This window comes from Panicum virgatum, chromosome 5N, assembly GCF_016808335.1.
Source record: "Panicum virgatum strain AP13 chromosome 5N, P.virgatum_v5, whole genome shotgun sequence".
NCBI lineage: Eukaryota > Viridiplantae > Streptophyta > Magnoliopsida > Poales > Poaceae > Panicum > Panicum virgatum.
The window spans coordinates 50289624-50571837 of NC_053149.1; the positions used below are offsets into that span (position 1 = coordinate 50289624).

At 46.2% G+C, this 282214-nt stretch overlaps 20 protein-coding genes, 3 long non-coding RNA genes, 3 other non-coding genes and 1 pseudogene across 39 annotated transcripts; 13 read left to right on the forward strand and 14 right to left on the reverse strand.

Moving 5' to 3' along the window:
* The first annotated feature begins 2650 nt into the window (after positions 1-2650).
* Positions 2651-34869, forward strand: LOC120674365 (ribokinase-like). Of its 4 annotated transcripts, none has more exons than XR_005675067.1 (6): positions 2651-5500; positions 7990-8175; positions 9221-9416; positions 9504-9654; positions 12817-13004; positions 13449-14168. XR_005675067.1 is itself a non-coding variant. In XM_039955546.1 (4 exons), exons 1-4 carry the CDS (start codon positions 4886-4888, stop codon positions 34277-34279), a joined length of 1002 nt encoding a protein of 333 aa, XP_039811480.1. In that variant the 5' UTR covers positions 2660-4885; the 3' UTR covers positions 34280-34869. The 4 variants fall into 4 exon arrangements, 2 of the variants coding, with proteins under 2 accessions (XP_039811480.1, XP_039811479.1); XR_005675066.1 differs by lacking the exons at positions 12817-13004; positions 13449-14168 and adding exons at positions 10069-10196; positions 10570-10721 and having other exon boundaries at positions 2656-5500; XM_039955546.1 differs by lacking the exons at positions 9504-9654; positions 12817-13004; positions 13449-14168 and adding an exon at positions 34243-34869 and having other exon boundaries at positions 2660-5500; positions 9221-9384.
* Positions 34870-36016: 1147 nt separating this feature from the next.
* On the reverse strand, positions 36017-39364 carry LOC120674364 (probable WRKY transcription factor 48). The gene is made up of 3 exons (XM_039955544.1): positions 38604-39364; positions 37103-37255; positions 36017-36955 (listed from the first exon to the last, which is right to left on the reverse strand). The coding sequence occupies exons 1-3, from the start codon at positions 39110-39112 to the stop codon at positions 36424-36426; spliced, it is 1194 nt and encodes a 397-aa protein (XP_039811478.1). The 5' UTR covers positions 39113-39364; the 3' UTR covers positions 36017-36423.
* A 20137-nt stretch (positions 39365-59501) lies between these two features.
* On the forward strand, positions 59502-60412 carry LOC120672068. The gene has a single exon (XM_039952359.1). The coding sequence runs from the start codon at positions 59839-59841 to the stop codon at positions 60211-60213; it is 375 nt and encodes a 124-aa protein (XP_039808293.1). The 5' UTR covers positions 59502-59838; the 3' UTR covers positions 60214-60412.
* Positions 60413-62812: 2400 nt separating this feature from the next.
* LOC120675845 (lipid phosphate phosphatase 2-like) lies at positions 62813-65336 on the reverse strand. The gene is made up of 7 exons (XM_039957055.1): positions 64701-65336; positions 64453-64540; positions 64250-64359; positions 64041-64134; positions 63775-63963; positions 63593-63652; positions 62813-63261 (listed from the first exon to the last, which is right to left on the reverse strand). The coding sequence occupies exons 1-7, from the start codon at positions 65079-65081 to the stop codon at positions 63122-63124; spliced, it is 1062 nt and encodes a 353-aa protein (XP_039812989.1). The 5' UTR covers positions 65082-65336; the 3' UTR covers positions 62813-63121.
* A 1655-nt stretch (positions 65337-66991) lies between these two features.
* On the forward strand, positions 66992-68969 carry LOC120675846. Of its 2 annotated transcripts, XR_005675514.1 has the most exons (4): positions 67014-67508; positions 67630-67676; positions 67818-68129; positions 68215-68967. It is a non-coding gene; the product is annotated as an uncharacterized LOC120675846 (long non-coding RNA). The 2 variants fall into 2 exon arrangements; XR_005675513.1 differs by having other exon boundaries at positions 66992-67508; positions 67818-68969.
* Positions 68970-69561: 592 nt separating this feature from the next.
* LOC120675847 lies at positions 69562-70821 on the forward strand. Of its 2 annotated transcripts, XR_005675516.1 has the most exons (3): positions 69562-69654; positions 69757-70416; positions 70499-70821. It is a non-coding gene; the product is annotated as an uncharacterized LOC120675847 (long non-coding RNA). The 2 variants fall into 2 exon arrangements; XR_005675515.1 differs by having other exon boundaries at positions 69757-70821.
* Positions 70822-71403: 582 nt separating this feature from the next.
* Positions 71404-71553, reverse strand: LOC120677157. Its single transcript, XR_005676219.1, has one exon. It is a non-coding gene; the product is annotated as a U4 spliceosomal RNA (small nuclear RNA).
* Positions 71554-90366: 18813 nt separating this feature from the next.
* LOC120675884 (high mobility group B protein 14-like) lies at positions 90367-93230 on the forward strand. The gene is made up of 5 exons (XM_039957094.1): positions 90367-90721; positions 91692-91749; positions 91821-91865; positions 92787-92867; positions 92971-93230. The coding sequence occupies exons 1-5, from the start codon at positions 90558-90560 to the stop codon at positions 93001-93003; spliced, it is 381 nt and encodes a 126-aa protein (XP_039813028.1). The 5' UTR covers positions 90367-90557; the 3' UTR covers positions 93004-93230.
* Positions 93231-93391: 161 nt separating this feature from the next.
* Positions 93392-93464, forward strand: TRNAR-ACG. The gene has a single exon. It is a non-coding gene; the product is annotated as a tRNA-Arg (tRNA).
* A 1630-nt stretch (positions 93465-95094) lies between these two features.
* LOC120672737 (GDSL esterase/lipase At4g10955-like) lies at positions 95095-96836 on the reverse strand. The gene is made up of 2 exons (XM_039953298.1): positions 96460-96836; positions 95095-96374 (listed from the first exon to the last, which is right to left on the reverse strand). The coding sequence occupies exons 1-2, from the start codon at positions 96585-96587 to the stop codon at positions 95360-95362; spliced, it is 1143 nt and encodes a 380-aa protein (XP_039809232.1). The 5' UTR covers positions 96588-96836; the 3' UTR covers positions 95095-95359.
* A 165-nt stretch (positions 96837-97001) lies between these two features.
* Positions 97002-99469, reverse strand: LOC120672736 (uncharacterized protein At4g18257-like). Its single transcript, XM_039953297.1, has 3 exons — positions 99042-99469; positions 97974-98288; positions 97002-97412 (listed from the first exon to the last, which is right to left on the reverse strand). The coding sequence occupies exons 1-3, from the start codon at positions 99398-99400 to the stop codon at positions 97232-97234; spliced, it is 855 nt and encodes a 284-aa protein (XP_039809231.1). The 5' UTR covers positions 99401-99469; the 3' UTR covers positions 97002-97231.
* Positions 99470-99669: 200 nt separating this feature from the next.
* Positions 99670-101670, forward strand: LOC120672739. The gene is made up of 3 exons (XM_039953301.1): positions 99670-100094; positions 100899-100967; positions 101051-101670. The coding sequence occupies exons 1-3, from the start codon at positions 99908-99910 to the stop codon at positions 101359-101361; spliced, it is 567 nt and encodes a 188-aa protein (XP_039809235.1). The 5' UTR covers positions 99670-99907; the 3' UTR covers positions 101362-101670.
* Positions 101508-103661, reverse strand: LOC120672738 (cytochrome b561 domain-containing protein At2g30890-like). Of its 2 annotated transcripts, XM_039953300.1 has the most exons (5): positions 103327-103661; positions 103044-103255; positions 102721-102882; positions 102484-102632; positions 102085-102394 (listed from the first exon to the last, which is right to left on the reverse strand). In XM_039953300.1, exons 2-5 carry the CDS (start codon positions 103179-103181, stop codon positions 102085-102087), a joined length of 759 nt encoding a protein of 252 aa, XP_039809234.1. In that variant the 5' UTR covers positions 103182-103255; positions 103327-103661. The 2 variants fall into 2 exon arrangements, with proteins under 2 accessions (XP_039809233.1, XP_039809234.1); XM_039953299.1 differs by having other exon boundaries at positions 101508-102394; positions 103044-103659.
* A 4859-nt stretch (positions 103662-108520) lies between these two features.
* Positions 108521-118340, forward strand: LOC120676026 (protein VACUOLELESS1-like). The gene is made up of 16 exons (XM_039957239.1): positions 108521-109384; positions 110073-110363; positions 111617-111756; positions 112943-113048; positions 113144-113236; positions 113529-113618; positions 113745-113858; positions 114424-114546; positions 114752-114825; positions 114911-114965; positions 115198-115376; positions 116759-116888; positions 116976-117078; positions 117434-117531; positions 117907-118127; positions 118215-118340. Exons 1-15 carry the CDS (start codon positions 108521-108523, stop codon positions 118072-118074), a joined length of 2628 nt encoding a protein of 875 aa, XP_039813173.1. The 3' UTR covers positions 118075-118127; positions 118215-118340.
* A 207-nt stretch (positions 118341-118547) lies between these two features.
* On the reverse strand, positions 118548-120370 carry LOC120676028 (60S ribosomal protein L18a-like). The gene is made up of 4 exons (XM_039957241.1): positions 120197-120370; positions 119987-120102; positions 119818-119881; positions 118548-119113 (listed from the first exon to the last, which is right to left on the reverse strand). Exons 1-4 carry the CDS (start codon positions 120209-120211, stop codon positions 118772-118774), a joined length of 537 nt encoding a protein of 178 aa, XP_039813175.1. The 5' UTR covers positions 120212-120370; the 3' UTR covers positions 118548-118771.
* A 1111-nt stretch (positions 120371-121481) lies between these two features.
* LOC120676027 (60S ribosomal protein L18a-like protein) lies at positions 121482-124287 on the reverse strand. The gene is made up of 4 exons (XM_039957240.1): positions 123807-124287; positions 122872-122950; positions 122667-122784; positions 121482-121769 (listed from the first exon to the last, which is right to left on the reverse strand). Exons 1-4 carry the CDS (start codon positions 124111-124113, stop codon positions 121710-121712), a joined length of 564 nt encoding a protein of 187 aa, XP_039813174.1. The 5' UTR covers positions 124114-124287; the 3' UTR covers positions 121482-121709.
* A 467-nt stretch (positions 124288-124754) lies between these two features.
* On the reverse strand, positions 124755-128599 carry LOC120675639 (persulfide dioxygenase ETHE1 homolog, mitochondrial-like). Its single transcript, XM_039956843.1, has 9 exons — positions 128035-128599; positions 126845-126973; positions 126628-126735; positions 125801-125935; positions 125451-125492; positions 125311-125370; positions 125186-125239; positions 125057-125081; positions 124755-124915 (listed from the first exon to the last, which is right to left on the reverse strand). Exons 1-9 carry the CDS (start codon positions 128266-128268, stop codon positions 124827-124829), a joined length of 876 nt encoding a protein of 291 aa, XP_039812777.1. The 5' UTR covers positions 128269-128599; the 3' UTR covers positions 124755-124826.
* Positions 128600-135523: 6924 nt separating this feature from the next.
* On the forward strand, positions 135524-138818 carry LOC120675880 (annotated as a pseudogene).
* A 3997-nt stretch (positions 138819-142815) lies between these two features.
* On the reverse strand, positions 142816-147538 carry LOC120676306 (WUSCHEL-related homeobox 7-like). The gene is made up of 3 exons (XM_039957541.1): positions 147175-147538; positions 145918-147012; positions 142816-143465 (listed from the first exon to the last, which is right to left on the reverse strand). Exons 1-3 carry the CDS (start codon positions 147350-147352, stop codon positions 143098-143100), a joined length of 1641 nt encoding a protein of 546 aa, XP_039813475.1. The 5' UTR covers positions 147353-147538; the 3' UTR covers positions 142816-143097.
* Positions 147539-156943: 9405 nt separating this feature from the next.
* LOC120674898 lies at positions 156944-159865 on the forward strand. The gene has a single exon (XM_039956001.1). It carries the CDS (start codon positions 156944-156946, stop codon positions 159863-159865), a length of 2922 nt encoding a protein of 973 aa, XP_039811935.1.
* Positions 159866-161983: 2118 nt separating this feature from the next.
* LOC120675803 (ras-related protein RABA1f-like) lies at positions 161984-164002 on the forward strand. Its single transcript, XM_039957014.1, has 2 exons — positions 161984-162511; positions 163212-164002. Exons 1-2 carry the CDS (start codon positions 162288-162290, stop codon positions 163645-163647), a joined length of 660 nt encoding a protein of 219 aa, XP_039812948.1. The 5' UTR covers positions 161984-162287; the 3' UTR covers positions 163648-164002.
* Positions 164003-164327: 325 nt separating this feature from the next.
* LOC120675800 (probable E3 ubiquitin-protein ligase ZFP1) lies at positions 164328-173189 on the reverse strand. Of its 7 annotated transcripts, XM_039957013.1 has the most exons (7): positions 172890-173188; positions 166973-167154; positions 166274-166846; positions 165694-166046; positions 165262-165363; positions 165019-165183; positions 164332-164806 (listed from the first exon to the last, which is right to left on the reverse strand). In XM_039957013.1, the coding sequence occupies exons 2-7, from the start codon at positions 167070-167072 to the stop codon at positions 164657-164659; spliced, it is 1443 nt and encodes a 480-aa protein (XP_039812947.1). In that variant the 5' UTR covers positions 167073-167154; positions 172890-173188; the 3' UTR covers positions 164332-164656. The 7 variants fall into 7 exon arrangements, with proteins under 7 accessions (XP_039812944.1, XP_039812947.1, XP_039812941.1 ...); XM_039957010.1 differs by having other exon boundaries at positions 164328-164806; positions 165262-165360; positions 166274-167154; positions 172890-173189; XM_039957007.1 differs by having other exon boundaries at positions 166274-167154.
* LOC120675804 lies at positions 169496-170562 on the forward strand. The gene is made up of 2 exons (XR_005675496.1): positions 169496-169821; positions 170039-170562. It is a non-coding gene; the product is annotated as an uncharacterized LOC120675804 (long non-coding RNA).
* Positions 173190-210888: 37699 nt separating the features above from the next.
* LOC120675977 (glutathione S-transferase T3-like) lies at positions 210889-212557 on the forward strand. The gene is made up of 3 exons (XM_039957175.1): positions 210889-211254; positions 211414-211785; positions 211878-212557. The coding sequence occupies exons 1-3, from the start codon at positions 211054-211056 to the stop codon at positions 212511-212513; spliced, it is 1209 nt and encodes a 402-aa protein (XP_039813109.1). The 5' UTR covers positions 210889-211053; the 3' UTR covers positions 212514-212557.
* Positions 212558-212861: 304 nt separating this feature from the next.
* On the reverse strand, positions 212862-212948 carry LOC120677078. Its single transcript, XR_005676143.1, has one exon. It is a non-coding gene; the product is annotated as a small nucleolar RNA Z199 (small nucleolar RNA).
* LOC120675978 (putative nuclease HARBI1) lies at positions 212863-215482 on the reverse strand. The gene is made up of 2 exons (XM_039957176.1): positions 215312-215482; positions 212863-214408 (listed from the first exon to the last, which is right to left on the reverse strand). Exon 2 carries the CDS (start codon positions 214392-214394, stop codon positions 213108-213110), a length of 1287 nt encoding a protein of 428 aa, XP_039813110.1. The 5' UTR covers positions 214395-214408; positions 215312-215482; the 3' UTR covers positions 212863-213107.
* Positions 215483-217882: 2400 nt separating this feature from the next.
* Positions 217883-221337, reverse strand: LOC120673220 (splicing factor U2af small subunit B-like). Of its 2 annotated transcripts, XM_039953972.1 has the most exons (3): positions 221101-221337; positions 219477-219955; positions 217883-219192 (listed from the first exon to the last, which is right to left on the reverse strand). In XM_039953972.1, exons 2-3 carry the CDS (start codon positions 219482-219484, stop codon positions 218439-218441), a joined length of 762 nt encoding a protein of 253 aa, XP_039809906.1. In that variant the 5' UTR covers positions 219485-219955; positions 221101-221337; the 3' UTR covers positions 217883-218438. The 2 variants fall into 2 exon arrangements, with proteins under 2 accessions (XP_039809906.1, XP_039809907.1); XM_039953973.1 differs by lacking the exon at positions 219477-219955.
* Between the last annotated feature and the right edge of the window lie 60877 nt (positions 221338-282214).

The window sequence follows — 282214 nt, forward strand, 5'->3', positions numbered from 1 at the left end:
GGCAATAGGTGTGAATCTATTATTTAGGACCATAGCAAATATTTTAAAATCTACATTTAGAAGGCAAATACGATGATATTGCCTGATATTGTTTGCTTCTTTCACTTTTGGCACCAGCGTTATAACACCGTAGTTCAACCTTTTAACATCTAAATCTTAGTTGTAAAAGTCATCAAACATGGCCATAAGATCACCCTTGATCACTGATCAGAATGTCTTGAAAAACTGAACCCCAAACCCATTCGGGCCAGGAGCATAATTACTCTTCATCTCATCTACATCACTTTTTCACTTCAATTCTGTGAAGGGCCTCGTCAAATTTTCCAACAAGGTTGCTGGTAAGCGTTGTCTATCTTGCCAGAAGGAGCTAACCAACCTCATATTGCTTGGCGGTTGAGATCCAAACAACTATTTATAGAAGCTTGTGACATGTGACATGATATCCTCCTGACTTCTAACCTCTCCTATCTCAGTATCGAAAGCCACAATAGTATTTTTACGACATCTACCATTGGCTTGTTGATGAAAAAATTGGGTATTGGCATCCCCTTCCAAGACTCAAAGATCACTTCCACGCTGTTGCCAGTAAATGGCCTCCATTTGATAGATATTTTCCAGCTCGTTCTCAATATCATATCTATTTTTCCACTCTTCTGCTAGCAGCTCCCTTTATTCTGCAACTCTTTGGCGCCGGGGAAGATCTTGGGAACGACTTGTGGTTGTGGGTGTTGTTCGGGAGGCGCAGCGAGTTCAGACTTCAGAGGGGCCGGCGGTGTGAACGCTCGTAGCAACGAGCCCCTTGCGCGGAAGCGGGAGGACCCGGCAGCACCTAGGGCCCGGCGTCTAGGGCTGCAAAGGTTCGCGCACATTGTTGAGGGTCGTCTCATCGCCTGACTGACGGTTCAACCGAACCACGAGAGGTGGTGATTGAGGGTTAAATTGTTTGACTGTGTGTCTCAGGTTTGTCCTTTGGTAATATTTCTAGGCTATGTTCTTGTTTCCACAGTCCCAAATGGACACTTCCCAGCACGCATTTTCTTTAACAAACAGCTCACAAAATATATAATTGTTGAGTTAGTTCCAATTGGCCTTGTGAATTTATTTCTAATTCACAAAACTAAATTAGCATAAGGTAACTAGTATAAACAAATCATCTAGCATCACTTAACAGAGCATATCATCTAATTGAAGAACATAACAGAGCATAACATGTACTATAACCAAGCAACGCATCCACTATAACACAACATATCACATAAAAACAAGCAAATGATCGACTATATCCAAGCAAATTGTCCACTATAACCAAATAATTCATTCACTATAGCCGACCATATCACCTAAAACCAAACAAATCATCCACTATATAAAAAGCAAATTATCTAGCATCACAGGCAAGAGAACTAAAGATCTACATCTTATCGAGGGGTAGCCAGTGTCATCCTCCTCCTCATCATCATCGTTGCCGTCCAAATCCACTATCGAAGACTGGCCAATATTTTCACAGCCAATGGTTCCACGGCCATGGTGGTTAGCCATCGATCTCACATGACTTCTCGATCCCAGTAGGGGATTCCCAACGCCGAATCCAAGTGCATGAGCACCGGTTCCAGCTTGTTGTTGGCTAGAACCGACCCCAATGCTGAGGGACCTCGAGCGGCAACCTCCTGCCCACACAGTTGTAGTTCTTCCATGGCTGGGAACGCTCCGGCCTCCTGCCCACGCAGTTGTAATTCTTCCATGGCTGGGAACACTCTGGCCCCCCCTCTAGCGAGGAGGAAGGCATGCGGTGGATCTGCCAAGAGGTGGTAAGCCTCTTCCTCCCAGTTGTAGGTACTCGGTGTAATCATCGAGGTAGGGGAAGCCCTCACCCTGTGAGTTGAGATCCAGTTTCTCCAAGAGGGCTCTTCCACTCGAGAGGCTGGGGGTCGCCGCTAGTGGATAAGATATCGCCTGGGACAGAAGGTCCAGGGCGTCATTATCTGGAACTGGGGCAGAAGCAGTGAAGGCAGGCGTTGACGAGAAAGATTTGCCAGCTCCAAAAAAAATCCCGGTACGGATGTCCATGGCCGTCCATGTTGGATCCAACTTCGGTTAGGAGCAAACGCGGCGGCGGAAGCGCGGGGGGAGCTTAAGGAGTAGAGAGGACGGTGGCGGCGGTGGGGTGGGGAGAGAAGAGGAGCAGAGTCGGGAGGGGTGGGTTGCGGGATGGGGGTAGGGGTGGGGGTGGGGTGGGCCATGGGCCACGTTAAATGAGGGGTATGTCATGGTAAAAAAGCTCCTATAGTAATATTTTGTGATTTATGGGCTTATAGACCATAAATTCCAATAAATCATTCTATTTGGTATTTTAGGGACTATTTAGAGATTTATTGGGAGTTAATTTAAACCCCAATCCATAAGCCACGTCAAACGAAACAGAATCTTAGTCACGGAAAACATCAATACCTCTCACAGTGGTCCTATATTTAGTTCCCAAAAAATTTGATGTCATTGCAACTACGCAAGCCATGGAGTGAAGGCCGCTGCCGTTGGCCCGTTGCCACCGTGAGCCGAGGATGAATCCACATGGGTCGTACCCGTCAGTTGGTAGACTGACTATCTAACGTCATGTGTGCAAAGGTCCAGTCTTGTTCTTATCCATTTGTTCCCATCCATTCGTTCTCTATCCCTCCTCACGAGCTGGCCCTTCCACTCCCTATCCAAGGCTCTCTCACTCCACGAGCTCTCTTCCCAGCTGCTCCTTGTGCCGTGCTCCCTCTCCACGAGCTCTCTCTTCCTTGCTGCTCCCTCTTCTCGGCGAGCTTTTTGTCCCCTGCTCTTCTCCTCCCTCGATGTGGCGCAAGTTCTTCTCCATTCATGGAATGGAGCCGGGACGGCCTGGAGGCGGCGCGTGCCACGAGCGCGGCCTTGCGCGCGTCATCACAGGAGTGGGGACGTCACGCGCAGCGGAGCAGGGCCCGTGCCCGTCGTCAGCATGGTGCATGGGGCGGGGTGGCGCGCCGGAAGACGGTGTGCATCGCGCGGTGCGGCTGCTAGAGGAAACAAACATACGTGAAGCTCACGGCTGCGGCGGGAATTTGGACTTGGACAAATCTATTTGTCGCGCGCGTTAGTAAGATGCAATCCATCGCATAAGACGAGGCGCTCAAGCCGAATCTTAGCTTGCCCGCGGCCCATAAAGATGTAAGGTGAGCAATTTTTTTTCATTAGTCATTTTCCTCTTTGTTTTCATTGGCTGGAAGCCCACCACTGCTATGGCATCCGTTATCCAATAAAAGTTAGGTAAGGTGCTGATGCAGTGGATTCAATGCGCGAAACGTAAGAAAATATACACTTTACAAAGTGATTAACAAAAAAAAATTGAGCACGTCATTGTGCTTCTTTCAATTAAATCTTTAAGAGTTAGAGCACGTTAAACTATGTTTGAAATGATACTTTTTGAAATATTTTAATTGTTCTATAACTTTTGTTCTCGACAAATTCTTTTCTCAAAATATTTTTTCTCGTTCTTAGAATAATTTGTTTTGATGTCACATCTTTTTGTTCTCTATTTTTTTCATGGAATATTTTTATTTCTTCTCTATTTTTTACAGAGCATTTTTATTTATTTTAGACAATTTCTATTTTTTTAAAGGTGAAACTAATGAGTTGACATAGTTGATACGTAGATTGCATGTGCAGTGCGTAGGTCACATTTTATTCTCGACACAGGACGATGGCCAATCGCATGCAGAGCTTTCCTTTTCATTTATGGAGTGAAATGCATATCTGTTTGGCTAAACTACTGCAACTAATAATGTAAAGAAAAACAATAGAAAAAGTGGAAGATTCATAGAAGGGAGAGTAAGCTCAAGTACTCCATATTGATTGCCGGATAAAGGAGCACCTCGCCCCCTCCAAATTCTATGCATGGATGAGAGTTACAATTTCCAAAGATAGAAGAAGAACTGAAGAAGCGCATCTGTGCTCCTTTGGACTAAACTGACTGAAAGGATAGGTTGTAAAAAGTGAAAAAGTACTTGAGCCATTGAACCCGTCCCACCATGTACTTAAGCCCCATCTAATAAGCCATATCTTAAATTCCGAATCTTTTAGTCTAGCATTACATTAATTAAAATTGTGTGTGAGCAGGTGTTGAGGCAAGGCTACTAGTGTTACTGTTATCACTGTATCACTAGCCATCCCATTGGGTTGAATGCTAGCTCCGCCATTGGTTGGTGATCCCTATGGCTGTCTTCTAGTTGAAGTATAGTACACTAGTAACACTAGTGTACCTTAAAATTCGTCCATATCATACCGGAGATGGCAAAAAGATTACTTCTCAATCAATCTATCTTATACTTATATACTTATATAGTATATTGTTAAAAGCATCTTAGGTTACACAATCTCTCTTATTAATAAAGTGAGTTGTGCATTTTTCTCTACGAGTTAGCTCATGAAGAAGAGAAGATAGTACGTATTTCTTCTTCAGATTTCTTTTTTCCATATATAAGCAAAATGATAAGTTTGGGTTTCTACGAGACCCTTGAGGTGTACTCCCTCCGAATTTGATAAGAAGGGTGTTTTGAGTTTGTCTTATGTCAAATATTTTAAACTTTAAGTATAAATAATTTTTTAAGTTGAGTTTAAAATGTGAAAATAATGTAAATAGATTCATCTTGAAATATAGTTTTAACAAAATATATGTTGACTATATATATATTTATAATTTTTATAGTAAATTAATAGTAGTTAAAGTTATGTTTGAGATCATGTCGATCTCCGAAACAATTTCCTTTACCCTCTCGTTCTAGAGTTGTCTGCCTAGTCAGCATCGTTATCGGCTGACCTTACTTGACAGTTGACTCCATCGTTTTCTGTACTCGCACACAACCCCCCCATGGCTCAGGCACGCGTGCGCCTCCCTCCCGCCGGCCCAACGCCGGCCACCGCCTTCTTCTCGGGCTCCAATCCCAGACCCGACCACCTGCCGTACTCCTCGAAGCGCGCCCCCGCCTCCCTCTGCGCCGCCACCGCCGCCGCCAATGCGCCGCCGGCCCCCATCGTCGTCGTCGGCTCCGCCAACGCCGACATCTACGTCGAGGTCGACCGCCTCCCGCTCGCCGGCGAGACCGTGGCGGCTCGCGCAGGGCGCAGCCTCGCGGGCGGGAAGGGCGCCAACCAGGCGGCCTGCGGCGGGCGGCTCGCGCTGGGCCCCATCTACCTGGTGGCGCGCGTGGGGGACGACGCCAACGGGCGGCTTCTCGAGGGCGCACTGGCCGACGCCGGCGGCGTCCGCACCGACCGCGTCGCGCGCGCGCCCGACGCGCCCTCGGGGCACGCCGTCGTCATGCTCATGCCCGACGGTCAGAACTCCATCATCATCGTCGGCGGAGCCAACATGCAGGGCTGGGCCGCTGGGATCGGCGCGGAGGACCTGGAATTGATCCAAAAGGCAGGGGTACTGCTGCTGCAGAGGGAGATACCCGATTGGGTCAACACGCAGGCTGCCCAGGTGATTGCTTACTTATCTCTCAGATTTGTCTAGTACACAAATTTTCATAGCATTAGATTGTATATGATAATGCCGAACACTTTAGCTTGGTGGATTATGTTCTAAAGTGAATAATGTTTTTATACTTAAGTTAAATTTGGGGAGATATACTGGATGAGTAGGTTCTTCTAGCCAGTAACTGGTGATTTTATTTAGGGGTATCATAACTAGTGATGTTTAGTCAATCAATAAAGAAAATTTGGTAATGGCATCTAACTCTGTTGGGTTTTGGGCTTTTGGCAACAGCAGTGAGATAAAATGCTCATGTTTATTTCTTGAAACTCTATTTAGTACAGGGCATTGCATAAACTGTATTTTCGGTGGTCTGTATTGCTTTTGATTAACATTAACAGTTCTGAACCATTGGCTCATACTTAGCTTGGTGCCACCTTCCATCCCAACTCATCCCCTACAGGCCTGAACCAAACACATACTAGTGCTTTGCATATCAGGCCGATTGCTTTTGATTTAGTTTTTTGGAAACTTGGAGAGATAATTTAGTGGTTCTTTCAGTATAATTAGATGTTCTTTAGTAAACATATAAGGAAATTTGCCAAGGGTATCCAGCTAATTACTGTTTTGGCAACATTTTGAGGATAAAAGAAACTCTTTTTTTGTGCAAGTATTTGGTGCAGCCAAATATGTCATTGCATCTCTCTTTGGTTGAGGAATATAGTAACTTTAATGGTGATCTCCTTTAATACTTGCCACATTTTTAACTAATTAGCTTGTCCTAAACATCATATATTTAAAATGGAGGGAGTATTTCATAAGGTGCTCGGGGTGCTGGTATCCAGTGAGTTGAGTTTGCACTTAGTGATTGACATTTATATTTTCTTGTTGCTTTCTGTTGTACTTTTTGGGTGAAAAGAATGACAGAATAACCTCATATCGATGTTAGAATATTTTTCTAATAATGATATGACATGATTTAGAGCACTTTAGTTATATATATATATATATATATATATATATATATATATATATATACTGTGAAATATAGGCTTATAAATAGTTCAGTGTATGGAATATAGGGGCATATGCAAGCTGTACTTGGCCAAACCTGTGGGTTCATTTCATCATTTGGTATTCCCCAGGTACAATATTGACAGCATATGTGCTCTTTGATTAGTTAATTAGGTTGTGCCCAGTCAAATCAGTGAATCTTTGAAGTGTATGGTGCCACGGGCGGCCTCAACCTTCTTTTCTTTGCTAACCACCAGAGCAGACATCTGTAGTTACTTTGCCAAGCTCAGCAAACCAAGTGGACCTCCGCTTCCTATTTGAAAACTACAACCCAGTTGCGTCTAGCTCAACTATGTCTAAACATTGCTATGTACAATCCAGTTGTTCCTTGTGAGTTGTGTTAAATCATTGCAGCCTAGACACATCAAGAGTGAAAAATCTAAGTCTCTAGGCAAGAATGGAAAGAGCTACTTTACCTGCTTCAGACGGGAGTCAAACAGAGTCTGAGGCAACATAGCTATGTCAATGTAGTGTTTGAGAAGAGTCTGTCTGGAGTAATCGGCCTGAGAGCTACCCGTGCAACTAAAGAGTTCACTTTTTTTAGTGCAACTCTATTTGTTGTGATAAATAAGATTTGTCTCCTTTTGGTTCTTGAAAACAAATGAGTTGTTCAACATCTGCTCCCCCACGACGATCAGAAGAAAACAATGCATCTTGCCCTAACAACACCACCTTCGTTAAACAAACTCTAATTCCAAACTTTCAGACTCCAGGTGTGTCGGTTGTTTCATGAAACAAATTTCTATGTTATTTTACTGTTATTAGTGTTTATAATGGGCTTCCCATGACTAGAATGTACCATCTTCTAAATGGTCAATTGTACAAGTGCTCAATGGACCCATTGATGTGTTTTATCTGACCAACAGCAAGAATAGAGACCCAATGGTTCAGAAGGGAGGGTATCTTCATTTTTGTTTCTTCGAGTATGTAGTGCATGCTTCCATGCATATGCACAACCATGCCAATCTCATACACAGCATCATTTACATCAGTCTTACTTCGGTGACTTCAGGAAGATTACTATCACCGAGACTCCCTATGGATCAATCATCTGCTGTATGAATGTTGTTTTGGCATCCCTCTATAATTTCAGACATCTCACAATTTGTTATGGAAGTGGGTGAATGGGTAGTTCTTGGTCAATTAGTTAGTTCATTTCTATCCCACCATTTCCTTTGATTTGAAATCTGGATTAGACCATTACTTCAATAAACTGAGATTGGTGACCAAGAGAAAGCAAAACTTGCATTCCTAATTGTCAGAATAAATCAAATAATTACCAGTTTCCTCCTATTGTACATTTATAAGCTTATGTGTCTGACGTTAGAAACTGAAACACTTTGCTAACTTTGACATGCATAGACCTGCTTTTATGCATTCTGAGTGTGCAGGAATCCATAACTAATATATCAAACTTTTCCCAGGCTGCAAAAAGTGCAGGCGTGCCTGTTATCATGGACGCTGGTGGAATGGATGCTCCTGTACCTCGAGATCTACTCAGTCTAGTGGATATTTTTAGTCCAAATGAAACAGAGCTAGCACGGTTGACTGGGATGCCTACTGAGACATTTGAGCAGATCAGCCAGGCTGCAGGAGAATGCCATAAAATGGTGAGATGTCTGAATTGGATTTCCTTTATATGTTTCTCAATATTTCTTCAATATGCTACTTCAGCTTATGGTTTCACGACTTCTCTGTTGCTTTGGGTTAACACTCTGCATTTGGATATTATTATTTGATACAATTCCTTCAATAATATTGCACAGTGATGTTATCTGATGATATAAATCTATAAGGAACATGGCGCTCCTTCCATTATCCTTCTGCATATTTCATGTACACTCAGTTGGACTGTTAAGATATATCCTTTGTCTTTCAGTTCTTCGTGTATGCATGTTTTCAAGGTGTCAATTTTAATCTGAATGAATGAGTTGCAAGGTAGGCTGTGAACATATGCAGAGATTTCTTGAATTTGCGAATCTGTATTGATATCTTCAATTATTTCCTGGGTTAAGGCTCCCAGTAATAACAAATCATTATTGCTTCCATATAAAATGGGCAGGGTTTGCAACCAAGCCTATCAATCCTCCTGTGATACTAGGGTAAAATAGTGAGATTGCCAGATCTTCGTATTCAAATTTGGAACACTAAATGTATGTGACTTCGTAACTGGAGAATCAGGAGGATTCTTCAAGCTGATCTGCTGTGTAAATACAATGGTTCGCATCTTGGATGTGCATACAATCAGATTTATGGTAAACAGTATAATTCAAATTGTGGTTGTTATGAAAACAGATATGTGCATGCTCACAATAATGTTCAATTAAATGATCTACTAGTTTGACAACTTCACAATATCGTATAGTAGTGAATAGCTCTTCCTGTTATTTTATCACTGCTTGCTTTTATGATCTTTTGTTCTCATTACATTCCTATATTCAACGATATTCTTTTTCCCCTTTAAGATGCCAGTTGAGGCTTCGGTTTTTCAACTGAATACTTTCATGTTGATTGTTTTACTATAATAACTTGATTAAATTAATTATCTCCATGATTCCACAGGTGTGCCTCCTTTTGCTTTAAGCATTCTGTTCGTCTTCAGAAGCCACAATTGCCTTAAGCAGATTATAAGACAATGATCTTTTCCTTGTGCAGGGTGTGAAAGAAGTACTAGTTAAGCTTGGATCGCGGGGATCTGCTTTGTTTGTTGAGGGAGAGAAGCCAATCAGACAGCCGATTATTCCTGCCACAGAAGTTATTGATACCACGGGGGCTGGTGACACTTTCACCTCAGCTTTTGCTGTAGCCCTGGTTGAGGGAAAGCCTAAGAAGGAGTGCATGAGATTTGCTGGTACTAAAAGCACACGTCATCTCCTATATTTGATCAATTTGTTCCCTGAGGCTTTCATCTAAAATCTCTTATTTTCTTGAATTTCAGCTGCTGCTGCCTCATTGTGTGTTCGAGTGAAGGGTGCTATACCCAGCATGCCCGACAGAGAATCAGTGATGAAGCTTCTGGGATCTGTGCAAGTCGAGTAGCTGCAGAATGCATCGATCGTTCAAAGTCGACCTCATCCATCGGGAATAATGTGAGCACCTTCACGCTCCTTGACAACTCATTCTCTGGTGTGTGCATTTGGAGTCTTGTAGTGTGATGGTAGTATAGAAAAACAAGAGAAAACAGTACCGCCCCCTAGTCCCCCAGAAATAGAAACGCTGGTTGATAAGCTTTAGTTTTTGTCAGGTTTATTATAGGCTTTCCTGTTTCGAGCCATACCTCTACTATTTTCACACAATTGGCAATACCCATGGCCTCTGACCAATCCTGCTCGCGATCCCATTAAACCGCGCAATTGTGCACCCTGGGAGCGAGCTCTGCGGAACCCTGTCGGTTTCTGTATCCATTTATTGGGAGACACTGCTCGTGCAGTGAGGGGGTTAGTGGGACGTCGTTTTCCGCCTCCAAATCTAACCATCATCTCCATTTATTATCACCATCGCAGGGCCTTCTCCAGTACGCGGAATTCGTGGGATCCATGGAGCCTCGCGACACCTTCACGTGCGTGCTCCCCCCAAATAATGCGAGTGAATCTCCAAACGGAAACGCATTTCCCGGTGCCGCCAGGAGTAGTAAGACTATCCACACCCCATGGCTCCACCGTCTCGCTATACAGGTAGAGTTGTTTTTAGAGTGGAAATCGCCTACAGCCCATGACTCCACCGTCACCTCCACCGTGGGGGAGCAGCCGGTCCCCTCCATCTGCAGAGTGGTACGGCGTCCACCCCAATCACTGTGCCGCTGCGGGCCCCGGACGGAGAAGAGGGAAGGGCGGTTGGGTGGTGGTTGTGGTGGGATGAATATAATATGTGGTAGTGGGGTATAGAGTTAAAATGTAGAGTTGATGGAATGCGGGTGAAGTTGGTGTAGGAGAAAAAATCTCGCTGACCAGACAGGAATATTCCTTTTAGAGTTGAAATTTAGAGGAGATGGGGTGTGGATAGTCTAAACCTCCTCCAAAAACCAAAATAAGAAGCGAAGTCATGTGCGCCAACGGCCACACGACCGTTTCCATACATCCTCCAGTTTTTTTTTTGTTCTTTTTTTTTGGCAGCATACTCCAGGTTTCGTGAACACGATGAACAGTTCGATCTCGCACAGCCTTTCCCCGGAGCTGTGCCCGAACCGGCCTGCGCCGGCGTGACGTGACCGGCTCCGTTCTGGCGCCCCGGTTCGGCGTAATCAGACTCGTCCCGGCTTCTTCCCCCCTGTCGCTGCCCGAGGGAGCAGCGGCGCACGGCCGGCTCGATCCGTCGCTCGGGCATGTCGTCACCAGGATCCCCAGGACCCGTGGCCTGGCTCGCGCCGCGATCGCGCGGTCCGACGCCCGCTCGATCGTCGTGGTACAGCGGCGCCGGCGGGCGTCATCCGGTCGCCCAAGATTTTGATCGGACGGGGACGACGACTGGAGGGCGTGGAGGATATGGGGGACACGGGTCGCCTGGCTTGAATCCGGCGACTGTTGTGACGGAGCCATCGCACGGGCGCGCGCAGTTAAAGCCTCCCGACGGGTACCCTCCCCCTGCCGCTCGGCGCTCGCTGCCCGCCGCGCCGCGCTCTACAGCCCCCTGCTGGTCTGGCCGACGGCGCGCGCGGCGGCCACTTTGAGTCTTTCGCAAGGCTGAACCTCCGAGCGCTGAGTGGGCGTCTGCGTTTCCTCCTGCAGCTGCCCGCCCCAGGCAGGTCCTGGAGATGATCGGTGCGTTGAACCGGCCGGCGACGTCGCTGTCGCGGATGGCTTAGCAATCCAGCTTCCTCCGAACACCACCGGATTTTCGATTGATGGATTTGTTAATTCATCTTAATTGCCCGCGGTCACGTCACGCCGATATCTATTTATGGAACCCGTGGCCACGACGGATACGTGTAGGCGCGGCCAAGCCTAGCTAGCTAGCGCGGGTCGTCAGGTCAGGTCGTGTACCCGCGCGCGAGGCTGCTGTGCTCGCAGCGACAGACAGCGGCGTGCGTGTATGTATGGGCCGTGACCGTGACAGGCGCCGCGAAAAGTTTTACCAAATTTTTTTCACATCCAAACCAAACACGACCAACTCCTCTCCACCCATGGCCGCCTGCTCCACTGGAGCTGAGCAAGCCTCTTCCCTGCGTCTCCTCCCCTCCTCTGGCTCTCTCGACTCGCAGCTGTGAGGCCGCTGCCTAGCCACCTGACCAACCTGGCCGGTCAAGCTTCCTTCCATGGCGTCTGATGTCTGATGATGGTTAGCAGCCAGGGTGGGAGCAGCGGATTGCTGGTGCCCTTCAAGGAGTTATAGCGGTGGGCTTGACCTGCGTGGCTTGCGTTCAAAGTCATGGGGGTCGAACTGCTGTTTTGTTGGAGCTGCCTGCTAATTAATGGTCGACGCGACGGCTGCCACCGCCGGTGTTAAAGGACGAGCTCAAACGTATGTCACTTAAAAAAATATCTTGTAAAATTTGCCACGGGAAACTAATCCGGAATAGGCGTCGTCACTGTGCGCCCCTTCATTCAGGAGGTGAAGCATCTTTTGTGTAAAGCTGTCCACAAGAAAAAATTGCACTTGCTTTTTGATATCTTCTATTTTTTCCTGAGCAGTCCTGTTGTCCTGAGCCAGCCTTGAACTTTTTATTTCTGCTACCACGGCCCCCCACTTTTTGTTACTCTTTTTCTGAACTTGTTCCGGTCCTGAGCCAGCCTTGAACTTTTTCTTTCTGCTACCACGACCCCACTTCTTGTTAGGCACTGTTTAGTTTCCAACCCATAAATCTCGTAAACGCAAAAAAAAGTCACATCGAATGTTTCGACACATGCATGAAGTACTAAATGAAGTCTATTTACAAAACTTTTTGTATGGACGTGCTGTAAATCGCGAGACGAATTTAATGAGCCTACTTAATCTATGATTTGCAACAGTGATGTTACAGTAACTATCCGCTAATTATTGATTAATCATGGATTAATTAGCATCATTAGATTCGTCTCACGATTTACAACCCATCTGTGCAAAAAGTTTTGTAAATAGACTTCATTTAGTACTTCAAATTAGCAAGATTCTTCCGAAAAAATTTTTGCGTTTCAACTAAACAGGGCCTTACTCTTTTTCTTTTTCTGAACTTATTCTAGTCCTGTTGTCCTGAGCCGGCCTTAAACTTTTCCTTTCTGCTACCACGGGGCCCCACTTCTTTTTACTCTTTTTCTGAACTTGTTCCTCTTTGGCAGAGTGATTTGCCTGTGTAGCTGTCATATGCCCTTCAACTTCACCAGAGTGCAACTTCTGTGCTTCATCTCAGTTAGACTGGGCCCAACAGCTATGTTGCCATGCTGAATTGAGATATCTTTGAAGCTGGGCATTATATCATCTTGAAGCTTGTCAGGCCCTATTTCTTCAGGCATCGCTTCATCTTGAGGTAACATGTCTTGGTCCTCTTCTGGATTGTCTTCCCAAAGAAAATCCCCTTCTTCATTCACTACCTCCATTTCCCGAAGCAGCTGGTACACCTGTTCCTCTGTCATTTCTTCCGTGTTCAAGGGTTCGAGGTTTTCAATGTGAATCCTCTTTGTAGCAGACCCCCAGCATTTTGATTTTTTGTAGCAGAGGAGGTTTTTAGAGCAGTTGGTGCACCTGGGTTTTCTGCACCACCTCCCTGACCATTGTTTGGGGGTGGTCACTATATATTGCCTAAGTTATTTTGTAAAAATTGACCTGCAGGTTGCTGCAGACAGCAAAAGGAAATGAACCTTCGTGCTCTAATCACAAACCTGCTCACCAAATGGAATCAGGAGGCCTATGTCATGCATCGCATCGAATTCATAATGGCGTTCCTCACCCTTCTGTACTTATTGATGTTCAGGTTGTCTATTTACCGTCTTCGGGGCTCCACAACTGTTTAACTTCCTCGATGATGTTTGTGACTCCATAGTGGGGTACATCCTGGGGACCATGGAAGCCGCACCTTTCAAGAACCACCTATTCCCAATCTGGGGGCTTTTTCTGGTCAGTTTTCGCTCTGGTGTCAGCTGGCTCTCCAGATATGATACATATGTTGAGTGGAGAAATGTCCTCAAGCTTTCGGCCATCGCATACATGTATTTAAGGCATGGGTCCAAGGTCGGGAGCATCCCATTCTGGATTTTATGGGGTCTCATTGTCCTGAAGAGCCTCTATACAATTTTGAGTGGTTATCTGGTATCCAAATCCTTATGGCGTGGCCAGAGTTCAAAACTTCTTCAGGAGTACATGGATGGCTTTACACCTGATAGGTGTAACCCTAAAACAATGGAAGGGTACACATACTTGGTATACGGGGAGTCAACAAAAAACATAAAGATCGGGGACAGTGCAATAATTATTGACCACTCAAGCAGATCACTAGTTACCTTAGATAGGATTTGGAGGTGTGGTGACCCACTGCTACGCCGCCCCGTCAACAGATGGGGGAACAACGCAAAGGATATGTGCTTGGCCTTTGCATTGTCTCGGCTACTTCGATGTAGGATGGAAGGAGCAACACTGCATGAGGGGGCTGTTTCCACAACCCGAAAGCTTATATGCTGACAGATTCTCACTGATACTTCTGAGGAAGCCCTCGTTGATAGTGTCAGACCCGAGCCCACGGGACTGTGCACACCGCATAGATGTGAGGAAGATTCCGACTACACACAAAGAAAGAAGAAACCGGACTCTTCCTAGAACTCTACTTTATAATCCTCCTAGGACTCCTACCTTGTAAACCGACTAGAATTCCACCCCTGGACTATATAAAGGAGAGTCGGGTACCTAGATCGGTAGAAGACGAACCAATAGCTCAACAGAGAACAACACCCAGCGCAGGGCGCAATATATCAAACCACCACACAGAACGTATGGTATTATGCTATTCCGGCGGCCCGAATCTGTCTAAATTTGTGTCTTGTGTCCTAGTGTTTACCTTAAAAGTTTCAGATTCGGTGATCTGCTCCCAATAATCTCCTAACTTAGGGCATCCCAAGGTAGACGAGCGATAAAAGTACCGACAATTGGCGCTCACCGTGGGGCCGATCGTCGCGATCATTGGGAGAGCTCGAAGGACCTCATCAACAAAATCAATCTACGCGGCGAGTCGACAGCTTCTGCATCAACCAATCGAAGCTGCGGTTTGATCCTTAGTTCGGCTGCACCAGATTGAGGCAGAGAAGCCGCCTTTCTTGTCGAATCTGAGTCTGAAAGCGGACGAATATATGCGATTGCTTTCGCCGAGATCGAGTTCGAAGCGGAGAGCTCTCGCCGAGATCGAGTTCGAAGCGAAGAGACAAGCAGTACACCTGCTGCTAACTACAAAATTCACCGAGTTGGAGTCGAAGCAGAACGAGCAACGGCTCTAATGCGGTGCTGCTGGGCCATCCGTTCAGAGGCATTAAATTCGAGGCAAAAGCGAGTTACGGTCGTGGTCTTCCCTGATAAAGAAAAGAGAGAGAGAAAGAATCACGCCTCTATGGATCGAGGCAAGACAGCAGCGCATGCTAGTAGTCAACATCACCGCCTGGAGTTACGTAATTGGAAGAAAATCACTACATGCACACGGGAAGTGTTTTCTTCCTTTCTTATTTTCAATCTTTTCCTCCCTATAATTAGGATAATATGTATTCCTAATTATTTCTATTGGCTAACGTGTGTGTCTTGGCATGCATGCAAGGATCGGAGTTTATTTGTCTAGGTCATGACTTCGACTCGCGCTGCAACACCGACACGCCGCCATCGACCTCGACTACCTGGCTCAACTCCAGCTTGTGCCGCGAGGGCACTCGATGACTCGCCGTCGACTACTTCGACCTGCCATCGACTACTTCGACCCGTCGTCGACTGCTTCGACTACTTGTCTCGACTAGAAAACTAGTTGAGAGTGGGCCTCGCACCATCAATAACTAGTCGGAACCAACTCCGATTAGTCGGCATCAATCAAGCTAAGCCACTTATACCTTTTTCGACTTGTTTTTTCACAAGATCGACTACATTTTTGGGGTACGCCTCTCGACCGAAGTTACGCTCGGGGGCTACACCATGATCGACTGTTTTGTGTGCAACCCGCACTCTTGCCGACCTTTTTTGTGCGCAACCCGCACTTTTGCCGACTATTTTGTCCGCAACCCGCACTCTCCTCAAGTGCTTTATGCGCGCCGCGCATTTTATTTGTCGCCTTGTCGACTTCTTCTCTGTTTTCGTTGTCTTCTCTCAACGGTTGCTAAAGTACTCGAGGAGCGTACGCCAACCTCGACTCTTCTGTACACCTATGTTCCTACGCGTGCATGCGGCCACGTTCCCTGCGCTATGGCTACGGCTATCAGGGATCAGGTGCTTACACATAATAGGCTAACTGCTCGGAGAAATTAGCAAGACACGAAAAAAAGTTTTATATGCATTCTTTAATACTGGGATTTTCTCTCGTTCTTTTACAAGCATTTTCTGCAATGCAGGGATTCACTCCCAACTTGATATCATGTATATCATTTTACAATATATTTTTATGTTTGTTTCACAGGAGATTGGACCTGGAGCGTGCTGCTGGCACGTCCTGCTCTCAGGCTCGGGGGCTGGACACCAAAACTACTCGACGTGGCTTCCATGGCTTGCCTGGCTCGCAGGCTCGGGGGCTGGACGCTGCAAAACTACTCGATGCTGACTCATGTGAAGACCGGAGGCAAGAAAAATTCTTCACTGCGTGCCACGACTTTTTGATCCTTTATTCCAAATCTTGGAATTTGGATTCAAGGCTCGGGGGCTGCGGGACACATGTCATCGACGCTTATTTTTCAAAATTTTGGAAGATAAAGACAAGAAGACTGAAGATAGATTTGACCCTCAGCCTGATTCTGTGATTCAACCTAAGGCTCGGGGGCTACTCCATATGGAGCGCGAGTTCATCGCGCACCATATAAAAGAAGACTTTCGGAGTTTGAGCACCTCACAGCCTCGATGCAGCCGGAAGTACTCGGAAGATCACTTGAAGCACTCGATGGATCACTCGAAGTACTCGAAGACGACTTCAGAAGTACTCGACGCCTGCAGTACTCGGCTACGAAGAGCTCGGGAGCTTGTCAGATCTGGCCCACGGGACTGTGCACACCGCATAGATGTGAGGAAGATTTCGAATACACACAAGGAAGGAAGAAACCGGACTCCTCCTAGGACTCTACTTTGTAATTCTCCTAGGACTCCTACCTTGTAAACTGACTAGAATTCCACCCTGGACTATATAAAGGAGGGTCGGGTACCTAGATCGGTAGAAGACGAACCAATAGCTCAACAGAGCACAACACCCCAGCGCAGGGCGCAATATATCAAACCACCACACAGGACGTAGGGTATTACGCTATTCCGGCGGCCCGAACCTGTCTAAATTTGTGTCTTGTGTCCTAGCGTTTACCTTCAAATTCCAGATTCGGCGATCTGCTCCCAACAATCTCCTACCTTAGGGCATCCCAAGGTAGGCGAGCGGTAAAAGTACCGACAGATAGTGCCAAGAAGGCATTTGGAGTCCTGCGAATGGAGCTTGTATTCCTCCGTGGCTACCTCCACACTAGTTTCCCTATGGTCTACTGGGAAGGGCTTCGCTCACTCGCCTTTGCCCTCCTACAATGTGTTGTGAGGCTGAGCATGGCTTGGTGGTTAGTGGAAGAGTAGTTGATAGACCGATATAAACCCACTTTCTTTATTAAAAAAACAGAGATTACAATCACTGGAATAGCAATTGCAGTGATCCTTGCCGTGGACATAGTGGAACCTATGACGTACTTTCTCTCATTCTGGCATACGTTGCTGTGTATATGCAAGTATGTGAATGGCAGCAAAATATTTAGACACTTCATTATTCTCTCGGGATCAATTGAAGTGTTACTTACCAGGAAATCAGTCATACCTATATGCCAGTACAACTTCCTAGAATCATTCAACTACAGTGTGATGGGACAAAACTCACTGTTACAATCAAGCTTCCCCAGAACACGAAGATCAAAGTCTTTGAGGCACTCACCAGGCTCCACTCCATGAACCAAGAGGCCCATCATCTACCAATAGACTTCACTCCACTACATGCAGCTGGTGACTCCACAGAGCGCTACTGGCTGGCTTGCCTTCAGCTACCAACATGCTCCAATGTCATTCTAGTCTTACACGTTGCAACCAGCCTCTGTTAGATGAAGCTTGCCCAAGACCACCCCCATGAAGTTGAGTAGAATAACCAGATGCTTGGGCTCCTTCCTAGCTAAGTGCTGCAGCTCTTTGAAGCATTACCTGTTGGATGAAAAGGCTCTTGATGGTAAAATCAAGGCTAACTATGAGGTGGCAAATAGCTTGTCTCGGTACTGTGCATGCATACCTGCTTGTGTCCAGGCCTGGCCTGATCTGTTGCCTGATACCATTTTGGTTCCCAGGGTGCTCTTGCAAAAGGCTGTTGGACATGCTCGTGACAGGCTAAAAAGCTTTGACGACTCATGGCAGAGGATCTTCAGGAAGCTCAAGAAAGTGCCACTGGAGGAGCCTCAGTGCAATGTAGCCATCATAGGAAGCTTGGTGTAAACATAGTGGAGAAAGGAGCAAAACTGGGCAAGAAGTTGATTGATCAAGAAAGAGAAGAGCATCATTGGGATATCCTAGCTAAAATATGGGTTAGTTTATTCGTACACATTACCCCCAGCCCCAATGCAGAAGCACGCAACAAATATCTCCAGCCCGGATGTGAGTTCATAAGCTACATCTGGGCACTGTTTTGCCACTGTGGCATTGAGAAGAGCGAGCTGTGGCAGGAGTAATGTGCAGTATAAAGGAGTGGTTCTCCTGGATCATCTCAGCAAAACAAAGGCATAGTTACCCAGGTTCAGCAAACCGTTGCCTCTGTTCCACCTGCTGCTCAACCTTTCCAGGCTAGTGGTGTTTATTGCGATCTTGAAGGGCGGGGAAATTATGGAGTCCAACTCCGATCCACTATAATAATCTTGAGGCCATTCTTGTTTTGCATTCCTAGCTTTGAATTACATGTACGCCTCATATTGTCATATTCAAATTTGCATGTGCAGATGCCATTTGTGTTTGTCTTCGAATATGATTTAATGTAATAGCGTGTGGCATGTGCTTTCGTCCTTGTTGCTATGTGGTTGAGTGGATTATGATTGGTATTATTCTGACTGATAATTGTGTGGTTATGAATCCGTGGACTTGAGGTTTGTTTGATGATTATTTATGCTAAAAAATAATAATGAGATGTGGCAAAGTATATATACGCTCCTCAAAAAAAAAGTATATATACGCAATATCTATTTGATGAGTTATTTTGAAGGTCATATACATACATTTAACCATGGTTGAGCCCATGACACATGGGTCCCACTTCTCTATGTTTCTAGAGAAAGTCTTGAATCTTGTGTAGCTGCTTGAGATGGAGTCCAGTGCAAAGGGGCTTCAGCCCGGTTGGTAGGACGTCCGGATGGGAACCTCCAGGTCGGGAGTTCGACTTTCGTTTTGCACAAAAAAAATCCTACTGTCTGTCCCCGTTTCCAAAGCATAGTTTGGGGCTCGTCCTAACTCACAAGGTGCTTAACTCAGCTCTGATACCGGTTGTGACAGAACCACCAAGTTAAACTGGTTTAATTAAGTGTAATGGTCGTCATTAGAACACATCAGGTGCATTAGCTTAATTAAGTGTAACTTGATAGCCTGTTTCAACCCACGGCTCAATCAAAACAATACCAGTAGTCTCGCATAACGGCGAGCACAGACAATACTAGCATGATACAATTTGACAAAACATATATCAATATAAATATTTACAAAAGCATACTTCAAATTAGAATTTACATAAGAAATGACAGTAGCGGAAGAGAATATAACATGAGAGAAGGAAATTGAATTGAAAATAAATGAAATAAGTCGCTAACTACGGAAGCATGAGGACGTCACATCGAGCCCAACGATATTAATCCTGGTTAGCTCCTATACCTGAAACAAGATAAACATCAAACCCTGATCAACTAATACTCAGCAAGATTTACCCGACTATGGGTATACTTAGCCCACTTTCTAGACATGCAAGGCTTTCTGGCTGGTGGTTTGTTTTGCGGAAAAGTGACTAAAAGTGGATCCTTATTAGCAAGATTTTAGCTCCAATTAAAATCAATAGATTTGCTAATTATCTATGGTTTGCATATCTACAACAATCAATGTGGGCAAACAATTGATTAGATAATATCATTAACCATTTCATCTCATTTCGTTTTCTTCCATTTTCTCACTACAATGTGACCAAGATATCAAGGCTCTCATAACCATGAGTCGCGGCGAATCGATCCAATTTAACCTTGCAAGGTAGAACTAACCAACACGGCACGTATTGGCCCCATCGAACTATACGCACCATCCATTCCCCTCCCCATCTTGAACTACAGGACCGCCCCGCCATCATATAGTCAGCCGAGACCTACAAGAGATCACCAAAAGTAAATGTATGCATCCCAATTCTCCATGGCCACTTGACTACCCTAAGGGGTGGTTTGGAGTCTTGTACTTTCGAAACAAGGCAGTACTAGACTTACTGGTTTCGTGTGGCAGCCCCGCCCAAATTAATCCGGCTCAAGTGTGCTAACCATCTCCATAAAGGCAATACAGGTTAACACGCACTTCAAACGGAGTAATCCGGCAGTGCTGTCGGGTAAAATCCCGATTAAACCACTTGAAACAGGATCGACAAAACAGCTCAGAGAATACAACATTTCGCAAATTTTACAGTACAAGGTCTGAAAATGAATTATTATCACAAACCGAATTTGAATTTATAAAATAATAACAGAGTTCAAGTGCAGCAGAAATATACACGATAGTCTAGCAACGGAACAAGACGTCATGATGAAGCCCGTACATGACATCCATCATATCTTCAAATGTACCATCTGAAAAACAAAGCCACAAGCAAGACTGAGTATACTAATACTCAGCAAGACTTACCCGACTAAGGGTATATTTAGCCTATTATCTAGACATGTAAAGTTTTTGGTTTGAGGGGTTTGTTTTGCCAAAAAGCATCTAAAAGTGAGTCCTTATTTTCAACATTTTAACTTAAGTTTAATGTAGCAAGTATTAACTAGGTTTGCAAGAATATCTAGAACAAGCATGGTATATCAAATTAATCCTCCAAAAATAGCATCATCATTCCATCCTCATTTCAATTTCTTACTACGAGGTGACAAAGAGATCAAGGCTCTCATATCCGCGAGTCACGGCGAATCGATCCGATTTTAAACCTTGCAAGGTGGACCTAACACACACGACCTGTGTAAGCCTCGTCGGACTATACAAGTAAACCGTTTCCTATATGCACACCGAATAGCTGAACTGCCCTGCAACTCGGGACTGCTAGCCCCACCATTACCTACAAAGGGTCAGCCATGAGTTTACCCACTAGCACCACTGGGAAGACAGTATCAAGTTCATACTATCAGTGTGGATATGGTATTGAGCTTACCGGTTTCGACTACCTCCTACTTCCGGCATGTGGTTAGTACTGTTCAATCCTCGATCAACACTGCCACAACAGATCGGCCTCAACCGACACAGGCGGAGACTTACTTTCCATCCAATTCATATCCTTAGCCAAACTCATCTCCGCCCGGACTCCATTTCCTTTCCACATTAATTTGTCCTCAATAACTTTTCCATAATCCAAAAGGTCCTAACTCTCGCGAGTGACAGGAAATCACTCGACTTCTACCGAGTCCTATTTAGCATAGCGGTACTAACGGCCTACACATACTAGTAGATCAACTGAGGGAACCTAGGTATCATGCAACTAAGGTTACAATCAACTCCTGTAAACTTAAATGCACAGATACATAATAAGAACATAAATTGGTATAGCATTTAAAATATTGGAATCGATGCACTGGGGCTTGCCTGGGATTAACACTATGTCAGTGTTAGTTAGCGGATAGTTGCTCAGCGAGCATCTTCCTTCGGTCGTGCACATCGGGATCCATCCGTCCATTTTCTGGACGTGTCCACCATTCACCGTCTTGTGGCTTGGCACCAAAGTCACATCCTTCACGTGGTTCATCTATCGTACCTAAATGAAATGCAACAATGCATATGGATGATTGCACCGTTTCGAGTTGCTCAACAATGTAGATGTTATTATTTTTCCTTCATGATAAAGTTGTAGCCCACAAAACCGAAGTTAAAGAGTGAAACACTTTCATTTATATTTTACTGGACAATCGTTTATAGAGTAAAATCTAATATGTTTTAGTTCATAAAAGAATCTAGGGTTGAGTTTCAACACTTCATCCAAACATGCAATTTAAGTAATTCAACCTACATTAGTTACATAGGTATATATATATATATATATATATATATATATATATATATATATATATATATATATATATATATATATATAATATAGCCTCTGGTCATGAAAAATAGAACAATGTACATCTGCAGTAAAGAAAAAAATAATTTCTACAGGTAGTTTTACTAAGCTTCAAAGGTTCAAATTTTTCCAGAAAGATTCAGTACACAAATAACAGCTCTAGTAAAAATATCAGAATTTTCTAGGTGCAGAAACTATTTTCCTGATTTAATGAAGTTCTCCTTACCAAAAATCATTTGGTTTAGTTAAGCATAACAAAAAGTTCTCAAACTTTTTCTATAGAACTTAGGAACCAAAGTAAAGGTACTGTAAAATTTTCAACTCATGAAACATAGTAGAATAACTTGAAAAAATAAAAACATTTAACCTAGGCATAAAACAAGATTTAATTAAAACTATAACTAAACATGATAAATGACCATAAAATTTTTATAGTAACACTATAATAACATGTACATTCTTCCATAAAAATTTCATAGCATGACATGGCTTCAAACATTAGTTATTAAAAAGGTAAAAACAATTAGTCTTTATGCACTATTAAACATAAATCTATTTTTGCTGCAGAAATTTCTAACTAAAACTTGTCATATTATGATTCTAAAGGGTATATATTTTGATAAGGATTCCAAAAAGTTCTCATTTTGCTATTTTAGGATTTTTGTACGATTTTTTGTTGAATTTACAAGTTCATGGCAACAATTTGAAAACAAAACTAAATATTGCAGATGGGTCCCTGGTTTTTGCAGAAAACACCCTAGGAAGAATTGTGGCCTCGCAAAAAGGCCCTTGGCCGGACCAAAAACAGGGGAGGCGCAGGGAGGGCAGCGCCGGCAGGTTTCCGACGACTCCGGTCGCCGGCGGCGAGGGGCCCGGGGTGGGGGAGGTAGAGGAGACCTAGAACTACCTCTGGGTGGTTTTGGCGCGGCTCGGGGTGGCCTGTGGTGACGGCTCCGCGTGCTCCGGCGGCGGGCCTGTGCCGCGGCGGCGCCACTCCGGCGAGGGGGAAGCGGCGGGGCATGGCCGATGAGGACCAGGGCGACGAGGGGGAGCTACTGGTGGGGCCGGTTTAGGCCGAGGAGGACCGGGGGTGGGGGCTCCGCGGGAGCAGGGCGGCGGCAACCATGGAGGCGGCGCTCATGGAGGCCGGCGACGGCCATGGTGATGGCGGGGGTGCTCTGACGCGCGAGGATGAGTGGGAACGAGTCGGTGAGCATCAGTGGGAGGAGGGAGAGCTTCCTAGGTGCACGGTTGCGGCAGCGGAGGATCGGAGAGGGGACCTCCACGGCGAGCTAGAGGCTATGGCGGCGGTGGCGCTTTGGGCGACGGGGAGAAGGGAGCTCTGCTCTGAGGAGCGATGGTGGAGAAGCAAAAATGAAATCGACTTCGACGGTTGGCTTAAGCGGCCAGGGAGAGCGACGGCGAGGCGACGGCCGTCGACGACGGCGTGGGCGGCGTGGCGCGTCGCCAGGCATCAGGGACGCGCGTCGCGCGAAGGAGGTGCCAGAACATAGCGGTTTCGGGCGAAACTAGGGACTCGCAAAGTGGAGTGGATGGGGCCGCGGCGCGTGGCCGGCAGGTGGCCAACGCCGGCGGCGAATGCCGTCACGGCGAGAAACAGAGATGGAGATGGAGGTGATGTCAGATTTGTAAATAACTCAAAGTTCCAAAGTTCAGTTTTTAAATTCAGTTTTTCTCCTTGCTCTGGAGGTCAAACGAAAAACTTTTGAATACTAAAGTTGTTCAAAACTTCAAATACTACAATTTTAGTTTTAGGCACTTTTTCATTTGAACAATGGTTTTTAAAAATAAATTTGAAACTTGAGTGCATTTGAAAATATACTATATTTTTTGGAAAGCAACTTTTACCCTTTGAAAATATTGAATATCTGATACCGAGCATGGCTTTTACCCTTTGAAAATCTGAAATATGGTCATCACTTTGCTTGGCTACTAGTATGTGTAGGCTGACTTTGTTTTTAATAGCTTGTACATGCCTGGTAGTTATATCCTTTGCTTGGAATCAATTATGCAGCTCGAGTCTCAATGCTTATATGATAACCTTGTGCTAAAAAAAATCTGAATGATGTCCATGCTGTGCTATAATAAAAAGATCCAGGTGGGTTTGTTTTGTCTCACTGATCTAGTTCGAGACTGCTTGCTATTGCACTTTAGCATGAACTTGGACTAGGCTGTGAATGGCCAAAACTTTGCTTTAAGCTTCTGATGGTTCAACGGACCTAGGCTTAGCATTGGTTGGTAGGAAGTGGCCTGATAAGCAAATAACCCCTGGCACAAAACAAAAGGCTTGCTTGAATTTCAAATGCAATATGTTTTAACCTGCAAGACTTGAGGGCATGAATAATCAAGCTTGTTAAAAGATCCTGTATCGGAAAGAGCTCACTGGTATAGATACTTGCTGGTTTTTGCTTGTCATGCTTTAATGTACTAGTTGGTTGGGCTAAGTGGTGATGCTTTTTATTTTGAAAATCCTAAAAATTGATTGCTCATGTTCTAATATAGATATATTCTCTTGAGCTTTTCTATGCGGTGTCATTATGCTATACCCTCACTGTATATACATGCTAGCACTTGTGAATGCTTTGAGACATGCCTGGAAGCTTGCACTCACTCTTTGCATGACATAGCATATTTTTGTGGGGGAAGAAATTTTTATCAATGATGATGGTTTGGTTTATGTGGACTGTTTGGCTAACCAAATATGATTCATCGGCTTTTAGCCGATTCACAATGATTTTTGTAGCATCGGTTCGGCAAGTGATTGTTTTGCAGGAGAGGCCGTGTGTGTTGATGCTGAGCTGATGAAGCACGAGGATGATCCCATAAGTCAGCGTCATCCATGGAATATGAAAATTAGGACTGATCTGCAACAACATTGGGATTGGTCAATGAAGGCGTGGGGCCGGTTCAAGCAATCGGCCACAAAGTCAGTTGGCTAATAGCTGACCTATTGGCTCGGGGGGGCAAGACCATCAGTGGCATGAGAAGACAATTTGAAGAGATGATGTTCTTATTTGGTTTACGGCTGGCGCTTAGAAGATTCTGTCATATTTGGCCAAACTTGGGGGGCATGTGTTATCGCCAGAATTTGACCAGGATTGGTAGGCCAAATGTCAGAAGAAGCCCACGGTGAAGGAGTCCACTTAGCCAGGCTTATATCATAAGTTTGGCCAAATATGATGATAATTGGGCGCTCAAGGCTCAAGCCGAGATGGAGTTACAGGCCTAATTCATGTTGAAGCCCAGTTTATTCGCGAGGCTGGTTCGGACTGCAGGAAGAGACCGGACGAAAATGGACGCCCCGGTCACATACGGACTCCGTTTGGAGCGTTCTATATATGGATGGAAAGCTAAGGAGATAAGATTTCCAATGCCACAGGAATCACGTCCAGATTCGCTCGGAGTCGACGGGAATTGCCGAAACAATAGGACGACCAGAATTTGCCACAATTATACAACATGTTTCGGTTAATATTTAGAAGCTTCATGAAGATTTGGACCGGTGGAGGAAAGAGTCCAGATCACATTATTTAGTCTTAGAAATCCTTATCAATTTGTAATCTATTATTTTAGGAAGTGTTTGAAGTTGTCTTGCACGACAAGAAGTCTCCGGACTATAAATATGTACCCATATGCTATTGAATAAAGGGGGACGGCATTCGTTTACACACGGCGGGTGTCTCCACCACAACAAACCTCGGCGCACCGCCACCCCTAATCCTAGGGTTTCAACCAAGTAAGCGCCATGCTGCCAAGCGATCAGGGTAGCATTGTTCTTGCTTTTACCTTGGTATTACTCGTACTGAAGCGTTTTTGATGGCGAGTAGTACTAGTTATCTTGATGTTCGTAGCATGTCTTTTAGTAGATTCATCATGCTTTCGTTGCTTATTGTCTACGAATATCATGTTATCTTTACGCGATCATGTCTTAATCTCAAGCTAGCTCTCGTTGCATAGAGTTAGTTGCGTAGAGATAACACCCTGCTTCTTTTCTATCTAATAGATCCGATCTGTTATGGTTGTTCTCATACTCGAGAATTAGCTTAATATCTGCTAGGTTAGGCCTTGCAAACGGGTTGGATGATCCGGTGGTGTAGTAGATGCTTTATCTTGGCCTTGATAGGGATTGTTCCGGGAATCGGCTCTTGCTAGTTCTTAGGCCTCTGTTTTGGGTTTGGGTTTAGTTATCTGTTACGTTCATTAGGCCTAGTCACGTGTAGGATGTTCCGATCTAGCAGTGAAGCTTTACCATCGTAGATTGGATTAGTTAGATTTAATTGAAGCAGTTTCCATAATCACGTGCTTTAATCACTAAAATCAAATACACAGATCTGATCTGACACCGGGACTCGATCGGCTCTTTAAAAGCCGAGGCAAGAGTCGTCCCGGGGAGACGACCCCACGGCTCGGACTAATGTTTACCCGAGTTTATGCATGCAGGCAAACCGTTTGAAGCATGTTCGCACCTTCCTGATCGGGTATAGGTCAGGTGGCACGCCCGGTTTTCCACAAAACCTCCGGGCGCGTGACGGAATTGCGGGCCGTCGACGAGGGAGCAGTGCCTGCCAGCGCCCCAGCAACCTCCCAGCTCTTCGTGTTGCCCGTCGCTACTCGCCGGTGGGTTTCGACCGACAACACATGGCGACGACGTGGATAGCAATGATGACATGTAATTTGACATGATCAATGACGTAGCAGTGACGTGGAAAGTAGTGATGACATGGCACCACATGGATGCTGACATGGACAGTGATGTGGCAGCAGGCACGTGAGCCAATTTGGGCCTCATTTACACAGCCCATATAAACTGCATGATCATTTCAGCCCAACCCAAGATATATCAACAAGAAATTAACATCTCATCACATAAATAAATTTTGATCGAGCATTTAATCACATACAACATTAAATCACATAAAAAAATTTCATCCAGAATTGCTATAAGCTATATTTGAAAGCTAATATGCAATGGCAATATGTACATAACGTGCATCATTTCTCTTTTTCCTGTAGAGGCACTCAAACAAATTCGATGAACTTGTTCTTGATTTTTGTACTTCTCTCCCTGAAAATTGCAAGCATGCAAAGAACTTAATCTTTCTGAAATGGAAAAATAGAGAAGCCAAGCAAAGTGACTCGGATACAAGAAATTAGTTTTTGCAAAACAAAAGGGTATTATAGTTTGTACATATTTATGCATTGACATTCACTCAATATGGAAGAATTGCTGATTTGTCATGCAAATAAACAACTTAACAGCTTCAGTGCTAGTCATACAAATAAACAATCTAACATCTTCTGTGCTCGATGACAAGCACGAGCAGCTACTCAAGATAAAAATAAAATTAAACGACAAGCATTCATCGTATAATCAAAGCTAATAGAATGACAGTAAGAAACATGTACACAGGTGTATATGAAACAAGTGTACAATCAGGAAACCAATTTGATGAAGCAATGTCAAAATAAGACACACTCAAACCTGATGGGATTGCGAGCGTAGCACCTGCCCATCATCTGAGGATATAGCAGAAGACACGATGAGAGAATGATATAGCAACGGACCGAACTGAGGATTTGAGATGGCTAACTGGGGGGGATTCGACATACTTGCGGTAGATCATGGCGCTTGAGCGCATGCTGGAGGAGGTTGGGCTCCAGCCTCTTGGGGTAGCTAGCGCTCTTGCCCGCCGCCGTGGAGGTGGAGCACCAGATGCAGAGATGAGCCACTGACGGTCCGGAGGGATGCTAGCAAAATACAATCAAACACAAAGCAGAGGGGTTAGTGAGAAGGAGATGGAGGGGCGCATCTGGATCCGCCGCCGCCATGTGGTTCGCCGCCGTGTCCGCATCGTCGGCGGTCGCGGAGGTGCTCCTCGCGCTGGTGGAGGAGGCGCAGATCTGAAGGAGAGCGAGGCGCGGGGTGTGTGGGGGTGCAGAAGCAGAGGAGATGGTAAGAAGGGAATGGAGGGGCGCATCTGGATCCACCACCGCCATGTGGTTCGCTACCGAGTCCGCATCATCGGCAGCCGCGGAGGTGCTCCTCGCGCTGGTGGAGGAGGCGCAGATCAGAAGGAGAGCGAGGCGCGAGGTGTGTGGGGGTGCGGAGGAGGTAGGGGGTCGGAGCTCGACGGAGGAGATGCTTTGGATCAGCCTCCACACGGAGCTCGCCCAGGGAGGAGGCACTAGGGGCGCGACCTCCAGCGCCGGGCCTGGCTTGGAGAAGACGGGGATACAGAGCTGGATATTGTACTCGCTTGTCGCGCCACCGCCTGCACACGAGCTGCGCGCGGGCTAACTGGCGGAGAGGGAGGCGGATGAGGACGGAGCGTGGTGCGTGAGCGTGGCGTGCGGCGCCCTTGCACCCTCGGCCCCTTGCAAGCAGCTATGAAGGAGGGGCAGCGGCGGGCGGGGTGCGGCGGATGCGGAGGAGCGGCAGGATCTAAAGATGGATGGGAGGGCAGCTGACCTAGGGTTTGCTGGCCTATTTATACGTCTACAGATCGATCTGAGTCGTTGGATCGGAGATGGACGGTCAGGAGAAGTTGGGCTTTGATGGAAGATGGTTGTAGCTGCAGTTTCGGCCCATTTAATATTTTTCTTTATTTTTCCCATTTTATTGCACCATAATGAAGTAACATATAAAAATAATTATCTTCTATACACTAATATATTTTCTGAATATAATAGACTACATATAAATTGTCTGGTAGAAGTTTTAATAATTTTCAAACTCATTTACTATTTTCCATGGTTTAAATGAATTTTTGCATATTTATTGAAAGTAATTACAATTTGAACTATGTGTACCCCACAAAGATACAAAAAAATTGTAAAGAAATTATATTTAGGCTCATATGTTCCATTGTGTCCCCAAGTGTCGGAGATGGATGAACAATTCAATTGTCTTCTAGGGATAATTCAAACTTCTTTTTCCAAATTACCATATAATAATTACAGTAATATCCAAATCTAGTCAAAAAATTCTATAAATTGATATGACAACATGTTTTTGGTCTTTTAGCTTCCCATAAAAAAATCAAGTAGTTTTAATAATATGTCACTATACATTGTTCACAAATGGATACCTTTCTCACATAGTTTCATATATCTCAAGTCAAACTTTGATATTTGAATACCTCATAAAATGTTCATGCTTGTATGCACCTCAAATTTGGACACCACCTTATGTTGACCATAACAATGAAAAATATGAAATTACATTAGCAATTGTTATGCAAAAAACATGTTTTTCAATTCTCTATTTAATTGGAATAAAAAAATGTATTACGAAAACAATCTAGATATAGCAATTAATGTAAAAAAGCCACTAAATAAAAGATCCAGATTTTAGAAAACTTCAGAAAAAAGAACCATCAAATTTGGAGTTCATATGAGGAAGAAATACCAATTACAAAATTTAATTCCGGATCAAAAAGAAAAAGATGATTCACACATCTGTTCTTCACTGTAGGGCCACGTTGCAACACTATTATATAAAATATTTATTATTCAGCGTAATCACAAAACAAAGGCCTGGCGCATTGGTAGGGCACCCGGGTCTTATCGCCATGCCCCGGGTTCGAATCCCCGCAGTGCTCTATGCCCTACAAGCACAGTTTTTTATTATTTTTCTAAATTAAAGCACCGATATTAGATATAAAGAGATTAATACCAAACTATTTCACAAGTGGTAAGGTACGGCGGTCTGGTCCTGGAGATCAGGGTTCGAACGCTCCGTTCTCTCTTTTTTTACCCCAATTTTTATCTTTTTTTTGTGAGCAGCTCTTTATTTTTCTTATCACCAATTCTGCAGGAGAATTTTTTTCTTCCATCACATGCAAATGAAGGCAACTTATTTTTTTATCTCCTACCTTGCACAACACCCACATTTTTTTAAGAAAAAAAGTAACACATCTTATTTTCTTTAAAATAAGCAACATATTATGGTTTGAGCACCATATCAAATCCGTGACGATTTCTATTTTCATTCTATGGCGTTTTCAGAGATTTGTCATGGAAACTAAGCCTAAATTAGAGCCCATATGAGCTTTTTACAAATCTGTGACGAAAATTCATAAATCGTCATAGATCCTGCCTGTTTATGACGGTGTTCATAAACGTCACAAAAAATTCGTCATGGATCAATGGATTTCTTGTAGTGTTAATATTTCTTGCTTAGCATTTTAAAACTCTGGGATGTCACATTTCGACTACCTCCTATTCCCAGCATGTGGTTAGAACTGTTCAATCCTTGATCAGCGCAGCCAATTTAGGCCCATTCTTGCCTTGTGTCTCATGTGGTTGCTTCTTCCTGGATTTTGGAGGCCTGCCAATTTTCTTCTCATACAAAGGTGGTAGACCATCAACCTTTTCCCATTCACTCTTGTCTCTACAAGGCCATATGTTGAATCCATAGGCTGTATTGAATGTCTGGATTGAGTAGCATGCTGGCAACACAGTTTCAGCCTTGATCCTCTCATGCCTCAAACAAGCAATGGCATGGCTACAAGGAATTCTAGTTAATTGCCACCTCATGCAGTCACATGTTTTTGAGGCAATGTCTACTATGTGGCTGTAGTCTTTCACGTGGACTTAGAACACCTCTTGTCCAGAAGGGATAGCATAACACATATTTGCCCACTCTGCATTCTTTGCCAGCTTCTTACATATGTTTGGGCAGAAAGATCCTACCATCTGATTCACTAATCTTTTTGTTTGTTGTAATGCTTTGTCATCAACTGAGTCTTGATCATCTCAAACATGCTCAAAATTGGAAGCTTCCTTGCATCTATGATGTAACTGTTGAAAACCTCACAGTTGTTCAACAGTATATCACATTTGGAAAATTCTGACAAAAAAGCTCTAACCCAGGTATTTGGAGCCATGTTCTCTAGCCATTTGAATGCAACCTCATCCAATGCTTTCTTTTTTTCCATGTTCCTATTCCACTGCTGCACAAAAGAGGACCTTGCACAAGACGCTGGTTCTTCAACACCTCACCCTTAAATTTTTTTCTAGAAATTAGAATACAGATGTCTGACACAGAATATGTGTTCTCAGTCAGGGAACACCTGCTGTATAGCTAAGATTAGGCCTTTTTGCTTATCAGTCATGATTGTCCATGGCTGGGTAATGTCAATTTTCAGATCATCCTTGAGAGTCTGCATAAACTATTTCCAGGAAGTAAGAGATTCCACCTCAACAACTGCTAGGGCTATTGGATATATATGCAGTCATTTGGATCCATGCCTACTGATGTTAGCAATTGTTCTCCATACTTGGTTTTGATGTGACAGCCATCTAGGCAAATAATTGGCCTGCAACCAACCATGAATACCCTCTTACATGCATCTAATGACATGTAGCATGTGGTAAATCTATTCTCAAAATATTCAGGAAAAATGTAGAACTAGGATTGCTTCTACTCAATTCTTGTCCATAATCCCACAGCATGTCATACTGCTTCACCTCATCTTCATGTATTTCTTTCATGATGAGCCTTCAAGCTCTTGCTAACTTGCTCCTGGAAGGTGTCAGGTTAAGGTCCTTTTGCACTGTCCTGCCAAAGTTGCTGATACTCATCTTGTCATTTTCTCTAAATGTATCAATATACTTAGTTGCAAGCCACTTGGAAGTGCATCTCCTGAGTACCCAATCTTTATGGCAATTGTGACCCCCAAAGTATGTCTTCACTACAAATGATTTGACCCTGCTATCAAATGCAGCATACAAGTTACATGTGCATCCTTCAGCACAATGGGCCCTTAATCTCCTCTTGTCATTCCTTGTTATTTTAATTTCCACTCTATTCCTCACACTGTATTCTGCTATTGCTTGCCTCAACTTCTCTATTGTTGGGAACACAAGTCCAACAGAAAAGGTTGGATTGTTGGCACCAGCTTCTGACCAGCATTTCATCCTAAGCCTATCTTCTCCCTCACCATCTGAATCAGGAAGGTGTAATTCCTCTTCTTCAGTGTCTTCTTCATCCTCAACAACAGATGGGCCACTTATCTCTACCCCCTTCAGCTGGCTTCCTCTAGCCTTCCTGTCCCTTTTCTTCTGTCGTTCCACAACATTGTGCACTGAATCCTCAAATAAATTATCATCACCTTCATGCACCTCATTGTCACTATCTATGAAATACTCATCCTCATAGCTACCTTCATCCTCACATTGTCCAACAACTCCTTTTTTCAAATTTGTATCAAACACTGGCAACTTCTCACCAGGTTTTGGATCATGATAAATAACCTTTCTTGGGCTCAAGACTTTAGGAAGCTCTGTCACTGGATTCATTATTATGTCATCCCAGGTGTTGTCAACAGGTCCATCATGGTCAACATACATTTGCAAAGTCTTGAACCTGTCCACCGTTTTGACCATGACAGTAGCATCATTGTCACAATCTACAATCCTTAATCCATCATCTAATGTCTTCTGAGGCAACAACTAGTAGAACTTCAAGCTTGGGCTCATCTCATATTCTAACTGCTGGACAAAATCCTCAAACCATAATGTTGACCATGTATTAGTTTCAATTCCATCAAACCAGTCCACTTTCTCATCCACATAGGTTCTTAGTTCACCATGCCCAACAAAAAAACCTCCATAATGAATCTCAATACTAAATTCATCATTACCAGTTCCTACATTATGCACAAAATTCAAGGTTCGATCAACAGAAGAACAAACCTAAAGAAAATCGCCCCAAATCAAGACTACAGTACCATCTAAACAAAGCACCACATGAACCCATACACCATGAATCGGTGAACCCTACAATCTACACTATAGAGCACGGCGATCAACTTACCATACTCTGGCGCAGCCTCCCCTTTCCGCCGCAACCTAGCCACCATGGTTCAAGACCTCGACAGCAGAATGGTCCACCACCCAAGTCCTATCCACCGCGCCGCAGCCTCCGCTTAGATAGTCGCTGTCGTGGTCTCCTCTTGGCCTCCGCCCGATTCAGCGCCGTCGAACTCATCGCCGTCGAAAGGGAGGTGGAGGGACGGACGGAGGAAGGGGGCGAGTAGTCGACCTAGAGCAAATTGAACCCGAGGGCCTTTTAATCGGGTTCGTGTGTTTTCAGGGGGGTGATTTGCTATATTACACCCCTTGTCAGTGGCCGATTAGACCAAATTGACACCAAAACAGTGATTAGGCACACAAATGACCGTTTTGCGACTTTAGGGACCGCAGTGACACACCACCACAAGTTTAGAGACCGCTGGTGCACTTTACTTTAGAAAAATATCTTGTAAAGTTTGCCACGGGAAACTAATACGGAATATGCGCCGCTACTGTACACCCCTTCATTTAGGAGTAGTAGTACTGGACTGCATCCGTGGTGGTACTGATGAGCATGCATGTACTCGTGTCAGGTTAGCTGTAACCTGAATTAATTTATTGGCAAGCTAGAATAATGCACTATCAGGGCAACGAATTACTCATCATGTTTTAATATTCAGATAAAAGAAACACCCAGATTTTAGAACCATCGTAGCGCAAGGTTTATAGAAAATTGGTGGTGAACTTTTGACAAATTCAACGCAAGAATTGCCCAAATAAAATACCAAGCCATAGCAATAAGTGATCACCAAGATATACATATGCCCATGCTTTTTAGCAAAAAAACAAGATGTATGGTTTCCTTTGAATATTTTCTTTATTATTATTGTAGCCTTGACGTACACGTACGTATTTGTACATATATTCCGCGTGGACTTTGAACACGGGTCTACTCCGCCGTATTTACTTACCCCTTTTTTTTGCCGGAGGAAAACAGACGCAGACGTACGGAACCTCGCTCGCTCGCTGGGCAAGTTGGTGCACACCTTGCGCTGTGCCTTTTAATGCTTTTGACCTTCTAGTAGTCCGGTTCCGGTAGCCATCAGCAGCAGCGCCATTGGCCATGTTGCTTGCGTCCCCGGACTTCCAACCATGTCGCTCATCCTCCTCCTCCATCTCTCACCTCCAGTCCCACGGCTTTCCCCATCACCGTCACCTTGTAATTCCCTCCAACCATCAAAAGGTAAACAGCACAATAAAAAGCAGAATAATCATCCATCAATATATAGCAATTATATCGATATATAACTCTAAGTTTTGGAAGAAAAAAAGTTATGGTCTATTACTATAGCTGGTACAGGATTGAAATTGAGGGCAATCTCTCTGTAGTTTGTGGTCTGTATGTTGCAGAAATAAACTCTCATATCATTCGGACAAAGAGGAACAGTGTACTACATATCCCATGCATGTAGATGGGCCTCTCCGAGAAGATGAGTTGCTGTTGCACCCTCCAGTACAAAAAGGCACGTACGAATTGAAACGAAGGAGAGCGAAAAGGCACAATAATAAAGCTACATCCAGCAGCGAGGGCCTAAAGCTAGCTACTCCACTCGACAAGAACGTGTCATGGTTGATCGATGAACTGGTCCATCAGGATCCCTGACTAGTGCTTCTGCGTGCTCGCTACTGGTAAAACAAGGCAGCTAGGGACGCATAATTGCCCTGCTTGACGAGCGAGTATCCGGTAGTACGGTGTCTCTGAAAGTACAATGCATGTGCATGCGCCGTGGATCGGAAGAGATCGAGAGCATCTAGACAGCTTTTGCCTCACACCAATTAATGGGATGAATGGTCACCAAAGTAGATTTGCCCTTGATCAGGGGGTGGAGAGCTTTTAATTAAACAAAGGTGATTTCTGTCACATGCGTGTTAATTAATGTTCCAATAGACTAGCTAGTTTGACCAAGCAAGTGCATTTATCCAGAACTTGATACTCCAGATTAGAATTGTGTGTGTTAGATTGAGAGAGCAAATTAATAAATCAAGCAATGGAGATGGAATATTTGAACTTTTTTGTTAACATTATACTACTAATGTCCTCCATATTCACTCGCTGTTCGAAATTTAGACACAGTTCGACGATGAGTCTCTATCAGTCTCGATCGTAGTTTGTTCTGGAAACTAAAGCTTCAACATCGTTGTATATCTCTAAGAAGCAATGGATATGCATTTCGAGGCAAAATTAAACAAGCCGTCTGTGTATGTCATCATACCTATCTGACCTACTCCATGTCTACCAAAAAAACTGTGTCATATTTCATGCTGCATGTTTGACCGGTACAAACGACATCTCCTTGCACCAGACGGAAAAAAAAAAGAAAACAGGTTGAAATTTATAATTCGGCTGACCAACAAACAAGAATTCTATGACCTCTCCACATCACAAACTAACACACAACTCTTGTTATGAACGAGTGGCACACACACCACTGATGAACAGTATGGAGCTAGCTAGTATGATGCAGAAGAAGGTCGTCCCAACACCCCAAACCATCTCTATTCTCTACCACGTTCTGAATTAGGTGTTCTCTCTAGCCACTACCTCTCGCTATTTCAGCGACAGTTCTAGCGTAAAACATGCAACCGTGCGACGACTCAACGATGGATCGAGCGATCTTCTCGACCCGAAAGCGTACGCGCAGGCCCGTCCAAACCCTCGATCAATCATACACGCTCGCGCACGGCGATTCTAGTTCTAGGTAGGCAGGTTCACATCACTACTATAGGCATGGGTAGGGTAGTAGTACTACTGGTACTGGCTCTCGCTTGGAACGACGTGACCGCTGCTAGCTTGCACGAAACAAAACAAGGGGCAAAATGACGCTCGCTGCTTTTTCCATAACAACTCTCTCTTTGTACCAACCACACGAACAGCCCCATCGCGCATGACGAATGAAACAGCCATCAGCTAGCAAGGATAGCACACGATCATCGACTCACGCAGTAGTACATCTTCCTGCCATCAAGAGGCGATTAAGGACATCCACATCGATGGATGCACGATCATCATCCAGCAATTTTGAAGAGCTAGAGAGAAGAAAAAAAGTTGGTGATTAGTCCGTGCGTGGCCTCTGATTGAGCAGCAATGAGGCTACCAAACATGTGCTCAGATGTAGTAGTGTTGTATTAATGGAAATGGACAGGAGGAATGCAAGGAGGAGCTAGCTAGCATAAAATTATCATAGCCCACGGGCAGCACTGCAGCAGATAGCTAGAGTGCGCAATGCATGCATGAGCTGGGGTTGATTAGGTACATGTACAAGAACCGCTAGTACTATACACCAGCAAGGACTAGCTAGATCATCATAGAAATGGTACACGAGACCCGGCGCCAGGAAACTCTGTAGCGGCATGCATGTGTCTCGCGGCACAGGAGGCGGGGAAAAACAAATAAGAACCGATTCATTCTAGAGAGGAGTAAATCGGTGGGGGAAAAAGGGGATTAATAAAGAGGTTAAGCATTAACAAGAACCAAATTAAGTACTGGTATCTATCTAGCTTGCTTCCTTCTCCGTCCATTAGCTTAATTGCCTGTGGTGGGGTGATGACCATCAATTCAGGGCTGGATGTTGCCGCCGTTGCTGTGGACGAAGGGCGGCGGCAGCATGTCCTGCAGGAGCCCGAAGTCCTGCGCCATGAAGTGCTGCATCTGGAGCGACGGGGGAGACGACGAGGCGGTGGTGGTGGCTGCGGCGGTGGTCGCGCCCGCGACGGTGCTCATCGGACCGCTCATGCCCTGGGACGACGCGAGGCCTATCGCCGGCGGCACGGTGTGGTGGTTGTGGGCGTCGCGGGGCGGCAGGAGGCCCAGCACGTCGATGACGCCGCCGCCGACACCAGGCCGCCCGAACGGCGCGCCCATCTGCGGCAGCGGCGGGAAGGCGCCGCCGAGGTGGTGGCCGCCGGCGCCGGCGTGGTGGTGGTGGTGCAGCTGCGCGGCGAGGAGGTGGGTGCTGCCGCGGAGCGTGGCCGAGATGGGGTGCGTGTGCTTGCCCTCGTACGTGGTGATCACCACCGCCGGGTCCTGGTACGACCGCTCCACCCGCTTCTTCACCGGGCACTTCTGCGTCGTGCACCGGTAGTAGCTCCTGCACCCGTTGCACACGCACGCACCACCATTAGATCGACGACCATTTCTACAGCCTACCCATCGTTCATGTACAAGCAGGCGCAGACGGTAGATGAAACACCAAGCAAGTGTGCATGAATAATAATGCGACGACCAGTGCATATACCTGGGGTACGGGCTGTTCTTGACGGCCTTCTGGCCGTACTTGCGCCACCGGTAGCCGTCCTCGAGGTGGTCGACCTCGCTCTTGGTCATGAACGCGAACCGCGGCTGCCGCTGCCGCTTCTCGCCCTTGCCCTTGGCCTTCCCCGCCGCCGCCCTGCAAGCAAGCAAGCGACCAGTCGCGTCAGCTCCTCGATCTCGCCCGCGTCCGATCCCCCGCCGGCCCGGTCAGCGGAAAGCGATGAATCGATCGGCGCGGGGGATTTCGTTCACACTACGATTCCGAGCCGTTCAAACGCGGTTGTTGGCTAGCTCGGCCGGGGCGTGCGAATCAGCGACACTAGAGTAGTGCACATGGTTTTAACAGGTTCACACTGTGTGCACACCCCCTTTTTCTGCTCGCTCGCCCACACCTTTTCCTCCTCTCTGCGGCCGATTTGTATCGGGATTTTTGCCATGCTAGATTGCACCAGAAAGGGAGCTGGGCAAATCCCTATAGCGAGGGGGAGGAATATCTCTAGGCCTGCAAGAGGGGGCTGCAGCTTTTAGACTACCGGACCATTCTCAAGAGATCTTGGGGTGTTTTGGGTGTATGATCTTGGTAAAAGGGTAAAAGGAGGAGCCAGAAACGAACGAAAAATTCCGGGGTGCAAATCTTTTGGCCAAGTGGAAGAAGATGCATGTTCAGGCTAGCTAGGCGTTTAGCATGAAATCCAGAAAGCAAAAGGGAAAGGGAAGAGGCGTATGGAACTACTAGCGGATTAAGCTATACTATTATACACTGACCGACTCTCTTTTTTTTCGTATTTGTTTTCTTATGGCATGCGGCTGTATCTGCGAGTGTGAAACCCAAGCCCAAGTTCACACCTTTGGCTTGCCGCTACCTTAAAAAAAGAAACCAAGAACAAAAAGAAGGAACAAAGAATAGAAGAAGAATGAATGACCGACTGACTGACCGACCGGTAGGCAAAGGAAGGGAGCAGAATCTAAGCCACAGAAACTGACACGTCTGATCTTGATGCAGGATCACCCAAAAGCACTTCGACTGTTCGACAGACAGATAGGTTCCGATGAGCCGAAAGATCTATCGAGAGGTTAGGGGCCGTTTAGTTCCCAAACCAAATTTTTTTAGTGTCACATCAACGGTTTAATTAGATGTCTTGAAACCGCGATACGAATTTTTTGAGGCCTTTGACCGCATAATTAGCACATGGGGTACTGTAGCACTCATGGCTAATCATACACTAATTAGACTCAAGATTCATCTCGTCGTGTACATCCAAACTGTGTAATTAGTTTTGTTGTTTAACTACATTTAATACTCCATACATGTATTCAAAGAGAAAGTCACAAATTTCGATTCAAAGAGAAAGACACAAATTTCGAGTTGAAAATTTTTTGGAACTAAACGCCCCCTTAGCGAAAAAGCTAGAAAGAAGGTTCCCAGGATTTGCAAGAAGAAATTGAGGATGAGCAAGAATTCCCTCCCGGGTCATGCTACTCACCCTTTCTTGCTCTTGTCAGCGTCGTCCTCCCCCTTGCCGCCGAGCTCCTTGCTCTCCTCCCCTTCTTCCCCTTCCTCCTTCTTGAGCGAGTCCTCCTCCACGGCGCCGAAGCCGCCGCCTCCCCCTCCCCCTCCGCCGCCACCGCCCGCGGCCTCGCTCGAGGACGACGACATCGACGACGTGGTGTTGGGCGTGACCGGCGCCGTGCCGCCCCCGCTGGGCGTGGGCGTGAGCGCGGCGAAGCCTCCCCCGCCGCCTCCCGTGCCGACCACCAGCAGCTCCCTCTTGACGACGACGTCCCCGGGCACCGGCAGGTCCAGCGCGCGGCACAGCAGGTCGTAGTCCATCCCCACGCCCGGCGCGCCCGCGTGCAGGTAGTAGTCCGCGAACCACGACGCCGGCGCCTGCTGCTGCTGCTGCGCCATCATGTCCCCCGGGCCCGGCGCCGCCGGCCGCTGCGCGAACAGCGACGCCAGCTCGTCGTGGAAGTGGAACTCTCCCGACGACATGGTGGCCGTGTCCGGCGCCGCCGCCGCGTGCGTGGAAAGAAGGCGCGCTGCTGCTGCTGCTGCTGCGACTGGTTCTTGGCGCCTGCTCACTTACCAAGGGCGAGGGAGGGAGGGAGGGAGGGATCAAGATGGCAAGGGATGCAAGGAAGCGGGCGTCTACGGGCTATATGTGTAGTGGGGGCGTAGTGAGGCGAAAGGGATTGGGGACTGTTTGTGTGTACGTGATGCGTGTGCGCGAGAGAGGGCACGGCTATAACTAGGTGTGTAGCGAGGTGGTGCGCGTACAGATATACTGCTAGAGATGGATGGGGGTGACGCCGTGATGGAGAGATAGGGGGGTGGATCATGGATGGTTGGGTGGGAGGATTTTTTTTTTTTGTTCTGTTCTCTCTCTTACCAGCTGCTTTTGGGGTTAGCTTTTTGTTTAATTGATCCAGCTTTTGTGACAGAAACTACTAGTAGTACTAATGTCTTGTTTAGAAATTTTTTGAAAGAACATCTTTCTATATTTGAAGTACTAAATATAGATTAATCACAAAATAAATTACAGAACTCGTCTGTAAATCGCGAGACGAATCTAATGAGGCTAAGTAATCCATCATTAGAGGTTGTTTACTAAAAAAACTCGGCCGGGTGGGGAAAGACCGCCCCACCGGTATTAAGTTAAGAAGAAGCCTCGGCTTCCCCGACCGAGAAAATCCCCGAACCTCAGCCCCGCCCCGACACTGGGAACCGTAACCCCTGGGAATTGCCTGGGCCATACACAGTCCTCAGGCCGACCTGGGCCGGCTCTTAACCAGTGTTTTGGCACACGGGATCGGCGAGAGGATTTTTTTAACCACAGCCTGAAATTCGCTCCCACGGGGATTTGAACTCAGGACCTGTGGAGTGCCGCTCGAGTGTCTTAACCGCTAGGCTAAGCACCATTTGGCAGAGGTTGTTTACTGTAGCATTACTGTAACAATTTAGCGTCTAATTACGGCCTAATTAGGTTCATTAGATTCGTCTCGCGATTTACAGGCAAACTGTGTAATGCGTTTTTTTATTTCGTCTAGATTTAATTCTCCATGCAGGTGTCGAAAAAAATTAGAATTTTGAACTTTGCAACTAAACAAAGGGTAATTGATTAGGCCCAAACGACATGTCCATTTCCCGGCCTCTTTCCCTCTCCCCTCCCCTGGAGTTATGCGCTTGTTTCCGTCGCAAGATGCAACAATTATCGGTGGGCTATACCTCACCCTCTATTCTCTTCGACCTTCTCCCCTCCCTCTCTGTCTCTAGGCTAGACCACCACACCAGTGAGCAGTAGTAATAATGCAGGATTACCAGCGGAAGCAACAGTAGTGGCGCAGCGGGAGAGGGAACGGTCCACGGTCACGGGCGCGGGGCAAGCCATGAGTCAGCGGGCGCGGCACCGGCGGCAGCCGGTCACGTCGGGTCAAACGGCACGCCGCGGTCAGACGTTCACACCCGCCACGTGGCGGTGGCCGGTTTGACCGGGCCCGACCCCCGCCGGCCTCCTGACGCCAGCGTGACGCCACGCCGCCTCCGCCCCCGTCCGATCCCCAGCCGACGGCCGCTGCTGCTGCCGGTGGCGGTCGCGCCAGGGGGGGGGATGCGATCGACGCGACGTGCCTGCTGCCTGGCCTGCAGCTGGAAGGCGCCGCGGCCATGGACATGTGCGGCGCGGCGCGGCGCGGCTAGGCAGGGGCCAGGGCCGGTCGCAGTCGCATCGCGGGGGTCCGGTCCTCCGGTCAAGGCGTCTGGCCGGCGGGGGCCGCCGCGTTCCCTGGCGCAGACGGTGCGTGGCGCCGCGACGTCAGGGGGGCATCGGGAAGGAAATTTTTGTGCAGGAGCAGGAGTCGCGTACCACGGCGGCAGGAAATCCAATCATGGAAAAGGGGTCGCCGTGACAGGGGACCTATAAGCCCTGTTCGGTCTGCCCCCCTCCCGCCCCATTCTTTCAGCGTGGGGGGATTTTATTTTCGAGCGAGCACGAACAATCATGGAAAAGTGCGCGAAACGCATGTTTGAGCGACCCATCCGCCTCCTCTTTTTGCTGCGCCCGCACGCACGGCGACCGGCCGGGCGCATTCAAATGTTCGGTGCAGGGAGCATGTGGATGGACTGGACGCATGCACAGTGGCAGCAGTAGGAATGCATGCTATTCTGGGATAGGAATTCCCTGCTCGATCCCCTGCAGAACTCAACTGTTCAGATCTACGGCGCTGGTACTGCCAGAATGCATGGCTACGATCGATCGATCGATCTTTTTTTTGTTTTGAATAAAGCGATCGATCGATCTACGACTTCAGAGTTCAGACACGGAAGGGAAGCGGTAACAGGGTAGAAAACCAGCATGTCTTGGGGGACTGTACCTGCGCGCAGAGTTACGCCGCGTACGTACATACGCCGCCCGGCCCGTCGGCGAATTCGAGTCAAAGCCCCGGGCCGGCTAATAAAGGAGCACGCTAGCCGGAGCGTGTAGATCCGAAACCCCAAAGAATCACGTGTGTTACTGTTACCCCAAATGTGATCGGCCAGCCAGCAGCTCGTGCGTCGATCGTTGCCCGTTGCCTCACCAGCCGAGAGCACGAGGTCCGGACGAACGCGCAGCCAGCTCGGCCTGCACGCGGCGCCCAAGCGCCGGTGTGAAAACGCCGAGCACCGCAAGGGTGGCGCAGCCTCTGAGCCTCGGCGTCCCAGGAAACAAAAAACCGTGTGCTCCCAACCCAGCAGCCGCGCGCGCCCGGCGAATTAAACAAGAGCGGCTGGCTCCAGGGCGGGCGTGGCATCTGGACGCGTCCGGTGCCGGTGCCGCGCGTAACGTAGCGCGCCGTGTGATCGCGTGATGTGAATCCCGCGCGCTCCATCGTTCCGGCTCCGATCGACCGATCGCGCCGCCCAGTACACGGTACGAGCGCCCCTGCTGTTTCACGGCGGGGTGTGGGGCGGCCGGCGCCGATCGGCCGACCAGCGGACGTGCCGGGTCCGGATCTGGGCAGGCGGCCGGTGCGGTGTGGATCGGCGCCTCGGCGGCCATCGATCGATGTGGATCGATCGGGCAGGCGGCACGCGCAGCCGGCCGATGGCGCTGGCGCCTGCGGCGTACGTGGAGGCGGTGGGGGCGCGGCCTGGCCCTGACCCCGGCCCGCCCCCCGCGGCGCGCGCGCATTCAAGGCGCGGGGGCTAGCGCGGCGGCAGGTGATGACGGGGGGAGAGTTTGGTGGGTGCGCGCCTGCTTTTTGTCTCGGAAAGCCCGGTCCAGCCGGGGACGGCGACGTCCTGCCGCCGGTCGGTCCCTGGCCGGGGCCCAACCGTTAACGTACCCGACCCAGCCACTGGCCGGTGGCCACCGCTGCTGCGCGCCAACCCGGCCGCGTCGTCGATCGCGCAGCAGCAGCGGGGCGAGCCCCCCACGCCTGCCGCCTGCTGCTTCCGTGCGCTTCGATCGGCCTAGGTCCCGTTGATTGGCCGGGTCGATCGACCGCTTTGTTTAACCGCGCGGCTATTCCTGCGCTCTGATATATGCCGTCGATCGATCCACCCACCGCCAAAGCTGCTACATACGTACGGCGTGGGTGCTTCGTACGTACTCCTATTCAATTCGTCGCGTGCCAGTTGGGCTGTGTTTAGTTGCAAAATCTATCTCTAAACTTCACTATTCATCTATCACATCAAAAAAAAAATCTTATGCATGGAAAATTAAATATAGGTAAATAAAAAAACTAATTGCATAGTTTTGATGTACGTTGCGAGACGAATCTTTTAAACCTAGTTAGCCTATAATAAAATAATATTTACCACAAGCAAACGAAAAATTCTACAATATACTACAATATCCGTTGTGACCCATTTTACCAATTTTTGCGGATCTAAACACTAGGCGATCGGTGTGCGCTTTTGGCTGCTTTCAGAGTACACCACAACGTACACGTACGGACGCCGCCGTGCTGATGGGGCTCTCGCTGCATGCATTACTGATGATGATGGACCCTGCTGCTGGCCAATTTGACCCTGTGTGCTGATCTCTGGTCTACAGCACAGTTCATAATTAGTCTCGTGTGATCACGCTATATATTATGAAAGATTTGAGCCTGCTGGTTGGCTTCGAGTAATTAACTAATCGCACGAGCTTAATGCGGCGAGAATATTCACACCGCACCCACCGGAATGTAACATGAGTCATGACCTGACCTCAACGACCGTTCGATCGAGATGGATTAGTGGGAGATCGGATCGGACATGCTGCTAGTAGTAGTAGGAGTATCACTCACACCGGCAGATGTATCTAGCTAGACGTGTAGCTTCTGCCATGGGAAAAGGCTAACCGAGGTGGAGAAAGGATCAGAGGAACGGGTCCACCAATGCAAGTTTGGCATGGGCTGTGTTTAGATGAGGGGAAAAGGGGGAGAAAAAGTCGCATCAGTCGCTGTAGCACTCTGTAGCACTTTTCGTTTTTTTTTTGTAAATATTGTCCTACCATGACCTAACTAGGCTCAAAAGATTCGTCTCGCAACGTACATCAAAACTATGCAATTAGTTTTTTTATTTAACTACATTTAGTACTCCATGCATGGGTTATTTGCTATATTTAATGTTTCGATGTGATAGGAGATGTGATGGATGTGATGGAAAGTTTGGAAATTTTGTGGGAACTAAACACACCCATGGTGGGAGCAGGGGGTTGAAGCCCCATCAACTCCTGGTCTAACCTGGGGTTGCTTAGCCGACTATGGCCGTCACCAGCCATCTAGAAAAGATCGACGACCGAGAGGTGATCTGACATGGAGGAACTGGTATCTATATATCCTCCTCTCTCAGGATAGTGGTATAGGTGTAGCTGCAAAAACGTGACCCCCTAACACCACCATGTTTCTTGTCCACTCCACGCTGGTCAGGTCCATGGAAAAAAGGCCTTTCTTAGATCAGCCTGGCATGCGTGAAGGCATGTAGCCCCTATTTTGGACTTGAAAGCAGCCGCTTGTTCCGCCTAAGAAAAGTAGTTGCATGACGCAGGGCCCCCTGCTCCAAACCTTGGATCGATCTTGTCGTGAACAGACAAGTCCATGATTTTTTTTTCTTTGAAACGGCCAGCGCGCTCGTTCCACTTGATTATACTGGTTTCCTTTATGACATAGTTTCGTCCCATTAAGAGTTCGATTTTGCATTTTAAAAAGTCTCACAAAAAATGTCACCTTAGATATTAGAGTATCACCTAAGTATTAACTATTAAGCATGCTAGCTATGACAAGTCGTTAGATTTTATTTTCCATCCTTGATTAATTACGTGCATGTCTAATTATCTTACATAGCAAGTCTTCAAATTTGATTTTTTTTAAAAAATCATTAATTACATGCATACTAGCTAATATTCTTACCGATACATTTCTTCAAAAAAAATAATACGCTTACGGATACACGGCAAAAACACCTAATTAGATGATGAGTCGATTCAATAAGGGCGCAATTTCACTCCGTTTTTTTACTCCATTATCCGCAATTCAAACACATGCTCCGTTATAATCCATGACTTTGCAATTCAAACATTCACTCCGTTTTTTTTATAGATATCAACACATACTACATTATCCACAAAATCATGGATTATATTGTAAATCAAAGATACTGAACAGTTGCATCCTTCATTTAAAAAAACAAGAAAGAACCACAAAGAAGAAAAATAGAGAGGGAGAGCCGGAGAGGGCGGGGCATTTATGGGGGTAGGAGGGATGTCCCTATTATCCGGTAGATATGATTCTTTGACAAAACTGAAGTTAAACTTAGGGGAAGCATCCAAGCCCAAGGTCAAAATCGCAAATCTGAAGGCGCACAGGCGAATAAGCGCCACAATGATATGCGGGACGCTCTCGCCCATATAGTTTATCAGCCGGCGATCCTATAGGCGGAGCACAGCAAACCTGTCAACGGGCGGAGGCCAGAAAACCAACTGCTAATCAGCGTATCGTACCGTATCCTATGCTCATCAGCCTCCTCCTCCTCCGACGACGCCCCCAGGCAAGTTGGCCCGAGTCTAATCCCTCTCTGCGCATCCTGTGAGTGACATGTGAGTGTGACTCATGTTACTGTCCACGCGAGACCTAATCCGATCCTCCCACGGTTTGACTCGTTCCAAGGTCTCTCTCTTCTCTCGTCTAGCTAGTCTTAAACTTTATAACAATCTGATGTAGTATCATTCCGGGGAGAAAAGTATAGAGATCTTCGAATCTAGAGAACGTTGGGAAACGTCCGACCCGCCTGGTGTTTTTTAGACCGAATCACTTACTAGAATACTGCGGCGTGGCCTCACCTGCTCCACATCGACCGTCGCCGGGCCGCGGCCGCGGAGAATATGTGCATTTGAAAATGCCTCGCCGGGGAGACACGGCGGCGCTCCGGCGGGCGTCAGCGCGTACGAAAGATTCCGGTGGCGCGGAGCGGCTGGATTTGTTTTTGTGTAGTTCGTGACGCATGCAGTGTTCTCAGCCGTGTTTTGGGACACAAGTTTTTATTTTCTACCGTGCGTTTGTGTTCTTTTCGAGGCGAGGTTTCGGCGCGTGTGGGGAATCTACCCAACATGCATGATCGGCATCTACTCCGGTATGGCACGTGATTCGAACCGGAGTAATCTCATGGCAACACGTATTGTACTGTTATAGGAGCAACGTATACGTACGGTTCTGCAGCGTCGTGTCCGTGTCTCGGAGTAAGGTAGTACTCCAGCTTGACAACGTTGACCGACGAGTAACAGTATGTAGATTGTAGACGTAGTGCGCGCGGACTCGAGCTGCCCGCCAGGAATTCCATTAGCGAGATGGAGATCTCCCGGTCCGGTCCGATCCCAATCCCATGACCAACAACGCATCGACCGGCGCAGATATAGCAGCCGCACCCACCGCGCGCGCACGTCCCTCTCGGCGGCGCGCGCCCCGCCCGCCCGTCGACGTCGCCATCGCCCGACCCATCCGTCGTCGTCGCGCCGCCCGCCCGTCGACGTCGCCATCGCCCGACCCATCCGTCGTCGTCCATCCGGCATCCGCCCTCGCGACGCGCGCGCGCCGGCCGGCCGGCCTGGCGGACCACCCGCGGACGGACACGCCCCCGCGCGCGCTGGCCCGCGGTCCACGCCGCCGACGCCGCCCCCCGCAAGCTAGCTCCCATTCGGCACGTTGCCTTGGCCCCGGCCCCGCTCGCTCCGCGCTCGCCACGGCTATGGCATGGTGACTTTCTCGGGGATGAGAGCACAGCGGCCGGTGACGACGACGCCGGCCGCGCTGATGGACCCGTCGTGGGGCGGGACGGGAACACGTGGTTCTCCCGGACGCCGCGCCCGCGCGCGCACCACGCACCAGCAAAGCAATCCGCCGTCAATTCAGGCTTGCACGGCTAGGGCAGCCACCGACCGTGACATGCGCCGAACCGTACCCCCAAAAGGTCACCCTACTACTCCACCACCACATGATCAGTCCGATCACTCTCTTCTATCCATGGCGACGGAATCAGCACAGCCTAGATCAGATGGCTAGCAAGCTGCAATGATGCTAGCTAGCCGTTAGCTAGTCCTCCTACCAGAGATCGATCGAGCAGCACTAATAAGTATCTCGACATGTCGAGATTAAACTACGCTTTTTATGCGCACGATGTGAGCTTAGCAGTTTGGCCTGTGCTCATCAGTCTCCATCGGAATGAGTGACAGCCGCCACCCGGAGCTAACTTATTCTGTGCTAGCTTTCACTCGCGCGCATGTGAAAAGAGGTACGTGCACGCAACATACGTTTGCGGTTTGCCGTGGCTGCCGGCTACAGAGCGAGATAGATCCTACGAGCAGTGAAAGTGATCGGACTGGCTGCTAGGCTTGCCGAACGCATAGCCCTAGCTGTTTGGTGGCGATTCGGCCGGCAAAGCATCCGCAATCAACTCTAACCCTTGTACTTATTCGTCGAAAGCGAGCGAGGCAGGAAACCACATGTAGATCTACAACAGTATCGCTATCTCTAGCTTGCATTGTACTAGTATCTCGCAGCTGTATACCGTTGGTCCTACGCTGCTAGCTCCTACTACTACTAGTAGCTTAATTTTCTTGTAGGTGCTCGATTAAGTTAATCGGTTAATAAAGTTTTTGTAAAATAAATTGCTTTGTTTTGCTTGGGTTGCGGAAGCGGTGGAAGTTAGCCTTAATTAACAATTTACCGAGCACTGCACGAAGATCTTGGGAGGGCTTGAATTTGATGCTTGCACGGCAGGGAACAATCAGGGGCGTGGGAGTTGAAATAGTTTATTGCATATGGGCTTGACTTGATCTGGTTAGACAGGCTCACAGACCTAACAAACCACCACCCATCATCGATGGAGAGTCAAACGCTGCTCTTGGACCGCCAACATGTTCACCTTGGACCAGTGACGTCGGCCTCCCATGAGCATGACGTACGCCAACATGTATATGCACCGGTTTAACTGTTAATAGTCGCACTGCTGGTACATTACTACTGTTCAGCTGTTTACATGTCGTATCATTTGTTTTACAAAATAGGATTATATATCTCTGCACATAAAAAAAATCACACTGTTCCTCCATATAAATAAATAACACGACCCACAAATTATTTTGACACAATTTTTGTCATCTTTATTGAGACCCCTCTTAGCTTCTTCTTGCTCAACGGGCCAGTCCTGCACAGGTTAGCAGGTACGTGTCAGCTGTGCACGAACAGTATGCTCCGCGATAACGATGAACAGCAGCCAGACATTAGTCTTACACTCTTACCTTACGGTCCTGCCGGTACCCCCCTCTTTTCGGTTTTTTTTTTTCCAAACGAGCACGTTTTGGTCCCGTCAAAAGAATCCAAACTCCTTCAAAAAGCTGAAAACTGAAGTGTCTCGGCTTCGCCATGCATGCCTCTCGCTTTTCCGACTAGATCACCCAGCCACCAAATTGACCGGGTCGTAATCCTGACCAGGCCTGCACTGCATGTTTCTGAACTCTGATGGCCACGGCCAGGCGAAAGCAAGGCAAAAGGGAAGGAAAGGAGTGCATGCAGCCATGCAAGTGGTGAGGCCTCAGAGGCCGGGAGACCCCCCCTCGTTTCCATGCCCCCCACCCAGATAAGATGGTGTGGAAAAAGGATGGCCCATGAGCAACTTTCCTTTACGTTTGATCCTGAAAGTGATGTGATCATCTGGGTTGAGTTGAGAGTTGGAACTGATGTTCATGCCTGCTGCATCCACTTCAGCCTATCTCAGCTTTTGGCACAGAATTTATCCGGATCTCTTTTCTCAGCTTCTGGTTCATACTACGTAGCAGCAGCAGTAGTAGTACTCCTCAGTGGCAATGGAACACATTGCTTTGTTAGCACTAAGCTTAGCTTATTCATATCATGATGGTACTGATATGTGCCGTGGTGAGTGTTAGTTTGATCTGGTCAAACAAGTCACGGGACGTGCATGGTCCAAGGGGGCAAAGGGCAAATTCTGCGGCGACCCACAACCACTTGCTTCATTGTTTACTCGCCCCCCTTTGGACCAGCAGCCAATCGACGGGGAAAGCTTTCAATCAGGTTCAACGTCATGTGATCGGTCTGTCTCTACTACTACTCTAGAGTAAACCCTCTGATCCCATACTTTATGATGACAGATTGTGGCATTTCAGTTGCATCAGGTATGCAATCTACCGGCCAGATGCCCCATTCCTCGGCAAGGAGGGTACCTAATCCTACAATGTACTACCTGTATTGGTTTTCATAACTGTTTCTTATAGAAGATATATCATGATGCCTCTGCTATCCTTTTTTTTTTGCGATGGATTCTACAAAAGGAATGCACAGAAGTGTTTCTCCCTGCATGAATTTTTGAATTCATCAGTTTTACAAAATGACCAAATATAAATTAAACTTAGCTTGCAAGGTGCCTTTTGCTGTCTTTTTTTTATATATAAAAATGCTTTTTTCACCAGAGCCTTACAGGACAAGAGTACCGGTGCTTGTCAAAGATCGTTACAGGAGTGGACTGACCACTGACCATATGCTTGCAGAGTTTATTTATAGATATGCGTGGCAGGTGCATGGCGTTTACTCCCTCCGTCCCATAATAATTATTGCACATCTAAAATTTAAAATTTGTCCCACAAAAAATACTACTTTGACCCAACTACCATATAAAACAAGAGTATTCGGAGTCTTCTTACAAAAAAGACAAAGTAATGTTCGAATTTTTCTCACAAAAGACAAAAGGTATTTTTGTAATTTCACACCATATATTGGTTTACAAATTTGGTATTAGAATTGCATTTATTTTAGGACGGAGGGAGTAATGTTTATACCCCAAATAATTTTCTTGGGCTCCTTTTGACTTGCACTCCCGAGTCCTGACCAGTTGGGTAGATCGAGCCCTTTCTTTTTTTTTTACTCGCTCTCTCTCTCTCTCTTTCTGGGGCCGCAGAGAATCTTCTTCCAAAAGTCCCATTCGGGTCTGTTCACACCTCTCCCACTTGGGGCTCGGGCTGGGGGGCCTAGCTCCAATGATACCCGTGCTGAGCTCACAAAGTTTGGGACGGGAGAGAATACCGGCAGAGTGACAGTTCTACTGCATGGCTTATTCCTTTTGGTTGGATGCCTCGTCTACTTTTAACCTTTTTTTTTCCTGTAAACCTCAGCCTCGGCGAAAAGGAAGGGCCTTCAGATGATCGACGTTGCTCGTGCACAGTGTGCTGCCAGTGCCACGAGCCATTCCGACGACATGGTGCGGAGCGACAGAAGGTGACGAAGCTTGAAGCAGAAATCAGCAGAAGGGCCCTCCTATGATGGACGTTGTTCGTGCACAGTGTGCAACCACGATCCATCTTGATGACAACGTGATGGAGCTCGAAGCAGCTGTTCATTATATGTGCCTGCAGCCTGCTTGATTGGAGAGAGTATATATACGACGACCCGTCCATTTCAACTCACACAAACACCTAAAGAAGAAACGTGGTGGCACATACAGGCATCCCGTTCAACACACGACATGCCGGAAAACACATTATGTTCTGCCGCTCACTGATGATGATACATCCCATCAGCACTCACGCACTGACAGGACTTTTACCGGCGTCGGGCGGGTCGGCGTCAAAGACGGCGACCGCGGCGGAGGCCTGCCTGCCATATCCCCAGGGGGCGGGCCGCCGGGCCGGGCGATACGGAAACCACCTGCAGTCGCTCTGCAATCCCACCTGTCTCGTACCAACCGTCCACCCTCCCCAGCTCGCCGAGACCGCCGGTCATCAACTCGACCGGACACCGGAGGCCGGCCGGCCAAAGCCCTGGTTCCCACTCGGCTCGCTGACCAGCGAACAATGCGGTGCACGAGCCAGGGGGGCGCGGGGGCGGGGCGCCGAGATCTTCGGCTAGCTGCTGAATCATGCACGCGTGCCCAGTGTGCCCTGCCCGCTCGCGCATGGAGGGGCGGGGGCTCCCGCGCGGCGGCGCAGGCACGCACGGCACCAGTGCAGAGCGGAAGCAGAGCCGGGGGACCGACGCGAAAGCGCGTCCCGGGGGCGCGGGGATGCTGCACGCGTGCGCGTGTACTGCTACTGCGGGCGCGGCGGGCACATGACGTGCCGGCCGGCTGCCACTGTACTGTTCCAACGCGGACAGGCGACTGGCGAGGCGGTGGAGGCGAGGATGTCAACGCCCTGCGACCGCGAGCTCTCGGATCTCGATCGGCCGCCGCGCGTGTTGGAGCGTAGCGCGGCGTCGCTAGCTTGGCCTCGATCGATGCTCCGTGCAAACAAAAAGAGGAGATAGATGTCTGTCCTCCATCCATCCGGCCGAGAGATTCGCCGGCCTCTGAGTTGGTGCCCGCGCGCGCTCCCGCGCGATTCGTGGTGGCGCCCATGATTCCGTCCGCTCGCCTCGCCTGCGACTGCGTCGGTGTCTGCAGCCGCGCGCGGTTGTAAATTAAGGCTGCGTTTAGTATTAAAAAAAGTTTGCGCAGCAGTCGTCACATTGAATTTTCAAACATATGTATGAAATATTAAATATAGTTGAAAAAATAACTAATTACATAGTCTAACTGATTCTTACGAGATGAATCTAATAATACTAATTAATTTATAATTGGACATTAATTATCAAATAACAACGAAATGTGCTACAGTAGCCAAATCCAAACTTTTTCAACAACTAAACACCTACTAAGCATATCCTGTCGAACCGTCGGATTCGGATCCGTCGGCAAGCCGCAGCAGCTGGACTGGACCATATGGTATTTCTTTTGTTTTTTTTTAACTGCACTGATCGATGGGTACGGGCAGCGGGATATACCGCGTTTGGGGTATGGGAGATCGAAGCTGTCGCGCACAAAGTCAAACGCCCGAGTATTTTAGCTCATGTCGTCGCGCTTGTCGCCGTTTTGTCTAGCTAGCACCCAGAACTCCACGTCGAAACCGGGCATTTCGAAGGAAATGGTAAGAGGTTCTTTACTCTGTTCGCTGCACTAATGCTGATGGCTAGGATTGGAGTGGCGTGAGAAGAAAATACTGTTAGCTAGTTGGTGGTTGGAGACTGTTGCTGGAGTGGTATGAAGAACACACTATTGGCTTCAGCCAGCAGAACAGAAGCCTTGTCGGTGCTCATAAAGGTCGGTGTTTTGAACGGGGAAGATGGCATGCCAAATGCGTGCTGGTATTACGGCGGCGTGGTTCCAGTTCTGGGTTCTGTTCACGGAAGTGCATCTTTATAATTTCACGTAGTTCTAACTAACGGTATCTTGGACGTGCCTTGGTCCAACATACTCTGTTCGTATAATACTCCCATTTTGAGTCAAGAACCCGTATCAGTGCTTGTGTGTGTGCTATTCTAAGCAATTATATCAGCGCCCGTGACAGAGCACGAGCTGTTCCATTCAGACACCTGAGATTCAATTCCGGTGTGTTGAGCATTGGAAACCATTTTCCCTGATGAAGCATGTCGAGGAACTTCGACGGTCGCTCCGAATGCCTGTCTGTCAGGCCATCCTCATGCACCAGGTTTTAGCTGTGTGGTTTATGACGCTGACTATTTGGACCGGGCCTACTCACTTGTCGCCTCAAATGTTGCATTATTGGATTCCAGAGGCCCACATTGTTGAACTCTACAAAAGTCAGTCGGCCCAAGAAGGAAATAAGAAATGCAAGCCCATAAAGCAAAATGACTAGGAGTCTAGGACGACTGGGGCTGGGGACACCGCGTGCGCGATTGACGGTCTAAAAAAAGTTTTGAGATCCTCTCAAAAGAAAATAAAAGAAGTTAAGAGAGGAAATGCTGCAGACTCGATGTCTCATCCCCAGCTAGCACGATGAACACACGGCGTGCTGCGCTTCCTGGCTAAGCACACGGCTTCTGCTACATAGGCGACGGATGTTCATCAGTCCACACAAGCACATACACTGACGACCTTCCAGTTCAGAGCAAAGATGCTCGAGAAATAAAAACATCGCCTAGTGCCGTAGTGGTATGTGTACTGTCTACTCCAACTGGGCTGGGCTTACTCGGTCCACTTACACGTTACGAGAGATCCGGTAGCCCAAATTTGTCACCAACACGAATCTTTAAACCGCCCAGTGGCGAAAGAAGAAATGCAGGCCCATGATGAGACCATGACTGGGGCATGTTTAGCTCCACCAACTAGCGTCCCGTTTGGCGTTTAGTTATCAATTTTTTTAGCAAAATTTTTGGCACATTTTCCAATACTAATTGCGAGCATTAAACATAGATTAATTATAAAACTAATTACACGGATGGACGGGAAAGCGCGAGGCAAATCTATTAAGCATAATTAATCTGTCATTAGAGGTTGTTTACTATAGCACGAAATTATCTAATCATTGCATGATTTTTGTCAGGTATCCACATTTAATACTTCTAATTAGTGGTCAAATGTTCGAAATTGCTGTAGCGTGTGAAAATTTTTGGAAACTAAACGGGTCTTAAATTTAGCTGCAAGGGATCCAAGGCATTGTTTAGTTGCAAAATTCAAAATTTCAAATCTATCACATCGAAAGAGACTCTTACATGCATGGATTATTAAATCTAGACGAAATAAAAAATGAATTGCATAGTTTGTTTGTAAATTGCGAGACGAATCTACTGAGTCTAATTATGCTATGATTAGACACTAACATGCTTCAGTACACATACTCTAATGATGGATTAACTAGGTTTATTAGATTTGTCTCGTAGTTTATAGACGAGTTCTGTAATTAATTTTATAATTAATCTATATGTAATACTTCAAATGTGCAAAGATTCTATTTTTACAACTTTACACGGGCGACTAAATGAGGCCAAAAACGGGAAAACCAGTAAATTTTAGTTGAGTTTAGTTATTTCAGCATGAGTAAAGCTAGCTAAATTTTAGCCAGGTCTATTAGCTGGAGGATCAAACATCTTGTTTGAAGTTTAGCTAAGAGAAACTTTAGCAGGTTAAAATTTAGCTAGCTAAATTTAAGTTGGTTGGTGCCAAGAGGACAAAGTTATTTATACAGATTTGAACCACTCAGAAGCCTAATACTCTAAGTCTTATGTGATGGTTTGTGCCGTATTTAATCGTATTCGATCATTTGGGATCCCGCAATGTGTACGCTGGTGCCAGAGCGCGTACGCTAGCTGCGAGACTCATAACGGCATATATTCGATTCGACAGCTCGGTTCCACAGGAGACTTCCGCGTGCCATTTGCGTGTTCGTGTAACATCCCAGTTTTCATCATGATTAAGGGGGAGCGTTGAAATTTATAATGCAAACTTCTAGAAGGTTCTATAAAAATAAGGATAAACCATGGCAAAATTTTGTTCACCATGACAAAGTTCTAGAATGTTCCATAAGAATCATAAGAAAATTTTCTAGAATTAGATATTTGTAGGGAACTTAGATATTTTTAGGGAACCTCCTAGAGTGTGAAATGTGTCACTCATCAAGGGGGTATGGGTGCCTATATAAGGAGGGTGCCACCCATTGCCATGCCATACTACTCCACTTCATCCCACACACATCCAAGGGTATGGTAGAAGTGAGCATAGGTAGAGTGTGCTAGGTGTGTGTTCCTTTGTTGCTTCAATAAGGTAAGCGTCTATATAAGTGTTAGTCTCCCGGTTAAATTTAAGTACTTAATGTATAAGTTGTGATCCATCGAAGGTTGGCTCTGCCACCCGGGATCACAAAAGGGTCTGGGCTTCATCGAAGGTTGGCTCTGCTACCCGGAAGCCAGCTTCATCTGTTGGTAGGCTCTGCCTCCCGGAAGCAAAAGGCGGCTCTGCCGTCAAAAGGACCCGATACACTAAGTAACTAGAAGCTGACCGACTCTGAAGTGAGTTGGTGTAGATCCTCAACTTAGTAGGGCCGCCTCAATTTCCAACAATCACTAAAATAAAACTTATGTTGCAATTAAACTAGTAACGTAAAATAATACTAACGTCATACGAGGTATTACATAACTACTAGGTAAACTATTTTATACTCTTGCCTTGAGTTAGTACATTCGTTCCCTCCAGTAACCAGCATACGCATGCTTGCACCCACGACAAAAATCATCTCGTTTCCATAAAAGTCTCTCAATCACCGTACCATGCCATAATTCCCAGACAATCATGATAGCGCCTACCTCCTTTGTCATAACTTCATAATTTCCTGGAAGCCACTGAGTACCCACACTATTGACCTTGAAAAGACCCGTCATGGTAGCACCCACCTCGCTAAAAATCGGGGTCGCCACGCACAGTGCCGGTCGAGATTTTTTTCCGCCGAACCGCCTCACCCGCTCGCTCGCGCACGCGCGACACGCCGGCCCCACGACGGGACCGCGCCCTGCCGCCGGCATCACGCCGTGCCGCCCACCCCCACGTCCCCACCTCGCCCACGCCGCTGCAGCGTCCTCGCCGGCTTTGCCGCCTCGGCGCTCACGCCTTCAGTGCTGCCACTGTTCGCGTTGACGACAAGCTGCCGCAGCCCACGCCGTCGCCCATCCTTGCGCAACGCCGCTGCTGCTCTCCTCGCCTATAAAAGGAGCAAGGCCGTGACGAGCCCCGTCACCAGCCCAAGCACACCGAGCTGCTTCGCTCCACCAGCTGAACCACTCCTCCCGAGCCCAGCTCACTCACGAAACGAAGCTCCAATAATTGATCCTCTTCCTCGAGCTGTTCCACGCCAAGGTGAGATGGCAGGCAGCTCCCCGACCATTAACTCCACTAATAAAGGCCCAAAACACCCCCAGGCCGTGAGCACTTAATCCAAATCATTCTACCAATCAATACTGTAAACTCAAAATCTCCTTCATATCAACTCCTTTTCACGTAACTCTTTTTCCTCCTATTTTCATCTCCATTTGAGCTTATTGCTTGCTTGTGTTTGTTTGCCGGTTGTGCCGTTCTCGCCCGTAGATCACGGAGTGACCGAGGAGGAGCCTGCCAAGGAGCCAGAAGACCCGTACCACGAGCAGGAAGCCGCCGCCGACGACGCGTACGCAAGCAAAGGCAAGTTTCATCGACCCCTACGTGAGCGGTTGCATCCATGTGAGGACGTTTAGCTGTAGCCTGGGTCTAGGATCGATTACGTATACCAGTACTTGAGTGATTGAGTGTGCTCATGCATGCATCTGAGTAGTCATGCATATCCAGAGCTGAGAATAGAATACGAAGGGATCTGGCTGAGACCAGGGCAGCTGGGTGTGCTGGAGCCGGCGCTACCGTGGTGGTAGACTGGCAGGTGAGTGCTACCGTGGTGGTAGGCTCGAGTTGGTATGTTGAGAGATGGTTGCTGCCCTGGTGAACCATAAGGATCGAGTTGTTTTGACATCTCACCTAGCTTACTTTCAGTACGACCACATGAGTTTGTATGGGCAAACCCTAGCCTAATCCCACTGACTAACCTGGTAGTTGTCCGAGGTGGATACGTTTTGGGGTGAGACCTGGATTGGTCCAGACCCGAGGGTTCGGGGGCGACTAGTCGGGGTTGAGCCACGGCTGGGTGTCGGCTATGTCGGTTGTCCGTTCGGGCAGCCGAGCGTGTGGGTACAGTGTACGACCTCTGCAGAGTGTATAATCCATTCGAATGGTCCGTGTCCACGGTATGGACAGGTTATGGTGTGGTCCTGACAACTAGTGAGCTACCTATTGTGGGTTGTGTCGGTAAGAGTTGCTTACCATTAGTTGCATTGCTAATGCATGGTGCTCAATGTGTGTCGTGCATGTCATTTTCCCTCCCGTAGGGTGAGGTGGAGCTTGCTGAGTACTTTTGTACTCACCCCTGTTGATTTTTCTCCAGAGGATCCTGACTTTGTGCCGGAAGACTACGAGTAGATCGTGTCCGCACCCAAGCTGATCGAGTGGAGCCGTGATGGATGAAGAGCTAGTCCTACATGTCGCTATGCTAGTTGTTATCCTATGGTTGTTCTGTGTAGCTTTGTGTTGCCACTTTACTCCTCATGTACGTGTTAAATAAAGCTCTGTATGACTCTGGACTTCACTTGATGTAACATGTATTATGCCGGAGACTTTATTTGGTAGTTAATATATGGTTTAGGCTTGATCTTCGAGTCGGAGCGCTTCAGTTCGTCGGTCGTCGCACACTCACGTCGTTGGTCTCGCTCTCTCGGCTGCAGCTGGTGATTCCGGGCTTCTGGCACAGCAGCGAACTGCACTGCACCGAGACGAAAAGGCCTTGCCTCTCCGATCCCAGCTGAGCTGAGCTAAGCGCGATGCGTGCCGTCCGTTGCTAGCGTAGCGATCCGGGTTTGCCGCGTTTACGTCCGTTTACGTAGGTTCCCGCTCCAGAAGCTGCGGCTGGCCGGCTGCACAGCCACAAGCCGAGCAGGGGGCCCGGCCGGGCGTTGCGCACTTGCGCGCGTGCCCCGATTCTGCGGCCCTTGTTTTCTGCGGCTCACATTCGCGTGAAAACGCATCGCGAACGCGGCTCCAACCTCGCTTTTTGGAATCGCGGGTCCTAGTTCATTTCTTTCAACTGCACAATACGGGTGACTCACAGTCGCGCGTCCGTAGCAGAATGTTCGGCGGAATTATTCCGCTTATCCCGCTCAATCGCCATCGCGAACGCGAGAAACGCGATTCCAAGCAGGCCCTTCGGCGCTAGCTGCTCCAACGGCGGGCACGGGCCGGCTGCGCCAGAGATTCGAGTCTGCGTTCAAATGATTGGGACGGGCGGCGGCTGACTCGCGGTCGGACCGTCGGATTGATCCTGGGTGATTAGTTGCTTGCTTCCAGAACCTTGGCTACTATTGATTATACTTGGCACCTAACGGCTAAGGGGGTATTTAGTTCTAAAAAAATTCTATAGTATCTGTCACATCGAATTTTTGGACACATACATGAAACATTAAATATAATTGAAAAAATAACTAATTAGACAGTCTAATTGATTATCACGAGCTGAATCTTTTAAGCCTAATTAGTCCATAATTAAATATTATTTATTAAATAACAACGAAATATGCTACAATAACAAAACCCAAACTTTTTCACCAACTAAACACATCATAACGTATGTGATGCCCACTCCCGGCCGTCTCCGGAAATCACACGCCATGGGATTGCCGTTGGTTCCAGCTTGCGGATCGAAGCGCATCCGTCCATCACAACGCCACGTTACCCGTCCAAACAGAGAGACGTCGGCGTCGGGCCAGTGTTTTTCAAGAGCTTCTAGCTGACAGCTGTGCGATTGATCCGCAGGCGGGTAGCAGGGGTTTAATGGTTGCACCGGTCACCGGCGTGCCAGTGTAACGACCTTCCAGCGATTGCTAACGGTCTGATTGTCTGAATCATGCGCAGCACTGTAGTAGTAGTAGCACGGTGTGTGCTGCAGACAACTAGTATGGCAGTTGCCACCGTTTCTTTTTATAAACAAAATTGACTCCGTTTTGCTGGACCTTTAACGGAGCCGCGGTCGTGGTTAGCGTCTTCCATTTTTTTTTTCAGGCGTGCATAAGATTAAACTGCTGGCCGAGGCAGAAGGAGCCAGGGCCGGGGCAGGCAAGGCAGGCAACTGCTCCCAAGTCCCAACACAGCGGCCCTGTTTGGTTGTGTCTAGCGCAACTTGCGCTACGAGAAAATCTTGATTATATGGAGTACTACACGAAATTTATTTGGAAAATTTTTTTACGGATGGGTATAACTTTTCGCGATGAATCTAATGACAGTAATTAATTCATAATTGGCTATAGTAATGCTACAATAACTATTTTCTAATCATGCGGTCAAAGGCTTCATTAGATTCGTCTCGCGAAATATGCAGGGGTTGTTGAGTTAGTTTTATAAACTAAATTTATTTAATATTTTTAATTATTGATCAAAGTTAACTACAGTCACTAGCGCTACTAAAACCAAACAAGCACTGTCCTTGACCAGCGGTTCTCGCCGCTGCTCGAGGCTACCAACCCAACCGCGCCCTGAATTTCAGACCATGCGCCAAGCCCAAGACTAAGGCCCTGTTTAGTTCCCACACGTAAACGCAAAAAAGTCGTAAACACAAAAAAGTGCAAAAGAATCTTGCTAATTTGAAGTACTAAATGAAGTCTATTTACAAAACTTTTTGTATAGATTGGCTGTAAATCGCGAGACGAAACTAATGAGCCTACTTAATCCATGATTTATAACAGTGATGCTACAGTAACCATCCTCTAATTATTGATTACTCATGGATTAATTAGCATTATTAGATTCGTCTCGCGATTTACAACCCATTTGTGCAAAAAGTTTTGTAAATAGACTTCATTTAGTACTTCAAATTAGCAAGATTCCCACACAAATTTTTTTTACGTTTACATGTAAACCCAACTAAACAGGGCCACTTTCGAATTTCGGACTGACCACTCCCTGACTCCCTCCACTACACCTTCCTCTACAAGCTGCTGCTAAAACTGCGAGAAAACTTGCGGCGGCGGCGGCCAGCGGAAAAGGCGGGCACGGAACGGAACCGCTTTGTATTGGCACGGTGGTAGTGGCAGGCCTGCGCGCACGCCTTGCTGCCGGTTGTCGCGGCCAGTTCGGCTCCAGCCTGCCCGGCGCATCCCAGTCCAGCACTCCCAGCCAGCGCGCTCGTGCTGCGACGAATCAAAACACATGTAAAGCTCCCGCTGACTGCCACCTGACCATCCCGCACGCCCTGTTCCGTTCAGATCCGTCCTCACGTTCCGTTTCTCACTCACCCAGGCAAACAGAACCCAGAGAAAAATAGCAACGGAGATCAAGCACGATGCAAGTCTAGAACCGCAGGACTTTCAGACCTCTTTTCAGTCTTGGCGACCAGCAACCGCTCCAAAGATCTTTTTCTTAATTTCAGTTTGAAACCCCGGCATCTAGAGCAAGATTTTGTTTTTGTGAGATAGTGCTTCTGGAAGGTCACGATTTTATACGCTTAACTTTTTTTTTCCCGTCGCGATACCAAAGTTCGAAACCGAGCCAGCAACATGACAACAGGCGATGAGCTGTACTCCCTGTACATTAAAAGGAGGCGGAGTACGTATAGAGATCCCTGCCCCAGGGTGCAGAGTGCAAACCGCCGCGAGAGCAGAGAGAGAGGCTCCGCGCGAAATCGGCTACCTTTATAACCCGGCCCGGTCGTCACGTCTCCGGCCACCGCACGTCGTCGTACCCTCCTGCAGCTGCAGGTCGCCTCTCCCACGTCTCCCGTGTCCCGAGTCCCCGACTCGTCAAAGAATCTCCTTCACCGACGACTCCTCCGACTCTCGGCTCCCCCCGCGTGGGCCATGGATCACCAGCCGGACATAGCGCCGGCCGAGGCGGCGGCGGTCGGGATCGCCTCCCCGCTGCGGCGGCGCGGGGGGTGGCTCCGGCGGATGTACACGCCCGTGGGCGCCCCCGAGCAGGCGGCGCCGGCGGCGGCCGACGACAGGAGGCCGCGGCGGCGGGGCGGGTGGCTGCGGCGGCGGTGGAAGGTGCTGAGCGGCGCGCCGTCGAGGCTGGCGGCCGGGCTCCCGCGGTGGAAGCGGGCGTCGGCCGGCGGCGGCTGGGCGTCGGCGCTGCTCGACGCCGCCACGTTCCGCGTCATGTACGTCGTCGAGGCCGTCGTGCTCGGCCTCGCGCTCTCCTGCTTCTTCTGCTGCTGCGGCTGCCAGATATGAGATCGCCGCCCACCCGCCGCCTCAGTCCTTGCTCGCGCTCTTCCGATCCCGCCCGCCGATGCGGCGGGGCCTGTATGTCCCCGCTGATCGCCCCATGATTGTTGGCTACTGCTAGCTGTTATTGTAAGTTGTAACGGTGTAAAGTTTTCGGCCTTGATTACCAAGACTAGAAATTTCTCCGATCCCGGCTCCGACTTCATGGTAGCTAGTCGCCGCGCGTTTCAACGTTGCTCGGATGAAACCGGCCGCCGTTGCTCGCGCATTGCTGCCGGGTGCCGGGGGGACGCGGACGGCCGGGCTTTCTTGCGTAGTTCATAGTTGCATAACGTGGGCGGCACTTGCTTGCGAACACGGGGTGTGTTTGCCGATCACCGTACCGTTGCCTGATGGCTGATGCGCTCGCAAAGACTGCGCCGCCGTTTGCCTGCGAACATGGGTTTCGTAGTCAGAGACGATGGACAACGCTCTTCAACATTTTTCATGCTCCGTGATCTTGTAACAAATTGTGCTCCTGAACTTGCTCATGGTGCGCTGAGTTGCGACCCGGATCACACGTAAATCTGATGGCGACTGATGGTCACGTTGCTGGTGTTAATTGGTGAACCTTAGGTGTCCCTTCAATCCTCTTTATTTCAAAATTCTATACTATCTTTCTAAAATGAGATCTCAATTTAGAAAATTAGTACTAAATTTTAAACTAAAGAGGGTCGGAGAAACACCTAAATATCACCAATTAATACCCTTAGGTCACCCTAATAAAGCACGAGGTTTGCTGTTAAAAAAAAGGTAGTGCCGTTGTTATGGCAGATATCTCTATAATTGGCAGCACTGCACGTCAAGAAAAAAATCTTTGCCTTTTATTTTACCAGGGCACAGAACTGCATTATGTCAATTATAAGAATCATCACGGTCTAACCCTAGTTAATTATATCATGTAATAAATAATTGATTATGCTAGGCAATCCGCAATCGGTTACAGTTAGGTGTGGCTAGTGTGGTACATTCCACTCTTAGCTTTAAATGGAGTATAACCCTTTATAATCGCATCCTAAAATATTAGGCGCTTAATTCACCGCGTATTTCTACAGCAGCTAACTTCTTCTTGTTTTTTTTTGGCTAGCTAGTACTATATGATTTCACTATCCTGTTTGTCTTCACCGCCCGTCCGGCTTTCACGAATTGACCCAAGTGATTCGACTCTTCTGCGCTAGCTACGCAACAAAAAGCGCACGCATATCTCCGGTGATATTTGTAACCGGGCCGATGCCCGGCGCCCTGTCGAAACCGGCCCTTTACCGGGTGATGTGAGCGGGCCGGAAAAGAGACGCTGGTTTCCAAATCCACGTCGCTTTCTCGGCGCGCTACCGAAATATCCACCGCGGCCAGCGCGGTTAAGATTATCCTGCAACCCACATCGCCGCACCTGAAAAACCGAGGAGGAATTCCGGCTTTTTTTTTTGGCTCAGCCCTATCATTGGGGGGGGGGGGGGGGGCATGGCCTCTTGCTAGCTAGTGGTAGTGGAGGCAAAAAAGAAGGGATCTTATCAGTTCGCTTTCCAATACAGCGAGGAGAGGAGAGGAGAGGCTGGAGGGATAGCAAGCGTACGATCGGCAGCGACGGAACGGGCGGAGCTGGTCGGGAGTACTAGGCTGGATGGGTGGGCAGCGACCAGTGGGTGCGCGCGCGCGAGGCGTCACCGAGACAGCGATGGAGAAGGTCAGCCGGCGGGACGAGCGGCGAGGTCTCGGTGTCTCCATGTGCCTCTGCCAAGGCCGGGGGGCCGCAGCCAGAGCCAGCCACGAGCTCCAGCGGGCGTGGCGTTGGCGTCCTCCACTCCACTCCTCCTGCCATAGCTGTATTGGCTCGCCGCGCGCACGACCCTCCTGGTGGCAACCAGTAGGACGTGGGAGCAGAAACTAACTCTTCACCACATGTAGTCCGTAGTAGCCACGACGGCCTCTTCGGTGGTCCTATGGCAGGGCAGTCTAAGGTTTGTCAGCAAACCAGCCAGCCAGAAGTATTTTTTTCTCACATCAAATCAGTACTAGTCACCAACCAATCAGTAGTACTTTTTTTTATAACAAATCAGCACCAACCACCAGCCACGGCCAAGCGAACAGGCGATGGAAAACTGGAGCACGAGCTGTAGGTCGTCAAAGTTGAGCTGAGGATTCTCGAGATCGCAGTCATAGGGGCCGTAATTCGTAAACATAAAATTGAAGAAACACGTGTCCTATTGACTACAATCGTAGAATCATGCCCTCTAAGGGTGTGTTTAGTTGGCAAAAAAGTTTGAATTTTGGTACTGTAGCACATTTCGTTGTTACTTGACAAATAATGTCCAATCATGAACTAATTAGGCTTAAAAGATTTATCTCGTGCTAATTAGTTAGACTGTGTAATTAGTTATTTTTTCAATTACATTTAATATTTCATGCATATGTCTGAAGATTTGATGTGACGGATATTGTGCAAACTTTTTAGAAGGGCCTAATTCAGACGGTGAAGCCTTAAATTCATTTGACAGGATCTATTTTCTGACAGAATCATGCCCTCTAATTCTGCTGGCTACAATCGAGCTTCAGATGCAACTGCTGATAGTGTCAGCCCTAAAATTGACAAGTACTATTCAGAAACGGAGGCTTTATATACCTCATATTTGTAGGATAAGCACCATTTATTAATTTTCGATTGCTGTGCATAAAAAATCGGATATATACAAGTTCCAAAGCGCACAGCTATTCACATCGAGCTTCAGAGCAAGCATGCGTGTATATACGTGGAGGGATCACGTCAGTAGTCTGCGTCAGTGACGGCCTGCAAATAATCACACGACCTACGGAGGCGGCCTCTGCACACCGTTGATCCTGCACTAGCGCGCAGCGCAGCGCCCGCCGCTCGATGATGCTACAACAGCTGATCTCTCCGGCCGGCTTCCAACGCGTCCAGCTCGTGGCTGCTGCGCTCTCCCGTCTCTGCAGGCCGCTGCGCTCGGCTCTCCTCCTCCTGCTCGGTGATGAACCTGAAGTGCGCGTGCGGCCAGAAGCCTGCCATCACGCAGACAGTCAGGCTGTGCGTTTGGTTTACACTTTACAGTACTGGCTTGCTTCCAACCGTGACGGGAAGGGAAAACAAAGGGACGTGCGGCAAGAAGCATAGCACTGAACTTTTTTCAGAACTCCGCAATTCAGGTGGATTGCATTTTGCATCAAACCGCTGGTTATAATGTTTTATTCCTAGATTGGGCGTGTTTTCAGAGTTGAATCAGATGTCCTGTCTTTGCAGATTGTTTTTTCATCAGAGTATCGATACTCAATGCAGCAATTGCCAAGAAAATGTGCGATGCGACCGCGTTCATGCAAGGGAAATGAGGAATACCTTTCTCGTCTGACGGAGCTGGGAAGAACTGGAGGTAGCAAACTGAAGCGACCACCAGTCCTGCAAGAACATGGACAGACCCATCAGCACCAACGAGCAATGATCTAGGTTCAACGGAGTTTCTGAGCAGTGAGCAAAGGGCCCGCTGGTAAGCGCAACGGTATGGTTGGAGAAACACCAACCGAGGGCGCCGCCGGTGCAGACGTCTTGCCAGTGGTGCCAGTAGTCGTCCACCCGCGAGATGGCAACCATCGCCGCGACGAGCAGCGGCAGGAGGACGACGCAGAGCTTGGCGACGTGGCCCCGACGGTCGAACACGGTGATCTTCCCGGCGAGGTACCACGACAGGAACCCCAGGCCGGCAAATGACCCTGACACATTCGGTTTGTGACGGCAGTTTATTAGTAACGAGGGCAAGTGTTCTGGCCATCAACTGGTTGATACTCACATGAGGTGTGCCCACTCGGGAAGCTCTTGTGCCCTTCCTTTATCACCCTTGGATCGCCGTGGCATATCACTCCTGTGGTGATGTTGTCGTACACCTGTAGTAAGCAGATCATCAAGGGAGCGAACCGGCTCATTTTGGGTAGAAAAATGATTGCACTTAGCAAGGTGAAACCCAGGCGAAAGCAGACGAGGTGAAGTTTTTTTTTTTACCGCTTTTCCATCGGGGAAGCATCGCCAGAAGAAGTTTGGGCGCGGGCGGCCGACGGCGTCCTTGATCGCGTCGGTCAGGACCCCGGTTATCAGCACCGCAAATAGGATGCCTGCTTCAGCGATCACAATGAGCAATGTAACAAAAGGAAACATGACAGTGGCGCATTGGCAATGGAGAACAATTGATAAGAAACTGAAGTTACCTAGAATCGCATGGTGAAGATCGTACGCGTTCCTCCGCCTGATGTAGATGAGGATGAAGATGACCACAGGCCCAATGACGGCAATGACCTGCATGCATGTTTAGTCAGTAGAAAAGAAAAAAATAATAGTAACACGATCAGGCCCCGTCGCCTCCAAGAATGTCTTGTGTGTTCTTAAGGATGCTTGCATCCCAACGACGAAAGTGCGAGGAGATTAAAGAGAGAGAGATCGTTCGTCGTTGCCGCACCGGCACGGCCCAGACGGGGACGGTGTTGCTCTTCATGGGGTATCTGAGGTCGGCCATCATGCCGGCGCCCACGAAGCGGTGGAACGGCTCGACGATGTTGAGCAGCGCGTCGACGGCGACCAGGAGGAGCAGCGCGGCCCAGTCCCACGCGTGCGACCGCGCCACCCGCGGCACCGTCGGGAACGCGCACGCCGGCGCGCCGCCCGAGCTCGTCGAGCCCCACATTGCCTCGTTCGACGCCATCGCGCTCCCGACCTGGCTGTACCGGACGCGGTCGAACGGCGCTTCCGTCGTCGTCGCCGCCGGCGGGCTCTTCTTCTTCTTGTTCGATCGATTCGTCGGGCTGATCGGCGTCATACCATTTTTATAGGGCATGGACATTGTTGGATCGTCGAGGGCGATGATGGCAGGTCCATGGGCATTGCTTGTGGGTTGGGGAGGGGAATTGCTGGGGAGTTTCTTCTTTCCGGTACAAGCCTGACGACGCCTATTGATAGCATCTTTTCAGCAAGAGAGGAAATTAAGAAGGCCGTGAGGAGGTTTCAGGACGCATCTTCTTGGTACAGGTCTACAGAACTGCGATTGATGGACCGGGGGCCGGTGCCTGCATGTTGTTGGAGAGTTTTTTTTTCTTTTTTTTCTTTTGAGAAGATGTTGTTTGCGAGTTGGCGAGTTGGCGAGGCTCCCAGTGCGGACCAGCTCCGCGTCCGCGACGCGTTCGAACCGTGTCCCGTGCGCGCGTGCCCACCACACGTCCACGGGAGTGCATGTGCAGTACAATGGGGCGACTTCGAAAGGCGCAAATGCTATCTCAAATTTCTTGGAAATTTCAGGGCATTGACTTGTTCCTCCGTAGTCTTCCCACGATAGCGAGGGTCCTTTCGAGTCTACCTTTTTAAATGTTGTTTCAAATCCAAAGAACTCCAACCTTATCCAGAGCAACAGTGTGCTAGTAGCTAGGTAACCCTGCCAGGTCTTCATTTTGCTGGTAAATTCTGAAACGTACAAGTCTCGCAACACATTCTATATATGATTCCCCTGCGGCTTCGTGGACGCGCAGCCTATCCACGTCAGCGAAAATTTCACCGTCCCTCCGATTTGTAGCTGACGGTAAAGATTGGTTCTCACCGGAGCAACTGTAGTGCCGTCTACCTCGTCGACGCATTCACACCGGAGTAGCAGCCGCGCACCGTTTTTTTCCAGCGTTCACACCATCCTCACACTTGCTCTGGCATTTACAGCGGTGGCGTGACCTCCTTCCACGAAGTTTCGTGTGCGAGGGTGGTCTCCAGTTTCCTCCCTCCCATTCTCTCTCCCCCCACCGCTCTTCCCCGCGGCGCCCCCTTCCTCCTCCCTACTCGCGCCGCCCGCCCGCCCGTCCCTTCCTCCTCCCCCGCCGGCGCCCCCAACCTCCTCCCTCTCCGGCGCCGCTGCTCGCTCAGCCCCTCCTCCCCGCGCCCCTCCACCGCCCCTCTCCCTCCCTCCTCGCGCCGAGCTGCAGCGACGAGGCCGGGATCCAGGGCCCCTCGCCGGATCCATGGCGGGGCGGTGGAGGCCCGCGCGGTCGCGCGGTGGAGGCACGCCATGGCCGCGGCGCCTTCCTCTCTGCGGAGGAGCAGGGGCCCGCCATGGCCGCGGCGCGCGGCCGTCCTCCCTCCCCCTCCCCCTCCCCTCTCTCTCTCCCTGCTCCCATCCTTGCTCGCTCCGCCGGCCTCCCTCTCTCCCCGCGCCGCCGCCGGATCTGGCGCCCTCCCTCCTCCCGGGCCGAGCGGGGCCATGGCGGCGGCCGGATCTCGCTCCGGCGTAGCGGAGGCCCGCCTCAAGCTTGGCGGCGCGGCGGAGCGCCGCGTCGAGGCCTCGGTGCGGCGGGCCAAGCTAGGTCTGGCGCGGACGGCGGAGGTCGCGAGCTCCTTCATCCTCGCCGCGGTGGGGTAGCCATGGCTGTGCGAGCAGCCTGAGCTATCTGCCTCTCGAAGCATCAGGTCTCTTCCTCCTCTCCCCCATCTCATTGCCTTGGTCGCCCTCTCCGACCCCACGCCAGTCGCGGCGGCCGATGCGCGGGGGTGAGGCGGCGACCGCCGCGGGTGTGTCACGGCGCTGCGGGCTGCGTACCTCGTCGGCGCGCGCGCTCGTAGTCCTGCTCGCCCGCCGCCGCCGCTCCTCCTCCTTGCCGCGTGTCGCCGTCATCGCCCCACTTCTGCCGCACGCCCTCTCCACCCCGCATCGCCGCCGCCGCCGCCCCTCCGTCCCGCATCGCTGCCACCCTCCGTGCGGTTCGCTGCGGCGAAGCGGAGCTCGGCCGCGGCTCCCAGCGCTGCGGCGGGCGGGGGTCGGCCTCGACCGGCGGAGCAACCGCGACTCCTCCAGCGCCGCCGCGTGGGAGAGCGCCACGGCCACCTGGTTGGCGACGGCCTGCACGATCTCCAGATCTTGGTTGCTCCAAGTCCACGCCGCTGCAGATGAAGATGACCAGAACTAAGATTGCATAGCTCGCTGGCTCTGATGCGCAGCTCCCTCCGTGGAACTTTGGGATCCGTATTGCGGCCGCAGCTGCTGCTGGCAGCAGGCCTCTTCCGCTCGCCGCCTCATGCAGCACGGAGCCTGGCATGAGCACCCTACGACAAGGACACGCCCGACCGGTGGCACAACATCGCCCGCGCTGTCGGCGGCAAGTCCGCCGAGGAGGTCAGGCGCTACTACGAGCTACTGGAGGAGGACGTCAAGCACATCGAGTCCGGCAAGGTGCCCTTCCCCGTCTACCGCTGCCCCGGCGGCCGCCGCCGGCGCCCTCGGCTACGAGACCGACAGGTACGACGCGTGAACGGCCTCGACAGCGAGCTAGCTAGCTCAGCACCGTCTCGTTCTGAGCAGCTTGTAGCTTTTTGTTTCTCTCTGGTGTGCTGATCGTCTCTAGAAAATCCGTGTGCAGGATGAAGCATCTGAAGATCGAGGGATTCCACGGCAGAGCTTGAGATGGTGACATTTCTTTTTTGTGTCCATAGGGAAACTTAGAAATATTTTGTTAATGAAGATTTTTGTTAAATGCTAAATCAAAAATAATATATATCCGATGTTTACATCTAATTTTATAGCTGATTGAGATATATACATATGCAGATTGGTATCTGCACCTTCAGATATCTTTCACACGATTGGTTCAACATAACCATGAAAACCTCAGTACGGTAAGGGATGTATTTTCCAACAAAACGGTAAGGGAGCTTGCTAATAAGCTCCTCCACTTTGTGGGAAATCAATTTTTTGGTATATCTTTATTAGGCTAATCACACATTTGGTTTATACTATCAACTCTGATTTTGGCTTGCTTACCAACAATTATTTTCTTAGTGCGTTTCTCATGTCCAGGGAGTTACCATTTGTGCAACAAATTAAAAGTAGAACGCTTCTTCTTTTGCTAACCTTATTGTGGTTAGTACTTTTCTTTTTCTCATTCGCATATAAATAAACTATTGTTGCCACCATCTTAGCTTACTTTCATGCTATGTTTTTAAAGCGGTAAGGCGAGGCGAGCGATCCACCACCGCCTTATCGCCTAGGCGACGCCTAGGCGGGCTAAGGCTGGCTAAGGCGAGACCTTAAGCAAGGCGAGCCGCCACCGCCTTGTCGCCTAGGCGACGCCTTGAAAACAGAGCTTTCATGCGCCATGAGCCGTTTATTAGTCAACACTATAGTGCTTGAATGCAGAGAAAAAGGACAAGCCCCCCAATGCTGAAATAATAAGCCAAAATGAACCTCATCCATCAAACTCTTCAGTGCAGCAATGAGAGGTAGCTGCTTAGTCATAATGTTCGATTCAAGGTATGTACCAAATTTTCCTCATCATAATTTGTGCTCCACTCTTCAACCTTTGCTTACCAAATTTTTGTGCTCCACTCTTCTGCCAAAAGGTCTGCTACCGATGAAAACTACTGTCTACATATTTAGATCTACATTTTACAGCTACTACCTGCGCCTCATAATTTAGACCTACTTACTTTGTTTTTTGTCGTTCCATCTTATTCCCCAGGATTTCCAGTGACAGAGTTTCGCTAGGCAATGCTTTAGATCCTGTCATCCACCAAGGTATTCCATTCCTCTTTTGGTCTGTGTAGGCCTCAAAGAACAATAAAGTTTTAAATAAAGATTAGTACCTTTTTGTTTTTGCTTGAAGTGGTCCAGAGATACTATATATTTGGAGTTCTCTGGAAAACTGGTTAAATAGTCTCCCATCACAAAATATGTTTGCTAAATAATTAAAATAAGACTCACGATTCCTCTTCGTTTACAATGGAGAATTAATACCATCTGATCTAGCAATGAGAGCAACTCGATCATCTCTACATGAAATAGAAGAGGAAACAGAGGTAATTACCATTTTAAACAAACAAATAGTTAATCTGCTGACACTCTTTTGATTTGTTTTAGAGAAATAGCCTTTGTGTCTCTCTAATTTGTTTTTATCAGACTGCTATACATTTTCTAACTGCAATCTCTTACAAAGCTATATGAAAATATAGATACTCAAGAATCTAACTACACCAAACAAGTTTGATTTTGCTGAACTCCAGAATCTTTAATTTGTCTAATTTAGTAGATCTTCTAGAGATTGACTGACCTCAACAATGACTAATTTGTCTAGCTGACATCTCAGTTTCTCACAAAAAAATATGAATTAATCTGTTCTTACTTCCCTATGTCACATCATAACAAATAACCTTTATATCCCTCTGAAATTTCATTGTCTTTATATTTCACTTTGTTGCAGAAGATCTCACTTAATCTTCTCTTATTTCTTTGTTTTCCTCTATGGTAAATAACATTTGCACCTCTCTGTTCTTTGCATTTCAGCTTCTTAGGAAAAGCTTACAATGCAGCAAAACTAATGAGGATGATTCTACTCATATTGCTAGCACTAACACTACACAGTTTGCGCAGTGCAAAAGCCAATCGAAAGGTACTTTCATTTGTGCATTTCATATTTCTGCAGATCCAACTCCTTTGCCCAACTCAGAATTTTAACTAGACAAATTTTTCTTTCCTTTCCATTTGATTGTAGGAAAAGTGGACCAAATTGTTTCATGGGCACAAAGCAAATCAGTAGGTGAAATCACAGTTTCTATTGACACTGGTAAAGACTTCAAGAAGCCAAAGATAGAGCTATCAGTTGCTGTGATAGGCTCTATATTTAGCTTTGTTGCTTCAGTGGACCTTGAAAAGTGTTTAAACAACAAGCTAAAATTTACTATAGCAGTAATCTTGTCCACCATTCTCTCTCTACTGTTTGAGACCTTACTCATGCTGTTCAATACCTTCTACCCTGATAAGGCAGCCTGCATATATAAATACATCACCCTGCCTATTGCAACTATTACTGATCATCTACCTGGCCCTCTAGAGAAGACCAAACCTCATCTGATATCATTCTACCAAGATCTATGCCGTGCAATTACATCGGGAACTCTTGTGTGGATATTAGCATTTTGGTTTCTCATGCCATCTACTAAAGGTTCATTCCAACTTAGATTTAAGAACTCCATCTTAATTCATATCATCGCTACTGTGGTACTACACATTGTCAAAGAAATAAGCTATATTTGGTTCAAGAGTATTGCTTTAATTGCCAATCACTTGAAAAAGAAGACAAATGTTTGTTCAAATGGAGAAGAGCCATCTACTGAAGCCACTCAAACCATTAATGCACCTACTACTATCTGAGGTAAATTCTGAATTTTACGTGTATCTCTTCTACTTATAATCTCTTACAAAACTACTGATCATTGTATAATAATATTATGCAGGTATTTGCATAATCTTTGCTGCAAGTAATCAATGTTTCCAAAAAAAAAGAAAAAGAAAAGCAGAACTTCATCAAGTTACAAGCAGCAACAATGCATCTTAGTTTATTTTATCCAAGTTAGAATATGCAGTACCGCAGTGGAAAACCACTTTGGTAGAACACGGTATAAATGCACATCCCTCTTAGTGATGATTAGCAGTAACAATAGCTGAATCATTCTGCAAGTATTAGCTGTCATTGTACTTTGAAGAACTCTAGCACTGTCTACACTCTGTGTACTAAGCTAATATTATCGTGCACTAATCCCATTTCCAGCATCATATATTTGTTTCCAAATATTCAATGTACTGAGGAATACCTATTATTAAGCTGATATAGCAGTCTACTACGTCTAAACTATATCTTACCTCTCGATTGTTACAGAGCTCCCAAATGCACATTTTTTTTGGCCCATCCCATATAGACTGCAGCCCATTACAAATTACATGGCCCATCACATGAAACAGAGCCCCCAAACGTATACTCTTTTTTGGGCCATTTAATATGGACTGCAGCCCATTACAGATTACATGGCCCATCACATGAATATTCGACTTCATATAAATTCAGATCCATTACACTTTCTTTACCATTGTATATCATCTAATATTACAAATTAATAATTAAATAAAAAAACACCTCCGATCTACGCGCGCGCAACGCGCGCGCAATCCACTAGTGACGTCATGACTATACGCGTAGTTCCTAGTACTTGATGCTTCATGCCTCGCATCTGACAATCTGACTGCACACGTGTTGCTTCACGCATAGAGAAAATTCGTAAAATCCCTAGCAAAACATGTGCTGATAGCACAAACAATTTTTTTTTTGAACTCAGCACGAACAAATTTTTGCTTTGTATCGTAGGGCTTTCCCTCCTTCGAAAAGGAGGAGCCCTTCCACAAATTCTCAGTGGCCCAAAGGGCCAAAGAGGGGGTTTGGAAATAGTTTTCAACCAGCAATTGATGCGCCTCGGTATGACCTCACTAGCTGCGTCATTGCCCCAAGCGCAAAGATGGTTCTCTCTATCCCCAGGTCCCTCATCTTATACTCGAATCCCTCCCTCGAGCTTTCCTCGCTAGCCGATGTGGTACAATACAGCGAGCGAAGCCAAATCATTTTTTTTATGAAACAGGAGGGGAGAGCCCCTACTGGTTATATATTATAAAGTTAAAAGAAATAAACAAAGTACAGTCACAAGTTCAGGAAACAAAAAAGGTCAAGAAAAAAATCTGAGCTATTACACAAGGTCTTCTAACCATTGAGACATATTATCCTTGTGACGAGGTTTTGCTCTCAAGATAACTAGAGCAAATTCTTTCTTGAAGAAGGTAAGACAGTTCCCTGGGGAGGGCTGCACACCTCTGAAAATGAAATCATTTCTTTGCATCCACAGGCTCCAACAAAATGTTATCATAATCTCCATGAAGAAGGGAATGTTGAGTTGCTCTCTGATTTCCTCCAAAAGTAGGAAAGTGTCTGCTTCCACAAGGATGATATTCAGTCTAATCCAGCAAGATTGTGCAAAAGGACAGTGAAAGAACAGGTGATTTAGAGATTCCTCTATATCCAAATTACAACAAACACATGCATAAGAAGGCAGATGCATGTTTCGTCGACGAAGTAATTCTCGAGTGCTCAGTCTATTCCTGAGAAGTAGCCAGAAGAAAAACTTGTGTTTGTTTTGACAAGTGGATTTCCAAAGCTTTCTGAAGAAGGGATGTGTTGACAAAGAACCAGTGAGATGTCTGTATGCTTTGGAGGTAGAAAAAATAGGAGAGCCCCAAATGTAAGTCCAAAAATCTTTCTCCTCTGTGACTGTCAAACTCTATATATCTTCTGCCACTTGTAGCAGTTGTGTTGCTGCTAAGGGTGAGAGGGGCAGGTGCAAAAAAATTTCCATCTCTTCTAAGTTTATCACCAGATGGAGAGAAATTCCAACATTATTTGCAAAGGAGAACAATTGTGGATATTCTAAACGAGGTATTTTATTTAACCACAAGTCATCCCAGAATAGACAAGATTTTCCATCAGCCACATTAACCATAGCAATTCCTTTGAAAGAGTCTATCAGAGTTAAAATGTCTCTCCACCAAAAAGAGTCCACTCTGTTAGATGAATTTGGTAGAGCCCCAGTACTATAGTGTCTTTCCCAAATTAAATTCACCCAAGGGATATCATGTCTATTATAAAACTTGTGTAGGTTCTTCAGAAGCAAAGCTTCATTTTGTGTCTGAAGATTCAGGACTCCCAGTCCTCCTTCTGACTTGGGTAAGCAAACCATTTCCCATGCAGCTTTAGATGGTGATCTGTCAGCCAAATCTTCCCCTCTCCAAAGACTATGCTTTCTATAAGTATCCACTTGCTTAATCACTATTTTATGCAATTTAAAGGTGCTCATACAGAACATAGGAAAAGAAGTGAAGATAGAGTTTGTTACTTCCAATCTACCTGCCTGGGAGAGGAAAGCAGATGTATAAGCCAATCTTCTCTCACATTTTGTCACCGGAGGCAAGAAATCCACCACTTTGGGTTTAGTAAGACCAAGTGGCAGGCCCAAATATGTAAAAATCAGAGTTCCCAGCTCACAGCCTATGAGTTGAGCAAGCAAAGCAGCTTTGCTATCTTCCACATTAATTGGAATCATCATTGACTTTGAGAAATTGACTTTGATACCTGTGGAAGCTGAGAAATCATGCAGGATGTTCTTAAGGGCTAGGAGTTGATCTTGACAGGCTTCCATAATTACCAAAGTATCATCAGCATACTGCAGGATTGGGAAATCTTGGCTGTGCTGAAGAGGGATGGGTAGCTGTAGGATATTATCAGACCGGGCTTTATTCACCATACTTTGAAGAAGATCTGAAGCTAACACATACAACAGCGGTGAAAGAGGATCCCCTTGCCTAACACCTCTTTTATAGTGGAAAACCTTACCAGGGACACTATTAAGCAACACAGATGAGGTGCCTGAGTTAAAAATATGTTGCATACAAGAAATCCATTTTGGCCCAAAACCTTTCTGTTGCATAATACTCAGCATAGCATGGTGTTCCACCTTATCAAATGATTTTTCAAAATCTAATTTGAGAATGACGATTTTCTTCCTTGAGGAGTGGCACATATGAAGGTATTCAAGGGCCCATGCTAAGCAAACCTGAATTGTTCTAGTTTGGATGAAACCATATTGATTTTTGTGGATGAGCTCCTGAATAACCCTCTGCAGTCGATTGGCCAGCAACTTAGTTATAATTTTCATAGAGATGTTGAGCAGTGAGATTGGCCGAAAATCATTTACTCTGGATAGACCATCTATTTTAGGGACAAGTATAATGTAGGAGCCATTAATACTTTGCAAACAGATATTACCAGTAAAAAACTCCTGACAGAGATTGTAGAAGTCATGCTTGATAATAGGCCAACATTTTTTGATAAAATCAGTATTAAACCCATCTGGTCCAGGAGACTTGTCAGAAGAGAGAGATGCCACTACTAAATCAATTTCCTCATGAGTGAAAGGCTCCTCTAAAAAAGAGAGATCTTGATGTGCCCTCAGTAAGGAGCCCAGGTCTAGAAGCATTGATGTAAATTCAGATTGACCTAATCTATCTTTGTATGCTTCACAGAAAATGTTTGCTTTTGTCTGATGGTCTGAGTGCAGGTTGCCCAATGAATCCTCTAGGGAGCTGATCAAATGTTTCCTGTGCCTAATTGTAGCATTGGCATGAAAGAATTTTGTACCAGCATCTCCTTTAGTAACCCATCTGATTGTACCTCTTTGTTTCTAGTAAATCTTTTGTTGTTTCAAGAGAGAAACAAGCCTTTGTTCTAAAATATGTCTGAAATTCCACTCCTGTAGGGAAAGATCTCTGAATTCTTCTAGGAGCCCCAAGAAACTGAGAACTAACTTCACATTTGCTATATTAGCTTTTAGGTTGGAGAGTTGAGATTGCCAAGCTCTGACAACTCTCCTAAGATTCTTAAATTTGACTGTAATGACTTTGCCTGAATCAGATTGGAAAGTTGGCAGAGACCATACATGCTGTACTATATTTTAGAATTGCTCATGTTCCATTAGATAATTTTCAAACCTGAAAATTTTGCCTTTTGGGATGGTTGTTTTGATAGATATAAGACAAGGAGAGTTATCTGATGTTTCCATTGTAAGGGTGGACACAAAAGTATTTGGGAAGGTATTTGTCCAGGATTGCAAGGTAAAAAAATAATCTAATCTCTCAAGAAGAGGTGAGAGTTGCTTATTGGACCAGGTAAACCTTTGGCCATGAAGGGGTAGCTCAACTACACCTAATGCAATGAGTGCCTCATTAAAGAGTAGCATTTCAGCTAGATCCTCACCTGGTTTATTCCTATCTGCTGGTTTTCTTATGAGATTAAAATCTCCTGCCAGTAGCCAATTAACCTCTGGTGGCATTTGGATATCCTTTAGCCAATGCAAAAAGAGGGGCTTACCCGAGGAGGTGCATGGAGCATAGATATTTGTCAACAACCAGGTTGAATCATCATGCTTAGAGGTGAGTTCGGAAATACTGAAATCATTGCTAAATACCAGATGGCCATTAAAGAGATAGGATTTCCAGATAGTGATAATGCCTCCAGAAGCTCCCACTAAGGGTAGATACTCAAAACTGTCAAATTGGCTGGGACATAAATTTTTGATGAATTGTAAATCAAAGTTCTCCTTTTTTGTTTCCTGAAGACAAACAATGTCACAATTGCTTTCTGTGATTTTATCTCTGATGGAAACCCATTTCTTATCTGAATTTATGCCACGCACATTCCAACAGAAAACTTTCCAAGATTTAGAGAAAGTATTACGATCCATAAAAAGTACTGGTGAGTATAGTGAAGCATAGATGTCCAACTAGGGCACATCCACATCCAACAAAATAATTCACCAACAAGTTTGCACCCACAACTAAAGAAGAAATTATTACAGACCCAGAGAAGGTTAACATAGATAAAGATAGATAGATAAGCATAGATCTAGCAAAATAAAAGATGACTGAAGCTTCACTTCTTGGGCTTCTTCTTCTGAGTTTTATCATCTGCATTATCCTTGTTGGACGGTTTCTTCTTGATCTGCTTCTTTCCACCAGGGGTTGCAGGTAACTTTTTCTTGTTCAGAACTGGTGCAGTAAGGCTTTCTTCATCCAAATTGCAGAAAGTGGCCCCCAAATTCCTGATCACCGAAAGGGAGAGAGTAGGGGGTGTGACTGTATAGCCTAGACAACTTTTTGAGCACTGACCATGTCTGAAACCATTTTTTTGTTTCTCCATTCTTTTGCTTCTTATAAGAGAGGGGTCCTCCAATAAGTCTGAAATTCCTTCCTTCCGCACTTTATCCAACAGAACCTTGGACCAGGGTCCTGGGGTAGATTCAACTTTAGGAGCAAGACTTTCCAAAAGCGTACTAGGAGAAGAGCTCTGAGATGAAATTATCTTTTTTCCTTTTTTTGTCCAAAGGAGACTTTTGGGGAGAGATGCTCTGAATCAATTTCCTCAATCTGAATAAGATTTTCAGGAGGTGTCAAGTCCTTCAGACAGGTAGGAGGGACATCAGGACACTTCTCTAGCAACGCAAAGGGGATAAAATCTGGTCCACAATAGAACTCCATGCCAAGGATGAGAGAAACTGTTTTGCCCAACTGAAGCTAGCTGGATATGTCAACATGGCAGTGAAGAAATCTGCCCAAATCTTAGGAATGGAGACAGAGGGTGCAGAAGGTACAGGTGAGAAAAAATGAGACCAGAGTCTAACTGCCTCTGCATTATTTTTGAAATTCATTCTCTCCACAAAGAAGTGATGGCGAATATCAATGTGCTTTGTGCGAGAGTGTTGAACCGGATTCTTGGCAATTTTTACGACACTTTCATTGTCACAAAGGAGTGGTATCCTATCTAGTTTCACACCAAAGTCCAAAAGGGTTTGCTTCATATATAGGATTTGGGCACAACATGTACCGGCCGCTATATATTCCGCTTCCGTGGTGGACAAAGCCACAGAATTTTGCTTCTTACTCGACCAAGAAACTAGAGAACGCCCAAGCAAGTGGCAAACCCCCGGAGGTACTCTTGCGATCCACACGGCTTCCGGCAAAATCCGAATCCGAGTATCCCAAGAGATCTAAGCTAGCGCCTTTGGGGTACCACAAGCCTATGCTAGGGGTGTGCTTGAGATACCGAAGGATCCTATTCACAGCCGAGAGGTGTGACTCCTTTGGGTTAGCTTGAAAACGGGCACACAAGCACACACTAAACATTATATCGGGCCTAGATGCGGTAAGGTAAAGCAAAGACCCTATCATAGAACGATAGAGGGATTGATCAACTGGTTTACCGTCCACATCCAAGTCGAGATGCCCATTGGTAGCCATGGGTGTCTTGATTGGCTTGCACTCATCCATCTTGAACTTCTTCAAGATATCTTTAGTATACTTTTCTTGATGGATGAATGTCCCTTCCTTCATTTGTTTGACTTGAAAACCAAGGAAGAAGGTCAATTCGCCAATCATGGACATCTCGAATTCCCTAGACATCATGGTAGCAAACTCATGGCTTAGTAAATCATTAGTTGAGCCAAAGATAATATCGTCAACATAAATTTGACAAATGAAAAGATTCCTGTTGACGTCTTTTGTGAACAAAGTGGTGTCCACCCTCCCGATCTTGAAGCCTTGCATGATTAGGAAGTCACGAAGCCTCTCATACCAAGCCCTTGGAGCTTGTTTGAGTCCATAGAGTGCTTTGTGCAACCTATAAACATGATTAGGATTCCTCGGATCTTCAAACCCGGGAGGTTGCTCAACATAAACAAGTTCGTTAATAACGCCATTTAAGAATGCACTTTTCACATCCATTTTGTACAACTTAATGTTATGATGTGAAGAGTAAGCAAGAAGGATGCGGATAGCTTCAAGTCTTGCGACCGGAGCAAAAGTTTCACCAAAATCCAAACCTTCGACTTGAGAAAACCCTTTTGCCACAAGTCTTGCTTTGTTGCGTATCACCACCCCATGTTCATCTTGCTTGTTTCGAAAGACCCACTTAGTGCCAATGATATTCTTGTCTTTCGGAGGAGCTTCGAGGACCCAAACTTCATTGCGGGTGAAGTTGTTCAATTCTTCTTGTATGGCCATCACCCAATCCGAGTCCTCAAGCGCTTCCTCTATGCTAGTGGGTTCAATACAAGAAACAAACGAGTGATATTCGCAAAATGAAGCATGCTTAGAGCGAGTTCTTACTCCCTTTGAAGGACTACCAATGATTTGACCAATTGGATGATCCTTGGAGATGCGACCATGCTTCACTAGCGGTATTTGCGTGGATGCTTGTTGGGGTGGATCATGGGTGACTTGTGCTTGTGGTGGAACACTTTGCTCTTCTTGTTCTTGGACTTGGGGTGTTGGCGTTGGCACATCTTCTTGAGGTAGTGGATCATCTTTTTCTTGATCTTTATCCGCTTGGGGTGCCGTGGAGGTGCTTGGTGTAGATGAGGAAGGTCCTCCCCCTTGATCATTGCCTTCATGCTCCTCTTCCGGCTTGATATCCCCAATGGACATATTCTTCAAAGCTTCATCAATCTCTTCATCACCTACATTTTCATAGCCAACAACCTCCTCTTGGGAGCCATTAGATTCATCAAACTCCACATCACATGTTTCTTCAACTAACCCGGAGGTTTGATTGAATACTCTATATGCTTTGGAGTTTGATGCATAACCAAGAAAGAAACCTTCATCACATCTACTCTCAAACTTACCGAGCCTTTTCTTCTTATAGATGAAGCATTTGCAACAAAAGACTCGAAAGTATAATATATTTGATTTCCTCCCGGTGATGAGCTCATATGGAGTTTTCTTGAGGAGTCGGTGAGGATACACTCGGTTGGATGCATGACATGCCGTGTTGATTGCTTCCGCCCAAAACTTCTCGGACGTGCCATAATCATCCAACATTGCTCTTGCTAGGGTGATGAGTGTCTTGTTCTTTCTTTCCACCACTCTATTTTGTTGAGGCGTGTAGGTGGCGGAAAACTCATGCTTAATGCCCTCTTCATCGCACCATTCTTCAATCTTCATATTTTTGAACTCGGTGCCGTTGTCACTCCGGATCTTCACAATTGGGGAGTTGTTACTCCCTTTGAGCTCTTCTTGCAAAAGTCTTGAAGAGTTCCGGAGTTTCACCCTTATCGCCTAGAAACATAACCCAAGTGTAACTGTGAAAAATCATCAACAATTACTAGGCAATAGAGGTTACCACCAATGCTCTTGTATGTAGTTGGACCAAAGAGATCCATGTGTAGTAGCTCGAGCGGCTTGGAGGTAGACAACATCGTCTTGATGGGATGATGTGTTGCAACTTGCTTCCCGGCTTGACATGCTTTGCATAATTTGTTCTTGTCAAAGGTAACGTCCTTCAAGCTGGTGATCATCCCTTTCTTGTGGGCTTTCTTGAGGTTGCTCATGCCGATATGAGCAATTCTTCTATGCCAAAGCCACCCAAGAGAAGACTTGGTGAAGAGGCATGTCATGGTACTTGTTTGCCTTGAAGAGAAATCCACCAAGTAAATGTTGCCATGCCTAAACCCCGTGAATACCAATGACTTGTCTTTTTCATGAGTTACTACAACACCATTCTTGTCAAAGGCACACGTTAGTCCAAGATCACACAATTGAGCAATTGAAATAAGATTAAAACTAAGTGCTTCTACAAACAAAACATTAGAAATAGATAAATCTTTAGAAATTGCTATTCTACCCAAACCTAAAACTTTTCCCCTTGAATTATCACCATAGGTGACATGTTCATGATCTCCGGGGTCTTCAAGAGTGGTGAACATGCTATCATTGCCGGTCATGTGTTGAGAGCAACCGCTATCAAGTACCCAATGTTTTCCACCGGCTTTGTAGTTCACCTACACACATGAGAATCACTTTTGAGTTTTAGGAACCCAAACAAGCTTTGGGCCTTGCACATGTGTGACAAGAGCTTTTGGGACCCAAAGTTGCTTGGGGAGCTTCTTCATTGACTCCTTAGTGAGTTTGCCAATGAATTTGGCCTTCACCTTGCCCTTCACTTTACTCAAGAGAAAATGATTATTTTGAAACATTGATGAGTAATTCTTGGGTAAATTAGGAAGAGGACGTGATGGTAAAGTGCACTCCCTAGTGTGGTGCCCGGTGACTTGGCAATGTTGGCAATATGAACCAACTTCCTTGATGAAGCTAATCTTGATCTCCGGAGAAGGAGTAGTAGCTATGTTTGGCTCCGGAAATGAACCAAGACATCTCTTGCCATAGTCACGGGCATTGTTGAAGAGAATCTCCTTGTGGATGTATTCTCCTCTTGAGAGCTTCTCCACACTACTATTGAGACTTGCCACTTGATCCATCAATTCATTTTCCCTAGAAGGTGCAAGCTCGGGCAAAGCATTAGTAGCATTTGCATTAATGAGTAGGTCATCACATGAAGTAGAAGCATTGACCTTCTCAATAGTTTCATGAGCAAAGTTCTCAAGACTTGGGTCAATTGCTTCATAGGCAAATTCAAGTTCTTGATACTTGTGAGCCAACTCCCTATGCTCTTGTTTAAGCTTTTTGTGGCTCTCTTCAACTTGCTTAGCAAGAACAAGTGACTCATTGTGCTTTTTGAGCAAGTCATTGTACTTGCCAAGCAAATCGGAGTGGGCAAGCTCTAACTTGGCACGAGTGCTCTCAAGAACTTTGACTTTGCCCTTTTCCCACTTGATGACGGATGTATACTCATTAATGAGTTAGCAAACTCATTAGGGTCAAGCTCATCATCACTATCATCTTCACTCTCACATACCTTAGAGTTACCTTTGGCCATGAGGCACATTGGAGGTGGAGGATAGTGATGGTTCTTCATTTGTGAGGGCGATGGTGACTATATCTTCTTCCTCATCGCTTGACTCTTCGCTTGATGAGACATCGGTCACCCATTCTTGTTTTTCTACCAAGAAGCTTCTCTTGGTGTGCCCTTTCTTCTTTGGGAAGAGCTTCGTCTTCTGGTCATGGCTCTTCTTCTTCCCAAGTCTCTTGTTTTTATTCTTCCTTTCTTCTTCTTCATCATCGCTTGAATCATGGCGATGCTTGCTCTTGTTATCCTTGTTTCTTTTGTCCGGCTTGGGGCAATTTGGACGGATGTGGCTTTTTTCTCCACAATTGTAGCAAATTTTGTTCTTGACATCCATTGGCCGGAACATTCCCTTTTTAGAGTCAAAGTTGAAACCCTTCTTGTTGATCTTGTCATTCAAGCGTGTGAACTTTCTCATCATGAGAGCAAGTTCTCCATCATCTTCAACATCGGATGAGCTTTCATGATGATCATCTTCTTCATTGCTTGAGCTTGAATCTTGCTTGATCATCTTGAGCTTGCGGGATTTGTTTGCCTTGGTCTTTAGAGCAATTGATTTGCTTGAAGTTGGCTCTTCGGACATACCAAGGATACTCATTTCATGAGCGTGAATTTCGCCCACAAGTTCTCCCACTTCCATTATGTCAAGATTCTCCTTTTGAAGCATAGCATTGATGATGTTATACTTGGGCTTCGGGAGGAGCATGAGAATCTTGCGATTGATGGAGGCACTGTCAATTTTGGATATTTCAAGTGCATTAATGTCCTTGACAATGACATTCAAGCGAGAGTACATATCATTGCAATTTTCATGAGCTAACATTTTAAAGGAATCATACTTAGCTCTAAACAAGTGATATTTTTGTTCGCGGACTTTTGTGGAACCTTCATGCATTTCAATTAGCTCTTTCCATATATCACTTGCTAAGTCCATGTCCATTTACTCTAGCAAAGACTTCCTCACTAATGGCTTCGAAAATTGCATTTCTAGCCTTTGCATTCCATTTTAATTGTTCGGTGGTGGGAGTTCCGGTGAACCCGGTCTTAGTTGCCAACCACACTTCGGGGGCAATCGCATCAAGGTATGCGGCCATGCGAACTTCCAATAGGCAAAGTTCTTGCCCTCGAAGTGAGGCGGCTAACCACCCATCTTGGCCATAGCTCTAGGCGGTGAAGCCTAATGATCCAAATGAGCAACGAGGCTCTGATACCAATTGTAAGGATCGATGGACTAAGAGGGGGGTGAATTGGGCCTTTTTCAAATTCTAAAACACAATAAAGCAACCTTAACCTATGCAATGCTAGTAAGGCACCAATTCACCAACCGGATAACTAAACTACCTACACAAGCTAAGAAAGAGGTAACGAGAAGTAAAGCCTAGCAAGGTAGAGCTAAGTTATGATCTCTAAGTCAAGCACATGAATAAATTGCATGAAAGAAAATGCTTGAATAAAGAGAGTGGACAAGAGACGACCGGATTTTTTCCCGTGGTATCGATGTGTTGGCACACACCCCTAATCCACGTTGTGACACTCACAAAGAGTCTTGTCACCTCCCAAGTCACCGAGACGAGGGCGCTCACTAAGAGTCTCCGTTCACCATCCCGGCGTGGTGGAGATCAAGCCACGTACAATCTTCTTCTCCAGGGCTCCCACAATCCTTGGCAAGCTCCGCGAGAAACACCTCGATCACCAAGATCGCCTAGGTGATGCCAATCACCAAGAGTAACAAGCTAAGGCCTTCACTTGAGCAAGAACCGATCACCAAGAACGGATGCACACAAGCTTCTCTCTACTCAAGTCCTTAATCTTGCTTCTTGATTGATTGAATGAACAAGTATGTCAAAGATGAAGCTTAAGGTGGCTCTTGACTGTAGTATTGAGTGTATGGATGTTGCCTGGTGTCAAGAGTGGCAAAATGACCCATTGGAGGGGTATATATAGGCAGCTCACACGAATAGAGCCGTTGGAGAAAAGCTGCCAGAAAACTGCGTAGCGCCGGTTAATCCGACGTACCTCCAATAGTCATCGTCGGTTTAACCGATGAATGTAAACTGCCCCTTCTGAAAACTAGCCGTTACAACTTGGGCAGATTAACCGACGTATCATCGGTTTAACCGGTGAGTGTAGTTGTCCACTGATCAACTGAAAAACCAAGTCTCTGGACAACTGCACCGACGTTAACTCAAACCTATCGTCGGTTTAACCGGTGAGTACAACTTCTGAAGTCCTTGGAAAAACCATCTCACTGGTCAATTGCACCGACGTCCCATTTCAAACATCGTCGGTTTAACTGGTGTATAGAACTTGTAATACCCTGGAAAAACCAACTCTGGACTAATGCACCGACGTTAAATTCAAACACGTCGGTTTAACCGGTGTATTGACTTGTCCAGACTCTGCTGACTTCGTTTAACCGACGTATAGAAAATTGAGGTCGTCGGTTAAACCGGTGTTAAAGACTTTTTCTGATTTTGCCTTTTCTGATTTGAGTCTTGAATGAAATCCAAATATTCTTGAGATATAAGTTGAGAACCACTTATTTGAACTTCTAGAAACCTGAGTGACCATACTGTGCATCCATTTTCAAATGACCATGTCCATGCTCAAGTTACTTAGCCTTAACCCCTCTTAATAGTGCGATCACTATAAAACTAAAAAACCTATACTAACCTAAGTGTCATTCTCAACCTTATGACACTTAGGACTAGAAAGATCCTTAGTCTTGACATAATCTTGAGTTGAATACCGAGATCGCCTTTTTGAATAACCGAAATTGAGGGGCCTCTTTTGACATATGACCAAATGAGCGATAATGATCTATTAAGCTGCACAAACTCATTAGTCACAATAATGGTTGTCATTAATCACCGAAACATACCTTGAGGGCCTAGATGCTTACACTAATTCCTCCACCTGTGGGATCCCTTGTGCAAGGTTGTCAATATCTCCAAGATCTTCCTCAACTGCCATGTTCAGATCAATCTCCAATTCTGTATTCTGCAGCAGATCATTTAGTTCAATAAATGCTTCCCCTGGCTGAGGAGCAGTAGGCATAGCTAAGACAACAGGGACATCCACTACATTATTGGCATCAGGATTAGCAGCATCATTAGCCATGACTTGGATATTGGGCTGTTGCTCAGGCCAAAGATCCCAATTCTGGGTCAATGCTTGATCTTGGGCCTGAATTTTCTAGGCTTGATTCTGGGCTTGAGGTTCATTATTCTGCTGGGTTTCATTTTGTTGGTTAGCAGCAGAAGCCCCATGTGGCCCAATTGATTGTCCAAAGCCAAAGAATTCAAAGAAATTTGGATGGGCATCATCAGGACCATTGGGAGGGGTGATTCATCAGCTGGTGCTCCACCTAAAGGGCTGGCTTGAAGGATTTCACACTGGCAAGTCCATGACTCTCCCTAAAAATTCTCCCCTTCTGAACAGACAATGAACCAAGGGATCTCCTTAAGATTCACTACTCTAGCTTTGCTGATAATTCTGGCCAAATGGTTGGAGTCTTCTTGCCAAGCAAGTAGCTTACCAAAATCTGCAATAGCCTTTTCAATATCATGTTGTTCCCAAAATTTCAAATTAAACCCTAAGAGCATAAGGCAGACTTCATGGTTCATGGTAGAACGTCTGTTATTCCAGCCTTTGTTGTGAGCCTTGAAAGTGATGTGATAGTTTCCATAATTATGCGGGCTGTTCTGAATGAGGAAATCACGATCATGGAACAAATCGAATTTGACAAATGCCTGGCCATAAGGACAGGGCTGCAAAGAACGGTAGCCAATCCTTCTATGGTTTCTCAGGAAATCATCAAGTAGGTCTCTAATTGAAGTGAAAGAAACTTGTTCTGCTGGAAGGGGCTCAATCAGAGCAATCACAACATCACTATGACGCCCGCGCATCCCACCAATCACTGCTCGAGACATGACTTTTCTACCCAGAATATCCACTCTGGTGCAGTCTCTAGGCATAAACGGACGAGGATCAACAAAATGGTGAGCCATGATCTCACCCGATTGCGCAGTCACGTCGAGATTGCGGCAGAGCACTGTAGCACCTTCCCTTGAGGAGGGTTTTCTTGCTCCAGTGTGAATTGATGATCCGCACAGGCCTTGGGAGATGAATGTGTCAGCGGCGATGAAGAAAAGCGACGTGCCGACGCAATCTCTGGCGGGTGGGTGGGGGAGGAATGTGGCGGCGCTACAGAGCGCAGTTGCCAAGCTATGGAAGGTGAAGGGCCGGAGGAGGAGCTTCCAAGGAGAGCTTGAGAGAGCTGGGCAAAAGAGGAAAAAATCGGCGGGGGGTCGGGAGAAGGCCCACCAATTAGGGACAGATCATGAGGGAACCAGCTAGGAGAGGTTGGAAAATCAACCGTAGCAAGCGAAGGGAAGGAAGGGCACCTCTCTGACAAACACAATCCCGGGAACCGAGGCGGGAACCGGCAATGAATGGTAACATGACCAAGCCTAAACATGCCAGGCAGCGCACACTAGAGGCGCACATGGGCCGAGAGTGTTTATGGGAGAGATAGCGAGAGCATTGGAGACGGCCCAAATTTTGGTTGTTTACAAGCAGCGGAGACCTTGCCGATGAATGGTGGGCCTGTGGCGGATCAGAGTCAGAGCCCAGATTGAGTGACATATTCAAATTTAAACCACCCGGAGATTTAGCTCTAGATTCCTTGTTCATCGCTATTTCCGGGTTCTTCGCTGGCAAGACACCATGCGCTGGAATTGATGAACGAACAGGTCTCCAAACTTTCGAGCCAGATGCAGAATCAGTCAAATTCCTCAGAAGATCCAAAGAATTAAGACGCCCAAACGCTGATGAACGCTTATGTGCTTGTGAACTACCAAGAGGAATTGCATTTGAACCAGATAGTGGCGGGTTGGGTTTAGCAACACTGCATAGGACTTTTCTTTCTTGGAAAGAACACGAACCCAAGGGTGATTGGTTCTAGTAGCATCAGCTATGAATGAATTAGCAAGATGCATACCCTATTCATTCCACACAGATTGAAAGTTAATTTAAAAGATGGATTAGAGATAACATCCAATTTATAGACCAAGAGGCCAACTTCTCTAGAGAAAACCGTGAATTTGAACATCCAATCCTGGATTTCAACAACTGCAAATTCCGATGCTACTCCACCCAAAACAGATTGAAGGATGAGACCCACATTTTGTTCATCGATTTTTAACTTGGATCACGCCACCGAAACAATAAGCCAGAAACTGTGTACATCATCAGGGAAAGGCGAGATCACTGGAGATCCAAAAAGGGATCGTACCTTGTTGGAGAAAGCAATCCCCGGAGAGAAATCGAGAATGGATGAATCCATGATGGAGAGGAAGATTTAGTGAAGGAAGCCATCACGTGAGATCACCGCGGAGGGAGAGGACGAGAGGCACGCCATCCTTAGCCACCCCATCTAATTGCCCAGCAGTGTTGTCCACGGGAACAAAATGGGTGCGCCGGAAGCTTCTCCCTCAGCTCGTGCAGCGGGATGTTCACGGAGTTGGCTATGGAGGCCTCCGCGAAGCCAAATCATCAACCTGCCAACCTGCGACCCAACCAGTATCCCGTCCAGGCGCCTTTTTTATTTTTGCATTTTTCAAAAAAAAAATTACAGAAATATATTTTTGGATTCAGGTTTTACAAATCTATACCCCTACCGCCCGGCAGGGGGGCGGCAGGGGGCCTACCGCCCGGCAGGTGGGCGGTAGGGACCTATATGTAAATAAAAATAAATTTTTTTGCGCAGAGGTCCTTGGAGGGAGCCTGCCGCCCCCCTGCCGCCAACTGGTGGGGCGGCAGGGGGCCTGCCGCCCGGCAGGGGGGCGGCAGGCTCCCTCCTCAAATATAAAACTCCAACCCTTCCCTCTGCGACCTTATTTTCTGCCTCGTGAACAACTAGATGACGCAAACTAGACGAAGGAGGTGGAAAAGAACTTCGGGTCATAGTTCTCGGCCTCCGCAAGAACACGTGACCGGAGGTTCGTCAAGTCCTGCTGCACCACCTCAAGCACCTAGTTGTGTAAACTGGGATAACGATATGGATGACTTTATGCCCCCCAAATCGTGGCCTCGAATACCTGATGTTCCTCCCCCTGTACATGAAAGTAGAACCATAAAAGAGAGAAAGGGAAAGTCAAGAGGTTCGTCAAGTCAAACTGCACCACCTCCAGCACCAAGTTCTGTTAACTGGGATCACGACTTAGATGATTTCATGCCCCCCAAACCATGGCCTCCAAGAGATGATGTTCCTCCCCCTGTGCGTGACTACCTAGATGATTTCATGAAATAATGTGTAACATATATTGTTCATCGGTCTAGATTGTGAAGCAAACTGTACTGAAATAATTTGGATTCTTCAGTATCATGGATGTGTACTCATTTAGCTATCTTCTATGTGTCACATTATGTGTCCAAGCATTTGGGGCTAGCCAATTTGATACAATGAACGATATATAAATATAACGTTAAACAAGATACCACATAAGATATTACATTAAAGGTTACGTTCATTACAACCAAATTCTATAGAAATACGCACTGCCAACTAGTTAAACAAGACATTTAGATATAGTACATACACAATATACTTAATTTCGTACACACAAATAAATGCACAACTAGATGCGGCGAATTCTTGTAGGTGGAGCCGATCCATCCGTCGGATTCCTGGAAGGTCCAGCCTCGGCAGCATCATTGGGTACTGATAGCTGTGGGCACTTCTTGTAAGTGTGACCGTCCGCTCCACACAAGTTGCAATGTTTTTTCTTCTTTCCAGCCTCGGCCTCATCCATTCCGTTCCGGATACGACGTGTCTGCCTTCGGCCTATGCCCCGCTTCGTAGCTGCATCAAGGATGAGAATTGGATGTATATTTTTTTGAGTGAATGGGCCTAGACTACCAATGCCGTATATCTCATGACACCAAGTCTGTGCTGCGGCTTCTTTTGTGAAATATTGAGAAACATATGACGCAGCATGTAACCCAGATACAGAACAAGCCGCGATGACATGGGAGCATGGTAAGTGATGCACCTTTGGCTTCTGACATCGGCAGAACACCCTCCCGTCAATGGTTATCAAAACTTCTTGAATTACCCTTTGTCTGCGGACACCCTGTCCGGTCCTGTCCCTGCATGATACCTCAAATCTTTGCTCCTTTGTGCCCATCGATATGACTGAGTGAAATCGAGCCTTTTCAACTTTTTTCTCCATGTACTCATTGACCCTTCTGCAAAAATGCACTCCTGGATCATTAAGTAAGGGAGCGGCTGATGTGTATCGCTCCCGAAAATACCTTATGCATCCATACATGATGAACTCAACAATGCCAACAAGAGGAAATCCACGAACACGACTCATTACCATATTGTAACATTCAGCATGGTTGGTCGTCTCGATCCCATAACGTCTCCCATCTGTGTTATACAGAAGTGACCACTTCTCTTTAGGTGCACCATCAATCCACTGTGAAAATGGCTTAGCATGTCCAACTAATGAATCTGTAGAACGTCTCCTGCTGGATGATGAGGCCTGACTCTTAAGCAATTCAGCACTCATGTCATCAATTATAACCCACAAAGCATCAAACTTCCTCTGTTGATTCTGAGTGCACAATCGCTTGAAACAAATTCATCAGATCCTTATTCTTGAACCGCTCATAAAAGTTAGCAGCCATATGCCTCACACACCACCTATTGACAACATCTGGCCATATAGGAGGTGAAAATTGACTACCTTCTTGGAGCTGCCTTATAGCTGCAAGTAGACCTGCATGCCTATCACTGATAAGGCAAACATTAGGCCTTCCAGCAACAACGTGAATCTTCAGACGTTCAAGAAACCAGTACCAGCTTTCTGTGTTCTCATTCTCAACAAAGGCAAAGGCGATGGGAACTATCTGCTTGTTGCAATCAATTCCGATTGCCGTCAATATTGTTCCCTTATATTTCTCTGTCAGGAAAGTGCCGTCAATACACAGAATAGGAGGGCAGTAAATGAATGCCCTCACACATGCTCCAATGCAGAAGAAAGCTCGCAGCAGAATGCTTGGCCCCCCTGACAAGCACAGTAAACTGTATGTATCAAAAGCACTTCTAGGATTTCTTTGCACAATTGCTTCAAGCATACGAGGTAGGTTGTCATATGATGCTTCATAAGTGCCAAACCTCATCTCAAATACTTTTTGTTTAGCCCGCCAAGCCTTTGCATAGCTGATCACATACTGGAAATTCTGTTCGATGTCCCTAATTATCAATGCAGGCTCATAATCCATTTTGTCAAGAATCACCCCATACATCTTCTTAGCCACGAAAGTTGATGTGATATTACGATGATATCCCACTACACCTGTCATTCTACAAGTATGTGGTGTAACAATTGAACATTCCCAGTGTGTCTTGAATTTTCCCTTGTATGCATGCACTCGCCATGTACAGTCTCTATCTGCACACCTCACCTCGTATTCTTTGCTGCTAGACTTCAGTACTCTGAATTCCTTCCTCAGAGATACAGCCCAGAGCTTCACAGCATCCTTCACATCCTCAATGGTACGATACTTTGCCCCTTGTATGACCTCATTCACTCTGTATTCAAACTCCGGACATCTAATATCTTGTACCACTGGATTACCAAAACCCTCTTTACGCCATTCACCTAGCACTGGGAAGCGCTCATCGTCCTCATCGTCCGATGAGTCCCCACATTGCTCTATTATTTGTGCATCTTGGTCTTCTTTCTCCATATCCTCCACAATTCCAGGTATCCGCTCGCCTTCATCTGCTAAACCTTGTGGTTCTGGTTCTGGTTCTGGAGCTTGCACAGTTCTCTTCTTCTTTATCCTCTTCCATCTCTTCATTGCAGTAAGATATTGTGTGTGTTGACCCTTCACCTAAATCACCGGTCTTCTGGTGATTCTGAATTACCATTGCGAGAGGCCACCCACTTTCAAGAGCTGCGTGCATGTAATGTTGCCATTCTTCCGTACTATTTATATGCGTCAACTCCCAGAAATCCCCATTAGCTTCCCAGGAAGTCAAGGTATGAACCGTAAGTAAATGGGTCTTTGAATTCACATTGAACATCTTGTGAAAACATTTCCTGTATGGACTCAAAACTCCTCTCTAGGGGTTTGTCTAGACTGCACTGTCTTCTTTCCAATGCTGATAGATTTACTCCATAGGAATCATGAGTAATTCTATAGAAGTCATCGTAATAAACTTGAAATGCCACTTTGCTCGACATATCTGGAAGTGCAAAGACTTCATTTTAATTAATCTAATATCTACAAATATACTATGCCTTCAATTATAACCACTAATCCGAACCCTAAGTGCTTACAACAATAAAAAATACTAATCATAAAATTAAATATAAAAAATCTGGAATGACAAAGTTGAAAAGTATTGGTTACCTGCGGTTCGGATCAAAAATCCTGCAGGGCTTCGCCGGTTTTTTTACCTCCCTCACCCCTCCTCTCTCCCTCTCCCCTCTCTGGATCTCGTGGGTAGAAAATGAGGTCGCAGATGGAAGGGTTGGAGTTTTATATTTGAGGAGGGAGCCTGCCGCCCCCCTGCCGAGCGGCAGGCCCCCTGCCGCCCCACCCGTTGGCGGTAGGGGGCCTGCCGCCCGGCAGGCGGGCGGCAGGCTCCCTCCAAGGACCTCTGCGCAAAAAAATTTATTTTTATTTATATATAGGTTCCTACCGCCCACCTGCCGGGCGGTAGGCCCCCTGCCGCCCCCCTGCCGGGCGGTAGGGGTATAGATTTGTAAATCCTGAATCTAAAAATATATTTCTGTAAAAAATTTTTTTGAAAAATGCAAAAATAAAAAAGGCGCTCCCGTCCAGCAACCATTTTCGTTGGGTTTCCGTGCTCCGACTGAAAGCCCATTCAGTGGCCTGCGCTGGTAACACTTTCCGGCCCACGAGATGTTGAGAGCTCAGCGGTCAGGTCGTCTTCCACTTCCCGTGCGTGCGCTCGCTTCTTCTCCCTCTTCCTCCCTCCCATCTGGCTCCTCCACTCCTCGGGGCCCCACTCCTCGAGCTCCAAACCTCGCGTAAACCCTAGCCCAGGCGCGCAGAGGAGAGAGGGTTGCCTCCGCGGGATGAAGACGAGGTCGCAGACGGTGTGGCCGAAGCCCCTCAGGACGCTGGAGCTGGAGCCCAGGCCCGGCAGCCACAAGCGGAGGCCGAGACCGAGGCCGAAGCCGGCGGGGAAGGGCGACCCCCGCGCGCCCAAGAAGCCCCCCAGCGCCTTCTTCTACTTCATGTATGTTCCCCGCTGCGTCGGCATCTCGTTTCCTCCCTCCTGCCACTAATCCGCTACGGATTCCGTGTCTGCTGCGTGACTGCTCTGCTCGCGGCTCAGGGATTGGCTATGGCGATTTTTCGCACCTCTTACATAGCAGTAAAATCTTAGTGTATCATGGTAGTGCCATGTCTTTGTTCGTTCCCGTCGGATGGACACATTGTAGCTCACTAGGACCTAGTCCAATCAGTTTTTACCTAGGCTTATGCACTGCAGATAGTAAATTTCTAATTTCTTGCACTTGATTTGGGGTGCTCGGAGGTTAGGATAATGGAAGGTATCCTTTAGTCAAGCAGTTTGAATCCTCCTGGTGCTTGGTCAGAGTTCGCCTCTTTGCCATAGATTGCCTAAGGCAGGTTTTAGTTTTCATGATTCCGTCTTCTTAGTTTCAAATATTCAGAGTCCTGGTGCTTGGTCAGAGTTCGCCTCTCTGCCATAGATTGCCTAGAGTCAGGTTTTAGTTTTCATGATTCTGTCTTCTCAGTTTCAAATTTTCAGAGTTCAGATTATTGGATAATGTCAGATTAGTGACATTTCCCTACAACACAATTTCAGATGGACGCCGCCTGTCTTTCAGATGTGAAGAACATCTGACTTGCCATAGCAACCAGCTTTTTGTACTTAGTCCAAAGTAGACTGGGAGCTGGTTCACCTTATACTTATTTATAAACAAAACCGTGTATGTTGTTAGTTAGCAATTTTTTTATAATTACAAAGTTTTAAGTTCCCGCTGAAGATAACAGCAATAATCACATTTGAATTGTTTAACCTAAATTCTTTATGATGCATCCATTCACCTCCATTTCACATATTGATTGCTCCTCAAGGTCTCTCATGTATCTTTAGGTGTAACACAAATACGACAGTTCATTCTGTTGTGTGCCTTTGTGTGATATGCCAATTTTTAATGAAGCTGTATGTTGTGTTGAAGGGATGATTTCCGAAAGACTTATCAGCAGGAAAATCCAAGTGTAAAGTCACTTCAGGAAGTAAGTTTCCATTATTTTAGTGTTGGATCTTTAAACTTTGTTGTCTTGTAGTAATATATGTTGCATTGCAGATAGGGAAGGCATGCGGTGAAAAATGGAATACGATGGCGTTTGAGGTCAGTATTTCCTCCGTACAGCCTGATAGTTGTGTTGCATTAGGTATTTACCCTGTATTGCTTCTTGCTGGTGTAAATTGGAAATGTATATGCGAAACATTTCCACTCCACAGTATTCCATTTTTCAGGCTGTGGAGTGGAAATGTTTCGCATATACTTCTTTTCCTGATGAACCAGTTTATGAAAAACTGTACTTATGGATCAGAAAATCTCTTTATTATGTTTAATTTGGTTCATATCCAGTTTAAAGAATATAAGCTATTGCCTCTTTTGTTTTTACTCATACAGTGAAGAAATAATTCTTATTGAAATTCTTTCTTGTCTATAGGCCAAGTGGTAGAACTAATTTCCTTGTTTAATTTGCTATAGCTATGGCAAATACATTAATGAGTTTATACTTCAGAGAGTAGGAAGGGATTTTTTTTTTTGAAAGGAAGGGACATGCTGGCATGGACTGTCTGAACTGTCAACTTTCCCAACCTACATTCTCAAAATGAATTTATGGGTACTGCAGCAAATTTTGGACTATGGCACGTTTGCTGTTATTTTGTATTGAGTTAGTGTCAGTATTTGACCTCCCCTTTTGTGAGCAGACATTGTTTACTCAACCTTGCCTTGGTGCAATCGAGCTATTCTCTTTCTATGCATGCTAGCAAACCACAGGGAAAACAAAAACAGTATGATTTCTTCTTAGGTACCTGGACCTCTGCTTTTCATTTTAGGTAGAAAGTGAGTACAAGGACAGCAAATGCAATACCAGGCCAAAGCCCTTGTCCTAGACTTACCACATTCATGAGCCGTGTGACCTATGAATATAAAGATAACCTATGAATTCTGTGAAGCCACAAATATTGAGTACTCCTATAAGGTTATGAAATTTGTCTTTTAGAAAATATTAGTTTTCACTTCATTTATTTACAGGAAAAGGTGAAGTATTATGATATAGCTACCGAGAAACGAGCAGAATTTGAGAAGGCGAGGATTGAATATAACAAGAAAAAGGTGCATCTTTCACATGTTTTTCCTCTTGCAAAATCTTTCTATTCTTATGGATGAGATCATAATCCTCTTCCATAACCTCATGTTTGTTTTATTTTCCCATCAGGAAAGTGGAGAGTTGTCTGAGGAATCCAATTAGGACTAGAGCTGAAGATTTTGCTATTCCAATTTCGGATGGTTCACTGCCACTGGTTGAATCAATCTATTGTATATTACCGAACTCAGAATTGTGATTTGTAATGGAATTTGTAGATACCAGTAGGAGTCTTAAGTTCATGCACAATTGTCTCATCTGTAATAGACTGGTCGTATTTAACTGACAGTGTCATTGGTGATTCTAGTCTGGAGTCTGGACGAACTTGCTAACTGCTCGATTTGTTCGCTTCACACTAAAGATAGAATACATGTGGTAAAGATTGATGATGCACACTGATTGCTGCACCTGGACTAAAATTCATAGCACATCCAGAAGCCTGGTAGTTTGATTACGCAATTTTATGAGACGTAGACAACAAAGATTCAACAGCAACTCCGTGGCCCAATGGATAAGGCGCTGGTCTACGGAACCAGAGATTCTGGGTTCGATCCCCAGCAGGGTCGTTACTGGTTTTTACTATTTTTTCCTCCCCTGATGATTTCAGGGGTGATTCACTGCACACCTAGCCCTCTCGCAGACAAGCAGGGCAGCAAGTCTTTCATCAGAAATATTTTTTGGGGTGTCCACGCGCCTCTGCTCGGGCTTGAATTTCAATTCACACCCTGATGATTTCAGGGGTGATTCACTGCACACCTAGCCCTCTCGCAGACAAGCAGGGCAGCAAGTCTTTCATCAGAAATATTTTTTGGGGTGTCCACGCGCCTCTGCTTGGGCTTGAATTTCAATTCACATATCAATTTTGGATACAGCAATTTCAACCTGAAATCAGGGGTGATTCATTGCACACCTAGCACTCTAGCAGGCAGCACGTCTTTCCTCAAATTAGGGTGTGCACGCGCTTGTGCTTCTGCTAGAATTTCAATTCACATAACAATGTTGTATACAACAATTTCAACTTGAAATCAGGGGTGATTCATTGCACACCTAGCACTGTAAATTTCATCAGATAAATTTTAGGGTGTGCGCGCACTTGTACTTAAATTTCAATTCGCATAACAATCTGGCTGGGCTGGAGATGATCTGAATCTGCTAGCCACCCAGCCGCAACAGTGTGTGCAGCCGGCAGCGCGCCCGGCCTTTGGTTCGGTTCGGGCACCCTCCTATTTCGATGCGGCAGCTGGCTGGCGCAGTTGCCCGCTGCAGAATTCACGACGACGCGTGATGTACCCGGACCGGCTGATGAGCCTGTGGAGCCGAACGGCTGGGCTGATCGCCCAGCTCCAGCCCAGCCACATATGGGCATCCAAATAGGCTGAATGTTGTGTCGGTAATGCTTCTGTACTTAAGTATGATGAGTAGAAAAATATCGGGCACTAGCTGCTGGACGGTAGCCATATCAACCCAGCGACACGGACCCGAGTTTTTCGGAAGCTCGAGGGTGGCGACGCGTGAGGGCGGCCGCGGGAGCTCCGGGACAGCGGCGCACGAGCCTAGGCGGGCTCCCTCGGCCACAGCGGCGCACGAGCCTAGGCGGGCTCCCTCGGCGGCGCGACCTCCCGATAGCAAGCTCCCCGACGGCGCGAGCTCCCGACAGCAAGCTCCCCGACGGCGCGAGCTCCTTCAACTCGCCATCCTCCTCTCTTTGTTAGGGTTCGTCGCATGTTGCAAACGGTAGCAAGCGTATATTTCACATGTTTCAAATGTGTACAACAATGTTGCAAGTGTTTCATACGGATGTTGTAATATTGCACGTGTTTCATACGAATGTTGTAAGTGTTTTATTTAGATATTGCATTTTCATTGAGAGATTTAGAATATTCCATGCAACATTGTTATGTGATGGATGGATAATAAAATTTTTCAATATGCTTTGATGTTGTAAATGTTAATTTTCGATATTACATATATTGAATTTCAATGTTGCAATTGCTGTTTTTTAATATTGCATGGACCGCCCGATGGGTGATGTTCCCATCAGACGTCCGGACATTAACAACGTCAATGTTGTATACAACAATTTCAACTTGAAATATTCACATCCACTCAGGAAAAAGGGTCACATCATCCGAGCTCTCAGCTCAGCATCACAACTATTTTGTCTATAACTAGAGGTGTTAATTGATGATCTTTAAGTGCACCTCTAACCCTCTTTAGTTTAAAGTTTTGCACTAATTTTTTAAATTGAGATATCATTTTGAAGAAATAGTACAAAATTTTGAACTAAAGAGGATTGGAGATGCACCTAAAGATCACCAATTAACATCCCTATCCACAACAATTTGCTTTTAGAATGTTCACATTCATTCAGGAAGGGTTCATCATTCGTGAGCTAGCTCAGATCACCAATGGCGTGGCTTTATTGTTCAAAAGCCTTGTCAACTGGTGCAGCACTACAGCCTCACATCTGCGGCGCGGCCGGCGGTGGCGCGTAGAGCGACCTGAGCTGGCGGTCGATGAGCTTGCTGTGGTTGAGCGCCACCTGCAGATCGACGTCGTCGGCCCACCACTGCTGCAGCCCGTGCGCGTCCAAGAACTTGGTCGGCCCCTTAGACACCAGCACCATCCTCGCCAGCCCAGCGCTGCTCATCCCGCCGCCCCCTCCCGCCGCCGTCTTACTGCTCTCGCTCCCTCCTCCTCCGGCCGTCACGGTCGCCGTCCCGGCCGCCGCGTCGGTGTAGTAGCAGCAGATGTAGTCGTTGGTGTTGATGTACAGGTGCGGCAGCCATTTGGCCGTCCCCGCGCGCTCCAGCGTCGGCGCCTTCGCCCCCTCGCCGGTGCTGGCGTCCGCCGCCGCGGTGGAGCCCACGTAGGGCAGCCAGGCGCGTACTCGGCCCCACATCTCGCCGGCCGTCTCGGCGAAGCCCCTTAGGCTCGTGGCCAGCGACACAGACGGCGGGTTGAACACGTGGCACTCCACGAACATGCCTTCCTTGGCCAGCGCCTTTCCCACCTGCAGCGCGAACCCGGCGCCCAGCGAGTGCCCGCCCACGCACACGTTGCGGGCGCCGTGCCGTCGCGCCGCGGCGCGCAGCGCGGCCAGCACCCCCGCGAAGCGCACGGAGCCCTTGAGGCTGTCCCAGGCGAGGAAGCGGAGGTCGTCCACGACGTCGCGCCGGAACGTGGCCCCGCTCAGCAGCGTGCCGCGGAGCGCCACGACGGCGGCCGGCGCGCCGGCGGGGCGGAACGGGGCGTAGCCGGCCAGCAAGGCCTGGCGGTCCCACTCGAGCACGGCGCCGTAGATGGAGCCGTCGCGCTCGTCGACGAGCGTCTCGGCGAGCCTGTACATGAAGTGGCGCCACCACTGCGGCGCCAGGCCCGTGCGCTCGTCGCGCTTGTCCTGACGGTCCAGCTCCAGCAGGTACACGCCCTGGATGAAGCATGCGACCACCATCCGCCGGTAGTTCGGATCCTTCCTGCGCGCATGCAATGTAGAAGACTGGGTTGTAACACAGAGCTCTGGTTGTGTGCTTCGAAGGAGTGAAGGTGAGAGCTACTGACCAGCTCGAACGGAGGAGATCCCACCAGCTGGGGGACGACAGGTGCCTCGGGCCGTACACTTGGAACTCGAACGGATTCGTCGTCGCCATGGCCTCGCCCGCTTTCTGGCTTGGCACCCGACCGGCCATTGTTCTCCGGTGAGATCATGGTCGGGCGGTCTCGTCTCCTGGGCTTTAATAGCACAAGGGGAATAGTTTGGAGCCCGGATGATATGCGGTCCAGCAGCAAGAACTGTTTGTACCAAGTTGGAGAAAGAATCACAGAAAGCGCGAGCTTTACTTTCTATCCTTGGGTTTCTTTACACAGTCGGTTCCTATCCTATCAAGGGAATATGGAACCTGCTCCTTCCTCCTCTCCTTTGTGCTCTTCAAGTTATTTTCACAACTTTTAGACGACTAGAACTCACTCAACTCAGTCAACTAAGCGAGTCTACAACATTCGCCAACTGTTCGGCTTACGCATAACACATAGCGTACAAAAATGGAGACACACCAAACACAATGGGAATATGCTCCAAAAATAACCAAACATAACAATTGGAATAAAGCTGAAGAATATGGAGCACAGTATAGCGAATATCTCGGAAAATCAAGATGCCATTGCCTAGATTTGTGTACAACAATATTCTGCAAGACCAACTGTACATGCAGACATCATTTCCTGAGTTTGACTTTACTGGATCAAAAAGAAACACTTGCAGAGCGTGTTCGATTAGTTGCATGGTTGCATGATCTACTGCAGCTGCTACTTGTAAGAAATGCGATAAAATACACTAGCTAGCTGGTAGGTCATCACTGGCTGAAGAGGCCTGCTTTTCCGCAATCAACTTCTCCAGCCGTTTCTTGAGGTAAGCTTGCCTGAGTTTCTCTCTACGAGCAGCATCCTGCTCTTGTCGCCGAGATCTCACTGTCGAAGCCTTATGCCTTGCCTCACTTACTTCCTCATGAACCTCCCTGCAGACGTAACATGGTGCGAGTTAATCAAAGGCCCAGCAACACATGATTGTGCAAAGAGAACATAATACTGACAAGAGAAATCGAGGTGATATTGTATATTGATATTGGTGGCAACGAATTTTACAAATCTCACCATGGCAGTAACATAGATATTGTTCAAAAATGATATCAAGCGACTACCAAACAACACATACATATGGGTCTTCCATCTTGAGATTTCAAATCAGGTACCTAATGAACTAACTAGAAGTGATTGAGCATAAAAGATAGTGGTACACACTACACAATTATGCAACACCCAAAATCTCATAAGAACTCAATTCATCTTCACTGTGCTGTCTATATGCACCAAATGCTCAATTTGTATCCCGCAGTTGCAGGTGCTAGGAATATAGTATCATATTTCCTAATTTGATTATTCATCTGTTCTAGAGAAGCTAATTTACCTTGATCTTCAGAGAATCAATAAAATGCAAAAACTGAGAAAAAAACTGAGTGCTTTACACAATATAACTTGATAAGAGTGTCAGCACAATCACTGTCCACAGACAACAGTACCTCACAAAGCGCTTGTGCTCATCTCTGTCGAGTGTAGTGCCTGCTCGACCAAGGCCAATTGGTTTGGCATTTGACACAGAATCTTCATGATCGTTTACTGGCTCTACAGCATCAGAGGTTCCATGCCTGCTATTGGGCATCTGAGGCTCATAGACACGATCGAAACTTTTTTGGAAGAAATCCACACAGTACTTCTCCTTGTCTTCTTCATCAGGTAGCTCGCCTCTGGATAATTTTTCATACAACTCTGCTTTCTTTTCTAGAGCTGCATAGCTTGCAGAACCATCCTTCACAGCTTTAAGTTCCAACTTGTCTCTGTAGCAAAAAAAAAAAAGAACACAAAGGAAACAGCAGTTCTGGTCAAGAGTCAAAACTTGACAGCATACACAACAAAAGATTTTTTGGAAATATGGTTATATGAGACTGAGCAGAATTTAGCAGAAAACAGTTGTGTTGAAAAATATGACGTTTGGAAATGCTGTATAGACAGCCAAACAACTGGACTTATGTTGAATGCTTAAGTGCAAAGTAACAAATAAAATTGTCAGTTAATTGGAACGAAGCAAGAGAACAAAGATGGAAATTAAAAATATCATTTGCTCTATCTCTTGTAAGTTTCAATTCTACGCTGTTAGAGAAAAATTAAATTTGTTCTAACAATGTGAATCACATTCCCTTACATCATCATGATCAGGATCAGATATCACTCGACCATCCTATCGGAGTGGAGAAAATGATAAGGTACTGATACAATGAAGGATTAATTTTCCTAGTTTCCTATATATGTTACATCAACAAATACTGGTAAGCATAATAACACAACTAAATCTGGTAGAACTTGCTGTTCTAAGTTCTCACGGACATAAATTAGGACTACGTTATTGCAAAAAGATAGAGCAATTTGCAGGCCAATCCTTTACAATAGCTCTTATATTAACCATCTAGGGCATCCAATTGTATAAAGGGCACGCAAAGGCTCATCAATTCCACCCAAAATTACAACCAAATGGTCATGCAACAATCGCGTGAACTGGTTACTTGTGTAAACAAAGAGCTGAGGAAACATACTTGTGGGCCCGGGCATCAACGCCGGAGTTTTTGGCCCCGAGGGGATCCGAGGGTGCGGAGCGTATCTTGGCGCGGCGGAACTCCCCGCCGGAAGCGGCGGCTGCGACGGCGCCGGGGGCGGTGGGGTTGCGGGCCTCCTCCTGGGTGCGGTAGAGCTGGGCCTTGAGGTCGAGGATGGAGGCGGCGCCCACGCCCTCGATGGCCTTGTGCTTCTTCGGCATCACCGCCGACTCCGTCAGCCACCCCAGCGACTCCATCCGCCGCTCCTTCGAGGCGCCCTGCTGCTCCGGAGGCTGCGTCTGCGTCTGCGGCTGCGTCGCGCCCGAGGAAGACGGCGCGGTCGCTGCCGGCGACGACATCGCGGCGGCGGTGGCCGCGTCGGGAATCGGGAGAGAAGGACCTGCGGGGAAAGGAGAGAGGAGGAAGGTCGGCGTGGGCTGGGCTTCTGCCTTTCGGGAAGCTGTGGTGGGGGTGGTGTCAGTGGGCCGTGCTCTCTTGGGCCGATTCCAGGCCCACGCGGCAACCAACAACAATCGAGCTTCGAGCAGGCTCGTGTTCCTTCCAGGAAAAAAATATATATTGTGGGCCCGCCAATCCGCTAGATCCAAAACAACATGTGGTGCGCCGCGCGCGGCCGTGGCAACGCTCCACTCTCCCGGAGGCCGGAACCCCTCGCCGGCCACGCCATTCTGTGGCGGAGGCGGGCGGCACCACCGGCGACGCAAAAAAAAAAGAAGAGAGAATTTGATTTGAAATAGCGCTCGGCGAACTGTATATTCTTTCTCCGCCCTTCTCTCGGCGCTCGGCGCATCCTCTCTACCTCCGTAGCAACCTGCGCCTGCGCGAGCCGATCGATCCATTCATCCATGGCGTGCAGCTTCCCCCCTTCCTCCGCCACGAGGCTCCATGCCGTGGACGCCGCGGCGGCGGGCGTGGGGAACGGCAGGGTCCCCCTCAGGGCCCCCGTCGCCCCCGCGCAGAGGTCGCTCGGCTGCTGCAGGGCGGCCGCGCGGCAGGACAGCGCCAGCGCCACGCAGGAGCCTAGGGCCGCAGGTACCTCGCTGTCTGCTCTGCTTCCCGTCTTGTCACTTTGATTGGAGTGATCCGTGCTTAGCATGCTCTGCACTTAAAAGTATTGCTTAGGTAATTAGGTTTGATTGCGTTGATCTGTTAGATGCTAGTAGAGTTCGAGTTACCTAGTACGGAACTGGTTGAACTGCTGGACATCTTGTAGTTTCGTTGCTCCCAAAAAGTAAAGAAAATTCGGGAATAGCCCTTTCTGGGAGAGAAAAAAAAAGTGAAAGGTTTGATTGAAGTGCTTCCTTGCTTTATATGCACCGGACATGAAGACATGAGTATATACGGCTCCTTCAGTATCAATTGTGTTCCCTTTGGCGGAGAGCAATTCAAAGTGCGCACCTACAGTTAGTGTGTTCATATCACATTCTGTAATCTGCTGAGCAAAGTGCTGATAACTGATAAGCTATATCGAGATAAATAACATGTATAATGCTATCAATTGTAGGAACTCAAGGTAAATGTTTTCAATTGTGGGCATTTCTTTCTAATATTTGCTTCAAGGGTATAAGATTTTGCAATTTTAACGTTGTATAGAAAAAAATGTGAATCCAAGACAATTGTTTGGTATGAGATTGTGCTTTTAATAAAAAAAAGAAGCTAGATTCATTTCCTTGGCAATTAAAAGTTAAATTTCAGATGAAACGCACATTGCCAAGTGTCAGATGTTTGAAGTGCGATTACTGCTGCTACTTATTAGTGTCAGATGTTTCAAGTATGACTAATGCCATTTTGATTACTAAACGAAATGGCTAATGTTACCATATTTGTGTTCTGAAGTTTCTACGGCTCGTACACAGTTGGACCTCCTGGAACAACTGACATCCCCTACATCTGATGGCATTGCTGGTAAGTTTTTACAAAGTTACAATATTCCGCATTCGTGCCTGATGTAAATGACTGTCTATGACAACTAAGAAAGCGTTCATCAGGCCTAGAGAATCGTACACTCCCAGAACCCCGTCAACGCGCTACTATCCGCGAGCAACTGTCAGCACTGGCCAATGGTAAGGTTGACGAGTTCACCCTCCCATTGGGCAAGAAGCTGAAGGAAGGCCTGAAGAGACTCAACTCCCCGACGTTGTCGCAAAGGAGGAACATCAAGAGGCAGGCCATGCTTACCCAGGTCAGTGGACGGAATGACTCGGTGTTCTTCGCGACCGTTGGGGCGTTTGTGCTTGTCCCACCTTTTGCCATTCTAGCTATTGCTGTCGTAACTGGTTATATCCAGCTCTTGCCTTGAACATGATTACATGAAGGCGCAGGCAGGTTCACTTGTCATCTCCAGACTGTCATATAGGAAGGTATTTTTGCTCTGCAGCAGAACTGTATATATACACATTGTAGCAATTTGTATGTGGTGTAACTGGGTAAGTAGGTCTTATGTGCAAGGTTGTAAGCACTTGATGTGGCACAGAGTTAGCATAAGAAACATCTATGGATCGATATGAAAACAACAAGGAAGAAATGCTGAGTACTGAATACAGACAGAAATAATAATAGAGGTGTAACATGTATAAAAAAGGTCATATGTTACAAATTTATGTGGTGATCTCTTCCTGTCTTTTGCACTGTGAAATGCTGCATGTCCTAAAGTGCTAATTTCTTACAAACCTGCTAACATGGACACTAAGCACTGTTCTGAACATTTCGCCCCAAAAGACATGCTAGTATAAATGTATAATGCTACAGGCTACAACTGTCTGCCATCGATAAACTGTGACAATGTTTGCTCTAAACGGAATCCAAAGGCGATGTGCAAGATGCAACAGCAGAGGCTCCAATCCTCTGCATTTCCAAATCAACTGTAAAAGCTGTACAATATTCTGGAATGCACACTCTCAAATGTTCGAAAGAACGTCACACCTCTCAAAGCAAACAAGTTACCAAACCATTAGCAACATTACTATCTTCAGCAAACTTTACAGCACCTCACCTTCCAATACTGCCTTTCCATTTGGAGATTTCACTCTTGCACGATAGCTAGCTCTTTCCGAAGGGTGGTTGGATAGGTTCTTCGATTATCTGTAGGCCTGAGCTGTTCAACGGAGGCGTGCCCTTGCTTCATCATGTAGCTCCACCTGTCTATCATGAGGTAGAAGAAACCCAGGAAGATGACTTCAACAGTGAGGAGGCCAGTCCAGAGCCTCACGCTCTTGGTGGTTCTCTCATGGTAGGTATGAAGTCCGATGTAGACGTTCACAATGCCCGTGGCGCAGATTGCGATTCCAAGGAGCCAATGGAAGAAGTACCATAGACTCCTCACGTTAACACCTCTGTAGAAATGAGAGAGGATATGGCTTAGGTTCTTTTGCAGTAAATATGGAAAGGTTGCTGTCATGCATATGGAAAGTTGTATCTCAACCTTTCTGGCCTGAAGAAACCGATAATTGGCTGGAGCCACATGACTCCATATAATGCCAATCCTACTCTTTGGTGACTGTTACTGAATGAGTTTTCAAAGTTCATCAATGACAGTACCGCGCCGCCTGTTGCAAGAAGGACAGCTGCAACCTGCAAACCCAGTTGAGCACATGAGGAACACTATAGCAGAATCATTTGTAAGAAAGTGTTGTCTCAAGCGCAGAAGATGTAAGCAGACCTGCGAAATGACATGACAATAGAAGAGGAGTCGGATGCATCCGCCGTTTTGTGATTTGCTTGACATTCTGACTAGTATTATCCCTAATGGCATCAAGAAACCGAACGAAGACCAATGGAACAATGCGTGTAGCTTGAGCTGAAATGATACTCTGGGTGTCATCTGAAAATGTAAGTTTCTGCAATCAGTAGTGTAACTCTGCTTATACTAAAAACCATAAAACATATAAATCAACAAAAGACTCAGTATAATTCAGAACTAACAACATCTTAAAGTGTAAATAAAAGATCTCAAAATGGATTCAATAAAATAACTTTGATTACCTCCAAAGGATTCCCGGTCTTGTTGTGGCCCTGATTGAGAGTCTCGGTGGAATTTGAGGCGCCATTGGACGGCGCAAGAAGCGAAAGAACCGCAAAGCCTGTGCACACAAGGAGCTGCCTTCTCCCAGACGCTAGCATTTGTGTCGATCGATTGACGACCCCGACTCAGCACGACGGCAACAAGCACAGAGAACTAAGCTCTGGAGGGGTTCCTAAACCGGAGAAGGATCACCTATTCGGCTCTGAACAATGGCAAGAGAAGAAGAGGAGCGGCAAACTCAACCTGTATCTCTCCCTGCCACACTCACTCATGCTACCTCAGACTTCAGAGGCATCCTTTCTTCCAAACTTCTTAACGCTCCTTCACCTCGCAAACACACCAGAATCCCAAGGACAATGGAAACCAAACAAACCAGTCTGAAGGTGGACAACGAGACCACCAGAAAAGCAACAGCTCCGGGATGGAGAGCACACGGTTCTAGATAGCGTGGGGTTGCCCTCTGGTTTGTGGGAGGTTTTGGTATGGTGATCATGGAAGCTCCCCTTTTGCTCGGTGCTCCGATCCGCAATATATTATGGCGCGCTTCGGCAGCTCTGCGTGGGGGGACCGACCGGGGGGCGGAGCCGAAATGAGAGGAGGGAGGAGGCCTTTTGAGCGCATTTCGCCGAGCTTTTTACAGCCCCGGAGGTGTGATGATGATGGTGTGGTAGGGCGACGAGGGGAGGCTTTTCCTGTGTGGTAGACCGGCACGGCGGGGAGGTGCGGTGGCACCGGACGCGGCATGAACTGATTGCTCTCTCCGTCGTGCGCGCCGCTAGCTGAAACGCAGGGCTTGGTTTGGTGCTCCGCCGCTCCGGTGCCGGCCAGCTGTTCGCGGCGCCGGCCGGCCGGTGCCCGTCGGTGGTGCCAGTGGAAACCGGCGGCCGGTTCTGTACAGATTTCACATGGCACTAGGACCGGCCGGTAGCAGTAAGCAGTGGAGGGCCGGTATGCAACGGGGACTTGGACTAGCCACTGTATCAGTATGTGCCGTTGCTACCTCCTCTTCTCACCAACTCCATGTCGCATCGTGTCTGATCTCGATCTTGTGCTCATGCATGGGCTTGTCCAAGATACCTCCTGGCTAGCTACGAGTTCGATTTGGAGTAGCTGTCACTTTGGTTCATGTGATTTTTGGCTGCGAAGGAGATTAGGGGAAAGGTGAAAGGAACAGATTGACAGGGTCGTCAGATTTGTTGCATGGCGTAGAGGCCGCCAAGCTAGTAGTCGTTAGTTACTAGTGGGAAGTTCAGTTAACTAGTCTTTGTCACCTGATCACTTCCGTTGGGTGCTGAAGGCTGCAAGGTCTCTACTTGCAGGACTGCAGAAAATGGTACAGAGCAATGTGCCGGTTAGTATGTTAGATTTCATGATGCGGCAATGCTGAGTTATGATTTCCAAGATGTGGTAACTGTGTTACTAAGATGATGTGACACGTATTAATCATTTCGAACTAACCGATTGTTCTTAACGGTTACTTATCGTAGGTTGAAACCTAGGCTGGTATAGATCGCATCATTCTGCGCCATCTGCTGAATATCAGAAGGGTTTTGGAAGTTCAGAGCATCTTCTGCATTGCAAGGTGACATGACTGCGAATTGTATGCCCCCTCCAAATTGCAAGGTGACAGGTCTAATTCTACGAGTGAAAGATTTGGGATCCATTTGATAACCACCTTGCATTGCATAAATAGGGAACGTACAATTTATTTAAAAATGTGACCAAATAAACTGGACCATGCCGCCCTTTTCCTCTAAAAATTTAAGCTGGCCACGCCAATGATGAGCTTTTAGAGGGAGATAAAACGCTAATGACAGCAACTAGCCAACACGCTCATCATGACTCGCCATTTTCTACTCCTAAACACAATAATTTCTCCCAACTTTGCCCCTAGCCGTGGCATAACCCGACAGGGGATACTGATAAACCATGAGACAATGTTGGACAAATCCTGTCACACGGTGTCGAAATTATACGCTCACCAGCAGACCGGAACTCCAAATGGCAGGCGTGCTATGAGTTCCATGCTTGTGCACACTCATTAGATCCTGCAGTCCCGGACCAGTTCTTGGTCTGCTCTGCCCATGGAAATCCAGCGAGGAGGCCGGTGGAAAAGGCCAGATATACACGTGGCAGCCTTTGATCCCCATGCCACCATCATGTTGCTGACTTGCGGTATATGATTCTTCTCAGCTCCAACACTGATCAGCAGCTGCAGTTCAGCACCACAGAATTCTATTGATTGCTCCAACTTCTGGAGGATAGAATATGCTGAATATGCAATCTTGCAGTATGGTGTACACAAGCAGAGGCAGTTGACACCGAAGTGTGGTTGCGGAACCAGAAACTGATACAGTTGAGCCCAACTTCTTGTTGCAGGCACTGATGCATCCTCCACAGATGGTCGATCACCAACTTACTTTCTTGGAATATAAGCCAGTAAGCAGCTAGGCAGCGAGCTAAGCAGCTCACGGATTTGGAAATGCAAGTTCGTTCGAAGCATGATGATGGCTGCGATCTCCTTTCCAACAACCGCAATTCACCAATGATCTGATGAGATCTCCACCGGAATTCCATCTGTTCATGCTGGGGTCCTTCACTAGAATAAACTCCCGAGTATGAGTGGCCAAACCGGGCGCAGGATCGCATCAGCGATCAGTGCCCCCTGATTAGCCTGTGGATTAGGTTTGCTGCTCATAACTGGTAGTATGTGATATTCCTGCATGGAAAGATTGTTCATGTGGAAGTGGAACCCATGGCAGAAAACACCAATTTGGAAAGCTTCATCCTCTGTGGGTCTGTGGCTGACAGATGGTGCCTGTGACCACTGATCTGCAAGAATGTTCTCTTTGTAATCCAATTGGTACGATATTTTAAGCAATTTTTCCAAACAAACTCATTTTTACAATGGAAGTGGTCTACGCATGCCTTGAAGTACTGTCGAATGCGGATCTGTGACGTATGAGCATTTTGGTCAATCTTGCAATGACAAGTAGTAGATGCTAGTGCACATGCATGTCACTTGTAGTGCTTTGTCCGATAATCCTATTATTGGTCTGCCTCAATTAGCAGTAGCATAAAAGAAAATGCAGTCACGTTTTTCTTTCTTTCTTTCTTACGTTTCCGGAATTCAGTTAATCACGTATTAAGATGTGTTGATGGCATATCCTGGTATGGTGCACCTAATTATTCCCCAACGAAAGCATGCCTTTTTCTGGCCAAACTTTTTCACTACATTTGTTCCTTTTTGTCCAATAAGATAAGCACACAATGCAATGTTTAACGTATCTTTTGCATGAAGTGACGAAAGACCTGTTTAGAAAGAGGAGCGCTTCATTTTGCTTTGTCCCTACACAAATAAAAAGGGGGGCAGAAAAAAAAGAACATTAGAAAGGATTTGTTGGGGAGTACGAAATGTTTCCTTTTATAAATTTATTTGGCACCACTGCTTTACAAAAGAAACCTACCAAACTATGGTTTCTATAAGACTACAAGACAGATTAACCTCTGAAGACATGGTAATTTGTTTCTAGCCTACTTCGAAGTCAAATGGTTAGAGAATCTCTCTCTCTCTCTCTCTCTCTCTCTCTCTCTCTCTCTCTCTCTCTCTCTCTCTCTCTCTCTCTCTCTGAAACACAGTACAAACCACCCTGGACACTTGCACGAAAATGCAAAAGAAGAAACTTCAAATGTCCAGTTAGCTGAGACGCTTGCTTGCAAGCCCCATCGACTCGATCGGTTACTGAATGCTGATGAGTATCACCCTTTTGTCATTGCGTCAGTTGACCTTTTGCTCCGCATATCCCAAGATGTCGAGGCGATTTTTGATATGCCAACCACCGCTGCTTTTGATTTCCTGTATGCTAAGGGAAAGCAAAAAGGCATTCGAAACTAGCCTATGATCAAAACACCGGTGGCCTACGGAGTAGTAGTGCAGCTTCACCGGCCTAGAGTAGAGGGGTTTCAAAAGCACAACGTACCATGTAAAATCCCCTCTGCGGATACGATCACGAAAAGAAATATGCAAATAAGCTAATGACTGTTTTTTTACAGGAAGATCAAGACGATGAACATGAGTAGTCGGTGACGATTTTTTTTCTTTACATTATTGGCATTCTTTTCGAAATGAAGAATTTGGCATTGCCACACATTGATGTAAACGGACTGAAACATGCAGACATGCAGTGGCCAAAAAATAAAGAAGAGGAGGGTGTTTAGTATATTTGTGAGGTGCGACTAGCTAATAATGATAGATGGTTATAGCTTTAACATTTAAAGTTTGTATATCATACAATTTTCTTACATTATCAAAAATGAAAGCTTTTACGTTAGTTTAGACTTTACAGTTAGAAAAAAAATCATATATCTCCCTTATAATAATATAATTAAGGTAGATCGTATGATGGCATAAGTGCGGGAGAAGAGAAGAGGTCGGAGGTATCTGGAAAAGCTACTACCGTCTCTACATGGTCCCTGAACTACAAAGCTCTAGCTAGTATTAGATCAAATTGTTCTCCTTGAGCCGCTTTTTCTGTCACACGACTGATTGTGATTGCTACTCGTGTCAAAAGGTCTGCAGGTAAGAAGAGGGGGCACGTCAAAAGCCTGTTAGGCTCATCACCGGGAGCATGACACGTGTTATTTCAAAAATTTCCTGTCGAACATAAGAAGATGCGCACATGGGCATCGATCGCTGGGAGTAGGAAGAATGTAAGATCACACGACTCTACCGTAAATATTTGTAGGTTTGATGATTGTATACACCTATGATTGTACCGTACAGAAGCCAAAAGTTTGACTTATTTTGTCTAAAATATAGAGACACTTAAGTGAGTAGGTGCTAACTCCTCGCAAACTGCAGCTATTGTACTGCCTTCTTCCTAAATTATTAGATTTTTTTAACTTTTTTAAATGCATATATGTATCTAGAAAACCAAAACGACTAATAATTTGGAACGGAAAGAGTAGCTATCAAGCTAGGGGTGGTAAAAGACTCTAAAGTTTAGCCTTGAGATTTCAAAAGAGACAATATAAATTAATTCTATATATTTTGAAAAGACAAGATAGATAATTCTATATGTTTGTGACTTAAAAAGTAATTGAAGACTTAATTGATTATTAAAATTAATAGGAAATTGAGGCGCTCGCAGCTCGCCTATCGATCAGAAATGGGCTGGACAATGCCAGGCCCACCTGCCAGCGCAGGCCACCACCACTGATGGACCGCGCGCGAATCAGCAGCTATCCAGCCCACGCTCGCTGGGCTCGGCTCGCCGATGCCCGGTCCCACACGTCAGCGGCCAGCCCCCCCGTCGTAAACTCGTAACTCGATCCCCAAGAGTCCAGCTTCTTCCCCAAGCCCGGCCGCTTGCGCGCGATCCGACCGCGCTCCCGCCGCGCCTCGCCGCCGGCGACCAACCCCACACCCCCTCCCGCGATGTCCTCCTCCGTCTCTGTCGCGGCGGAGTGGGACCTCCTCTCCGACCGCTTCTACCGCCGCCTCACGCTGTACTCCCCTCTCCCCTGGTCCGCCCCGGCACCCACCTCCACCGCCTCCTCCTCCGGCGTCGGCGGTGCAGTGATCGGCCGCCTCGACCTCTCCACCCACATCGTTGCCGCAGCGCCCTTCGGCGGTCCGATCGCCGCCGTCCGCGACGACTCTAAGATCGTGCAGCTCCACTCCGAGCCCTCCCGGCGCCGCCTCCTTCTCTTCTCCTCCTCGGGCTACCCCATAGCCTCCGCCCCCTGGCCGCCCATGCTCCCCCGCCTTCACTCGCTCTCCTTCTCCAGCTCCCTCAGCCTCATCGCCCTCCTCTCAGATGGCTCTCTCCTCCGCTTCCGCCTCCCCGATCTGCAGCCCAGCCCCAGCTCCAGCCCCGTGCCCCTACTGCCGCCGGCCTCTGGAGGCGTCGCCGACGCTGTATTCTGGGGCGGCGGTGTAGCCATCCTCACAGAGGAGAACCGCGTTGTAGTGGCCACGGACATCGAAGCTGCTGACCCTCACCCCCGTGACCTCGCCGACCCAGGAGTTGGTGATGAGGAGCATGTTTTATGCATGGCAGTGGTGGAGCCGCAGTTTGTCATGTCAGGAAGTCCAGAGGTGCTGCTTGCGGTTGGTGACCGGGTGATCGCAGTAGATGAGGATGGTGTGCAGGTGCTCGGGGAGGAGCTTGAAATCGGACCCGTGCAGAAGATGGCTGTGTCACCCAACGGGAAGCTTCTTGCAGCATTTGCACATGATGGGCGCCTGCTCGTAATCCCCACCGATTTCTCCAGGATCATATTCCAGTATGAGTGCGATGTAAGTTTTATAGCTCTATACTGACTGCTCGTCCAAGCTTCTATTCTTGCTTTTGCCGGGCCTCCAAGCATGGATTGGTAGATATAGCTTTGAAGACATTTAGACCAGTTTGGATGGTGGCTGACTGAATGGTAGGGAGGTTTTAGCTGATGCATTTTCCCTGCATAAAAATCTGCACATAATACTTTTCTTTGCTAGTTTATGTTCTGCTATCTTGTCTGAAAAGCAAAAGTGCAGATCTCTTATTGAAGGGTCACCAATTGACTATAGTAAGCAGATAGCTGTGTCTATGATGAACAGTTTGTTTATTTGATCGCAAATATCAGAAGCGTTTAAATCTTCTGTTGCAGTTCTCAACCTCTGCTTGAGAAGGTGTCTATGATTATTAGCCATAGGTGTTCCATGATGAATGATGCCATAGGTGTTTGGTGATAAGCTCACACCTACGACCTAACATTAGCCTAACAATAGAAAAACATAACTGTATTTGGAACTGAATTTCTCTGTTTTTAGCTATATTTCTCTTTTGTCCTAGGTTGCATTTGGACTTAATTTGTGCATTTTAAGCAATAGAAATAGTGCTATAGGTTAGAATGCTTGTGCCATTTTTATTTCTTTTGTGAGCACTATTTTAGTAAACTGTTCATTAGTTAACTTATTTTTTCCTTTTCTTTTGGATATCCCATAGTCAGCATTGCCACCGGAACAAATAGCTTGGTGTGGACTGGACAGTGTACTCCTCTACTGGCCTGAAGTGCTTTTGATGGTTGGTCCGAATGGAGATCCTGTGCAGTACAATTATGACGAACCCATAAAACTCATTCCTGAGTGCGATGGTGTAAGAATCCTCTCGAACTCAAGTATGGAATTTCTACATCGAGTCCCGGACTGTACTACATTAATTTTTGGCATTGGAAGCATGTCCCCAGCAGCATTATTGTATGATGCTCGAGATCACTACGACAGGCAAAGTGCTAAGGTACTGTTTCTAATCTATGGAACTTTTGTAGCTCTGTTGCTCATTTGGATAAATTCTGAATGAATTTAAACACCATTTTATTGTTGTAACTTGTTTGTCTTCTAGGAGATACACCAATTGCTACCTTAATGATCAGGACCTTCGGCATACTACTGTTTTATCCACTAGATACATGTTATATGTGTTGTGAAGTATTAGTAGATCGCCCATCTCTTCCCAAGAGCTTAAGCTTTTGGGTTCATCTGGTTGGTGCATGAAACCTAACATGGTATCAAAGCCAGAGGTCTCGAGTTCGAGTCTTGGTAGAGGCATCTTTTAAGTCCTCCGCTCCCTTCTTCTTTATTTCCACATTTGTGCCTTGTTCCGGCTGCATGTGAGTGGGAGTGTTGTGAAGTATTAGTGGATTGCCCACCTCTTCCCAAGAGCTTAAGCTTACTAGTTTGTGATCCAATGCTAAGTTGCTTTACATGCATGGACAAGAAGTTGGGGAAAGGCTTGTGTTGCTATTTCTGTTGTTAAGAGAATGTTCTGTCTGACCGTTTTGTATGTCTTCTCCCCGCTTCCACCTCCCAGTCGCCCACAGAAGGCAACAGGATAAAAAATGCAAGAACCACTATATAGTCGCATATGAATGTGGATTGCCAACTGGTTGGCCTTAAGGGCAGCTCCTACACAAACTGCTAAACAAATCGGGAAATGACTCCTTAACTAAAGTACCAATGAGCCATTGTCAAGATAAAGAGTTTTTGTATTTTCAGTGTCCCCTTCTCTCTACTCATATCATTTAAGGTGGTTTCTTGTTGTAGACCACAGTATGTGCGCCCATTGATAGTACATGGCAAGGTCACCAAGAAAGGAGGTGTGTGTTTCCAAGTGTGGTCTATTGATGCACTAAAGATGTGCTCCTATATATTCTAAATTTCTAATCCATTTTGTTGATCCGGAAGGTAGTATTAGAGTTTTTTCGCACAAGTTATTGATAGCAATGCAGTTGGTGGTGACTGTGTACAACATTAACAATTGTACCTAACGTATTTTCAGCTTGGTAGCATATGTATCTATAGTTCATCTTGACCTGTTTTTTATGCTTCACATTATGACTTTCCACACATGCTACTTGCAAATTGTATCAAAGTTTGTTAATATCTCAAGTAGACAAGTACCATGGAACTATTGTTAGTCCTTTGAAACATTAATCTTGCCTCATCTTGTGAAAACAGAAATGGGACATTAACAATAATCCACACTTGCAGGCTTATGACAACTATCAGCTAATATCATCTTCATTGCCGGAGGCAATTGAGGCTTGCATTGATGCTGCTGGCCATGAGTTTGATGTTTCACGCCAACGCACGTTGCTAAGAGCTGCTACTTATGGCCTAGCTTTCTGCAGGTTGATTTTTCTGCTTTTAGGATGTTATATTTGTGCACTTTTACCACTGCTTTTTTACCTTTTTTGTAAGTAATCATATTTTCTTGTTTTGTTTTTCCCTTTCCTACCGCTACTAATTTTGAGTTGTTGATTGGAGAATAAGTTGCATCCTTGATCAGTGCACGATTTGAACTTCGACTAGTTTTAGATAAAGTATATGGCAACTATATCTTTCAAGTGTGTATTTTATGGTAGCATATAGAATAATACTCATGCAACAGATAACTAGTGTCTTTACTCTGCCAAGTTTGTATGAGTGGATGGGATCACTGGGTTGGGTCACAGTGTACCAATTGAAGTTTATGTGTGAGCTTGTTTTCCAATATTTGAATTTTTTTAGGTCCAGCAAAGGCCAAGGTTAGGCCATTAGACCCGAAAGCTTCTCTTGAAGAGGTTGCCTGTTTTAAGCCCAAGAATAGGGTGGTTTTAGAACTATACTAAGCAGCTTAGCTTCTTAACTTGAGTAGAAGTGTTACCTAACTAATTTTGTGAATTCAAGCTCCTAATTATCATCGAAGTCATGTGAACTACCACTTACCAAAATTATGTAATTTCTTCCTCACAAGGCTGCCAGATGAGATTCCCTATTTCTTAGATTTGAACATTAGTTGAGGTGTTGAAAAAAGTGGACATTCATATGTGAGATATTTGAGTACTGGGCGTTTGCTTCAAAATCACATGGAGGGAAAACTCCTTTTTCAGGGACACCGATTGATTTTCCTCCACAGCATAGGCTTCTCCACTTACCAAGTTTTTTTCTTATTGCCTACCTGGTATCTGCTTGTTCGTTCAGATTATGTGACAAATTGAACAAAATAGATCAAATAGATCATAAATAACATGACTCTTTCTGACCCCAACTTTGTTGATCAGTCAGCCATATTTTTTCTGGCTAACAACATTTACTATTACACTACATGCCACGTCTTCTTATATGGACTGTAGTCTTATACCTTACTGCTACTCTGGTACCGCATCCTGCAACATTGTAGTGTTATAGTTCGATTTGTTTATTCCACCAAACTTTGAAATTAAACTAACCAGTATCTTATACTCTTAATACTTTTTGCATAGTGCTATTCCTCTGCATAGAATACTTTATTGCTGATATTTAAACTTGGCATTGATACCCAGTTGGCTTTGGCAGTCGATTTCCGCATGAACGCTTTCAAGACATGTGCAAAATGTTGCGAGTTCTAAATGCCGTTCGTGATCCTGAGATTGGGATGCCACTGACCATTCAGCAGTACAAGGTTTGTGTTACACTCTAGATGCTTTAATGAACCTTATATTGCCACTGGTACCTTTTATGTCTTAACATAGTCATTTTTTCTGTTGTTTTCTTTAGTTGCTTACTGCACCAGTGCTCATTGGACGTCTCATTAATGCTAATCAGCACCTTTTGGCACTTCGCATTTCTGAGTACCTTAACCTGAACCCGGTAACCTCCTTTTTCTTCTCTCTATTTTTTGTTATCCAGAAAATTTTGGGTGAGCACTGTGCCTTTGTCCTTCGCAATAAACTCAGAAGCACAAGTTGCCTGCTGTTAGGTTCTAAGCATTACATAATCTTGTTCCAAATTACTTGTCATATGCAGAATTAAATTACTTTCAGATAATTATGTCATTTAGTCCTACTTGATATTGTTAATAAGAGTGAATGTGCATTGCTTTTCCATATATTTTACTTGATAAAGTAATATCATTTCCATTTACACCTCAAACCTTTTATAGGAGGTTGTGATAATGCATTGGGCATGTGAGAAGATTACAGCATCAGCAACTCTTCCAGATACAGTCCTTCTTGAGGGTTTGCTTGATAAGGTTTGTGTTTACTAAAGTCATTGTCAGGCTTATACTTGATACTTTTACCTGGTAAATGCATATGCTACTGCAGGTCTGCAGTTATGTATCCTTGTTTTACATGATTACATGTTCTTTCTATTGCAGCTCAGGTTATGTAAAGGGATATCATATGCTGCAGTGGCAGCTCATGCAGATAATTGTGGCCGGCGGAGGTTGGCTGCAATGCTCGTTGATCATGAATTACAGTCCTCAAAGCAGGCAAGTTTTCTTTTATGCTGGTGATTCAGGTGGATATGATGCAACTGATTGATTGAGGAGTGAGGCATAAATATGATATTCTCCAGTAAACAAAAATGGAAAAAAAATAGGAATGTTCAAAACAAACTAAGTAAAGAATATGGTTTCTTCATAAATCTGTCTTAATTATATAGGTGTTGAGGTATTTTGGGTACATAATAAATGAAATTGAATAAATAAACTGCTTGGTGTCTTTCTGATTTACAGGTGGAAATGGTAACCTGATTAGGATGTGGTAGTTGAACTAATAGTTTGATATACAAGAACCTTTTGTAAAATTCTTATACTCAATTAGGTTGATGATAGGCTTGCCTTCTATCTCTGACTTCTGAGCCTGTGATAGCTTTAGCTGGTTTTGTATCTTTGTAGATGCTAATAGGCCCTATCTCTACAGGATATGCTATATCTTTAGTAATTACAGAAAATCTAGCATGCTTAAATAACAAAAAAAAAAGGAAAAGGCTCAGTACTTACTTGGTAGGAAGGATGTCCATTTGAAAATCATCTGATTGTTTCACCTTTACAGATTCCCATGTTGCTCAGCATTGATGAACAAGACAAAGCATTATCAAAGGCAATTGAAAGTGGTGATACTGATCTTGTGTACCTTGTGCTATTCCACATCTGGCAGAAGGTAGCTGTAGAGAAGGTAAATCCCCTCCTTCCTTTATAAAAGATTAATATTTCCAGTTAAGCTACAGCTGTAGGTAATTTTTTCAAGGATCCAAATCAAGCATGAATAGCTAATTTGTCAGGTGAAACTAAACTTTAGGATTTGGGAAGCATAACTGAAAGTGCTTCTTCTCAAGTGTTGTATCATCGTTAATGTTCTGTGATGACTATAAATTTTACAGAAAGCTCCTATGGATTTTTTTGGTGTAATTAATGCGAGGCCTTTGGCTAGAAGTTTGTTTGTGGCATATGCAAGGTAATGCATCTTTCCTGTTTAGTGTTGCTACTTCAACTGTATACATCTGTTTCCACATAGTTGAATATCTACGGTTTGCTTGCAGACATTCTAAGCATGAAGATTTGAAGGACTTCTTTTTATCGACTGGGAGACTTCAAGTAGGTTGCATATACAATAATCTCCCAGTTATTGTATATCTGATTCTTTAATACATGAATGCCAGCCTTCATATTACTTGGAATTCAGTAGCATGCTATTCTGCTTTTTATGCATATACTCTAGCAGTTAATTCCATCATCCACATAAATTTAATATATCATCAGTGCAGGATTTACTATATTAAATTTACTTTTACATTTCAATTGCCTAAGCTATTGAAAACAATTGCAGGATGCCGCCTTTCTTTTGTTGAAGGAATCGAGGGAATTGGAGAAGAATCCCATGGCAAGCAAGGGAACTCTCCATGGTCCACAAGTGAGGCTCATTGAGCAGGCCCATAGACTTTTTGCTGAGACCAAGGAACATGTTTTTGAATCCAAAGCTTCTGAAGAGCATGCCAAATTGCTAAGGTATTTGAGGATGTTATATTGCACTGAATTTGTCATGTGAGGATACTATTGCTTCTTTCCTGACATTCAAATGCTGAAGAATTTGCAGCAATTTGGTTCTTAGCAAGGTTAGTGCATTATATTAGAAATCTAGATTGTGTGATGCAACTAAAAACTATAATGAAATTCATGTCTCAACTCATTCGATATGGTGCTTATCAATCCAATCAGCATAAAATATATATTTGCTTCATTCTGTAAGTTATACTATCATTTGTCAGCTCACAAACCTTGATCATATGTTAATGCAACTTCATGCATAATAATTGGTCTGAGTAACCTACAACTGGGTAATGCAAATTGCTCTGTTGACACTGTTTTCTTTGTTTCTTTCTTGGTAAACTGGCAGTTCAGGTTTACTAGGCTTCAATTAGCCAATCAGGCAAGGTGCTAGATTCATATAGATTGAACTTCATCGTGAAAATCCGAAGAGATGTGGCTGTGGTTTACTGAACTCCTTGCTGTAGATAGTTACATCTATATATCCTATATAGATAGCACCCACTAACTATTTCTCTCTTCATGCAAGGTGTCCACATCACTCTCCACTAAGTGTCCCACTAACTTTTAACTTCCTTATTAATTACAAAAAATATTCATGTCATCTCTACAATATGCAATATTTTTAATCTTTAATTAACTAAAGTAAAATCATATACATACGCTATTTTTTCATCACCTATTCTTCTATAATGTGGTCAAATATTCTATTGGTGTTTCTTCTTTTAGCTTATCGATTTTTACGAGATTCAATAAACAAGAAAATGTCCATATGATTTCTACTATGTGCAATACTTTAAATCTTTAATCTATTAACGTAAAGTCATATACATAAACGTAAAGTCATATACATACTCTATTTTTGCAATACTTTTAATCTTTAATCTATTAATGGAAAGACTCATATACATACTCTATTTCTTTGAGCACCTATTCTTTTATAATGTGATCAAATATTCTATTGATGTTAGTTTATCGATTTCTACTAGATCTTGATAAAAAATAACATGCAAGTAAAATTCATATCAACTATATAGCCTATATAGATGACACCTACTAAAGTCATTAACTCTATTTCTCTTAACATGCAAGTTATCCGCATCATATAGGAACCTATTATATCAAATGCCACATCAATGTCTCCTAGGGCCATCGATTTATATTTTCCATCAATTTTTTTTTGTGAATTTTGCCATGCAATCATCTTAATTTTTTTACTTTCAAATTTCACGTTAAAATTTAAGAAATCCCGCAGCAACGCGCGGGGTATTACTTAGTTTAAACTATGTGCAGACTCCTGCTTAATAGTCATGTCTTAGTCACTATTTACTTTTTTCATTCAGATCACAGCATGAACTTGAAGTTTCCACAAAGCAGGCGATATTTGTGGGTTCTAGTGTTAGTGATACCATAAAAACCTGTATTGCAATGGGAAATGAGCGAGCTGCACTCAAAGTGAAGTCAGAATTCAAGGTATTCCATTCAGATAATCTCGAAACGTAGAGACCTGTTCAATTAATATTGCATTGTAGTCTTTCTAATGGTCCTGTTTCTGCACAGGTTCCTGATAAGAGGTGGTACTGGCTTAAAACATGTGCTTTAGCTACAGTTGGAAACTGGGATGCATTGGAAAAGTTTTCAAGAGAGAAACGACCACCAGGAGGTGAGTTTGTATATATGACTTTGTTGCATGAAAGTTAAGTTTATATTAAATTGATATTTGTATCCGTGCTTCTTCCATGGGTATGAGCAAGTTCATCATTATCCTACACATAGGATTTCTTATCCTTGGAAAGTAGCACCTTTATGCCAACTAGAAATCTTTTCATTCATTGTGCTTAAAAGTTGAAACCTGATTTGAACCATGATGTAAACATTAACTTGTCCGTTCTCAGCATTGGGTTATCTTCATTGGATAAATTCAGACATAAGAATATTGCTTCACACTGTCTATGCCTTGTTTGAATATAGTAAATTTATAATGTTGTGAAGTTTGCGTCTCTATTTTCAACTTACAGGCTATAAACCTTTCGTGGAAGCATGCATTGACGCTGGTCAAAAAACTGAAGCTCTCAAATATATTCCAAAGCTAACAGATCCTCGTGAAAGATCTGAGGTATAAGTTTGCAAGTTATATATGGAGAATGTGCATTTGGACTTTGAGAAGCTGTTGCTGTTTTTTTCCTGGATTATGTTGTTTTATCTGGCTTCAACCTTAAAAAAATGAGAGGAGAGCTTAGCAATAAAAAGAAATGGTAAGGAGAGTATGCCTAAGAGAATAAGAAGCTGTTTAGCAGCATTGATGTTGATCAATTGCAGTAGATAGATCAGGCAAAGGATATGACGACATAGAAGATTCCCAGTAACTAACACATTAGTCTCAGTTCACTGGAAATAGAACCCAAGATTTCCTTGATAAGTTGATATGATTTAGAATATCAGAAAAATGACCTTGCGAACACATAACAACCTTGTGATTACTTTTGTGTAGGCATATGCACGGATGGGCATGGCAAAAGAAGCTGCCGATGCAGCCTCACAAGCTAAAGATAGTGACGAGCTCTTCGGCCGCCTGAAGATTACACTTGCACAGAACAGTGCTGCCGCCTCCATTTTCGATACATTGCGGGATCGGCTTTCTTTTCAAGGAGCATATTGAGCTACGTGATTGCGTTGTAGGCCCAGGCTGTGCACCCTGATGTTTTTAAGAAGGTCGAGCCTTTTGTTTATCCATTTATTTTTCGCTTTTTTTGTTTACTTGTGTATGAAGAATTAACCTCGGTGCTAATACATGTGCAGAGATTGCATAACAGAAATTCCCCATAGCAACAGCACGTGTAGATCACAATTTGGGATCTTGGGAGTGGGGAAGTGTGCAATACAGCCATCATGTTTTATTATCAATATTGAGTGCTATTACAAAAAGATTCATTTTCTTTTCATGGATTTTAGCGAAGGGGCTCAGGGAATCCGGGACAATTAGCTGCGCGACTCATTTTGCCCCGTGCACCACGGCCAGAGAGCCAGTACCATTGAAGCCACCGAGGATTCCAAACGGATGCTGGTGCGCGTATATCCCAGCATTATACGGTTTCTTTCGTACACAATCGGTGCCGTGATAATCAACAGAAAGAAAAAAAATCATGGAAATAATACAGACCGTCTGCGAACATATCACCAGTACTATTGAAGTCTTTCCAACTACTCATAATTGGATACTCAAATGGTTCACCAAGCACGTTTCAAAACGAGATGAATCATCAACCACTGAGGTCTAAGCAAGTCAAAACTTAAAACATAAAACTTACGGACTCTTATGCTCCCAAACACTGACCCACAACACAGGCACAGCTGAATCACATGAACAGGTTCGGCCTTGATGCCTTGAACGTGGTCTTCAGCTTCCTGGTTGGGGGCCTGATCTTGCGGGACACAAGGGGGAACTTGATCTTGGAGTTGTGGAACTGCTTGGTGTTGTCCCTCTTGCACAGCTTGAAGTGGACCGTCGCGGTCTTGATGATCTGGATGCAGGGGGCCCTCACGCGGTGGCGTGAAGCCATCTCATTGTACATCTGCTCCACTGCACCGTTCAGGGTGGTGTCACGGTACTCCTTGTACATGTTGTGGTAGCCGGTTCTGCTCTGGTAGCGGAGCCAGATGCCGTAGTTCTTGATCGTAGTTGGGTTACGCTCGAAGATCTGACACAACATACAGAACTTTTGTTGGGCAAATCCTGCATGTCAGGAAAATTAACTAACAAACATAACCTTAATGTGTAATCAAAGACTCGAGCCATAACCCACTGGAGTTGCCAGCATCTATCTAGGACAATCCTTACCAATCCAGTTCAAATAAACACTCACACATCTATGACTGTAGAAAGCCATAAAGGTAAGTAAAAACAACTGTGCAAGACAACAATATTTAGTTGACATTAAGACAAGAATTCTCATTTTCTAGAATGATGGCAAAAAACTTAAATTGATCCTTCAAAATGTTCTTTATTGTATAAAAGGAAATGATTAGAAATACATGTCGGGTGCCAGTATACAACTAGCTGAGGGCACTGAGAACAGACTCCAAAAAAAATCAGATAGTAGCAGCGATAATGGCATGCACAAATAGCTCAGTGCAATGTAAGTACACATCAGGATAATATCGAATCAACACAACAGCAATGCTGAGCTACAACCTCAGTCAAAGTTTGACCCGTATATATCGCTTGCTATAGGTCACAATAACATCAGGACGGGGGACAAACAAGGCTGGGCGTCCAGAACATAGCGGACATACACAAATTGTTTAAGATGCAAGAACTAAACAAGCAGCGATGGGACGGCAGGTTCAGATGGAGCAATCTAGTGTGCTAAAAAGGGCATGCCGACCGCAGAAGCAGGCGTACCTCGTTGATGGCGAGGATCTGGCCGTTGCTCTTCTTAACCTTCTTGAGCTTCCTCAGGAAGTACCTGCGCACGGGTAGAGCCGCACTTTAGTTGCCAACCCTGATCGAAGAGGAACAAAGAAAGCCTCCGACAAGGAAATCTGGAGGAAGCGCGGAGATGACGGCTCACCAGAACTTGCTCTTGGCGCGAACGTCGTTGGTGGCCCAGAGCTTCATGCGGTAGATCTTGGGGTGCTCATCGCCAGGCGTCGGAAGCGCACGCCCCACCACCTGGTACTGATGGAACTGCACGCGCGCGACAGCAGGGAGATCAATCAAACGCACGGATCAAATTCGAACTGCCGCCGTCGAATGGACGGAGCGAGCGAAAGACACTCACCCTGAAGGCCACCATTTCCGCGAGCTCGTCGAAACCCTAGCCTAACCTAGTCTACGGCGGCGAGGAGGACGGGGGAGGCGGCGGCGGGCGAAGACGGCGCCCGTGGGTGTGAGAGGAGCGTTTATAGGTGGCGAGTTTGGCTGTAAACCCTAATGGGCCATAGTTCCCTCTGACATCGCCCTTCTTTGAGGAAAATGTTCGGGCTTCCTCTTCTTTTGACAAGGCCCATAAGGTTTTGCCCTTTTTTTTTGTTCTTGTTATATTTGCCAGGCAAGCAAGGGTACGGAGAATATAACGGGGAAACTTTCTACTGGAAACTACTACTCTTTTTTTCCTTTTGAAAGAAAATGACTACTTTATGTTGTTTTTTTTAAATTACACGGTATAACTCAGACACTCACAACACATGCACACTCATTCTATAAATAACTAGACCTGATCACGGGCCATCCAACCCGATAAATCCGACCCAACCCGCCCGAAAAAAACCCGATCCGATCTGACCCGACCAAGTGACGGGTCGGGTACAGGCCGAAATATTTGACCCGAAACTCAAAAAAAAACCAACCCAACCCGAAAATTACACATAAAATTGCGAATCAACCCGACCCAATCCAAACCTGACCCGACCATGTCATGGGTCAGGCATGAGCCAACATTTTTTGACTCGAAACCCAAAGTGACCCGACCCGATCTCAACCCGACCCGACAGATGATCAGGCCTATGAACAACACACGCATGCAAATCCTAGCATCTTCAAAGACTAAGCCGGTAAATTATCAAGATTGACAAAGTTACCACAAACACCTCGCTGTTGACGGAAACATCACCTACCACTGAAAACATTCCTACAAAAAGTCGAACCAGAATCTAAGATGCTACCGAGCCTCTTATAATCACTAAGCTACGTACTCTTTCGCTATTCTATGTTGGTTTTGGTCCGATAGAGGGAAGTTCACGACTAGTGACACTACAGAAAGTGTTGTACATAAGTCGATTTTTTTACTTTTCGGTTGGTAATCAAATTTCTGATGCTTCGAGCTTGCTTGGAAATTGACCGTTGTTCCATCGTGTCGTGAACTAGCCAGTAGAACCGACAGCCGGCGCGCCGCCGCTAATTTCCCATGCACCAGTGCGCTCCTTCCTCCCCTGCGCGAGCTCACCATTGCGGTGGGTGTCCTGTATTCACATCGCAGCCAAACGCACGCACGACACAGAAGAGCATAGAAACCTGCGATGCTAACACGACGAAGCTCTGTCAAGATCAGATGACAAAAAGTTCCATCCAGGGCTACAGGTAATATTAACATAATGGAATGAAAGCAACTTTACATCAAATCATTAATGTGAGAATACATTGACACCAATCATCTTACAAATGTGCTATAGGGTACGTTGGTCTCGTTCCGCCCTATCTTCTCTATGCATACATGTACAACCCAGACAGCTCAACAAAGTAGGCGAATAATGAACAAATTACATAGGCAGAACGCTAGCCCATCCAAAGCGTTCTCACCACACATCAGCTCCTTTCGTGGCACCAAGCAGCACAGCAATTGCAGCAAGTGAGGCCTGTTTATAACACCAGAAAGTTTGGGGGCAGAGTTAGCTCAACCTTTGTGCCTTCATTTGCAATTGAAGAAACAGAACAGTAACATAGCTATTAAAAATTACAACAATAGGAAAAAAACTTAGCCGGTGGGGGAAAGACCGCCCCCACGGCTTTCTAGGCAGAGAACCCCAGCCATACCAGTCGAGAAACCCCCGAACCATGGCCTCGCCCCTAGGACCGCACCGTAATCTGGGCCAACCATGACCTTGGGTTGGCGACCACTGCAACTACCCCTGATAGGAGGGCCTAAACTAACCACATGTGCCACAGACCAGCACCCTGCCACTTCTGTGGGGGGGGAGACACAGAGAGGGGCTACTAGAGCGCTGCAACCATTGAGCTACAAGCCCTTTCACTAAACATTACACAATGAAGTATTAACAACTGATTTCACCATATCAGTGCAGTGACTAGCTAAATATGTGTTGCAAAGAAGCCCCTGAAAACAAACAGGGTCTTGGTTCAACTGACAGTGACAGATGCTTCCATCCTATTACTGAGATATCAAAAGCTACCTTGACATACATTTTTCCTTCATAGCATTTTTTGATAAAAGAAAAGGGCGATGCAAAATTAGTCAACTATTCATATTCAAGCTGTAGTAAGTCGATTTATTTTAATACCCTTCTCCTACACCCTTATAGGGTGAAATTTCAATGTCAGAATGACCCAACAGGATTTAGATGTCTTCGTTGCTCGTGCATGAAAAACTGCAGTAAAAACTGATATTGCACTTTCAGTCTCCCAAACAAGTGACATGTTATTGACCAGCAATCCACAAGGGAAAGAAATGTTATAGCTTAAGGGAACACAAGATGACAAGGGTGCTGAGCAATGCATTGCTAGAAAAGACTTACAGCAATAGTGCAAGCAACGTATCCTGGTTTCTCCCGGTAATCATGTACTCGGACACAAATCAGAACAAAAGCTCCAACATACCATGGGATGGCAGCAAGGAAGAATCCAATTATAAACCTTTACCAAACAGTGGTACATCAGTTCCACAGAGTTCAATGAGTTCAGAAATGAAATGCAAGATGATAAATGTTCAGAGAAACTTACAGAAACCAACCCATGCCAAGGCCACAACATGGAAGACGCCGCATTCTTACAGGCCTCCCTTCAACAACAGGAATATAACCTACAGAACACAAAATCGCAAAATCAGTTAGCCAAGTGAGGTCAGAGTCCCAGATTATTTATTCATGTTACATCTTGTGCCAATGAACATTGTAAGCAAGAATTATTGACTAACTCATGTTATTAACACGCTGCATAGTTAAAGGACCATTCCCACATATGCATTTATTTGTAGAGTTGAATTCGTTTGTGACAGAAGAGACTCATGTATTCCTTAGTTGACCTTATATTGCATACAGAAAACAACTACTCTGCATCTAAATGTTTGTTCCAGCACATCAAATTTCCTGCCCATTTACGTCCAACATTCCAGAACACTTCAATGAGAAAATGGCATGAACTACAGATCTCTATCAACCGTTAATTTTGGCAAGAGGAACACCAATGACCTGCAACTTGGAGTAGCAATGGAAAAAAGAAAAGATGCAGAAGGAACTGCTGATTCAGATATACAGGTAGGCAGAACGGGAAGGATACCACCAAAAGCAAATCAATTTTGAGCTTGCATCGGAAATTCAAAAAAAATTATCTGCATGATCATAGGGCATAGTAGATGCCATGTGACCACGTCAGTATAAGTATAGGCGATCAAAAAATTATCCACATGAGGGGACTTTTATTATACCATGTATCAGGTTCATTCTAGTTAAGTCATTTCTAAATTACTAAACACGTTGCTCTGCATAGAGCAGAGCTTAACAAGGCTTCCTCCATGTAATTGCTCCAATGGCTTGGAAAAATTGTACTTGATCAACCACCAGCCACAAAATGAGTAAAGTCTCGATGGATCCAATCAAATGAATCCACCAAAAGAAGCACAGAATTCAAATCATAGACGCGATTAGGATTCCCCGTACCTTGCACGGCCTGGTAACCCTGGGCATAGTACGGCGCGGCAGCCGAGTAAGGCTGCTGCGGCGGTGGCGGGTAGACCGCGTACGACGATGGCGGCGGCTGCGGGTAGTGCTGCATCCCGGGCGGCGGCGCCGGCTGGGGGACCCCGACCGCCGGCTGCGGAAACGCCCCGGAGCCGCCCGACGGGGGCCCGAAGGTGCCGTACTGGTGCTGCGGCTGCGGCGGCGCCGACGGCGGGTACCCGTAGGAGGCGGAGGAGGTGTCCGCCCCGCGGGACTTCCCGTCGGCGTCCGGCATCTCGCCGCCCATGGATGGACTGGCTCTTGCGGTGGCAAGGGTTTTAGGGTTGGGAATTGCCGAAGGGGGGCGCGGGAGGGGAGGGGAGAGGAAGGAAAGAGACGAGGGCGTCCAAGCCGTCCACGAGCAGGAGACGTGGGATTTGATTAGCTAGCGCGTTGCTGTGCTGGAATGCTGGTTAACGACTTGATTTGGGAAGGAGACATGGTTAACGTGTGGCTCCAGCCTGGACCTCTCCTGCTCCTTTTTTTTTTCCTTTGTCTCTGACATTTTAATAATTTTATTGAGCCAGATGCCGTCGAAGTTAAACAGGCTGGAATGTTGATGTCATCATCGTATAGCTGCAACGAAATAATGATGAGCTTCCGCACACGCCATTTTCACGTACATGTACATCACGTTTTCTGCTTCAATGATAATTTGTTTGAGGACGTGCGAAGTGCGACATATTTATCTTTGTCTTATATTCCGCATCAAGTGCAGAACATGTCTCAGAAAGATATCAGAGAGACAAACTGGCTTCATTTATCATAAGTGTCGTTCTCATTGATCTCATCAAACAAATGACAGTAGTGCCTTTTTTTTTTGAAACAGACAGTAGTGCCTTGCAAGTTACAACCAGAGGCCAAACCATCCATTGACTAATTATTTTCTCACAATATCACAGGCTGCAGCAAACAGATTATTTATTGTACACCTCAGCTGCCAGCTTCGAGTGGAACGGCTCAGATCTTCGGTGGTGGATCCTGGATGCCGCACACCAAGTTTGCGGGTACAGCTACATCAATCATCTTTGGATAAGGCAGGTTTAAGTCTGCCAAGATGAGAGTAAATCATCAGTTTCATTTAGCTCAAAAGAATGTTTAACAAGCAAAGAGGGCATGTCAGATGGAACGTGGGTACTCAGTATGAAAAAAATACGTAAATAACCGCATATCCATTTAGGAGCACTTACTATCCATGATGGTCTTGAAAGTTTCCTGCATAAAAAAAACGATTAGGAAAAAAAATGTTGATAGGTGAAATTTATTAATTGTTCTTAGCTGTTTAAGAATTTCAGCCTAAGTAGCAAACTAGCAATTACCTTATCTTTCGTCAATCGTGCGTTATAGGCAACCTCCTCTTCAACAGTACTAACCTGCAAATAACACAAGTTAAGTGACTGGTACATTGGCATACAAACTTCAAGATACTGAGGACACCACTTACTGTGAAACCTTTGTAGTCATGGGCAGGATAGAGCAGGGTATCCTTTGGCAATGTGAAAATCTGATCAGGAAGAAGAATTTCAGTTAGTTAATATCCATACTTTGTCTTACATCGATTCATATAAGATTTCACATGCTTGCCTGTGAATGCACTGACTGATATAGCAGATCAGAGCTTCCTCCCTGTTACACCAGAGATAAGTGCAAAACTATCAACAGAAGCTCACACATCTAAGGTTAACAGAACTTCTTTAGCATGAATATGAACTTTGCCTTGCAACTGCAAAGTGTTTTGCTTGTGGACTTAAAATCAGTCCAGATTTTATGGTCTCTAATATTAGCCAATTATCCTTGGCCTTAACATGTCAGAACACTAATGTTGTTTCTTTAAGCTTTAAGTTGAAAAGTATCACATTTATCATTTTCCTATTTGTAGGTTCTGAAGACCAAACACTGTAAAAATGTTAACCAGTAACCAACTACAAGATTACCTGAAAGTCTGTCCTTCCACATGCTCGAATAATCAAGGCATCCCCAGTAAAAGCCATCCTTGGTGAAGGTTGACCATCAGCATCACCTGTTATGTAAGTCACACAGCCAGCAGTGTGGCCAGGAGTAGCTCGCACCTGAAAAAGAGTATGTCATTTTTGCATAACTCCATACCTACCGATGCCTTAAGATAATTACTTGAAGGCAATCTATTGAATATAGGTTTTTTCCCAGCACAATATTTCATTCATATTTCAAAAGCGATGGATGTGACAAATGCACTAAATTTCTAGACACAAACTTTCAGTTCAATTCTGCCACAGGCATCAATCAATCAATAAAAATACATGTAGCATATCAAACATGTAACTTTGTATCGCTTCATTTCTATGAATCAACCATTGATGCAAGTCAACTGCCTAATATATGTAATTGCACATTCTAGTGTGAATTTAGCGTAGAACTACGGATCATATTACAAATTAAGTGCTGCAGAGCACTTAAAATGAAACTACAGAAAAATACTTTTATTGAACCAGATAACTACAGGAAAATATTATATAACAAAGATCATCACGACATTCCAGTAAGTTAGCAACTGCGATTTCCAAATTACAGAAGAAACAATTTCCAAAGTATTGATTTAAGGTCAGGACCATTCATCGATTAAGTTCAATAAAATCAAAGATAGGAGAGTTATATTATCCTCATTTAGGTGAGCTTTTTAATATTGGGGTGCCAGTGTATTAAAAGGTACAGAAACTAGATACTTCACTATAAGTGAATAAGGCAGCACAGAGTAAAGTAGCTTGTTATGATGTTATCGTACCTCAAGGAAAAGGTTACCAAAGTGTACTTTGTCCCCATGATCAACAAAATGGTCTGCTTTTGCTTCACTAGCTCTAGAAATAACAGACTTAACTCCTGGTACCTTGGTCTGCAAGTTTGTACCATTAGCTGACCATGTATTGGCAAAAAGAACAGATCTCTGCTACCTTGAAAAGGGAAACCTATCAAAATATCCACAGAAGAACGCAACAGCTTACTTTTATTAATCCTGTTCCAGTGACGTGATCAGCATGCACATGAGTATTCATAGCATACACGAGCTTCAAGCCCAATTCCTTGATAAGATTAAGATCCCTGTCAACTGTTCTGTCGACAGGGTCAATCAACTGATCAAAGAGAATCAAACAGATTAAATGAGAACATGGGATTGACCAAATGTATATATTTATATATCAATCAAGGACAAAGAGCACAACTATAGCTCAAAATTGAGTCAGCGATTGCTTCTATTTTAGTTTATAGTTAATTACTTATGTGGTATATACTTTAAAAAGTCTCAAGATTTGGGGTGTAATGTTTGATAGAGAAACCCACAGACATCTCAAAAAATTTAAGGTTATAACAATAGAAAGAAAATGTAATGCTTTCATTTGCTTCGGTCAATACAATACTGAAAATTCAAGACAACTTCAAGTTTTCCTATTAGATTCTAACATGGGGACCTTTACTTTAAGATTAATCAGATGTGAAACAGTGAAAGTGGGTCATAAAAGCTAAGTACTGAAATCGGCCATTGATGTAGGATTAACAGTTTCAAGTCAGCAACTGCTCCAGAATTACTGAATCTATGCAATCCGATTGAACAAACTGAAGCCACTTCCATAATATATCAAAACTAAAGATTCTGAATCGACAAAAAAAACTATCCGCACTGATTGCAATCGCTGTGTTCGCTTGGCTGTGGCTGATGGCTGGTGCTGATTTGTTATGACAGAACAGTACTGCTGACTGGCTGGTGGCTGGTGGCTGGTGCTGATGGTTGGCTGACAAGCCAAGCGAACACAGAATATATTCATGTGAGTGGTCTAAAATCACTGAAGAACATTTACGGCCACAGATAAAAGGCAGGGTGTACTAGCACTTGCGCAGTTCAGAGGTAAATTAGTTTACCATGTTGCCGCTTTGTTCACTTATTGCACACCTTATGTTTGCGTCTACATTCTGATGCTACACCTGCTTCAAGTCGAGGCAAATACTAAAGTCCAAGTTACTGTTGGCGAAATTGGCCATCCCGATCAACCTACAGCAGAGCAGACCCATTCCCACCAAAGTGAACTACCCAAGCAAATGCTAATCCAGTTTCAACCGCCAAATTAGCCGGAACTCTGAAGCGCCCTCCGCACCCAAGTACCCAACCAATCCCCAACACAGGAACAGCCGGACTCACCACGGCGGGCTTGTCGGGATCGGCGACGTCGGCGAGGAGGTAGGTGTACGTGGAGCTCTCCTTCTCGAACAGCTGCCTGAAGAGCAGCCTCCTGTCCGCGCCGGACCCGGTGCTGTACGCCGCCGCCATCGCGAGAGCCGGCACTAACCGCGCGCGCCGCGAGATGGGCCGGGGAGCGCGCGGCAACCTGGCTGCGGCAGCCAAGCGCGGGATCAGGCGAAGCGGAAGAACCATTGGTTGCCCCGCGGCCCGCCTGGTTATATAGGGCGGAGAGGAGGAGGAAGACGAGAGCGGAGCGCAGGGAGCTGTACTTGGACGGGGTCGTGGACCTCGCGGGTGGCGTGGCTCGGTTGCGTTGCGAGGTGCGACGGGCCGCGGACGAATGGTTGAGTAAAGAATTCGGGCGGCGGTGCGAGCAAGGGGCTTGCGGCGGGTTCGGCAAGGTGGCCGTCGGCGCGGAGGCGGAGCCGCCGGGAAGAGGGCCGGCCGGCAAGGGGCGAGAAACCGCGGCGGAAGGAGTAGCCTGGGCGCCCTGGAGGATTACGGGACGAATTGGCCCGCCGTAAACTGACGAGGTTTTCAGGCCTACTTCACAAAGGGGCTGAGTTAACACAAATCACAAAGGGGCGTTATTTAATTATATTTCAGTTGAGATCTCGCTTCAGGTTGGCGAGTTCGCGTCCTATCAAGCATCCAAAATTCCAAAACTTTATAAGATTCTCTGTCACATCAAATCTTTAAACATTTGCATGAAGTATTAAATGTAACTAAATAAAATAATTAATTACACAATTTGTTTGTAATTTACGAGACGAATCTTTTGAGTCTAGTTAACCCATGATCGGATAATAATTATCAAATACAAATGAAAGTGCTACAGTGTCAAAATTCCAAAAAAATTACAACTAAACAAGAGCCAAGTGTTCTTTCAACTTGTTGAGACCTCCAGAATTCAAATTTTGCACGGAATCTTTTCCAAAGATAATTGATTGTACATAGTTATTTGAAATTTTGGGTGCAGATTGAATACGAAAGAAAGAAACGACAGGCTTTGGATCCGATAAATGACGAACCATGCTGTGGAAGGTAGTGTGATGTGACCTCATGCATTACAGTACTGCGAAAAGGATACCGGACAGTGGTTCTGGAGCACCCAATATTTAAAGCCATATAAGCTTTTCGCAAGAAAAAGAAAGGGCCGTAAACTGAAGCCTGACGTCTGCGTATTATAGAAGGCGCGTGGGTGCCATGTTGTGATGTTGATCTATCGCTTGTCAGTTCACGCATGTCGGCACGTCGCCAATTTGCCATTACCTGATATATCAAGGGCGCGTTTAGTTCTCATCCAAAAATTTTGGATGTCAAATCAGCACTTTGACCGGATGTCGGGAGGATTTTTCGGACACTAATTAAAAAACTAATTTCAGAACTCACTTGGAAACCACGAGACGAATCTTTTGAGGCATTTGGCCGCGTCATTAGCACATGTGGGTTACTGTAGCACTTATAGCTAATCATGCACTAATTAGGCTTAAAAGATTCGTCTCGTCATGTACATCCAAACTGTGTAATTAGTTTTGTTATTTAATTACATTTAGTGCTTCATATATGTGTTTAAAGGGGAGGTGAAAATTTTTGGGTGAAAATTTTTGGGAACTAAACGCGCCCTTATCCAGACTCCTTTCAGTCGAGCTGATCGATGGGGCAACAAACATGAACGCCAGTGGATTAGCTTCGCTATCTGGCCAAGCTTAGCCGAGTAAGCACGCACTTGTTGTTCAGGCGGATACCAGCAGTGCGGAAAAGAGAAGTCCTGGGTACTTGGTCAGCAAGGCCAGCTGATTGGGTTGTGCCATCTCTTTCAGTCGTTCAGGGAGTGTTTGATAGGGTGGCCTGTTTGGCTCTACTTTACCCGCCCTCAGCCCGGCCTGCGGGGGCCAAAACCACCCCCTCCGTATGGTTCCACTCGTACCCGAAAAAATACTGTAGCTAGGGAGCTCGGCTCCGTGCGGCGCAGGACAAACGATTTGGGCGCGATTTCGGCCGGCGTCCCGTGGTAGTTGGGCTGCTCCCCAGGTGCTCCCCAAACAACACCTGAGGACGCCTAGACTGGATTGGGCCACTAAGCCAAACAAGGATGGATAGCCCATTGCCACCAGGCTCTGGCTGCCATGACCTGGTCGCTCAGCTGGGCTGACCACGACCACCCTTCCAAACACGCCCTCAATGAATGGAACTTCCGAATCTACAAACTATACGAGGGCATCATCACATTACCTCATAGTACTACTTTATCTCTCTCTCTGATCTTATTTGGGTCTGGTTTAGTTGCTAGTCAAAAACTTTATACGTCAATCACATCAATATTTGGACACATACATGACGTATTAAATGTAGAAAAAAATCAATTTTTACAAATTGCTTATAAATTGCGAGATGAATCTAATGAGCCTAATTAGTTTATAATTAGATAATAAATTGCTACAGTATAAATGTGCTATGACAGATTAATTAGTCTTAATAAATTCATTTCGTAGTTTACAGACGAGTTCTGTAATTAGTTTTTAGTCTATGTTTAATACTTCAATATAAAAAGATTTCCTTTAAAAATTTTACACCAAGCAACTAAACAACAGCTTGGTTGTTTATCTTTGGTATTTGTATACCCTACTATTTTTTGGAAGGATCTCTAAAACTTTTTTTTTTTAGAAACGGAAGGATCTCTAAAACTTGACAGGCATAGAGCAGCAAAAGCCCCGAGGTTTAAGCTTGGGCCTGCAACCAAAAGCCCATGCAGATTCCAAACTACCTGGGCGGCTAGGCCCAATAGTTAATGTGGCCCAGAGCCCAGAGCTTTGGCTGTTTGCAGCTCGCTTGGGCCCAGCTCAACATTGCTGCCTTGCATGCGCATGAACCATGAAGGATTGAAGGCAATAAACTTTACTAGAAGGAAATTGCTTCGTTCATCTTGTGCTCCTATGGACACGAGTGATTAGGGATTGCCAGATTTAACCATAAAGTACGGTGGAGGTCAGAGTACAAGCAGGACTCGTCCATGCAGACCTCCTTGCACACAGTACAGTACAACAGTCAGCCACAGGGTTTTCCTTACCGATCGGTAACCGGTGAAAGACGATAACACAAACCGGCGGTAAATTATGAAAAATTTCGCCAAAGTTTAAAATTTTCAAAAAAAATTGAAATAAATTACGCAAAAATATGGTAAGAAAGTAGAGATCACATACATCATTCTGATATAGAACATGTTCAAATATTTGACCATTTGGGCACCGAAAAAAATAAAAAAAACATTCGGAACCCGTTAAGACCCATTACCCATTAACCCATTAGCTTTTTTTACTACCCCACCGACACCCCCATGGCCCCATCTAACCCGTGAGTCACTTTCCCCTCCCCCTCCACCCCTTTCGCCCGAGCTCCGGCGATATCAAGGCGATCCCCGTCGATTTCGGCTTCAAGACGATTTTTATCGCCGGTAAGGCGGCGGAAGCCGGGAGGTAGGAGCGGGAATCGCTCGCTCGGCCGCCGGCCTGCCGCGGACGCCGGTAAACGTCGGTAAATCGGTGGTTTCCGGTGGTAGGGCGGCGATTACCGACGGTACGGTGTCGGTAGAGACACCGGTGTGGCCGTCGTGGAGCGGGATCCGCTAATACCGAGCGGTATTTGGAGATTCCCGAGCGGTTTTCGTCGCCTTTGGACCGGTAAGCAATGGTTTGCCGAGTATTTATTGATTTAACATTGATTTTTAGATGTTTGTTGTGTAGATATGTGTTTGTGCGTTGGTTTAGTGGGGACTAATAACTGTGTTATGCATATATATGTAGATGTTATTTTATACATGTTATTTAGATGTTAATTTGTTCATGGTAGCTATAATAAAAAAGATGTGTGTTCATGTTTGCAATATGTACATATATTTTCATGTTAGTTTTATATATGTAGTTGTGTTAATATTTGTTGTATCGTGGTTGTAGGCAAATGGCGGATCCGGTGTGGGAGCATGGAGAGAAGAGAGGTAATGGATGGAAGTGCAACTATTGCCATCAACAGAGGAATGGGGGAGGAGCAACAAGGCTTAAGGAGCATTTGGCGCAACGTGGGAAGGATGCGAAGGACTGTCCTTCGATCCCTCTTGAAGTGAAGACGTTTTTTAACCGTGAGCTTGACAGGATCAGAGGCAAAAGGATGGAAAGGGAACAGGTCAAAGATGAGGGCCGATGAGGCAGCTAGAAGTAGTTATGTGCACTTGGAAGATGAGGAAGATGATCCAGATATGTAAGAGGCCCTACATCAATCACGTCAGGAGTTTCAATTTCAGCAGAAGGCCGGTCCACGGTATGAGAGGGGTGGTGGCTCTGGTTCAGGAGGTGGCCCAAGATTGACGAGGAGTCAGACACAGATCCCTCAAAGACTTAGAGATTTCCACCTAGCGACTGTCTCTGGACCGCGGCAGTCAAGGATAGATACTGGACCATGGACCAACAAGGGTAGGAGTGCGAAGGAAAGGGATCGCTATTAGGATGGCAATGGATCGCTCCACCTCGCCAGCTAGTTGGTGGTCTATGTTTGGATCAGATACACCAACACTTCAGAGGGCAGCGATGCGTCTACTCTCACAATGTGTGTCCTCAAGTGGATGTGAAAGAAATTGGAGTACGTTTGCCTTCATCCATACAAAGCTACGCAATAGGATGGGTCACAAGAAGCTCCACAAATTGGTGTTTGTCAACTACAACCTTCGGCTTCGTATCCAGCGTGCTAAAGCCACACCTGAGCCAAGTGACTTCGATCCTATTGCCGGTATGATGGACCTCTCATTGTATAGGCAACAATCAGCTATTCGCAAGTGGATGGAGCTAGGGAGGTCCAATGCAGCGCCGGCTTTGGATGAGGATTCTGATTTAAGTGACACCCCAGTTCCTAGCACCATCGTTACAGATATTGCACGTGATATTCCAGAGCTACGGAATTTGGATGTACGTGAATGGGCAGAAGAGACTCTTGGTGACACACATGTTGGTAAGAGGAAGACACGTGTTGGACCATCGGATCGGCAAAGGAAGAAAGGAAAAAGACAGGATGACATTGAAGAGGAAGAATTTAGAACATATGACAGCACACCTGATCCTAGTGTCGGTGATGATGATGATCATGATGATGGGGGTGACGACAGTAGCACCGATGCTAGTGATGATGGGATTGGCAGTGGGGGATATGTAGGCGGAGGTGGCGGGGGTGATGATGTAGTTGGAGGTGGAGAGGGTATGAGGTTTACCGGGGAGAGACCAGTTCACTCATGCCACACAAGATACGGATCATGGTGCACCTAGCTCACAACGACAGACTAGAAGCAGTGCACGTCATTCTATTCCCCATGACGATGATAGCTCTAGCTCAGTGAACACAGACTATACTTATCCACACTATCCATATGACCAACCATATGCATATCCATCATCACATCGAGTACCCTATTTGCCACCCCCCTATGTTGGCTATACAAGCACCAACATGCAAGATGCTTACAATGTGCAAGGTAAATGGCGGTTTAGCAACTAGTTTGTATTATTTTTATTGTTTCATCAAAATTTCATCACGTTCAATACGCAGGCTCAAGGATATGCGACATATGGTGCCTATGGCGCATATGGGGCCTATGGAGCCTATGTCAATAGCTCATATCAACAGGATGAGACTGAAGAATAAACTCCATGTGGTATGTATCGTGTGAACTACTATGTATTATGTATATTGACGATGATGGTTTGTAAGGACTACGGTTGTGATGATTTGTATGGACTATGATTGTGATGACTTGTATGGACTGTAGTTGTGATGATTTGCATGGACTATTGTTGTGATGATCTATATGGACTATGGATGTGAATTTCTATTTTTATGGATATGAACTTCTATTCTATGTATGTGTAAATGTTATATAATTGTTTAATATATACCATCAGTAATGATATTTACAAAATTACGGTGAAATGCTGCCAAAATTTTTAATTTTCCAAAGTCATACGGTGTTTACCGGTTAAAACTGGCGGTTACCGGTCGGTAAACATCGATTACCGGTCGGTACACAACGGTTACCGGTTTTTTGAATTTGAAGTGTCATTTCGAGCGGTTTCTAGCGGTTTCCGGCGATTTACCGCCGGTTTACCGATACCGCTAGTTGGCGAAAATCGCTTTACCGTCGGTAAGGTGAACCCTGGTCAGCCATCCTAGTCCATATCTCCGTACCCCACACCCCACAGTCCTAGACGGCCAGACCAGACTACGCCCACGGTTTCCCAATCCCCAGGGAATCACGTGTCCAACTCGGAAAAAAAATTGGGTTGTTGTTTCTGGTACTCCAGTACGGTAGGCTAACAGACTCGACAGTGTACGTACGTACATGCAGGCAGGCAGGTAGACTGCGTACGTGCACGAGATGCTGAAATTACAGTTGACCTTAAGTTGCAAAAGTCACGGTCGACTCCACCTACTCCACCACATGGTGGACCCCACCACTCCTTCTCCTTCTTTTTCGCAAGCGCTCCCGCCTCCTTTCCCTTCCGGCTCCTTTCCCTTCCCCTTTCTTCCTCTTTCTTCGTCCTCCCAGATCCAGCGCAGGGGGACCCGAGTTGGGCGGAGGAGGCGTAGCAGTGGAGGGGGGTGGCGCCGCCGGTGGGGAGGCGTTGCACGGGCCCGGGGCGCGCCGCCGGCGAGGTGGCGCGGCGGGGCGGGGAGGGGCGCCACCGGCGGGGAGGCGCTACGCAGGCCCGGGGCACTGCTCGCCGTGCCTGCTGCAGTTCCCGTCGTGGCGCGCCCTTGCTTCTCCCGTCGCTGCTCTGCAGAACAGCTCCTCACCTTGAACCTGCTAGCGCCCGCGACGCAGGTGCTCCTGGAGCTTTCGCTGTGATCTGGTCATTTGGATTTTCTTTTTTTCATACAATTTTTTTAAAAAAAATGTTACCTGAGTTTTTTTATGTATATTTTTGTGTTTCTTCCATTTGATAAATTTCTCTATGTCAAAATTTTTCTCGCAATTTTTTTTATTTCATCAATTTGTTTCTTGAAATTTTTTCTACCCACTAATTTTTCACTTGAAATTTTTTGACTCATAAAAAAATGTCTGAATTTATTTTTCTCAAAAACGACAAATTTTTTTTTAAAACGGGAAAAAAAATATTGTCGGAAAATCGACCGTACGGGAGTCTCCCGCACAGTTGTCAAACTATCAATACCCGTACGTGCATAGGTAGTATCGCCTCTGTGACTGAGTGCTGAGTGCAGTAAAAATTGGGCCGAGGCTACTATGCTCGAACTCACTCAATTACCGCTCCAATTACCTCCCCGGCCGGCGGCCGGTTCTCCCCTTCACGGTCACGGGAGCGCAGTATCGGGCGGATGCGGCCAACCTCGCCACCGCCGCAGCCACATGCGCTCGCCTTCCACTGTTTTGTCCGCGCACCTGCGAACAAGGCCCCGCTTTCCCTCGCTTGTCCCCGCGCGCGCTACCGGCCTGCGGGATAAGACAGCCTTGTCGCTCGCCTCGTCGCCCTCTGGCGCTTCCGAGCTCTCTTCGTTCCGGCGCTTCCTCCTACCTCGCCATAGCAAATAACCAACAAGCCATGGGTTCCTCTGGGGCCGGCATCCGCCTCCGCCGTCGCGTCAGCCTGCTCCTCCTGCTCCTGGTCGTCGGCGGCACGACGGCGCGTGCCAGGGAGGCGCAGCCGCTGCCCGAGGCGGCGGCCGCCGGCACCAGGCGCGCGCCGGAGCGGCACGGGCTGTCGCTCGACTTCTACGCCAAGACGTGCCCCGCGGTCGACCAGATCGTCGCCAACGTCACCGCCGCCCGCTACAGGGACTTCCCCGCCGCCGGGCCCGCCGTGCTCCGCCTCTTTCACCACGACTGCTTCGTCGAGGCACGGCGCCGTGTGACCGGCAATTCCTGTTCATTGAATATATACTAACGTGCTAGCATTGTGCAAAGCTTCTCCTTGCGAGTGAGTGGGAGATCCTCGCCGACATTTGAGCCGCATTGCACTAACTACTTCTACTTCTTGCACCTTGAGCTGCATTGTGTTCAGCTGAGCCGCCCATATAATAGTGCCTCACTGCAGGCACATTTTTTGCCATTGGAATTAATCTGATCATACCTGCGTATCGATTCTGATGTAATTTCACACGTACGCACACTTCGCGCAGGGCTGCGACGCGTCCATCCTGATCGCCCCGACCCCGACGGCCAGCGCCTCGTCCAAGGTGGAGCGCGACATGGAGGAGAACAAGAACCTGGCGCAGGAGGCGTTCGACACGGTGGAGCTGGCCAAGGCCGCCGTCGAGAGCAGGTGCCCCCGCGTCGTCTCCTGCGCCGACGTCCTCGCCCTCGCCGCCCGGGACTACGTCCAGCAGGTACGTACCTGCGGCTAACAAACACGATCGAAAGCAGGAGCAGCCCGAGAGCCTTGGGTTCCGGCGAGCGAAAGCGACGTGGCTCTCCTAGTGCAGCAGCGCACTCGCAACTGAAACGCAACTGCCAGTTAAAAGTTGCGGTAGGGTAGGGGGTAGACCGGCAGGTTCAGGACCAACGCGAGGCGACGCCGGGGACGGGGAAGAAAAGGTTTACCTGCTTTGGCCTGCTTTTGCACCGCATGAGGAAAAAGGGGCGCAGCCGGTGGCCGGCATGCGAGAACGTCGTCAGTTTTTTTTTATCTTGGCTCTTTAAGCAGGCCAATCAGGTGCGCTGATCATGGTTACGTGACCGTAAACTCGTAAAGACAAAACGCGCACGGACCGTGTGTGTCTATCCTGTCCTTTCTGGTTCTGCAGCTGCCATTTTTCTTCGATAGTACCATTCATCGCAGTAGAGTACTCATAGCTAGATTAAGATTAGCACGGTCGATTGGGCTTTTAGTCCACGACACCTAACGGCAATTTAACTGACACGAGTAGTTCACTGTCTGATACAATTTTATTTTCTTGGATTTGTTTGGCCCGAACGATAGATTACCCGATCTAGCCGCTAGTAGCTAGGGAGACGAAGTTAAATGACAACCTCAACGGATAATCCCGTTTGGGCTAAGCTTAGAGATTCGGCATCCTCTCGGATAGTCGGATCTTGGTCGCTGGGCACTAAAGACCGCCTCGATCTAAGCCGTGTCAAGACCACCTGATTTGGTGCTGCGACACGAGTAATCTAAGGGCCACATGTGGGGTGTCTTTTAGGTGTCTCGCTGCCACGGCAGTGACCTAACACTCACAGGTGATGACACGCTTGACAGGCGGCCCTCTGTCCATCACCCTCTGAGCAAGTCAAGTGTCGTCTTCTTCGTCCCCTCGCAATAGTCAAGCGCACAACCTGGCCTCGCCTTTGTTGTGTAGCACGGGCGGGCTGTCCCTGGAATCGGCTCCCGCATCTTTCCGGACCACGCTGCCTTGCTAGGTCCTGAACCACAAAAGTCTCAATCGTACGGAACTTTGTCTCATTTTTCCTCTTTTGAGGACACAATTTTTTTCTGAAATTTTGGCCGTGTTTGGTTACGGGTCACATCAATTTTACACAAAAAAAAACGAATGTCTGCATGGAATACTAAATGAAGTCTATTTGTAAAATTTTTTCAAGAATGAGTGTAACTTTTTGAGACGAATCTAATGACAGTAATTAATTGATAATTCACTACAGTGATGCTACAGTATCATCCTCATTAGATTCGTCTCACGATTTACACGAGGGGTTATGAAAGTAGTTTTGTAATTGGACTTTATTTAATACTTTAAATTAGTGGTGAAACAAAAAGTTTTCACGAAATTTTTTACACCCCAAACCAAACACGGCCAAATATTTCCAGTCAAAGAACACTAATTGGTTTGAGTTTGACAAGAAAAATGGCGAATCCCTCGAAAAAAAAGAAGAAAAATGGTGAAGAGAGAGAGGAAGAAAAGTGGGGGCCTAGTTGGTGGATTGGGCCCAACAATAAGAGCCCATGACAATTTGACTTTGTTAACCACGCACGCAGGCCGGTGGGCCGTTCTACTCCGTGAAGAAGGGCCGGAAGGACAGCAAGGTGTCCCTGGCGGGGAAGGTCCGCGGCAGCCTGCCCCGCGCCAACTCCACGGTGGACGAGCTCCTCCGCGTGTTCGCCGGCAAGGGCCTGGGCGCGGCGGACCTGGTGGCGCTCTCCGGCGCGCACACCGTGGGCTTCGCGCACTGCGTCCACGTGCTGGGCCGCATCTACGACTTCCGGGGCACGCGGCGGCCGGACCCGCTCATGGACGCCCGCCTCGTGAAGGCGCTGCGCATGTCGTGCCCGTCCTCCGGCGGCAGCGCCCGCGTGGTGGTGCCCTTCGACGTGAGCACCCCGTTCCAGTTCGACCACGCCTACTACGCCAACCTGCAGGCGAGGCTGGGCCTGCTGGGGTCGGACCAGGCGCTGTTCCTGGACCCGCGGACCAGGCCGCTGGTGCAGGAGCTCGCCGGCAACAGGACCCGCTTCTTCCAGGCGTTCGTCGCCAGCATGGACAGGATGGGGGCCATCCGGATCAAGAAGGGCAAGAAGGGGAGGTCAGGAAAGTCTGCAACCAGCACCTGCTTCCGGTCTGATCGATCTCCATCATCGACCGCCGTGCCCGGCTTCCCCTTGCATCCGCGGCCATCATTAGAGAGGCTGTGTTTACATCCGTAAAATAGAGGGAAAAAGAGTCGCATCGGATACTGTAGCACAATGTAACACTTTTTATTTATTTGTGGTAATTGTTATCCTATCATGACCTAACTAGGCTCAAAATATTCGTCTCGTCGTGTACATCAAAACTATGCAATTAATTTTTTTATTTACCTATATTTAATACTCCATGCATGAGTCAAAAGATTTGATGTGATAGGTGAAATGTGAAATTTGGAGAGAGAAATTTTGAAACTAAACACAACTAGAGTAGCTTTCAGGGTTTTTTTTTGTGTGTGTCGCGTGTTTGTGCAGGAGATGCAGGTATCTAGGGTAGGACTCTGTTCTGTCGTGTGCCTTTTTTTCTCACTCTTGGAGTGTTCTCCATGGGCGTGCCGGTTAATTTGTACGAGCACGCCCGCTGTGCGAGCGTGGTGTGAGTGTGTGTGTGGCATTCCATTTGTTTGATTCGATTGCAGAGTGCAGAGCAGACTTGTGTGCAATGATCTCTCTTTGCCGGCTTCAGAAAACCATCGATGCTAGTCAGAGTGACTTAGCACGGTATTCGTCGAGTTCAAAAAACGCGATCATTTGATTATGAATTGATGAGCTTGAAGATGCAGTGCAAGTGTGCAACGTTGCAGGTGAGCTGTGAGCCAAAGCCAGTCAGCAACGGTCGCGTATCCTTGAGAGGTCGGTCAAAATGTCGAACCCGCACTCCAGGAGGAAGGAATAGCCAACTGCCCGACCCCGACATGGCACCAATGGTCACGGGACACATCAATCGACGGAGACCCGAGGAGGACGGCCCGAGCGAGCAGATGGAAAAGCTGCCCCAGGTAGGAGGAGGGAGCACACGCACACGCCCCTGCGCCAGCCTGCAGGCTAGGCGGACAGCGCCCTCGCCCTAGCCGCTAGCGATGATGTGAAGTCCCGTCGGCAGATCCTACGTTTTGCCTCCGCACCGTCACCGGCCAGGCCACGAGCACGAGCGCACGCACGCGCCATGCGTCCCCGTGCCATGACCTGACCCCTGCCGTGTTGACGACAACGGCAGACCAGACCCGACCTGGCGGTGTTGGGTTAGGGCGCGTTTGGTTTCCTGGATATGTCTTGCCCAGGCTCCACGGATGCAACAACATGATGTTTGGTTGCCTGGTTGAAGGTACGAGCCTGTCCCTCCGCATGCAAAAAGAGCCAGCGAGCTCGGCTCTCGGGGAACGAGAATGGAGTCCGTTTCTCCAGAGCCAGGCCGGCGGGGTGCAACATATTAAGACACTAATGATAGGATTAGCAAATGATTAGCATAGGTAAAGGTATATTAGTATATTTTATGATAGATTAAGACTTAACGTGTTAAAATAGGTGTTACATAGTAAATTAAAATTAAAATAAATATAATCTCAGTATGTATTTTTGTATCTTAATTTAGAACAATATGTACTAGTGCAGCAAGCCAAACATCTGTTGCACTCGCTCTGTAGAAATCGATCCATTTAACCAAACATCGAGTCCTTGCATGCCTCGGGCCTGTCCCAATTCAGCCTGGTTGCTAGATGCGAGCCTGGCTCCACCCAACAGCCAACCAAACGTGCCCTTAGGGTACGAGAAAATTGTCATAATTTTTTTTGTTTTTTTATCACTAATTAGAAGTATTAGATGAAATCTAATTATGAAACAATCTTCACAATCATGGTACTGTAGATGTGCTGTAACTAATAAGGTATCTGACGTATGATTAGAAGATGATTTGGGGACGGTTATTGTAGCATCACTGTATCCAATTGTTGTGAAATTTGACTCATTAGATTTGTCTCGAAAAATTACACCTATCCATGAAAAAATTTCACAAATAAACTTCGTTTAGTACTCTTTATGTGTATTCATCTTTTTGTGGGAATTTTTACCAAACACCGCCTTTGACGAGATCGAGAGAGACAGAGAGAGGGAGGGTCAGTCAAAGAAGGTAGGCAAAGCGCAAAGGCAAAGAGGGCGTCCGGCTGGTCTGCCGACGCCGGACGGGAAGGACAGTCATGTCCTGTGCTGCGACTGCGACGTCCGTAGGCGCAGCGCCGTAGCTCCTCTTCTCCTCTCTCTCTCTCTGCTAGTAGTGCTAGGCGCATGTGTGTGCAGGGCTGCAGGCTGCGATTTCTGGGTTCCTGCCGCGACGGCAGGGGGCGGGGGGGCCCTGGTCTGGTTGCTCCCCTGCGGCACGGGAGCGGCCTGCCCACACGTAACCAATGGGTATCGTGTCCCCCGCCCGTGCTCGCGCGCGCGCCACCGCCACCGCCACAGTGCTCAACAGCGTCAGCACAGTGCGGCCGGTGCAAAAGACAGGTGTAGGCTGTGTTTAGATGAGGTGAAAATGGGAGAAAAAGTCACATCAATCATTGTAGCACACTGTACCATTTTTCGTTTGTTTGTGGTAAATATTGTCCTACCATGATCTAACTAGGCTCAAAAGATTCGTCTCGCAACGTACATCAAAACTATGCAATTAGTTTTTTTTATTTAACTATATTTAGTACTCCATAATGGGTTATTTGCTATATTTAATATTTCAATGTGATAGGAGATGTGATGGATGTGATGGAAAGTTTGGAAATTTTGTGGGAACTAAACACACCCGTAGTGAGATCGACCGACCGCGGAAAAGAGCGCGATGGAGCGTGCCGGTGCCCGGCTCCGTGCGCCAAGATCTGCACCGCGCGCGAGCGACACGCCGGTGCCGGCCCGTCCTCTCGGTGGATTCTAGCTTGGCTTCTTTATTTGTCCGCGAGCTCACTAGTGTGCTGCTCCTGCTCGATCGGCGCATTCCATGCGCACGGTTTCTGAGATACTCCCGTTGTCTAGGAAACCTGGCAGTTTTGTCAAGTGTCAAGGACAACTCAGTCCGAAGCTTTGATCGTCCACATGCTAGGGGGGAAGATGACTGGAGTAACATGAGTATACATATGCACTGCTAAACAGGGTACAGCGAACACCGGGGCGTCTTGTTTGCGTCCCGTTTCTGTGCACCTGGCTATGGGTATGGGCCTGTGCTGAAGAGGAGCAACGAAAAAAGGAGAAGGGGGGAGAAGAGAGAGCGGAAGAAAGGAAAAGGAGGTGAGCAACTGAGCATCCCTACCTTGAGGCCCTAGATCTGTCCCTGAAAACACCACTTCCATATCAACTAGTGTTATTAATCTCAAACGTGATACTTTCTCCACTATGAACTAACTAGTTTGTTCTAACTTCTAAACGATATGTATTCGGAAAAAATGATATGTATTTGGAAACATAGATTATATGTATTTGGAAACATAGATTATATGTCAGCCGTTTGTTTTAAGAAGACTAAAATATTATTTATGGCAGTCTGATGATGGGAAAAACAAATTTCATTTGGTGACTCCCACATTTAGGGATGAAAGTGGGACGGGACCAATATCGTTTTCCGTATTATGATACCATTCCCGACCATTTTTTGTTTTTTTTAAATATAAAAGTTATCATTTACCGCTTTCGTTCTAATACCGCTTCTGACCATTTCCGATCATCTTGTTCTCGTGTTGAAGTTGAGAATGCATCACTCTACTAATTTGTTTCAATTCCAGATGCTCAATGTTAAAAATATAAAATGATTATTTGCATCCCTCACTCTACTAATTTGTTTCAATTCCAGATGCTCAATGTTAAAAATATAAAATGATTATTTGCATCCCTAGCTGGTGCAAAGGATGGAGAGTATGAATCTCCATCCTTATATAGAGAAACTACATGATGATCACATGCATTTGGGAAATGTGGTCTAAGCTTAAGAAAATAAAATTTGCCACATAATGGACACATTTGTATCGTGTGGAAGTGTCATCCCATCAAAAAGCCAGTAATGTTCCAAACTCAAGAACAATTAAGAACTTAAATGAAAATGTTGTGTGTGATTTAGTCATTTAGTGGCGTGTGGCCTGTGTACGACATATATTAGTATGGGGCCAAACCAGGCCTTTTTGTGGAACAAAGGAAATTGGCACAAACCGTTCTGAAAACGACATAAAATTCAAAGTCAGCAGATGAGACGGAGAACCTTGAAAACGGTCTTCTACTACTGCCAAAGCTTAATATTTTCTTAAGATCCTACAGTACAGTACTAGTTATACTACTAATTATAACTGCGGAGAACAAAGTACACCAACATACGATCAAGCCACACTTTTGCTGGTGTACGTTAGTATGCGCAGCGGTGAACGCAACACAACATCTGAGACAAAAGGATAGCCTTGCTAGATAAATCGGTGCACACATGCATGCACACGACACCCTAAATCACTTGCTGGCACGTACTACTAGTAGGCCTCTTGCGCGGCACACGGGAACGCCAGCTTCTGCACGCGCCACGTACGTCTGTTCTTTATACCAGCACATAGTAGAAGGCGCCGTGCTGGAGCGGCTGGACGGTGCGGCCCGACGCGTCGACGGGGACCTGCTCGATGTCGAGGCCGCGCTCGCCGGCGCAGCGGAACAGCACGGCCGCCTCGCCGAACTGTGCCCGCACGTCCAGCCTCGCCGCCGCGACGGTGTGCGCCACGCTCTTGCCCGTGGCGGTGTCCGTGACGCACAGCGCCGCGACGCCGCCCTCCTGCAGCGCGTGCGCGCGCGCCCCCGTGGGCGCCGACGGCGCCGCGGCGGCCGCGGAGACGGCGGCAGCTGCGCATGCGGCGGCCCCGGTGGTGGTGGTGGTGACGGCCCCGACGCCGAGGGCCCCGTCCGCGGCGAGTCCTGCATGCGCCCGTGTAGAGAGACAGTCAAACAAACGGGGAGCTAGCTAGCGGCAGTATTAACTGCAGCGAAGTTATTGTTCCGTGGCCCGTGAATTCAGAAATCAAAGGCGTTTGAGGAAACCCAAGTAAAAGATGACAGCCCAGCCCAATGCATGGCTTTGCTTGGACGTGGAGCGGCAGAAATTTGACCACCGTCACTTCAGTCTTTTCAGGAACGTACCTACGCATGCCAAATTTACCATCTTCTACCCTTTTTCTACATAGAGTGTGTTTAGATCCGCGAAAATTTGGTAGAAAAAGTTACCTCGGACACTGTAGTATATTTTAATATTTTTCGTTTATTTGTGGTAAATATTGTCCTATTATAGACTAACTAAGCTCAAAAAATTCGTCTCGCAACGTACATCAAAACTATGCAATTAGTTTTTTTATTTATCTACATTTAGTACTCCATGCATGAGTCATTTGCTATATTTAATGTTTCGATGTGATTTCGATGTGATGGAAAGTTTGAAAAATTTGGAAAGTTTGTGGGAAGTGAACACAGCCAGAGGGAAACTACCATGACAAGACCTCACAGAAGGGGGCACAATTTATGAGTTGTGTGACTTGCGAGTTGCAACCAAGCCCTCGTTTTGTGACTTTCTTCAATTGAAAACCATACAATTCAGGTCTTCTAAAATTGAAAATGCTAAGTTTTTGCCACCTTAAACCCTTTTCTACTTGCACGCATAGCTTCTACATTGATGACAAGCTACAAGCTAACACATCACTATAATTTCCCAACGTGTGTTTATAGATCGAGATTGGAATCATGCTGTAAACTATGCTTCTCTTACCCCCAACTCTAGTCGTTTCATGAACACGTCGATTGGAATAAAAACTTTGGATGCAAGCACACGTGTGCAAAAGATGGATTCGTTACGTGCAGCGTTGTTGTATCCATCTACATATGATGATATGATGTTTTGTCACCATGAAATAGTTCGTTCACATTTTTCATTTTTTTTTCTGGAAAAAAGAATAGTTCGTATCTTGGAAACATCCTATCATCACGAACTACTTCTGTTCCTGATGGGGAGAACTAGGCCCTGTTTGGTTCTTCCATATCTAGATTTTAGATCAAAGAATCTTGCCATTTGAAATACTAAATAAAATATAATTATAAAATTAATTGCAGAACCCTAGAGCTACTTTACAAGACGATTCTAACGAAGTATATTAATTCACAATTAATGGATGGTTACTGTAGCATCACTGTAGTAAATCATGCCTTAATTAGGCTCATTAGATTCGTCGCGCCAAATTACACTTATCTGTGAAAAGGTTTCGTAAATGAATTTTATTTATTGTATCATGCATGCGAGATTCTTTGATCCAAAAATTTGGATCCAAACTTCCAAACAGGGCCCTACTCGCAATTTTTGGTCTTTTCTAATGCTTTTTGCTTACAAACTGACACGAAATAGTTCATGTCTTTGAAAAATCCTATCATGAACCTCTGTTTCATGATGGGGAGAACAACTCGCAAAATTTGGTCTTTTTCTAAAGCTTTGCGTTTAAAAACTGACAATTTTTCACAACTTTTATCATGCATTGGGAAAGTGACGCATGAAAAAGGCTGTGACAAGATTGAACATGTACTACAGAAGATTTTACATGGCCTAATCTCTCCTGATTTGTCACATGCATCCCTTTAGGCATACAAACACTGACAGTGCCCTTTTGTCTTGGGATCGGTAAGATGTGATTGGAGCTTTTCATCAAAAGGAGAAGGAGAACAAGAAGTTATTGGAACCCTAATGGGAATGGGTGCAATCCCACACATGCAAGCATGCATATTGGACCTCCGTTTTTAGCATGCGAAGCTAGTAGTACCGTATTTTTCAGTGAAAAAAAAAGCTAGTACCTTGTCAAGCTACTGCATGCTCCTATGTCATAGCTAGTAGCAATGCACACCGTATTTAAATTCAAACGAACCTGAAAGAGAGACACAATATACTACAGGAGAAATGACTCTCCTGATGATCATGTGATGCGACAAACTGACAATTCTAATCCATACAAACACAGTCCATGCATATGATACGCACTGAGCACACAAAAAAAAATTAAGGAAGAGGTGAACATGCTTCAAGGATGCTCCAAGATAATCAAGTGATCGCATCATACCTTGCAGTTGCAGGAGATCATAGCTGGCGACGACACCATTAGGAACAACAGTACTCGCAGGCAAGCCTGCCAGCCCAGCCGTAGAAGCGGCGACGCTCGCCACGGTGTACTACTACAGGAAAATGACTCTCCTGATGATCATGTGATGCGACAAACTGACAATTCTAATCCATACAAACACAGTCCATGCATATGATCACTGAGCACACAAAAAAAATTAAGGAAGAGGTGAACATGCTTCAAGGATGCTCCAAGATAATCAAGTGATCGCATCATACCTTGCAGTTGCAGGAGATCATAGCTGGCGACGACACCATTAGGAACAACAGTACTCGCAGGCAAGCCTGCCAGCCCAGCCGTAGAAGCGGCGACGCTCGCCACGGTGACAGCGGCGTCCGGCGTTGCCGCAAGTGGTGAAGTGGCAGCGACGGAGGCCGCGTCCACAGCCGTGCTATCGCCGAAGCAGTATGGCAGCAACCCCAGCTTCGTGGAGTCCTCGTGCGCCACCTCCCTGGCCACGGCGTTCGCCGCCGCCGCCGTGGTGGTGTTCTTGCTGAGCTCGAGCTGATGATGATCAGCGCTGCCGCCCCCTGTACAGTACTGCCCGAGCCCAGCGCCCCAGGCGCAGTTTCTTTGGCCGGTGATGGCTGGGCCAGTCACCTCGTTGCACAGCCCCAAGAATGCACCCGCGGGCAACGACGGCGGCGGCTGCTGTTGCACGGGCACCGGCATGTACTGCCCCGCGATAATGGCGGCGACTTCGGCGGCCGACAAGCAGTAGCCTTGCTGCCACGGCTGGAAGATCGGCTCGTCGGAGGACACGAGGTTCTGCACCTTGTGCGCGGGCGCTGAGGTCGGAGCCACGGGCTGGCCCTGGTAGTACATCTGGGGCCACGCCGCGGCGAGCGGCCCAAGCAGGTCCATGGCCGCCGTCGAGGACATCTCCTGCGCCGCCCGCTTGGCGGCCGGCCTGCTGGACCCCGAGGAGCGGTCGGAGGAGGACGAGGAAGAGGAAGTGGGCGCCTGCGCCGGCGACGGAAGCAGCTGGACCTGCTGGGTCAGGAGCTGCTGCGGGGCCTGGACCGCGGGCGGCGTGGCGACGACGGGAGCCGCAGCGGCTACCCCGCGGGCCGGCGCGCGCGCGGTGCCCGCGGTGCGCAGCTTGTTCTTGGAGCGGGACTTGCGGTTCTGGAACCAGTAGAAGACGTTGGCGTCGCCGACCTGGCCGTACTCCAGCAGGCGCATGCGGATGCGCGGGATCTCGTCGCGCGGCGGGTTGACCATGCCGGAGTTGAAGATGGCCTCCAGGATCCGGATCTGCTCCGGCTTCGGGTTCCACCGCGGCTTCGGATCCGGGGTCCGCTCCTCGCCCCCTGCGCAAATCGCAGGCACAAAGATCAATCAGGCGGCAAGCAATTCCCTCTCGATCTTGGTCCCTCGCAGCAAAACCCTACTTGGAACTACCGGCACGCAAGGCTGCAACAGGATCATGCATGCACAGCACAGCTCGCTCGATCGGCACGGTAGTAGCGTACCTGCGAAGCCCGAGGAGGGATGCTTGAGGCCGCTGCCGGCGGCGCTGGTGGCGTTGCCGCCGCCGGAGAGGAACGGCGGCGGCGAGCCGCTGATGTCAGGCTGCGCCTGCCACGGCTCCGCGGCGTGCTTGGACCTGAACATGCTGGGCCAGTGCCTGTTGTTGAAGGACGACGCCATGCCGAGCCGCCGCCTCGGTCGATCTGCCCCCTACGCAGCACGACCGGATCCCCCAAGCTCACGACGACGAGCTACCGGCGGCGGCTAGGGATTCTACCACTACCACTGCTACTTCTGCGCCTGCACCTGCCGCTCCAACCCCTGAAGGAACCAACAGCAAGCGAGAGGCTCAGTGCGCAGGCTAGCTGGGGCTTCCTGCAGCCGTAGTGCCTCGCACCGTTTGGCTGTGGTCTAGGCAGGCCGGCTAGCACGCTGCTGCCTCTTATAATGGCCACACCTACTACCCCTCCGTCTCGATCGCGAAGTGAAGTGTCGCCGCGCAGTGAATGGTCTCCCACTTCCACTGGCCGATCGAGCAGCCACGCCCTCCGATCCGCTCCCCTGCTCGGAGATGCGTGCGCGCGACCGGCCCGGGCCCCGTCGCGTCGCGGCGCACCGGGAGGGAGCTGACCGCTGCGCCGCTGGTGCCTGACCGGACGAGGGGGTCTCTGGTGCGGCCAGGCAAGGAGGACACGGAACGGAAGACGCGACGGGCCGGCGCCCCCTGCTGCTGGGTCTCTTTCGATCCGCCCTCTCTGGCGGTACGGTGCCTTTCCCGGACGAGAGGCCGGGGCGCGTGATGGCGACCTGGGGATGATGGACCGGCTCCCATCCGCCGGAAGGAATGAGGAGAAACTGTAGCCGCGTCACACGGCGAGATGGCGGGGCCGCATTGTTGACCGCGGTCGGCCGGGTGAGGTTTGTTGCGAGGAAGTCCTTGGTTAGTTGCATAATTCAAAATTCTAAATTTTTCCGGCACCAGTATGGAGATTTAAATCTAGACGAAATAAAAAACGCATTGTACAGTTTATCTGTAAATCGCGAGACGAATCTAATGAATCTGATTAGGTCGTAATTAGACGCTAAATTGCTACAGTAATACTACAGTAAACAATATCTAATGATAGATTAATTAGGCTCATTAGATTCGTCTCGCGATTTACAGACGAGTTCTGTAATTACTTTACACCTTGCAACTAAACAAGGCCGAAGAGGGAAACAGATGAACTGCCCAAAGTTACAAAACTGAAGTTTGCTGTACATACATTTCGTCATTTTATTTGAGCGGGCGTCGGACGACGCTACCTCTCCCGTGGATCCACACGTCAGTAGGATTGAATGTGTTTGTCCAGGCCGTTGCTGCAGGGCGATCACGGAGGACACGACGGATTTCAGTAAATGCTGTGTGTACTGGTGCGGCTCGTCTAGTATACAAGGCTCGTCGTCTGGTACTCTGCTGCGTTCGCTGCCTGCACGGCTCGTGCCGTAATTCTTCGCGGATTTTATTACGAGTTGGATCAGTTCAAAAAGCTAGCTTTGGATGCCAGTTCCCATCCCGCTTTTCAGTTCAAAAAGGCCACTCGCGATGTGCCAAATGTTAGCCAGAAGAACAGCTAGCTTTGCCCGTTTCCCAGTTTTCCCAGGCGAATTTCGATTTTGGCAATCACTCCTCTCCCTCGTCTTATCCGGTCAAAAAAGCCAGGCAGCAGCGTTAATGCTAGTGCATGTGGACGGTCGTGTGTTCGCTGCTTGCATGCACGGCCTGTTTCCTTTCCTTTTGTTCTTGTGTGTTCGAGCTGAGAGAGATGATCTCCTAGTTTCTTTCCTCTCCCCCCATGCATAGTCCCCTTGCTGGACGACATAGCTTTCGCCTGGCTGTTGTGACGTGGCATTGAATGCGTGGGAGATCCAAGTGCCACTACTCCTACTAGAAAGGAGTGAAGAGAGCGGAGGGTTATACTAGTGTTGATGGAGAAGTTGTTGCGCGCGCGGAGTGCTCAGCGCTGGACGTGTGCGTTGCATGCATGGTGGTGCATGAACCGAAAGAGAACCCAAGGAACGCGACGACCGCGCGGGGACCCGGACGGCCGGCACCGGCAGTGCTGAGGTGGGAATTTCTGGCCCAAGGCAGTAATGGCGGCACATTGCCAACTGCTGTGTGTGACGAGGGACGAGCAATTTATTGATGGGGATGGATTGACTCGAGAGAACCGGCCGGCGTGCACGCGTGACACAGGCACGGTGACAGCATCCCTTGGACTGGAAGGTGTTCTGTTCTATACTACATCTGAGGAAGATCAGATTGTTCATGCATTACTACAAAAAAAAATTAGGGCAGCATAAAAATATATTTTTAGGCGTGGGCTCGAGATCTTTTCGCAGTTAGACAGAGCTCATGCCTTCAAATAGATTTTCAGGTGCGGGTGACGGCATGACCCGCGTCTACAAATCAATTTCTAGAAAATAGAAAATAGCAAAAAATAGAAAATAGCAAAAGAAAAAATATCCCAAACCAGACACTACCACAAGCCCCTCTAATACATGAGTATAAATTTTATGATAAAATATGCACACGTACTTTAACTAGGGTCCGAATCGCTTGCCTCAAGCCTCGTGTGTACCCTATTCTTTACCACATAGTCACTTGTGACTTTATGAAATATGCCATTCTTTTGTATTAACTTTGAATAGGAGCGGCTGATGCTATCACCCGTCCTTGAAAATTTTATTCTAGGAGCGGATGACATCATCATCCGCACCTATAATTATTTATTCATTTTTATTTCTATTCTTTTATCATATATATATATATATACTCACACAAGATATATTTCACATACCTTAAAGTGTTTTTTTCAAATGGTAAAAAATATCGCAATCATAATACATAAGTTGTGGATGAAGCTATGAAGTGAGAAGTGAAAAGATAATGCAAAGTCACTCCAGGGTTAAATAGCCGGCGTTCTTATGTGGATAAGCACTCGATTTAAGGGGCCCTTTACTCTCGGAAAGTTATTTGTGTAATCATCATTCAAGGATTTCATCTGAAACAAGGGATTTTTAAATTTTAATTGAAAATCTAAATTGGCTAATAAATTGGGATTTCTTTATTTTTCTCTAATTATGGCCACGATGCTTTTGACCCTTATTTCCATACAAGTGTTTGGTTCAAGGCTCGGAGCTGTGTGACACATGTCCATCAAAAGAAAAAATTTCAAAGGTATTAGAATTCGAAAGGGCGTTTTTGACCCTTAGCCTAATTCTTCGATTCAGTGTAAAGCTCAGAGGGGGGAGCTTCTACATATGGAGTGGGATTTTCATCACACAACATACGAAAGAAGATCTTGGTATGAAGATTATTTTTTAAGACAATGAAGTCGATCAGCCTAAAGGTACTTTGAATGACATATTCTGATCGAGATCCTTATACCTGATCGGAAGTACTCAGAATGCCTTGCAAAGTACTCAGGAGCTTACAAATCTTGAGTACGAAAAGCTTGAGGGATTGTCGGACATCATCCATGAGACTCCTAATTAAACAGGAAATGTTCCGGTATAGGCATAGTTTATCTCTTATTCTATACCCGAAGATTCTGTATCTAGAACTTGGATAGACTTTGAACTAGTGATAGTATATATAGAAAGTAATCGGCGTAAATAGGCAAAAATTCCTAGGATCGTAACTAACTGAGAGTACCTAGATATGTGATCTGTAATTCTGCACCCCCCAACTATATAAGACCGGGCGGAGGCCCCTCTAAAATATTATCTCCATACAATCATTTTGATGTAATAGAAACCACCATACATGGCGTAGAGTATTGCACTATTTAGTAGCTTGAACCGGTCTACATCTTGTGTTGTGTGCACCATTGAATTCTTGATCTCATCGACACTCTACCTACAATCTACTACCTCAGGGTATCCTCGGTAGGTTGACGGTAAAAACATCAAAAAAATGTTCAAATTGGTTTCACATTCACATATACTACATTCATACATATATAAATCTATCTATAAGTATAGCATTTCAATCTAACAATGTAGTCTAGTGTATATATAAATGCACTATCCAAATCCATAGTCATAGTCATGTGTAGGGCACAACTAAATGACTTGATAATAATTTTTTGGACTATTAGATTACTTTAAATAAAAAACCTATCAAGTACAAAATTTTAGATCTTGTCAACCTCTACAAGTTTAATATAAAGTTTGACAACATGTGAGATCATATGAAAAAGTTTTGAATTTATTTGCGAGAGACTATTTATAGAGGCGGGTCATGCCATCTTCCGCTTCTAGAAATAATTCTCATTTTTATTTGTAGGAGTTGGTCATTCTATCACCCACTCTAAAAAATAGTTCTCATTTTCAGGAGCGGATCATCATAGTCCGCCCTTGAAAATGACCTTATTTATAGGAGCGGTTGATCCCATAGTCTGTCCCTGCAAATACTTCTCCAGGGGCGAATCAAAAGCTACAACATCCCTGCTCCTTTCTTAGGAACTGGTTAACTTTTGAGCGGTCACTTAAAAAAATGAGAGACTGCGTGATTCGAACCTAGGTGGATGAGTTCCACTATAACAAACCTAACCAATGTACGTTAGTGGTCAGATAGGACTTACTATTTTGGTAAAACAAAGGAAAATGCTCACGAAACGTCGTCAGCTGTTCAGTGGCAGGGGATACAACTTATGATCTCTGGAAGCTGACTCATCCAAGAGCAGAAAATGAGGAGCAAAGAAAGGTTGAACTGGAAACCAGCGAGTGAAGGGTGGGTGAAATGCAATGTTGATGGAGCTTTCTATGCTGACCAACGGCAAGGAGCGACTGGTGCAGTGCTTAGAGATCACCAGGGAGTTTTCAAAGGAGGAGGAGCTAAATGGTACGCTAACTGCCTTGATGCTTAAGTTCAGAACTTTCCATATTCTAAAAAAAGAACTGCCTTGATGCTCTTCTAATGGAGGCCCTAGCTTGTAGGGATGGCGTGGCGCTAGCACAGTAGTTCGGGATGCAGCAAGTGACCATGGAAACGGACTGCCAGGAGCTGGTGACACTTTGGCCTGCAGAAGAACACCAGAGGTCAAGTGTGCTTGCGGTGCTGAGGGAGATCCGGGAGTTGAGCTCTCTTTCAGAACTTCACTCTTATCTTTTTTTCTGGTAGAAATTGTAATAGGGTTGCACATATTCTGTCAAAGCAGGTCTCAGCCTCTCAGGTAGCGTTCCTTCGGGGAGGTGGTATGAAACCCCGGAGTGCGTAGTTCACCTGGTGGCCGCTGATTGTAATCCCGGTACCAGTTAGCGAATGAATATCTCTTGTCTAAAAAAAAAAGGAAACATAAAACATGGTTTGGCAGGGGGCGTGTAGCTGGCCATAACCTGCATCTGCTTGCTGGAGACCTTGTGGGCTGTGGCGCGCAGTCAAGCTCTGCGCTCTGCGCGACACTCGTGTGTCTCCTCGTGGGGGTCGACCCTGACACCTGCCTACGGATCGGAGACGCGACACACACGAAGCGAGGGCAGCAGGGCCACCATTAACGCCGGCCGCGGTGCGTGAATGGGAGAGCGAGCGAGCGGCGCAGCAGAAAGTGCGGGAGGCAATACCGTCGCTCGTGGCCGGCGCAGCGGCCAGAGGCGCAGAGCTCTCGCCGGCAGTGAATGCCAAGACCAAGAGGCAGGCGCCTGTTTTTACCCGTTCCTCGCTCCATCCTCCGTGCTCCGGACACTGGCCTTTCTCCGCTGCGGGGCGAACGGACTGGGCGACGGGGGGTGCGTACGGCCCTCTCCCCCCTCCCATGACCCCGTGCTCCCCGTCGACCGCATGCCGTCACGGTCGGCAACTCGGCATGGCTAGCTAGAGCGCTCGATCCAACAATTGCTTGGATAATGCAGCTAGTAGTAGGCTACCCATCTCCTCCTTTTTCCTTTTTTTCCCCTTCTTTTTTGTTGCCCTATTGTATCCACATGATCCGTCGTCGTCCATGACGCGGCCAAGCTGCGGGGCATTGCTCCAGCTGATTTTAAATACATTAGCTGGTCCTGTGCAATCCAAGGCCGTCCGAGCTCGTGCGCGTGTTTGTTTGTGTCCGCTGATGGATCCGTGGCGCGGAAACCTTTGCTTGGCGGTAGCGAGCGCGCGCCATGCTTTGGGGTCTTTTAATTGGCGGGCTGACGGGCGATCGAGTTAGGGAGAACAGATCAGATCGGTTAAACAAATTGCAGGGAGCCCCAGTTGTGGACTTGCTGCTGACTCTGTAGCATCTCGCCGCTCTCCCGTTTCGCCCCCATCATCGAGCCCGTGCTTGGCGAGTTGACGAATGACGAGATCGTGGCATCTGCATGCATGGGTCGCGCTCGCGCCCTTTTAATTTCTTTCTGGATCAACCATGATCCACCCCTTTGTTTGTTTGTAGAGATTTATGACCGTACGGGGAGCATTGCTGACTTGTTGCCCCCACCCCCACTCTCACCTTTGAAGTAGTATTGCCGTAAAATTCGGTGCGATTAATCTTGCGGAGCAAGACACTGTAAGGCATCCTCCAGTGGTTGCAAGCCAGCATTGGCGAGGTCGTTGGACGGCAGAGCACCAGCACCATCTCGGGTTGTGTGCATGTGAGGGGGGCGAGCGTTCTCACTAGCGAGGACTGCATCGCTAGCTAGAGGAATTTTGCACTGTTCACGGATTAAAAAAAATGTTTTGCCTAGCGACATCGATGACCTTTGGAGGAGGCCTAAGGTTTGGGAGTTGTGATTATCACCCGTGGAGATCCTGCCCTTTAGGTTCACGGCGTGCCAGTCAATTTGATCTGCAATTGACAACATAAGAAATTTAATCAGTAATTAATAGAGAACCTATCCGCTAGTGTTCAGAATAGTTCCACGAAAACAAATATTGGCTAAGCTGCTAGATATGCCAATAGTGTTATTGGCTATTAAGACGAATCCTATGGAATAGATGAAATTAATGACAAATTCAATTATAAAGAAACACATCGAAATCATTAAATTCATATTATCGTCACCATTAGTCGGATCGGAAGTAACCGTGACAGCATAACAGCCAGGGCGATAAATTAAATAAAACTTGCAGACAAATCTAATTATAAAAGAATCTGTTACTGACTCGTGATTATGATCGGCTGATGTAGCTGATTGGAAACTCAAGCAATAATAGATCGAATCATGGCAATGAATCTAACTCAATCGTACCACTCAAAGATCGGACCTAACCGAGACAGTCTGAGATGATAAAACAAAGCTACACGAATTGGGCGATAAGATTTACTATAACAAGGGTATAATCTGGTCAATGAATATAAAACGAGGATCACTGAACCGATCGGTTATTGTGGATCTGCAGGTAAAGGGATTATATAGCAGTCGATAGATCCTTGATCAACGTTGAATAAATTGTGAAATCTAGTAAAAACTCATAGGAGAACGGATCTAACCGAGACAACTATATAAGAAATTACGAGAATTAAATAACTGGTAGATAAACGAAACTTAATCGCAGTGATGCGTCTGCAATTAAAGCTTAGTTTAATCTGGTAAACGCGATACTTACAAGCAAACCGGAGGTCGGACCTAATCGATGCAGCCCTGCTTACTGAGGAATATGTCTAGATCTACTCTACTCCTACTCCTAGGGTTTGACGTGCGCTGAAAAGAAGTTGTGTTGATGTGATGGATGTCTTTACAAAACTCTAAGGTCTGCTATTATAACATGGGCTAATACTCCTATCCTAACATGACTCCAGCTAACTTGATGAAAAAGAAAGATCTAAATCTACTATATTTACAAGATACCAAAAAAATAATTGGTCTTTTGGATTTTCTAACGACATTACCCTCTCGTCCGAATTGCGACCTGCCACTGGCCTTTGACTAGTCTTTGACCTCGCCGGCGTTAGCTTTGACTAGGCTTTCTCCTTCTTCTTGGCCCAACGGGCCCTCCGCTTTTTTGAAAAATTTCCCATCGATCATCGGCTTAATTTGTTATGCCAAAATTATATTTGCAAAATTTTGACGTTAACAATTTGGTCATCAAAATTACTGACCATTAGAACAACCCAGCATGCTTAAGCAGCTGGATCCTAAACCTACAGAAGTAGGTGGATGGTTTTGTAGAAGTGGTGGCCCAACTATCAGAAATCATGAATATAAAAAAGCCATAAAGGTGTTGTGAAACCATTCAGAAGCTAGCACCTAGCAGACCATTCAAATATTCACCGGTCCACAGAAGTAGAGGCAAAATGATACCGTAGTGAATTAAAAGCACAGAACTAAACAAAACAGTATTATTGGTGATCCTTAGGTGCACCCCAACTCTTTTTAGTTTAAATATTTGTGTTACTTCTTTAAAATGAAATCTCGTAAAGCAATAGCACAAATATTTGAACTAAATAGTGTTGGAAGTGCACATAAGATCACCAATTGCTGACACATTTTCAGATGTAGATAACTACTTAACTGGTGCATTTTTTGCAAGAATAATCGCATGGCACTGTCAAGCAGCTTCAAAATCATTGAACGCATCTGACTTCAATATTTATGGAAAGGTTCAAGCCCATGACCTCGGTGGCCTGCGGATCAGCCCCAACAGACTATGCTAGCCCAAAGCCCACTCGAGTATTGGGCTTGACTTGCTAGCACAGTATACACAAATACAAGCATTTTTTTCCCGACTCACTTTATTCTAAATTAGTTTTAACTTTTTCAGATGTATAATTTTTGTAACGCATCTAAGTATATATCATGTCTAGATATATAGAAAAGTCAAAATAATTAATAATTTAAAATAGAGGAGTACTATTTATATACGCACATGAGAAATTTCGCCGAAAAAGAAAAAATCAAGCATCGGAATGCAGGGCATGTCTACGTTTCCCTGCGAGCCGGCGATTTGATAGGCGGTGCACGAGACTCTGTCTTCGTCGGAGGTTCCGTAATCCGTAAACGTGAGCATGATCGGTAAATCGATGTGAGCTCCGTCGCCAGTATTCCTCTGTCTCAGCTCTCAGGTAGTACTACTAGGAAGGTGTAATGCCCCAGGTGCCGGCGTCAGCATGAGAGAAAGGCGTAATCACTAAAACCGTGTTCGTTTCGCGGGAGAGTGTGTTTCGCGTGTGTGGGACCTACGGGTCAGGGTCGGCTGGGGAGGGATAATACCCCTTGCCGTGTAAGGAACAAACTCATTCTGAATCTGAGAAATAGAACACCGTGTTCTTCGGGAGACCGGGTCATCCGCCAGTTCCCAACCCCGAATTTGCTCTTCCTTTTGTGGTTTCTCACGTCGTGATCTCGGTCGCGGCCACGGGGCATTACAACTGGTATCAGATTCAGTATCCTTGGTGCGCTCCCGCTCGATTTCTTTTGGTGTTCTTTCCCGTCCCCAATCGAATCCGCCATTCCGGCGATTCCGATCTGCGCCGCCGAGTTCTCTGCCGATCTCGGCGTCCACTGCCAAGCGCCGGTTAGCTATTCCAGCGCTGTCGCCCACATACGTTCTTCGCCGTTTAGGTTACTAGTGGGGATCGGGCGCTCTGGGCTGAGAGATTCTTCGATTGTGTCTGACTTCGGGCACTGCGTCGAACACTTCGACGCGGTTCGTGGTCTCCGTTGTTTGATTACTAAATTCCGTCGGCTTTGCGTCGTGCTCGAGCCCTTTGGGGTTTCATCAATTCGAGTCACGTTCGCTCTGCTTCCGGTGTAATCACCACGGCGCCCTGTAAGCCATCTGTTCAGACCCAATTCGTCCTCTCGGCAATGGAGCAAGCAGCAGAGCGAGATCAGGCGCGTTGGGATCAAGTGGACAACAATTTTGATCTCCTGTTCGCTCGCATGGAGGACATCCTCGGTACACAGATCAAGTTGGAGGCACAACAAGATTTGACAAACAAGGTGGTCGAGCAGATGATGAAGGACCGGCAGATCCTGACCAAGCAGATTGAGAACACCGGGCAAGCATGGGCGAGGATGACTTTGGACGCAACGCGTAGACCACATCGGGAACCACCAAGTCCTACAGCTTCAGAAGCTTCGGCTGACAATCCCTTCCACCATGACTATTCAGGTATCCCACATGTTCCCCATCCCCACCGTCAAGACCGTGAAGCTATGCATTCAGGTGCGGCCGGGTCTCACAGATTCAAGCCAGCAGTACCCAAGCTGTCCTTCCCTCGTTTTGATGGTGTTAATCCCACGATCTGGAAATCTAAATGCCAAGATTATTTTTCTCTTTACAATGTATCTGATGCTATGAAGGCCACATTTGCATCTCTGTATATTGATGATAATGCAGCTAAGTGGTTACAAGTATACAAGAAACAGCATGGCCTGGCTAATTGGCCCACATTCATTGCTGCGGTAGAAGAGAAGTTTGGGGCTTCCAATTACAGGGATGCCATGAAGGAGTTATTGGAGCTCACTCAAACTTCCACAGTGGAGCAATATGCTGTTGCCTTTGAGAATTTGCAGTATGAGCTGTGTATGCACAATGATGGATTTGGGGAGTTGTTCTTTGTCTCTCAGTTTGTCAAGGGCCTCAGGTATGACATTGGAGCTATAGTCCAGTCCCAGCTTCCTCAGACCGTGGACAGAGCAATTTTGCTAGCCAAAGTACAACAACAAGTTCTGGAAAAGGGCAAGACTAGAAATCAGAAACCTTCTGTTCCTCCTAGGCACCAGTCTTGGGCAGCTAAGCAGGATTCTAAGTCCAGTACTCCTACCACACAACTGTCCAAGGAAAGACAAATCCTCACCTACAGGAAATCCAAAAACCTCTGCTACTATTGTGGAGACAAATATGACCCTGCTCATGCTGCTATTTGCTCACAAAGACCCAAAGCTCAGGTCAATGCACTGGTAGTGAATGATCTGGATCTGCCCTTATCTGAAGAGGTGATTGCACAGTTGGAATTAGAGGACTCTCTCACCAATGAGTTTGGGCAGTTATCACTGAATGCCCTGGCAGGTACGGATCATGGTCAGACATTGAAACTCAGAGCCATGGTCAAGAACAAAGTTATGCTCACCCTGGTAGATAGTGGAAGTACACATAGTTTTGTCAGCTCCCAATTCTTGCAGCAGGTGGGCATCACCCCAAGTCCAATTGTTCCTACTTCAGTCAAACTGGCTAATGGGCAAGTACTGATCTCAGACCACTGGGTTCCACAAATGTCATGGTGGTGTGATGGTTTCACTTTGCAAACGGATATGAAAGTGTTGGACATAGGTGCTTTTGATGCTATACTGGGCTTTGATTGGTTACAGCATAACAGTCCTACGACTTGTGATTGGGAGAACAAAACCCTTCAGTTCACAAAAGGAAATCATCAGATCAAGTTGCAGGGCATTAAAATGCAGAATCCTGAGATTACCCACCTTCCAGCTGATAGGTTATACAAATGGTGGAAGGGCAATGACATCTGGGCTTTGGTGATGCTAGCTCCTGTGGACCAGCCTAGTAATTCCAATGTTTGTCCTCAAGTGGCACAGCTGTTGGACAAATATCAAGATGTGTTCCTGGATCCAAAGACATTACCTCCTGAGAGAGCTTATGATCACACTATACCATTACTCCCTACTGCTATCCCTGTTAATGCTAGACCTTACAGGTACTCACCTTTACATAAGGACGAGATTGAGAGACAAGTCAGAGAAATGTTGGCTGCTGGGTTGATCATTCCAAGTACAAGTCCATTTGCATCTCCTGTATTGTTGATCCAAAAGAAAGATGGCAGTTGGAGGTTTTGTGTAGATTACAGGAGACTGAATGACATTACCATTAAGAACAGATTTCCTATGCCTCTCATTGAAGAAATCATTGAAGAATTGGCTGGTAGTGCTTACTTTACCAAGTTAGACATGAAATCTGGTTATCACCAAGTAAGGATGAAAAAAGAAGATGAATATAAGACAGCTTTCAAAACACATCATGGTCATTATCAATTCAAAGTCATGCCATTTGGGTTGACGAATGCCCCTGCAACCTTCCAATGCATCATGAATGAAGTGCTGGCCCCTTTTCTCAGAAAATTTGTTATGGTCTTCCTACATGATATATTGATTTACAATCCAGATTTGGAGACCCATTTGGTTCAGCTGGACCAAGTGCTGTCCACTTTAAGAACCCACCACCTTTACATGAAGAAAAGCAAATGCTCTTTTACTCAGTTGCAAGTGGAATACCTTGGACATGTTATTTCTGGTGCAGGAGTTGCTACTGTTGGTGATAAAATTGAAGCCATGCTGAAATGGCCTGTCCCACAAAATGTTACTGATGTGAGAGCTTTTCTGGGGTTAACTGGGTACTACAGAAGATTTGTGAGGGGATATGGCAGCATTGCTAAACCTTTGACTCAGTTATTGAAGCACAAACAGTTTCAGTGGTCCTCTGATGCCCAAGCTGCTTTTGTCCAGTTGAAACAAGCCATGGTGACTGCACCTGTCCTAGCTTTGCCTAATTTCAAGGAAAGTTTTATGGTAGAGACAGATGCTTCAGACATAGGAATTGGAGCTGTGCTTATGCAGAAGGATAGACCCATTGCTTTCTTAAGTAAGGCTCTTGGTGACTCCCACAAGAGCAAGTCTATATATGAGAAGGAGTTTCTGGCATTTATAATGGCTGTAGAGAAGTGGAGACAGTACTTGCAGCTCCAAGAATTCATCATTAAAACAGATCACTAGAGTTTAGCATATTTGACAGAGTAGAATTTACATTCTGAGTTGCAAAGAAAAGCCATGACGCGTCTGATGGGGCTGCAATTCAAGGTGGTCTACTGCAAAGGAAAAGAAAATACAGCAGCGGATGCGCTGTCAAGGGTGGGTCACATGATGGCCATTCAAGCAGTTTCCTCTGCTCAGCCACAATGGATACAAGAGGTCACCAATTCTTATGTGACTGATAAGGAAGCTCAAGCTTTGCTAGCCCGGTTGGCTTTGGTCAGCCCTGATGATCATGGATTTTCCTTAGACAATGGTGTCATTAGGAAGCATGGCAAGATATGGGTGGGACACAATTCAGCTGTTCAAACCAGAATTATAGCTGCTATGCACTCTAGTCCTGTGGGAGGACATTCTGGTCAGAAAGCCACCTATCATAGAGTTAACAACTTGTTTTCTTGGAAAGGGCCCAAGGGAGATGTGGTCAACTTTGTGCAACAATGTGGTATGTGTCGACAAGCAAAGCATTCTCACACTCATCCAACTGGCTTGTTACAACCACTCCCTGTTCCTGAAGGTGTTTGGAGGGATATTTCCATGGATTTTGTGGAAGGCTTGCCTAAGGTCAATGGTTATAGTGTAATACTGGTGGTAGTTGACCGTTTCACAAAATATGCTCACTTTATGGCTCTCAAACACCCTTATACTGCCCTTTCTATGGCCAGAGTACTATATGATCAGGTGATCAAGCTCCACGGGATGTCGCAGTCCATTGTTTCTGATCGTGACAAGGTGTTCACTAGTACAGTTTGGACAGAGTTGTTCAAGATGGAGGGCGTTCAGCTGAAATATAGCACAGCTTATCATCCTCAAACGGACGGCCAAACGGAGAGAATGAATCAGTGCCTGGAGATGTATCTGCGCTGTGCTGTCAGTCAATCTCCTCGACAGTGGAAGACATGGCTACCACAAGCCGAATTCTGGTACAATACAGCGTTTCACTCATCTCTGGGCTGTTCTCCATTTAAAGCCTTATATGGGTATGATCCTATGGTGGGTGCTATGGTGGATGCGAAGGTCAAGCCTCCTGTCTCCATTGCTGAGTTTGTGATTGATCGTCAGTTGCAGTGTGGGTTGTTGCGAGATCAATTGGCCTGTGCCCAGCTTCGTATGAAACAGAATGCAGATCTCAAACGCTCTGATGTGGAGTTTCAGGTGGGGGACCAAGTTCTGCTTAAGCTACAACCATATGTTCAGAATTCAGTCGTCAGTAGGCCGTTTCCCAAGTTGGCACTGAAGTATTATGGTCCTTTTTCGGTTCTGGAGAAAGTGGGTATGGCAGCGTACAAGTTAGCACTTCCACCTGACAGTCTCATACACCCTACATTCCATGTGTCTCAGCTTAAACCATTTCGTCCAGATTTCACACCGGTATACTCTTCTCTCCCTTCTTCTGTGGACTTACATTCTGTTGAGTTGGAACCTGAGCAGGTGTTGGCGCGCCGGCTAGTGAAGAAGGGTAATGCTGCAATTCCGCAAGTGTTGATCAAATGGTCCAAGCTCCCAGAAGCTTCTACTACGTGGGAAGATTACAACGTGGTCAAGGAGCGTTTTCCGGCTGCACTGGCGTGGGGTACCGCTAGTTCTTTAGTGGGGGGAGATGTAATGCCCCAGGTGCCGGCGTCAGCATGAAAGAAAGGCGTAATCACTGAAACCGTGTTCGTTTCGCGGGAGAGTGTGTTTCGCGTGTGTGGGATATACGGGTCAGGGTCGGTAGGAGAGGGATAATACCCCTTGTCGTGTAAGGAACAAACTCATTCTGAATCTGAGAAATAGAACACCGTGTTGTTCGGGAGACCGGGTCATCCGCGGGTTCCCAACCCCGAATTTGCTCTTCCTTTTGTGCTTTCTCACGCCGGGATCTCGGTCGCGGCCACGGGGCATTCTGCTACGACACGAAGACCAACCAGGCAGCCGGGCACGTGCGTGCGCACCAGCCGAGTCAGCGAGACGGAGCCGCGACCGAGACAACCCCTCGAGGCCCTCGTCGCCCCGGCCCGTCGTCTGTCTGTCCACCTCACCACGCGTGCCAACCCAATCTCCAAGGCCCCGGCCCACGGCTCGGCTCCGGCCTCCAACCTCCTCCCGGCTCCTGCGCCGCCCTCCCGATACGATACCCCACAACACAACAAACAGAGCAGCGCCACCGCGGCCGCGGCGACCTCGTCCCCCCCCCCCCCCCTCTTCTTCCCCGCAGGCCGCAGCAGCGCCAGCCCACCAGAAAGAAGAGACGCGCCGCGCCGCGTGGTTGGGGGGCGGCTTATGATTGAGGCGGGGGCCGGCGCCGCGCCTGCTATTTAGAGAGCCCGCACCGTCGCGCGGGAAGCGGAGCGATCGAATCGTATCGGCCGAGCAATCAATCAGCCTGCCTGCTGCTGCGGGAGAGATGGCGTCGGGGTACCGCGCCGAGGAGGAGTACGACTACCTGTTCAAGGTGGTGCTGATCGGGGACAGCGGCGTGGGCAAGTCCAACCTGCTGTCGCGGTTCGCCAGGGACGAGTTCAGCCTCGAGACCAGGTCCACCATCGGCGTCGAGTTCGCCACCAAGACCGTCCAGGTCGACGAGAAGCTCGTCAAGGCGCAGATGTGGGACACCGCCGGCCAGGAGAGGTACGGACGCGCCGCGCCCTTCTCTGCACGGGCTTTGTTTGGTTTTGTCCCGTGTTAATTTGACAGCTAATTACGGTGTGAAATAAAGTCAGTTTACAAAACTAATTTCAGAACCCGCGCCAGTGACCGTGAAGAATCTAATAAGTCTTTTCACCGCGCGATTAGAGGATAGTTGCTGTAGCATCATTGTAGCAAATCATCGATTAATTATCGTCATTAAATTCGTCGCGAAAAGTTACACTCATTACTAAATTTTTTTGCAAATAGACTTCATTTAATATTTCATGCATGTGATTTTTTTTTCGAAAAGCGTGCGCACTAGCATTCTTTCAAAACCAAAGGCCACGATCTCTCGTTTGCTTGCTGTGTGTCATGCTGCTGCTCTTAGATTTCTGCGCCATTTTCAGGACCTGCCAATATACTAGATTGATAATGGAGATGCTTCCGATTCATATTTCAGATATGAAAAAAAAACAAACCCCTGAATCCAAATGGATTGCTTAATGTTTGTGGCTGAATACGGGATTGATTCACATGTCAAAAGTGAACCGAACAATTTAGCACACGCCTTTTCTTGCTCATCACATTTTCACGGCGGCTAACTTTACCTGCAATTCGCTAGCGTGCTGTTCAATACTCTTGCACCGTGCCTCCTATCTTCTGATTTTCTGATCGTTCTTTGCGTGCCCTGCCTCTCCAGGTACCGCGCCATCACGAGCGCCTACTACCGCGGCGCGGTGGGCGCGCTGGTGGTCTACGACGTGACCCGCCGCATCACGTTCGAGAACGCGGAGCGGTGGCTCCGGGAGCTGCGGGACCACACGGACGCCAACATCGTGGTCATGCTGGTGGGCAACAAGGCCGACCTGCGCCACCTCCGCGCCGTCTCGCCCGAGGACGCCGCGGCCTTCGCGGAGCGGCACGGGACCTTCTCCATGGAGACGTCCGCGCTGGACGCCACCAACGTGGAGCGCGCCTTCGCCGAGGTCCTCCGCCAGATCTACCACGTCGTCAGCCGGAACGCGCTGGACATCGGGGAGGACCCCGCCGTGCCGCCCAGGGGCAAGACCATCGACGTCGGCGCCGCCAAGGACGAGGTCTCGCCCGTGAACGCGGGCGGGTGCTGCTCGGCTTGAGCCTTTTTCCTTTTTCCTTTCCTCCCCTTTAGCCCCTGGTCAAACAATGAAACGCTTTCCTGGTTAAGGAAGACGAGAGGACGTGCTGCCAACTGCCGCAATCTTGCTTGACATGGTCAAGCTGTTGGGGTGGTTGGCGCTCGACATTGACACCGTGTTTTGGAGAGGGCCGCATGTTGTTTTCCAACCTTGCAATCGCTGTCTAAAGCATGTATTCATCGGCTGATCGGCCCATATGATTGATACGGTAGCATATAGTACTATATAATCATTACGAGTGACAGACAGGTTATGAATTCTGAAATTCCGTCATACTGATATGTTGGCGCTGGAAATTTGCAGTGCTTTTCACCTATTTGGATGTAGTCTTTGCATGTTGAACTGGGATGTGTAATTGTGAGCACGAACGTCGACAAATTCACCGTGTTCGGCTGGTGTACCAGCCTCCAGCCCTACAGTATTTCTCTCTCACACCGCTCCAGCACCAGCCTCTAGCCACCAGTCAGGCAACAGTGTTTTTCTCTCACACCACTTCAGCTCCAGTCTGTCGAACAGATGCATTGTGAGCAAGAAAATATGAACACTCAGAACTCAAATTGCAGAAAAACTATCCTCAGTGGGTGCAATGATGCCACCACCATCACTGACTCATCGTCCAGGGTCATTTTAGCCCTGTCAAAGTTCTAAATGTACAGGAGGATCCATGCTGTATTAGTTTCATTAAAGTCAACATAGATACAAGGCTGCCTAGCGATGCCATTACGGAAGCTTTGTTTCCCCGGTTCGCCTCTTCATACACAAGGGGGGCGAACTGAGCAACTTAAAATATTCTACATTTGGAGAAAAATAATAAATGTTATGGCTGTACAGTTTCAGGAAGCTTGAGTACTCCCGATCACAGCAAGGTGAACAGCAAATACAAGTAGCACCATTGTCTACCACTTCTTATATACAAAATTGAGGTGAACGTTTGTCGAAGCAAATAGCTAACAGGCTTATTCATTCCTGCTCATTGTCCATGTCTTTGGTCGGTAGACAATGCTGTTGTCTTGCAGATGGGGCATAGGTTCTTCACCAACAGCCACTGGTGCACGCACTCTGCATGGTACCTGTGACCACAGTCAAGGGTGCCAATGCAATCTCTAACCTGGTACTCCTCCTGCGAGATGCACCGAGCAAACTTTCTTACAACAATAATTTGGCGAGTAACAAAGTCCACCAACTCCAGTACTAAGCTTAAACAAGTGCAACAGCTATGATGTTAAAGTGAAATATAGGACAGATAACTGGCTGATGATTCATTGCTTTGAACAGCTGAAATCTTAGTTGTCAATAAAGCAAAGTTATCTAGTTATAGTGAAAGAGAAGGACCTGGCATATAATGCAAGCATCATTCTCTAGAGAAGAGTTAGATGGCTGATCAGACATGCTGGATGTTCCTGGAACATATAAGCTAGTCTTCAATTTATCTACAATGAGGCATTTTGTCAAACCAGTATTGACATCTCCGATCTGCTCTTCTAGTGCTAAAAGCTCCTGTAGTGAAAACAAAAGAGACATGTCAGACAATAGCTGAGTGTGATGTGAGTCTACAGAAGAGGTAGAACTCAATACCTCATAAGTCATGCTGTCTGTATCTAGCCGCATATCTCTATGCTCATCTACAGAATTTGACACTTCATACAATCTTGAAAAATCCATTATAGTGGCATGCTGCTGGGACAAACAAATAACCATGTGAGCTACAAGTGAAATTAATATACATGCATAACAAAAACAAAGGCAGTACATTTCAAGTGCTGAAATATTTCTACCAAGAGTAAAGTACATCTGGTTACTGTACGCTCATGTAGCTAAGACATAGTTTCAGCTATTTATTACACAGTATAATGACGGAAACAAGTTACGTGCTGGTATAAAACAGTAAGGCATGCCATTTGATAAGTGTGATTACTACGTAACAAGGCAAACCTGTCACATGTATTTATCCCCAACTAGAAAGGTAGCTACCAGCCAGAATAAAGTGTAAGTGTTAGTGTTAGTTACCTCAGGTGGTAGAATCCTTATGTTCCGATGGTTAACTGGATTTGCCAGAAACGGATGCTGTGGAGGCCCAAAAGTACGCTCAGAACTGGAGAAGAGAACTGGAATTTGTGGACCTAAGTGGAGACGGTTTCCAGTATAATTAACACCACCATGCAATAAACCATTATTGTGACATTGTTGATAAGGGACTTGCATTTGATTATGATCAAGCATATTATGAGCTTGCATTCCATGCATCATGTGCTGGGGGAAGTAAGGTACAGGTCCCCGACAAACAGCTGAAGGGCCATTCTGATATTCATGAAAACCTCCATTTGCCATTTCTGTGGCTCCTGAATGGGCAAATCTGCCTGCTGATAGCAAAACATTTGAAACCATATAACCCCAATAATGAACTCAGAAGACCATTTTACTAGTAAAATGACTTGCATTTTTGTAATTCTAACAAACCAAGCTAATCCATAACTAGTTCAGTAATCAGGTACACTTGACACATCTTTATATTTATCAGTATTGATTCTAAACAGAGCGTTGAAAATATATTTTGAAGATGTTAGCATTCCATGAACCCCTTACTTACCTTGAACATTAGTAGTTGCATTGATGTATTCCCACTGGGGAATTCCATCAGCAATACAATTTGCAGCCTGGGACATCCATGAACGGCCAATGTGAGTTGCTGGAAATGTATAGTTCGCACACTGTGCTGATTCTGGATGAACAGGCATTGAATTGAACCCATTAGTTCCAGTTACAGAAGATCCTTCTAAGGATTGCCAACTGCTGTGGCCGTGATATTCTGATGGGCTGAATGGTGCAACATTAGAGGAAACATTGGATTCAAAAGAAGGATCCCAAGGCCTAAGCATAGGATTCTGAGGTGCATGAGAAGATGAGCTTGAGCTTGCAAATCCATTAACAAAATGGTAGCTTCCCACGACTGCAGCATTTTTCCTTTTAATATGTCCTCTAGCACTTTCACCAGTACTATCATTTCTGCTACTCTCATCCATACTTCCTGGGACTTGGTTTAAAGGCAATGGTTGATTCGTCGATCCAAAGCTCTGAGCATGAGAAGCATATCTGTTCATTGATGTTGGTGACATGCAGGGACTGTACATAGTTGATGTGAAGACAAAACCAGAATCAGCACCTAAATTCAGGGGTGGGTTAGGAACAGGCTGATGCTGATGATTTATGCTCACATCATAGTAATTTCTTATATCTGAGAGACCAATGTTAGTCGTGTTTCCTACAACTCTGACAGCATGTTGTGCACCTTGATTGGATATCTCACTGGCATTGCCTCCACGAGCTTGCCCTCTCTCAGATGTAAGGTCAACAACTTGGGGAGTGCATACCATATTTCGAAATGCCATAACGCCAATTATTATTTCCCTTAGCCTCAGGAAATAGCTAAGGCAGACTAAGTCAACGACTATGCTTTATCATCATCTCTACCTGATACCACACAAAAAACGAGGTAGGGTTAAATAAAGTTAACATGACTTGACAAGCAACAAAGTTGTAGAGTTTAGGAATTTGCAAGGCAAAGGACACAACAATTTTAACAGTCGCGTGTTAAAAAGGTAATGTTATAAAAATGCTAAAGATGTCATAGAAGGTAACTAGCAAAGTCTATCCAGATATATAGAAGTGAAGTTGTCACACAGAACACTGACACTTTGACAGGTAAAGATGACCCTATAGGTGACAGGCAATGAATCAGTGTCCCTCAAATACTTGAGTTATAAAGCTCAAGTTTAAGACAGCTAATGGTGTGGTTCACATTCACCCAACAATATTAAATTAAGACACGCAGCTTCTCCATGTCAGGCATAACTACCCAACGATAAGTTGATTCTTAGTGTTGAGATTTTCTTTATCATAAGCAAGAAAATAAGCAACCGATTTCACAAGGAGCAGTGCTAATTAATCCTTACTCAAGTAACCTAGCGCAATATAATCATTGCATATATATTCAACAGATGCAGTCAGAGTTCAGGATTGCCTCCCGAACTTCAAAAAATGAAGCAATATATCACTCGTTTAGCGTTGTATGATGTAAGCAATCCCTCTCTGAACCAAAATAATAATTGTCATAAAATTATGTAAATGTCAATGCCATAAAAGGAACCAAAATAACTTCTTGCCAAAGAAAACAAAACATCACTCGCAGAAGGATCCATCATTTTACATATATCAATCAGAAAGGAGTGGGGATGACAAAAATCAGAGGAACGTAGCAGTCGCTCTGATTATTCATCCCAGGCACATGATTCAAAGATCCAATAGTCACATGTAATGGGCTACAGTAAAGTGGAAAATTTCTGACATCAATGAAGAGAAGTGATAATTACAGCTATTATATAGCCGAAAAGTGATGAGAGGTGTATAAAGCCAAGAAGATCGTACTTTTAGTGAGGTAAACAAAAACAACTGGTGGAAAGGACTCAAAGAAGCACAGACAATGAAAAGCATGCAGGTAAATGCAACCGGCAGGGTGAACAGCTGTTTAAAAACCTCTGATTACCAGCTGGTTACTTAATACTTATGTGATCAACGCAGCTTGAACCAGCGATTTGATAATTTGACCAGTTTGGTGCCTGAGAGGAAGGGAAAGACTAACAAAAAATGGATGCATATGCATTACAGGCTAGAGTGTATGCAGATTGCATGATAAGAACTAGAAAGCCAGCAGTATAATACACATAGATGATTGTAACAAGAAAATATTTCCTTTTTGAAACAGAAGCACCACAGCTTCAATCCACCACCAGTCAGTCCACTGCTATTAACCAGTAGAAAATCTGCAATTCACATGCACTGTTGACCACTCATAATGGCCTTAAAGTCAAAGGTGCCAAATAGAGTGAAAGATTGGAAGAATTGTGAGGAAGAAGACAAAGGCAAACATGTATATTGTGCGAAGGCAAAACTGCTAGCATAATGAGTAGCATTGCTAATACATATAGATATAAATGACTAGTCTTTTCTGTATTGAACAAAGATGGCAAGACATTATAGAAAGGTGAAATCCAGTGAGGTCCTATAAAGCTTAGAAAGACAGCCTGATACCATATTGTGCAGCTATGGTTTGAAAATTAATAGATGATTATGCACTGTTACCCCCAGCTGTTTCTAGCCAGTTCTGAGGGAACCAGCTTTATACCTGCTGGTTTATGTCCCTCAGTGCAGGCAGCCATGCAGACACTATTACTTCCTAAAACGCACCAAAAATGTGTAATATCTTATAGTAACTGAAATTTAAACTTTCACTCAATGTATATTTAATCTGATTGGTTTGTCAAATCCTGAAAGGACTGCGTTCGAAACAACAGTAGGTAGCACCAAGTGGAGAAAAGCTTCTGCAACAGTGGTAACATAGTTTGTATATAATGGGGGTGTCCAGACTCCAGAGACAATGATGCATAGTAGAATCCTAAGACAGTAAGGCACCAAATGTAAGGAGGTGTTAATTCTTTTCCCCATCAATATTTACATGTTCTTTATTGCTGTTGTTTCCCCCCTTTTTTCTGGTGGTCCATGTTAGATTTCATCTATAGCCCATGGTTTTTATGGCGTCGCCATGGCGTCGCCTTGTCGTCCGGGCGATTTCTGAATCGCGGCGTCCAGCCCGCCATGACTTTCTGGCGTATGGCGTCGTCTCGTGAAGAAAGGCATCGCCATGGCGTCCGACGGACGCCACGCCGGGCAGGAAGTTGCGCGCTCGCAAGAAAAACGGCAGGAAAAGACGCGTGGGAAGGGGCAGGCGCGAGGCGCGCGCACGGGAATGGCAGGGGCGAGGCGCGCGCGTGGGAAATCGCGGGGGTATAGCCCACGCGGGCACGCCGCAGGCCCCTACCGCGCCAATTGAGAGAGAAGGGAAGAGAGGAGAGGGGGGAAGAGAGGAGGGGGCCGGCGGGACCTGAAATCCGGCGGGGGGAGCTACAATCCGGCGGCGCGGCTCCTCCACCAGCCACTCCCGCTTCCACGACTGCTACTCCATGCCTCCACAGCCTCCAATCGGAGCTCCGCCCGGCCGTCGATTGGAGCAAATTGTGGCTGCCTGGCGGGTTCCCCTGCTCCTCCTCTTCACGTGGCTCTGCCCCTTTGCTTCCTCTGCTGGTACGCCCTCCCTAGCTGCATCATATGGACGCAGGTTCCTTTTCCTCTGCTCTGCTGTAGTGCTTGATTGGTGCTCTGCTCTGCTTCTGGTTCCTCTGCTCGATTGGTGCTCTGCTCTGCTCTCCTGCAGTGTTGTTAATCTGATATATATAAGTAGATAGCTTGTGTGAATGTGTGGTGTGTGCCTGTCTGCCTGATGCTTGCGCTTGTTGTTCAGTTAAAAATGCCTAATCGCTTAGGTTTGTGCTGCTCAATTCTAAATGGGGATATGTGTATGGCGTCGCCTCGCCGCGCGCCTTATTCGCCTAGGCGTCCAGAAGGGGGTGGGTCGCCGCGCCTCGCCTTACCGCCGTAAAAACAATGCTATAGCCTACCCCAACTTTCTTGGGAATGAAGGCTTTGTTCTTGTGGAGTTGTGGTGGTGGTGGTGGTTTATTGAATCCCAACCAGGTCCTAGAAATCTAGCGAAACAGGTGAGTTTATGTTGGGATATGAACCCTGAGCACAATTTCTTTGTAGTCATTAAAAAAAAGGAGGAAAGGTGATATACAATAGGTTTCACGTAAGAAAATTATCGCAAGTATTAACATACTGTTAACAGCAAAAAAGAGTGAATTCAATTGAAGATTATTTTGTACGTGTGGATTGAAAATAGAACCTTTGGGAGTAGGGAAGCTTCATATGCATAGAATGTGGCGGGAATTTAAAACTAAGGGGAAATTTAAATGATGTTACAACTTACAATACTTCCAAAGTTTATTGGATCACACCAAAAAACAGAATGCATGCAAGCTAGTACTCCTCAAAAGTAGATAAATATAAATAGAAAATAAGAACACTGGTCATCAGAGCCTTACAAGGTGCATGGAAAATACTATAGTCTCTGTCCTATCCGATTAAATATTCCATGCTATACAAATCATCTTGACTTGTTGAGCAAGAGGTGGCTACAAATACTACGATTTCTGATGCCAAATATATAAGGATAGTGGAAGCTACGACAAATAGAGTGCCAGTAATCTATTGCAAATAAATGCTTACTATTTTAAGCTTATTTACTGTTTAATCATAGCACTGTGAAAAATAACTAGACAACTAAACAATGTATATCAAGGTGCCAACAAAATCAACTATCTAACAGTACATACGAGCGTTCTCTATTTAAAATTCCTATAAAGTGAATCAATATCAAAACAGTTCAAAAACACACTCCCATCCGCGTACACAATTGCACCAAAAAAAATCAATTTGTAGTAAAACAATCTCCATGATCAACTAAAATTTTATTAAGAGTGGCCATCGTCATCACAATTACCAGCAGTGAACCAGAAAGTCCAATCACAAGAAATATTCTACACACTGAAACATAGAAAAACAACTCAGGACACATAACTCTAGAGTAGAGCAGGGGTTAATAGGAAGTTAGAATTGTGGAGACGCACGTTAGAGTCAAAAGGGTTCAGACTTAGTAGGACCAAGATCGAGTACATGATGTGCGATTTCAGCGCATCTAGGCATGAGGGTGGTGACGTTAGTCTCGATGGGCAAGTGGTGGTCCAGAAGGACACTTTTCGGTATTTAGGTTTGATGCTACAAAAGGATGGCGACATTGATGAAGATATTAGGCATAGAATCTCAGCTGGCTGGTTGAAATGGCGTCAAGCTTCTGGTGTCCTCTGTGACAGGAGGGTGCCAGAAAAGCTAAAAGGTAAGTTCTATAGGACAGCGATTCGCCCGGCGATGTTATACGGTGTTGAATGTTGGCCTACAAAAAGGCGACATGTCCAGCAACTGAGTGTAGCAGAGATGCGGATGTTGCGGTGGTTTTGCGGGCACACAAGGAGGGATAGAGTCCGGAACAAAATTATTCGGGAAAGGGTAGGGGTGGCACCAATTGAGGAGAAACTTACCCAACATCGGTTGAGATGGTTTGGACATGTTCAACGAAGGCCTCTGGAGGCGCCGGTGCGTAGTGGGGTGCTAAAGCGTGTTGATAAGGTAAAGAGGGGTAGATGTAGATCTAAACTGACTTGGGACGAGTCGGTTAAGAGAGACCTTAAAGATTGGGATATCTCTGAGGAGTTAGTTTTGGATAGGAGCGCTTGGAGACTAGCTATCAACGTGCCTGAACCATGACCTTTGTGTCTTTTGGGTTTCATCTCTAGCCTACCCCAACTCGCTTGGGACAAAAGGCTATGTTGTTGTTGTTGTTATTGTACTGAAACATAGAAAAACAACTCAGGACACATAACTCTAGAGGTATATCAATCATCTCCCTAACCTGCTAGTTATAACTTTTAGTGATGAGCAACAAGTGCAAACTTCACTTGCCAAAAGGTATCATATTTCCAAACAACCAAACAAACAGCTACCCACCACACAAGTTCACAACTGCAACATCCCAAGCCCCACCAATGGCTCAACCACACCAAATATTGCTGGAAAGTAGTCCCTATTTTGTTTATCATTAGTATCTTCACCAAAGAAAGTTCACCTCCAACAAACTCACAAATGATCACATTTCCCATTCTCTGCACTAATCACACGCATGCATGCGCTTCCATCTAAATGATCACACACGTAAGCGTAGCGGATGCATCCCCCCTTAGCCCCTCAATGCCTACCAAAAAATGCTTTAAAAATATAATGCTAACAAGTCTGAGCAAAGTTCTCCACGCCAACCGAATGCACATGCAAATAAAGCACAAGACATATCAGGCGGATTCAACGCTTTCTAAAGTTTAGCCACTAACCAGAGACGGAAACGACCACCCACAATCCCGAGCTGAACTAACCGGAATGCCCGTACTGCGGTATCCTTGTGCGGTTATACTCACAGCCCCCGCCCCCTCCAATTACCGACGAAATTCGCCGGCAGTGCCGTACAGGGCACTCAAATCGCACGCTCCCCCGAATCCAATTCCTTCCCCCGCACTCCGCCCTCTCGCGCATGGCCGGCGCCCAAGTAGGCAGATACCTTCGCGCCCACCCAAAGGCAATCCAGCGAGACCGAGCAAATCGCGGTGGGGAAAACCGGGAGAAAATGCGGGGAACTCGCAGATCGTCACCTCGGGGAGCACGCGATCCGATCGGCGAAGTGGGAGAGGGGACGAGCCAGCCGACCGCGGCCGTCGGCGGAATCTGTGGTGGGTGGCGCCTCGCCTCGGGAATCGCGCGATGGTGAGGTGGAGGGAGAGGAGCGATCGCCCGCCGCGGTGGGGCGAGCGGAGGGCGATCGGCGGGCGGAGGGGGGGAAGGGGATCGGGGGAGGAAATTGGCACCGGGAGGGAGGGGAGTGTATTTATAAGCTCGAGAAGCTTTTTTTAGAGAGAGACGAGAAGAGTGGTGGTAGAGGGAGGGGCGAGAGCCGAGAGGAGAGGACGAGGAGCAGGAGGCTCTGGTTTCTATCGGTTTTTAGGCACAAGACGCACAAGGCGATATAGCATTCGCGAGTTTTTTTATCCGTGTACTTCTTTTAAATTTCTTTTTTTATGCGTGAGAGAGAAAGGAGGGCGAGAGAGTGTGTGACGACAATTGCTCAATTTCTTTGTTCTGTGATCGTATGCGGGGAGAGATTCCGTATGCCACTATGTGCTTTGTTGCAAATTCTTCCTTACTCATAATTATTTACTACTCCCTATGTTCTAAAATATAGATTATTTTAACTTTTTAGATTTATAGTACTTATTATACATCTAGATGTAATGTACATCGTGTATGATAAAATCTATGAACCTAAAAAAGTCAGAACAACCAACATTTTGGAATGGATGGAATAGAAAATATTGTGTAAATTAATGTTTTTGTTTCTAATCTCGATTAAAAAGAAAGCTTTAGGGTGCTGGTAAAGGTGGTTTTTAGCTAGTGCATTTGTATTCATCGCATTTGGAAAATTGGAAGTAAATTGCAGGGGAACTTACTTTTAACTATTTTGGCAATAGGTATACTGAATTCATGACCCATGCATTGTCTTAATGTAAACTACTTTTTTAATTCATATTGTTATATAATAAAAACTTCATACAAGTCAAATATTCTGGCCAAAACATCAAATAAAGTGATAGGAGGTAGTATAAGAACAAGCACATAATAAATTTGCTGTATAATAGTGAACAAGGGTTTCCTAAAAACAATTAAGAATAATCTCTATTGGTTCACTTATCACCTTTATCTGGTGCATGCAAAAGTTCTGTTGATAATACTATATCTTTGTAGCATTTCTGATTTTTGTTTCCAATAGCTCCAAATTTTTGTGTATGCAATAGTAATTCCTTTTATATTTACCCTGTGAAGGTCAAAACAGTCCAACATCTGGAATAGTAATAGAGAAGGGCACACAATGACATGTTTAGTCCTTTTTCTCCAACAAAAGAGTTGGTAATAGGTTGGCATTCATCCATGCCCATGTGATTAGTGGCCACCTATCATTAGTGGTTTATTGTGTATTACGTTGTCCCTCCCCTCTGATTTAATAGGGTTGAACTAACTAACATGGCATCCACCCTTTGATGTCGTTTCTCAAATGATACTTAAGGATGATACTGACAATTTTTAATGAATGACATGGAATATTGTAAATGCGTCAATGAAAAAGATGTGCATGGCTCTTTCATAAACTTCCACATTTCAAGCATAGTGTGTCCTATGTCACTGATAAATGAGATCTGGGTGTGCATCTTTATTCTCATATGATCTGATTGTAGTAATTTAAAGATGAAGTGGCAATAGCATTGAAGTGTTCGCTCTAGTAGAAAGTCTGGCTAAAAGAACTCCATGGAGTGAAGATGTCAATATGTGTTTTCCTTAATAAAGTGGAATATCGAACCATTTAATTTGTCCAACTTGTGAACACCCTGGTGAGCATTGAACTTGATGAAGCGGCGAGCATGTGGTTGATAGCCTCTCAACTAGAGGCTGCGAACCAAGTTAGTGGTTTATTGCTCGATTCTTCGTAAAGCCCAACATAACTCTATAGCTTATCATCCTTTATCTCAGTGTTTATCGTTGACAATTTTATTTCTCTGTAGTTAACTATTATTTAATCTATATATGCAATGACCCTAGAACTCGATGTATGCAGATTATGGTCGGTATTCGGTTTTCATTTGCATGCGTGCAAGGTTAGAATGATCCTTCTCGTGAATGAAATATTTTAAATGTCATAAGCTACGTAACTATTTCTCTTTCTTTCATTTGTATCCTTACACATAAAAAACTCTCCTTTGGCAACAATTAGATTCAAGATTCCTCTCAAATTTAGCTTGGCGAAACACATCATGTAGTTGAAGCCATGAAACCCCTTATTTGTGTAGACCTTAATTACGGCAAGAACTACTTTACTACCTTCTCCATTGATCGATCTTTCATACAGGGTCACATTTGTGTCACGCACCTTCCAAGGCTAAGTGATTACAAAACCGTCTTACCTATCTTGCACCATCCGTTTTGATGGTTGGTTAACATATCACCCTTATCCTGGCTCACGTGTGAAAATTGTGTCTCCTCCATGTTATCTCTAACTTTAGAAGTATAGGTACACAGAACAATTTTTCTCTATTTTACAATATCTATCTGATATATGTGTTCCTTGCCAACTTAATCTAATGTGATACCTAACTAAATCATACTCCATCTATTAGATAGATCAATACCTTATCATCAGGCCCGTCGAAGGCCAGGAGCGAGGTGGGCAACCGCTTCAGGCCCCCCAAAACGGAGGGCTCCCAAATTTGGATAGTGCAAGATCCATACTCCATTCTATCGCTTCAAAGTTCCAATTCCTCGTCTGGAAAATCCACAGGTAAAGAAAGGAAACGTCGCCACTGCTAGCATATTGCATCTACGCGTCTCTTCCACCTTCCCCGCGGAGTCTGCAAATCAGCGATCCCTTCGGTTTCGCGTCGGCCCTTGCTGTTGTGGACGACAAACATCCACCAAGCACCAGCCGTCCGTTGTCTCCAGACCTGCATCTCTTAGGGCTAGGGGTGGGTGATGTCGCATATTGAATATTTTTAGCTCAAAATTGAATAAACCCCGATCCTTTTAGGACTTGCATCTCCGCACCAAGTTTCGCCTCATACCGTGTTATCGTAGGAGCTTAACCGCACCAGTGATGTCGCCCACCATGCTAGAGCCGACGCCGGCAGACCTACTTCGCCCCACGCTGCGGCGGGCTACCGAGCTCATCTTGGCCTGCTAAACTACGGATACACTGATACTGGTACGGGTATCGGATACGCGGATACACACTTTTCCAAAAAATACTGATACGGGATACGGCTAGGATAATTAATAATTATATATAAATATAACATAGATATTTAGCAAGTGAGATTTTACTCTTGAATAACTTCCCCTATACTCAAATGTGCAATACTTGTATGTTCATATAACATTACCTCTATAACTAGCATTATCTAAAAACACAACTGATTCCACAAAGGGTTCTTCAGTTGCTGCTCATCTAGTTCTACAGTTATATTGCAGCAAGTTCATCATTTTGTATCATCTCTTACTACCAAAACAGCATTTGAGTGGGTTGATTACTGCTTTGGCCTGTATTCCATCTGGCCCAAAAATATCAGATACACGTATCCAAGCAAATACATATCCGTTTGTTCAAGATACGACTAGAAACGTATCCGAGGCGTATTCGGAGCATATCCGTATCCGATACTCAGATACGGATATGCCACCTCCTAGAGAGCTGCTAAGACCACGCCCCGTCCCCACGCATGCTGGTCGTCGTCAACCGTGCCCTCCATCCGAACGTCGTTGGTTGGCGGCGGCCACGGGCCTGATAGATCTTGGTCTCTCGATCCGCCTCGCCTCGTCAGCGTTGACTGTGGGGCCCGCTCAAATATTAGGGCGCGTCCTGGCTCTCACCAGGTCTAGCGACATCTGATTCTCTCTCTCGTTTCTCTTTCCTATATGGAATGCTTGTAGAGAGTTTGTTGATCTTGTTGTGGGTGCCTTAACGTTGGACCAGCCAGGTCAATCTCTTGGTGGAAGTCACATTGCTTATGTTACTGCACATCGCTTTTAGACCTCCTCCAATGGGTGCTGCGGAGGTGTTGACACTAATTTGCGCCAACACACTCGAAAGCGCTAGAACGCGCAGCAGGATCGTCGACACGATCAACACCAGCAGCCTCTCTGCGCAGACCGGTCAGACCGAATATGCGAACCGATCAGACCGGTGCTCCAGGGAGATGGCGAAAACCTAGGATCTCGAGCTCGAGAGGGACCCCATCGGAGCTCGTGGAACTAGGGTTGTTCTGAGGTCGGCAGGCCACTCAGAACATCCTCGAACGCCATAGAGACGCGCGAAGAACAGCAGATGGGGTTGGAAAAGTTAGGGTTTGGAGGTAAAAAATAGGGTATGAGTTGTTGAATCGATTGGGATTATCTCAATCGGCCTTAGCCTTTATATTTATAGGCCGGGGAAGTCGTACCCCTTCTCCAAGTTGGATTATACAAAGTTTCCACAAATAAAACAACTTCTTCTCGGACTAAAACTGGGCAGACCGGTCTGACCGGTCGGCCTCTGAGCTGCCAAATCTGGCTGTCAACATATGCCCTCCTGCTTTTTGGTGCGTTTCACAAGCCAAAAAGCAAGAACTAATTTGATGTACACGTTTTACATAGAGCATACAAGTCTAAAATAAAACTAAGGGCGATATCTAATACCGGTCATCTTCGTCTTCACGTACTTTGCCACACGCTGGGGTAGAATTTCTTCAAGTATCTCCCATTGATAGCTCTAGATAGATGCTCACCTTGCACCGCCTCCATCATATATGAATTACCGGAGACAACCTTGATAATCTTGTATGGACCCTCCCAATTTGGCGACCATTTGCCAAACTTATTACTTTTCATACCAAGAGGCAAAATTGTCTTCCAAACCAGATCTCCAACCTGAAAAGATTTAAGCTTTACCTTCTTGTTGTAACCTCTAGCCACCCGAAGCTTGTCTTTCTCAATTTCCTTTAAAGCCTTCAAACGCTTATCGCTCACCTCATCAATATTATCCATCATCAAATTATGGTAATTAACAGCAGAAAGTTCATTTTGGTTCGCTAGTCTATAAGTGTCCAGATTTACCTCAATGGGTAAAACGGCCTCCTGACCATACACAAGCTTAAAAGGAGTAACTTTAGTAGCACCATGTCTAGATATACGTTGAGCCCACAATGCTTTGGATAACACTTCATGCCACCTCCTAGGATTTTCTTCTATCTTCTTCTTGAGAAGTTTGATCAAAATTTTATTACTAGACTCGGCCTGTCCATTGGCCTGAGCATAGTATGGAGATGAATTGAGCAACTTAATCTTGTAAGATTCGGCAAAGGCACGCACCTCTTTTGATATAAATGAAGAACCTTGATCCGTTGTCAAAGTTTGTGGAATGCCGAATCTATGAATAATATGCTCAGTAATAAACTCAATTACCTCTTTATGTGTCATATTCTTCAAAGTAATCCATAGCAACCAACACGAAGCGATGTCCCTTTGAAGATGGAGGATTAATTTGTCCAATAAAATCCAACTCCCAACCTCGGAACGGCCATGATTTAATAATCGGATGCATCAACGCAGCAGCCACCAACTACAAATCACCAAACCACTGACATTCTTCACATCCTTTGTAGTACTTGAAATAATCGTGTGGCGGAACACCCAAAACTACTGGGCCCCGGGTGCACTGATCTTTGTTGCTAAGCAACTCTGACCCAAATTGGCACTCACCGGTAGTTCCTCGAGTGAAGCCTCGATAAAAGCCACGCTATTCCCGGATCAGCAGACAACACTCACACGAAGGTGAGCCCAGAGATTACAACACAGAACATTGCATACATCTCAGAGTGATTGCAGCGGAAAGGAAATTTATTACAAACCAAGTTCAGAGTAACAAAGTACCACGGAGTTCCAACTACTCAATTATTCAAGTCTCATTGTTCAGCGGAAGCAGTAAGATAACTAGTGAGATAACGTGACGCATCGGTAAAGCCCGTACGAATGCGTCACTCAGCGGGAGGGTGATTAGCACCAGCTGAAGGGCCATCCCACTCAACAGACCAACCCGGAGGCAGAGTACAAGGCCAAGTAAGACTCGCAAACAGATCTTCAAAGTTAGTACCTGAAAAACAGTGCCACAAGCAAGGCTGAGTATACTAATACTCAGCAAGACTGACCCGTCTCCGGATATAACATAGTCCGATAACTAGGCATGCAATGCTTTTTGGTTGGTGGGGTTTGTTTGCCAAAAATGCCACTAAATGTTGATCCTTACTTTCAGGTTTCACTTAGCCAGATTCTAGTGGAATTAACCATTCTAAATTTGCAACTAACTCTACTCAAACATGGTAGAGCAACCATTTAATCAACCAGCAGTATTATCATCATCATATTCCACTTGTTACTCTATGTGACCGAAAGCATTAAGCAATCTCATGCCGTGAGAGGCGGACGATTCTGAATCGAATTTCAACCTGGCCAGGGGAACCTAGACCACACGCATGGGGATTGACTTCGCTCCCGCCCACGCTACTTTTCCCCTTTCTTTCCAGTCCGTGGATCCGGAACACCCTCCCCGACTACAGAGTCCGACCACTCTGCACCCGTACGTCGCGACATAAAAATAAACCCTACTTCTACCAGGAGGGTGCGAGATCGTTCCACTCGCCGGTCCAATCAGGTACTTAAGCTTACCGATTACCATATTTCTCGGTATGTGGCTAGTACTTTCAAACGCTTAACGAAATGAGCCACACACCTCGACCTTAGCCATTTTTGACTACACCAGCGGGGTATCACAACTACACAACCCCGCCCGTTGTCCTTACATTTCAACAGGAATTAAAGTCAGTACAATTCCTATTTGCTCGCGAGAGGCAGGAAACCACTCGACTTCTACCGTACCTATTTAGCATGGCAACTAGTCGATAGAGAGATCCGGTATCAAACATAGGTTCCTATGGATCATGCATCTAGGGTTTTCGATCAACGCCTAGAGAACTTAAATGTAGAAAACCAACTATTACCATACATTAATAAATAGATAGCAGAATGATACTTCGGAAAAATTAGTGGGATTATGCTCCGGGGCTTGCCTTCTTGGGCACTGTCTGGCAGAAAAGCTTCTGGGGCTTGGCCCAGGTCTTGAGACAAATTAGTACAGTTCAGATTAACCTCCTGCTCCGCACGAGAGTCCGCGGGCACCAGTTCATAGTCTCCGTCCGCGAGGTTAACCGTTTCTATATGCAATGCAAGATTTTGAGTTATTCAGGGATACAATTTCTTTCCTTCACGATAAAGTTGTAGTCCAACAAAAGTTACTTAAGTGATGATTTCAACAGTTTATTTCATGGGCAGTCATTTATAGAGTAGTAAACCTAACTACGTTTCTTCATGAATGAGTGGGGTTTTGGGTTTTCATTTTTAATTTCACACATAGCATGCTTTCATTCTTTCTTAACAACACAACTACTAAAGAGCTAGTGATGAAACACTAAAGTAACTCAGATCCAAACTTGAACATTCATGGTATAAATTTCAGCATCTACCATAGAGCAAAAACTATAACTATTCATGCAAATGGATTACTCTAGTTGCTTCATCTTTTTGTACAGAATGTTCAACATGGGTTCTGGTGCTGCAAATTTTATGGGAGCAACTTCACAGCATATACTCAGCACTGAAATTTTTCCAGATTTTATACACTTATACAGCAGAGGTGATAAAAAGAATAAAAACAGCAAGCCATTAACAAAGATTAATTCTACAGAAAGTTTTACTAAGGATTTGGTTCTCAAATTTTTACCAGAGACTAGTCCTGAGTTAAACATACTCCATAAAATTTTTCAAGATTTAACTCACTATGATAAATTAGTTATTCAGTTAACTTAACATGAGTTTGCATAAATTTCTCAAGATGCATTTGACCAGTATTGTATCTGAACTTTTTATCACAGGTAGAACATACTCTAAAAAAGATCATGCCCAAAAATAAAGATCAGAAACATTGTAGATTACTCAGAACAAAAATAGTAAATCTAGCCCTAAGATGCTAAGCATGATTATTCAACAAAGCAAAACTCCGTAACTGCAGCTCAAAATTTTTAGACAGGAATATTGAGCTAAAAAGAGACTCCAGAAAAAAAAATAGATTTTTCTGAGCAAAAGAACTATATATGAGGAATTAAGTTGATTAAACCAGCATAAATCATGGTATATAGCACACGAACTCTAATAAATTTGAAATTTAGAGATTTGCAGGTATTCAGTGGCACAAGTCTGTAGTAAAATTTTCAGAGCAAGATCATGTGTATATTTTCCTGAATTAATTCGAAAAAGCTAACAACAGATTAGAGAATCTTGATTGTTCTAACATGATAACTGTTTTGGGTTGGTGTCATCTTTTTACTGTGATCTTAGCATTCCATTAGTGATAACATATCCAAAAATCAAGGTCATTTGATGGGTAGAACTTCATGAACATGCATAAGGAGGTTTTCTTATTCTTTTCCCTAGATTAAATTCGGTTGAGTTTCTGCAAATGTGAATGTTACAAAATTTGTAGATTTTGTTACAAGGATTCCAGATCAGTTGAGTTTGCATTTTTCTGATTTTTCTGTGATTTGTTTCGCATTTTAGAAGTTCACTGGTATACACTGTAAAACTTGCAGAGACACCCTTGAACGAAAAAAAGAAATTACAACCGGGTCCTTCGCCGGCCTTCTCCGCCGTGGCATCTTGCCGGTGGTGTTCTGCGGTGCAGGGCTTACCGGGGCTGCCACGGGGAGGCGCGTGGGGGAGAAAGGATCGAGGAACACCTACCCTGGTCGTCGTTCGAGCGTTTGGAGCACAGGTTCGAGCTCGTCGGCGTTGATGGCGGGTCGGTTGTTCGGTTCGCCGGCGCTGGAGGTGAAGGAGGGCTCGGGGTAGTGGAACAGGGCACGCACAAGCACCGCGTGAGCTCGTGGATGCTTCTGGGGTAGCTGTCGGGCTCGGTCTTCCCCGGAGCTGGCCGGTCCGCGGTGAGCCTGAGCTCGCCGGCGGCGGCGCAAAAGGGGAACGGCTTCGGGAGGGGGTTTGGATTCGATTCCGCACGCGTGGAGCTTAACTGGGAGGTGGCGAAGCTGCTGCGGTGGTCGGAGGGGGCAATGTGGGGCTGGGCTAGCCGGCCCGCGCGAGCTGGATCTCGGCGGCCATGGCGGAGCGGCGGGAGGAGGAAGAAGGGGAAGAAGGGGCGCGACTGTGGGGTTCTGGGGGTCTTTATAGGCCAAAGAGCTCCTGGATGAGGAATGGAGTGACTGGGGGCGGTCGATTTGGCCTGGGCGAGTCGACGGCGAGCGGGCGGAGCGGCAGCGGCGCGGCGCATGGCTGGGGGTGTCGTGGCGGCTCGGGGAGCGGCCTGGGACGCGTGTGGGCGTGGGAGGGCGCCAAGGGGCGGGCCAGGTGGCGTGGAGAGGTTTCCCCGGGTCCATTTGGCCGCGGGCGCGCGGTGGACGAAGTCCACCGGTGGCGTACGGCGGGCGGCGCGAACAGAGCAGGCCGGGAAAGAGAGAGATGGAGATAAGGGCATATTTGTGATTTCTGAAATTCCAGGGACCTCTCGGTAAACTAAAATTATCTCCTAATTGGAGGGCTCAAATGAAAAAGTGTTGAATACCACTTTTGCATAACTTTTCAAGATCTACAACTTTTGTGTTATGCAAATTTTCATTTGAAACTCACATTTTGAGCTATTGGTACATTTGCATATTTGCACAAAAGGACTTTAGTTTTATTCAGTTTTTGAATTGATTTTTGCTGAAGTTCAATTGAGCACATGTCAATTGAAACACCTCCCATGAGCCAACTAAAATTTTGTGCATATTTTTGAATTAACTTTTGAATAGCTTTTCACCCTTTTTCTTTCTCCTTTCATTTCTTATGCAATAACTGGTCTTTTATTTGAACCCTTCTCTTGAATTATTTTCCCAAATTTTCTTTTAACTTTAACTAAGGTGTATTGATTGGATTTAAAAGTATTGACACCTGAGGTGTCACAAATCGGACATCATGGTGGGCCAATAGAAACGACTAGGCGATCCTCGAACCACAAAATTCCTTTATGGTCCACTCGGAAACACTTATATTTATTTTCACCTTCTACTATTTGCTGCTTGATGATACCAACACTTTTGTCGTGTAATTGTGCCATGATGACCTGGTCATAGAGTGTCGGTTCCACCAAAATATGATTCAAAGAGCCCTGAGGAATAATTTCTAATTTCAGCCTTTGCATTTCAGCACACAATGTGTCATTATATGACTCCATTGAAAGGCAATTGCAGTGAACCTTGCGACTGAGCGCATCGGCTACCACATTCGCCTTGCCCGGATGATAATGAACCTCCAGATCATAATCTTTAATTAATTCCAGCCATCTTCGTTGCCTCATATTCAGCTCACTTTGAGTGAAAATGTATTTGAGACTCTTATGGTCGGTATAGATATTGCAATGAGTGCCCATAAGATAGTGTCTCCAAAGCTTGAGAGCATGAATAACGGCGGCTAGTTCCAGATCATGAGTGGGATAATTTAGCTCGTGGGGCCGAAGAGCTCGGGAAGCATAAGCTATCACCCGATTGTCTTGCATTAGAACACAACCAAGACCAGTGCCTGAAGCATCACAATAAACGTTGTATGGTTTATTGTTGTCAGGTTGAGCCAAGACTGGTGCAGTGGTTAGATGTGCTCTCAATGTATGGAATGCTTCATCACACTTCGTGTTCCATTTAAACTTGACATCTTTTCTTAGTAGTTCTGTCATGGGCTTAGCAATTCTGGAGAAGTCCGGAATAAATCTGCGGTAATACCCCGCCAAGCCAAGAAAACTGCGGATCTGATGAACTGAAGTATGATGTTTCTAGTCCATTACTTCTTGTACTTTGCTGGGATCAACTGAAATGCCTTCACTAGATATAGTGTGACCCAGAAATTTGACTGTGTCCAGCCAGAATTCACACTTGGAGAATTTTGCGTACAGCTTATGATCTCTGAGACGTTGAAGAACAATGCGCAGATGTTGCTCATGTTCTGCCTCATCTTTGGAATAGATCAGAATGTCGTCAATAAAGACCACGACAAACTTGTCAAGTTCCGGCATAAATACCGAGTTCATGAGATACATAAAATAAGCCGGAGCATTGGTGAGACCGAAAGACATAACCAAATATTCATAGAGACCATATCGGGTTGAGAAGGCGGTCTTGGGAATATCGCAAGGCCGGATTTTAATTTGATGATACCCCGAACGGAGATCAATCTTGGAGAAGATCTTTGCCCCAGCCAACTGGTCAAACAGTACATCAATGCGGGGAAGTGGATATTTATTTTTGATGGTCACCGCATTGAGAGGTCGGTAATCAACACACAACCTCAGACTATCATCCTTCTTCTTTACGAACAATGCTGGACAACCCCAAGGTGAAGCACTTGGGCGAATAAAACCCTTGTCCAGAAGTTCTTGCAGCTGGATTTTTAGTTCGGCTAATTCTTTAGGCGGCATTCGATACGGCCTTTTTGAAATAGGGGCTGTACCAGGCTGAAGTTCAATGACAAATTCGATATCCCGGTCTGGAGGCATACCAGGTAAATCATTCAGAAACACATCTGCATATTCACGGACTACCAGAATATCTTCGAGACGAATATCTTTCATGGCATAGGCACAAGAGTTGTTGCATTGGTGATGAGGTAAATATAGAACCGAATGACCATGAGTTGGAGAATTTAATTCAACGGCTCGGGAAGAGATATCTAACATTACCCCATGTCTTTTCATCCAATCCATTCCTAGAATAATGTCCATACCTTCTAGTGGCAACAATATCAAGGTGGTAGGAATGGTTTTACTACCCAAACTAAGTGGCGCATTATGAACGATTTGGTTTGATGCGACTTTACCACCCGGAGTAGATATCATGAATGAACCTTTCGTGTGACAGAAATCTAACCCAACCCTTGCTCCGAATTTAGAACTAATGAAGCTATGAGAGGCACCAGAATCGAATAAGATAACTGTGGGGTGTTGGTTTATAGAGAATGTACCCGACATGATTGGTGCTCCCTCGGGTAGTTCAGCAAGGTTGGTGAAGTTAAGTCGGCCCTGCCTGACTTGAATGGTTTGCCTCTTGCCCTTGTTCTGATCATTTCTGCGAGAAGCCTGCCCTTGAGATTGTCCCGCCTGGGGGCACATCTTGGCAAAGTGATCCGGACTCCCGCATCTAAAACAACGGTTATTGTTATCCGGGCGAGCGGCTGGCTGAGCATTCGGCCTAGGGCCGTTCTGCTGCTGCTGAGGTGCAAATCGAGCTTGCTGGGGAAGCCCGAATCGAGTCTGCTGCTGCTGTTGAGGAGGCCGAATAATCCAACGCCCTGGCTGAGGGGCCTTCTGAGAGGATGCGGGTGGGTTATTTTGCACAATACGATACCTCGGTGCAGAGGCACTCGAGGGTCCAGCAGGTGCCTTGCGCTTCTTTTCAGCGCGGTGTGCAGAAATCAGATCCTCCTGAGATATAGCCATATTCACCAACTCATTGAAAGTGTCCGCACGGACAAGATTTAGCCTTTCTTGTAACTTGGTACAAAGGCCTCGACGGAAGCGTTCACGCTTCTTAGCGTCGGTATCCGCGTGATGTCCAGCATATTGACACAATTGATGGAATACTTGGGCATACTGCACCACAGTACGAGTGCCCTGAGTCAAGGCCAAAAACTCGTTGAGCTTACGGTCAAGAAGTCCAGCTGGAATATGATGATCTCGAAAAGCCAATTTGAATTCATTCCAATTCACCACATGATCAGCCGGTAGCATCCCGTGGTAATGATCCCACCACATACGAGCTGATCTGCGAAGCTGCTGCGCGGCATAGCGAGTCTTGTTCGCTTCGGAACAAGGAGTAGTCAATAGAGAAAACTTGGACTCGATCGTGCGAATCCAAGCGTCCGCGTCCAGAGGCTCATCCGCTTTATTGAACAGCGGAGGCTGAGTGCTGAGGAAATCTTGGTAGCTCGCCTCTTGTGCGTGATGAGCATGATGCCCACCCCGCGGTTGTTGCTGAGCTTGAACCAGCTGCCGCAAAATTTCCGTCTGGGCGGCAAGAACCTCAGCGATACCCACTGGTGGAGGAGGTGGAGGTGGATCGCCATTCCCCCCGGCTCCAAAACCACTAGGGGTGCCTCGAGTCGATCCCACCATCTGAAATGTGAGTACTTTTGCATTAGATCCATCATTATCACCATCTCAAATGGGAATTTCAACTCAAGATGACATGTAAATATTCAGAATTGCTTAAATCACGTCGTGTAGAAAACCGGTGATACAAAAACGCTCATAACTGGAGTTCTATACATGACATAAACTTGAAATTTTTACAGAAGATATATAATTTCATGATCTACAACTTTGGTAGTCATCACAAAATCAGATTTCCAGAGTAGGTTAGTCGAAAAATTCATTTACCCCTCCTCTGGTTTTTCTGTTTCACAGAAAACAGAGCTTCTGTAATTTGCGATTATCTCCTGCGATACTAATCCGTTTGGGCTGCAATTTTGCGAGCATATTCCCGATGAAATTTGGAACAACTTTGGTATTCAACTCAGGAGCTAAATCCGAAAGGAAAAGAGGATAAAAATTCGAACTAGCTGCTGCCTTCAGCTTTTCACAGATCACTGATAATTAACACTAGTAGCATTAGGGTTCATTACATCCATCGTTCTCTCATTTCTACTTGATCACTCCCAACATCAGTACTAAAGGGGGTTACTCAACTCTAAGTTAGCCTAATAGCCATGATCCAAAAGTAGGCTACACTAAGAGGAGTCTACAAAAGCTAAGAAACAGTGCCTCGGTCTACATGTTGACCGATGCCTCACTCGCCACGGGAGTGTGAACCTCAACCGGTGCGGGCTGCGGCGCCTGGTCCTCGGAGTCCATCTCTGAAACGCCCTCTATCTCCTGGGGCTCGTCCTCCTCGTCCACCTGCATCTCGTCGGGAGGTGCGTGAAGGGCATCCTGCGCGTGCTGTATCGCGTGGAGCTGCCCCTGGGCCTCATCCATCTCAAGCTGCAGGTCGTGAACCTGGTCCTCCAGGAAGTTGATCGTAGCGTCACGATCCGACACAGTGTCCTGAAGCTCGTGTACCTGGCCGTGGAGCTGGGCGATAAGAGTAGCCCTGCTCTCGAGCTCGGTACTAGCCTCCTGAAGCTCCCCATCTCTCAGCTGGACCGCCAGGTGCAGGGCCTGAGCGTGGTCCACCAACTGAGCGACGGCGTAACCCTGGTAAGTGTGAAGTCTGTAGAGACCGTCCAAGCACCTCGCTGTCGTCCGAAGGGCCCCGACCGGGTCAAGGGTAGCAACCACGTCCACGTGTGCCATCCGGTCGAGCCAAAGCGGGTCTGCCGGGTCAGGTGCAGGGAACAACCCGAACGCGGTCAGAACCACCTCCAGAGGGCGCAAAGAGCAAAAGGTGGTCATCGCCCTCATGGCGGTAAGCTCCCAGGTGCCCAGCAGGTAGTGACCGACCATCTGAGTCACGATCGGCTCCCACCCGTTGAGCGGGTGCTGCGGGATCACCATCGTCACACTGCAGCGACGAACTCCGTCCTCCACAAACTTGTGGCCATCGTAAACCGGTGGCTGGAGGTAACCAGCTGCACTCAAAAGCTCCCAAAGACGGCGGGGAAACCCGTCCCAGTGCAGGCAAGCGGAGTGCACGTGCCCCTGCGCGTCAACGACCAGCAGCTCTTCCATCTGTCCCAACAAAAGACCGATGGATCAGCTGATGGTAACAAGACTACTAACTCTGGAACAGTGAAAGAAATAGCCAAAACTGTAGAGAACTTGCTTCAAAAATTCTCAAAAATTTACAAAAGATCCCTCTGATATTAAGGAACAATTCATCTAGTCACCACTAAGATCAATTCGAACTCCATGGGGGTGATATGCTCAGGTATTCGGAGTGACGTCAACCAGGAAAACTGAGTGTCCAGAGAGGGTGTATTTTGACTATAACTCTCAACCCAGACGTCAAAAATTTTTCAAATTTTTATAATAAGCTCATCACTTAGTTGTCTACAACTTTCATGTTGAACGATTTTTAGTTTGAACAACTTATAAAGGTCGAAAAATTTCAGTTGTATGGACTGTTCAGAGTTAACAGTTTTACACAGGGTTGATCCAAAAATACAAATACCATGCTAGAAGGCTTCAAAAATTTTCAAATTTTTACAGCAGCTGGATAACTTAGGAAACACCATTTAGTCTTACTACCCCAAGTCAATTTGAGTAACTTAACAGAAGGTTAAAATTCGTGGAAACCAGGTTGCAGACTTTCTGGATACTCCCTAGGATAGTGTTTTTACTGATTTGCTTGCGATTTCCCCAGAGATTTATTTGCTAATCTTTTTGAGAATGAATGCAGAACCTATACGTCCTCACCCAGGAAAAATTGCCAAGTAACCTTGGTCTTACGCAATGACTTTGGTGGCATACATATTACGTCTCTCACTATATAGCTACTCGATATAGCTAGATAGCCTATAATTCGATTTCGAGTTAGCGTACCTGCAGAAGATTGACAGTATATAAAATGAACCTTTCGTGCCAGCACTCACGAAAGCGTCCCCATACATTACCGATCACTATAGAATCGGCATCCATACCATTACCGCCGTATGGACAACGTTAAGCATACGTTATCGAAACAACGTATTGACTGAGTACCGTCTTTGACGGGGAATTGAATTCCAATTTCGAACCATTACTCCCCATATACTCAACCGAAGTTGGTATATGGGCAGCAGCTCAAGTAGGCCACTGCTTGAGCTCCAGCGTTCGGCTCGCATCACCGACGGGAAGGTCAGACTCCCTCAGCTGACTGAGTAAGCATACCTTCGTGGCGACGACGTAGTTGCAGAATTTAAATTACATTATTTAAATACTGAAAGGTAATGTGCTGGAAGTTAGCCATACAAAATAAGCCACCTGATTATACCCATAAGATTCCCTAGGGCTTTACGTCCTAGACTTGTCCTTGGAGACCCTAAACTCTTTCGAAAACTTTAGTAGCTTTGAAGTCAAGTTTTAAGTTGTTGTTGTGAAAACCGAGGTTGCCATCCCTGGTAGGCTGTCTGCGAGCTCTGATACCAGCTGTGGCGGAACCACCCAAAACTACTGGGCCCCGGGTGCACTGATCTTTGTTGCTAAGCAACTCTGACCCAAATTGGCACTCACCGGTAGTTCCTCGAGTGAAGCCTCGATAAAAGCCACGCTATTCCCGGATCAGCAGACAACACTCACACGAAGGTGAGCCCAGAGATTACAACACAGAACATTGCATACATCTCAGAGTGATTGCAGCGGAAAGGAAATTTATTACAAACCAAGTTCAGAGTAACAAAGTACCACGGAGTTCCAACTACTCAATTATTCAAGTCTCATTGTTCAGCGGAAGCAGTAAGATAACTAGTGAGATAACGTGACGCATCGGTAAAGCCCGTACGAATGCGTCACTCAGCGGGAGGGTGATTAGCACCAGCTGAAGGGCCATCCCACTCAACAGACCAACCCGGAGGCAGAGTACAAGGCCAAGTAAGACTCGCAAACAGATCTTCAAAGTTAGTACCTGAAAAACAGTGCCACAAGCAAGGCTGAGTATACTAATACTCAGCAAGACTGACCCGTCTCCGGATATAACATAGTCCGATAACTAGACATGCAAGGCTTTTTGGTTGGTGGGGTTTGTTTGCCAAAAATGCCGCTAAATGTTGATCCTTACTTTCAGGTTTCACTTAGCCAGATTCTAGTGGAATTAACCATTCTAAATTTGCAACTAACTCTACTCAAACATGATAGAACAACCATTTAATCAACCAGCAGTATTATCATCATCATATTCCACTTGTTACTCTATGTGACCGAAAGCATTAAGCAATCTCATGCCGTGAGAGGCGGACGATTCTGAATCGAATTTCAACCTGGCCAGGGGAACCTAGACCACACGCATGGGGATTGACTTCGCTCCCGCCCACGCTACTTTTCCCCTTTCTTTCCAGTCCGTGGATCCGGAACACCCTCCCCGACTACAGAGTCCGACCACTCTGCACCCGTACGTCGCGACATAAAAATAAACCCTACTTCTACCAGGAGGGTGCGAGATCGTTCCACTCGCCGGTCCAATCAGGTACTTAAGCTTACCGATTACCATATTTCTCGGTATGTGGCTAGTACTTTCAAACGCTTAACGAAATGAGCCACACACCTCGACCTTAGCCATTTTTGACTACACCAGCGGGGTATCACAACTACACAACCCCGCCCGTTGTCCTTACATTTCAACAGGAATTAAAGTCAGTACAATTCCTATTTGCTCGCGAGAGGCAGGAAACCACTCGACTTCTACCGTACCTATTTAGCATGGCAACTAGTCGATAGAGAGATCCGGTATCAAACATAGGTTCCTATGGATCATGCATCTAGGGTTTTCGATCAACGCCTAGAGAACTTAAATGTAGAAAACCAACTATTACCATACATTAATAAATAGATAGCAGAATGATACTTCGGAAAAATTAGTGGGATTATGCTCCGGGGCTTGCCTTCTTGGGCACTGTCTGGCAGAAAAGCTTCTGGGGCTTGGCCCAGGTCTTGAGACAAATTAGTACAGTTCAGATTAACCTCCTGCTCCGCACGAGAGTCCGCGGGCACCAGTTCGTAGTCTCCGTCCGCTAGGTTAACCGTTTCTATATGCAATGCAAGATTTTGAGTTATTCAGGGATACAATTTCTTTCCTTCACGATAAAGTTGTAGTCCAACAAAAGTTACTTAAGTGATGATTTTAACAGTTTATTTCATGGGCAGTCATTTATAGAGTAGTAAACCTAACTACGTTTCTTCATGAATGAGTGGGGTTTTGGGTTTTCATTTTTAATTTCACACATAGCATGCTTTCATTCTTTCTTAACAACACAACTACTAAAGAGCTAGTGATGAAACACTAAAGTAACTCAGATCCAAACTTGAACATTCATGGTATAAATTTCAGCATCTACCATAGAGCAAAAACTATAACTATTCATGCAAATGGATTACTCTAGTTGCTTCATCTTTTTGTACAGAATGTTCAACATGGGTTCTGGTGCTGCAAATTTTATGGGAGCAACTTCACAGCATATACTCAGCACTGAAATTTTTCCAGATTTTATACACTTATACAGCAGAGGTGATAAAAAGAATAAAAACAGCAAGCCATTAACAAAGATTAATTCTACAGAAAGTTTTACTAAGGATTTGGTTCTCAAATTTTTACCAGAACTAGTCCTGAGTTAAACATACTCCATAAAATTTTTCAAGATTTAACTCACTATGATAAATTAGTTATTCAGTTAACTTAACATGAGTTTGCATAAATTTCTCAAGATGCATTTGACCAGTATTGCATCTGAACTTTTTATCACAGGTAGAACATACTCTAAACAAGATCATGCCCAAAAATAAAGATCAGAAACATTGTAGATTACTCAGAACAAAAATAGTAAATCTAGCCCTAAGATGCTAAGCATGATTATTCCACAAAGCAAAACTCCATAACTGCAGCTCAAAATTTTTAGACAGGAACATCGAGCTAAAAAGAGACTCCAGAAAAAAAAAATAGATTTTTCTGAGCAAAAGAACTATATATGAGGAATTAAGTTGATTAAACCAGCATAAATCATGGTATATAGCACACGAACTCTAATAAATTTGAAATTTAGAGATTTGCAGGTATTCAGTGGCACAAGTCTGTAGTAAAATTTTCAGAGCAAGGTCATGTGTATATTTTCCTGAATTAATTAAAAAATTCTAACAACAGATTAGAGAATCTTGATTGTTCTAACATGATAACTGTTTTGGGTTGGTGTCATCTTTTTACTGTGATCTTAGCATTCCATTAGTGATAACATATCCAAAAATCAAGGTCATTTGATGGGTAGAACTTCATGAACATGCATAAGGTGGTTTTCTTATTCTTTTCCCTAGATTAAATTCGGTTGAGTTTCTGCAAATGTGAATGTTATAAAATTTATAGATTTTGTTACAAGGATTCCAGATCAGTTGAGTTTGCATTTTTCTGATTTTTCTGTGATTTGTTTCGCATTTTAGAAGTTCACTGGTATACACTGTAAAACTTGCAGAGACACCCTTGAACGAAAAAAAGAAATTACAACCGGGTCCTTCGCCGGCCTTCTCCGCCGTGGCATCTTGCCGGTGGTGTTCTGCGGTGCAGGGCTTACCGGGGCTGCCACGGGGAGGCGCGTGGGGGAGAAAGGATCGAGGAACACCTACCCTGGTCGTCGTTCGAGCGTTTGGAGCACAGGTTCGAGCTCGTCGGCGTTGATGGCGGGTCGGTTGTTCGGTTCGCCGGCGCTGGAGGTGAAGGAGGGCTCGGGGTAGTGGAACAGGGCACGCACGAGCACCGCGTGAGCTCGTGGATGCTTCTGGGGTAGCTGTCGGGCTCGGTCTTCCCCGGAGCTGGCCGGTCCGCGGTGAGCCTGAGCTCGCCGGCGGCGGCGCAAAAGGGGAACGGCTTCGGGAGGGGGTTTGGATTCGATTCCGCGCGCGTGGAGCTTAACTGGGAGGTGGCGAAGCTGCTGTGGTGGTCGGAGGGGGCAATGTGGGGCTGGGCTAGCCGGCCCGCGCGAGCTGGATCTCGGCGGCCATGGCGGAGCGGCGGGAGGAGGAAGAAGGGGAAGAAGGGGCGCGACTGTGGGGTTCTGGGGGTCTTTATAGGCCAAAGAGCTCCTGGATGAGGAATGGAGTGACTGGGGGCGGTCGATTTGGCCTGGGCGAGTCGACGGCGAGCGGGCGGAGCGGCAGCGGCGCGGCGCATGGCTGGGGGTGTCGTGGCGGCTCGGGGAGCGGCCTGGGACGCGTGTGGGCGTGGGAGGGCGCCAAGGGGCGGGCCAGGTGGCGTGGAGAGGTTTCCCCGGGTCCATTTGGCCGCGGGCGCGCGGTGGACGAAGTCCACCGGCGGCGTACGGCGGGCGGCGCGAACAGAGCAGGCCGGGAAAGAGAGAGATGGAGATAAGGGCATATTTGTGATTTCTGAAATTCTAGGGACCTCTCGGTAAACTAAAATTATCTCCTAATTGGAGGGCTCAAATGAAAAAGTGTTGAATACCACTTTTGCATAACTTTTCAAGATCTACAACTTTTGTGTTATGCAAATTTTCATTTGAAACTCACATTTTGAACTATTGGTACATTTGCATATTTGCACAAAAGGACTTTAGTTTTATTCAGTTTTTGAATTGATTTTTGCTGAAGTTCAATTGAGCACATGTCAATTGAAATACCTCCCATGAGCCAACTAAAATTTTGTGCATATTTTTGAATTAACTTTTGAATAGCTTTTCACCCTTTTTCTTTCTCCTTTCATTTCTTATGCAATAACTGGTCTTTTATTTGAACCCTTCTCTTGAATTATTTTCCCAAATTTTTTTTAACTTTAACTAAGGTGTATTGATTGGATTTAAAAGTATTGACACCTGAGGTGTCACAAATCGGACATCATGGTGGGCCAATAGAAACCGGCTCTTCTGAGTAACCACTTCATTTTGGGAGCCGATTGATGAGTACCACAAATACCTTCATGAACTTCACCCATAGCAACTCGGGCCTGATCCGAGTATAAACATTTGAGAACCAAATCTTCGGCAGTTCGATGATAAAGCTCATCGTCAATTAAAACATACTTGAAAGCCAAACGCCGAATATTTCCCTTTGCACCACGACCAGGATCTCTCAAATATGATATAAGAGGGACCCTCCAATCCTGGGCTTCGGCCGAGACAACTGAATCATCCCTTTTGGCCGAACCAGAACCAACAGCAGCATTACCGGTCAGTCCGATCTCTGGACTGGTCAGACCGGTCTGAGCGGTCAGACCGGTCTCACTGACCGGTCGGACCGGTGCGTCCAGAATCAGAAACTCGGCTTTCGTTTGCATCGGCTTGCGAATGTTGAAATATTTTTTCGTAACATTATATCCAGATGCTTGCTGAGCCAGAGTGTTTGCCTTTCCATTCTCTTCCTTCGGAATATGTTTAATAATAAATTCATCGAAGGAAGAAATAATATCAAGGCATTGTTGGCGCTCCTTAAGTACCCATTTTATCCCTTGTTTATCCTTGATAATGGCATGAATTTAATATCAAAATCACTAACCGGTCTAACCTCGGCCTAATTATTGGTCATTTTCACATTTGCACATATATTTTGGAGGAACTTCGTTTTTGCAGGTTTTTGGCCTATTTTGGAGCATGAAATGACGAGGCCCGTGATCGAGCGCGAATACGGAGAAAGACGAAGCCCAAAGCCCAAAGGAAGGACCAAAGCCCATGTTGATTCGAAGCCTATTCATGCACATCCATCCTCCAAGAGAGCCCAAAGGACCAAGCCCACGAAGATGAGATCAAGATACTTCGGGATTAAGCAAAGCAAATGAAGATTTAAGGAAGGATTCCCTATCCTATTCTTTCCTCGAAGATATCTCCAAGATAACGATGTCCAAAGGGGTGCAATCGTGAAGGACATAAATTCTAGAAGATGTGAGGAGTCTACACGCGAAAGATGAGACCGAGGCGGGCCCGAAAGAGGGTAGGCCGGCCGGCCTAGGCCCATGAGCCGGCCGGCCTAGCCCGTTTCCGAGGCGGTTCGATCTCCCCTTCTACCAGTGGCTTCCTCGGCTCATAAATAACTCGCACCTTATTCAACTCGGGGGATCCATCCACCCAGAACTCGACGAAAACCTAGGGCCAAGACCGGAGGGAGACAACGGCCGCCGCAAGTCTTCGAAGTTGTCTAGGAGATGACTTAGGCCGCCCCTAGCCGCCATGGCCTCCATGCGTGGTTGTGCCATGGCCTCCCTGCGTGATTGTGCAATGGCGGAGTTCATGAGCTAGTTGGATTCATCGATGGTGTGCACACGGCGGTGATGATCCAAACACATCTATTATGTGAGTAATGATAATCATGTCTTCCGAATCTATTTGCGATCATGTCTCTCCTTTTTGATTTCGTTCTTGCCTTGGGTGTGCTTATTCCTAGATCTATTCTCGAGATAGATTGCATGGGGTGTTCTTGTAGCTATGGTGGCTAGGAGTTCATACCGGATCTACCCAAGGGGGTTCGACACGTCTAGCGTGCTTCGGGGTGCTTTTGTCCAAAGGGAGCGTCGTAACAGGGCGTGGCTTGAGTAGGGGGTTCCCGAGGGGTTGGATTGGAGGTTTTGATTTAAAGATGCTATTGATTGTGATGCATGATTTATTTGCTCGTTAGCTTGAACTACAACTAGATGACGAAAGGCCTAGTCATGTCTTTGGTTTCGCTATGGTTAAGCCTATGTTCATGGATGAGATCAACCTTTACACAACACTCATATCTATTAAAGGTTACTCTATATGTGTAATTCATGCTTCATGTTAGAATAGATCTGTTAGATTAGATGGAAAACCTTAGGTAGTTCTTTGTCGATCCACGGATTGATAAACCTTGGGGGAGTACTCTAAGGGAAAAGCTACCACGATCCGTGCGCCTGCGGTACATAAATTGGGGCGCTAAGGAGCGTCAACATGCATTTATCAAGATACACATTTAGAGAACCATTATAGCATTAGCATACCTTGGATACTTGCTGTGCCACCAGAAGAGAATCTCCAAAGGCTTCAATATGCTTCACGCCCATGGATTGTAAAAATTCCAAGCCAAATAGAAGCGCTTCATACTCAACTTGGTTATTTGTGCATTCCTCTTCCAATCAGTTTGAAAATTCAAAAACAGCAGTACTCAGAGAAATAAGAATAGCACCAATTCCTTGACCATCATCACAAACCGATCCATCAAAGTACAACTTCCATGGTGTGCAAGTAATATAGCTGACTTCTAGATCATGCTTGTCATTAATCCGATGCTCAACAATAAAATCTGCTACAATTTGACCTCTCATAGATTTTAAAAATTCACAAGCCAAATCATATTCAACCAAAGCATAAACCCACTTGCCGATTCGATCACTCAAAATCGGTTTTTGTAACATATGTTTGATCACATCGGTTTGACATACTACTAAGCAAGCACTAGATAGTAGGTAATGCCTCAATTTGGTACAAGCATAATAAAGAGACAAACATAACTTCTCAATAAATGTATACCTTGTCTCTGCATCAATAAGTCGTCGGCTCAAATAAGTAATGATGTACTCCTTCCCTTCGGTCTCTTGAGTCAAAACAGCTCCAATAACCTTGTCTTCAGCAGCCACATAAAGTCTGAAAGGTACTCCTCTCCTAGGCGCTTTGAGCACGGGTGGTGAAGACAAATGAATCTTGATCTTCTCAAACGCTTCTTACTATTTTGCCCCCCAAGTAAATTCGGTTTCATCTTTTAACCGAAGAATAGGAGTAAAAGCATCGATCTTCCCGGACAAATTAGATATAAACCTTCTCAAGAAATTTACCTTGCCCAAAAACTTCTGTAAATCCTTCTTGCATGTAGGAGCTTCAACCTTCTTCATGGCTTCAATTCTTAGGATCAATCTCTATTCCCTTCTCATGAATAATGAAGTCAAGAAACTTTCCAGCCGATACACCAAAAGCACATTTGAGTGGATTCATTTTCAAACCATACCGGCGCATCCTCTGAAGAGCAAGTTTCAAATCGGCTAAATGATGATCCAATCCAGCCGATTTAATGACAATATCATCAATGTACACTTCCAAGATGACACCAAGCAAATCATGGAAGATTAATTTCATAGCTCTTTGATAAGTAGCACCCACATTTTTCAAACCAAAAGTCATAACAACCCACTCAAATAAGCCAACAAATCCTGGAAATCTAAAGGCCGTTTTAGATATATCTTCTTCGGCCATAAATATTTGATTGTAACCGGCATTACCATCAAGAAAACTAATATCACAATGTCCGGAGGCCTCTTTGATCAACATATCGGCTATAGGCATAGGATATTCATCTTTGGGAGTAGCTTTATTAAGATCTCTAAAATCAATGGACACTCTAATTTTCCTCGAATCTTTTTTCTCAACGGGCATAGTATTAGAGATCCAATCAGCATAACGACAAGACCGAATAAATCCAGCATCAAGTAAACGATTAATTTCAGCTTTAATTCGGTCATAAATAACAGGATTGAAATGCCTAACCGGTTGCTTATAAGGTCTAAAACCGGCTTTAATCGGTAAACGATGCTCAACAAGATCACGACTTAAACCAGGCATTTCATGATACTCCCAAGCAAAACAATCAACATATTCTTTCAACAAATTAACCAAATCGGCTTTATATTCAACCGATAAATTTTCCTTTACAAAGGTCGGCCTAGGAATAGTTCCATCACCAATATCTACCTTTTCTAAAGGATCGGCTAATGTAAACCCTTGGCCCCGCTTGTCTAGATCATCAGAATCTTCAATGGCTTCACACATATCGTTCGTACGCGCCCGATATTGATCTAGCCTCTGCTGCAGCCACTCTGCATTGGACCGGTCTGACCGGTCGGGGAATTCGGTCTGACCGGTCGGTCCTGTGCACCGAACGGGACTGGACCGGTCTGACCGATCGGCACAGGCGGTCTGACCGATCGGCACAGGCGGTCTGACCGGTCGCTTTTGGAGCCTCTGTTGTTCTCATCTGATTTACATTAAATGATCCAGCTGATTATCCATCGGCTTTAGTACAGCAGAGACAAAACCATTCTTAGTGCAGCTGATCAAATCATAATTGGACAGATCTACGCCCGATAAACACTTGACGTGTTCATATGCACTAATAGAATCGGAATCGGCCAAAGCAACAAAAGATGAAGTGTCTCCATGGACTACCTCAACCTCATCGCTGATCCACTGAACAAGAATCTGATGCAAGGTAGAAGGAACGCACTGATTTGCATGAATCCAATTCCTTCCAAGAATTAAGTTGTAGTTACCTTGCACCTCCGCGACGAAGAAGGCCGTAACAAGCGTCTTGCTTCCAATAGTGAGCTCCATGGAAGCAACTCCTTTGGCGCTAAGAGGCTCGCTTCCGCCGACGCCACTGACCATCATATTCGTCTTGATCAAGTCTTCGTCTTGGCCGCCGAGCTTCTTGTACAACGAGTAGGGCATAAGATTTACAATGGCCCCTCCATCCACTAGCATGCGAGTTACCGGCTTCCCGTTGATGTGTCCCTTCATGTAAAGAGCCTTAAGGTAATTATCCTTTTCGCTTGGCTTCTGGAACACAGCCTCATGGGGCCCAAACTGAAGATGAGTCATGTCTTCCTCCGGAACCACAAAATAATCCGAAGACAAGTGCACTACATTGACTTCCAAGTTGGTATGCTCTGGAGACGCCTCGTAATCCACCAATTACTCGTCTTCTGCTGTTGGAGGAACTGCTGGGGCTTCATCGACAGAAAGAATCGAAACGGGCGGCGCCAATTCGGCTGTCTGCTCTGCACTGGGTTCGACTGGTCTGACCGGTTGGCCAGAGCGGTCTGACCGGTCCACCGGACTGGTCTGACCGGTCGACTACGGCGGTTCGACCGGTCTGTCTAGCTGATCAGCTGTCTTGATCTTCCAAACCTTGCCTTGAGGGAACATGGGACTGTACCTATTGAAGTCCTCATCCCTCATCTTCTCTTCCTCCTGCTCCTTCCTTTCTTTGTTGCAATGACGCTACAATTTCCTCTTCTGTGTATGAGTCAAACCTGAGGGGCACCACCTGGGCTGATGGTACTTTTCTGCTGCGCCCCTGCTGCTACCGGCCTCATGATCATTGGCCACGACCGGCTTTTGTGAAGGAACACCAAACGATTTCTCTATGTCAATCGGCTCTTTGCCCGTATCCTTTATGGGCACCTTGATGTCACCGATTTGAACAACAACATCGGCTGTAGGCTTCTCCGGATCAACAACAAGCTTCTGCTCCCCCTTCTTCTCCTGGACATGATACTTGAACCTTGGAACAGGAGCTTGACCCGGTCTCTGATGAGACCGGTCTGACCGGTCGGTGGCGACCGGTCTGACCGGTGCAGTTTGCTGCACTGGACCAGATTGGCGTGGTCCCAATCGGTCATGCACAGGTACTCTGGAGCTTTTCCCTTGATAATGAGGAGGATATGGCATCGGGAAACACTGCATCCATATACTCTCAAGCTCCCACTCCGGGTTTGTTGCATTTGACGCTGGTGGCACCCATGACATGGTGGCATACATCTTCTGGGGAGGATACAATGTGACAACATCACCTCTGCGCCTGCTGGATTCCCTCCTTGGGGACACTGGATGATCTTGGTGCGGTGGTGATCGCGGTCTCTTTTTTAGTGGCCGATCTTTCTGAACGGCCTTTGTGTACTTATTCAACAACTGATTGAAGGTGGGCTTCTATTGGTAGCTCTTCCCTGCACCTTCACCTCATTGGTCTTCCAAGTACCCACTTCCGGATGCTTTGGCTTGAAAGTCCGGGGACGGTCACCAGACCGGTCTGACCGGTCGGAGACACCGGTCTGACCGGTCATTATTGACGCTCCTTAGTGCCCCAATTTATGTACCGCAAGCGCACGGATCGTGGTAGCTTTTCCCTCAGAGTACTCCCCCAAGGTTTATCAATCCGTGGATCGAGAAAGAACACAAGGTGTAAGGTCATCGGTAGACTTAAATCAAAAAGCAACATAGAATATGTGGGTCTTGAATTTAGTCATTTAACCTCCACAAATAAAAGAGCTAGTATTTAATCATTTTAATTCCATTTAATTGAGAGCAAATTGTCAAGTCATATACAACATAGTGTAGGTAAAACTAAGCAGCAACTTTCATTATTTTTCCATAAGCAAAAAGGTATTGCCAAAATGTATCAATGTGGTGAGCACAAATTATGGTGATCCTACACTTATTGAAAACAAAAACAAAACTAGGTTGTCCTCCTAGAAGCCATGTTATAGGTTGAGAGATATATACAAAGGTTGCATCTATGGTTGAAGACATATATGTACAAGCATTTAGAAAAAAGAGAGTTGAGGAAGAATTACCGTCTTTCTCGATGCTCGTAATAAAGTGTAGCGCGGCCTCCCCCATACTTAAGCATTGTGCTATGCGTGGAAGAAGAATCATGAGCATCTTATGACAACCGTGATTATCTTACTCCATGAGATTTTTCTTCCTTGTCCACGAAATCCTCCCCCATGCTTAGCATGATGCTAGGCGTGGAAGGAGAAGATGGACCATCTTGCAATTCTTGAAGTCCTTCCCTCATGTGTATGAATATCATCTTCAATGTGTCTTCATCTTTGTTGTCTCAATTTCCTTCAACTTCTTCTTGTACTAAGTCATGGTCCCAATCATTGCTTCACATCGTCGTCGCCTCCTTCAATTCCTCGTTGTCTCATTGCTGCCTCATCTTCACGAATTTTTCTTTCAATTTCCAAAACGGAACATGTACTGAAACATTGCTCCATTGCGAAGTGCACGAATTTTCCTTTCCAACGAGTTCTCATTCGTCCAAAATTGATTCCGAACAAGAGAGTTATGTCCATTTCATCCCAGCGCTGCAATATGTCCCGACGAATTTCAGAACGCACAACGTCCAATGTTCTTGCCATATCTCCTTGTACGGGTCTTCAAATTCATTGATATTGGATGATTTGGAACGGGAATTTCATGGAGCTCCTGAATATCAATTTTTTCTTCCTTGTACGTCTCTGTCCATGTGCAAAATTTGATGAAAACAGCGGGGTTTGCTCTCGAACTTTGGAGATGTTGATGAATTTGATTTCTTCTTTGATCATGAATTCATGGGAACGCTTTGTCATGCCTGCAAAACAATCAAGTGCACATACTACCCCCGGAGTGACGATCGGGAGTAGAGACAAATTCCAACAAATCAACCATCCCTAGAATCACAACTTGTGGGATAGCTAGCTTAGCGAAATTTGATGAGTGTTCGTGTGTGCAAGTGTAAATGCAGATGAAAGGAAGATATGTAAACAATGACAATGTTTGCACCAAGTTCTAAACACCATGTTTACAACTAGGTTGTTTAATTTTCTATATAGCTATAAAGATATAACCGAGGTCCAAACACCATGTTCATTTCAAGGTTAAAAATTCATCACGACGCAAGAAAGGTAGAGTGCATTGCAAAGCTTATAAATGAACCTAAAAAAACATGAGAACAAAATGGATTGCTATCTTGGTCAAAAGAGCTTAAAGATGGAGGTCCGCAAACAAGTTTAAACACCACGTTTACACAAGATTGCAAAAGGTAAATGCTATCATGATAAGCATTACATGGATTGGAAAGCATACATCAATAAGATTGAGATCAGGCTAGCAAAATGAGGGCATGAACAATGGAATGGATGAAAAGTGCAAATGCAAAGTTAGCAAAAACAAGTGTTAGCAAGATTGAAAAAACCTTTCGATGTTGTTCCGCAACTAACTTATTCAAAAACAATTGCTAAGAGTGACAAAAAGCCTCCGCGACACTTCATAACAAGTGAGGCTTTTGTCAATGAAAAAGTTATTTATTGAAAAGGACCAAGCAACCGAGCTAACAAGGTTTTAGAAGTAGGTTTATGGGTTTCCTATATTTTTGGCTTAAAACAAAAATTTTGAAGAGAGAGTGTTGGGTATAGAAATTCTATCTAAGGTGGTTTTAAAAAACTAGAGAGAAACAAAAGTTAGATTTTTTTTAATGAAAAACATAACCTATGGTTTTAGAATTGCTCTGAGTGGTTTTCCTAAGGGTTTTAGGATATCAAAAGCGAGGCTAGTCAATGTTTTTAGAAAAAGTTTTTTTTTTAAATGCAACATGCAATGCAATGCAAGGGTGAGACGAACAACATGGTATGCAATACAACACGGGGTGGGTGAACAAAATGATATGACATGATAAGGTGGTTTAAAACAAAATAAAAAGTTAGCCTAAGTTAACTAGCCACAAATTTAGAATCAAAGGGTGGTGCAATGCTTTATAAATCTCTCTAAAAAGACACAAAGAAAAAGACTCAAAACACTAATAGGCACACAAAAAGGTCTACAAGTTTCCCAAGATCAAATAACAAAGTGCTCCCTCAATAACATTTAGAATGAACAATATGAAGTTGTGGTTTTTGTTAGAGCAATGGTACAATGTTACTTGATATTCCGATTAAAGAGTGCAATGTAGACGGTCATATTAATATATATAAAATAAAAGATCGGGTTGCCTCCCGCAAAGCGCTTCATTTAAAGTCATAGAGCTCGACTTTCTTACCTTCAAATTGATGCGAAGCCATGGTCCTTCATGCAAGAGGTGAAGGTGTTCCATGCAGCTCTTATTCCACTTCCCATGTTGGACATGATCAATCACGCTTAATGGAAAACTTGCCCAATCGTCACTCACATCATCGTCACTTCCTTATTTGTTGTCCTTCGTCGTTACCTTTCTTTTCACGGATTTTCCTCTCTGTCCAGATTGGGAGCTGTGCCAACCAATTGATCCAATGCAAGGTGCACGAAATATTCTTTCCAACAAGTCTTTATTTGCCCAAAATGCATTCCAATTGAGGGAGTTATGCCCCTTTTTCCCCGTCACTGCAATCTGCCCCGTGCTGATTTCAGCACGTGTATCTCCGATGTTTGAGACATAGCTCCTCCCGTGGGTCTTCAATTGTATCGATCATAGATGCGTTGAACCAAGGACTTGATGGAGATCCTGAATATTCAACTTTCTTGCATTGTAAATCTCTGGACTTGTGCACAAAATTGATGAGGCTTAGTGACGTCCGTTCTTGAAACTTGAAGATGTTGACGATGGTGTTCAAAATTTTGGGCACGGTTTACCTCCTCATCATTTGAGTTTCATGTCCTACATGGTTAGTGAAATTTGGGGCTTCTCCCGATATGTGCTCTTTTAGGGTCATGAGCTTGACCAAGCGCAAAGCAAGATCGAGATTTGTAATTATTTGTAAACATATGCAACATAATCACATCCTCAATTAAATTTCATCTACAAGGCATGGTGTAATTAAATGCAGCATGTGTTTCTTGCATAGCGTGGAGCTCATTATTAGGCAGAGGTTCTTTAAGCATGAAATCAATATTCTCAAGAAACTCTAGCCTAACATCATGAAAAGAACAAGGCATAGAATTTAAACTTTCATTCCGACTATCGGTTCGAGTATGAGATTTTTAAAGATTATCAACAAAACCAATAGAAGCTTGAGAATTCAATGTATACCTTAGCCTCGGAGCTTTTTCATACTCATTGGAGTCGTGGTGCTTTATGCGAGATATCATCTTGATGCACTCTTCGTGGTCTGTCGTGGTTTGCTTCTCACGTCTCCATGTGTTGAATGTTGCGCTCTTGTAATCCGTCGTGGTTTGTTTGCAACATCTTCGTTTGTCGAAGGTCGACCGCTTGTGCCTTCATTTGCCAATGTCATTGGGGTTCTTCCTCTGCTCCAAACCTCTGAATTTTATCATGTACGCTTGATGAAAGCATCACCCAAGCTCCCCTTCATTGTTGTCATCGTCATCTTCTCTATCTTGTTCCCATCGCGTTGCTCCTGCCTATTCTTTGTGGAATATCTCCTGTATACTCAACAGAACATATACCAAAATATAGATCTATTGAAATGTTTATGAAATTACCTTTCCAACGAGTGGTCATTCATCTTAAACCGAGTCCAAACGAGGGAGTTATGCCCGTTTCACTTTTGGCGCTGCGTGCTGTCCAGAAATTTTCAGAGTGCACAACCTTCAATGTTTTGGCCATACCCGCTTCTAGGAATCTCCGATTGACTTGGTTCTTGGTTCGTTGGAACGGGAACTTTGTGGAGCTTTTGAATATCCAAAAATATGCTGCTATTTGCTTCTGAGGTCGACTGGACATTGATGAGAACAATATCTTCAAGTGAATTCATCCGAAGATGTCAATGATCTCGATCATGTGGTCTTTGGAGCGTAGTGTCATGCGTCCCTAGGCTTCAAGGTCATCACCATTGATTACCAGCATATCACAGCTTCAATGATGTGTCTTCTCCATTGTTCTTGCTTTACCCAAGGTGTCGGGATTGGAAGATGCTCATGTGCTTCGTGTTGATGATCCGAACGGTTTCCTTCCTTGATAGCATCACTCGATTATAAGTATATCGAGCATCCCATTGGAGAAGATAGGTGCTGTCGTGGTTCTTCTAATCTTGTTGCCTCCAGCTTTGGTCAACTTCAAACCATCATCTTTTGCGTACACAACCTTCCAATCATCCTTTGACATAGTCATCACCTTCTCGTCGGTTGCTACTGCCTCTGTCATTGAATTCCCCTTCATCCAGTGCAGAACATGTACCAAAATTCTACTCCATTGTAAGGTGCATCAAATTATCTTTCCAACAAGTGGTCATTCGCCCCAATTGGACTCGGGATAAAGAAGTTATGCTTATTTTATTACGGCGTTGCAATCTGTCCAGAGGGATTTCAGAACGCGCAACGTTGAAAGATTTTACCATAACTCTTCACACCGATCTCTAAAGTTGACGGTTCTTGATCCGTTGGAAAGAAGACTTGATGGAGCTTCAAAATAATATATTATTTTCTCATGGTACTTCTCTGATCTTGGACGAAAAACACATCACAACAGTAACACTTCCTAGATGATGATGATCGCACGATTTTCTTCGCGGGCATGCTTCATACCTATTACTTGAACAAACAATTCTTCCAAAAAACATTAGTCTTTAAAATTAATTGACACGGAGGTGTACCTTATTTATCATCTTTTGCTTTGGGGAGTGGGGACTCGATAGCGGATGCTGGGCCACTAACAAAAGTTAGCACCTACCACTAAAGAGTGAATCTTGATGTTGTTGCCAACATGTCGATGTGGACATTGTCGATGTTCCATGTCGAGGCTCCTCGATCATCTTGTTGCCAATTGTTGAAATTTGTTGAAGTGGATTATGGACTTCTCGAAGTCCAAGTTTGGTGTCTAGCTTTTTCCACATGCTTTCAAGGACACAAACAAGAAAACAAGGGTATATGCAATAATAAAAATTAGGGTTAGTCCAAAAAACTAGATAGATCGCCCTAGGGTTCGAGTTGCCGATCCCCGACAATGGCGCCAGAAAAGCTTGTTGACGCTCCTTAGCGCCCCAATTTATGTACCGCAAGCGCACAGATTGCGGTAGCTTTTCCCTTAGAGTACTCCCCCAAGGTTTATCAATCCGTGGATCGACAAAGAACTACCTAAGCTTTTCCATCTAATCTAACGGATCTATCCTACTATGAAGCATGAATTGCACATATAGAGTAAACCTTTGATAGATATGAGTGTTGTGTAAAGGTTGATCTCATCCATGAACATAGGCGTAACTATAGCAAAACCAAAGACATGACTAGGCCTATCGTCATCTAGTTGTAGTTCAAGCTAACGAGCAAATAAATCATGCATCTCAATCAATAGCATCCTTAAATCAAAACCTCCAATCCAACCCCTCGGGAACCCCTCTACTCAGGCCAAGCCCTGTCACGACGCTCCCTTTGGACAAAAGCACCCCGAAGCACGCTAGACGTGTCGAACCCCCTTGGGTAGATCCGGTATGAACTCCTAGCCACCATAGCTACAAGAACACCCCATGCAATATATCTCGAGAATAGATATAGGAATAAGTGCACCCAAGGCAAGAATGAAATAAAAAAGGAGAGACATGATCGTTAATAGATTTGGAAGACATGATTATCATTACTCACATAATAGATGTGTTTGGATCATCACCGCCGTGTGCACACCATCGATGAATCCAACTAGCTCATGAACTCCGCCATGGCACAACCACGCAGGGAGGCCATGGCGGCTAGGGGCGGCCTAAGCCATCTCCTAGACAACTTCGAAGACTTGCGGCGGCCGTCGTCTCCCTCCGGTCTTGGCCCTAGGTTTTCATCGAGTTCTGGGTGGATGGATGCCCCGAGTTGAATTAGGTGCGAGCTATTTATGAGCTAAGGAAGCCACCGGTCGAAGGGGAGGTCGAACCGCATCGGAAACGTGCTAGGCCAGCTGGCTCATGGGCCTAGGCCGGCTCTCCTACCCTCTTTCGAGCCCGCCTCGGTCTCATCTTTCGCGTGTAAACTCCTCGCATCTTCTAGGGTTTATGTCCTTCACTATTGCACCCCTTTGGATGTCGTTATCTTGGAGATATCTTCGAGGAAAGGATAGGATAGGGAATCCTTCCTTAAATCTTAATTTGTTTTGCTTAATCCCGAAGTATCTTGATCTCATCTTCGTGGGCTTGGTCCTTTGGGCTCTCTTGGAGAATGGATGTGCATGAATGAGCTTCGAATCAACATGGGCTTTGGTCCTTCCTTTGGGCTTTGGCCTTCGTCTGTCTCTGTGTTCGTGCTCGATCACGAGCCTCATCATTTCATGCTCCAAAATAGGCCAAAAACCTATAAAAATGAAGTTCCTCCAAAATATATGTGCAAATGTGAAAATGACCAATAATTAGGCTGGGGTTAGGACGGTTAGTGATTTTGATATTAAATTCATGCTATTATCAAGGATAAACAAGGGATAAAATGGGTACTTAAGGAGCGCCAACAGTCGTGCTTGAGCAGCAGACCGATTTTCTGGTGGAGAGCTTCCTTGCCCCCCGAGCCTTGAGTTTCTGATGATGATCTTCAGAGTATCCTTGCCATCATCAGTCTTCTCCTTGATAACCTCCCTGGCAAGAATTTTGTCACTTGGATTCATCGGTCTTAGATCACCGATGACAACATTCTTTCCCTTAGCTCCTTCGGCTTGTTCCGGCCGAATGAGCACTTTTGGATTGTTCAATTCTAGCGTATGGACAGGGAAAGGAGTCTTATCAATTTGCATCTCATAAAGTACCAATCGTCCTTCGTTAATGGCCGATTGTACCTATCGACGGAAAACATTACAATCATTAGTAGCGTGAGATGTAGAATTGTGCCACTTACAATATGCATGTCGTTTAACCTCGTCGGGAGATGGAATAGCATGTGACAATCGGATGTTACCATTCTTAAGTAATTCATCGAAAATACGATCGCACTTAGAAACATCAAAAGTAAATTTCAGCTGCTCTTGCCGATTCTTCTGAATCGGCTTAAGAGACGGAACTGAACCAGATTTGGCCTTTGATGGCCAACAAACTCAGCAGCGTATACCTCCTTGCTATCATCATCCGAACTATCCGAATCATGATCAAGAACATGTGTGTTGGACCGAAGAGGCTTAAAGGTATCTTTGGCATTTTTAAGCTTAAATTCTAAACCCATGACCTTGACTTGCAAGAAATTCACCATATGATACTCAAAGCCCTCAAGTTTTTCTTTCAAATAAGAACGCAAGCCATTAAATGCCAATTCTACCAAATCTTTTTTGTAAATTGTCAAATTAAAACACTGATTTTTAATTTCTTTAAACCTTTTGAAATAATCCGAAGCAGGCTAATCTCGGCCTTGCTTAATCGATGTCAAATCTAACAATTTTGTTTCGATTTCTCCACTAAAGAAGTGTTCATGAAACTTATGCTCCAACTGAGCCCAATTGCGAATAGAATAGGAGCAAGCGAGGAAAACCAATGGAAAGCCGTTCCAGTCAAAGACAAAAAAAAAAAATAAACGCACACGCAAAGCTTCATTGAAACCGGCTTCCCCCAATTGCAAGACATATTGACTAACGTGTTCCCAAGTTGTACGAGAATAATCACCATTAAATTTAGTAAACTTAGGAATATGCCAACCAGCAGGAAAAGAAACAAAATCAAACTCAGCAGGATAAGGTTTTTGATATAAACGTGTAGTACCCATATCCACCCCAAGCTTACTCTTAATCGCATTAGCCAGATCTTCTTTGAACTTAAGGAGACCGGCTTGATAGTGCTGGATGGTATAAAACTCAGAAAATTGATGATGTGCATTCGGATTTCCATGTGTCATTGTCTGTGAAGAATTTGGGATCGGTCCTTGGTTAAGCCCAGATCCTGGTGACCCCCCTGCTACAGCAGTGGTACGAGGTGGTGTATGTAGTGACAACTCATTGGTTCGGCCAGGGGCAGCCGAACCTGGAATTGTTTCGAGAGGCGTCGGCGATGGCACTGAGTAACCGGTCTGACTGGTCTGTGGGACCGGTCCGGTAGGTGCAGTGCACACGGTCGATGGTGGCGGGGTTTGTCCTGGGAACGAGTTCGGCGGCATACCATAGAATGGTTCAGATGTGAACTCAGGGGTAGCCGAACTCGGATCCGACATAGGTTTTTTGCCTTTAAGCTCATCAATATCACTACTCAACTTAATTAAAACGTCACCCGCAACGGCTTGTGCAGCAACAATCTTTTGATCCATCATGGATGACATCTTATTAAACATATCAAAGGGAGAGAGGCTTACATTGGGTATCTCTTCAATCTTATCCTTGTTAAGCTTGAGAGACGGCAGTACGAACCCCTCCACCCTCTTGACGAGGCCACCACGATCCTTCTTGAAGCCCTTCAAGAATTGAGCCTTGACGTGCTCCTCCACAAGAAGGTAGGCCTTGCGCTCCTCTTCAGTGAGCTCCTCCATTGTAGCCGTGATGATTAGATCGGTTTTTGAAACCAGATTAATCTCTCCCCAGTGGAGTCGCCAAAAAGTGTGTTGACACTAATTTGCGCCAACACACTCGAAAGCGCTAGAACGCATAGCAGGATCGTCGACACTATCAACACCAGCAGCCTCTCTGCGCAGACCGGTCAGACCGGATATGTGGACTGGTCAGACCGGTGCTCCAGGGAGACGGCAAAAACCTAGGATCTCGAGATCGGGAGGGACCCCGTCGGAGCTCGTGCAACTAGGGTTGCTCTGAGGTCGGCAGGCCACTCAGAACATCCTCGAACACCGTAGAGACGGGCGAAGAACAGCAGATGGGGTTGGAAAAGTTAGGGTTTGGAGGTAAAAAGTAGGGTATGAGTTGTTGAATCGATTGGGATTACCTCAATCGGCCTTAGCCTTTATATTTATAGGCCGGGGAAGTCGTACCCCTTCTCCAAGTCGGATTATACAAAATTTCCACAAATAAAACAACTCCTTCTCGGACTAAAACTGGGCTGACCGGTCGGCCTCTGAGCTGCTAAATCTTGCTACAGGAGGTTAGCTCATAAGTTTTTTTAATCACTCAACAGTGCTGAATTCAGGCCGCTAGCGCGCCACATAGAGCACTTAGGCCAATCTCAGTGGGAGTTTCATAGGCACACTTAGCTAGACTGGAAACTAGGTAACTGTGCCAGATGAGTTTCATGGTGATGAAACTCTCCTCACATCCCATGAAACTCTGCCCTTCTCTCTTCTTGCCATGTCAGCAAAATTGATGATATTTAATGTCATGAAACCCTCCATGAAACTTCTATTGAGACTAACCTTAACTCACGCAGCACCTGAGACGACTCCCACTGTCACTCACGGATTCCAATATACTATGCCGAGGTACTGTGTCAAGTTTTTTACTGTACCAATGAGCCAACTACGCCATCCGTCCTGAAATGCAAGATATTGTAGAGTCCTTTGCACAAAAACTCATGCTAATCTCATTGGTTTTGGTGCTAGTTTTGTAAAAAAATCAATTGTGGTGGGTCAAGAGAGTAAAAAAGCATGTTAGAGCAACTCCAGCGGGGCGAGCAAATGGGCTACCAAATCAAGATTTAGGCGGTGGACACAAAAAATCAATCTCCAACAGGGGGAGCAAATGGGCTGCCATTTTGGTAGCCCTTCCAAATTTCTCACCCCACTCCCCAATTTGGTGGCCTTCTATTTGGGCTGCCAACTGTGGGCCCCACCCATTTTTTTTCATTTTCACGGAGCTGTGCCGATCCGTCGCACGCAGGGCGAGCGCCCCCGCCCCGCACGCCGCCGCCGCCGCCGCCCCGCCCCGCGGACGCCACGCCGCCAGCCGCCCTAGCCACCGCCGCCGCCCCTCCCCTACCGACGCCACGCCGCCGGCCACCCTAGCTGACGCCGCCGGCCCGCCTGCCTGCCTCCGGTCCTCCTCCTCCTCCTCCTCCCCGGATCTGCGAGCCGCCGGCGCCTGCTTCTTGCCGGGCGCGGGCGCGGGGAGGTGGCCGCGGTGAGCATCCTCCAGACCAACGCCACAGCTCCGCGACATCTTGAGCCGGTTCGCCGGCGGCTTGGGCAGGCATTCATCAGGTATTGTTCATGTGCTCCGCTCCGCTTCTGTGCCTCTTGCTCCGCGGTTAAGTTTTGTCAGATTATTTATTGCCCGATGGTAAAGTGTGCTCTCGATCTGCATCCGTTCTAGAAGCTTCTAGATGTTACATGCTGGGGTTGGGGGTCTTGTGCTTCGGTTTGAGGAAAGTTGCTTGTGTGTGCATACTCGTGATGTTGAGGAGACTTGGTGTTTGTTTCCCAGCTCCCCGTAGATGGAGATTGCTGTGTGAGTTCAGGCTTTGGATTGGCAACTGCTGTAATCTGGTTGGGATATTCGTGGAAGTTTATAGTAGAGTGATGTCGGTTTGTTTGGGTTGAACTGGTATGTATTGCAGTGCGTGTACCGTGGGAAATGGAAATGGGATTTTCATCTAGCTTGTGGTTGCAGTGGTAGCCTACTGTGCCCTTACTCACATGGCTCTTGTTATGCTTGCTGACGGTACTTGCATCTGTTGTCTGATGTGAATCAAAATGATCTTCTCTTGCCTGAACTAATCACCCAACTGTTTGCTCAAATTTTATCTCGGCAATGCCTATTTGGTTGGAGTTGAGACGCGCTGTCTGACCTTGGGTATTCTAGCTGTAGGTATGAGGGTCTCAGCCTCTCAAGCAGGCATTATCAGCCTCTGTGTTTATTCAAATGCATCGAATATTGAGAACCTGACCACAAAGCCATGTTTTTTTGTATATCTCAGATTCGACGCCGCCATGGAGAGACGTCATCTTCAACAGGCTACCAGCGGCGGGGCGAGCTTGAGGAACTTGGCGCCGCCGGCCCGCTCCATCTCCGGTGGCCGCAAACCTCCTCGGCCGACTACCTCGACACCGTCCAAGAAACAACGCCAGTCCTTCGTCGCTCCGCTTCCCCGACCGAGTGGTGGCAGCCTGCATCAACCAAGTACCGGCGGCGGCCAGCATCCACTTCCCGGCGGTGGCTACCATCAAAGCACCATGAAGGCCCCGATGCCAAGCATCTCTGAGCCGTCCTGCCTACCATCTCTGCCACAAGTATCCATGTCATCCTTTGGCCACGCCGCTGACTGGGACACTCAAAGCGCCTCCTCAACACCAGCACTCGACTATGAGGCCACCGTAGACGACTTCAGTGCACCCAACCTCTTTGACTGGACCCCCACCCCGGACTCCACCCAGGTAATCTAGTGTGATATCGAATTGCATTGTGTGCTATGAAATTTCCATGTTCCAAATTCAGTTTCTGGTTTCACCATTTCGATGTACAAAACTCAGTTCATAAATCCTGTTATATGTTTTCACATTTCTATTACCTTCTAACATGTCGAGCTTTTGTAGGATTCAATTTCTCCAGGAGGTTTCGTCAATTTTATGACACAAGAAACTGAGCTGGAGGTTGATGTGCTGATGCAACTTCAAGGCAGTGGAAGTAAGAGAGGTGGCAATTACCACCACGATGAGGATATCCAGCTCTGCAGATCTTGGATTAACATCACAACTGATCCAATCACTGCAAATGACCAACCAAGCAAGTCGTATTGGGCAAGGATTGCAGAGCACTTCCACGACCACAAATGTTTTGAGTCTGATAGAACTACTGCTTCGCTCGAGAAAAGAATGGGAGGCATACTGAAAGACTGCATGAGATTCCAATCATTCTACGACGAGATCGAGCGTCGACATCCAAGTGGTATTCCTTACACTGAGCATGTAAGTGGCATCGAACATCGCCTTTGTTACTTTCAATGTTCGAATGCTTATTATCTTCTAATAATTGCTTCATTGTTTTCTCTTTCTTGCAGATAAAAGAAGCTCAAGCTCGATATGCTCGAGCTGACCCCAAAACCAAGTCCTTCACCTTCATCCACTGCTGGTTGGAGGTTAGGCACACCGAGAAGTTTCTATCTCTGCAAGAGGCCATGAAGCAATCAAGGAGGCCAAGCACATCAGACAAGCGTGCTACACCAGCTGAAGATGAAGGAAATGAAGCAGGTCAAGATTCGACACCAGCTAACTCTTCCATGCCTGCTGCCAAGCAAGATCGACCTCCGGGTCGGAAACAGTCGAAGGAGAAGGTGAAGAGGAATGGACGAGGAGTTGATGAGTGCATAGAGGTCTGGGGCAGCTTTGTTCAGATGAAGGTGGAAGAAGCAAAACAAAAAAATGAAAGGTGGAAAGAAGCTACCAGGATTGAGCAGAAGAAGCTTGAAGAATCTACCAGGCTTGAGGAGAAGAGGCTCGAGATAAAGGAGCGGCCGTTGATGTGGGAGCAAGAGCAAAAGATTATGTTCTGTGATCTCAGCTCGATGGACGAGAGTCAGAGGGCCTACGTTCGAGTGATGAGGGCACAGATTGCAGCGGCAAAGGTTGCCTCACTCAATTCGGGGGCAAGCGAGCATGCCAGCGGGGCGGCTGGGGATGACGTAAGCTCCGCGTGATCCTTTCCTTGTCTCAGTTCTGTTTGCTTTACTTGTCGTAGGGGCCTCTTCAGAAGAACATTCAGTCATTTCTGGTTTAGCATGGATTGGAGTCCAGTGTAGGATTGAAGCTCATCATTTGTTCGTGATTGTTCAGTTTGGTCAAATGTTTATTTATCTGAATGTTTCTATTCAGATAATGACTGAGTGTTTATGTTACTCTGAGTTTGTTTGCTGGGCATGCCATGTTTATCAGGATGTGTGCTGGATTACAAAGCTGAACATCTCCCATGTAACAGTTTGCTTTGCCATGTTCGTGTCCACTCTCAAGGTCAGGATCAACAAATTAAGTCAAGTACCTTCTCTGAAGTTCAACAAAGGATCATCATATTGTTGCAGAATCAAAGGAGTATAACTCCATCATATTGTTGTAGTTTAATACTCATCATTTGACAATGCAGGATAGCAAGAAGAACACAACAGCACAGAAAAATGGATACAGAATGATGCTGCTCAGAACATGAAATGTCTTCTCATTAATGCCATAAAACCTCTTTAAGTCTGTACACATGGATCATCAGAGACTTAAATGCCATAAAACCTTGAATACCTCAACTACCTAGAACTATGGATCGCCCACAAATGCTCGACGAGATCGTTTCGGAGCTGCTCATGTGTCGATTTATCCTCGATCTCTTGATGCATCTTGAGGAACTCCTCCAACAGCTGCGGATCACGATGCTCGTAGTCCTTAGGGTCCAACACCTTGGTAACAGTACCTTTCTGATTGTAGTTGAAGTCATCCTCGTCCTCTCTCTCATCTTCAATGATCATGTTGTGAAGGAGGACACAAGCCTGCATGATGTACCATATGTCCTCCTTACTCCACATTCTCGCAGGCCCCCGTATCATAGCAAACCATAGCTGGAGTACCCCAAATGCCCTTTCTACATCTTTTCTTGCAGCTTCTTGTGCCGCCGTGAAGTGAACTTTCTTGTTCCCCTGCGGGTTTCGGAAAGCTTTGACAAATGTCGCCCAAGTAGGATATATCCCGTCAGCGAGATAGTACCCCATCGTGTACTTGTTTCCATTGACTGTGTATTCCAACTGAGGTGCCGTCCCAGAAGTGAGTCTGTCGAAAAGGGCAGAACGACGCAAGACGTTGATGTCATTAAGCGAACCAGGCATACCGAAGAAAGCGTGCCAGATCCAAAGATCATGAGACGCAACGGCCTCCAGGATCATAGTAGGGCCTTCCTTGTGGCCTGTGTACATCCCTTTCCACGCTGTAGGGCACTTATCCCATCTCCAATGCATGCAATCCACGGAACCAAGCATTCCGGGGAATCCTCTTGCAGTATTCATGGCCATCAACCTCTGTGTGTCCTGGACATTGGGGGCCCTTAGGTACTCCTCACCAAAGACATCAAAAACTCCTCTGACAAAATGCTGTAGGCACTCGATAATGGTGCTCTCTCCCAACCTGACATACTCATCCAAGAAATCTGCCGGAACTCCGTAGGCAAGCATTTTGAGAGCTGCAGCTGCCTTCTGAATGGGAGAGCCGCCAAGAGCCCCAACCGCATTCGGTCTCTGTCTGAAATACTCGTCATGAGCCTCTAGAGCCGCTGCTATCCGCAAGAAGAGGGACTTGGACATCCTAAACCTCCGCCTGAAGTGCTTATTGTTGTACACAGGCTGGGGCGCGAAGTAGTCCAAGTAAAGTCTCTGGTGCCCTCCCTGGATGCCTCTTTGCACATTGTGCCGACCCGGCAACGAGCCACGGAATTTCTTCTCGCTCTGCTTCCTCTTCAATCCAGTAAGAATGGCACCAACCACAAAGAGGTCATCATCGTCAGATTCCTCCTCTTCATCCCACCACCGCTTAAGAAGGCTATCCATTTATAATATCTGACCTGTACATACATTAAAATAAGATAATCAGTAGCTAGAGGGAGATGGAGTACTGCAAAGCACAATGTTGGGCACGTAGTATTATAAAGCACAATCCAGTACATATATTAAAATAAGAAAGTCAAGCTAGTGCCAAATGATATTTCAGGTATTCGAAGGAGCAATTGATAATGATATTTACATCAGGTCAGTAGTTTACAAAAAAGGGTTCATATGCCATTTCATGCGTGTTGTTTCTTTAGCCAATCTATATATCCAAAGCCCAAGAGTAAATCAAGTTAGCTAGTTTATAACGTAGACTCAGAGTGATTGTGCAAGGACAGAGTGTGCAATATGAAAGTAATATAAAATACTGGATATGCTAATGTAAGACCAGCAAGATATGCTTGTACACCTGACATAATATAAAATAGGTGACAAAAGAAATATCATATGTTAACAAGAATTTCAGGTAGTGAAGCATATGCTATAATACAGGAGGCATTGCATTGGACAGATCAAAAGATCAATTTTTGATGGTCAACAACAACAACAACAACAGTTTGTACACCATACTATCTGTTCAACAACAAGAAAAAGTTTGGCCACCGAACTACCTTTTGGAGTGCTAGCTGATTGTTATATATACTGCTACTACTATATATGGGCAGTACCAATGGCCTTGCCTGCATCTACATGAGATTGGGCGGAAGCAAAACATATCGTGCTTGCCATCTCGCCCACGGGAGCAAGCTCACAATTTGACCAACTGAGCTCCAGGACCACCAAATCGAGTTCCGCTATGCAGAGTTGAGCTCGACAACCACCAAATCGAGCTCCTCCGCACGAAATCGAGCTCGGTGACAGCCAAACCGGGCTCCTACCAACGAAGGGAGGCGGGGGAGGAGTAGGAGACAGAGCCGCACCTGCGAAGGCGATGAGGTGGTGCCGGGAGAGCGAGGTGGTGCCGGGCGACGAAGGGAGGCGGCGCAGCGGCTCCTGCGCCTGCGGGTCTCGCAGCAGGTTGAAGAGCGAGACGACGACCCGGCCCACCTGCGAGGCCGCGACGGAGACGGCCGACGCCGTGGGCGCAAGCAGGGGCGGGCCGGTGACGGGGTGCAGCGCGGCGACGTCGTCGTCGAGCTGCAGCAGCAGCGTGGGCGGCAGTGGCGGGACGACGCCGGAGAGGCGGTTCCCGCGGAGGTCGAGGTGGACGAGCGGGTCCCGCACGGGGCCGCTGGGATGCCGCCGGCGAGCGCGTTGTGGGAGAGGACGAGGGGCGGAGCGCCCGGAGGCGGAGCAGCGGTGGCGGGACGACAAGCGGGCGGCGGCGCGGGGGTTGGAACGGGTGGGAGAGGTGGGTGGGGGTGACGAGGGAATGACAGGTGGGGCCCATTTGACAGATGAAAAAATGGAAGCCCAGTTTACTCAGCCTGCTGGAGTGGAGGCCCATATTTAGGTGAGTAAAATTTAGAATTGGACTTCTAAATGGACTTTTGCTCACCTAAATTTAGCAGCCCCACTGGAGTTGCTCTTAGTCTTCTTGATTTTGGTGCCGGCACTAAAAATTAAACAATTGATTAACTAAATAATACAGTAATGAGGGGTATATGCGTCTTTTTCTACCTCCATAATCTGACTAAAAAACCCAGAACGCTCTATATTTTAGGACGGAGGGAGTAGACTCTATAATCTGACTAAATAATACAAGGAGGCGAAGTGACATAAAAAAGACACAACAAAAACAAAATAGGCCGTGCATCATTATTAAAAAAACTAAATTACATGGGGCTGATAACCATGGCCTGGCCCGAGGAATCTTAACAATTCGATTTCACACCATACTCGGATGTAAAAAAATCGGTGCTACGCCAATTTAAATAGAAAAAAAATGGCCTGACGACTTAAAAGAAGTAAATCTCAATAATATTTCCCTCCGTTCCAAATCAAATATCGTTTGGGGAGTAAACTTTTGACTATGGATGAAAACGGTGGTTTAGGTCTAAAGCAGCACAGTGATAAATTTGACATGACAAATTTGAGGCACTAAGCTACTCCCTCTATTTTCAATTGTAAGTTATTCCAGCTTTCTTAGAGAATCAAAATATTTCAAATTTATACAATAAAATAATAATATTTATGATATCAAATGAATATAATTAGATTTTTCATTAAATATACTTTAATAGTACAGATCATGAGCGATAGCGAAGCCTTCAGTCTATTTTTGAAAGCCCCACAACTAGCTATCTTAGCAGACAACTATAATTGGTGCTATAAATCTTTGTAATCTTTCTAATATTTTTTGTCAAGCATAAAAATAATTTAACTCCATAAGAAAATTAAGATGACCTACAATTTGCGGAGTGAGTAGTAAAGATTATTCCAAGTCGGGAGGTATATTCCGAATTAGGTTTGACGGCACCCCTGTAGGAATCTTCTTTTTAGATTCTTGACTGCTGACCACCGCACAAGAGAGCGGCCACCGGAGTCCGAAGAAAACTGGCCCGTGCCGACAGGGGTGTGTTTAAGATCCGCGAAAAGACGGTAGAAAAAGTCACATCGGATACTGTAGCACTTTTCATTTGTTTGTGATAAATATTGTCCTACCATGACCTAACTAAGCTCAAAAGATTCGTCTCGCAACGTACATCAAAATTATGCAATTAGTTTTTTTATTTACCTACATTTAGTATTCCATGCATGAATCGTTTTCTATATTTAATGTTTCGATGTGATTTCAATGTGACGAAAAATTTGGAAGAGTTGGAGGGGGGAGTGAACACAGCCCAGGACGTCTGACGGGTCAGAGTCAGACACCCAGACGGTCAAACTTCAGAAATAGCGTAACAATCGGTAACAAATGGAAGCGGGAGCATTCGCATATTTCAGAAAGTACGCTTGCTGACCGTCTGCACCAGTGGCCCATACAGGCAAAGCACAGAAGAAACGAAAACATAAGGTTGTGCCAGTGCCAGTGCACACCAGCAATAAGGCTATGTCCAACGGTGCCCTGTAAGGCTCCCTCCCCCGCAGGTACGGGGAGCTTTGGGGGAGGAAGCCCTCCAATGGCTCCCCCCATGGCTCCCCTGTATATTGGGGGGAGTTGAAACTCCTCCTACGTATGGGGGAGTTGAAACTCCCCCTATATCTCTAATCACACCGTTTCTTTACGATATTAATCTCGTTTGAGCCCCGTAACACGATAATAATGTGTATTATGACAGTATAAATACTGTATGTTTTTTTAAATTCAAAAACGTTAAATAAATAGTTAGTTAATGAGTGATAGTATATAGGGGGAATAGATATGAGGGGAATGGTTGGAGAGGAGTTATAGGGGGAGGAATCTTTTGGAGGGAGGTAGTAAAATATAGTAAATAGTACGTTTGGGGGGAGTTGGATGGGGGAATGGTTGGAGAAAGCCTAACAAGCAGAGCTCGACTGGTATGAAACATACACAGGCTCAGTCACCAACCATCACAGTAGCATTATCATACGGCATCATACGAAAGCTGCATTGTAGAATGGTGTGAAACGCACAAGAGCTTACAACAATGTTTTTCGCAACACACAAATGACAGTTTCAGAGTCTTAATGAGCAAAATAGATTAGAATCCTTGACCTACACTACACATCATCAAACTAACACAATTCTGACAACATAGCAATCTCCCACAGGCCACACACAGCATAGAACGGCACCAGCAAACATTCTGACAACTTGATGTCTGCCTTTGCCTGCCTTGAAGGGGGGCTGCTCACCCTCACTACACATCATCAAACTAACACAATTCTGACAACATAGCAATCTCCCACAGACCCACAGGCCACACACAGCATAGAACGGCACCAGTAAACATTCTGACAACTTAATGTCTGCCTTTGCCTGCCTTGAAGGGGGGCTGCTCACCCTTGCTTTTCCTCCCTCTCACGGTTCCACTGCTCAATCTTAGCCCTGCGCTCCTCACTGCTCTCCCTGACGGGGCTTCTTGCACGCCTGGGAGGGGGGCTGCCACCATGCCTGCACCTCCCTCCATCATCGTACCTTTCCTACCTGCTGCCTCCACCCCTGCGCCCACCACCGCCACCATGGTAGTCATCACGGTCACGACCACCGCCACCATGGTAGTCGTGGCCACGGCTGCCGCCGCCACCACCGCCACGGTAATCATCTCGGTCACGACGCACACTCCTGTGATGTGGGCTAGGGCTGCGGCTCCTTCCCCTGTTTGGTCTCCTGTAACGCCCAAAGAGCTTTTTCCTCAGATCCCTATTAATCTGCTTCACATGCATAAAATTGCAATATCCACCACGATTGCAGCTGTTCTCCTCATACTGTCTGCAGGTTGCTTCACGAAAATCAGTAACTGGGGAGAAGTCGACAACAATCGGGCGGCCAGAGTAAAAGCGGCCCTGAAGGGCTGTATGAGCTGCAGCTGCCTGATCTTCCTCCCTGAATTGGACATAGACATTGCCTATCATGTGATCAGCAAGGTTGTCGCAGACATTGAGGTTCTCAATCTCACCAAATTTGCTCAGTTCTTCAAAGATATCCTCATAAAAATCTTCAAAATGCTCCTGCATCTTGCGAGGATCAATTGGCTGGCCTTGAGCATCAACCCCAGGGGTGATCATGTCAGGGTGTTGATACATGTTAACCAGCACAAGAGTCGGTGATATGGTTGGCCTATTATGCAGACGGGAGCAACGATCCCCATGGCGGCAAGCCCCAATCTTTTTCTGTACCAAATATCGAAGCCAAGTGCTCCGCCATGATTCAGAATAGGTCCAACTAATTAGAAGCCTGCAGAGAATATGTTAACAGATCATTAACCCTCTAAATTGAGCGGTGTGCTCCCTGATACATGAAAGCGCCCCAAACTTTAATTGGCCTTTGCAGTACTGATGAACAATGTAATAACACAAGATATCAGTGGCATCAACACAAGATATATTTCAAGTGATGTTGTCACCAGACATGTGAAGATGACAAAAAAGAAAATATCATCATGAAAGTAAGTTCAACTATGTCCATGAACTGTATTTAGTTTACAATATTACCAACACATTAGCATCAAGCACATTTACCCGTTCATTTTGAACACTGAGGTTAACTGCCCAAAAAAGGAGCAGCTACTCAGACCTGCAGTCCCAATACATAACAGGTCTGGAGTTCTTGCAAAATAACACTAATCCCGCTTCTTATGACCTAATCTGCACACTAACTCAAATTGTTAATAACAGAATAAAATGAGCATAAATTGTTAATGACATAGGAGAATTTAACATTTCTCCTACTGCAGAGCATAAATGAATATCTGCATTCTGTTACTTAGCCTAAACTATGCACACCGTACAAATAGTTAACACCAAAGGTACAACCCCTGCAACAGCAAAATGAAGATATACTGATAGTGTCCCTGCAACTGCAACTGCAAAGAGACCAACAAGGCAAAAACAGAAAGCAATGCAACTTTTCGCCTTGCACAAGAGCACCTCCTTCTCAGGTAGGCCTTGTAATATCCGTCCGGCAAAGAATTTTATTTCAGCCAATTTAAAAACCTAATCTGCACACCATTTAAGATCATTAAAATCTAATCAAGTAAGACAACCAGGAAAAGAAATAAAGTATATTACTGTCAAGAATACTGATGTAAAAAGAAAAACAGCACTTCCAAAAATACACTCCTTAAGTTCTTAAATATGTGATGTTTAGGACAAGCTGATTACTTCAGAATAAACCAATTAGCTTGTCCTAAACATTATATACTAAAAAAGGAGGACGTATATATTTAAACTGAAGCACATTTTTGCTGAACAAAAATCAAGATACAATAAAATATGACTAGAATCCTGTGTGCTAAAACAGTTTCTAAAGCACATAACGCACTAGGTGGGTGGTGCCTAGCACCTTATCCCCAATTACACAGATCAAAAAGTGTTAGCATCATATCTATAACAGACAGTCAGCCATAAAAGAACTGCTTGCAAGATGCTGGCACAGTTTAAAAACAAGCTAGGTGATTGCTTCAACAATACTAATATAAGTTTTAGCCAACAACAAAAATGCAGCATTGGTTTTCTGAAAACAATGAAACACTCCAGACCACATGGCCAACAATATTCACATCAAATTTAATTTCCATGTCACTGATTAGGATGGTTTCCCAATCAAAATATGGTACAAGAGACTTGTGCGCGCGAATCGGCTTGGTGAAAACAAGCTAGTATCACCTAAAAGATGCACAGAAACAGGCACACTTAACTGCCAAGGGACATTACACCTTAGCTTTAATTTACAGGAAAACAGAAGATCACTGGTAGAACTTCCCACTCAACAAAGCAAAACTAACAGTGGTAGCTAAACCAATACAATTTTGAATTTTCCCTAGTTACGATTTGGCTTCACGTGCACGGACTGTCCAACACACTAACAGAGCACCCATGTCATGAACCACTGTTAGTTCCCAAATCAAGCAGCAGGTCGACAGCGCTAGTCACAACGGCAGCAAGAAAGGCGGCTAGGTTTAGCTAAACCCTAAGTTTTGCGGGGTAAAATAAACCAAACTTGCTGCTGCACACAGCAAACAAATTCGCAACGAACTGGAATCCCGTCCCAAAAATAAGTGTTCGGATTTGAGGCGACACAGCAAATAAAAGAGCCTGCACAACGTAACAGACAATTCTTCCAAGCAAGCTAGGGTTTGCTTACCAGCGAGAGAGAGGAAATTTCGAGTCCAGATGGATCCCACTCTGCGACGGTGCGGGGGAGATAAGGACGGCGGCGGCGGCGGCGGCTACAGGAGGAGGAGGAGAGGCGTGGTTGCGGGTGCAGGCTGCCCAGGATCTGGAATTCTAGACCGAGGCGCGTTCGGCGGCGCCGCGGTCAGGGGAGGGAGAGCCAGCGACAGGGGGCATTAGCGAACAGAGCAGGTCCAGAGGATCTCCAATTGATTACCCATACCTTATACTTAAAGTTAAAACATATTTTCTTTCCATGACCAATAATTACTTTTGATATACAAACTATCAACACTTAATCACCGAAAATTCCCTTCATTAAGATGAGAAGGAGGTGTGTTTTAGTAATTACCAAAAACTTTTAGATAATGGGAATTGTTTGGTAATCTGCTGTAGATCTCTAATTACTAAAATATTAACTTTTTGGTATCCGGAAGAGAGATAAATAATATGTTGGAGACGAAACTTTTGATACAAAAGCTAGTATTATGCTAAGACTCGATTCAAAGCTAACAAATTTAACATGGGATGGCCAGAAGGGAAATATGGGACTAGAAAATAGAACAAAAGAATTCATTAAAAAATTAAAAAATTCTAAATATATTGGCGGTTTGATGAGCACGTGTTTTGTAGTCTCTCACTTATCACCATAACTCACAGGATCACTAAGTATCAATTTTTTTAAAGCCATGTATAAAGTGCTAGAAGCTTGAACAGCCCCATGCGTCACAGAAAGATCAGGATCTCTCCATACCTGCACTCGAAATTCTAGCTAGATTGCTATGTGGTCGTCACACTTCTAATTAATGGCAGTTCGGCGTGACCACTTACTTGTTTGTTTCCTTTCATTTCATTCTAAAAAAATCTCACATGCATGGTGTACTAAATGAAGTCTATTTACAAATTTTTTAAAAAATAGGTGTAACTTTTCGCGACCAATCTAATGACATTAATTAATCGATAATTTGCTACAATAATGTTACAGTAACCCTACTCTAATCGCGCGGTTAAAGGCCTCATTAGATTTTTCAAGGTCACTAGCGTGGGGGTTCTGAAGTTAGTTTTGTAAACTGACTTTGTTTGACACCATAATTAATAGTTAAAATATTACTATTCACTAGCACAGCACAAACCAAATAAACAAAAACAACTTTTAGTTTTAGCTTTGTTCAGACTGGGGCGCTCCAAGGTGGATGTAGATGGGCGCCTCACCGTCTTGAGGAGCCAAGTTGAGGTCGATGTTGTGGACCGAGAAGGTGGGGGGCAGAGGAGGTGCCGTGTGCAGCCGCGGCGGCGCCACGCGAAGCTGTCTCCCCGTCTTCGAGAGTAGAGAACCCAACGAATCATCCGTCGTGGAGCGCTAGGTGTGACGGAACCGCCAAATTAAAACTCTAATTAAGCGTAATGGCCGTCATTTGAACACATCGGGCTCATTAGCTTAACGGTTTAATTTGGCGATCCTTTCTCAACCCACGTCCCGATCGAAACATCACCGATAGTCCCACGCGAAGGTGGGCGCAGATGGTACAAGCACGACACATATTTGAATATACAACAAATATACATAGCACTTGACCTTAAGTTTTACAAACTGAGTTTGAATAAATACATAATTCGCAAACTTTACAATACTGAAATCCCGGTTCGTCTAGAGGAACGGGGCCTACAGCTACCAAAAGTGAGCCCTAGAGAGATCCCTAACTAAACGTCCGGCTCCACGACCACCCATCCCTCTGCATCCCGGCGGATGAACTTGGCGCAGCAGGGACAGAAGTCTACGTCTGCGCGCCCTGAAAATATTGTGGCAACAAACCCTGAGTATACTAATACTCAGCAAGGTTTACCCGACCAGTGGGTATAACTTAGCCCAGATATCTAGACATGCAAGGCTTTTGGCTGGTGGTTATTTTGCAGAAAAAGCAACTAAAGTAATTCCTTACTTTCATTATTTTAGCTTCAGATTCTATATGAATTAACTCTCATCTAATATTTGCAAAGACATACTATAGCAATCATGGTGATGCAAGCAAATAATTTGATGAGCTCAATATTTTATATGAACATACCTAACTCACATTCTACATTTTTGCTACGGTGTGACAAAGAGACCAAGGCCCTCATAACCGCGAGACACGGCGAATCGATCCGATTTAACCTTGCAAGGTGGACCTAACCAACACGGCACGTATTTGCCCCGTCGGACTATACATACCAACCATTCCCCTCCCCGCCTCGAACTACAGGAACCAGCCCAACGACATATGGTCAGCCGAGCTCAACGTGAGACCACCAAAAGTAAACACATGCATCCCAATTATCCGCGACTACTCGACTCGCCCCAGGAGTTGGGTGCGGGTTCCTGTACTTTCGAAGCAAGGCAGTACTCGGCTTACCGGTTTCGACTACCTCCTACTCCCGGCATGCGGTTAGTACAGTTCAATCCCCGATCAGCACTGCCACATCCACCGGTCCTTAATCGACACAGACGGGGCTAAGACACCCAGGAACCCTGTCCTGCTGCCATACCTATCCATCATCCCCGCCCGGTCTCACATTTCCATGTTCATTTCGAAACCAATCTCACATACTGAATCATATAAAGATAACAACGTATCTCGCGAGTAACCGGAAATTACTCGACTCCTAACATCCTACATCTCGCGAGTGCAGGAGACCACTCGTCTTCTACCGGTAACATTAAGCTTAGCACAACTATCGTCCTATACATGCTAGTATAACTCCGGGAATCCTATGAATCATGCAACTAGGGTTCCAAATAATTCCTGAACTTAATGCACAAGTAGTAGAAACATACATAGGTGTCTTAATTTAAAATACTAGGATGTGCACCGGGGCTTGCCTTGCGCCTGCTGCTCAACACTGGGGTCAGACGGGCCTTGGGCCGGGTGCTCACACCTCTTCTCTTGGGCTTGAGTCGTTTGCTCTTGTGGTGCCGCGATCACCTCAAAGACGGCTCCCTCAGATGCGGATGCTACACGTATGCATATGAATTAAATGAGTGCAGCCCAAGAATGCAACTAGTTTACTTTAACTGAAATACCCTGCAGACTGTCCGCGCCCGAGTGGCGGACTGTCCGCCGCACTATCCTACCAACCCAGCAGAGGCAACAACGTCTCTGGAACTTTTTCCCATTTTACCTGCGGACTGTCCGGCCACCCCTGGCGGACCGTCCGCAGTTCAAGTACTCAATCTACCAGAGGCGAAACCGTCTCTGGACAATTTCCTAGACTCTACTGCGGACTGTCCGCGCCCAAGTGGCGGACCGTCCGCAGTTCGCCCCAGCGAACCTCCAGAGACGACTTCGTCTCTGGAACAAATTCGAGCCTCAATGGCGGACCGTCCGCTCCCCGGTAGCGGACTGTCCGCAGTCAAACGTGCAAAAACAACCAGAGGCAACACCGTCTCTGGACAAAACTATCCTGACTGGCGGACCGTCCGCGCCTCCCAGGCGGACCGTCCGCGATCACTAATTTCTGACCCACGCCCTAGGCGGCAGCAAGGGCGGCGGCGATAGCGGAGGCCGTGCTCCGGCGCCGGCGACACTCCATGGAAGGGGAAAAAGGCTGTGAAGCATAAGGGACTCACCACGAATCCATTCCCGCGGTCGGTTCGAGTGGAGGACGACCGGAGAGGCGGGTCGGCGGTGGAGCAAGCTTCAAGCACCTCCAATGGTGTCCGGTGGTGGTGGAAAGATTCCGGCCGTGGAGAAGCCGATTTAGGGGTTTGGGAAGGTGGAGGAGGTGCCGAGGAATGTTCCCATGCAAGAAATCAAGATTTGGTGGACGGAGGAGGGAGATCGAAGCAAGGGGCGACGATGGCGCGGGAGCTCGAGCTCCGCTCGGCTCTGGAAGGAAAGAGGAAGAAGAGAGGATTGACGAGTGGGTCCCACGCCCACCCAGATAAATATCTGGGCGACGCCTCGCGGACTGTCCGCCATCACCTCGCGGACTGTCCGCGTGGCGGTTGTTACAATCCTACCCCCTAAAAGAAATCTCGCCCCGAGTTTAATGAATCGCTAAAGGGAGAGTTATAAATTGGGGTGTACCTTGGTAGACTTGTAGCAATTCCGGACATTTAGTCCGAACAAATTCCTCCGTCTCCCAAGTAGCTTCCTGCTCGGAGTGATTGCTCCATTGCACTTTATAGAATTCACTGGTTTGATTCCGAGTGACCCTGGTTTTGTGATCAACAATTTTGATTGGGTATTCGGGATAGACAAGGTCGGGTTCCACTTGTAGTTTCTCAATGTCAAGCACCTTCTCTGGAACACGGAGGCATTTCCTGAGCTGAGATACGTGGAATATATTATGAACCACGGATAAGTGGGCAGGAAGCTCCAAACGGTATGCCACTGGCCCACATTGCTCAACAATAAGAAAAGGCCCAACATAACGAGGTGCGAGCTTTCCTTTCACCCCGAACCGTTGAACCCCTTTCATTGGAGATACCCGCAGATAGACCTGATCCCCCACTTGAAATAGGGTGGATTGACGCTTCTTGTCCGCATAACTCTTTTGTCGGGATTGGGCAATCTTCAAATTTTCCTGAATGACCTGAACCTGCTCTTCTGCTTCATTCACCATATCGGGCCCAAAGAAAGTTCTCTCCCCCGCTTCTGACCAATTCAAAGGCGTTCTGCATTTCCGTCCATATAAGGCCGCAAATGGAGCCATCTTGATGCTTTCTTGATAACTGTTGTTATAAGCAAACTCGGCCAATGGCAAGCACTCATCCCATTTCTGACTGTAGGTGAGCACGCAAGCTCTAAGCATGTCCTCTAATATTTGGTTTATTCTCTCTGTCTGACCGTCAGTCTGGGGATGATAAGCCGAGCTGCGGAGGAGCCGAGTGCCGAGGGCGGCATGAAAGTGCTCCCAAAACCGGGCAATGAACTGAGCACCCCGGTCCGAAATGATTGTTTTTGGAATTCCATGAAGACTCACAATGCGATCTATATATAGCTGAGCGTATTGCTTCGCCGCATGTGTGGTCTTTACCGGTAGAAAATGGGCCGACTTGGTGAGACGATCTACAATAACCCATATCGAGTCATACCCCTTGGAAGTTTTGGGTAGACCGACGATGAAATCCATACTAATGTCTTCCCACTTCCAGGATGGAATACTCAATGGCTGCAAGGGGCCGGCTGATCTCAAGTGGCTAGCCTTAACCCTCCGACAGGTGTCACATTCTGACACATAACTTGCGATTTCCCGCTTCATCCTTGTCCACCAAAACCGCTGTTTCAGATCCTGATACATCTTGTTGCTGCCAGGATGGATAGAATACCTAGAGAGGTGAGCCTCATCAAGAATTTTTTTCCGGAGTTCTAAATCCTTAGGTACCACCAGCCGGTTCTTAAACCATGACACACCCTCGCCATCTAGCTGAAAACATGCCACACGAGGGTCACTTTCCATGAGCCTCTGCCTAATCCTTTCCATGCCAATATTATCTCTTTGAGCGGCAATAATTTGATCCCGCAGTGTTGGAGTGAGGGTAATATGAGTAAGTGTACCCTCAGCTACTATAGCCAAATTCAACTTCTCCATCTCTTGGCATAGAGTTGCATGCATAGGGGTTACTGAGATACAGTTGCAACTTGCCTTTCTGCTCAATGCATCTGCTACCACATTAGCTTTGCCCAGGTGATAGTGGATTTCCAGATCATAATCCTTAATCAATTCCAACCACCGTCTCTGGCGCAAGTTTAGCTCATTCTGAGTAAAAATATACTTTAGACTCTTGTGGTCGGAGTATATATGCACAGGATTACCCAGAAGATAATGACGCCAAATCTTCAGCGCATGCACCACTGCTGCCAATTCCAAATCATGAGTGGCATAATTCTCTTCGTGTCGCCTAAGTGCTCTGGAAGCATAAGCTATCACCCGCTGATCTTGCATAAGGACGCAGCCAAGGCCCGTACCTAATGCATCACATACAAACATCAAGGCCAGAATCATACCTGGCTAAGTCAAAGGCGGAAATGAGAATGCGGCCAAAACTCATACCTGATGCATCACAATAAACATCAAATGGTCGAGTGATATCTGGCTGAGCCAGGACAGGAGCAGACGTCAGAAGTCTTCTCAAGGTCTGGAAAGCCTGCTCACAATTGTTGCCCCAACTAAATCTCACTCCTTTCTTGAGTAATTCGGGCATGGGCCTAGCAATTTTTGAGAACTCCGGTACAAACCGGCGATAATATCCTGCTAGCCCAAGAAAACTTCGAATCTCAGGAATAGAGGTAGGAGCCTGCCAATCCAGGACATCCTGAATCTTGCTAGGATCAACAGAAATCCCTTTGTCCGAGATGATGTGGCCCAAGAACTGGACTTTCTTGAGCCAAAAATCGCATTTGCTAAATTTGGCATACAGCTTGTGCTCCCGCAGGCGCTGAAGCACAATGCGGAGATGCTCTGCATGCTCTTCTTCATTCTTGGAAAATATAAGAATGTCGTCGATGAAAACAACGACAAACTTATCTAGCTCGGGCATGAATACCGAGTTCATGAGGTACATGAAATGAGCAGGGGCATTGGTTAGCCCGAAAGACATGACCAGATATTCAAAAAGTCCGTATCTGGTGGAAAAAGCTGTCTTGGGAATATCCTCAGCTCTAATCTTTATCTGATAATAGCCAGAGCGGAGATCAATCTTGGAAAATACTTTGGCCCCGAATAGCTGATCAAACAGAATATCAATCCGGGGAAGGGGATATTTATTCTTGATTGTGACAGCATTTAGAAGTCTGTAATCCACACACAACCTGAGGCTTTCATCCTTCTTTTTCACAAAGAGTGCAGGACAGCCCCAGGGTGACTTGCTAGGACGGATGTAGCCCTTATCAACCAATTCCTGCAATTGCTTCTTTAGCTCTGCTAGCTCATTGGGTGGCATCCGGTAAGGTCTCCTAGATATCGGTGCCGTACCCGGTTGCAATTCAATGGCAAATTCCACATCACGGTCCGGTGGCATTCCAGGCAAATCATCCGGAAAGACGTCCGGATATTCACACACCACTGGTATGTCCTCTAGCTTCTTGCCCTCGGCGTGGTGCACCGCATGAGTCAAAGACGCTGGATCCCTCAAATTCAAAGTCATACTACCATGAATAGAGGAGTTGATGTGCACGGATTGTGAGGTCGTGTCCAGAGTAACTCCCTGACCCTCCATCCAGTTCATTCCCAATATAATATCTATCCTTTGGGTTGGTAACATTATCAGGGCCATAGGGAAAAATTTTCCTTGCAACTGTAGGGGTACTTGCTTAACAAACTGATTGGTGATTAACTTTCCCCCAGGCGAATGAATGTGGTATGGCTTGGGCATGCTTTCAATTTTTAATCCCAGTCTAACAATACACCCCTTGCTAATAAAGGTATGAGACGCCCCTGAATCAAATAATACTGTAACGGGTTGTTCATTTACTGAGAACGTACCCGCCATCACTGGAGCTCCCTCAGGAATACCCTCGAGGGTGGTGTAGTGCACTTGCCCCGGCTTGAAGTGGGCCACTTGCTGCTTCTGACCCTGCTGGCTCGACTGCTGGCCTTGCTTGGGTGGCATTGGGCAATTCCGTGCAAAGTGACCCGGCTGCCCGCAGTTGTAGCACGGAAACAGATTGGGGCGCACCCCCGGCTGCTGCACCCAGACCTTCTGCTCATTCTGCTGAGGAGCAGGAGGCCTGACCGTCCCCTGTGACTGAGTGTACTGAGGGGGCCTGTATCCCCACTGCTGCTGTGGCTGGTGCTGAAAGGGGGCTCGCTGTGGGCCCGACTGCACCAAGCGAAACCTCTGAGGGGCACTGCTAGAGGATCCCGCTGCCGGCGCCTTTCTCTTCTTTTCTGCCTTGTGAGCTAGGTGGGCATCCTCCTGTATGATAGCCCCGTTGACTAGCTCACTGAAACTGTCGAACCTGACCATCGCCAAGCGATCCTGGAGCTTGGTACCGAGCCCCTGCCTGAAACAGGCCTGCTTCTTCTCGTCAGTGTCCACATGGTACCCAGCATACTGTGAGAGAGTGTTGAATGCTTGGGAGTACTGTAGTACACTGTTATTGCCCTGCTTCAGGGCCAAGAACTCGGTGAGCCTCCTGCGAATAACCCCTGCAGGAATATGATGCGCTCTGAAGGCTTCCTTGAACTGTTCCCAAGTGAAACGAGTGTCCGCTTCCCAAAATCCTAGTTGACCGGACTGTCCGCGGAGAGTCTGCGGACCGTCCGCCATGCGCACTGTCCACCAGATTCGGTTCCACCCGGCTCTGGTAAATTTTTCTCAAGGTCCGGGGGACCGTCCGCGGGTCCTCACCGGTCTGTCCGCTGAACATGTCTCGCGACAGTGCCTCCGGTCCGGCCGACGACACTCTCGCAACCTTTCACGCCCCCTACCAACCCTCTCGATCCGTACGTCATCTACAAAGGTCCTTAGGATCGTAGACTCACACCCCCATCAATTCCAATGGAAAAACCCCAGAAACCCTACAAAAATGAGATGCATGCTCGCCCTACGCTCAAAACCCATTTTTATATTTTTAGAAAAACTCGAAATTTAGTCATGCCTGTACCACCCTCGGTGCGTTTCGGCTCTGATACCAGCTGTGACGGAACCGCCAAATTAAAACTCTAATTAAGCGTAATGGCCGTCATTTGAACACATCGGGCTCATTAGCTTAACGGCTTAATTTGGCGATCCTTTCTCAACCCACGTCCCGATCGAAACATCACCGATAGTCCCACGCGAAGGTGGGCACAGATGGTACAAGCACGGCACATATTTGAATATACAACAAATATACATAGCACTTGACCTTATGTTTTACAAACTGAGTTTGAATAAATACATAATTCGCAAACTTTACAATACTGAAATCCCGGTTCGTCTAGAGGAACGGGGCCTACAGCTACCAAAAGTGAGCCCTAGAGAGATCCCTAACTAAACGTCCGGCTCCACGACCACCCATCCCTCTGCATCCCGGCGGATGAACTTGGCGCAGCAGGGACAGAAGTCTACGTCTGCGCGCCCTGAAAATATTGTGGCAACAAACCCTGAGTATACTAATACTCAGCAAGGCTTACCCGACCAGTGGGTATAACTTAGCCCACATATCTAGACATGCAAGGCTTTTGGCTGGTGGTTATTTTGCAGAAAAAGCAACTAAAGTAATTCCTTACTTTCATTATTTTAGCTTCAGATTCTATATGAATTAACTCTCATCTAATATTTGCAAAGACATACTATAGCAATCATGGTGATGCAAGCAAATAATTTGATGAGCTCAATATTTTATATGAACATACCTAACTCACATTCTACATTTTTGCTACGGTGTGACAAAGAGACCAAGGCCCTCATAACCGCGAGACACGGCGAATCGATCCGATTTAACCTTGCAAGGTGGACATAACCAACACGGCACGTATTTGCCCAGTCGGACTATACATACCAACCATTCCCCTCCCCGCCTCGAACTACAGGAACCAGCCCAACGACATATGGTCAGCCGAGCTCAACGTGAGACCACCAAAAGTAAACACATGCATCCCAATTCTCCGCGACTACTCGACTCGCCCCAGGAGTTGGGTGCGGGTTCCTGTACTTTCAAAGCAAGGCAGTAATCGGCTTACCGGTTTCGACTACCTCCTACTCCCGGCATGCGGTTAGTACAGTTCAATCCCCGATCAGCACTGCCACATCCACCGGTCCTTAATCGACACAGACGGGGCTAAGACACCCAGGAACCCTGTCCTGCTGCCATACCTATCCATCATCCCCGCCCGGTCTCACATTTCCATGTTCATTTCGAAACCAATCTCACATACTGAATCATATAAAGATAACAACGTATCTCGCGAGTAACCGGAAATTACTCGACTCCTAACATCCTACATCTCGCGAGTGCAGGAGACCACTCGTCTTCTACCGGTAACATTAAGCTTAGCACAACTATCGTCCTATACATGCTAGTATAACTCCGGGAATCCTATGAATCATGCAACTAGGGTTCCAAATAATTCCTGAACTTAATGCACAAGTAGTAGAAACATACATAGGTGTCTTAATTTAAAATACTAGGACGTGCACCGGGGCTTGCCTTGCACCTGCTGCTCAACACTGGGGTCAGACGGGCCTTGGGCCGGGTGCTCACACCTCTCCTCTTGGGCTTGAGTCGTTTGCTCTTGTGGTGCCGCGATCACCTCAAAGACGGCTCCCTCAGATGCGGATGCTACACGTATGCATATGAATTAAATGAGTGCAGCCCAAGAATGCAACTAGTTTACTTTAACTGAAATACCCTGCGGACTGTCCGCGCCCGAGTGGCGGACTGTCCGCCGCACTATCCTACCAACCCAGCAGAGGCAACAACGTCTCTGGAACTTTTTCCCATTTTACCTGCGGACTGTCCGGCCACCCCTGGCGGACCGTCCGCAGTTCAAGTACTCAATCTACCAGAGGCGAAACCGTCTCTGGACAATTTCCTAGACTCTACTGCGGACTGTCCGCGCCCAAGTGGCGGACCGTCCGCAGTTCGCCCCAGCGAACCTCCAGAGACGACTTCGTCTCTGGAACAAATTCGAGCCTCAATGGCGGACCGTCCGCTCCCCGGTAGCGGACTGTCCGCAGTCAAACGTGCAAAAACAACCAGAGGCAACACCGTCTCTGGACAAAACTATCCTGACCGGCGGACCGTCCACGCCTCCCAGGCGGACCATCCGCGATCACTAATTTCTGACCCACGCCCTAGGCGGCAGCAAGGGCGGCGGCGACAGCGGAGGCCGTGCTCCGGCGCCGGCGACACTCCATGGAAGGGGAAAAAGGCTGTGAAGCATAAGGGACTCACCACGAATCCATTCCCGCGGTCGGTTCGAGTGGAGGACGACCGGAGAGGCGGGTCGGCGGTGGAGCAAGCTTCAAGCACCTCCAATGGTGTCCGGTGGTGGTGGAAAGATTCCGGCCATGGAGAAGCCGATTTAGGGGTTTGGGAAGGTGGAGGAGGTGCCGAGGAATGTTCCCATGCAAGGAATCAAGGTTTGGTGGACGGAGGAGGGAGATCGAAGCAAGGGGCGACGATGGCGCGGGAGCTCGAGCTCCGCTCGGCTCTAGAAGGAAAGAGGAAGAAGAGAGGATTGACGAGTGGGTCCCATCCCTACCCAGATAAATATCTGGGTGACGCCTCGCGGACTGTCCGCCGTCACCTCGCGGACTGTCCGCGTGGCGGTTGTTACAATCCTACCCCTTAAAAGAAATCTCGCCCCGAGATTTAATGAATCGCTAAAGGGAGAGTTATAAATTGGGGTGTACCTTGGTAGACTTGTAGCAATTCCGGACATTTAGTCCGAACAAATTCCTCCGTCTCCCAAGTAGCTTCCCGCTCGGAGTGATTGCTCCATTGCACTTTATAGAATTCACTGGTTTGATTCCGAGTGACCCTGGTTTTGTGATCAACAATTTTGATTGGGTATTCGGGATAGACAAGATCGGGTTCCACTTGTAGTTTCTCAATGTCAAGCACCTTCTCTGGAACACGGAGGCATTTCCTGAGCTGAGATACGTGGAATATATTATGAACCGCGGATAAGTGGGCAGGAAGCTCCAAACGGTATGCCACTGGCCCACATTGCTCAACAATAAGAAAAGGCCCAACATAACGAGGTGCGAGCTTTCCTTTCACCCCGAACCGTTGAACCCCTTTCATTGGAGATACCCGCAGATAGACCTGATCCCCCACTTGAAACAGGGTGGATTGACGCTTCTTGTCCGCATAACTCTTTTGTCGGGATTGGGCAATCTTCAAATTTTCCTGAATGACCCGAACCTGCTCTTCTGCTTCATTCACCATATCGGGCCCAAAGAAAGTTCTCTCCCCCGCTTCTGACCAATTCAAAGGCGTTCTGCATTTCCGTCCATATAAGGCCGCAAATGGAGCCATCTTGATGCTTTCTTGATAACTGTTGTTATAAGCAAACTCGGCCAATGGCAAGCACTCATCCCATTTCTGACTGTAGGTGAGCACGCAAGCTCTAAGCATGTCCTCTAATATTTGGTTTATTCTCTCTGTCTGACCGTCAGTCTGGGGATGATAAGCCGAGCTGCGGAGGGGCCGAGTGCCGAGGGCGGCATGAAAGTGCTCCCAAAACCGGGCAATGAACTGAGCACCCCGGTCCGAAATGATTGTTTTTGGAATTCCATGAAGACTCACAATGCGATCTATATATAGCTGAGCGTATTGCTTCGCCGCATGTGTGGTCTTTACCGGTAGAAAATGGGCCGACTTGGTGAGACGATCTACAATAACCCATATCGAGTCATACCCCTTGGAAGTTTTGGGTAGACCGACGATGAAATCCATACTAATGTCTTCCCACTTCCAGGATGGAATACTCAATGGCTGCAAGGGGCCGGCTGATCTCAAGTGGCTAGCCTTAACCCTCCGACAGGTGTCACATTCTGACACATAACTTGCGATTTCCCGCTTCATCCTTGTCCACCAAAACCGCTGTTTCAGATCCTGATACATCTTGTTGCTGCCAGGATGGATAGAATACCTAGAGAGGTGAGCCTCATCAAGAATTTGTTTCCGGAGTTCTAAATCCTTAGGTACCACCAGCCGGTTCTTAAACCATGACACACCCTCGCCATCTAGCTGAAAACATGCCACACGAGGGTCACTTTCCATGAGCCTCTGCCTAATCCTTTCCATGCCAATATTATCTCTTTGAGCGGCAATAATTTGATCCCGCAGTGTTGGAGTGAGGGTAATATGAGTAAGTGTACCCTCAGCTACTATAGCCAAATTCAACTTCTCCATCTCTTGGCATAGAGTTGCATGCATAGGGGTTACTGAGATACAGTTGCAACTTGCCTTTCTGCTCAATGCATCTGCTACCACATTAGCTTTGCCCAGGTGATAGTGGATTTCCAGATCATAATCCTTAATCAATTCCAACCACCGTCTCTGGCGCAAGTTTAGCTCATTCTGAGTAAAAATATACTTTAGACTCTTGTGGTCGGAGTATATATGCACAGGATTACCCAGAAGATAATGACGCCAAATCTTCAGCGCATGCACCACTGCTGCCAATTCCAAATCATGAGTGGCATAATTCTCTTCGTGTCGCCTAAGTGCTCTGGAAGCATAAGCTATCACCCGCTGATCTTGCATAAGGACGCAGCCAAGGCCCGTACCTAATGCATCACATACAAACATCAAGGCCAGAATCATACCTGGCTAAGTCAAAGGCGGAAATGAGAATGCGGCCAAAACTCATACCTGATGCATCACAATAAACATCAAATGGTCGAGTGATATCTGGCTGAGCCAGGACAGGAGCAGACGTCAGAAGTCTTCTCAAGGTCTGGAAAGCCTGCTCACAATTGTTGCCCCAACTAAATCTCACTCCTTTCTTGAGTAATTCGGTCATGGGCCTAGCAATTTTTGAGAACTCCGGTACAAACCGGCGATAATATCCTGCTAGCCCAAGAAAACTTCGAATCTCAGGAACAGAGGTAGGAGCCTGCCAATCCAGGACATCCTGAATCTTGCTAGGATCAACAGAAATCCCTTTGTCCGAGATGATGTGGCCCAAGAACTGGACTTCCTTGAGCCAAAAATCGCATTTGCTAAATTTGGCATACAGCTTGTGCTCCCGCAGGCGCTGAAGCACAATGCGGAGATGCTCTGCATGCTCTTCTTCATTCTTGGAAAATATAAGAATGTCGTCGATGAAAACAACGACAAACTTATCTAGTTCGGGCATGAATACCGAGTTCATGAGGTACATGAAATGAGCAGGGGCATTGGTTAGCCCGAAAGACATGACCAGATATTCAAAAAGTCCGTATCTGGTGGAAAAAGCTGTCTTGGGAATATCCTCAGCTCTAATCTTTATCTGATAATAGCCAGAGCGGAGATCAATCTTGGAAAATACTTTGGCCCCGAATAGCTGATCAAACAGAATATCAATCCGGGGAAGGGGATATTTATTCTTGATTGTGACAGCATTTAGAAGTCTGTAATCCACACACAACCTGAGGCTTTCATCCTTCTTTTTCACAAAGAGTGCAGGACAGCCCCAGGGTGACTTGCTAGGACGGATGTAGCCCTTATCAACCAATTCCTGCAATTGCTTCTTTAGCTCTGCTAGCTCATTGGGTGGCATCCGGTAAGGTCTCCTAGATATCGGTGCCGTACCCGGTTGCAATTCAATGGCAAATTCCACATCACGGTCCGGTGGCATTCCAGGCAAATCATCCGGAAAGACGTCCGGATATTCACACACCACTGTCCGCGCCCAAGTGGCGGACCGTCCGCAGTTCGCCCCTGCGAACCTCCAGAGACGACTTCGTCTCTGGAACAAATTCGAGCCTCAATGGCGGACCGTCCGCTCCCCGGTAGCGGACTGTCCGCAGTCAAACGTGCAAAAACAACCAGAGGCAACACCATCTCTGGACAAAACTATCCTGACCGGCGGACCGTCCGCGCCTCCCAGGCGGACCGTCCGCGATCACTAATTTCTGACCCACGCCCTAGGCGGCAGCAAGGGCGGCGGCGATAGCGGAGGCCGTGCTCCGGCGCCGGCGACACTCCATGGAAGGGGAAAAAGACTGTGAAGCATAAGGGACTCACCACGAATCCATTCCCGCGGTCGGTTCGAGTGGAGGACGACCGGAGAGGCGGGTCGGCGGTGGAGCAAGCTTCAAGCACCTCCAATGGTGTCCGGTGGTGGTGGAAAGATTCCGGCCGTGGAGAAGCCGATTTAGGGGTTTGGGAAGGTGGAGGAGGTGCCGAGGAATGTTCCCATGCAAGGAATCAAGGTTTGGTGGACGGAGGAGGGAGATCGAAGCAAGGGGCGACGATGGCGCGGGAGCTCGAGCTCCGCTCGGCTCTGGAAGGAAAGAGGAAGAAGAGAGGATTGACGAGTGGGTCCCACGCCCACCCAGATAAATATCTGGGCGACGCCTCGCGGACGGTCCGCCGTCACCTCGCGGACTGTCCACGTGGCGGTTGTTACACTAGGCCTCAAATCTGTCGAGCTTGTCAAGCGCTTACTTCAACATGTCCTTGAAGCAATGAAGCTCTCGAACTTCTGCGACAAATCATCCAGCGATGCAGCCATCTGAAGTTGCATCTTCGAAGCTTTCCAGGGAGGAGCCAGAGCGAGCGCACGATAGGGAAGAAAAACTTTGTGGGGAAATTTGGGAAAACTTTCCAGGGAGCATCCAAGAGTATCTGGAGAAGGGAAGAAAAATTATGAGGGAATTTGTGGAAGAACGGCGGCGGAAAGGGTGTTTAGTTTGCAAAATAATTCCTACTGTACTCGTCATATCAAATCTTTAAACACATGCATAGAATATTAAATACAGTTGAAAAATAATTAATTACACAGTTTAACTAATTAGGACAAGATGAATCTTTTAAATCTAATTAATTTAAAATTGAATATTAACTATCAAATAATAACGAAACATGCTACAGTATTCAAATTCAAATTTTTTTACCAACTAAACACCGTCTAGGAACAAGAAAGCAATTTGAATTTAACCTCTGTTTCCACGGTACCTACCTAGGCACGCGTCGCCGGGTCTCCCGTGGTCCGTGACAGGCCGAGCGGCCAGCCACAGCTCAGCATATGCTGGCGACTCAGTGGGCTTGGCCCAACCTAACTACACTTACGGCCGACGTACGGCCCAGACGGATAGGGGTCCTGACATCCTCGTCCCGGCCGCCGCTGCCGCTGGCGGCGATGCCGGGCTACTTTGACCCGGAGTCCTCCGGCCGCCGGGAGGAGTGCCGCCGCTACAGGTCAGCCGCTCTCTCCCTCTCGCTGTCCTAATTCTGGAGTTATAAATGATGAATTTATGCATCGTTTTGGCTGCCGCACGTATTTGAAAAATAATATTGTTAAAAAATACCCACATTTTAGAATACAACTGTCTATAACAGGTGTCCGTTTATCCCCTTTTTCCCCCTCTAGAGAACAGGAAAAAATAATGCAAAACCAGAATGATGCAATTGTGAAAGATAGTATGAATTATTGAGACATTATGGGTTTGCTTGTCGAGCTAAATGATACCTATAAATGAAGGATATTCCTCATATGCAAACACAATCCTGAATAAAAAAAGCTGGTCACCGAGAATCCTTCCACTCAGGAACATATATATAGTGGTTACATATTCTAATAATAGAAGCACATGTTTGCCCATATATCAATAATACTTGAGGACTGGGCCTGTAGACACAATCTGCATCATAGCTAAAATAAAATATTAAATATAAATATAAGATGTACAAAACATTTACATTTTCATTTAGTGTAGCTCCTTTTCTTTCTAGGGAAACGTATAACAAGATTTTGTTCAAGTAATATGCTTTTGTCTTCCCAGCCAGTCTCACCACCAGGAATCGGGGCAGAAAAGATATTAACCTTGCCCTTCCCGCAACAGAATCCAGGACCTTCCCCAGGAAACCTCTTTGCTCTACAGTACTCGCAGATAGGAACCTTGCGTAACACAAAGTGTGTAGCTGGCAGGTCCTTATAAAACTGCATCATACGGGTCATTGTTTAATGGGACCACATTAGGATCCCTACAGGCCTTGTACTGCTACGAACAGACACAAAGAAGTAAATTGCCAATAAATTATGGTATAGATAAAGATGCCCTATACCCTGTTACAAATGTTTTGTACCTCGTTCGTGGAATACCCTCGCTTCGTCGTCTATGTAAGATGTCTGATCGTACTCATCTGGTTGCTTACAATCCAAATCCTCCTCTGCACATAGAAGACAATAGTGTTATCCTTCATGTACATACTTAACAGCTCTAGATTTGTGTATGGTAAATAGGAAAACAACCAGATTGGTATTCATCATATATCTATATCTAAATACATATAAAATAAGCCTCGCCTTCTAGAGCATCGTCAGGATCCCAAATACCAGAATCATAAGTTGCACCTATATTGGAATTAACAACTGCAGTACCTATTTCAACACACATTTGGGCAAAGCGTTAGTTTACTAACAATTCTACATATCTCAAAATACACATTCCCAAACCTTTGGATGCACTTCGAGTGACAGGAAGATTGGTCAATACAGATTGCACTGATCCAAGAAGTTTTGATGCAGAGAACAAATCTATAAAACCCGTAGCGGATTTCATTTAAAAAATCAAACGACTCGGGTGTGAAAACACAAAAGACATATTTAAACATAATTACCTTCATCATTCAAGTCTATAGACCGGATATTATTATTAGGAGTCCGAGCCAAATTAGCTTTAGATATATTTTCCTTCTTTGCTTCTGCAGACATGTTAGCATATCTCTTCCTATCCCTCTCCCTTTTCAAGCACATGATGGTTCCCGCGATACCACGCAGAAACTATTATTCAATACCAACCTTGGCTAACTACACCAGATTTTAAGCGGGTCCTGATAAAATCTGCATTCCTAGGAATGAACGTTCCTATATCAATAAGACGAAGCCAATCTGACTCGGAGACGTCCACAGATCCGTGTATAAATGCAGTTGGCGCACCACCAATGATCTCTATTCATATCAAAGGGTTTGGTAAAAACAATGTTATGGTTTCAGAATCTAGAACCTGTTTTATGGTTACCTGATGTTGTTTCTTTGGATGGGAGCACGTCCAAAACAGGTGTGCCAAATGTGTCACCTTCGTCTGAACGTAATAAATTGAGTAAATAAATTATGCATATTCAAATTAATTGGCAGCCAAGTTATTACCAGCATTAGCAACGAACACGCATCTTGGCTTGAATTTTTTCATAGCGTAAGTCTCCCTTCTCTTTGCATTCCTTTGTGCTTTCTGCTCATCTGTAAACTTTGCATACCTGTTCCTGGCCTTTTGACGTTTTATTTCCAATGCAGTACGATCTGAAGCATATAATAGAATCAGAGATATAATTTTAGATAGATACAAGTCGAGCCTGTTGTTTCAAACCTTTTTCTGATATAGTAGATAGATAGATCAAACCAATATTATATACAGGGTGTTTTCTGGTATGGATATTCACTTTCTGGAAAGATGAATTCTCAACAGGGTGTTATCGGTTATGTTGGCAAGGCACAATATGAATCATCCAAATAAACCTGGGGACTAATATGCATTAGCTCGGACTTGTCCAACAATGGTGGCCGGAGTTACTGCACGACGGAATCGCCGGGGATATAGGGCATGATAGGGGCCCATCCATAGGGGATTAGAGAGAGGAGGTCGCCGGGGTTCAATTTCACTACTTACCGGAGTCAGACGTGGTCTAGCCCCGTAGGGTTTCTTGCCGAGGCTGGGAAGGCGGCCACGATCGGTGGAGACAGAGGGCGACTGCTCCGGCGGCTGCGGCACCCGCGTCGTCCCGCAGTCTGGCGTCGGCGCTCAGCAGAGTTCACGGCCAGGGGCCAGAGGGCAACGACAGGTTAGCAGGCGCCGTCATCCAGCGCTGCGGTCACGGCATGGCCAGAGGATGGGTTAGTAGCAGGCGGCGGAACCGGCCGGCCGATGTGCAGCGCTGCGTTTGCAAAGTGATCGGAAAGGACATGCAGGCCATGCGGATGGAAGGATGGACCCTAGTCCCGTGATGAACGCCTGAGGGTGCGTGGGCGGGTAGAGTGCTGCACGGTGTCAAAAAAAATTTAGCATTTGGCGGAATCATTTTGCAGCGCTCGGTTTTGATCGGTCTGCCGATCTGTGGGTGGGTCCACGGCCAGACAAGTGAGGTCATTGTGAGGGGTACAAGTGCTTTGTTTAGGAACATGTTAATTTCAATTGTTTTGGATTTTTATAGTATAGATATAGTATAGATAGAATAGATAGATTCAGGAGTCATGACTGATCAACTTATGCATACGTTTTGTACCGTCGAGGTCATGTTTTAATTTACCGTGACACCATTGGAGAAGGAAAAAGATGAGGTTTAGAATCATGGATTGCAATCTACTGTTCTAGCTGTTGTGTGCGAATGTGTTGGAGAACGAATGAGATGATAACAGCATATGATTGATCGGTTTCAGTCCCATTCTAAGCACGTACACACATTTTGTTGGCCAATACAGAAGATGCTGCTGCAAATCCTTTCCAGTATACTCTGATGTGTTCTCACTCTCTTTGGAGCTTTGGCGGTCTGCTTTGTTGAAATTTTCGCTGAAATGTGGTGAAATATACTCTGATGTGTTTTCCTATCCAGTATTCTATATGCCGATCAGATTCCAAATACATGTCTGTCAGCGAGGCTAATTCCAATTCTTGAAATCATGTACCTGAAATGTAGTGTATATTTGTAATTCTGTATTACCATATATGCGTATTTTATCCTTCCGTTTAGCGAACAGGCGCGAGTGGAGGAAAGAAATTTCGCCGACTCGCTTTATCAATGGACACCGAAATAAAATTTCTATTGTATTTACCGCTATTTTCATAGAAATTATAAACCCAATATTTTCGATATACTGTACCGTTTTTTATCGGCGAGCTATTAAATGTGTTTATAGTCGGTAAATTAAAAACCTGTGTTATCTGTATATACGTATCGACTCCGATACGTATCGAGTCCACATAAGGGCACGTACAACGGCCGTTGCCGAGCCGTCGACATGCAAAAACAATTCGCAAAAAACCCCGCGCGCGGCATTACCTGAGGAGCCGTCGAGTCTTTCGGCGACGGCCTTGGCGCGTGCTCCAAAGCGAGGCCTGATCCCGTGCGCGCGCCCGCGCCTGGGAGCATGTGACGCGTATTGCTGCGGAATGCCGGAATGAGACTTGCGAAGCTAGCTGGAGCAAAGTAATTGGCACCCTAGGAGAATTGCATAGCCTGAGAGCAAGTTACTCTTAGATAATCTAGTTCCACACTATTTGAGTCTTCACAGCTAATTGCCGTTCGACCCCCTCTATAGTCTTACTCCTGATGGTACTTCTTGAAAACATATTCTATTGTTTGTTGGCATACACCATTTTGTTAGGTTCAGGCGATTTGAGCACGTATGGCAGCGATACGGGCCAAGAGAAAATTAGAGGCACATGTACAATGAAATAGTGATTTTATTATTATATCATATATATCATGTATTCCGGATATCATTTCATATATATATATATATATATATATATATATATATATATATATATATATATATATATATATATATATATATATATATATATATTATACATGCGTATTTTAAGAGTCATATGAATTATTTGAATGTATTGTCCATTCTCTCATGTATGTAACAAAATAGGTACAAAGATCAATTGTGCACTAGATCACCATGAGTTTGTGTGTGAGAGGACGAATTAATTGCCCTGTAGACAGCTAAACAGACAGTCCATTGTACATGCTGTCTGTTCAGATGTCTGTTTGTATCAAAAAGACATGCAGTTGTCTCCACTGTTGTACTTGCTCTAAAGTCGGCCCGATCAACTCGATCGGCTGCTATTGCTAGGGCTTTTCGTGTTGCGATGTCGATGGCCTTCTCCGGCGAACTCGTCGTCTCGTCCTCGCCACCAGCCATGAACGACGCGGCGACAGGCTGAGCAGGCTCAGCGATGGCATGCTGGGCCACATCCTCTCCTTCCTGCCCGCCTCGGAGGCCGCCCGCGCGGCGACGCTCTCGCGGCGGTGGCGCCACGTGTTGGCCGCCGTGCACACCCTCTCCCTCAACGAAGAGACGGACCACCCCTTCTCGGGCTACGGCCGCTGGAAGCTGTAACGAACCTGGCACCATTTATGCCATTTCGAGTGATTTTGGTGATCGAATGACAACGCAATCAATAGGACTAATGCTTTTATTAAGTGAACATTTCTAGATCCCAGGCACTGGCGGAGCCAGGTGCAGGCAAAAGTGGGCTATTGCCCCCCTTGCCATGCAAAATTTCCACTAGATGAATAGTAAATTTGACACTATTTATTATTTTAGCACCTCAATTACCAAAGGTTGCCCCCCTAATTCTTTGTTCTGGCTCCGCCACTGATCCCAGGGAGGAAGTAAAAAGGCTATGCAAAGCAAAACACGAAGAAAGAACTCAAAGAAACACCGAATTGGACGAGTTCTACTGAAATCAGTAGCACCGGAAGAACCGATGCCTATAGCATCGGTGCATCCGATGGTTGTCGGAAGATCCGACGCCTTGACATTGGTGCAAGTCTGAGCGCCTCTGGAGATCAAGTGAAGAAACAAGTGAAGCACCGGTTGAGCCGACGGTCTAAGAAGGGGTATCGCGTAGGAGAAATGACGTCAGCAGAAGAGAAAAGTCCAACGGCTAGTCCAGTTGCTGTTGTGACCGGTTGAACCGACGCCCATTGCAATGGTTCATCCGATGGTCTCTGGAGTCACTGCAACTGTATCAGCAAGCCAACGACTACTTCAGTTGCTGTGAGTGACCGGATGTTCCGACACCTCTTCACCGGAAGTTCCGATGCCTACGCAGAATTCTGCCAACGGCTACAAACGGCTAGTTCGACTTGGAGGCCTATATATATGTGCTCCCCCGGCCATTTGAAGTTTGCTGGAGTTACTGAACATCCCACAAACACCCAAGAACCTCTCCAAGCCATCCAAGAGTATAAATATCAAATCCTTAGTCCTTAGCACAAGCTTTGTGAGCGTTAGTGCAAGGTTAGCTCTTGAGTGAGTGATCAAGAAAGGTTTAGATCCTTGTGCTGTGTTCTAGAGTGAACCATTCTTGTATCTTGGTGCACCGGCCATCCTTGGAGCTTTGGTGGCTCGCCGGCAAATCAACGACCCTACGGCTTGGTGTGGAGCGGCGTCGACGACATTGTGCGGGGGACGGAGACCCCTCCTTCGTGGGTAATCTCCCTTAGTGAAGATCGGGATCAAGGTGACTGTGATTGTGTTCATGGAAGAGACTTGATTGCCGGGAAGCGATACTCTTCGTGAGTGCTTCAACAACGTGGACGTAGGGGCGCCTTTGTGGCAATCCAAACCATGGGATAAATCCTCGTGTCGAGAGTTCGTTTCCTCTCATCCCTCTCATTAAGCTTCCACATTTCTTATTACAACTTGTATGCCTTTACTTTCTTAGTGTAGTATCTTGCTAGGATTGGCTATAGGTTGTAAAACTCTTTTGGGATGAGGGTTACACACTAAGGTGAACCGTAGTTGCACATCCAGATAGCTTGTTTTAGTTTAAGTTTTGTGCAAACTAGTTGGAGCCATAGGTTAAGGTTTTATTTGTGCCTAATTCACCCTCTTCCCCTATTAGGTTAGAGCACCCGATCGCTTTCAATTGGTATCAGAGCCGGGACTCACCTCTCTCACAAAGAAAGCCAATTCCATTGGTAAATTTGTGTTTACCGGCTCATTAGATCGGTAGGCTTCACCGCCTAGTGAGTTAGCTCTTAGGGGGAAAGGATGGATCCTTTTAGACACGCTCCACGGTTCGACGGCATGGGCTTCCAATGATGGAAGGTGCTAATGCAAGCCCATCTCTAAGCGACGGGACTAAACATTTGGAGAGTTGTGAGTGAGGGCATAAAAAATAATGGTCAACAAGAGAAGCAATATGATGTCACCGCAAAATGCATAATTTTGTCTTCTCTTAGTGATAATGTGTTCAATCGTGTTTATTCTTGTGAAAATGCTAAAAAGCTATGGCAAACTATCATCGAGAACCATGAGGGCACGGAGGATGTTGCCAACGAAAGATATCATGTTCTCATTGATAATCTTAATAGTTTTAAGCAACTTGATGATGAGAATGCCGAATCTATGTACTCACGATTGAATACTTTTGTGAATGAGGTTAATTCGTTAGGTGTGAAGCAAAGTGAAGATTTGGAACTCATTCACAAGATCCTTCTCTCACTCCGAAGGCCGGACTATGATTTGGTGACAACAATTCTATATGAAAAAGATCTCAACACAATGACACCAAATCAAGTCCTCAATAATGTGATCGCCCATGAGCTACGCAATGACATCAAGGCAAAAGCGCCTTCTTCTTCACCAACGCATGGCACTCTTGCATGCAAACAACTCAGGAAGTTGAAAAAGATGGCCATTAAAGGTAGCTCAAGTGATGAGGAAGAAGAGGATGCAAGAAGCTCCTCAAAAGATGAAAAAGAGCCAATGAACCCCAACCTCTACAAGCAAGTAAAGAAGATGAACAAATGCTTGAAGGAAATCAACTCAATGGGGTATATAGTCTTGCTCAAAGACGGGCCTCACCATCAACTTATGAAGGTTGAGAAGAAGTTCAAGAAGAACAAGCAAAAGAAGGAGAAAAAGCCCAAGCTTGAATCATATGCCGTATTTGGTGAATGGGTAAGTGGTGGTGAAGAATCAAGTGCAAGTTCAAGTGATGAATCAAATAAGAAATTCACCACCCGCATGGGATCATCATCCAACAATTGCTTTATGGCCAAAGGTATGGATAGCGATGTAAGTAATGATGACTCCGACTCTCCTTCAATTGATGAACTTTTTGACCTTGTTCATGAGCACCAAAAAGTCATTAGGAATCAATCAAAAGAAATTAAAAACCTTAATGCTCTCAATGATCTAAATGCTTCTCTTGCTACAAATTTTGAAGATTTGATGTGCAAATTCAAATTGCTTAGTAAGGAGCATGAAGAGCTCAAATTAAAATTTGAGAGCATTAATGATACTAATGACTCTTTGGAAATGGAGCAAACTATCCCTTGTGCAATTTCAATCTCTAGGGTAGATATTTCAACTTCTTGCATTGATTTAATTGATGAATCTTGCTCTAACCCTTGCAATGAGAAATGCTATGAGAATGTTGTTGTAGAATCATGTGATGATCTCATTGCCAAAGAGAATGATGAGCTCAAGCAAGAAGTGGAAAGGCTCATGAAGGACTTGTATAGATTGAAGGGAAAGAGCATAGAGAGCAATGTCCAACCTTCTCAAGATAACCGTGAAGACATGGTGAAAATTTTTGAGAAGGGGTCCACCGTGACTTGCTCAAAGTGGCACAAAGAAGGCCACAAGTCCAACAAGTGTCCTCAACCAAGGAAGAAGCTTCCGGATGAGAAGAACAAGAAGAAGCTCACAATCAAGAGTTCTCTCATCTACACCAAGCCAAACAGGAGGAACAAAAGCAATAGCACCTCCTATGTAATAAAAAAGAAGACAAATGGCAAGGTGGTTGCTCACAAGGTTGGGAAGAAGGAAAGGAGTTGGAACCACTCCATTTGGGTGTCCAAGGACATCATCACCAATATGAAGGGGCCTCAAATGGTGTGGGTTCCAAAGGAGACTTGAAGCCCAAGAATTGGCTTCGGGGGATTTGGAGGCTTAGCTCACAAGTTAAAGTGAAGGTTCAAGCCAAAATAGCTAAGCTCACAACTTGGACATTCGTTGCCCAAGTCCCCCATAAGGTAATGGTAGCTAGATTTAAATTCAAGCATCATGTAGCTCCATTGCTCTTGCTAGAATGTTTGCATGTTTTGCATTTCCTAGTGTTATATATGGTAGGTTGCTTGTGTCATGATTCTAACCCATGAGCAATCTACATGGTTTGATAAGTGTGTAAAAAGCTACACAAGGTTACCCTTCATGGTACATGGACTTCATGAGGTATGTATTTCATATGTGTACCATGAACACAAGCTATATAGTAAAATTTTCAATTGTGTCAAAATCAATGTGCATACATTTGCTTAATGATTCAAACACTCAATGCACACTTTTAGGGGGAGTTCGTCCTATAGGTTGTGATTTTGAGACTAACATGTTTGTAAGTTTATCTTTTGTAGTCTCACGTGGAGTTAACACTCTAAGAGAATGTTATTCACGCTCAATTTGAACAAACAACTTTATAAGAGTGATTAGATAAATTGTGCTTCATGCATATTAAGCCATGCTCTATTGAACTTAAATGCTCATATCTAAGTTCATAGTCTATGTGCTCATACATTTGCTTAACTTTGGTGTACCAAGTGCTCTTCTTTCAAAGACTTTCAATTGGTTGCAAGTCACTTTCAATTGGTACATGCAAGGTAAACAAAGAGTCCCCCGGAGGTATGTAAGGTTCTAAATTCATTCAATTGGTATAATTGTTAATTTCTTATCTTATTTTAGAGCTACCTCCGTGCATGATATGATCTAAACTTTCTAGTTATAACATCTAGTTGTGCACTTATTTTTCACATTACCTTTTTGTGCATACTCTTGTGGAAAGTTTAGCTCATGTCATGCTAGTTTCGTGATTTTGTGATCCATCATAGTAAATTTTCAATTGGTATCTTCATTTATATCATACAATTGGATATAAGTCATGAAACTAACTTCCTAGGCTACTAATATTCTCTTGAGCTATATTGTTTTGCAAGACATCTTAGGTGCAAGACCTTTTAGGTGATTTGATTCCAAAAGGGGAGAAATATGGATCAAAGCAAGCAAGGCATGTTCCCAACAAAGGGGGAGAGACATTCCCAAGAAAGAAAAGTATATTCCAAAGGGAGACATGCCGAGTGGATCAAGTCAACATATGAGAGAGGAGTAGCAAATAGGGGAGGAACAAAGGGGGAAATCATGGCTTTAGGGGGAGGCCAAGCCATCATTGGATGGTGGTAAAGATCCAAGCAAGTGTAAGTGGGTAAATTTGTCAATTCTTGCAAATTTTATGCTTGCTTTGATTGTGTTGTCATCAATCACCAAAAAGGGGGAGATTGTAACGAACCTGGCACCATTTATGCTATTTCGAGTGATTTTGATGATCGAATGACAACGCAATCAATGGGACTAATGCTTTTATTAAGTGAACATTTCTAGATCCCAGGGAGGAGGTAAAAAGGCCATGCAAAACAAAACACGAAGAAAGAACACAAAGAAACACTGAATTGGACGAGTTCTACTGAAATCAGTAGCACCGGAAGAACCGATGCCTATAGCATCGGTGCATCCGATGGTTGCCGGAAGATCCGACGCCTTGGCATTGGTGCAAGTCTGAGCGCCTCTGGAGATCGAGTGAAGAAACAAGTGAAGCACCTGTTGAGCCGATGGTGTAAGAAGGGGTATTGGTGCAATCGATGTATTGTGTTCCAGAGACGATGCAAGTTGCGCAGGAACCAAGCCTTCAGCACCGGTTGAACCGATGGTGTGTCGGAGCATCGCGTCGGAGAAATGACGTTAGCAGAAGAGAAAAGTCCAACGGCTAGTCCAGTTCCTGTTGTGACCGATTGAACCGACGCCCATTGCATCGGTTCATCCGATGGTCTCTGGAGTCGCTGCAACTGTATCAGCAAACCAATGGCCACTTCAGTTGTTGTGAGTGACCGGAAGTTCCGACGCCTGTTCACCGGAAGTTCCGATGCCTACGCAGAATTCTGCCAACGGCTACAAACGGCTAGTTCGACTTGGAGGCCTATATATATGTGCTCCCCCGGCCATTTGAAGTTTGCTGGAGTTGCTGAACATCCCACACACACCCAAGAACCTCTCCAAACCATCCAAGAGCATAAAGATCAAATCCTTAGTCCTTAGCACAAGCTTTGTGAGTGTTAGTACAGGGTTAGCTCTTGAGTGAGTGATCAAGAAAGGTTTAGATCCTTGTGCTGTGATTCTAGAGTGAACCATTCTTATATCTTGGTGCGCCGGCCATCCTTGGAGCTTTGGTGGCTCACCGGCAAGTCAACGACTCTCCGGCTTGGTGTGGAGCGGTGTCGACGACATTGTGCGGGGGACGGAGACCCCTCCTTTGTGGGCAATCTCCCTTAGTGAAGATCGGGATCAAGGTGACCGTGATTGTGTTCACGGAAGAGATTTGATTGCCGGGAAGTGATACTCTTCGCGAGTGCTTCAACAACATGGACGGAGGGGCGCCTTTGTGGCAATCCAAACCATGGGATAAATCCTCGTGTTGAGAGTTCGCTTCCTCTCATCCCTCTCATTAAGCTTCCGCATTTCTTATTGCAACTTGTATGCCTTTACTTTCTTAGTGTATTATCTTGCTAGGATTGGCTATAGGTTGTAAAACTCTTTTGGGATGAGGGTTACACACTAAGGTGAATCGTAGTTGCACATCTAGATAGCTTGTTTTAGTTTAAGTTTTGTGCAAACTAGTTGGAGCCATAGGTTAAATTTTTATTTGTGCCAAATCCACCCCCTTCCCTCTTAGGCTAGAGCACCCGATCGCTTTCAGAAGCTTGCAGCTGCTGGTGCCCCAACGACCCGCGGCTCCTGCCAGCCCCGCCCTTCGCCATCACCGTCGGCTCCGCGCTCCACGGCCGCGACCATGGCCGTCAGGGCCGTCGACGGGTGGTTCTCGTACGCCATGTACCGTGCCGGCAACGCGCTGCGGATCGACCTGCGCCTCAGCGGCCAGCCCATCTTCGCCCGCCTGTACGCCCTGCGCCGCCTTACCGGCTCGGACGCCATGGACACATCAGAATCAGATCCTAATCGCAACGGCGAACACGATGAGGACGACGACGACAGCGCGATGGGCACCTCATCACCGGCTGGCGAGAAGATGCCCGTCCGGGGTGGAAGGACTACGTCTTGCCAAGAAGCCTCTTCTCCTGCTCCATTCTTCTAGCCCTCCGCCTTGTCCACTGCTGGCTCGACCTGCCAGCGGCCGCCATCGCGTTGCTATCCCTTGACACGCTGCACCTGACGTGGGTCGCCGGCCGGAGGGGCGCCGTCCAGCGGCTGGTCTCGTCCTTGCCGGGCCTCGCCGACCTGACGCTCGAGGCGTGTGCGAGCCTCACCGCGCTCTCCATTCTCGGTGCGCGCCTCTGTAGACTGGCCCTGCGTTGCTGCCACGAGCTGGCCGCCGTCACCGTCGACGCGTCGGAGCCGACCATGCACGGCCCGTGTAGGAACATGTCGCACTGCACGCTCGACTGCTGCGGCGAGGAGTCTGCATCCACGCTGGAGCTCGCCTGTCTCGGCCACTTCCTCCAGCTGTTCGCCGGCGTGGAGCGCCTGCACCTCACGTTGGCCCGTCTTGGCTGCAGCGCTTTCTGTAAGCATCTAGGCCCTCAAGGTATGTTTCGGTGATTAATGACAACCATTATTGTGACTAATGAGTTTGTGCAGCTTAACAGATCATTATCGCTCATTTGGTCATATGTCAAAAGAGGCCCCTCAATTTCATTATTCAAAAAGGCGATCTCGGTACTCAATTCAATTATATGTCAAGGCTAAGGATCTTTCTAGTCCTAAGTGTCACAAGGTTGAGAAGGACACTTAGGTTAGTATAGGTTTTATAGTTTTGTAGTGATCGCACTATTAAGAGGGGTCAAGGCTAAGTAACTTGAGCATGGACATGGTCATTTGAAAATGGATGCACACTATGGTCACTCAGGTTTCTAGAAGTTCAAATAAGTGGTTCTCAAACTATATCTCAAGAATATTTGGATTTCATTCAAGACTCAAATCAGAAAAGACAAAATCAGAAAAAGTCTATACACCAGTTTAACCGACGCTCTCAATTTTCTATACGTCGGTTAAACGAAGTCAGCAGAGTCTGGACAAATTCAATACACCGGTCAAACCGACGTGTTTGAATTTAACGTCGGTGCATTAGTCCAGAGTTGGTTTTTCCAGGGTATTTCAAGTTCTATACACCGGTTAAATCGACGATGTTTGAAATGGGACGTCGGTGCATTTGACCAGTGAGATGGTTTTTCCAAGGACTTCAGAAGTTGTACTCACCGGTTAAACCGACGATAGGTTCGTGTTAACGTCGGTGCAGTTGTCCAGAGACTTGATTTTTCAGTTGATCAGTGGACAACTACACTCACCGGTTAAACCGATGATACGTCGGTTAATCTGCCCAAGTTGTAACGGCTAGTTTTCAGAAGGGGCAGTTTACATTCATCGGTTAAACCAACGATGACTATTGGAGGTATGTCGGATTAACCGGCGCTACGCAGTTTTCTGGCAGCTTTTCTCCAACGGCTCTATTCGTGTGAGCTGCCTATATATACCCCTCCAATGGGTCATTTTGCCACTCTTGACACCAGGCAACATCCATACACTCAATAATATAGTCAAGAGCCACCTTGAGCTTCATCATTCACATACTTGTGCATTCAATCAATCAAGAAGCAAGATTAAGGACTTGAGTAGAGAGAAGCTAGTGTGCATCCGTTCTTGGTGATCGGTTCTTGCTCAAGTGAAGGCCTTAGCTTGTTACTCTTGGTGATTGGCATCACCTAGGCGATTTTGGTGATCGAGGTGTTTCTCACGGAGCTTGCCAAGGATTGTGGGAGCCCGGAGAAGAAGATTGTACGTGGCTTGATCTCCACCACGCCGGGATGGTGAACGGAGACTCTTAGTGAGCGCCCTCGTCTCGGTGACTTGGGAGGTGACAAGACTCTTTGTGAGTGTCACAACGTGGATTAGGGGTGTGTGCCAACACATCGATACCACGGGAAAAAATCCGGTCGTCTCTTGTCCACTCTCTTTATTCAAGCATTTTCATTCATGCAATTCATTCATGTGCTTGACTTAGAGATCATAACTTAGCTCTACCTTACTAGGCTTTACTTCTCTTTTTATCTCTCTTAGCTTGTGTAGTAGCTTAGTTATCCGGTTGGTGAATTGGTGCCTTACTAGCATTGCATAGGTTAAGGTTGCTTTACTTCGTTTTAGAAATTGAAAAAGGCCCAATTCACCCCCCTATTGGTCCATCGATCCTTACAATTGGTATCAGAGCCTCGTTGCTCATTTGGATCATTAGGCTTCACCGCCTAGAGCTATGGCCAAGATGGGTGGTTCGCCTCCTCACTTCGAGGGCAAGAACTTTGCCTATTGGAAAGTTCGCATGGCCGCATATCTTGATGCGATTGCCCCCGAGGTGTGGTTGGCCACAAAAACCGGGTTCACCGGAACTCCCTCCACGGAACAATTAAAATGGAATGCCAAGGCTAGAAATGCAATTTTCGAAGCCATTAGTGAGGAAGTCTTTGCTAGAGTTAATGGCATGGACTTAGCAAGTGATATTTGGAAGGAGCTCATTGAAATTCATGAAGGCTCCACTAAAGTTCGTGAGCAAAAATATCACTTGTTTAGAGCTAAGTATGATTCCTTTAAAATGCTAGCTCATAAAAATTGCAATGATATGTATTCTCGCTTGAATGTCATTGTCAAGGACATTAATGCACTTGAAATATCCAAAATTGACAGTGCCTCCATCAATCGCAAGATTCTCATGCTCCTCCCGAAGCCCAAGTATAACATCATCAATGCTATGCTTCAAAAGGAGAATCTTGACACAATGGAAGTGGGAGAACTTGTGGGCGAAATTCGCGCTCATGAAATGAGTATCCTTGGTATGTCCGAAGAGCCAACTTCAAGCAAATCAATTGCTCTAAAGACCAAGGCAAACAAATCCCGCAAGCTCAAGGTGATCAAGCAAGATTCAAGCTCAAGCAATGAAGAAGATGGTCATCATGAAAGCTCATCCGATGTTGAAGATGATGGAGAACTTGCTCTCATGATGAGAAAGTTCACACGCTTGAATGACAAGATCAACAAGAAGGGTTTCAACTTTGACTCTAAAAAGGGAATGTTCCGGCCAATGGATGTCAAGAACAAAATTTGCTACAATTGTGGAGAAAAAGACCACATCTGTCCAAATTGCCCCAAGCCGGACAAAAGAAACAAGGACAACAAGAGCAAGCATCGCCATGATTCAAGCGATGATGAAGAGGATGAGAAGAAAAACAAGAACAAGAAGCTTGGGAAGAAGAGGAGCCATGACAAGAAGACAAAGCTCTTCCCAAAGAAAAAGGGCAACACCAAGAGAAGCTTCTTGGTGGAAAAACAAGAGTGGGTGACCGATGTCTCATCAAGCGAAGATTCAAGTGATGAAGAAGACATCGTCACCATCGCCCTCACAAATGAAGAACCATCACTACCTCCACCTCCAATGTGCCTCATGGCCAAAGGTAACTCTAAGGTATGTGAGATTGAAGATGATAGTGATGATGAGCTTGACCCTAATGAGTTTGCTAACCTCATTAATGAGTATACATCCGTCATCAAGAGGGAAAATGGCAAAGTCAAGGTTCTTGAGAGCACTCATGCCAAGTTAGAGCTTGCCCACTCCGATTTGCTTGGCAAGTACAATGACTTGCTCAAAAAGCACAATGAGTCACTTGTACTTGCTAAGCAAGTTGAAGAGAGCCACAAAAAGCTTAAACAAGAGCATAGGGAGTTGGCTCACAAGTATCAAGAACTTGAATTTGCCTATGAAGCAATTGACCCAAGTCTGAGAACTTTGCTCATGAAACTATTGAGAAGGTCAATGCTTCTACTTCATGTGATGACCTACTCATTAATGCAAATGCCACTAATGCTTTGCCCGAGCTTGCACCTTCTAGGGAAAAGGAATTGATGGATCAAGTGGCAAGCCTCAAGAGTAGTGTGGAGAAGCTCTCAAGAGGAGAATACATCCACAAGGAGATTTTCTTCAACAATGCCCGTGACTATGGCAAGAGAGGTCTTGGTTCATTTCCAGAGCCAAACATAGCTACTACTCCTTCTCCGGAGGTCAAGATTAGCTTCATCAAGGAAGTTGGTTCATATTGCCAACATTGCCAAGTCACCAGTCACCACACTAGGGAGTGCACTTTACCATCATGTCCTCTTCCTAATTTACCCAAGAATTACTCATCAATGTTTCAAAATAACCATTTTCTCTTGAGTAAAGTGAAGGGCAAGGTGAAGGCCAAATTCATTGGCAAACTCACTAAGGAGTCAAAGAAGAAGCTCCCCAAGCAACTTTGGGTCCCAAAAGCTCTTGTCACACATGTGCAAGGCCCAAAGCTTGTTTGGGTTCCTAAAACTCAAAAGTGAATTCTCATGTGTGTAGGTGAACTACAAAGCCGGTGGAAAATATTGGGTACTTGATTGCGGTTGCTCTCAACACATGACCGGCAATGATAGCATGTTCACCTCTCTTGAAGACCCCGGCGATCATGAACATGTCACCTATGGTGATAACTCAAGGGGAAAAGTTTTAGGTTTGGGTAGAATAGCAATTTCTAAAGATTTATCTATTTCTAATGTTTTATTTGTAGAAGCACTTAGTTTTAATCTCATTTCTATTGCTCAATTGTGTGATCTTGGACTAACGTGTACCTTTGACAAGAATGGTGTTGTAGTAACTCTTGAAGAAGACAAGTCAATGGTATTCACGGGGTTTAGGCATGGCAACATCTATTTAGTGGACTTCTCTTCAAAGCAAACAAGCACCATGACATGCCTCTTCACCAAGTCTTCTCTTGGATGGCTTTGGCATAGAAGAATTGCTCATATTGGCATTAGCAACCTCAAGAAAGCCCACAAGAGAGGGATGATCACCGGCTTGAAGGATGTCACATTTGACAAGAACAAATTATGCAAAGCATGTCAAGCCGGGAAGCAAGTTGCAACACATCATCCCATCAAGACGATGTTGTCTACCTCCAAGTCGCACGAGCTTCTACACATGGATCTCTTTGGTCCAACAGCATACAAGAGCATTGGTGGTAACCTCTATTGCCTAGTAATTATTGATGATTTTTCACGTTACACTTGGGTTATGTTTCTAGGCGATAAGGGTGAAACTCGGAAATCTTCAAGACATTTGCAAGAAGAGCTCAAAGGGAGTACAACTCCCCAATTGTGAAGATCCGGAGTGACAACGGCACCGAGTTCAAGAATATGAAGATTGAAGAATGGTGCGATGAAGAGGGCATCAAGCATGAGTTCTCCGCCACCTACACGCCTCAACAAAATGGAGTGGTGGAAAGAAAGAACAAGACACTCATCACCCTAGCAAGAGCAATGTTGGATGATTATGGCACGTCCGAGAAGTTTTGGGCGGAAGCAATCAACTCGGCGTGTCATGCATCCAACCGAGTGTATCCTCACCGACTCCTCAAGAAAACTCCATATGAACTCATCACCGGGAGGAAACCAAATATATCATACTTTCGAGTCTTTGGTTGCAAATGCTTCATCTATAAGAAGAAAAGGCTCGGTAAGTTTGAGAGTAGATGTGATGAAGGTTTCTTTCTTGGTTATGCATCAAACTCCAAAGCATATAGAGTATTCAATCAAACCTCTGGGTTAGTTGAAGAAACATGTGATGTGGAGTTTGATGAATCTAATGGCTCCCAAGAGGAGGTTGTTGGCTATGAAAATGTAGGTGATGAAGAGATTGATGAAGCTTTGAAAAATATGTCCATTGGGGATATCAAGCCGGAAGAGGAGCATGAAGGCAATGATCAAGGGGGAGGACCTTCCTCATCTACACCAAGCACCTCCACGGCACCCCAAGCGGATAAAGATCAAGAAAAAGATGATACACAACCTCAAGAAGATGTGCCAACGCCAACACCCCAAGTCCAAGAACAAGAAGAGCAAAATGCTCCACCACAAGCACAAGTCACCCATGATCCACCCCAACAAGCATCCGCGCAAATACCGCTAGTGAAGCATGGTCGCATCTCCAAGGATCATCCAATTGGTCAAATCATTGGTAGTCCATCAAAGGGAGTAAGAACTCGTTCTAAACATGCTTCATTTTGCGAACATCACTCGTTTGTTTCTTGTATTGAACCCACTAGCATAGAGGAAGCGCTTGAGGACTCGGATTGGGTGATGGCCATGCAAGAAGAGTTGAACAACTTCACCCGTAATGAAGTTTGGGTCCTCGAAGCTCCTCCGAAAGACAAGAATATCATTGGCACTAAGTGGGTCTTCCGGAACAAGCAAGATGAACATGGGGTGGTGGTACGCAACAAGGCAAGACTTGTGGCAAAAGGGTTTTCTCAAGTCGAAGGTTTGGATTTTGGTGAAACTTTTGCTCCGGTCGCAAGACTTGAAGCTATCCGTATCCTTCTTGCTTACTCTTCACATCATAACATTAAGTTATATCAAATGGATGTGAAAAGTGCATTCTTAAATGGTGTTATTAACGAACTTGTTTATGTTGAGCAACCTCTCCGGTTTGAAGATCCGAGGAATCCTAACCATGTTTATAGGTTGCACAAGGCACTCTATGGGCTAAAACAAGCTCCAAGGGCTTGGTATGAGAGGCTTCGTGACTTCCTAATCATGCAAGGCTTCAAGATCGGGAGGGTGGACACCACGTTGTTCACAAAAGACGTCAACGAGGATCTTTTCATTTGTCAAATTTATGTTGACGATATTATCTTTGGCTCAACTAATGATTTACTAAGCCATGAGTTTGCTACCATGATGTCTAGGGAATTCGAGATGTCCATGATTGGCGAATTGACCTTCTTCCTTGGTTTTCAAGTCAAACAAATGAAGGAAGGGACATTCATCCATCAAGAAAAGTATACTAAAGATATCTTGAAGAAGTTCAAGATGGATGAGTGCAAGCCAATCAAGACTCCCATGGCAACCAATGGGCATCTCGACTTGGATGTGGACGGTAAACCGATTGATCAATCCCTCTATTGTTCTATGATAGGGTCTTTGCTTTACCTTACCGCATCTAGGCCCGATATAATGTTTAGTGTGTGCTTGTGTGGCCGCTTTCAAGCTAACCCAAAGGAGTCACACCTTTCGGCTGTGAATAGGATCCTTCGGTATCTCAAGCACACCCCTAGCATAGGCTTGTGGTACCCCAAAGGCGCTAGCTTAGATCTCTTGGGATACTCGGATTCGGATTTTGCCGGAAGCCGTGTGGATCGCAAGAGTACCTCCGGGGGTTGCCACTTGCTTGGGCGTTCTCTAGTTTCTTGGTCGAGTAAGAAGCAAAATTCCGTGGCTTTGTCCACCGCGGAAGCGGAATATATAGCGGCCGGTGCATGTTGTGCCCAAATTCTATATATGAAGCAAACCCTTTTGGACTTTGGTGTGAAAATAGATAGGATACCACTCCTTTGTGACAATGAAAGTGCCGTAAAAATTGCCAAGAATCCGGTTCAACACTCTCGCACAAAGCACATTGATATTCGCCATCACTTCTTGCGTGATCACAAAGCCAAGGGGGACATTTCCCTTCAAGGTGTGAGATCCGAGGAGCAATTGGCGGATATATTCACAAAACCTTTAGACGAGAGTACTTTTGTTAGGCTAAGGAATGAGCTTAATGTGTTAGATGCGGCAAACGTCATGTAAGTTGCCATGACATATAGAAAAATGCATACATATAGGACACTTGTCTAACCATGGTAAGATAGTGATGAGCAAGGGTTTAGCTAGAGGTGGTGGTCCACTTGTTTTCCTCTAGGCTTGTAGAAAGGCTCATCATGAAGAAGCTTCCCGTGGGTTCAAACTTGACAAGTAGATCTTAATTTCTTGTTATGCATTCCTTGTCATATAGATGTGCACTTCATGTTTATTTTACTTTCGCATGTGGTTGTAGTTTGCATTATCATTGCATGCGTAAGGGTCACAAAGGAGATCACTTGATGAAAATAAGACTTGTTTCATATACAAGATCTTAATTCATGAAAAGTGAAAAGAGCAAAGTGTTAGGTGCGTTATTGCCTAGTGAGCAATGTCATGATGAGTTTGAAGCTTTCTATCTTCAATATTCCTATGACATGGCTCATACATTTTTTTTTGGCGCTTTGTCTCTCTTGCGGCTTTTCTTTGTGTTTGAAAAGAAAATTATTTAAGCTAGTGTGTTATCCTATTTATTTTGAGGGGCAAAGTCGCCTATGCAAGTCCATTAACTTGAGTTTATTTGAATCTTATAAGTTTATTGGACTAAGCATAGAAGAGTGAGCTGAGTGAGGGGTTTTCGGCTTCACCGGTTAAACCGACGCTCAATGGATTAATACCCATCGGTTTAACCGGCGTTACTAAAGTTGGGTCTCAGCTCAGGCAGTTTCAGGCGTTTAACCGACGTATACAAAAGTCAGAGCATCGGATCAACCGGTGAACGCTTTTAAAGATCAGACCTAGCAATCAACCGGCGTTTTGATCAATCAACCGACGAGTTCACTTTTGGCATCATCGGTTCAACCGGCGTTCAGTTTCAGATCTGCAGGAGTCTCGGGTGAACTGCACCGACGCAATCAACCGGTGCTCAAACCCTAGGCGTCGGATCGACCGGCGTTAAGGAAAATCGCGGGCCCACCTGTCATATATGTCTCTTGCCCGCACTGCCGGCCTCTGTTTTCTTTCTCCCCTCATGCCGCCGCCGCTCCGCAGTCGCCTCCGCGCCGCCACCACTCGCCGCCGCTCGCCTGCACACCGCGCCGCCGTTCCAAGCCGCCACCGCGCGCCCTCGCGCTCGCCCAGCGCCGCCCGTGCGCACCTGCACCGCCCTGCGCCGCTCCTCACCCGCGCCCGCGCCGCCAACACGCCGCCCGCGCGCGCCTCCGTGCTCAAGCGCCGCCCGCCCGTCCTCGCCACGCACCGCTTTCCTCACAGCCCACGCAGCCGCAGCCGATCAGTGCACGCCAAGTGTTCGATCGTTTGTCTGATCGAGATGGGTCGCGAGAAGAGGAAGGGAAAGGAGGTAGTTGTCGAGAAGCCCGCTCGCAAGCGGACTCGTGCAGAGAAGGAGGCCGAGAGGGCCGAGATGGTGGCCAAGGCCGCCGAGGAGCAGGCGTCAGGCCGTGCTCGCCCGTTCGCGATCAGGGATCCGCCAGCCAGGGGCAGGGCCAGAGGCCGAGGTATGGGCAGAGTCAGAGGTGCCAGGGCCACCAGAGCCGCGACAGCAGCAGCAGCAGCGACAGATTCAGATGGTTCTGACTCAGAGGCAGCACAGTCAGAGGGGCAGAGTTCTCCACAGCAGTCGTCTGAGGGAGGTTCCCCGCCAGCGACAGAGTGTCGCACTGGACCGAGGACTCGGGGAGGACACCAGCCATAGGAGCCCCGCAGGTCCGCAGCAGCAGCAGCTCGCAGAGCCGAGGCCCTAGAGGCCGAGCGCGCAGTGTTCCGTATGGACACTGTTGTGCGTCTGGAGCCAGGTGTGATGCTCCAGAACTTGACCCGAGCCAATGCGGCCAAGGTCAAGAGGCTCAGGTGGAGGGTTGAGGAGGAGGTCTGGTTCCCAGTGACCCGAGACAGCAGAGTCGACAGGAGGTTCTGGACTCTGCTACAGGCCAGCTTCTACGAGACTTACCAGCGGAGGGGCCACCGGATCTTCCCGCACAGGGTACTTGACTGGGTCTCACTGAGGACAGCCGCAGGGGGAGCAGACGTGAGAGCACACTTTGCTCACTTCAGAGGACTGCCCAGGCTGCTAGAGATGGAGCAGAACCGTTATATCGAGGACTGGGTCAGAGTGTTCTACACCACAGCTTGGATAGCACCCGAGCGCAGAGCCGTGCACTTCATGTTTGGAGGGCAGGACTTTGGATTGTCGAGGGCGACCATTGCTAGTATACTTGGAGTTGACCTGGTCGACGTCTCGCTGCACGAGAGGGTTTACGGGGACTCAGATCCACCCCGCAGGGCGATGGTTGGCGGGATTGCTCCTTCTCACGAGGCGATCTCTCAGTGCTTCCGCCAGCCATTCCCAGCCTCTTACGCCAGAGTGCCGAGCTTGCTGACTCCAGAGGCATACGCTGTTCACATGGCACTCCGGAGGACTCTGTTACCGAGGAGTGGCTACCCAGAGGGGTTCACAGGTTTGCAGCAGCTCTTGCTCCTACACATCCTCACTCATGAGCCATTTGATATAGTTGATTTTATTCTGGCTGAGATCGAGGATGTGATCACTGATGGGATGGGTGTGGTGCGACAGTTTCCTTATGCGCACTGGATCAGTTACATATGCTCTATGATAGTGCCAGCAGAGTCACCCATCAGTGCCCCTTACCGTCACGACGAGGCTCCCAGGTTCCCTGTCTACCGACCCACAGCTCCACAGGACAGGAGGAGGGGCAGACACGCAGATAGAGCTGCGATGGCACGACTGTCACCGGAGGTTCAGGCACGAGTGGCAAAGGAGGATGAGGCACTCCTGGCAGCCGAGGCACAGCTTCCCGGGGGAGATGATGAGATTCACTGGTCTGAGCTTGAGTCAGACTCCTCCGAGGACGTAGAGTACTTTCCTCCAGCTGCCCCAACCAGTCACGACCACGAGGCAGGAGGGTCCGGAGAGCCAGCTCCTCCGACTTCAGCAGCTGCTACAGTCTCTGAGTCCCAGGTGACTCAGCCGTCCGAGCTCACTGCACTACTACATCAGCTCGTGACTCAGCAGAGGGAGGACCGACTTGCTCAGGAGGAGGCCAGGAGAGCCCATGAGGCTCAGATTGCAGCTATTCAGAGAGAGGCAGCCCGAGAGCGTGCAGCGACAGAGGAGCGTTTTGTCGGCCTCGTTGACAGAGTTTCACAGAGGACAGACGCTCAATTCCAGCAGATGCAGCAGGGCATGATGGCGATGTTCGGGATGATCTCCCAGCTTTACTCTCACACCGGACTCGCCCCACAGCAGCAGCAGCCCGGACTTCAGGGTGTTGGAGCACCTCAGCTTGCAGTCACACCAGCTCCTCCTCCTCCAGTCCCTACTGCAGCTCCAGCCACTACAGCGACACCGGAGACCACGTTCTCGATGTCCGCACTCTTTGGATCTTCCGGTCGTCCGCTCTTTTCACCACTGCCAGCGACCACACTCTTTCAGGACTCACCGTCAGCAGTTCAGTCGGTCGCCCTCCCTACCTCACTTCAGGCAGCACCTTCAGGGGGAGGAGTAGTAGAGGAGTCCCTGCTTCCACAGTCGACGCAGCCAGCAGCCTCAGCGGTCACTTCTTCAGATGTTGATACTTCTTCTGCTGGCCCGGTTACGACTTCTACGGATCCTCTACCAGGCAATGCCAGCATGAGAGCCTCCACGACAGTCACTCCCCCAGTGAGCTCAGACCCAGACCAGCAGCTTCCGTCTGTCACCGAGGGTGAGGGTTCTCCGTCCGATGACGACGACGACGACGACCCGGACCGCTTCCTCGCCATACCACGACAGCACGACCCGTAGCTCGCCTTTTTGGTGTTTTGATGCCAAAGGGGGAGAGGTGTTAGGGGGAGCCCCAGAGTTAGGGGGAGGGTAGAGCTAGAGAGAGCTCGTAGTTATCAGGACTTTGATTCTTTGTATCACATTTGGTGTTAGTTCATGGATATGTACATTTGTCGCTTGAGTATGCCGTGCTTTGAGACATATCTATGGATTTCGTTTGAGCCGTTGAGCTCTTTGGTCCTTCTTTTCGAGTTTGCTTGTGTTTATCTTGCTTTATCTTTCTCGCTCTCTCGTTTTTTATGTTTGTGTTGTCATCAATCACCAAAAAGGGGGAGATTGTAAGCATCTAGGCCCTCAAGGTATGTTTCGGTGATTAATGACAACCATTATTGTGACTAATGAGTTTGTGCAGTTTAATAGATCATTATCGCTCATTTGGTCATATGTCAAAAGAGGCCCCTCAATTTCATTATTCAAAAAGGCGATCTCGGTACTCAATTCAATTATATGTCAAGGCTAAGGATCTTTCTAGTCCTAAGTGTCACAAGGTTGAGAAGGACACTTAGGTTAGTATAGGTTTTATAGTTTTGTAGTGATCGCACTATTAAGAGGGGTCAAGGCTAAGTAACTTGAGCATGGACATGGTCATTTGAAAATGGATGCACACTATGGTCACTCAGGTTTCTAGAAGTTCAAATAAGTGGTTCTCAAACTATATCTCAAGAATATTTGGATTTCATTCAAGACTCAAATCAGAAAAGACAAAATCAGAAAAAGTCTATACACCGGTTTAACCGACGCTCTCAATTTTCTATACGTCGGTTAAACGAAGTCAGCAGAGTCTGGACAAATTCAATACACCGGTTAAACCGACGTGTTTGAATTTAACGTAGGTGCATTAGTCCAGAGTTGGTTTTTCTAGGGTATTTCAAGTTCTATACACCGGTTAAACCGACAATGTTTGAAATGGGACGTCGGTGCATTTGACCAGTGAGATGGTTTTTCCAAGGACTTCAGAAGTTGTACTCACCGGTTAAACCGACGATAGGTTTGTGTTAACGTCGGTGCAGTTGTCCAGAGACTTGATTTTTCAGTTGATCAGTGGACAACTACACTCACCGGTTAAACCGATGATACGTCGGTTAATCTGCCCAAGTTGTAACGGCTAGTTTTCAGAAGGGGCAGTTTACATTCATCGGTTAAACCGACGATGACTATTGGAGGTACGTCGGATTAACCGGCGCTACGCAGTTTTCTGGCAGCATTTCTCCAACGGCTCTATTCGTGTGAGCTGCCTATATATACCCCTCCAATGGGTCATTTTGCCACTCTTGACACCAGGCAACATCCATACACTCAATAATATAGTTAAGAGCCACCTTGAGCTTCATCATTCACATACTTGTGCATTCAATCAATCAAGAAGCAAGATTAAGGACTTGAGTAGAGAGAAGCTAGTGTGCATCCATTCTTGGTGATCGGTTCTTGCTCAAGTGAAGGCCTTAGCTTGTTACTCTTGGTGATTGGCATCACCTAGGCGATCTTGGTGATCGAGGTGTTTCTCGCGGAGCTTGCCAAGGATTGTGGGAGCCCGGAGAAGAAGATTGTACGTGGCTTGATCTCCACCACGCCGGGATGGTGAACGGAGACTCTTAGTGAGCGCCCTCGTCTCGGTGACTTGGGAGGTGACAGGACTCTTTGTGAGTGTCACAACGTGGATTAGGGGTGTGTGCCAACACATCGATACCATGGGAAAAAATCCGGTCGTCTCTTGTCCACTCTCTTTATTCAAGCATTTTCTTTCATGCAATTCATTCATGTGCTTGACTTAGAGATCATAACTTAGCTCTACCTTACTAGGCTTTACTTCTCTTTTTATCTCTCTTAACTTGTGTAGTAGCTTAGTTATCCGGTTGGTGAATTGGTGCCTTACTAGCATTGCATAGGTTAAGGTTGCTTTACTTCGTTTTAGAAATTGAAAAAGGCCCAATTCACCCCCCTCTTGGTCCATCGATCCTTACACTTTCTCCTCCGCGCTGGAGCTCCCAGCCTTCCCAGCGCTCCGGCACCTCGAGCTGACCGGGATGCTTCCCCAAGACGACACTGCCGGCATCGCCGCGGTGTCCAGGATCCTGAAGCGGACGCCGAGCCTGGAGACGCTGTCGCTCTTCTTCCTGCCGGAGCTGGAGGAAGCCAAAGGGCCGTACCCTAACGACTGGCTCGATGAGGAGGGGTTCCACGCGGCGCACAAGCTCAGGTACAGCCAGGACACGGTGCTGGCAGCGCCGGACAGCGGCGGTGAGATCAGCTGCCTGAGACAGAAGACGAGGGAGATCAACTTGGTGCACTACCAGGGTGCCATGGCGCAGAGGTTGATGGCCAAGTTCTTGCTTGGGAATGCCCCGGTGGTGGATGAGGTGTGCTGCGAGTTCGCGCGGGGGCCACTGTTGATCCAGACACAGCTGATGAAAGAGATTCAAGGGTGGGTGATGAACAAGTCTACCAGCATGATATTCTTGTAGCACCACTCCAATTGAACTAGGAATTAGCTCGACAGGAGGTGTGTGATATAAGAAAAAGAAGAATTATCGGAATTGTTTACATTTTCGGTTTCAAACTTTAATCAATATTGATGAGTTTGACATTATCTAATTTAATTGCTACTTAATGCTTGATGCCAACCACACGATCATGATAGGATGGCTAGGGGTAAACCAATAGACTCTCTAGAACTGGACTCTTGATATGTTATAGTTCCAGTACACCCCACGTGTCGTACTCCTCTCTTATCTTGTTTCTTTCCCCAACTCCTTTCTCTCTCTCTTCCCTCCCAAATCTCAGGAGCTCTGCTACCGCAAGATCCGCCGCGCGCCCCTCTCCGCTCCGCCGCGAGTTCGAGAGCTCCACTCCGCCGCTGTGAGCTCGGAACCCCCTTCTCCGTGGTTGCGAGCTCGGAAGATCCACTCTGCCGCTGCGAGATCTTCTCATCGGTGGAGGTGGTCCAACTGCGCACGTGCTCCCCCGCTACAGACTCCCACGGCAACTGCGTCGGCTTGCGTTGGCCTCATCGTCGGAGCCATCCGGGTCGAACCGGAAGCTGCGGTCCATGGCGAAGGGCAGGAAGAGGGGTGCAAAGGAGGCCGTGAGCTTGCTTTTCCGGCGCCGGGGGGAGGGTGCGCGGGACCATGTGAGGTGGATTGCGTGTCGCACCCGCTTGGTAAAGAAAGCTAGCGGAGTGGGCTGGATACCGAGCTGGATATATAGCGAGGAGAGGATTTTGGAGAGGCGATTGGATCCCATTTTTACTACAATTTTGCTATTTTTAGGTAGTCAATTTATTTTAGTGAGGCTATTGGAGATGCTCAAGCAATCATCTTCATCCCAAATCTTCTTTTCACATGCTGCAACACCAATATGATCCATCGGGGTGCGTCCCCGTCCTCTTTCTCTCTCTCCACACTTCTCTCTCCCTCTCTCCTCTGGTGCGGGGCAGAGGACGGGGATCTCCGCCGCTGGCTACCTATCATCCCAGGCGGCATCTCCGCTGCTGGCTACGTCGTCCCTGCACTCGCAATGTTAAATCATCGCTGTTGTGCTCCCCTATCCTATCCTACTGCCACCCAATCAAATGGTTTCTTCTAAGCCCTCTGGCCATGGTTCCTGAGGCCAACCCCCATTGCTAAACCTAAGGACCTCGCCAGCTGGCAGGATTTGCACTGTCACATGAAAATCAAATCTTCTATTTTTTTTAAGCAATTAATGACTGTTGTGACACCCTAGGTGTTTGCACAATAAAAACTGCATTTGTTTGCTATGCTTCATGTGTGAATTGTTTGAGCAAGGGCTTAATTTAAATGTATAAGGGCCTTTGTGTAATTATGATTTTTATGTAAGGTCCTTTCTATAGTTTAATTTGAGTAGGGTGTGCAATTATAGCTTTTGTGGAGGGTTTATTTGCAAAATTCAGTGCATTTATGACATGGCAGCAAATTTTGCTTTTAAGTCTAAATTTAAAGTGAAATTACCTTGAAAAAGACAAGTTTCCTTTAAATTCAAAATCCCTTCTATGTTTTCAAAATTAGCTCTCTATTCTTTGATCAAATAAATTTTTGCACAAAATCAATGTTGTAGATCTTAAAAAGTTGAACAACTTTCATGTTGGGCACTTTTCCATTTGAGTTTTAGTTTAAAAGTTATCCTTGTTTTACATTCAGGTCCCTGGAAATTTCAGAAATTGCAAAACAATCCATTTTCTCCTTCCCCTGTCTGCTTCTCTGCTCTCTCTCACCGCTGGCACGTCGCAGCGCCGCCCGCCGCGCTGGGTCACCCCCGGCCAAGTCCAATTTCGCCTCCGCTTCACGTGGCGCCCCCACGAGCTCCTGGACCCACCTCCCCATGCGCTGGACCTCCCCTCCCCTCGCCATGCCACCCCGACGAGGTTCTGCGGCCGCCACATCGCCGTCGCGGTGGCGAGCTCGCCGCAGAGCCCCAGCCCTCGTTCTCGTGCGCGCCTGGGCACTACAAATAGCCCCGCAACCCGTTCCCTTCGTTTGTTTTCCGATTCCCCGACCCCAATCCCCAGAACAGCGCCGCCGTCCGCTCGAACCCCGGCAAGCTCGACCTCACCGTCGAACCCCCTCCTCCGCCCTTCCCCACCCTCAATCGACCCAACCAGTAGCTTTTCCTCGACCTCGCGCAGCTCTCAGGCCTAATCACGCCCTCAGACCTCCACCGGAGCCCCCTCGCCGTCGTAGCCGAGCTCCGCCGCCGCCCTGCTCACCGTGGAGCTCATAGCTCCGGCCCTCCTCCGCCAAAATTAACCCTCCCACGAGAATCCCACACTCCTACCGGTGCTCACCGACTCGACCATAGCCGCCCAGTGCCACCGGAGTACCCCGCCGACGAGCGCCTCCGCCGCCGTCTCGCTGTCCACCGTCGCCCGCCCTCCTCCGACCCTCTCCCGACGCTCCATGGGCACCCAAGGGTGCGGCTCGGCCTCCTCTTCTTTTTCCCCAAGGTCTCCCTCGCCGCCGACGCCTCCTTTCGCCGGGTTTTGGCCGGTCAACGCCGTGCCTCCTCTCTGAACGTGGCCGAGGACCTCGAGTTAGAATTTCAGGAAACCCAGGGTGCTGTCTGCAAACCCCGTGACTCAGATGAATAGTGCCTTTAGGGACTTCTTTGTTATGATTTTTTGTGAACTTTGAAATTCAATATAAATTCGTAGAAAATTCTTAAAATAGAAAATCTTGATGTTCTGGAATCCTTGAGAGTAGCTCTTTACAGTAGAACCATAATATGGTAGGTGTTTGTTGCAAGTTTTTGCTGTATAAATGGTTTTGTGTCACTAGGTAAATAAATACTAGGTGTTTTATCTTTTTCCTAACTGATGATTGAAGCCATGTCTTGCAGTGAAACTATTATGGTAGTTTGTTCTTGTAACACTAGTATTGTTATAAAAATTTCGTGGTCAGTTCTCTTGTATAGATATTTATTTGATTTAATCCTTGTTTAGTAGACTTTATTTATGATAAATAGTTTATGCTGATGTTAAATCATGAAAATATTCTTGAGTGTTCTTCTGGAGAATCTTAGCTTGTACATGAAGTTTGAGGATCAATTCACGTTTAGAACAGGAGCTAAATATGAATCTTGCTAATCTGTTGTTCTGTTTTGTTTATTGTCTCATAATTATTTCTGTGTAGATAAAATCATGAAAAATTCACAGTAGCTAAATCATTCCTTTGTAGGACTTCTGTTAAATTTTGAGCTTCTGTTTTGCTATGGTTTAGCCTATGTAATTCAATCTTTTTCTAGGTGTTGTCTGAATGATTGATTTGTTATGAATAAATGGCTACAAGTTTTAGCATGATTTTTACAGGATAGCTTAATCTGTTCATGTTATTTTTAGGGTAATTTTTGCTAAATTTATTACTGATCATGCTCTGAGTGACTAATTTGTTAGCAAACCTTGATTTAATTGTTATAGGAATCAACCACCACTCACTTTATGAAGTTAGTATAGATTTCTTGTACTGTTGATCATGATGCCTTGTGTGGTTAGAATTGTTATTTAACTACTCTATAAATGATTGCCCATGTGTGTTTATAATACTGTTCATGCATCACATATAGATACGTCTGCTTTATCGGACGGGACGTACGAGCTGATCCCGGAGTCTGACGGAGGTGATTTCGAAGCTCAAGTGAACACTGTCGTACTAACTGAAGCCCCGGACCAAAGTTCGGAAGAGCCTAGAGCTGAAATAGTTAGTGACTACCGAGAAGGCAAGCCCCGGACATAACCTATATTTCAAATTATTATCATCTACTGTTATTACTTACTTGTGTATTTACAATTCTTAGGATTTGAATTGAAACCCTAGATGCATGATCCTAGGAACCTATGTACTGAACACTAGACCTGAGTTCGATTAATTGCTAAGCTTATAGGACCGGTAAGAGTCGAGTGATTGCCTGTCACTCGCGAGCTCTATAGGAATTGCTTGTTTACTTTCTGTTGTCAATATAAGGACGACAGACGGGGTTGTGTTCGATATCATGACCTTATGTGAGACCCCGTCTGTGTTGAGGAACTTGCTAAGGTCGCGATGTGTGGTAGCGGTGGTTAAGTTTTTGAAAGTACTAGCCACATGCCATAAATATGGTACGCGGCAAGCCTAGTAGCCGATTAGACCGGGGAGTGGATATACCTTTCACTCTCTCTTTAGAGATAGGTTTTTAAATATTAATGTTGATCAACACTGCGACTTCAAGGGACAAGGGTGGACCTCGTAGAAGGGTGGACCTTGGAGCCCTGTAGTCGGGGAGAGTGACCCTATCCACAAGCCGGAAAGAAAGATCAACGGTTGTTTGGGAACGACCCGACGGTGTTCCAGACGTGTGTGCTAGGTTTATCCTTGCAAGGTTGAATTTCGATTCAGAATCGTCCGCCTCTCATGATGAAATGAGACTGCTTGATCCCTTTGCCACACAGAGTAATAAGAGCAACAATATTATTTATCAATCTTGATGTTTGCTTAGTTTTCTACCATGATTGGATAGTGGTTGCTTACATAGAATGGTTAATCAACTAGAATCTTGAAAGTTAAAACTTGAAAGTAAGGATCTACTCTTTATTGCTTTTCAGCAAAAGGAAAACCAGAGCCTCACAGAACTTTGCATAGTCTAGCTAAAGTGGGCTACTTATAACCGTTGACGGTTAAGTCTTGCTGAGTATTAGAATACTCAGCCTTACTGTTGAAACCTTTTTCAGGTATGAGTTTTGAGGACCAGGCCGCTAGTTTGACCTATCCCTACTCTTTGCCTCCTGGCTGGTCCGTAGAGTGGGATACGTCTTCGGCCGGGAATGACCATGACGAGTGATACCTTGCTTGGGCTAGCTTGGTATACCTTTTGCGACGTGTTGTAGCCGTCGTTGTCTCTTTCCGCTGCTTTTCAAACTATGAAGTTAAAGTTATGATTTGTATAACTGTTTACAAAGTTTGGTTTTGTAATAAGTACTTTGAAACATGTTGTAATCATTATTATGCCTGTGTTGTAAAATTTATGGTTGTAACATCTCTGGACTCGCCTTCGTGCGGGGTATGCTTGTTCGATCCAAGAACCGGTGGTTGTATCGGGACGTTACCCAACAGACCAAGAATTGTTCCGTTTGAAGTGCGTTTGAGCTAGTGTTGCCTTTATGGTGATGCCCTGCGCACTTGAGCCGGGATAATTCAGGTGGTTCTGCCACAGCTAGTATCAGAGCTGCAAGCATACACCAGAGGTGTTGGAACCTTAAAAATCATTTTCCGTATAAAATTGGAACAACAAGGTATTTCGGAAAACTACGTTGGATTCGTTAAGGATTGTGCATAGAACGTAAAGTTCTAGGGAATTTACGGGAATTACTAGGTGGCTATTTATGTACGGTTTATGTTATCTGACTTCCAGCACTTTACATTTTGTCAAACCATACTCACAAGCAACTCTTAATTCCTGTAACGACGCACCTACGTTGAGGTAAGAAGGTAAGGATCCTCAGTCAGCTGAGGGAGTCTGACCTTCCCATCGGTGATGCGAGCCGAACGCTGCCCTCAAGCAGTGGCTTACTTGAGGTGCTTCCAATATACCGACTATTAGTTGACTATATTGGAAGTAAAGTGTGCTCAGTCAGCTGAGGGAGTCTGACCTTCCCGTCGGCGATGCGAGCCGAACGCTGTGCTCAAGCAGTGACCTACTTGAGCTGCTGCCAATGTATCGACCTCGGTCGACTATATTGGGAGTAAAGGAACTTGTGAATATGCCTCCGAGTAGCGTATGTTAACGTTGGCCATACGGCGGAAATTGTATGGCTGCCGCTTCTATAGTGGGCGGTAATGTTTGGGGACGCTTTCATGAGTGCTGGCATGAAAGGTTCATTGGATATATATATATATGTTCTATCAATCTTCTGCAGGTACACTAACCGCGATTCGATAAGTTAAGAACGGTTAGAATTTACAGACTAGCTATATAGGGAGAGCCGTATTTATGTATGCCACCGTGCTAACCACGTAAGCCCAACGATAGTTGGCAATTGTTTATCTTGTGAGGACGGTCAGGACGTGCATGCATATCTGGTTGATGTTTGTTTGGTTCCTAGTATTTGAAGTTGTTACATGAGCTTTTTAAGGAATCTCTAGCATGAATCCTCATAGATAAATGTTAGTGTGCTTAAACCATGAGTGAGTTAAATTTTGATTTTAGGAGCATGCTTGTTAAAATGCTTAGACTTTCTTGGAAGAAAAAGATGGGTTTTGAGCCTTGTTTTCATCCTAAGCCCCATCTTGTTGTTTTAAGGATCTTTTCATTCATTAAAATCTCAAATGATGAACCAGTACCAATTGTGGTTTATTATTTTCTGAGTTTAGGACCATATTATCTTTTGAGTTAGAATCACATTTGCTTTACTGCAGTCTTCTTAAAGCTTTATTTGAGAAGGTCTTTTGTAAGTTAGTGGCTATGGATCTTATATGAACCTTACCATTGATCTTAGCTTGTTAATCAATCCAACCCTTGATCAATGCCTTGAATCTATTCCTATCAAAATCATTATTCCTTTTCCTTCATGGCTCCCTGGTTAAGCTATGATGTTTGTTAACAAAAAAAACCCCATCAGTAGTCATTCTATTCCTCTTGGTGTTATGCCAGATCTTGCTGGCTATTTTGATATCTAAATCCTATATTTTTATTCTTGCTCAGTTAATTTTGGATAAATTAAAAAGTTTCTTGATAATACAATGCATAATGTTGACTTTTGAATCTGTAGTAAACCTTTGAAATACAGTCCTTGATGCAATAATCATGCATCACATCATTTCATGTCATTCGTCAATGCATAGTGTTGCATCATGATCGAGAATCTGTAGACTGACTAAGGGGTATGCATTTGAGTACCACTTCGTGGGTTGTCTTCGATTCCTATCTTATCATTGCTGGCGCTATTGGGTTGCCAATCTTGTTTTCTCTTGTGGTGGAGTTTAGTCATATAACCTTGATGCCACGACGGAACCTAGACTCTCGTGTGTGCTGCAGCCACATGATTGAGTTACTAGGAGCGCACTGGTGTCTAGGTATGTGTGACGTAACTCACTGCAATTCCCTTCTATGCAACCTTACTAGTGTCCTAACCTCTGATCCTTACTCAAGTGTATAGGGCTAACGAGTTTTAGTCACGGGAATATGGGTACGATGTGTGCATTGCACTGTGTGCATCATCAACTCATCCTTGTGGGCATCATGCTTATGCATTTCATACATGCATACGTCAAAGAACATTGTCATCGTTGCATCATGATGTCTGCATCATTGGTCCAGCATCGTGGCAATTACATTGTGTCATAAGCACCATTTCATTTATGTATAAAATATTTTGTTATTGCATTGCACCAGCATTGCAATCATACATCTCGAGGATGCATCATTCTCATGGTCATCGAGCATATGCATCTCGCATCATAATGTTTAATTTAATCAACAGTTTGAGCAAGAATGTCCTTGAGCAAAAACTCACCTTGATATCTTTTCTATCTAGATTCACTACCAGATTGAGACCTTGATTCTACCAGAACTTAGGTCCTCTCTTCTTTGCAAGATCCTACTATATGCTAGTACTAGAATAGTCCACCAGTGCTTTCCAGCCGACTTGGATGGTGATTGTGATCTCATGTTTCATCCACAGACTCTTGCTGCAAAGACTAAAGCCCTGGAGCCTTTAGTGTGGAAAAACAATTGATTAGTTCACACAATGGCACAGTAATTTCTCTCGCTCATAATATCATACCTTGTTTCTTAAACTTTCCATAAATTCTCAATCCTTATTTACAAAGGATCATATCATCAACATCAATATTCTTTAGTGTGACTTTGTCCTGCTGGTTTGATGTTTGGTCTGCTCCTTTCCCCTCGAGAGTCTATCTTTCAGAATCTCGGGACGAGATTCCTTTTTAGGGGGGAAGGCAGTGACACCCTAGGTGTTTGCACAATAAAAACTGCATTTGTTTGCTATGCTTCATGTGTGAATTGTTTGAGCAAGGGCTTAATTTAAATTTATAAGGGCCTTTGTGTAATTATGATTTTTATGTAAGGTCCTTTCTATAGTTTAATTTGAGTAGGGTGTGCAATTATAGCTTTTGTGGAGGGTTTATTTGCAAAATTCAGTGCATTTATGACATGGCAGCAAATTTTGCTTTTAAGTCTAAATTTAAAGTGAAATTACCTTGAAAAAGACAAGTTTCCTTTAAATTCAAAATCCCTTCTATGTTTTCAAAATTAGCTCTCTATTCTTTGATCAAATAAATTTTTGCACAACATCAAAGTTGTAAATCTTAAAAAGTTGAACAACTTTCATGTTGGGCACTTTTCCATTTGAGCTTTAGTTTAAAAGCTATCCTTGTTTTACATTCAGGTCCCTGGAAATTTCAAAAATTGCAAAACCATCCATTTTCTCCTTCCCCTGTCTGCTTCTCTGCTCTCTCTCACCGCCGGCACGTCGCAGCGCCGCCCGCCGCGCTGGGTCGCCCCTGGCCAAGTCCAATTTCGCCTCCGCTTCACGTGGCGCCCCCACGAGCTCCTGGACCCACCTCCCCACGCGCTGGACCTCCCATCCCCTCGCCACGCCACCCCGACGAGGTTCTGCGGCCGCCACATCGCCGTCGCGGTGGCGAGCTCGCCGTAGAGCCCCAGCCCTCGTTCTCGCGCGCGCATGGGCGCTACAAATAGCCCTACAACCCATTCCCTTCGTTTGTTTTCCGATTCCCCGACCCCAATCCCTAGAATAGCACCGCCGTCCGCTCGAACCGGCAAGCTCGACCTCACCGTCGAACCCCCTCCTCCGCCCTTCCCCACCCTCAATCGACCCAACCAGTAGCTTTTCCTCGACCTCGCGCAGCTCTCAGGCCTAATCCCGCCCTCAGACCTCCACTGGAGCCCCCTCGCCGTCGTAGCCGAGCTCCGCCGCCGCCCTGCTGACCGTGGAGCTAATAGCTCCGGCCCTCCTCCGCCAAAATTAACCCTCCCACGAGAATCCCACACTCCTACCGGTGCTCACTGACTCGACCATAGCCGCCCAGTAACACCGGAGTACCCCGCCGACGAGCGCCTTCGCCACCGTCTCGCTGTCCACCGCCGCCCGCCCTCCTCCGACCTTTTCCCGACGCGCCACGGGCACCCAAGGGTGCGGCTCGGCCTCCTCGTCTTTTTCCCCAAGGTCTCCCTCGCCGCCGACGCCTCCTTTCGCCGGGTTTTGGCTGGTCAACGCCGTGCCTCCTCTCTGACCGTGGCCGAGGACCTCGAGTTAGAATTTCAGGAAACCCAGGGTGCTGTCTTCAAACCCCGTTACTCAGATGAATAGTGCCTTTAGGGACTTCTTTGTTATGATTTTCTGTGAACTTTGAAATTCAGAATAAATTCGTAGAAAATTCGTAAAATAACAAATCTTGATGTTCTGGAATCCTTGAGAGTAGCTCTTTACAGTAGAACCATAATATGGTAGATGTTTGTTGCAAGTTTTTGCTGTATAAATGGTTTTGTGTCACTAGGTAAATAAATACTAGGTGTTTTATCTTTTTCCTAACTGATGATTGAAGCCATGTCTTGCAGTGAAACTTTTATGGTAGCTCTTTACATGAAGTTTGAGCATCAGTTCATGACTAGAACAGGAGCTAAAAGTGAATCTTGCTAATCTGTTGTTCTGTTTTGTTTATTTTCTCATAATTTTTTTCTGTGTATATAAAATCATGAAAAATTCACAGTAGCTAATTCATTCCTGTGTAGGCCTTCTGTTAAATTTTGAGCTTCTGTTTTGCTATGGTTTAGCCTATGTAATTCAATCTTGTTCTAGGTGTTGTCTGAATGATTGATTTGTTATGAATAAATGGCTACAAGTTTTAGCATGATTTTTACAGGATAGCTTAATCTGTTCATGTTATGGTTAGGTTAATTTTTGCTAAATTTATTACTGATATGGTTAAGTTTTTGAAAATACTAGCCACATGCCATAAATATGGTACGCGGCAAGCCTAGTAGCCGATTGGACCGGGGAGTGGATATACCTTTCACTCTCTCTTTAGAGATAGGTTTTTAAATGTTAATGTTGATCAACACTGCGACTTCAAGGGATAAGGGTGGACCTCGTAGAAGGGTGGACCTTGGAGCCCTGTAGTCGGGGAGAGTGACCCTATCCACAAGCCGGAAAGAAAGATCAACGGTTGTTTGGGAACGACCCGACGGTGTTCCAGACGTGTGTGCTAGGTTTATCCTTGCAAGGTTGAATTTCGATTCAGAATTGTCCGCCTCTCACGATGAAATGAGACTGCTTGATCCCTATGCCACACAATAAGAGCAACAATATTATTTATCAATCTTGATGTTTGCTTAGTTTTCTACCATGATTGGATAGTGGTTGCTTACATAGAATGGTTAATCAACTAGAATCTTGAAAGTTAAAACTTGAAAGTAAGGATCTACTCTTTATTGCTTTTCAGCAAAAGGAAAACCAGAGCCTCACAGAACTTTGCATAGTCTAGCTAAAGTGGGCTACTTATACCCGTTGACGGTTAAGTCTTGCTGAGTATTAGAATACTCAACCTTGCTGTTGAAACTCTTTTTCAGGTATGAGGTTTGAGGACCAGGCCGCTAGTTTGACCTATCCCTGCTCTTTGTCTCCTGGCTGGTCCGTAGAGTGGGATACGTCTTCGGTCGGCAATGACCATGACGAGTGATACCTTGCTTGGGCTAGCTTGGTATACCTTTTGCGACGTGTTGTAGCCGTCGTTGTCTCTTTCCGCTGCTTTTCAAACTCTGAAGTTAAAGTTGTGGTTTGTATAACTGTTTACAAAGTTTGGTTTTGTAATAAGTACTTTGAAACATGTTGTAATCATTATTATGCCTGTGTTGTAAAATTTATGGTTGTAACATCTCTGGACTCGCCTTCGTGCGGGGTATGCTTGTTCGATCCAAGAACCGGTGGTTGTATCGGGACGTTACCCAACAGACCAAGAATTGTTCCGTTTGAAGTGCGTTTGAGCTAGTGTTGCCTTTATGGTGATGCCCTGCGCACTTGAGCCGGGATAATTCAGGTGGTTCTGCCACAACTGTGACGTGCATTAATAATATTTTTGGCATAGAAAATATATCTTATTCTCTTGTGCTTCACAAAGTTTTACTATCATGTAACCTAGTACAATGCAATTTTGATATGATATTAACATTTAGGAGTGTTGCATATCATTACGTTAAGAATAAATAGAAACGGTAGACAACCAAAATTGTTGCGTGAAGACACATGAACAGAGCAGGTGATGGATTGTTTCTTCCTCCTTATCGCATAGAGGACAGCGAGTAGGGTGTGGCATTCCATGTCGAGCAAGTCGATCAACAGTCCAGCACCTGCTATTAACAATGATCCACAAGATTTTTTTTTTGACATCTTCTTAGTGCCCGGATTTTCCAAATCCTCTCCCAAAGCCTAAAAAGAATTGCCCCTTGAAATAGACCCTCATATGTCGATTTTGCTGTATGCTGTCCAGAAGCTGATGAAAGGCGCCATATGTGTGTATCCTTCATTCCTGGTAGCAGCTCTATATCTAAATCTGGCAACATTCAGCACTTATACCAACGGATACAACCCTGTGTAGTATATGAAATCTATCTTCTATCAATAGGGGCTTCAAGAACAGTTCTTTTTTTCGCTCTTCTTCTACGTTGTACATGTGGAGTCACCTATCCAATCTCTGTAGTAACCGCGTAGAAAAAAAGAAGCTTTGGATAGAATCTTTATCGAGATCGGAAAGACACGAGAAGACCGACTAAGACTGGTCGGGATCAATTTTTTTTTTTTGGAGCCATTGCCACCGTTTACAGAGTTCCCAACCAAGGTGTATCATTGATTCATTCATAGAATTTTGAACTATGTTCTTAATGAACTTGACTTCCACATGCACATGCAAATCTGGTGTTTCTGTTCAAACCCTAGCTAAATTTGTGTGATGATGAGCTTGGAATTAGTCCTAACCCATCATTTACATTTTAGGTGAAGTGGGGCACCAATTCATTAGGGAACATTTTAGTTAACTCATTTACATTCATAAAAAAATATGGTGACAATGGAACATCTAAAATTGCCCAATATGGGGCTTTTGAATCTTGATGTAATCAAACTTCCCTGTAGGAATGATACAGGCATATTTCACCATGGCGCACAACAGCAAAAATAGAAGGGCAATTTCACTGGCAGGCAGCTTTCTGCCAATGTAAATGCATTTACAGCCTCCTGTGTTTGAACTAGGCAATATACACATGTGCAATATCAAGGTTTGAAATTAGAACATCTCGCTTCAGGTGTAGCCCCCTATCATCTCAGCTACACCAAGTATGTGTCATGGTATGAGATGATATCCTTTTAATACCTATTTGGTGATCTAAATGACCATGAATAAAATCTTGTGAACTATATTTAAGTTTTAGATCCCATTGAGATCTACAACTTTCATATAGGTCATTTCTCCATCCGAGGAAGTTTGAATTTGAAAATATTAAAAATTCAAATAGATCTGAAACCTGCAACACATATTTGGGCAACAAAACAATCACAAATGAAAATCTTGTTAACTACAAAGTTATAGATCTCGTTGAGCTCTACAACTTTGATATTTTTATGCAAAAGTCATGATTTTTCATAAGTTACAGCCTGTGTTGATTTATACAAATGGGCCAAAGTCGTTGTTCACCTCTGTAAATCGATTTATAGAGGCGGGGCTAAATATGTCTGCTGTAAATGCTTGATTTATAGATGTGGCTGTTTTTACAGAGGTGGGCAATAGCGCTAGGGTCTGCTATATTAACTGTACATGCAGTCGCAAAATGTTGCCTGTCTGTGTTGAGAATTGTCAAGCGCCTCGGAAAATAGTTTTTTCACGTAGTGGCGCTCGCACACAAGACGGCAGGCACAACACAATTCTGGCATAGAGAAGCGAGGCATAGCATACTTTTTTTCTTCGGTTCTGCTACAGTGTGTTCATAGTTTTGTCGATCCGCTAGATTATGTTTAATATCCTTTGTTACCATATCCTTCGGTTCAGAGAGAATATACTCATTGTAAAGTAACTAACTGTTTTTTTTATCTAAATTATATATCACAAAAATATAGGAAGAATGTGGCTTCACTACATGATTTTATACTGGGCATTGCTATCATGCTATGTATACATATACTCGTATGTTAACTATGACATCTCTGCGGTAGAACACAAATGCCCTACATATATCCATCTCTAACCCAACTTTTTATATAAATCAATGTTTTAAATCGCCGGCTAAGTTGTTTAGCGGCAAGGCTGCCATTATGGCGTTTAGGGGGCTATAGCCGGCTATAGCAGGCTTTAGCAGGCTAAATACCATAGCGAGTGCCCTTCCTAACAGTTATAGCCATCTATAGCGGAAGCTAGCCAGCTATTTAAAACTTTGATATATATTGATAGAATAATATGAAGGAAATATACCGTCATGCGCCACTAGTACAATATCAAAGAAATAAAATCTTTAAAAATGCACTAGAATAGATGTTAAAAAAATCCACTTCGGTAGGTATTGATCTGATACATCTTGTCTGGCGTTTCAGTGGGGTAGTAGGACTGCAACGCTGCTTGTAAATTTCCTCCTTTTGGCTGAATTAGCAATCCATCTGCTGATACTTTTTGAACGCATCCATCTACTGATACTAGGATTCACGTGCTCACACATTTTCTGGCTACCATCATCCAAAAACATTTCTTCAAGAACCATTGCATTCTCAATGAAGAACTTGGCCAGTTGAACTCCCAAGCAATTTGGCTCCATCATACAAAAGTGCAAGCTCACTCTTGTCAGGCAATTCTTCAAGCAACTGAATGAATGCTCTCTCAACTCAGGGATACCGAAACCCTCATCATAGCCATGATCATCATCTCCACCAGGCAAAACCATTTGTTTTTTGCGATGCCGCCGCCTGAAGATACTGACAGACTTGTCGAAATCCGCTTGACATTCCTTGCTTTTAGAAAAGTGAAACAACCTTGACCCTATGTCCCCCTGATCAACTTGAGCCGGAGGTCACGAACCATAGGGCAGCTATGGAGCAAGTTTGCCAGCGTCACCATTGATGCCTCCCTTGCAGGATCATACTGAGAGCTTCTAGCTCAAGTCGCTCCACTATGTCAAACAACTTGTCACACAGAATCTCATCCTGCACATTCTTGTCCGTGAGTGCGACTTGATCCATGGAGAAGTCTAGTTTCAGCTTCAAGGACTTTGTGGTGCTGAATTTCTGAATAAACTGCCAGAAAGGTTGTTCCTGAATCGGGTCCCAAGTATGCGTTTCAATGTACGCGTGCAAATCCACTCGAACCATGCGGGATGATGCCTGCGGTTTTAGCGAGAAGCGATGGAGAAGGTGAACAGCTCCCTTATATTGGAAGTACTGCTGCATCGGAGCGTCGAGCTCTACGCCCACCTTGTTGCATCCGTAGCCGTAGCTGCAATCAGCAAATACAAGGGCAGTCACCGCCCGGCAGCGGATCTGGAAGAATTCTATTTCGACCACCGTCGGCGGCAGCACATCCATGGTTTCTCCATGGAGTAAGTACAATGATTCGAGATGCAACGTGGCGAGCTTCGGAGCGGCGTCGACGATGCGCTGGAGGTCGATGATGGAGACGCTGCAGCCGTGCAGGCGAAGGGAGGCCAGCCGCGGGAAGGCGGCGGCGCCGGGCGGTGGTGCGCCGTCAGGGGAGAGCAGCCGGCGACGTCGAGCACCTGGAGCGCCTCGCGTGGCAGGGACCCAAACCTGAGAGGGCACCGGAGGTTGAGGCCTAAGATGTTGACGCGGAGCTCCTCGACGCGCCGCGCCGCCGGGTGGGAGACCATGGCGTCGAGCAGGTCGTGCTCCATCAAGGATTCGTGGTGAGCCCGGTGGATCCGCGGGCGGCGGGTCAGGTGGATCTTGCTCTCTTCCGTGACAGTAAACGTGAGCCGCTTGACGCGGCCCTCGGCGGCGGCGAGGGCGGCCTTGGCGCCGCCGAAGAAGGCCTCGCGCTTCGGCCAGCTGAAGCTTCTTTCAACGCGTAGTTCTCGTTGGCGGTCCTCCTCGGTCTCCGGGAACAGGTGGTCGTAGGAGCGGGAGTCGAGGTTGACGGCGCCCGACGTGCGCCACAGCGGGCGCCACCGCCGTGAGAGCACGGCGGTAGCCGCGGCCTCCCTGGCGGGCGCGAAGAAGAGGATGCGCCGAAGCAAGTCGTCGGAGAGGTCGGACAGGCAGCTGCTGCCGGCGGCGGCCATCGTCGTCTAGGGCTAATTTGAGGCTCCTTTGAAACTGCGAGATCCGAGGGGCGGGTATCGATCTGCGTGTGCCTTTATTTGGCGATCGATCTCTTCTTCGTTCTCCGAGGCGGTTCCGTAATTTCGGCTCCAAATTAAAACGGAGATTTTATTTTTGGAGGAAGAAAACACATGAATTTTATTTTGGCAAAATTATACAAATTGCCACATATTTAATTGGGTTCTAAGATTGCCAACTATGAAGAAAATGCTCTTTCTTGTTTTTGGCAAAAATCACCTCATCACGTACGAATTTAGCAGATTTCACATGTTTTCACGAAGCACGCTTCCCAATACAAAAAATTGCACCCTCTTCCCCCAACTAAACACACCCTGACTTATAATTATTGACAGTCTACATCGAAGTCATACATACTTGTACAAGCGTAACCTGAATACTTTTTTGGAGTTTCCACCAAAAGAATTATCGACGACAGTCATAATCATGGTAACACTGATTTTCAATCTCTATATATATAACTAGCATAGACGCATGTGCAACATGCACGTAATTTAAAAAATCGTAGTAGATTTAATTCAAAAATATATTGAATTAAGCATACTAATGCACTTAAAAGAAACTTTTACAACAAATAATAGAAGGATCATCAACCAATCACCGCCAATTTGAATAGAAACTGCGGTGGTAAGAGATGCTCACTATCGCCGCTGGATCGTAATACGAACCGATGATGATCCAAATACCATCTTATATTTTGTTTTTCTTTCACTCCCTCTCATCTCCTAATTTCTCTTTCTGTTTGGAGTGTAGGATTGGAAAATCGAGGAAAGAAAAAAACATAGGAATATAAATGAGATGTGGTAGACAAATGGAGGAAGGAAAAATAAATAAATTTCAGATGAGTTAATGTCTAGAGATTTCGAAGTGTGTAATAACCTATCAGCTTAGCACGATTGTTAAATTATATTTTTATTTCAAGTCACTATTAATAAGTATGCCTCCTTAATTGCTGCAAGAGTTTCATATCCTATTTCACTAACATGTGGACCATTCAAGGAATATCCCACATGTCAGTGAAGCACTTAGTACTTTGTATAATCTTAACCCTTTCACATTGCTTCGTCTCTTTTTTTTTTTACGGAGAAAACTCTGCTTGTATTGAAAGCAATAAAGGTTCGGTACAAAACTGGGGTCACCAGTTCAGTCACATACGGCACAAAAGCAAACACAGAGTTCCAGCAGAACGCAAGGGTAAAGAAACAGCAAATAAAAAACACTAAAGCTCGACAATATCTAGCGACGGCTCTTGTATTGGCAAGTAGTTATTAAACCAGGTCTTTAGCAACTCCACTCCTTTCGCCAGCTTCTCCTGATCATTTGGCTTCAGTAGCTGTCCCCATTTTTGTATAAAGGATAGACCAATGTAAAACGTGTCAACAGGGTGTTTCGGAAAAACCTTTTCAATTGCCATTTTATTGCGGGCTTTCCATAAAACCCAGGCAAAACCTGCAAACAAAATAAAGCCTAGGCGCATGTTTCTCCTGAATAAAACAGCAAGGCCCCCTCCTGCAAATCGTCCAAAGATTTTGGGATCACATCCCTACTGAAAAGCCAACCCCACACTGCTCCAGACAAAGCGGGCCAAGGAACAGGAAAAGAAAATGTGGTTCGTCGTCTCAAGTTGGCCGCACAAGCAGCAATGTGGATCACCTTTCCAACCTCTCTTCTTCAGAGCCATAGCCGATTGTAACTTGTTATGGGATAACTGCCAAAGAAAAACTTTAATTTTCAAGGGTAGTTTAGTTTTCCACAGATTATCCGAGTTCTTTACACACACTCCTCTGTGAGTAATGAACCTATGTAAGCTCTTAGTCGTAAAGTTCCTGGATTTGTCCAAAGACCAATCCACCTCATCTTCCCTATGTATCAAATGGACAGGTTGTAAGGTACCATCAGATCAGCTAGATCAGAAGCCTCAGTTTCAGTTAGGCTCCTCCTAAAATCGAGCCCCCATTCTCCATTCACATAGCAATTTGCCACCATGGTGTTGGGGCTTCTGCACATTGCAAAAAGAGTGGGATACTGGATCTTAAGAGGGGAATAGCAAGAAGACTTCGACTAGGGAGACGAAGAATGGAATTGAAGAAGGCAGCATAGTATAAGATAACAGAATGGAACACCAACCAACGAGTAAGTGGTGGATTTGGATGGAGTCTCGCAGAAGAAGAGTACGCGCGCTAGCGCGCCCCAGGACGTCAGTCCTTTTTCTGCTTGCTGGCCAAGGTCAGTTTACTGAATCCCTTCCAAACACCAACCCAATCTCCATTCCTTGATGGGGAATGAGCGAGCCTCGACCCGAGCGGAAGTGCGATGTGTCTGGAAACTTGGGATCGTAAATGGATTCGGGTACCATTCTGATCGCCTCTTTCATGATATTTTCTATGGGTAGAACTACTGTGAGCGGTCTAAACTGCGACCCTTCTTTCTTCATTTAAAAAAAGGGGAGCAAAGCCTGTTTTTTGCTCCCTCGATTGATAGATCAGGGCCCCTCCTGCCGGCCCGAACGAAAGGCTCTTTCAGGAAGTAGTCCCATCACTCTCGGGCCCGGCACCAACCAAGAGGAGGCGGGGCTTTCTCCAATCATTCCGAAGAGCCGAGATCCCGTAAAGGAAAAATTAGCTAGCTCAGCAGGTTTGAACCCGGGACCCATCCATGTATCTAGCCAAAAGAAGGTTTGTCTCCCATTCTGCACTTTATGTACCGCCCCCCACTTAAAGAGGTGTTTCACCTTATGAAGCCCTTGCCAGAACTGCGAGGAATCTTGTACCTTGGAGGTAAAAAAGGATTTACCCTTTAAATACTTGGCATCCAAGAGTTTGAACCACACTTCATTAGGTCTTTTCTGAATCTTCCAGATCCACTTAGTTAAAAGGCATTCATTCATAATTGTTGTGTTGATGATCCCCACTCCTCCTTGGTCTTTGGGTCTGCACAACATTTCCCAGCTAGCCAGATGATATCTGAAATCCTCTTTTGTCCCTTTCCAAAAGAAATTCCACCTTACTGAATCCATGTATTGATGAAAACCTTTGGGAAGAAGGTAAAAACCCATAGTAAAAATCGGTAGACTAGATAAGCATGAGTTAGTTAACACCAATCTTCCTCCTGAAGACAGATACTTGCCCTTCCATGGGTCAAGTCTTCTTACCAACTTCTGTTTGATACTGTCAAAAGCTGTGGATCTTAGTTTATAATCAGCTATTGGGATGCCTAAGTATTTCATTGGCCATGCCCCTAAGGTACAGTTCAACATATTAGCTAGGTGCCCCTAAGGTACAGTTCAACATATTAGCTAGGTGCTCCTTTTCCATTTGATCCATGCCAAACTCAAAAACCTCACTCTTGTGAAAATTAATTTTAAGCCCTGAGAGCCATTCAAAGCAATACATGATGAGCTTAAGATTTACAGTAGATTGCTCTGATCCATCTATCATAATTACTGTGTCATCTGCATATTGAATGTGTGAGATCCCTCCTGGTATGAGATCAGCCAAGATTCCAGTAATGTGGTTCTTCTGTACAGCCTTGTTAAGAATAGCACTTAAGGCATCCACCACTAAGTTGAATAAGTAAGGGGAGAGAGGGTCTCCTTGACGCAATCCCTAATAAGTCCTAAAATAGGGGCCTCTGTGTCCATTTACATTCACACAAACTTCATCTCTTCAGACCCTTGACCTTTTCTCCGCAAGCTCCGAGCTCCATCTCTCTCGCTCATCTCATGCGCAAGCACAGGCACTGCATTTCACCTATAGCCCAGTCAGACCCAGGGCAGCGAGACTGCTTATAGGCATAAAATGTTCTAGAGTAAGGAATAGCTCATAGATGTACCTCACCTCTCTTGTAACTAGCCGAATAGGCATAGAACTAGCTGCAGTAAAAAGGAAACTACCGATCTTGTTGTAGTAGGACTCCAACTGTACTCGGCTAGGACTTTCCATGTAACCCTGTCCCCCGGATATATAAGGGTGGGCAGGGACCCCCTCAAAAGATCAACACCTAAGACAATACAAACCACCACACAGGACGTAGGGTATTACGCAACTCGCGGCCCGAACCTGTCTAAATCTTTGTGTTCCTTGCACCATCGAGTTCCAGAGCAGTCGATCCCTACCTACAAATCTTACAGCTAAGGGTATCCCTGAGCAGGCTTGGCGGTAAACACCGATAGCTGGCGCGCCAGGTAGGGGACTCGACGAGTTCATCGGCGAGTTCGATGGCCGCCTTCGCTTTCAGCACCACAATGCTTCCTCAAGG

What these genes read in the sequence shown, in the direction of transcription:
- LOC120674365 (XM_039955545.1), top strand. Translation starts at nt 4,886, where the DNA reads ATGGCTCAGGCACGCGTGCGCCTCCCTCCCGCCGGCCCAACGCCGGCC. An exon ending in TCAACACGCAGGCTGCCCAG is followed by an intron (nt 5,501 to 7,989) that starts GTGATTGCTTAC and finishes AACTTTTCCCAG; the next exon opens with GCTGCAAAAAGTGCAGGCGT. An exon ending in GGAGTGCATGAGATTTGCTG is followed by an intron (nt 9,417 to 9,503) that starts GTACTAAAAGCA and finishes CTTGAATTTCAG; the next exon opens with CTGCTGCTGCCTCATTGTGT.
- LOC120674364 (XM_039955544.1), bottom strand. Translation starts at nt 39,112, where the DNA reads ATGTCGTCGGGAGAGTTCCACTTCCACGACGAGCTGGCGTCGCTGTTC. An exon ending in GCTGACAAGAGCAAGAAAGG is followed by an intron (nt 37,256 to 38,603) that starts GTGAGTAGCATG and finishes GCTTGCTTGCAG; the next exon opens with GGCGGCGGCGGGGAAGGCCA. An exon ending in AAGAACAGCCCGTACCCCAG is followed by an intron (nt 36,956 to 37,102) that starts GTATATGCACTG and finishes CAACGGGTGCAG; the next exon opens with GAGCTACTACCGGTGCACGA.
- LOC120672068 (XM_039952359.1), top strand. Translation starts at nt 59,839, where the DNA reads ATGGATCACCAGCCGGACATAGCGCCGGCCGAGGCGGCGGCGGTCGGG.
- LOC120675845 (XM_039957055.1), bottom strand. Translation starts at nt 65,081, where the DNA reads ATGTCCATGCCCTATAAAAATGGTATGACGCCGATCAGCCCGACGAAT. An exon ending in GCTTCCCCGATGGAAAAGCG is followed by an intron (nt 64,135 to 64,249) that starts GTAAAAAAAAAA and finishes TGCTTACTACAG; the next exon opens with GTGTACGACAACATCACCAC. An exon ending in CTGCACCGGCGGCGCCCTCG is followed by an intron (nt 63,653 to 63,774) that starts GTTGGTGTTTCT and finishes ATGTTCTTGCAG; the next exon opens with GACTGGTGGTCGCTTCAGTT.
- LOC120675884 (XM_039957094.1), top strand. Translation starts at nt 90,558, where the DNA reads ATGAAGACGAGGTCGCAGACGGTGTGGCCGAAGCCCCTCAGGACGCTG. An exon ending in AGCGCCTTCTTCTACTTCAT is followed by an intron (nt 90,722 to 91,691) that starts GTATGTTCCCCG and finishes GTTGTGTTGAAG; the next exon opens with GGATGATTTCCGAAAGACTT. An exon ending in GGAATACGATGGCGTTTGAG is followed by an intron (nt 91,866 to 92,786) that starts GTCAGTATTTCC and finishes ATTTATTTACAG; the next exon opens with GAAAAGGTGAAGTATTATGA.
- LOC120672737 (XM_039953298.1), bottom strand. Translation starts at nt 96,587, where the DNA reads ATGGCCGGTCGGGTGCCAAGCCAGAAAGCGGGCGAGGCCATGGCGACG. An exon ending in GATCTCCTCCGTTCGAGCTG is followed by an intron (nt 96,375 to 96,459) that starts GTCAGTAGCTCT and finishes GCATGCGCGCAG; the next exon opens with GAAGGATCCGAACTACCGGC.
- LOC120672736 (XM_039953297.1), bottom strand. Translation starts at nt 99,400, where the DNA reads ATGTCGTCGCCGGCAGCGACCGCGCCGTCTTCCTCGGGCGCGACGCAG. An exon ending in GTTGATGCCCGGGCCCACAA is followed by an intron (nt 98,289 to 99,041) that starts GTATGTTTCCTC and finishes TTTTTGCTACAG; the next exon opens with AGACAAGTTGGAACTTAAAG. An exon ending in GAGCACAAGCGCTTTGTGAG is followed by an intron (nt 97,413 to 97,973) that starts GTACTGTTGTCT and finishes TTACGTCTGCAG; the next exon opens with GGAGGTTCATGAGGAAGTAA.
- LOC120672739 (XM_039953301.1), top strand. Translation starts at nt 99,908, where the DNA reads ATGGCGTGCAGCTTCCCCCCTTCCTCCGCCACGAGGCTCCATGCCGTG. An exon ending in GCAGGAGCCTAGGGCCGCAG is followed by an intron (nt 100,095 to 100,898) that starts GTACCTCGCTGT and finishes TGTGTTCTGAAG; the next exon opens with TTTCTACGGCTCGTACACAG. An exon ending in TACATCTGATGGCATTGCTG is followed by an intron (nt 100,968 to 101,050) that starts GTAAGTTTTTAC and finishes AGCGTTCATCAG; the next exon opens with GCCTAGAGAATCGTACACTC.
- LOC120672738 (XM_039953299.1), bottom strand. Translation starts at nt 103,181, where the DNA reads ATGCTAGCGTCTGGGAGAAGGCAGCTCCTTGTGTGCACAGGCTTTGCG. An exon ending in AGACCGGGAATCCTTTGGAG is followed by an intron (nt 102,883 to 103,043) that starts GTAATCAAAGTT and finishes TTACATTTTCAG; the next exon opens with ATGACACCCAGAGTATCATT. An exon ending in GGTTTCTTCAGGCCAGAAAG is followed by an intron (nt 102,395 to 102,483) that starts GTTGAGATACAA and finishes TCATTTCTACAG; the next exon opens with AGGTGTTAACGTGAGGAGTC.
- LOC120676026 (XM_039957239.1), top strand. Translation starts at nt 108,521, where the DNA reads ATGTCCTCCTCCGTCTCTGTCGCGGCGGAGTGGGACCTCCTCTCCGAC. An exon ending in TTGAGGGTTTGCTTGATAAG is followed by an intron (nt 113,619 to 113,744) that starts GTTTGTGTTTAC and finishes TTTCTATTGCAG; the next exon opens with CTCAGGTTATGTAAAGGGAT. An exon ending in AGAGAAACGACCACCAGGAG is followed by an intron (nt 117,079 to 117,433) that starts GTGAGTTTGTAT and finishes TTCAACTTACAG; the next exon opens with GCTATAAACCTTTCGTGGAA.
- LOC120676028 (XM_039957241.1), bottom strand. An exon ending in CGCGCCAAGAGCAAGTTCTG is followed by an intron (nt 119,882 to 119,986) that starts GTGAGCCGTCAT and finishes ACCCGTGCGCAG; the next exon opens with GTACTTCCTGAGGAAGCTCA. An exon ending in AGATCCTCGCCATCAACGAG is followed by an intron (nt 119,114 to 119,817) that starts GTACGCCTGCTT and finishes ATGTTGTGTCAG; the next exon opens with ATCTTCGAGCGTAACCCAAC.
- LOC120676027 (XM_039957240.1), bottom strand. Translation starts at nt 124,113, where the DNA reads ATGGGCGGCGAGATGCCGGACGCCGACGGGAAGTCCCGCGGGGCGGAC. An exon ending in GGGTTACCAGGCCGTGCAAG is followed by an intron (nt 122,951 to 123,806) that starts GTACGGGGAATC and finishes TGTGTTCTGTAG; the next exon opens with GTTATATTCCTGTTGTTGAA. An exon ending in ACGTTGCTTGCACTATTGCT is followed by an intron (nt 121,770 to 122,666) that starts GTAAGTCTTTTC and finishes TGTTATAAACAG; the next exon opens with GCCTCACTTGCTGCAATTGC.
- LOC120675639 (XM_039956843.1), bottom strand. Translation starts at nt 128,268, where the DNA reads ATGGTTCTTCCGCTTCGCCTGATCCCGCGCTTGGCTGCCGCAGCCAGG. An exon ending in CTGGAACAGGATTAATAAAA is followed by an intron (nt 126,736 to 126,844) that starts GTAAGCTGTTGC and finishes ACAAACTTGCAG; the next exon opens with ACCAAGGTACCAGGAGTTAA. An exon ending in TTTCAAGACCATCATGGATA is followed by an intron (nt 124,916 to 125,056) that starts GTAAGTGCTCCT and finishes TCATCTTGGCAG; the next exon opens with ACTTAAACCTGCCTTATCCA.
- LOC120676306 (XM_039957541.1), bottom strand. Translation starts at nt 147,352, where the DNA reads ATGGCGTCGTCCTTCAACAACAGGCACTGGCCCAGCATGTTCAGGTCC. An exon ending in TCCCTCCTCGGGCTTCGCAG is followed by an intron (nt 147,013 to 147,174) that starts GTACGCTACTAC and finishes CGATTTGCGCAG; the next exon opens with GGGGCGAGGAGCGGACCCCG. An exon ending in TGATCTCCTGCAACTGCAAG is followed by an intron (nt 143,466 to 145,917) that starts GTATGATGCGAT and finishes GGGCGCATGCAG; the next exon opens with GACTCGCCGCGGACGGGGCC.
- LOC120674898 (XM_039956001.1), top strand. Translation starts at nt 156,944, where the DNA reads ATGGAGCAAGCAGCAGAGCGAGATCAGGCGCGTTGGGATCAAGTGGAC.
- LOC120675803 (XM_039957014.1), top strand. Translation starts at nt 162,288, where the DNA reads ATGGCGTCGGGGTACCGCGCCGAGGAGGAGTACGACTACCTGTTCAAG. An exon ending in GACACCGCCGGCCAGGAGAG is followed by an intron (nt 162,512 to 163,211) that starts GTACGGACGCGC and finishes CTGCCTCTCCAG; the next exon opens with GTACCGCGCCATCACGAGCG.
- LOC120675800 (XM_039957007.1), bottom strand. Translation starts at nt 167,072, where the DNA reads ATGGCATTTCGAAATATGGTATGCACTCCCCAAGTTGTTGACCTTACA. An exon ending in TGCAACTACTAATGTTCAAG is followed by an intron (nt 166,047 to 166,273) that starts GTAAGTAAGGGG and finishes TTTTGCTATCAG; the next exon opens with CAGGCAGATTTGCCCATTCA. An exon ending in CAGACAGCATGACTTATGAG is followed by an intron (nt 165,184 to 165,261) that starts GTATTGAGTTCT and finishes TTTTCACTACAG; the next exon opens with GAGCTTTTAGCACTAGAAGA.
- LOC120675977 (XM_039957175.1), top strand. Translation starts at nt 211,054, where the DNA reads ATGAAGGCCCCGATGCCAAGCATCTCTGAGCCGTCCTGCCTACCATCT. An exon ending in CCACCCCGGACTCCACCCAG is followed by an intron (nt 211,255 to 211,413) that starts GTAATCTAGTGT and finishes GAGCTTTTGTAG; the next exon opens with GATTCAATTTCTCCAGGAGG. An exon ending in GTATTCCTTACACTGAGCAT is followed by an intron (nt 211,786 to 211,877) that starts GTAAGTGGCATC and finishes TCTTTCTTGCAG; the next exon opens with ATAAAAGAAGCTCAAGCTCG.
- LOC120675978 (XM_039957176.1), bottom strand. Translation starts at nt 214,394, where the DNA reads ATGGATAGCCTTCTTAAGCGGTGGTGGGATGAAGAGGAGGAATCTGAC.